The sequence below is a fragment of the Aotus nancymaae genome, unplaced genomic scaffold, assembly GCF_030222135.1.
Source record: "Aotus nancymaae isolate 86718 unplaced genomic scaffold, 86718_ANA_hifiasm-v0.15.2.pri h1tg000057l, whole genome shotgun sequence".
In the NCBI taxonomy this organism is placed as follows: domain Eukaryota; kingdom Metazoa; phylum Chordata; class Mammalia; order Primates; family Aotidae; genus Aotus; species Aotus nancymaae.
This window is the reverse complement of record NW_026988471.1, coordinates 55,008,214-55,296,571: the sequence shown is the minus strand read 5'-3', so window position 1 is coordinate 55,296,571 and position 288,358 is coordinate 55,008,214. Positions and strand designations below refer to the sequence as shown.

Here is a 288,358-nt window from a genome sequence, read left to right as displayed (position 1 = left end):
AAAGGGAATTATTCCCGCCTTTGCTCATTCAATATGATGTTGGCTATGGGTTTGTCATAGATGGCTCTAATTATTTTGAGGATTTTCTTTTGATGCCTATTTTATTGAGAGTTTTTATCAAAGGGGATTTTGGATTTTATTGAAAGCCTTCCCTGAATTTTTGAGATGATCATATGGTTTTTTTAAATTCTGTTTATGTAGTGAATCACATTTATTGATTTGCGTGTTTGAAACTAATCTTGCATCCACGGAATGAAGCCTATCTGATCATGATGAATTAACTTTTTGATGTACTGCTGGATTTGGTTTACTAGTATTTTGTTCAGGATTTTTGCATCTATTTTCATAAGGAATGTTGGCACGAATTTTCTCTTTTTGTTGTGCCTCTGCCAGATTTTAGTATCAAGATGATACAGGATTTATAGAATGAGTTGAGGAGGAGACTCTTCTCAATTTGGGGGAGTATTTTCAGTGGATTGGTACCAGTTATTCTTTTTACATCTGGTAGAATTTGGCTGTGAAACCATCTGGTCTAGAGCTTTTTAAGATTGGTAGTTTTCCTTTATTGCTGATTCCACTTCAAAACTCATTATTGGTCTTTTCATGTTTTACTTTCTTCCTAGTTCAATCTTGAGAGGATGTGTGTTCCCAGGAATTTATACATTTACTCCAGATTTTCTAATTTGTGTGCATAGAAATAGTCATTATAGTCTTTGAGTTTCTTTTTATTTCTGGGAGATCAGTTGTAATGTCATATCTGATTATGCTTATTTGGATATTCTCTCTTTTTTTCTTTGTTAATCTAGCTAGCAGTCTGTCAATTTTGTTTACTCTTTAAAAGAAACAGCTGTTGGTTTCATTATCTTTTGTACAGAATTTTGCAACTTAATTTTGTTCAGTTCTTCTTTGACTTTAGTTGTTTCATTTCTTCTGCTAGTTTGGGAGTTGACTTGCTCTTTTGTTTCTAGTCCTACTAGGTATGATGTTAGATTGTTAATTTGAGACCTTTGTAACATATTCATGAATGTGTTTAGCACTATAAACTTTCCTTCTAACACTGCTTTAGCTGCATCTCAAAGATGTTGGTATATTGTGTCTCACTTTCATTAATTTCAAAGATTTTTTTTTATTTGTGCTGTAATTTCATTGTTTACCCAAGAGTCATTTAGGAGTAAGATATTTCATTTTTCTGTACTTATGTAATTTTGACAGCTCTTCTGTGTATTGATTTCTTCATTTATTCCACTGTGGCCCAAGAATGTGCTTGATATTTTTAGATTTTTTAACATTTATTGAGACTTGCTTTATGACTTAGCATGTGGTTGATCTTAGAATATGTTCTGTGTACAGATGAGAATATAAATTCCATGGTGGTTAGGTGACATATTCTTAGATATGTACTAGGTCCAATTGGTCAAATGTTAAGTCCAAAATTTCTTTGCCAGTTTTCTACCTTGATGATCTGTCTTACGCTGTGTTGAAGCTTCCCACTATTATTGTACCACTGTCTAAGTCTCTTTGTAGGTCAAGAAAAATTTGTTTTATGAATCTAAGTGCTCCATTCATGGGGGGAGGTGTATGTATTTAGGTCAGTTGTGTCTTCTTGTTAAATTGAACTCTTTTTCATTATATAATTCTGTTATTTGTCTTTCTTGATTGTTACTTTAAAGTCTCTTTTATCTTTTATAAGAATAGCAACTTCTGATCTTTTCTCTTTTCCATTTGCATGATAGGTTTTTATCTAACCTTTTACTTTGAGCTTGTTGGTATTGTTACATATGCTATGAGTCTCTTGAAGACAGCAAACAGTTGTCTTGTCTTTCTATCCATCTTGCCATCTATACTTTTCAGTGGGGTATTTGAACATTTACATTCAAAGATAGTATTGACATATGAGATTTTGATCCCATCACCACGTTAGCTGATTGTTTTGTAGACTTGATTATTTAGTTGTTTTATAGTGTTTTATAAGTGGGTGCTTAATTCTGGTTTTGTAGTAGCAGGTATCCTTCTCTCATTTCCATATTTAGCACCTGCTTAAGGCAGGCCTAGTGGTAATAAATTTCCTTAGCATTTGTTTGTCTGAAAAGAATTTTATTTCTTCTATGCTTATGAAGCTTAGTTTAATGAGATATGAAATTGTTGGTTGGAATTTCTTTTCTTTAAAGATTCTGAAAATAGGTCCTCAGTCTCTTCTGACTTAGAAGGTTTTTGCTGAGAAGTCTGCTACTAGGGTGATAGAGATTCCTTTTTAGGTTCCCTGACCCTTCTCTCCAGCTACCATTAAGACATTTTTTTCTTTCACAGTTACTTTGGTGAATCTGATAACTGTGTGGCTTGTGAATTGTCATCTTGTGTAGTATCATGGAAGGGTTATCTGTATTTCTTGAACTTGTATGCCAACCCCTCTAGCAATATTAGGGAAATTTCCATGGACTATATCCTCAATTTTCCAGGTTGCTTACTCTTTCTTTCTTTCACAAATGCCAATGAGTCATAGGTTTGGTCTCTACATAATCCCTTATTTCATAGATTTTTTTTCACTTTTTAATCTTCTTTCTCTATTTTTGTCTGACTGACTTGAAGAACCAGTCTTCAAGCTCTGAGATTGTTTTCTCAGCTCGGTCTATTTTGCTGTTAATGCTTCTGATTATACTATAAAAATTGTATGGTGACTTTTTCAATTCCAGAAGTTCAGTTTGGTTCTTTCTTAAAGTGGTTATGTTGTCTTTCAACTCTCGGATGATTTTATTGGATTCTTGGAATTCCAGGATTGGGTTTTAACTTTCTCCTGAATCTCAATGAGCTTCTTTGCTATCCAAATTCTGAATTCTATGTCTGTCATTTCAGTCATTTCAATCTGGTTAAGAACCATTGTTGAAGAGCTAATGTACTTGTTTGGAGGTAAGGGAACACTCTGAGTTTTTTAATTGCCAGAGTTCTTGCACTGATTTTTTTATCTGAGAGGGAGATTTATCGATAGTTGGGTAGTTGGTGTAAATTAATGGGGTTGGAACCCAAGAAGATCAGTTGAAGCAATGAAGAGAATTAGAGAGATCAATATAAGGAATCAGGTTTGTCCTTTAACATTATGGATTATTATTATTTGCTTTAGTACAAGTTGGATTAGTCATTGTTAAATGGATTGGTGTTTCCTTGTCTTTTGGAAATTGCTATCATTTGGATGAGGCTTTTGGGTTTTATATTCTTTATTTCCTGTGGATTTAACTGTGATGTAAGTTGAGTATAGTCAATTAACTTCCTTCTGGATGCTTTCAGAGGGCCATACTTCTGTTCATTTGTAACTAGATCCTTGCCCTGAATTTCATCAGCAATGCATACTGACAGAATATATTTGGTGTTGTAATTTAGGCTGCAACCCAGTAGATGACACTTAAAAGTACTGCCTGGCAGATAGGCTGTTATTTAACTGGGCAGCTCTCTTGTATTTCAAAGCATTTCCAGCAGTGATTTATGGTATAGGGAGGGAAGAAAGATAACCCCCTAACCAAGTACACTCCTAGGCCTTAGGGTAGCCCCCTCCAATCACGGATGCTATGCCTGTATTTCCTTTGTTAAGTGTTCTGGGCCATGGGTTTTGCTTGGGAAGAGGTCATGGCTGACAGACAGTACGCACCCTTTCTGGACCAGCCTTGCAGAAGGAGGCACAAGTCACTTACCTGCCAGCCTGTGAACCTGATAGTCTCACCTTTTTCCATGTTTTAAGAGTAGGGACTTTTTCCCAGTTCAAGCATGGGCCACCAATCTCAGTTGGACACTCCCAGGCTGTGCACTTCAACCATGGGGCACCAGAACCAGGCCTGTGGCTCCAGCCTCTGGCCCCTTGGGGTCAGGCACTGTCTGTGCTGGGGAATCCAAAATGCTCCCAGGACACCAGGGTAGTTCTCTGGCTGGGCAGCAGAGGTTGTGCTATGCATATGCTCCTGTAGTAGCAGCCAGGCAGGGACCTTGGGAGAAGATGGCAGGCAAGGGGCTCTGCAGAACAGATGCACTCCAATCCCATGGGAAAGACAGCCCTGCCCTGTTGGCCCAGTGATCAGCTGGGATTAGAGCTACTCAGAGGAAGATGGGGAACCTTGGGGGATGATGTCTATGGCCATGTTCCACTGCAGTTGCCCCAGATGCAAAACCCCCTGGCTTTCATACAGGCTGGAGCTCTGTCTCTCCCTAATCTCTAGACTGATCCCCCTAACAATTCAAATGCCTATGAGGGTCATTGGATCTCTTATAGCTAGAATACCAGAGGTCCACAGCAAGAGTGGGCTGCCCTGCTATCACTTCACGCACCCCTTCTCTAGAAGCAGTTCAGGGCCAAGAACTAGTTCTGGCACTCAGCAATTCCATGCAGGGGTCCACACTTCCTCCCTCTTCAGCTTTGGTATCTACATCATCTCTTATCAACTCATGGTAGATCAACTCTGAAGATCTGTTTGAAATATGTTGGTTTCCTTGATATTTTGGTGTCACTTGGTGACGTTGCTTCCTGGGTGCTTCTAGTCAGCCATCTTGTCTCCCTCTTGAGAAGTTTCTTTTAAATGGTGACACAGAAAGATATAATCAGTTTCCTGCTCAGTGAATGAGAACATCCAGTGAACATTTTATCATAAACGGTAAGAGTCAATGTCCAAAGCACATCTGTCTCTTAAGAGAAAAGTCATAGACAAATCACTGGACAAATCTGAAATTTTAAAGTTAATAATTTTACAATATAAATTTTGTTCTTTTATCTTTTAGTCCAAAATCCAAACTGTTTTTTTTTTTTTTTCAGTTCACTATTTCCAATCAACTTAAAGGCAAATCCCTGAGCATCAACTTTGAATTTTTTGAATTAAACAGAGCCTTTATTCAAATGATATTCTGGGTGTATGATTTTTAAACTCTGATCTATGTCCCCTCTTCTCTTGTACTTACATGAATTCTTTCCCCAAGAAAATCAACAGATAATAAAACCCTATGACTGTAGTTTTGAAAAGCTCAGTCTTTGAACTAGTTTACACTTGTTTCATCTCTGTTAGAGGGGAGTGGTTATTAATAATTTTGTGTTAACTTGACTGTCTTAAAGGATGCCCAGATAGCTGATAAAACATCATTTCTCAGTATGTTTGCAACAGTGTTCCCAAAACAATTAGCATTTCAATTAGTAGACTGAATGTAGAAGACATTCCCTCACCAAGTGGATGGGCATCATCCAATCCATTGAGGGCCTGAAAAAGTCAGAAAGATGTAAGAAGAGCAATTTTTCTTCCTGAACTAGGACAGATGTCTTCTTCAGCCCTTGGATATCAGAGCTTCTGGTTCTCAGGACTTTTGAGAGTAGAATGCCACGGTTTGTGTTCTCTCGAAATTCATATGTTGAAACCCCAAGGTAATGGTATTAGGAAAGGAGAGCTTTGGGAAGTGATTAGGTCATAAAGTTGGAGCCCTCATAAGTAGAACTAGTGCCCTTATAAAACATACATCAGGGAGCTATCTCGTCCTTCCACTGCATGAGGATACACTAAAATATTCCATCTATGAACTAGAGAGTGGCCTTCATGAGATACCAAATCTGCCAGCACCCTGATCTTGGACTTCCTAGCCTCCATAATAAGCATTACCACCTGAGCTCCACCTCCTGTCAGATCAGCAGTGGCATTAGATTCTCACAGGAGCACGAGCCATATTGTGAACCGTGCATGCAAAGGATCTAGGTTGCACACTCCGTATGATAATTTAATGCTCAGTGATCTGAAGTGGAACAGTTTCATCCCAAAACTATCCCCCACTGATCCCCACCCTCCTTGCATGGAAAAATTGTCTTCCAGGAAACCAGTCCCTGGTGCCAAAAAGCTTGGGGACTACTGGTTTAAAAGCTGTCCAATTTATGGAATTCTGTTATAGCAGCCTGAACAGACAGACAAGATGAAAAGAGGTGGAGGCTGGGAGCCTTGCCACCTGCCCAGTGCCATGTGTTGAGGTCAAAGCTCCAGCATGAGCCCTGGCCTCTGAAGCTCTTTGTCTCCCCTGGATTATGAGCCGTAGTTATCCTTATATCACACATGGCTAGAAGCAAGGACTCTACAGCAATTCGTGTTTTACATAAAGACATAGTCAAGAAAAATTAAAGTTTCCTGAACAAAAATTAGCAGATTCCCACCCAAAGAGAAACAGGCCAGTGGCTCACTGCTAGTCCCAGCTTTTCAGGCCTACCCTTGGTGCTCTTTTGACAGTTCAGCCCACTTGCCAGGGCTTCTAAAGGGTAAGAAAAGGGCATGTAGTAACTGCCCATTGACCTCAAATTATGACAGTTAGACCATGAACACATATAAAATAGCATCAGTTTAATGCAATCCAGTGTGAAGTGGAAGAAAGAACGTGGACTTCAGAGCCACATGGACCTAGTTCCAAATGCTCTCTCTGCTACTTTCTATTGCCTTTAATTTTAGGTACATCAATTGAACTTCATAAGCCTGTTTCCAACATATAAAATTGGATCTAAAAGAAAACTATATATAGATTTTCTAAGATATGTTATGGGCATACACTCAATGTTAACTACCTAAATCCACAGTTAGGCTCTTTTATACTCCCAGCACAACTCTGTGTCCACCTGTAAACATAAGTGTTTTCATACACACCCAAACATATCAACCACATGTGATCTTAAGCCCTGCAGATCACAGATCACCAATGTATCTTCATCATAAGCACAAGCCCACAGATGTGGAGCAGTAAAGTTCACACTCTCTTTATATAGTGCAAATACTGTTCATTAATATACCAGGCCCATAAAGAGAATGGCGATTGGGCAATATAGAGGCTTTACTTGTAGGCCATTGATAGATCATGAATAGTATTTTCTACCAAACACCAAAGACAGAAACAAAACTCACCAAACTGAGTTGAGCCCATGCCCTGAATTACTCCTCTATGTTCTTCCTTATCAGTGGAGATCCTGGTAAGTTGAGAGAATCTGGTCAGGAGGTATTTCATGTGGGAAAACCCTAGGCTGCTGGGTCATAGCAGTAACTGAGCAATCTCAGCTACTGGAGAGTCAAGTGGCAATGGCAAGAGTGATGCTACCCACCTGGGGCCATTGAATTGGTGGCCAAATATTATTCATCTATGTGAATGGTGCCCTGGCCCAGCTCTTTTAACATGAACCATTATGGAATGTGTTTGTGTATTTGCAGGTTGACTGTTCTTGTGGGGTTAGGTTGTTTGGCTGCCAGTAGCCTCACTGATATCTCTCTGAAATATTCAAATCATATTATCAAATAATTATACTACTCTTACAGGTTAAAATGGAGGCAATACAGTTTCAGACACAGATCAATATAATTTTACAAACTTTGTGCTGTGGTGCAAAGGGTGACAGAGACTGACATATGAAATCTGAACAAGTTGTGTTTTATTAGCATGTGCCATATTGCTCTTGCCTATCACTCAAAAGCAAGTGTGACCAGCAGGTACTCCTTCACATTCCCATGAAACAAGCCAGCCAGTGGAGAAGTTCAGGCACCTCATACCATAGGAGCTTGTATCGGAGTCAGCTCTGCCCTTGTCCCAGATGTGTCTTTTTGGTCTGAGATGGCACCACTAAACGTACTGATTCCAGTCTTGGTGTCTTCCTTTCAAATCTATAATTGGTCAGGTTATATCCTGATGGGTGCTGTATCTGACAGGCTTTTTCTACCTTCAATCTGACCCTATACCAGAATCCTGCCTCCTATTTCTCTATAATAGACAATGATTCTGGTTGTTTGGCCCTGGCCTGAACTAAGGATGGTGACATGGTTTGACCTTCCTAAGAAGATGATGCAAACCAGCATTTCTTAATATGTGATCCATGGAGTATTTTATGTCTGTGTTTGTGTGTGTGTGTGTGTGTGTGTGTGTGTGTGTGTGTGTGTAAATCATGTAAAGAAGACTATCTGTGAGAACAATTTGAAGAAATATTAAGTCGGTTTCTTATATCAGGTCTTTTCATATGCTAAAATGCATTACAAATTTATGAGAAGAGGACCCAATATTGAAAGCTTCTAAAGGACATTTGAGAAAAATGTTTCTCATGCATTATAACAGAAGAGAATCTTCTAAGGAGCATACTTTTTGGAACTCTCCAGAATTCTCCTTAGACTAATAGTAAAAATGAGATAATAACACCTAACTACAGTAGATTTCTCATTCTTCATCATCAAAAACATTCCAATAAGAAACACTGGTCTAGACTTTGCCTCCCTGCTTAGTTTCCCTTGTGGTATTATCTGAGTGCCCCTACCCTGTCCAAAACTTTCTTCCATTTGCTCCCTACTGAAATAATTCTCACAAAGGCAAATTTGTTGTAGATGTTTTAATTCCACATTTGAAATGAGAGTCAGAATGAAAATCCTCCACTTCTTTCCCTATCCCCAAGGTTATTAAATGATCAAATCAGAATGTTGTTTTCTCAAATCAGTAATATTTGCTGAGTTCTACTATGTGCAAGCTGTGTGCTAAGCTTTGTTGATAAGGAAAGAAATAGAGATATTCTGAGGAAGAAAAGGAAGATGAACACCCTATGGATAAGCTGGCGACCTTGCAGCTTTGCTGACTCCAGACATACAGAATTCAGAGGGTTCTTGCACAAAGTGGGAGAAAGGGTGACAGAGCCAGTTAGAAACTCTCTTAATGGTTCTTTTCTGACTCAACGGAAACCCTAGCAATCATTTCTAATCTCAGTTTCCAGAGAGAGCATAAGATTTGAGCTCCCTTGGCAGAGACAAGGAGTCAGGCAATCTGGCTTGGCAGGTACCAACCCCACAAAACAAGCAATCTGAAATGTTCTGGATTAAGATTTTCCCAGCAAACGCAGCTGGACCAAAGACGGTCCAGCTCATGGAGGGGAAGGGTGACCGCTACTACTGAGGCAGTCCGCCATTACCAAGGCAGTTCACACAGCAGCTGGCCAGAGCCTGCAGCAGCTCAGCAACACCTCTGCTGGCAGACTGTGACTAGACTACTCCATGTGGGCAGGGCATCTATGAAAAAAGGCAGCAGCATGACAGGAACTTATAAATAAAGCCGACCTTCCTAGGACAAAGCACCTGGGAAAAGAGGCAGTTATGAGTTCCACTGTAGTAGACTTAAAAGTACTTGCCCAGCATCTCTGCATGGAACAACAGAGCTCCCAGCATAGCACTTGAGCTTCTATAAGGGATAGTCTCCTCAAGCAGCTCCCCAACCCCCTTATATCAAAAGAGACACCTCATAAAGGAGAGCTCAGGCTGATATCTGGCAGGTACCCTTCTGGGATGAAGATAACAGAAGAAGAAACTGGCAGCAACCCTTACTGTTCTGCAGCCACTGCAGGTGATCCCCAGGCAAACAGGGTCTGGAGTGGACCTCCAGCAGTCCTGCAGCAGAGGGGCCTGACTGTTAGAAGGAAAACTAAGAAACAGAAAGAAATAACTTCATCATCATCAACAAAAAGGACACCCACTCAGAGACCCCATCCAAAAGTTACCAACTACAAAGACCACAGGTAGATAAAGCCACTAAGATGGGAAGAAACCAGTGCAAAAAGGATGAAAACACCAAAAACCAGAATGCCTCTCCTCCTACAAAGGACCACAACTCCTCACCAGGTAGGGATCAAAGATGGATGGAGAATGAATCTGATGAATTGACAGAAACAGGCTTTAGAAGGTGGGTAATAACAAACTTCTCAAAGCTAAAAGAACATGTGCTAACCCAATGCAAAGAAACTAAGAACCTAGAAAAAAGGTTTGATGAGATGCTAACTAGAATAAACAGCTTAGAGAAGAATATGAATGACTTGATGGAGCTGAAAAAAACACAACATGAGAACTTTGTGAAGCATATACAAGTTTCAATAGCCGAATCGACCAAGCAGAAGAAAGGATATCAGAGATTAAAGATCAATTCAATGAAATAAAACAAGAAGGCAAGAACAGAGAAAAAAGAGTGAAAAGAAATGAACAAAGCCTCCAATAAATATGAGATTATGTGAAAAGACCTAATCTATGTTTGATAGGTGTACCTGAATGTGATGGAAAGAATGAATTCAACCTGGAAAACACTCTTCAGGATGTTATCCAGGAGAATTTCCCCAACCTAGCAAGCCAGGCCACCATTCAGGTCCAGGAAATACAGAGAACACCACAAAGATATTCCTCAAGAAGAGCAACCCCAATGCACATAATCGTCAGATTCACCGAGGTTAAAATGAAGGAAAAAATGCTAAGGCAGCCAGAGAAAAAGATTGGGTTACCCACAAAGGGAAGCCCATCAGACTCACAGTGGATCTCTCTGCAGAAACCCTACAAGCCAGGAGAGAGTGGGGGTGAATATTCCACATCCTTAAAGAAAAGAACTTTCAAACTAGAATTTCATATCCAGCCAAACTAAGCTTCATAAGTGAAGGAGAAAGAAAATCCTTTATGGACAAGCAATTGCTGCGAGATTTCATCACCACCAGGCCTGCCTTACAAGAGCTCCTGAAAGAAGCACTAAACAAGGAAAGGAACAACCAGTACCAGCCACTCCAAAAACATGCCAAATGGTAAAGACCTTCGACACAATGAAAAAAAATGTGTCAACTAACAGGCAAAACATCCAGCTAGCATCAAAAAGGCAGGATCAAATTCACAAATAGCAATATTAACCTTAAATGTAAATGGACTAAATGCTCCGATCAAAAGACAAAGACTGGCAAACTGGATAAAAAGTCAAGACCCATTGGTGTGCTGTATTCAGGAAACCTATATCACATGAAAGGACACACATAGGCTCAAAATAAAGGGGTAGAGGGAGATTTATCAAGCAAATGGAGAGCAAAAAAAAAGCAGGAGTTGCAATCCTAGTCTCTGATAAAATGGACTTTAAATCAAAAAGATAAAAGAGACAAAGAAGGGAATTACATAAAGGTAAAAGGATCAATGCGTCAAGAAGAGCTTACAATACTAAATATATATGCACCCAATACAGGAGGACCCAAGTACATAAAGCAAGTTCTTAATGACCTACAAAGAGACTTAGACTCCCACACAATAATAGTGGGAGATTTTAACACTCCACTGTCAATATTAGATCAAAGAGACAGAAAATTAACAAGGATATCCAGGACTTGAACTCAGATCTGGACCAAATAGACCTAACAGACATCTACAATAATCTCCACCCCAAATCCACAGAATATATATTCTTCTCAGCACTGCATTGCACCCACTCTAAAATTGATCACATAATTGGAAGTAATTCACTTCTCAGCAAATGCAAAAGAAAGGAAATCATAACAAACAGTCTGTCAGACCACAGGGCAATCAAATTAGAACTCAGAATTAAGAAACTAACTCAGAACTGCACAGCTTCACGGAAACTGAACAACTGGCTCTTGAATGTCAACTGGATAAACAATGAAACAAAGGCAGAAATAAAGATGTCCTTTGAAACCAACAAGAACAAAGACACAATGTACCATAATCTCTGGGACACATTTAAAGCAGTGTCTAGAGGGAAATTTATAGCAATAAATGCCCACATGAGAAGCGAGGAAAGATCTAAAATCGACACACCCTATCATCAAAATTGAAAGAGCTAGAGGAGCAAGATCAAAAAAACTCAAAACCTAGAAGAAGACAAGAAATAACTAAGATCAGAGCAGAGCTGAAGGAGATAGAGATACAAAAAAACCCTTAAAAAAATCCATATATCCAGGAGCTGGTTTTTTGAAAAGATCAACAAAATAGACAGACCACTAGCCAGATTGATAAAAAAGAAAAAGGAAAACAATTAAATAGATGCAATAAAAAATGATAAAAGGGATATCACCACTGATTCCACAGAAATACAAACCACAATCAGAGATTACTACAAACAACTCTATGCACATAAACCAGTAAACCTGGAAGAAATGGATAAATTCCTGGACACTTGCACCCTCCCAAGCCTAAACCAGGAAGTTAAAACCTTGAATAGACCAATAACAAGGCCTGAAGTTGAGGCAGCAATTAATAGCCTACCAACCAAAAAATGTCCAGGTCCAGATCGGGTCACAGCTGAATTCTACCAGGTGTACAAAATGGAGCTGGTACCATTCCTTCTGAAACTATTCCAAACAATGCAAAAAGAGGGAATCCTTCCCAAATCATTTTATGAGACCCACATCATCCTGATACCAAAACCTGGCAGAGACTCAACAAAAAAAGAAAACTTCAGGCCAATACCCATGATGAACATAGATGCAAAAATCTTCAACAAAATAGTGGCAAACTCATTTCAACAGCACATCGAAAAGCTTATCCATCACGATCAAGTAGGCTTCATCCCAGGGATGCAAGGCTGGTTCAACATACGCAAGTCTATAAACATAATTCACCACATAAACAGAACCAAAGACAAAAACCACATGAATATCTCAATAGATGCAGAGAAGGCCTTCAATGAAATTCAACAGCACTTTATCCTAAAAACTCTCAATAAACTAGATATTGAGGGAACATATCTTAAAACAATAAAAGCTATTTACAACAAACCTACAGCCAACATCATACTGAATGGGCAAAAACTAGAAGCATTCCCTTTGAAATCTGGCACTAGACAAGGATGCCCTCTCTCACCACTCCTATCCAATATAGTATTGAAAGTTCTAGCCAGAGGAATTAGGCAAGAAAAGAAAAAATAAAGCATATTCAATAAGGAAAAGAGGAAGTCAAATTATCTCTATTTGCAGATGACATGATTGTATATTTAGAAGACCCTATCATCTCAGCCCAAAATCTCCTGAAACTGATAAGCAACTTCAGCAAAGTCTCAGGATACAAAATCAATGTTCAGAAATCACAAGCATTTCTATACACCAATAACAGACTAACAGAGAGCCAAATCATGAGCAAACTCCCATTCACAATTGCTACAAAGAGAATAAAATACCTAGGAATACAACTAACAAAGGCTGTAAAAGACCTCTTCAAGGAGAACTACAAACCACTGTTCAATAAAATAAGAGAGGACACAAACAGATGGAGAAATATTCCATGCTCATGGTTAGGAAGAATCAATATCATGAAAATAGCCATACTGCCCAAAGTAATATATAGATTCAACACTATCCCCGTCAAGCTACCAATGGCCTTCTTCACTGAACTGGAAAAAAACACCTTAAACCTCATATGGAACCAAAAGAGAGCATGCATAGCCAAGACAATCCTAAGCAGAAGTAACAAAGTCGGAGGCATCACGCTACTTGATTTCAAACTATACTACAAGGCTACAGTAATCAAAACAGCATGGTACTGGTACCAAAACAGAGATATAGACCAATGGAACAGAACAGAGGCCTCAGAGGCAATGTCACACATCTACAACCATCCGATCTTTGACAAACCTCACAAAAACAAGCAATGGGGAAAGGATTCCCTGTTTAATATGTTGGGAAAACTGGCTAGACATGTGCAGAAAGCAGAAACTGGACCCCTTCCTGACACCTTACACTAAAATTAACTCCAGATGGATTAAAGACTTAAACATAAGACCTAACACCATAAAAACCCTAGAAGAAAACCTATGCAAAACCATTCAGGACATAGGCGTAGGTAAGGACTTCTGACTAAAACACCAAAAGCATTGGCAACAAAAGCCAAAATAGACAAATGGGACCTAATTAAACTCCACAGCTTCTGCACAGCAAAAGAAACAATCATTAGAGTGAACTGACAACCAACAAATTGGAAAAAATGTTTGCAATCTACCTATCTGACAAAGGACTAATATCCAGAATCTACAAAGAACTTAAACAGATTTACAAGAAAAAAACCAACAAGCCCATCCAAAAGTGGGAGAAAGATATGAACAGACACTTTTCAAAAGAAGACATATATGAGGCCAACAAACATATGAAAAAATGCTCATCATCACTGATTATTAGAGAAATCCTAATCAAAACCACATTGAGATACCACCTCATGCCAGTTAGAATGGCAATCATTAAAAAATCTGGAGACAACAGATGCTAGAGAGGATGTGGAGAAATAGGAACAATTTTACACTGTTGGTGGGAGTGTAAACTAGTTCAACCATTGTGGAAGACAGTGTGGCCCTTCCTCAAGGACCTAGAAATAGAAATTTCATTTGACCCAGCAATCCCATTACTGGGTATATATCCAAAGGATTATAAATCATTCTATTATAAAGACACATGCACACGTATGTTCATAGCGGCACTGTTAACAATAGCAAAGACCTGGAACCAATCCAAATGCCCATTGAGGATAGAATGGATAAGGAAAATGTGGCACATATACACCATGGAAAACTATGCAGTCATAAAAAATGGTGAGTTTGTGTCCTTTGTAGGGACATGGCTGAATCTGGAAACTATCATTCTCAGCCAACTGACACAAGAACAGAAAATCAAACACCACATGTTCTCACTCATAGGCAGGTGATGAACAATGAGAACACATGGACACAGGGAGGGGAGCATCACACACTGGGGTCTTTGTTGGGGGCCAAGGGAGGGACAGCCGGTGGGGTGGGGAGGTCAGACACGGATAACATGGGGAGAAATGCCAGATATATGTGACAGGGGGATGGAGGCAGCAAACCACATTGCCATGTGTGTACCTATGCAACAATCCTGCATGATCTGCACATGTACCCCAGAACCTAAAGTACAATTAAAAAAAAAAGATTTGAGCCCCCTTGAAATGCTTCAGGAGGTTTATCTCTTTTATCTCTTTTCCTTCTTTTTATGGATATGTGGAGATAAGGGGCCTGTGATATTGGCAGCTTGAGTCTTTACAAGACTGAGCTGGCCCAAAAGCAAATAGCCTAAAGTTTTGTCAACCCAGAGGCAAAAACCTTTTTGCAAATGGACCAAAGAAATAGAAACAGGAAGGCCAGTTCCTCCTAAAATATAAGACCCTGAGCCTGAACGGCTGAGTAGATAAAGGGTAGTCTGGCATACACGTATTCCTAACAGTGGAGGGGAAATATGTTTTTTCATTCCTGCTTTCCTGTAACTTGGATCCCTGCTGCAAAAATCTGAAGCAGCTTTGCTTTTGCTTTTTCCTTCACTGTAAAAGCATGCCAAGTTGGAGATGCTAGCCAGAACTAAAATGTGGGATCAGTTTGCCCTGGCAAAGTTGTCAAGTTTCCCCACAATACTCAATAGCCCTTCCTAAAAAGCAAGTACAACAGTAGCTGGGAAGGGGAGAGAGAGAGGTAGGAAAAAGCAAAAGGCAGGGAGAGAAAAGGAAGGAGATGAGAAGTTCCATGAGGTTTCTTCAAAAGCAAATGCTGTTCAAAGTCTGTGTTGCTTAACTGAAAAGTCCTAATGGAAGCAAAAAAAAAGCCTTTTTACTTAAGCTTCTATTTAAATTTACCTCTATTTGCTTTCTATTCATTTTAACAGCATGTTGTTACTTTCAAGAAAGTTACTTTGAAGACTTCTCATTTCTGTTTGTAAAAATCCATTTCTGGGTACAAGTTAAACACAGAAATCCTGACCTAAGCTTGGGCACCAAGTGTGGCTAGGGATCCCAGCATGGGCTCCTGTATGAGGTCTAGGAGGGCCATTTTTCCAACCATCTATGTCATAATTATCACTCTGTCTTACAAGAGTCCCATGAGAACAGAAACGGCTGAGAAAGGAATAAAATTTGGTGGATGTTGACTTAATGGGCAGCCAGGGAATTTGGCGCTCCATCCATCTTTGCCTGATTTAGTACAATGCCGCAACAAAAAAGTGGGTAGGAGCAAACGGGAGAGGTCATCGTGCCTTCTCAGATAGACATCACTAAGTCTGCCAACAAAAATGTAACAGCAATCTCTTATACCTACATGGAAATTTACAGGGCGCAAAGAGCATCATATAGAAACACATACACATACAAACATATATAATGAACATACATGTTTATTATGTAAACATATGTTACATATACATTGCATACAAACATATAAATGTTTATTATACAGATTTACATTTCACGTTTATATACCTGTGTGTGTCTCCCCTTCATTTAATCTTTATAAAAACAATAAAACTCTGGAAAGTAGTGATTCTTATTCCTCATAAGAAAGGAAGGCATCATAAAAGTAAAGTGATTTGTCCAATGCCAGGGAGATAATAAAGGGTAGGGCTGGGACAAGAATTTGGCTGTTCTGATGTCAAGTTGGATGTACTTTGCATTATTAAAGGGAAACTGAGGCAATTAAAGAGGTTCAGTGATTTATCCTGGGACACCATGCCTAGTTGAGAGCCAAAATCACATGACACAGATTACTCTGAGGTGATGAAACAATTTCAGAGGGAAAGAATGTAATGATTGGTATGGCTTGGTTGATATTCCCCATTCCATGACACAGTCATCCTTTTGAAAACAGAAATGAACACAAGCCTTAGAAATCATTGGCAGAAGAGAAATAAGAGAAAGTACCATTGCTCATCCATCTCCCCCCAGTACAGCCCTAGCAAAGTTTCTCTTGGTACTTTTTTTTTTTTTTTTTTTTTTTGAGACAGAGTCTCACTCCATTGCTCAGGTTAGAGTGCAGTGGTGGGATCTTGGTTCATTGCAACCTCCGCCTCCCGGACTTAAGCAATTCTCCTGCCTCAGCCTCCCAAGTAGCTGGGACTACAGCCGCATGCCACCACACCCGGCTAATTTTTGTATTTTCAGTAGAGATGGGGTTTCACCATGTTGGCCAGGCTGGTCTCGAGCTGCTAACCTCATCCACCCATCTTGGCCTCCCAAAGTGCTAGAATTACAGATGTGAGACACTACCCAGCTCCTCCTGGTACTTTTAACATTCCACAGATGAGGGTGAATAAACACAGGATGAAAGGTACAAGGTGAAATTGAGCTTCCCCCATGACAATCTCAAAGCTCTTCCTTCCTCACTAGCATACAAAAAGGATAGGAGGCATCAGCTACAGCAGAGGCAGAGAGTCCCACAGAGTTGCCTCAGCCCTAAACCACGCTAGCAGTCACAGCAGTTGTAACTGGCACACACACACACACACACACACTATAACTACTAGGTGATGGCCAGAAAGATGAAGAGTGTGTGTGTGTGTGGTGTGTGTAAGGAGAGGTGAAGATGGAAGGCTTTCATTTAATCTATGGACCTTAAGAGATAACCACATTCATAACTAACATGCTATTTCTGGGATTGGACAAATTTAATTTTATAGTTGCCAAGTTTCTTCCATTTTTAAGAAAAGTTCCTGCAACCCTATTTGGAGTTTCCAAATTTAAAGCTGAATCCAAGTTTTTACTCTGTCTTTGCTATAAATGAAGCAACAATCGTTTTGACAGCCTAGGAGAAAAATGTGTAAGTAGAAGACATCTATTTCCCCACTTTAATGGGAACAATGGTACCCACTGAAACTGCTTGAGAGGCCATCTGAATATCACTGAATCTTGGCCGTCAGGTGAGATGAGCCTACAGAAGTGTTTCAGAGCCCTATATCTCGAAGCTGCAAAACTTTCCTTAGACAAAATTGCTAGTGGTAAAAAGGAAAGTGAAGAACCTCTATTTCTTGGATTTTCAGTCTCTTTGCTTGTATCACTGAAATGATCCTATCTTCCTAAGAGGATTGTTGAGAGGACTAATTAAAATTATTTATGTTAAAAGCATTTGGCAGAGACCCTTAAACATTATTTGTCCAGTAAAGTTTAGCTATCGTCATTGTTATTAATATCATTATTATTTGGCTCCTGTGTGGAAAAGATTGTAGAAGTTAAAATTCATAAGATAAAAAAATGCTCCATGAGTTTCGAATGTGTAAAAAATAAAAGAAATTGCTTATGTAGAGGTTATGTGAGGGAATGGTTATAAACTGATCGTAGTAAACTCAAAATACATGTTTTCTGTAATTCAACTCCCCTCACAGCAAAGAGGTTAATGTTTGCTCTAGACCAATGAAGAGATTGGGGTTTTTGGTAGATGCTATGCTTGAAGGAAAAGGACCAAGCCCTCTGGAAAAAACTTACTGGCGTTCTCTCTGAACAGAACAGCTAAAAGGTTCTACTTAGTGACCTTGGGAAATGTGGCTACTGAAGACTTGGTTTGAGAGTCACTGTGAGGATTTACCAGGCTCAGAAGTGACGTCCCACTGGGCTCTGTTCTGGGTTATAGTCCTGTGAAAACACAGGTAGAGTAAGAAAAGGTTGGGCCTAAGGTGACTTGCCCCAAGTCACAACTAATAGGACATGCAACCAGGAAGGAGTGTCAGGCACCCTGATTTGAGAACCTACTGAACAAAACCACCACTTGGGCTTTTGAGACATGCTTTATAGTTTTGTCGTTTTCTTTTTAAATGAAAGAAACAAAAAACAACAAAAAAAAAGAGAAAGCAGAGTTCTAATGTCATCTTAGAAAAGATTGCGGAAGGCGGGCCACTCACGCCTGTAATCCCAGCACTTTGGAAGGCTGAGACTGGCAGATTGCCTGAGCTTAGGAGTTCGTGACCAGCCTGGGTAACACAGTGAAACTCCATCTCTACTAAAATCCAAAAAAAATAGCGGGCATGGCAATGTGCACCTCTAGTCCCAGCTACATGGGAGGCTGGGACAGGAGAATTGCTTGAACACAGGAGGTGGGGATTTCAGTGAGCCAATATCGTGCCACTACACTCCAGTCTAGGTGATGGAGCGAGACTCTGTCTCAAATAATAATAATAATAAAATAAAATATTGAGGGAAAACTAGTAATTATCTTACTGCAAATACAGTGTGCCCTCATGACTCAGGAATTATTTTATAGAATGATTTTGCAAATAAGTGCTTGTTGGGATCCTTGAGGGGTGCCTCTTCAGCAGGCAAGGTGAGAATCCCATCAGAAAGGAGCAGAGGACATGGCACCATTCTGCAGCTTGGTCTGTCTAGTTCAAAGAGTTTCCCAAGAAAAGATGGTTCTATTAAGAGTTTCAAACTATAAACAAAGGTTTGACCTAATCCCCAAATGTGAAGTTAAATCACTCTGCCTAGCACTTCCAGGAGTATTGGCAGGGCTGGCTAACAAAGCCCTGTTATTATTCATATTATTTTTTATAAAATCATTTTGCCAAAGTGAAGAGAATTTTGTTCCTCAAAAAAAATGTATAAAAACACAGCATCTTGGTAGCTTACTTATGGCGGGAAGTAATTCCAGAATCATTATGCCTTCCCTGCAAGTTCCATTGTTCCTCCCCAAAGAGGCAAAATAATTGATTTTTTAGCATAAAGTAGCTATGTAAAAATTTTCAAAGATTTCCTGTCTTATATTCTGATGCATCAGAGCAAAAGAATGTACAAAATTGTATTGATCAAGATCAAGCATGAAGTATGCAGCAAAACTTTATCACCACTTTCAAAACTGACAAAATCAAAGCAGCTTGGTAAGTGAACTTAATTGAGTTCAGAAAACCTCAAGACATTTCTCCTCCTTAAAGTAACTGAAATTTTTATCCTTCACCTTTCCTGCCAGGGAGGGCACATGTTTGACAAGGATAAAATAGGTCATCTTGGCCGGGCACAGTGGCTCACGCCTGTAATCCCAGCACTTTGGAAGGCTGAGGCGAGTGGATCATCTGAGGTCGGGAGTTCGAGAACAGCTTGACCAATACAGAGACACCCCGTCTGTATTAAAAATACAAAAATTAGCTGGGCGTGGTGGCACGCACCTGTAGTCCCAGCTACTTGGAAGGGTGAGGCAGGAAAATCGCTTGAACCCGGGAGGCGGAGGTTGCAGTGAGCCAAGATCGCACCATCGCACTCCAGCCTGGGCAACAAGAGCAAAACTCCATATCAAAAAAATATATATATATATGTCATCTTGTAGTTTCTCCCTTTGGAGAGCAGCAAACAGAAGTGTTGAGGTACAGCATGGTGGGAGCTGGGTGATTGTAACAACCCTTTGCATCCTCGTGCACCACCTGGGAATTAGGCTATAGTTTAGGGGGTCTCAAAATGATGGAGCATCAGGCAATGCGGATTGGACACACCTCTTTCCAGAGCCTCTGTAGGCATGCCATGCCAACATTTGGTGTATTTCTACGGCAAGGACAGCATCATCTTCAGGGAGTTACAATCCAGGGTATGGCCTTTCCACACCACATAGGTGAATACAAACTGCCCACTTTTGGGAAACTCTTGAGGGTCTCACAATTCTGGCCTCTTATCTCTGACACCTCCTAAGCTAAAGGATACCCTTGAGCACATTTCTCTTTTGTTTCTGCCATATGCCAGCTTGTCATAGCTGCTGCTGCTTTTGTTTTGTTATTTTTTTTTTAAATTCTGGCAAGTCTGCACTCTGTACCCATAAAAAGAACTACATCTTCACTCTCTGAAATTTCGTATCTTCAAGAACAGAGCAATTTCTCTTTATTAATATTAGTGCTGCTTCTTGAAATATTATTTCTCTGGAAGAAGGAATCTGTCATCACAACCCAAAGACCCTTGGGTTCTCCTGGACTCTCAAGAGCATTTTTATGAACTAATGGGTTCCAGTTTGTATAACAGTATTTCATTCAGCACTTAAATTCGCCTATTGCCTTCACAGCCTGCATCGCTTTACAGTCTCATATCACACTTTCATACTTTCATAGACCTTTTTCGCCAATCACTCAATTATTTATTTAACCCTGATACAATCCTCAGGAGTCAAACTAGCATTGTCCTCATTTTCAAGGCAGAAAAATGGAGCAGTGAGTGTGTATGTGGAAAAGAGTATTATGTGTATGACAGGAGAGGAGAATACACTGTGCCTATTCACAGAATCAATTCACAATATGAAAATAGAATAAATAGCCTTTCTGAGTTAGTCATTTACTGTGTCTCTCTGATGATAAATATATAGATTTACTGACTAATTAGCTGGGAAGTTATGAACAAAATGGAGGTTTAAAAATTATCACATCTGGCCACAAACCTTAGAAACCAGAAATATTTAAAAAATATCTCTGTAGATAAACATTTTTCTCCTAAACTTTTTCTATTTCTAATTTTGTAAAGAACATTGATGAGTACAGAACAAATTGACAATAAGTCATTGTAAGATTATATTGTTCCCTCAGTTCTCCTGTGGGTTAAGCTTAGTGGTATGTTCTTTTTTCTTGTCTCTGTTTTGTTTTTTGTTTTGGAATTATAAAACTTTTTTTCTTTTAAACTGCAGAAGGCAGAATGGAGTAGAAGATATTTTACATTTCAAAAAGTCACTTGGATTAATAATTCAATCAGACACCTTCATCATTCTTCCTCTCATCCTCAAATCCAGACAAATCCTGTTGTAGAAGATAATTAGACTAATTTTATCTCTTTCTTACAATCACTTTGACTTATAAACTTCATTTGTTTTTTATGTCTTTTAAATAGCTTAGATAGTAGTTATTATACATGACATATAATTCAGCATATGTTTTAGTGTTACCTTTTCTTTAACCTTTGTTCTCATAATGGGCAGACATCAGTGGCTAATTGTGTAGGATCAGCTGGGTTACATACAATATATCACAGAAGCAGCAAGGCTGTTCCCAAGGAAGTGAAATGACACTGGATAACAAAATCTTCCAAACAATCCAGAGAGAATTTCTTTTTCAAATGGTACATAAAAAATTGATTAATTGGATTAGCAGATAAAAAGTACTCTTAAAGGAAATCTCATTTCCTTCAAAAATCGAAGAGGGTCACTTCGATTTTCATTATTCCATATCTCTGTCACCTCTATTTTCATGATCCTATATCTCTGTCACCTCTATTTTCATTAGGAAGAGCAGAATCACAGGGAGAGACATGTTACAGAAGGGACTATTTGGAGAGGAAGTAGGTGCTAGAGATGGCTGGACCCAGGGGCAAAGCTGTAGTCCATAAAAGACAGTGCTTACTTTTAATGAGGAAACAGAGATGGAATGAGAGAGAAAATGGAAATGGAAAGTTATAAAGTGCTGGCAATACTCTAATCCTTGAGGTTGGTGGTGGGTTCACAGATAAAAGTATATATATAATTGATTTATTGCATATATTTTTGTATTATCAAACGTGACATTTTGAATTATATCAGCAGCATCACGACTCACAGAAATTAGGGCTTAGTATTCTGTGAAAGCTTTCTACCACTTTTATTTATTCATCCATTCATTTATTCATTCATTGAGATGGAATCTTGCTCTGTCGCCCAGGCTGGAGTGCAGTGGTGCAATCTCCACTTACTGTAAACTCTGCCTCCCAGGTTCCAGCGATTCTCCTGTCTCAGAGTCCCAGGTATCTGGGATTATAGGCGTGAGCTACTGTGCCCGGCTTACTTTATTTTTTTTAGCTAGGATTATGAGGTGGGAAATCCTAGGGAACAAATAATCTAGGGCAAGGCTAAAACTCCCTAGTCTCCCTCTGATTGAGTAACAAAAAGCATCTTTCCCTCTGGGCGCATTGGCTCACTCCCATAATCCCAGCATTTTGGGAGGCTGAGGCAGGCGGATCACCTGAGCTTAGGAGTTCAAGGCCAGCCTGGCCAACAAGGTGAAACCACATCTCTACAAAAATACAAAAATTAGCCAGGCATGATGGCGGGTGCCTGTATGATCCCAGCTACTCGGGAGGCTGTGGCAAGAGAATCACTGAAACCCAGGAAGCAGAGGTTGCAGTAAGCGGATATCATACCATTGCATTCCAGCCTGGGTGACAAGAGCAAGACTTCATCTCAAAACAAAACAAAACAAAAAAAGCATCTTTCCAAACCAGTAGGGTAGACATTTCATCTGCTTCACCAAGGCCCTCTTGGTAGACTCTTACCCCTTCCATTCTGTGAATAACCTGCCACATGCTGAAAATTTTACACATTAGAAATTGTTTTGTGGAATTGGGGCATTTTTCCCTCTGTTGCATGTGAAAGCTTCTCATATGTTGCATGAAAGAGTGTTGAGAACCATAGTTCTTAACACTTCCACCTGAATTCATCTAGCACAGACTTTCTAGGCAACTATCTGAAGACAAGTATTCTTGGGAATGAAACTTGAGACTGGTAAACTGTTTCATCCCCCCATAGGTGAGAGGGGAATGGAAAGTTTATAAATAAACCCAAAACTGAGGCACTACCCTGAAAGGCAATCCTAAATTATGGAATGTAACAGAATTATTTAACTGTCAAGCCACTAAGAATTTTAGGATTTGAGGGGAGCAAGATATTCCCAAATAATGAAAATGCTAAAATTGATTCTCAGGATAGCTGGTGATTACTGGGCTCAGGAACAAATGGATCCAGGCATTTTGAGAGGAGAATGAAGATACTTAGGAGTAGTCTTTTCTAGAGCAAAGTCTTTGGAGTTGACTCACCATGCTAGAGACCATCACTGAATTACCCAGTACTCCTTCTTGAGCTAGGTGAGGCTTGGGAATAAAAGCTAGATGACGAATGGTTAATTATCAACTTTGGAGATAGAGCAAGAGAGAACTGTGTCACCATCCTAAACAGAAATCACTTTAGCAAGACCATCTGTATCAGTCAGCATCCCAGAAGAAGACAAATCCAATTCAGATGGCACAAGAAACTGTAACAATTAAAAAAAAAAAAAGTTTGTAGACATACAGGTACCATTAAAAAACAAAGAGTATTGAGACAACCAGAGACTGCCAAAGCGAGAACAAGAGGCATAAATAGTGCTATGGAGGCTCATTGGAACTGGAATCTCCCTGATAGGAGCTGTAGTAACGAAGGGGTATCGCCACTGCTAGAAACTCAGCCTAAAGCAAGCACTCAACTTCAACTTCTCTTTCCTCTTGCCTGTCGACTTCCAACAGGGGCTAACCATTGGCTGAATTCAACCAACCAAAACCGAGGGAGCCTTGATGATGCAGACTTGGAAGGTTGGCCTCTGGGAGCCCAGATACAGAATGGAACTTGGGTGTGGGGGACAAGAGGTAAAATGGAGTGTAACCAGTACATCATCTAAAGTATCAAATCATCAGGGGTGAAAAAATTAGATATTCAGGGATGACAAGAGATGACTCCAAAGCATTGGGTCAACAAATGATTAAATTGAAGAGGGTTGGGTCTAGAAGAGCACAAGAAACCATGCATGGCAGTGGGAAGGAAGATGATGAGGATGGTGGGCATTTGACTACTGACCAAACTACATAATATCTATCATAGCTGACATTGATACACAGTCTCACTCCAGCGTCACTGACTGTCCTCAAATTTCCTGCTCAAAATTCTTAAACAGGGCCTATATACATGCTTTTCCTTCTCTGCATATAACCCAACACTCTCATTCTTCTTTCATAGTCAGTTAAATCCCTCAGGGAAACACTGATCTCCCCATCAAGGTCATCTTCACGTTGTCAAATGCCCTTACGGAACCATATACTCTGCCTTCATAGCACTTTTCACATTCACAATTTTATATTTAGTTGTGGGTTGTATGATTTCTCAATTAATGTTTGTCTTCCTCTTGTGCAATGAACCCAATGATAATAGAAATTCTGTTTATTTTTTCTTATCATTGCATCTTCAGTGGGTAATATGCAGAAGGAATTCAATGAGTATTTTATGAACAAATAATATTATTGGAAAATAAATGACCTTAACTCATGGAAATTGGATGACTTAGAAAAGGGCAGGCTTTATAAATTAAGAAATAATATCTAGCCTTTCTATATTACGCAGCAAGAAAATGTGACATTCCAGGTGTACAGTGTTAAAGAGAGTTTGCACTGGATACTTGCTAAAAATAGCAAGACATATTTTATTAGAGCTACGTCAGTAAGGGAGAGAGACTACAATATGGAACCGAACTGAACTCCAAGTTAAATTGGCAAGGAAGAGTTTATATAAGACTGTTCCAACAGAGAAGAGAGATTGAAATTAGCACCATTAAATCAAAGGGCTCAGTTTGTAAGCACTGGGGTGAGCTAGTGGAAAACTATTGGAGGAAGTTAGGAAGGAGATTGTCCAATGTCATTAAGTCATCACTGTTTGCTAACTGGAGCTTAATGAAGTTAGGCTTCTACCATCCCAGACGTGGAGAGATGAGTGCTATCTTTCTTGATGATGATATTTCACCCGGCTGGCTCCGAGTTCTGAGAAAGACATTTTTGGTTTGAAGATTTACATCTCAAAGGGGCGGAGAAAGGATTTTAAAATTCAAGTTCTGTAAAGTGAAGGATCTAAGAAAAGGGAGGTCAGGAGCCTATGATAAGGAAGAAACCTGTCTAAAGTTTAGTCAAGCTGAAGGAAACATTGATACTACTACATTTAATCATGTTTTATCACTTTTACAGATTTTAAGCGGTATAACCTGAGCAGAAAAATTCTTAGAACCAGTGCATTTTCTAATTCAGCATGAGAAGCACCTGGTATGAGTGAGTGGGAGCAAAGGATTATATGATGATAGCAAAAAGCCTCTTAAAGAAGAAAATAATCTGCCTCTGTGGTTTCCAATTACATACTCTCAGCTATTGCACTGAGAATAGAATCACGCTTGGTAATTATGGAAGAGGTATCTTGAAAGAAGGAAGTATTTACACTAAATGCCAAGTCAGCAAGCAATGGCACAGGAAAATAATTCTACCCCCATGTGCTGACTTCCACCCAAGTCTGACACGTTGACTACATACCTCCCCAGGGAATCCCAGTAACTGTGTGATGGAGGATGGGGTCAGTAGCAAGCCCACAATTCACTGCAGACAAAAAATAGAAAGGAAACATCGAATCAGGTTATAAAACAGGGAAAGCTCTCAAGGAACTAAGTACAGCTAGCAATGTAGGTCATCAGTTTCTCAGACTCGTACAATAACTGTGTTGCAGTTAAGAGTTTTCTCTAAAATACAACCAAGGTAATAAAAAGCATATCTGGAATTGGCATCGAGAAGCAAAATTGCTGCAGATATGTACATTGAGGCCATAGACTACCTTGCCACTCCAGCTCACCTTTATGTTGACTCAGATATGTGGACTTTAAGTGGAGATATATCCCTCAGATGCATCATCACCCCTCTCAAGACAGGCGACCTTCATGCCCTCAGTTCCAACCCTTCTGCAGTTTCAGCTGTTAACAGAATTTCTGCTTTCCACTTGGAGAAAGCAAGTCTGTTCATTAGTCTTGGTACTCTGAGCTTCTGTTTGTTTAAGCTAATTGGCTTCCTGCCTCTGGTGAGCGAAGGACCCAAGATCCAGAATCATTCCTCTCTTCTTCCCTCTCATTTTTAAGGAAAATGGACATCTGATTTCTTTTCTTTTCTCCCTCTATTTTTCACAGAACTGTAGAGACTGACATGCTGACAATTCAGCAATTTTGTCATTCTGGAAAATTTAATGAAGCAGGGAGGAAAACAATACTATTTATTAAGGGGACTTGATCTTCAGTAAAATTGAGAATTTATGACACAGAGTTTGTTTCATTGCTTAAATGATCACCAGCCCCAAAGGGGAGCTGGCATCTCCTGAACTTCTATATCTTCCTCGCCTCCCTTCCTGGCTTTGCTTCCCACCATTTCTTCCTACAGCAGAGAGTGTGTTTTCCCCCTGTCTCTCTGCCTGCCCTCCATTCCTCCAGCTCTGAATAAAGCCCATTAACTCCTTTGGCTCTTAGGTCATCCAGCAAGTTAATGATTGAGCTGCAGGGAACCCTGGTTGACTCATACTTCACCTCCACCGACACAGTGGGCATGCGTGGGGCATGCCTCAGCACACGATTAATCCTGCAATTTCAAAATAGACAATTCATCTTTATGCTTTAGAATTTCCAAAGATTTTAAATAGATTGCATCAGCATCTCTTAAAATCCTTTTTGTTTCACTGACAGCTTTAAAAGATCATCTTCTCTGGCTGCAAAATTACAGATGTCATTTTTAATGATCGATGTTATTTGTCATTCCAGAGGATAGTCTCTGGTGAGAATTACAAAGATGCCTTTGTGAGGCAGGGCCAGGAGTCCAGAGTAAATCAGTGGATGGTTTTATGGCGACCCAAGTGACATAGCTGAAGTAATCGCGTGGAAAGTGACACCAGACTCTAAATAACACTCCCTTCCACATTGCCTCTGACCTACAACTCATTTGTTCAAGTTGCCTCTAACTGAATATGCTTCAGTCTAGAGCATGTGAGAACACTCAGTGGATCATTATCTGATGTGCAATGGCGTTCACGCTCTGCTGTATCACTAGTCAGCTGTGTGACTTGCTCCATGTCAATTAACCTCTCTGAGCCTCTGTTTCCACAGCTATGAAAAGATCTTTGGTACAAACTCTGAGTCACAGTCCATCCTTCCCACATACTGTGATATGTCATCTATGCCCTTGTGAATATGAGTTCCCAATGCAGGAGTTATATAGGGGCTTCTATTGCTGCCATAGCAAATTGCCTCAAACTTAGTGGTTTGAAACAACACCATTTATTAGCTCATAATTTCTACAGGTCAGAACTGTAAGTACACTGTGATTTGGTTCTCAGCATCTTACAGGCCTAAAATCAAGGTGTCAGACAAGCTTATCTGGAGTCTTTGGGGAATAACCCACCTCAAGCCTCATTTAGATTATTGGCTGAATTCAGTTCCTTGCAGTTGTAAAGTTGAGGTCTCCAATTTCTGTTTTGCTATCACTTAGGGGCTGTTTTCTGTTCCTCAGGGCCATTCGCATTTCTTAGCACATGGCCCCCACCATCTTCAAAGCCAGACATAGTACATCGAATCTCCTTTGTGCTTCTAATCTCTGACTCCCTCTTCGAATGCTAGCCACATAAAATATTCTGCTTTATAAGAATTTATGTGATTAGATTATGCCCAAACTATAATCCAGGATAATCACCCTATTTTAAAATCAACTATTTAGTAACATTAATTACCTCTCCAAAATCCTTTTCTTCTGGTAACATTATATTTTCATGGGTGTGATATCATACTCATAGTCATAGGAATTAAGGCATAAAATCTTGAGGGAGGAAGTGCATTTTAAAAACTCTGCCTAAGACAAGTATCTGGACCTAAACATTGAGAAGAATTTTGGCCTCTATATTCTGTTAGTATATAGTGCATAGATTCTATAACATAACTAACATATTCACGTATAGAGACCAAAATTCTTCTCCTGTGCTTCCTAAGTGGATTTGGGTACTCATGTAAATTGGACTTTGAAATTTACTGTGTGACTCTGGACCATGATTATATAAGAGTAAAAGATGCTTAGGCTAATATTGAGGCAGCTTTGACTGCCTGTAAGTTAAAATAAAAAAGAAAGAAAGAAAAAACCTCTTTAAAAAGAGAGAGAATATTGGACACTTTGAAACCTATACACACACCTGTCAAGGCAATAGATTGGGCTGCCCCAGAAAGCAGATGCCCCTGAAGAAGACTAGAATCACCACCAACTATCTAACTACACAAAACAGACCCAGAGACATCAATAAAACCACTCCACAAGACACTCTGCGAGGCAGGAAAAAAAATGCAGAAGAAAGGATGTGGGATTACATTTTCAAGACTGCAACTTTAGGAAAATTTAAAGAAGCCAGTCAATTTGATAAATAAGGGGAAATAGTGACAGTTCAGGAATATGGTAAATAGCATAGTCTCAGCACATCCCTGTAGCACTGACAGACAGCATATAAGCTATACAAGAAAGATACTAAAGATGGAGCAGACTCGAACACTATCTACCTCTATAAAAATAGGAGGTAATTCAGTTTCAGGAAATAATTGTTTGTATTTAAGAGATGAATAGCGAATAATGTACCTAATAAAATGACAGCTGAAACATATGTGATGTTTATAAACATTGAGTTGATAAAAGCCTTTTAAAGATTAAAAGCAGAGGAATTCAGAAACAAAGCCTGATATTTTTGCTATATATATTTTGAAACTTCTATACAGCTAGAAACTACCATAAGAAAAAGTAAAATGTAATGATGACTTGCAAAAAATATAATACATGTATTTTATTGTAAGATAAATGACAAAGAGTAGATCATAAATTTCACATATAAAAGCTCATCTAGACCAATTATTAATATAATGGGAAAATAATTAAAGGAATCAAACTAGCAAAACACAAAGAAATAAATACAAAGGATTGATAATCATATGCAAAAAACTATCCCATGAGTAACCAAAGTAAAAATATATGAGCAATAAAATACCATTCGCTGCCTGAAAATTGGTGATGAAACATAACATATATATAGCTACCAGTGTTAACAAAAGTATGAAGAAGCCCATGTTCTTATGTGATGCTACAGAAAATGTGTATTGATTCAACCTTCTGAGAAAACACTTCTGGAATACAACCTGAAATCTGTATATACCCTTTGTTCCAAAACATTCATTTTTAGAAACATAGGAAAATAATCAAGGATGTGCACAAAAGTTTATCTGCAACAGTCTCCATTTAAGCATTAGTCATTAGAGTGAAAAATTTGGAAGAAACTAAATGTCTGGCAATAGGAAACTGGATATATAAACTATGTGCTCATATAACATAGAGTCATGAAAATCATGCTCTAGAAGAATATTAAATGATGTGAAAATGCTTAGGTTCATTATGCATCATAGAAGCAAAAAGCAGCATGTAGAAAAATGTATTCACACATATAGCTTTGCAAAGAGAAACACATTTATGTGTAATATTAGTGTTTCATATGGAAAATAGATTAGAAAGGTAACACAATGAAAATTTTATTTCTATATTGGCAGCTGAGATTTTGGGATTTTGGGGGACTTTGTGTAATTTGCAAGTTTTCTATAATAAACATTAGTATCAAAATTAAACTTAATTTTTAAAAATAAATGCCCAGAATGATATAAACTTGGGAGTCTCGATATAATCTGAAATGAAAAAGACTCGCTGCACAGAGAAAAAGAGGTAAATTGTAACTTGTGGAGGTTTGTTCCAGGGCATTTGCCCAAAGGCAGCAGGTACATTTATTTACAGTATCCAAAAGGAAGTGACAGTGACCTGCTAGCTACTGGGCTGACCAACCACATAGGAATTTTTTTCATGACATTTTATGGAAATCCTACTTACTTAACTAGTTTTCCCTTCCAACTTCTCTCTCTGGAAAATTGTGCTTCTCCTAAATCCTCTTCTCTGTTTGTGACTTACTAGAATAATTAAAGGTAGTAATTTGAGGCACTCAGAAGGTAGAGATATCATGAATTCAAGTCATTCATACTTATCAACTTAGTCATAATATGAAAACAATGTGTCTGGTGCACAGCTGGAACGTGAGGTTGGGAATGTCTCTGGATTGTCTCATCTTGTATAATTGCCTTTAAGATAAGGAGTTTTGACACCCACCTGGGCCACATTTTTTTCTGACTTTCAGCTAACCTTGCCTGGAAACAATATAATCAAACTGCAATTTTGACAGGTCTAGCTACCTTCTGAGAGTCAGTTTGAATAATATAGGCAAAAATCTCACTAAAAATGTTAATAATACTAATAGTAAAAATAACAATAATAATTAGCTTCTATTGAAAACCTGTATGTCCAGGAACTATGCTCTGCCCTTCATTGGTATAATATAATTTAACTCTTCTAAAAGTTAAATTATAACTTACTCTCCTTATAGGTTAAATACTATAATTGTCTACATTTCAGAAATGCAGAAATTGAGTTCTAAAAAAGTTCAAATCCAACCATTGTCAGTCCTCTAAAATGAGAATCTTACAGATAACATTAAGTGTCTTGTTCTGTTTTATTCTGTTTTGAAAGTTTTCTACTACCCGGCCCGAAAGCTAGGCTCCTGACTTGTGCTTCCTTGCCTGTCTTTTGACTTTGCAAACCCCAATTCTAGCTTATGGGATTAAATGAAGTGACATCAGGCATTTACACTCAGTGGATCTGGCTTGTCACCCATACATACTCAGCAGGAGTAGCCTCACATGACAACTTCTCAGAAACTCAGGCAGCCCAACATGAGCTCACTCTGAAAGCTGCTCACATCTTTCCCCTCTTGCTTTCTCCCTGGATATTTGCTGCCCTCACAGCCACTGGAAGGTGGAGTTTTGTCCCTGCAGCTGCTACTGCTTCCGAGGCCCTCTGTGGAATCACTGCTTTACCCACCGGCTCGTTGTGCTCCCCAAGTTGGAAGACCGTCCACATGTCAAACCGAGCTGTCTTTACTTCAGGCCTCAAGGAGATTTGAACCATGCCATGTTCTGGACAAATATGGGATAAAAAGTTTTCTTGCTAGGGCTCAGACTAGACTTTAGGGCTTCCTGGACTGGAAGGAGGCAGCAGTCCACAGTCCCTTCCATTCTCCTTCCATTCTCCCAGGCACACTTTTGCTAGCCAGGCCCCTTGCTAGACACCTGCCAAGCAAATCAGCACCTGCTGAGTAGCCCGAGCCAGGCTAGATCTCCAGTTCATTGCACACAACTAGACTGACTAAGTCTTAGTTTGTCTCAACTAGGACTTTAGTCACCAAAAGTTAAAATACCTATCTTTTTAAAGTTAAAGAAAGCACAGCATTGTGTAGATCAAAGATATCTGAAGAACCACAGTTCAAGTGTCAAATTCTTGCCAGCAATGAAAAGCAAAGTCCATATGAGACCTAATTTACCTCATCAATGCCACCTGATTCCATGGTGGACATTTTTCATTTTAGTAGCTTTATCACTTTTTATTCAATTTACCTTCACTGACATTTATTTTATATTCAAGGTGTTAAGAAAAAAGTAAAAGGACTATGTGGGAAAGATATTATCTAAATGTTATAAATTATTGATTTTTACTCTTCTAAACAGTAGGTGACATTGCTAAGGGTAATATAATTGAATTTTAATTATTAATGTATTTTCCCTAATGCTTTGTCCACTTTTATAATCGAAGAGCCAATGCAATGTTTATGTTAAAGAACAATCATATGCCTTTAATTCAGAACCTGCTTAGTGGTGAGTTAAGGATTTTAAACCCTTCTAAGAGTGTTTCAAATTTTAATAAAAGTTTCTCCCCATGTTATCCCTCCCCAATCTCCCTACCTGCAGCTGTCCCTCCCCTATTCCCCCACCAACGGACTCTAGTGTGTGATGCTCTCCTCCTTGTGTCCATGTGTTCTCATTGTTCAACACCCACCTATGAGTGAGAACATGCAGTGTTTGATTTTCTGTTCTTGTGTCAGTTTGCTGAGAATGATGGTTTCCAGATTCATCCATGTCCCTACGAAGGACAAGAACTCATCATTTTTTATGGTTGCATAGTATTCCATGGTGTATATGTGCCACATTTTCCTTGTCCAGTCTATCATCGATCCCCAGACCCTAAAATGCAATAAAATATGTATAATAAAATAAAATAAAATAAAAATTAAGAAAACCAAAATCTTCTTGGAACCTACAGAATATTGATCTAACTTGGGGGTAGGAAACTGTAACACACAGGCCAAATTGGGCCTACTTCCTGTTCTTGATTTTGTATAGCTCATGAGCTAAGGTTATTTTTACATTTTTAAATAGTTGAAAAATGAATAAAAAGAATATTGCCTAATGTATTAAGATGTATATAAAATTTAAATTCTAATGTCAATAAAATTTTATTGGAACACAGGAAGTCTTAATATATTTACATAATAACTATGTAACCAGAGAGTTGAGAAGTGACAGAAACCGTATGTAAACCATTTGTTTACATATTACCTATGGAAACAGCAGATTTGAAAGGTGACAGAAACCATATAGCCAACAAAGCCAGCCTGAAATCTTTATCATTATCTGGCTCCTTACAGAAAAATTTTTCAATCTAATTAATTTTTTTTTTTTTTGAGATGGATTCTTGCTCTGTAGCCCAGGCTGGAGTGCAGTGATGTGATCTCAGCTCACTGCAACCTCTGCCTCCCAGGTTCAAGCAATTCTTCTGCCTCATCTTCCCAAGTAGGTAGGACTACAGGCACATGCCACCACGCCTGGCTAATTTTTTGTATTTTTAGTAGAGATGGGGTTTCACTGTGCTAGGCAGGATGGTCTCAATCTCCTGACCTTGTGAGCCACCCACCTCGACCTCCCAAAGTGCTGGGATTACAGGCATGAGCCACTGCGCCTGGCCTGATTGATTTTAATATTTGTAATTTCACAAATTTGAAAGATAATATCTACATTTGTATTTTCTGTTTCTTTGTTATCTGTTTCTTTGTGTCAAATAACAAAGAAACAGGAAATACAAACGTAGATAAATTGTCTATCAAAATATTTCTGCAAATGAAATGAAAAAGAATCTCTCACCCCCCTATATGTATGTATTATATGTGTGTGTGTATATATATATATTTTTTTTATAAAACTACATTCCCACAGATAACTATTAGGTTCTAAACTTTTAGAAAACTTTGGCACCTAGAATCAAGGGAAAATATAGAAAAGTAATGGAAATTACATGAACTTTGGATTCTGACAAACACTGGGAACAAGACTTCGCTTTTATACTTACTAGCTGTGCAACTTTAAACACACTGCTTAGCCTCTCAGACTCCGATTTCTCAACTGTGAAGTGGAAATGAAAATACCCACCTCCCTAAAAAGAGGAAGGATTGGAAATAACATAAGTATCCATTCATATGTTGATAGAAACTTAGATTGATTCCATACATTGGCTATTGTAGACACTGAATGTGTAAAGAAACTGTGGTATACACCCAGTGGAATACTATTCAGCAATAAACAAGAATCAAATCCTGTCATTCACAATGATATTCATGAGCATGGAGGATATTATATTAAGTAAAATGAGTCAGGCACAGAAAGATAAACACCACATGTTCTTGCTCATGTGTAGAAACTAAAAATGTTGAAGCCATAGAAATAAAGAGTAGAATTGTGGTTACTGTAGCATGTGAAGGTCAGGGAGTAGGGAGATGCTGGCTAACATATATAGAGAATTACAATGAAATAAGAGGAATAAGTTCTAGTGTTTTATAGCATGGTAGGGTGATTATAGTCAGCAACATTTACTGTATATTTTCACATAGATAAAAGAGAACATTTTGAATGTAATTAACACAAATAAATGATCGATATTTGGGGTAATGGACATGCTAATTACTTCAATTCAATCATTACACATTGTATACATGCATTGAAATATTACTATTTACCCTGTAAATATGTACAATTATTACATGTCAATTAAAAATAAAAGATAAATGATGTAAGTAAAGTGCCCTGTTTCCATATTTGGAATCTACAAGCCTTTCAAATGAATAATATATGCAATGCCATGGTTTTGGTCAATCCTTCCTAGTAACATGTATTCCTGAGAGAGGTCTTTAAAAGAAAGCTCAGATTAAAAGTTTAAGCTTCTTAGTTGGCTACTTGCAAAACTCAAGATATTTTATTATCACCACCACCTACCTACATCTACAGGCATATATTTTTCTTGGGGGAATTATCTTTGAGAACATAGAAGGAAACAGGCATGATAGCTCACACCTGTAATCCCAACACTTTGGGAGTCCAAAGCAGGAGGATCATGTGTGCCCAAGAGTTTGAGACCAGCCTGGGCAATACAGTGAGACCCTGATCCTACAAATAATACAAAAAAAATCCAGGTGTGGTGGCACATGCTGGTAGTCCCTGCTACCCAGGAGGCTGAGGCGAGAGGATTGCTTGCACCCCTAAGGCTGCACCACTGCATTCCAGCTTGGGCAACAGAATGAGACCTTGTCTCAAAAAAAAAAAAAAGAAATATAAAGAATACACAATAGAAGGAAAAGAATATAGTGAACTAAAGAAAAAATCAAAGTAAAGAAAGATATAACCAATAAAAATAAATTTTCCAGAGAGAGGCAGAGCAAGATGACTGAATGGAAGCCTCCCGTGTTCATCCTCCAGGCAGGAACACCAAACTGAACAACTATCCACAGAAAAAAGCAACTACATGAGAACCAAAAATCAGATGAGCAATCACAGTTCCTGGTTTTAACATCATATTAAAGAAAGAGGCCTAGAGGAAGATAGGAAAGATAGTCTTGAATTGTCAACACCACCCCTCTCCCATTGCCTGGCAGTGGCTGTGTGGCATGGAGAGAGAATCTATGTGTTTGTGGGAGGGACAGCACAGTGATTGCAGGACTTTGTTTTGGAATTCATTGCTGCCCTGTCACAGCAGAAAGCAACATAGGACAGAATTCAGCCAATGCCCACCAACAAGACATTTAGATCAGCCCTAGCCAGAGGTAAATCATCAATCCCAGCCATCAGAACCTGAGTTCCAGCAAGGCCTGCACCATGGGCTAAAGTCCCATATAAACATGAAAGGCAGTCTAGGTTACAAGGACTGCCTGTGCAAGTCCTGGTACTGTGCTGAGCTCAGAGCCAGTGGACATGAAGTGCCTAAGACCTAGTGAGATTCCAGCCTGGGCAGCCAAGGGAGTGCTTATGTCACCCCCTTCCCCAACCCTAGGAAGCACAGCTTGAGGCTCCAAGAGAGGTATCTTCCTTCTACTTGAGGAGATAAGTGGGGGCCAAGACACAGACGAACATCCACAAGTATCAAGACTATTCAGGAAAACATGATCTCACCAAACTAAATAAGATACCAATGACCAATCCTAGAGAGAAAGAGATATGTGACCTTTCAGACAGATAAAGCAACATAGCTGTTTTGAGGAAGTTCAAAGAAGGAAGTAAAGAAGGCTTTGCCTGGCCACTTGGATACCAGCTCAACTACAGGAGAACAGGACAATAGACAGAATCCTAAGGACCCCGTTCCAGACTCTAGCTCATGGATGACATTTCCAGACATACCCTGGGCCAGAAGAAGACCCATTACCTTGGAGGAAAGGACGTGGTCTTGACAGGATTCATAACCTGCTTACTAAAGAATCCTTGGGCCCTGAATAACCAACAGTGAGACACATAATTTAAGATAGCTATTTTGAGGAAGTTCAATTAAATCCAGGATAACACAGAGAAGGAATTCAGAATTCTATCAGATAAATTTAACAGAGATAGAAATAATTTAAAAGAATCAAGCAGAAATTCTGGAGTTGAAAACTGCAGTTAACATAGTGAAATTATATGCTTTGGATTTGTAACCTCACCCAAATCTCATGTTGAATTTTAATCTCCAATTTAGAGGAGGGGCCTGGTGGGAGGTGACTGGATCATGCGGGTGGATTTCTTTTCTGTTATTCTTTTGATAATGAGTGAGTTCTCAAGAGATCTCATTGTTTAAAAGTTCTAGCAACCCCCTTCACCCTCTCTCTCCTTCTCTAACCATACAAACTGTGCCCACTTCCCCTTCACCTTTAGCCAGGACTGTAAATTTCCTGAGGCCTCCCCAGCCAGGCATCCTGTACAGGCTATGGAACTTTGAGTCAATTAAACCTCTTTTCTTCATAAATAATCCAGTCTCTGGTAGTTCCTTATAGGAATGCAAGAATGAAGTAATACATGAAGAATGCATCAGAGTATCTTAATGGCAGAACTGATCAAGCAGAAGAAAGATTTCATGAGCCGGAAGACAGGATATATGAAAATATACAGTCAGAGTAGATAAAAGAAAAAAAAGAATTTTAAAAACATAAAGCACACTTAAAAGATCCAGCTCTTTAGCTGGACAAGGGCAAATATAAAAGTTGTTGGGCTTAAAGAGGATGTAGAGAGAGAGATCAGAGTAAAAAGTTTATTCAAAGGGATAACATAGAACTTCCCAAACCTAGAGAAAGATTGCAATATACAAGTACTACAAGGTTATAGAATGCCAAACAGATTGAACCCAAATAAGACTACCTCAAGACATTTAACAATCAAACTCCCAAACAGCAGGGACAAAGAATGGATCCTAAAAGCAGCAATAGAAAAGAAACAATATACAAAGGAGGTCCAATACGTCTGACAGCAGACTTCTTAGTGTAAATTTTGCGGGTCAGGAACAAGCGGCATGACATATTTAGAGTGTTGATAGAAAAAAATAATTTTATCCTAGAATACTATATCCAGCAAAAATATCCTTCAAACATTCAGGAGAAATACTTTCCCAAACAAAAAAAAAGTTAAGAATTTCTTCGACACAAGGCCTGTTTCACAAGAAATGCTATTGGGAGTTCTTTAGTCTGAAAGAAAAGAACACTCAGGAGTAATAAGACAACTTTCTGAAGGTACAAAACTCATGGGTTATAGTAAGCACACAGCAAAACACAGAATATTATAACACTATAATTTTGGTATGTAAACTACTCATATCTTGAGTAGAAAGACTAACAGATGAACCTGTCAAAAATAAGTACAACATTTCATGATATGGTATAAGATAAAATTGAAACAATAAAATGTTAAAATCTGAAGGCATGAAGTTAAAGTGTAGAGTTTTTGTTTGTTTTGTCTTTGCTTGCTTGTTTGTTTGTCTATGCAATCAGTGTTAACTTGTTATTAGTTTAAAACAGTAAGATATAAGATGTTACTTGCAACTGTCATGGTAACCTAAAATAAAAAAAAAAAAAACACAACAAATACATAAACAAAAATAAAGTACAATGAATTAAAACACACCACCAGAGAAAATCATCTTCTCTAAGTAGAAGACAGGAAGGAAGAGAAGAAAGAAGAGAAGACCACAAAACAACCAGAAAAAAAACAACGACCTGGCAGAAGTAAGTCCTTACTTAATAATAACGTTGAATGTAAATGGACTAAATCCTTCCATTGAAAGACACAGAGTGGCTGAAAAGACAAAAGTTAAAAAAAAAAAAAAAAAAAAGAAGACCCAATGATCTATTGTCTACAAGAACACATTTCACCTACAAAGACACACATGGAATGAAAATAAAAGGATGGAAAAAAAGATATTCCAGTATAGCTGGAGTAGCTATACTTACATCACACAAAATAGAATTCAAGGAAAAAACTATAAAAAGAGACAAATAAGGTTATTATATAATGATAAAGGGATCAATTCCTCAAAAGGATATAACAATTGTAAATATATTTGCACCGAACACTGGAACATCCAGTTATATAAAGCAAACATTATTAGAGCTAAAGAGAGAGATAGACCCCAAAGCAATAATAGCTGGAGACTTCAGATCCCCGCTTTAAGCATTGGACAGATCTTCCAGACAGAAATTCAATAAAGAAACATCAGACTTCATCTGCACTATAGACTAAATGAAAGTAATAGATATTTACAGAACACTTCATTTAATGGATGCAGAATGCACATTCTCCTAAGTAGATGGATCATCGTCACGGATAGACATGTTAGGCAACAAAACAAGTCTTTAAACATTAAAAAAATGTGCTAATGTCAAGTATCTTCTCTGACCACATGGAATAACATTAGTGATCAGTAACAAGAGGAATTTGGAAACTATACAAACACATGGAAATTAAAGAATATAATCCTGAATGACCAGTGAATCAATGAGGAAATTTAGAAGGAAATTTAAAAATGTATTGAAACAATGAAAATGGAAACACAACATACTAAAGCCTTTGGGATACAGTGAAAACAGTACTAAGAGGAAAGTTTATACCTATAAACACCTACACCAAAAATGTAGAAAAACCTCAAATAAATAACCTAATGATTCATCTTAAAGAACTAGAAAATCAAGAGCAAATCATACCCAAAATTAGTAGAAGAAATAATAAAGATCAGAGCAGAAATGAATACAGTTGAAACAAAAAACAATGCAAAATATCAGCAAAAAGAAAAGAAAAACCAAAATCAACAAATTTTAGCCAAACTACCTAAGAGAAAAAAAGTGAGAATACCCAAATAAATAAAATCAGAGATGAAAAAAGGAGACATTATACCTGATATCACAGAAATTCAAAGGATAATTAGAGGCTTCTATGAGCAACTATATATCCCAATAAATTGGAAAACCTAGAAGAAATGGATAAATTCCTACAGACATATAACCTACTAAGATTAAACCATAATGAAATCCAAAACCTGAACAGATCAATAACAAGTAATGAGATCAAAGCTGTAATAGGAAGTTTTCCAGCAAATAAAAGCCTAGGACCTGATGGCTTCACTGCTGAATTCTACCAAACATTTAAAGGACTAATACCAATCCTACTTGAACTATTCAAAAAAAAATAGAGGATGAGGGAATACTTCCATACTCATTCTGCAAAGTCAATATTACCCAGATGCCAAAACCAGATAAAGATACATTTTTAAAAAACTGTAACTCAATGTCTCTAATGAACATTGATGCAAAAATGCAAAATTTTTTTTAAAAAAATTAGCAAACTGAATTCAACAACACATTAAAAAGATCATTCAACAAGGTGAAATGGGATTTATTTTAGGGATGCAAAGATTTTTTTTTTTTTGAGATGGAGTTTCACTCTTGTCACCCAGGCTGAAATGCAATGGCGCTATCCTGGCTCACCGCAACCTCTGCCTCCCAGGTTCAAGCGATTCTTCTGCCTCAGCCTCCTGAGTAGCTGGGATTATAGGTATGCACCACCATGTTCGGCTAATTTTTTTTATTTTTAGTAAAGATGGGGTTTCTCCATGTTGGTCAGGCTGGTCTCGAGCTCCTGACCTCAGGTGATCCATGTGCCTCGGCTCCCCAGAGTGCTGGGATTACAGGCGTGAGCCACTGCACCTGGCATATTTGTGTATGTTATATCATCCTTGTTGCTGGGTGCAGTGGCTCACACCTTGCCAGCACTCTGGGAGGCCAAGGTGGACAAATTACCTGTGGTCAGGAATTCACCAGCCTGCCCAACATGGTGAAACCCCGTCTCTAATAAAAATACAAAAATTAGCTGGGCATGGTGCTGGGCATCTGTATCCTAGGTACTCGGGAGGCGGAGGCAGGAGAATCACTTGAACCCAGGAGGCAGAGGTTGCAGTGAGCCGAGATTATGCCATTGCACTCCAGCCTGGGTGACAAGAGTGAAACTCCATCTCAATAAATAAATAAATACAAACATACACAAAATCAATGTGATACATCATATTAATGGAATGAAAAGCAAAAATTATTTCAAATGATGCTGAAAAAGCGTTTGATAAAATTCAACATAACTTTATGATAAAAACACTTTAAAAACTGGGTAGGGAAGCAACATACCTCAGCAAAACAAAAGCCATATATTACAGACCCACAGCTAGTATACTGAATGGAGAAAAACTAAAAGCCTTTCCTTAAGATCTGGAACAAGAATATCCACTTATACCACTGTTATTCAACATAGTACTGGAAGTCCTAGCTAGAGCAATCATACAAGAGAAAGAAATAAAAAGGATCAAAATTGGAAAGGAAGAAGCCAAATTTTTCTTGTTTGCAGATGCTACTATCTTATATTTGGGAAAACCGAAAGACTCCACCATAAAATCCTCTGAAAACTGATAAACAATTCAGTAAAGTTTCAAGATACAAATCAGCATTTAAAAAGTAGCATTTCTGTATGCCAACTGTAAAAAATGTGAAAAAGAAATTAAAAAGTAATCCCATTTACAATAGCCACATATAAAATTAAATATCTAGGAATTAACCAAAGAAGTTAAATATCTCAATAAAGAAAACTGTAAAACAATAATAAAGGAAATTAAAGAGGACACCAAGAAATTGAAAAATATTTCATGTTCTTGGATTGGAAGAATTATGAATCATATTGTTAAAGTGTACATACTACCCAAAGGAATATACACATTCAATGCAATCCCTATGAAAATACCAATAGCATTCTTCACAGAAATAGAAAAATATTCTAAAATTTATATGGAACCATCAAAGACCCAGAATAACCAACAGTTTCCTGAGCAAAAAGAACAAAACTAGAGGAATCACATTACCTGATTTCAAATTATACTACAGAGCTATAGTAACCAAAACAGCATGGTACTGGCATAGAAACAGAAACATATACCAGTGAAGCAAAATAAAGAACCCAGAAATAAACCCAAACACCTACAGTGGACCAATTTTAGAGAAAGTTGCCAAAAACGTACATTGATGAAAGGACAATCTCTTCAATAAATTGTGCTGGGAAAACTGGACATCCTTATGCAGAGTAAAACTAGATCACAATCAAATCAAAACAGATTGAAGACTGAAATCTAATACCTGAAACTATGAAACTACTACAAGACAATATTGAATAAACTCTCCAGCACATTGGTCTGGGTAAAGATTTCTTGAGCAACATCCCACAAGCACAGGCAACCAAAGCAAAAATGGACAAATCAGATCACATCAAGTTAAAAAGCTCCTGAACAGCAAAGGAAACAATCAAGAAAGTAAAGAGGCAGCCCATAGAATGGGAGAAAACATTTGCAAACTATCCATCTGACAAGGAATTAATAACCAGAATATACAAAAGCTCAAACAACTCTATGGGAAAAAAATCTAATAATATAATTTTAAAATTGGCAAACAATCTAAATAGACATTTCTAAAAAGAAGACACACAAATGGCAAACAACCATATGAAAGGTGCTCAACATTATTGATCATCAGAAAAACACAAATGAAATCTACAATGAGATATCATCTCACCCCAGTTAAAATGAATTATATTCAAAAGATAGGCAATAACTAATGCTGGCAGGCACCAACAGTGTTGGTGGGAGTGTCATTAGTACAATTACTAGGGAGAACAGTTTGGAGGTTCCTCAGAAAACTAAAAATAGAGCTACCTTATGATCAAGCAGTCCCACTGCTAGGCATATACCCAAAAGAAAGGAAATCAGTATATCAAAGAGATCTCTGCATTCTCATGTTTATTACAGCACTATGCACAGTAGCCAAGATTTGGAAGCAACCTAAGGGTCCATGAACAAACAAATGGATAAAGAAAATGTGGTATGTATGGACAATGGAGTAGTATTCAGCCATGAAAAAAGAATGAGATCCTGTCATTTGCAACATGGGTAGAACCGAAAGCCATTATGTTAAGTGAAATAAGCCTGGCACAGAAAGACAAACTTAACGTGTTCTCATTTATTTGTGGGAGCTAAAAAATAAAACAATTGAATTCACGGAGATTTACATAGAATGATGGTAACCAGAGGCTGGTAAGAGTAGAGGGTGGGGGAGGGAAGCAGGGATGATTAGTGGGTACAAAAATGTAGTTAGATAGAATGCATAAGATTTAGTATTTCATATCACAACAGTGTAAATACAGTCAGCAATAATTTACTGTATAGTTTAAAATAAAAGTATAACTAAATTGTTTGTAACACAAAGAAATGATAAATGCTTGAGGTGATGAATACCCCATTTACCCTGATACGATTATTATGCATTATATGCCTGTATCAAAATATTTCATGTACCCCATAAATATGTATGCCTACTATGTGCCCACAGAAATTTTCAAAAAGAAAAGCTCCAAAGTTGGCAAGCTATGACAGCAATACAATGGCGAAGATTCTGAGTTCCAGAATGAAAAACATCAACATTCAGATTCGATTTCTGTTACTTACTAACCACGTATTATTGACAAAGTACTTAAGTTCCTCCACCCTTTTCCCTCATCTACAAATTGAGAATCATACTAACATCTACCACATTGAAATTTTGAGGATTGAAAAAGGCCATATATAAGTAATTGAACCAGTAAGCAAGTTATAAGTCACACCTAATTCTATGAAAGTAACAAATAGTGCTGGAATTCCAAAGGAAGGAGGGATCTGCATTGGCTGGTGCATTCAGGTAATTCTTCTCAAAGGAGGTGATATCCTCCTTAAGGTTGAGAAGGACCTACATTCATATAAAGCAGAAGCTAAAGAAAATATTTTATAGACTTTTCCTTTAAATGACAGGTAGCTGAATGAACTTTGGTGAGCCAGAGAGAAAGTAATCAAAAATGAACTCAGAAGCCAGATGATATAGGATTTTTGAAGACTTCATAAGGAGGTTGATTTTGCTCTTTATACAGAGGAAAATATTTAATGAATTTCAAACAGGGGAGTAACAGTATACTGGGAAGAAAACCGAACTTGGACCCAGAAATCCTGACTTCACACATAGGTGCATATTCTTATTAGCTGTGTAATTCTAACCAAGTTCTAAATTATTCTAAACCTCAATCTCCTCATATGCAAAATGGTAACAATAACACTATACCAACCTCAAAAGTTTATTATAAGGATAAATGAGATAGTTTGTAAACAGCATAAGACATATCATAGTGATAAACAGCAGGTGTGTGTGGGTGGGTGGGCGTGTGTAGTGGAGGCATTAGTGGTAATAATTGCAGAGCAATTTAACATTCAGAGCAATTTAACATTCAAATGAAAGAGAAATTTGAGCCTTGAAATTGTTATATTGGTCAAATGCTTAAACAACAAACACTATTAAAAATGAAAATCCCCATCAAATGAAAATCTCAACCTCAATCATCCACTTTCTTATTATCTGAACTTTGTCAAAGACAACAGGGCTGCAGTATTGCAGGAGGATTTGGATGCCAGTCCCCGGAAATCTACTTGACCCAGTTCCGTGAATTAGAGAGGAGCTACAGTAGCTGGGATATTATTAGGAAATCAAGGCGTCTTTGGAGAAGACTTAATGTATATATCGAACTATCATAAGGATCAAAATATGATACTTCACAAATTAATTGAATTTGAAATGTTCTGTCTTCTTTAAAAAAAAAAAAAAAAACTTGCTACAGCACTTAAAATTCATAATGCAAGCTTCTGAAGAAAGTCTCCAGATCTTGTGGTTCAACTAACACCAGAGAGAGCAGCACTCACTTCATGTTGGGATCAAGAGACCTGGGCCACAGTTCAGAAGTTATACACACAAGCACCACCTGGTTGCAAGAATATTACCAAGAACACACTAAGGGACACTTAATAATGTGACATGCTCTAAAGTTTCCTTCTTTTAGGGCATTTCTTTCTGCCCTCTGTCCTTGTAAAAGAAGAATACATTTTTTTCTCAGCCTGTGCATGCTTTCTTGATTTGATCACACCAAACAGCCTGGCTATTGAATATTTCATCAGGGAAGTGCTTTGGCTCTATACCGTCTTCTAAGAGACTAGAGAAGTTTTCTTTTTCTGAAAACTTGTGTTTGGCTTCTGCAGCCACCAGATTCTAAGTTTCTTGGGGTCAGGAACTAAGGATCAGTTTGCTCTCACTACATAGTAAACCACACCAAAACTTAATAGCTTTAAGCAACAGCTCACAATCCTACAAGTCAGTGGGCAGTTCTGCTCTCAGCAGGGCTGCTTTAGACATCTGTAGTCAGCTGCAGGTCAGCTGAGCAGCTCTGGTCTGGAAGTTTAGTGCCTATAGGCTGAGATCCCTTTGTTTTTCTCCACATGGTCATTCATCCTCCAGCAAGGGGATGGTTGCAAGGCCTTTTAAGGCCTAGATTTAAGATTATCTAGCACATTGTTACCTTTTCTGTACTCTGTTGACCTAAGCATGTCCCAAGATGAGGTCAGATTCAAGATGTAGAAAAATATTCCCCATTTTATAGCCACAAGGTCCTACTGCAACAGATATAGATACAAAGAAGAGAGAAAATTAGAGGCAATTTAGCAATTAGTCTACGATCAAACTGATTTACTTGTGACCATAGTGGTTAGGCTGTAGAAAATGCTCAATAAATAATTGCTGAAGGAATGATTGGATGTTGTATTTGAACCTTAGACCCAAAAGCTCTCTCATTTTTCACTGTGATCCCTGACTGGTATCACAGATGTAGGTTGTGTAGTTTTGTCTTCGTATTCCTGTTCTCTGGCCTCAGATCAGCCCTGATGTCAACTAGAAAACTGCCAGTATAGCCCATCATCATATCATTATCAAGGAAAAAAATCTAATGGAAATATTTACATTCTGAGCAGGTTTAACATATTTAAACTTCTTTTTTACTTTGCATGTCAAAGTGGGTGAGATAATTAAATAATTTCCACAAGTTGACTTTTTACAAGGATGGAGGACAAAATTACTGTGTTACACATACATACCAAACACTGCTAGGTTCTTTACATACATAATCTTATTTATCCTCTACTATTGCATTTATTATCTTTTTTAATAAAGATTCAGAGGTACAAAATAACATCCCAAAGGACACCCAGATAATAAGAAGCACTAATAACTCCAGGTCCTATTCTTTCTTCTACAGAATGTATCTTATCAGGTCTAATCAAAAGTCTTGAGTTTTAATCTTCAAGCAGCCTACAACAAGAAAAGTAATAAAATCTGAAAGGAAAGTGTTAAATTATGAGTCCTTATCCTTGAGGCAAGTCAATATCAGCTCCTTCTAGTGAAGAGGTTATCTTGTAGTTATGCAGCAAATGGCAGAGGAAGATAGCTTCACCTCTACATCCTCTATAGCAGAGATAAGAAAAAGCTAATATCCCAGATTGACTGTCAAGGAGTTCAGAACAAAATGGTGGCCTGAAGACATGCCTGGACTACAGTGAGAGGCCAGTCATGGAACCATTAGGAGATGAAATATATTTCCGTTTGGTCACAGTATAACTGTTTTGTTCATGGCATTGATGAAATTATCTTTTCTTAAATCTATCCCCAAACAGCAATAATTCAAACATCTGAGATCTTCTATTGTAAGAATAATTCTGAGATCTTCTATTATAACAAACCTCCAGGGCTTATTCAAGTTCCTTATATAAAGTAGACTGTTGTTTCATCAAATCTTTTGAAAATAAGTAGAAATTATGTGACAAGGTGGCATGAACAGAGAACTTGGAGTCAGGAGGTCTTGTTATAATACTGCATTTTGTGTAGTAAGATTTGTTTCTGAGCAGAATTCTTCATATCTCTGAGTGCCATTCACTTTATATGGCAAATCAAACTGAAAAAAGCTATCATTATTGGATTAGTGCCTGCCAACTGTAGATGTCTGTTAAGACAAATTATTTAGTTCATTTTTATACATAGATTTCCATGCTTTAGATCCTGAGACCACAGCTCTTTGGACCAGGACCATGCCTAGACTCAAAGAGCAGGCATCAAGAAGATGGCTGGTGACCTCTGCCCAACAGGGGAAGGCTATACTAGATGGCGAACCTGGCCTCACACACCCTCTCCTAACTTGTATCCTGCTGAAGTCACTCCCCACATAACACTCTATGTGGTAGCTATTGTTTTTTAATAAATTTCTCCAAAACACATACAACAATCCAAGAAGGCTACCACCTAAACAACAATTGGTTTATTTTAACTCAAAAGACAGATGTTATATGAATGCCATGCAATCATAAGGTCTTATCTTATAGACACAAATGAATGTCAATAGTCCTTGGTGAAACATATGGTACCTAGAATTCAGCCAAGAAAGGACTCAAATGATGATCCCTTGATGATGAGATGATAAATGGGTTTATAATCCCAAATTGCAATAATTGTACCAACATTTTGGGAGGGAGATACAGGTAGATGAGAATCAGGTTTATTGGTTCTGCAAAGCTGGAGTTTGACATCTAAATGATCTATGGGTGCTTATAAATTTTGTTTAGTTCTGCAAGCAATACAGTGCTTTTCTGAAAGCTGGTAATCACCATGGGGAGAAATATCAGTAACTGATTGGACATGATTGTATTATTACTGTGCTTCAGAGTTGTCTACCCTGTATGTAAAATTATCTACATCTGGACCAACTAGTTGACTTTGCTAAGCCTCAATTTCCTTACCCTTAAATGTAAGTAATAATACCAGGTTTCTCTGATAATTAAATAAGAAAATATTTGTAAAATTTCTGGTGTAATGCCTAGCCCTTAGAAGGTGCACAGTATATTTTAGCAATTATTTTGTTATTAATGTTATCATTCCTCCTAACCCCAGTTATGGCCTTTCCTCAAAACTTACTCAAATGCCCTCCCCTTTATTCTCCCTATACTCCTTAGGACAAGTCACCACTCCCAAGAAAGCAATTCTTAGGTTTATGTTCCCAAATCCTACTTTTTTCTAAAAAAAATCCAGATTCAACATCAAAAACCAAAGTTAACTATCCAACTGACAAAGGTCTAATATCCAGAATCTATAAGTAATTTAAACAAACCAACAAGCAAACAATAAATAATTCCATTTAAAGTGGGCAAAGGAGCTGGGCATGGTACCTCACACCTGTACTCCCAGCACTTTGGCAGGCTGAGGCATGTGGATAATTTGAAGTCAGGAGTTCAAGATCAGCCTGGCCAACATGATTAAAACCTGTCTCTACTATAAAGTACAAAAAAATTAGCCAGGTGTGGAGGTGGGCACCTGTAATCCCAGCTACTCAGGAGGCTGAGGCAGAAGAATCACTTGAACTCAGGAGTCAGAGGTTGCAGTGAGCCAATATCGCACCCTTGCACTCCAGTCTAGGCAACAGAGTGAGACACTATCTCAAAAAAAAAAAAATGGGCAAAGGACATGAACAGACACTTCTCAAAAAAAGACATACAAGTGGCCAGCAAACATATTTTTAAAATGCTCCACATCACTAACAACTAGGGAAATGCAAATCAAAACCACAGTGAGACACCATAGAACACCAGTCTGAATGACTATTATTAAAACGTCAAAAAACAACAGATGCTGGCAAAGCTGTGGAGAAAAGGGAATGCTTATACACTACTGAAGGGAATGTAAATTAGTTCAGCTACTGTGGAAGCAGTTTGGAGATTTCTCAAATAACTTAAAACAGATTATCATTCAACCCAGCAATCCCATTACTGGGTATATATCCAAAAGAAAAAAAAATCATTTTACCAAAAATACATATGCACTTGTATGTTCATCACTGCACTATTCACAACAGCAAAGACATGGAATCAACCTACATGCCCATTAATGGTGGATTGAATAGGAAAAATGTGTTACACATACACCATGGGATACTGCATAGCCATAAAAAGAGAATGAAATCATGTCCTTTGCAGCAATGTGGATGCAGCTGGAGGCCATTGTCCTAATTGAATTAATGCAGGAACAGAAAACAAAATACCACATGTTCTCACTTACAAGTAGGAGCTAAACATTGAGAACTCAAGACCGTACACAGTGCAAACCACTAGAAGGGGGAGGGAGAAAAAGGAGAATGGGTTCCAAAATTACGCATTGGGCACTACGCTCACTACCTGAGTGTAATATACCCATGTAACAAACATGCACATGTACCCCCATTTCTAAAATTAAAGTTGAGGGGAAAAAAAAGTTATCTTCCTTGCATAAAATTGGCTCTTCATGATTGCTTTATATTCTCAATTATATCTCTATAGAGATATCTCAATTATATCTATAGAGATATAATTGAGAATATAAAGCAATCAAGAAGATTAATATATTTAGCCTGATTTTTCTCCTCCCACTGCCACATTAGCCAGGGATGCTCCCTTTTTCCATTATTCAAGCTCAACACTCAGTAGATAAACAACTGAATGGGTGAGCTTCCTATCAAACATCTTGTCTATAGTTTGCCTTCTCTCTAATATAGCCTTCATTCTACCTAGATCATATCATACTCAAGTCCAGTAGCTTTTATATTTCCCTGATTTCTCTCCTCCAAAATCTGCCAATGACCTTTTTAACATCTACTACTACTGTACTAAATGAGCCCCCTCTTCCAGCCAAATTTTTCTATTTTATTGTGTCTTGAATATACATTTTTTCATTCTTCTCCCACTGCCTGGAATTGTTCTCTTTCCTATGAAGCAGGTGAAAACTTTGTATCCAAGAAATAAGCCTGGCTACTCTGTTTTAAATCTTGGCCATAATGCAGATACAGGAAAAGTGAAAATTCATTAAAAATTGAGTGTCTGTACGTCAACACAATGTCCACAACCACCAATGTAATATTGTTGCAGAGTGTTTCACCAAGTGGTTGCACCAGTGTCTTTCATTCAGGACACTCTTGACAATGAAACTTTGGCATTTCTCTTAACAAAATGTAGAATCTATTTCTCCTTCTCTTGAATCTGAGTTTGTACTGTGATATGTGTTGACCAATAAAATGCAGCTGAAGTGACACTGTGTGGTTTCCAAGACTAAGCTTTTAAAAGTCCTTGTTTTCATGGTCTTAGAATGTGTTGCTACCTGTTTGAGTGCTTTTGTAAGACTACCAAGCTATGAGGAAGCTTAAGCTGACCACCTAGAATAGATCTTAGATGCACTGGCCAATGTTCCAGCTGAGCTCAGGCCCCATCCTATGTGCCAGCTAAACAGCAGCAAGGGTGAATCCAGATAAGACCAGCAGAAAGCCAGGCGCAGTAGCTCACGCCTGTAATCCCAGCACTTTGGAAGGCCGAGGCGGACAGAACACGAGGTCAGGAGTTCAAGATCAGCCTGATCAACGTGATAAAACCCTGTCTCTACTAAAAATACAAAAATTAGTTGGGCATGGTGGCATGAGCCTGTAATCCCAGCTACTCAGGAGGCTGAGGCAGGAGAATTGCTTGAACCCAGGAGGCAAGGTTGCAGTGAACCAAGATTACACTGCTGCACTCTAGCCTGGGGGACAGAGCAAACCTCTGTCTCCAAAAAAATTAAAAAAAAAAACCATTAGAAAAACCACCTAGCCAACCCACATAATCAGGAGAAATAAAAAATCATTGCTTTAAGAGATTGAGGTTTAAAGTAACTTGTTACATAGCAATAATTAAACTCACTATCCACTCCATATATAAATCATCCTAATTGTCAAAAAACTTATTAAAATATTTTTAATATGAAACCTATCAGTCATACTTTGTATTTGGTTGTCCTGAGCTTAAATTTCTTCTCAACTAAAACTGTCATCCTACCTTTCCTTTCTAATGAATTTTTGAGGAAGTTAGACAAGTTGTATGTGAGTGTCCTATAGTTTAGATTCGTCTAGTTGTTTATTGATGGGTCATTTACTTTGATTCTCTATCTCCTGCATTTCCTATTTTTTACCAAATCTAAGTTAGAGCTAAAGCATTGATTACACTCAGGTTTGATATTTTCTTAGCAAGATGTCATGTACTGTAAAATGTACCCTTTCAGGGAAGTCATAATGTTAGGTTGTCTATTAGTGTGATGTTAAGTGTGATTGCTTGGTTAAGTTGGTGACAACCAGATGTCTCCACTGACAAGGTATATTTTTCTTTTGTGCAATTAACAAGTAATCCATGAGTTTCTTTGCTACTTTATAATGACTTGTTCCCTAATGGCCTCTCTCTTAAATGTGTAACATTCATTATTGACCTGTTATCCCTGTAATCAATTACTTCATTAAGGGTTTCAAAATGGTAAATTTCTACATTAATTATGCCTTATACATTCACCAGCTGTTATTCTTCTGGAATGAAGAGTTTTTCCTCATCAAATTGGGCTGAATTACAATAAAAAGTTCAGTGTAAATGCTTTATTTCTTCTTTTATTCCATCTGGAGCTAAATGCCCTAGCTCCAGTCTATAAAGTTTTCTCTTCATGGAGAGACTTAGTTATCTGCAGTAGTATAATGAGGGTAGAATACAAATTAGAATTACTTCTATCATCACTAATCTCATTGTGGCCAAATTATTGACTTCCCTGAACAAAACAATTCCTAACACCTAAAATCTTTATCATGCAATTAATTCTGTTGAAAAATAAACATATTAGGTCTGTTTTTCTGGTTTCATTAGCAAAAGTATTAGAATAAGTTAGAAATATGAAATTCAATTTTTCTACTTGTAGATTGTGCTGCAACAATTTCACAAACAAATATATTGTCATTCCCATAGGTGACTTCCTACTGTGGAGAAAGCTCTCCGGTGGTAAATGTTTGTGCTAAACACGGTGCATCTAGTTATGTATGTGGCAACAGCCCCCACCGAACCACGAAAAGAATTACTAAACTCAAAGAAGGTGAATTAAAATTATCTTGTCTGAGAAACAGAAAGAAATAGAGAATGAAGAAAAAAGAAGAGATCTTTAGAGACCATTGTACTTGCAAACATGTTTATGATGGGAGTCTCAGAGAAAGATGAGAGATAGAAAGCAGAAAGAATACTTGAAACAATGACCAAAAAACAAAACAAAACCTTTCCAAACTTGATGAAAAATGTTATTCTACTATTCAAGAAATTCAACAAATTCCCTGTGGGATAATCTCAGAGAACCACACACAAATATTCAACTGTTAAAGACAAAGAAGGAGTCTTGTAACCAGCAAGAAAGAGGCAGATTAAAAACAACCAATTTCTCATCAGAAACCATGGAGGCCAGAAAGCAGAAAGACAGCATATTCAATTTGTAAGGAATGTTATGAATAATTGTCAACAAGTTAGATAACCTAGATGAAATCAACAAATTTTTTAAAAAGTCATTAATTAGCAAAACTGACTCAAAAAGAAATAGAAAGTCCTAAGAGACCTGTAACAAGTAAAGGGATTGCATTAATTGAAAAAAAAAACAAAAAACAACAACAAAAAAAACACACTTTCCAGAAAAAAAATCTCAGGACCAGATGGCATTCCTGGTGAGTTAAAAAAAAAAAAAAAATCATACCAATCATTTAAAAACTCATCCAAAACATAAAAGAGAAGAGAATACTTTCCAAATCATTTAATGAGGCCAGTATTATCCTGATACCAAAAGCAGACAAAGATATCACAAGAAAACTACAGACCAATATCACTTGTAGACATAGAGGTAAAAGTCCTCAACATAACACTAACAAACGAAATCTATCAACATGTAAGAAGAATTCTACACCATGATTAAGTGGAATTTAGCCCAGGAATGCAAGCTCCGTTCAATACAGGAAACCCAATCAATGTAATTACACCACATAAATAACAAAAATATAATTATACCAATAGATGCAGTAAAAGTATTTGACAAAATCCAACTTCTTTTCATGATAAAAACACTCAACAAAGTAGAAACATAAGTTGTTTCTTCAACCTGATTTTTTAAAAAATATTAGAAAAACTCACATCTAACATGTTACGTAATGGTGAAAAACTGCAACCATTCCCCTAAAAATCAGAAAAAAAAGACAGGGATGTCAACCCTTGCCTCTTCCAGTCAACATTTGCTGGAGGTTTTAACCAAGGCAACTAGACAAGAAAAAGACACAAAAGACAACCAGTTTGGAAAGGAAGAAATAAAACTATGTATACAAATGGCGTGATCTTATATATTGAAAGTTTTAAAGAATCTGCTAAAAAACTATTATAATAAGTGTTGTAGGATGCATGATGAATATACAAAAATCAACTGTATTTCTATACAGAGCAATGAATAAATAAAAATGAAATTGAGAAAACAATTCCATTTACAATGCCATCAACAAATAAAATACTTAGGAATAAATTTTAAAAAAGAAGTATAAGACTTGTACACTGACAACCACAAAATACCACTTAAAGAAATTTAAAAAGAACTTTAATGAAAATGTAATGGAAAGCCATCCCATCTTTATAGATTGGAAGACTTAATATAGTATTATGTTGATGATACTCCCCAAATTGTCAACACAATTCTTATCAAAATCCTAGTCAAAATCTTATTTGCTTTTTTTTTTGGCAGAAACTGACAAACTGATTGTAATATTCATATGGAATTGCAAGGGACCCAGGATAGCCAAAACAACATTGAAAATAAAAAACAAATTAGGAAAAATATCTCAATTTCAAAATTTACAACAAAATTAATATAATCAAGACTGTGTAGTACTGATATAGGATAGGCATATAGAACAATGAAACACATTTCAGAAATAATCCTATATATTTATAGTCAATAGGCTTTTGACAAGGGTACAAAGATAATTTATTAGGGGAAAGAATATTCTTTTTAGTACAGAGGCTTGAGTTAAATGGATATCCACACACACACACACACACACACACACACAAAATTGAACCCATAACTGATACCACACACAAAAGTTAGCTTAAAATGGATCGTAGACCTAAATGTAAATGCTAAAACTATAATAAACTCTTAAACAAAAATGTAGGCTCAAGTCTTCATGACTTTGGATTAGGCAATGGTTCTTACATATGACATCAGAAGTAAAAGCAACCAAAACAAAACAGACAACAAATTAGACATCAACATTCAAAACATTTGTTTTAAAGGAGACTATAAAGAAAGTGAAAAGACAACCCACAGAGTGGGAAAAAATATTTGCAAGCATATATCTGATAAAGGGCTAGTTTGTAGCATATAGAACTCTACAATTCAATGACAAAACCATAAACAAATCAATTTAAAAATGAGCAAAGGGCCGGGCACAGTGGCACATGCCTTTAATTCCAATACTTTGGGAGGCTGAGGTGGGCAGATCACTTGAGGTCAAGAGATCGAGACCCACCTGGCCAACATGGCAAAACCCATCTCTACTAAAAATACAAAAGTTTGCAGGGTCTGGTGATGGGGACCTATAATCCCAGCTGCTAAGGAGGCTGAGGCAGGAGAATCATTTGAACCCAAGAGGCAAAGGTTGCAGTGAGCCGAGATTGGGCCATTGCACTCCAGCCTGGGTAACAGAGCGAGACTCTCTCTCACAAGTAAATACATAAATAAATAAATATAAAAATGAGCAAAGGACTTGAATAGATCTTTCTCCAAAAAAGACAAGCATATGGCCAAGAAACACATGAAAAGATGCATGATATCATTATTAATTATAGAAATACAAATTAAAACCACAGTGAGATACAACTTCACCCCCACTAGAATGGCTATATTAGATAGACAATAACAAGAGGTGAGAATGTGGAGGAATTAGAACCCTCATATACTGCTGGTGGAAATGTAAAAGGGTATAAATGCTTTCCTATAGAAAACAGTTTTGAGTTGCTCAAAGGATTAAACATAGAGTTACTATATGACCCAATAGCTTCACTTCTAAATAGATTCCAAAGATAATATACAAATTTTGTATACAACTACTCATAACAGCCTATTCATAATAGCCAAGAAGCAAAAATAAGCCAAATGTCTATCAACTCATCAACAGATAAACAAATATGGCATATCCATACAATGGCCTATCATTCAGCCTTAAAAATGAATTTCTGATATTTTCTATAATATCAATGAATCTTGAAAACATGCTAAGTGAAAGAAGCCAGATACCAAAGCCACTTATTGTATGATTCCTTTTACATAAAATATCCAAAATAAGGAAATCCGTAGAGACAAAAGTAGATTAGTGGTTCCCGGTGGATGGGGAATGGGGGAATAGGGCTCATTAGTCACCGCTAATGAGTATCCTGATGAGCGATGAATTAGATAGTGGTAATGGATGTACAACTTTGTGAATATATTAAAAACCATTGAATTGTGCATTTTAAAAGGTCAATTTATGGTACATGATTATATCTCATTTTTTCAAAATGAAAATATCCTTGTAAGGTAGTGTTAGTATTATCTTTTTAAAAAATAAAAAAACAAATCTTGTATAGTTAGTGTTAGTATTATCTAGTGTAAATGAGTTGCATAGCTGGTTAGCTTAGATCTTATGCTTCCAAAGTATGTGTGCTTTACATTGCAAGGCAATATATATGCATATATGTAGATAAGTATCCTTATATTTACATGTAAAAATGTATGTCTGTTTCCCAGAGAAGAGATATACCATTGCATTCATTCGTATTTTATTAATAGCCATTTATTGAACTTATTCTGTGCCAAGTACCAAGGACATAGAAAAAAATAAAAAGTGACCCCTACCCTCACTGTGAATTACCTTAATATATTAACTATAAATGAAACAATGGAAGAAAGTGTACTCTAGACCATTAGATGAGCTCACCCTTTCCAAATAAGAACAACCAACTCAGATGCCTTGCTGCCATCATAGGACTTTTTTGTTCCTGACCTATACTCCTTTTAACACTTTATTCCCCCAACTGCAATCTCTTGCTTGATCCTGGTATTGGTTCTACTTTGACCCTCTGGAAAGAGTGTCTGTCCTTGATCTCCCCATATCACCCAGGTACCAAGAATGGCTTCGGCCCAGTTTCTCAACTGCAACACGACTGACATTTTGGACCAGATAATTGTGGGAGCTGTCCTGTGCACTTAGGACGCTTAGCTTCATTTCTGCCTCTATTTGCTAAGCAGCACCGACACCCTCTGACAACCAAAATATCTCCAGACATTGCATATGCCTCCTGGGGAGTAAATCACTCCTGGTTAAGAATCACTTAGCCTGACATTTTTACTCTATGAATCTTCTTGGTCTGGACTGCTTGCTTGGAAGGCTGTGCCTCTCTAAATCAATCCACAGCAACAGTGTACACCCACTCCAGCCCCAGGCTGCGGGTGGAGGGGTATGTTAAATTCCTTGAAAGCTTGTTTTCAGTACTCTTCTTAAACAGCATCTAATTAGCTCTATTTAGCCACCATAATCTATATGTCTCCTTCTAAAAACCCCTTTCTACTCTCAGAGAAATGCTCCTGATGTATTATTTAGCTCCTAGATCCAAAAATGTCAACACTGAGTTGCTGTGAAGAGGAAGTAGAACAGTTCAGGGAGGGTTTCTGATCATCAGATGTTCTGGTTGCTTCAGTCCTGATTCCTCCTTCCTTCACCTTTCATACATGCTCCATTTACCAGGCAGCACTTAACCGAGGCAGCTGTCTCGGCTGGAAAGAGTGAAATTGGGCAGGAACAAGCCTCTATCAGGCCCTGAGTTTAGATGTTCTGGGCCAAAAGCTGAAATGCAAGTAGGAGCTTTTAACCTAACAAGGGAAGGATATATGTAAAGAAAAGACCAGAGAAAAATGTCTGCAAAGGGAGAACTTTCCTGTTAGGAGAGGCAGCCTATTCAAAATAATTCAGGGGAAAATAATCTACTGTTGCTGTCTGCAGAAGGCAAATTCTTATCATAATTGTAAAATGAGTTGTATTGGAACTTTCTTTAACAGTAATCCTACTCATCTAGCTTGGGAGAAAAAAGGGACTGAATAGCTTACATCATTGGGAAAACCAAGGACTAAGGGGTGGGCTGGTTTAAGCACAGCAGAATCATCAGGTTTCTCCTTTGCTCTCTGTCCTCTTACTTCCCTGTTTGTTTCATTCACAGGTACACTCTCTCCTTGTAGTGATAGTTAGTCATCACCAGCATCTTGTTTTAAATTTAACTTTTTCAATTTGTATACATGTATGGGGGTACAAGTGTAATTTTGTTATATGTACAGATAGTGTAATGCTAAAGTCAGTGCCTCACCCAAATAACGTGCATTGTACCCATCAAATAATTTCTCACCATTCATCCCCTCCTGAGTCTCACCCTTCTGAGTCTCAAGTATCTGTTATTCCATAATCTATGTCCACATGTACATATTATTTCACTCCCCCTTCTAAATGACAACATATAGTATTTGTCTATTTGAGTTGTTTCACTTAAGATAATGGCCTCAAATTCCATCCATGTTGCTGCAAAAGACATGATTTCCTTCTTTTTTATGACTGAATAGTATATTCCATTGTGCACATATACCATATATACCACAGTTTCTTCATTCATGTATTGATGGATACTCAGGTTGATTACATGTCTTTGCTATTGTGAATTTTCGTTGTTTATATCAGCCCCAAGAAAGGACTCTGATAGGCCCTACTTGCATCACATCTGTACCTATGGACCCATCACAGCATCAGGAGTCAAGAGTGAAGACAGGCGTACTAGTGTCTCTTATTCTGGATGACAGAAGAGGGGAAGGGCTGCTGGGAAGGTAAAAGCCACAGAGGTCTTCTAGACAGAGAGGTTATTTCAGGGCTTCACGCTAATTTCTCCACCCTGCTTCCTCTAGGCATTCATTATCTTCTCACTACCCATCCACCATCCAGCACTCACCTCTGCTCTCTTTGGATTTATATCTACCTATTTCTTCCTGCCCCAGCTTTAACCGTATCCTTCAACTCGTCTCCCTCCCTATTAAGGATGGAATGCACAAATTGGGAACCTGTGATAGAAATATTTGGAGACTTCTTGGGTAAAAAACTAAAAGGATAAGGATAGAGTGTATCTATCACAGTACAATATGTAGGTAGTTGCCTTGCCTCAGTGAGTGTGTACTGACTCAGCTCACTCTAGCAAAAGATGAGATTTCATTTATAGTCATGTGCCACATAAGGACATTTCAGTCAGTGACTAACCATACATACGGCAGTGGTGTCAGAAGATTGCAATGGAGCTGAAAAATTCCTGTTCCTAGTGACACTGTAGCCGCCCTAACATTGTAGCACAATGCATTATTCACTGTTTGTGGTAATGCTGGTGTAAACAGACCTGCTGCACTGCCAGTCATACAAAAGTATTGCACATATATGTACAGTGTATGACACTTGGTAGTGATAACAAATAACTATGTGACTGGTTTTGTTTTTGTTTTGAGATGGAATTTCGCTCTTGTTGCCCAAGCTGGAGTGCAATGGCACAATCTCTGCTCACTGCAACTTTTGTCTCCCAGGTTCGGGTTCAGCCAATTCTCCTGCCTCAGCCTCCCGAGTAGCTGGGATTACAGGCGTGCACCACTACGCCTGGCTAATGTTTCATAATTTTAGTAGAAATGGGGTTTCACCATGTTAGCCAGGCTGATCTCAAACTCCTGACCTCAGGTGATCCACCCACCTCGATCTCCCAAAGGGCTAGGATTACAGGTGTGAGCCACCGCGCCCAGCAGGTTTTTATATTTACTATGCCATACTTTTTATTGTTATTTTAGAGTGTACTCCTTCTTACTAAAATAATAAGAATAAAGTTAACTGTAAAACAGCCTCAGGTAGATCCTTCAGGAAGTTTTCCAGAAGAAGGCATTGTTATCATAGGCGATAACAGCTCCCTGGGTGTTACTGCTCCTGAAACCCTTCTACTGGGATAAGATGTGAAGGTGGAAAATAGTGACATTGATGATCCCGACTCTCTGTGTAGGCCTAAGCTCATCTGCATGCTTGTGTCTTAGCTTTTATTGATAAATAGGTTTAAAAAGTTAAAAAACTTTAAATAGAAAAAAGCTTATTTAACAAGGATATAAAGAAAGAAAATATTTTTTGTACAGCTGTACAACACAGTGTTTGTGTTGTTTTTGTTTTTGTTGAGATGGAGTCTCACTCTGTCACGCAGGCTGGAGTGCAGTGGCGCCATCTCAGCTCACTGTAACCTCTGCCTCCTGGATTCAAGCAGTTCTCCCACCTCAGCCTCCCGAGTAGCTGGGATTACAGGTGCCTGCCACCGTGCCCAGCTCATTTTTGTAGTTTTTAGTAGAGACAGGGTTTCACTGTGTTGGCCAGGCTGGTCTCGATCTCTTGACCTTGTGATTCACCCACCTCGTCCTCCCAAAGTGGTGGGATTACCAGCATGAGCCACCATGCTCAACCGTGTTTGTGTTTTAAGCTGTGTTTTATAAAAGAGTCAAAAAGGTTTAAAACAATGTTTATAAAGTTAAAAAAGTTACAGTAAGCTAACATTAATTTGTCATTGAAAAAAGAAAACTGTTTTTATAAATGTAGTGTAGCCTGAGTGTACAGTGTTTATAAAGTCTACGGTAGTGTATAGTGATGTTCTAGACCTTCACATTTACACACCACTCACTCATTGACTCATCCAGAGCAATTTCCTGTCTTATAAGCTCCACTAATGGGTGCTTTATACAGATGTATCACTTTTTAAAATATTTTCACTATACCTTTTCTATGTTTAGAAACACAAATACTTACCACTGTGTTATAATTGCCTACAGTATTTAGTACAGTAATATGCTGTACAGATTTGCAGCCTAGGAGCTATTGTCTATACTATATAGTTTGGGTATGTAGTAGGCTATGCCATCTAAGTTTGTGTAAGCACACTCCATGATGTTTGCACAACAATAAAATCATCTAACAATGCATTCTCCAGACATATCTCTGTCATTAAGCAAGATCTTACTATATTTGAATTCATGTCAAAAGTTTGGGAATACAATCTCTCTGAGGTGAGCCCTGGCAAAATATAACATACACTTGGAATGCTTCTAGAGAAGCCTGGCATTTGCCTTATCAATTCAGACAACACCAATTTAAGAATCAGTTAAAATTATACCAATGGAGGCCAGAGCTTGGAAACAGAGCTTCCCCCAAGGCTAGGCCTGTCAAAGTGGCCTCCCATGGCCCTCACTGAAGGGAAAGTCTCCAAGAAGCTAATCAACATCTCTGAGCCTGTTCTGTGCTTAGAGTGGATCGGCAGACTAACAACCAAAGAAAACACATCACAAACCCCCAAAAGGTCCAAACCTATCTTACCTCATCCTCAGGAAATTGTCACCTTCCTTGTATCTTTCACAGCTTCAGTGGATTACGTTTTGCTGTGCTTTGTTTTTTAACAGAAACAGGATCAGAAGGATTGTGGAAAATTATCTCAAAACCAGATATCACAAAATTTGGAATGATATGTTGGGCTCTCCAGGATAAAATAGACCCAACATATGTTTTGTTTTCTTGTTACCTCGTGACGGCCTTGGCCACTGGGGCACCAGCCATCAACTAGTTGATGACTTACGCTGTCATGATTACCAAAGGCATCTCTCCTATGTCTGTGTGGAGATCTATATCACCTGCACTGACTATGTCTTTAATATATCCATGAGAGGCCAAAAGAATCACCTCTTCTCTGATACATATATTACACTTGGCAAATGCTCTCAACCTCTGCCACTCAATCACCTCAGGGGCTTTCAGAATATACATATGTCCTGCTTCATCCTTGGAAATGCTGATTTAATTAGCCTCAGGTGGAGCACAGACATCGGAATTTATTAAAAATTTTCCCAGTGGTTCTATTATACAGCCAGAGTTAAAGACCTCTAGCATATAAGAAAAACCTCTATTTATTTAGTTCTTGCTCTATGTCAAGCATTGCATTAAATTCTTAAAAAGCATTATCTTATGCAATCTTTTAACAACTAACTCTACAAAATAATTACTGTTATTATACCCATTTCATAGATGAGGTAATTGAACTTAGAAAAATTAAGCCATTTTCCCAAGATTAAATGGCCAGTAAGTTTTAGAAGCAGGAATTGTATCTGGTATGCCCAAAGAGTCATGTTTAACAATTACATTATGCTGTTTCCTATATGCCACCTTCTGAATAGATAAAATTACAGTAACCAATTTCAGAGCAGAAAACAATATATATACCTAATAAGAACAGAGAAAGAAAATGGAAAGTCTCCAAATAGATCATGGAGACTTGCTAAATCTAAAACAAGTAAGTGAATTGTCTCCCTGACAGCCGTGAGGTCACTTTCTTGACTTCACATGCACTATACAGTTTCTTCTTTGGAGAAGGAAATGATGACAATGACAACTGTGACATGGCAATAACAGGAATATGAGTACCCTTACTCTTTCTTTTAGGTACCAGAAAATTCATAAAAAGAAGGTACACACACTTGCATACAATAGGATTTTAAAGAAATCTTTAAAATCTAACTTTACACAGGAGGAAACTGTGATTCAATTTCAAACATATTTGAAGAAACTGACACTAAGTCTCTGGAATTCTAGTCTGAGCCACTTTTCTGCATCTACCACCTCTCAGGAAGATTCAACAGCACCAGAAATAAACAACATGCTGGAGTAGCATTCCTCCAACCTGTGCCCATGACATTACCAACTGAGCCACACTCATGTGCTCATGCTGAGAGTCAGGAAACAGTTTGTAGGTACATGGCCTTCTTGGGACAGTCTCAGTTCTATGTTCTTCATAATCTGCATCCCAAACAAACAATAAAAGAGTCTCTTTTCCAGAATGGCCACCTAACCCATGATAAATGAGGCCACCAAAGCCATAAGGATTCAGGTTCCACTTTATCAGTCTTTTCCAAACTATGACTCTATCAGAATTACCCAGGGTACTTATTCAAAGTACATGTTTGTGTGCCATGAGCCCATTCCAAATTTCTGGATAAGAGGCCCATTTCAACAAACTGCTCAAGTGATTCTTCTGCACATGAATGTTTAGGAATCACTGATCTTAGACAACGGCCTTTCCTGCTCTGAGTGAGTTCCCAGAAAAATCTGAATTAAATCAGCAATTTCACAACTAAAAAACACACACACAACCAGAAAATGTGTGTGTGTATGTATGCATGTGTGTGGTGTGTGGATTTTTGTTGTTGTTGTTGTTGCTTTCTCAGTACTGATTCTGAACTCATGCTGAGGACTATGACATTTCACTAGGAAATCCCTAGATATATCACAAGCCAGTCTGTAAGGCCAAGACAGAGTCCTGATTCTTCCCACCTTTCATGCTGGATGTAAGAACCAACAGAGCATGGAAACTTCTGTACTTTGACTCCCTAGAGCCCCCTCTGTTTATTGATGCCTTATCTGTCATCAAGAGGACCATCTGAAGTGGTGAATGGCAGACACCGAGGCTCAGCTCCTGCCCTTTTGTGCCATGCTTCCCTCAATCTGTGGCTTCTCAGAGAGTGACCCTCTGAAGCGCCTAGTCATTTTCCATGTTTATGCTTTTTACTCTGTCTGTTAAGGATTCAGCCTTTCAATTTCTGCTAGCAATGGAAGTACCAATGGAGTCCTCCGAACAACATAAGAAGGTCTCACGCCTTCTTTCGGTACTGTTTAACCCAAAAAGCAAAAATTCATGAGGAACACAAGGGCTTGCTCTTTGAAAGGAAGGTAATTTCTCCATATAAAGACATCTATTTATTTTTATTCTAAAACTGGTTTTTCAGGGCATCAGTGTGCATCTGTGATTTTATAGCCTCATAGTACTAGGCCTGCCTGATCAGGAATGCAAACCATCCTGATGATTTGATGTCATGTATCTCTGTCACAGGTAGAGAAGCTGGAGAGCAAGGAAAGACAGAGGAACTGCCTACACTTACCATCTGTGAAAATGTCTCCAGCTAGGTACGGAACTAAAGTGAAACATGTACCATTATACATGGACCATAATATATTACCTAATCCATATCCTGGTGAGACTCTTCAAGTAGAATCAACCCATATATTAAAGGTAAATTTACTAAAATAGAAAAAGACTGGAAAATTCGTATTGTCCAGCCTCCTGAATAAACAAAATCTGAAGTTCTATCTAGTTTATATCCCTAGTTCAGATCTAATTCAACATAATCAAAATTTCTACAATATGGCATCAGAAGAGATTACAAATGAAAACCAATTTTGGACAAAGTGTTAAACTAGAATCTGATCATCAATTATAGCTTCCAGTTCTTGAAAGAGAGATGGTAACAGGCGGGAAATCTAAACAAAAGTTTGGGCCTGTGGAATAGGTATATACGCACACCCCTGTGTTATGAAACCCTGAATCTGATTCGCTTCAAAGTGGTTAACGCTGGGCCCCAGTGAGATAAGACTGAGGTATTCCCTCCCTCCACCAGGAATTGGACCTAGTATTGAGTCCTTATGTGGAGATATCCACAGAAATAGCTGTGAAAATCCGGAAAAAAAAACCAAAAGTGTAGACTAAGAAAGAAATTGAGGATAACAAGGTAGCCAGTAGTAGAGGATGCAGTTATACGTAGCATTCTGGTAAAATCAGCCAAGTGGAAGAAAGTCTCCCATTTTGTTCAAATTGGAAAATAATTTTCTTCCTTAATCACAAGACTTGTCATTTTATTCTGAGGTGACTAGCTATAATCAAATTTTCTCAAAACAGAGGGTACGGTAGAATTATGTGGCCAGGCTGAGACAGCTGCCACTGGCACCAAGACAGGGACATTTGTGCTTGGCCCAAAGAGCTGCCCATCAAAATTGAGTATTAAAGCCAGACCATCCAGCTGGACTACTTCATCATATTCCAGTTCTCTTAAACACAGAGACACTTGGGTTCCCCAGTAGTGGGGGCATTTAAAGAGTTCATGTTTAAAAGGCAATGATTATTAACTACCAAAGGGTCTTATTCACTTTTTTCCTAGAAATATTTTAATACTTAGTAATATTTAATAATATTTAACACTCACATGTGCCTCTCACAGCATCAGAAGTCAGTAAATGTTGTTCAAATCTTAATATAAGGCAATACTTTTCATGCTTCACAGCAAATATAAATATATATTTACTCATATAATGGAAATAAAACTCTATGTTTGCCCTAAATGTGTTTATAATCTATTATTAATAGTATTTTATATAGACACACTGGTAAAATAAAAGAGGAGCCCAAGTTAGGGGAATCTGAGTTTGTTAAAGACAGATCAAGCATGAATACATATTTCTAAATATCTAGTGCTCGGCTCTCGAGAGTGCTTCTTTTTCCCTTATGGAGGAGGACTGGAAAGCTTTGCAGATACAGTGAACATTGATAAGCTCAGTCCAATTTTTACCTATTATTTTCTCTCCTGCCTTTTGAGTACTTTTTAGGAAATGTGAAAGGTTGGGAAGAGATGTAAAAGGTGATTTAGTTAGTTAATCCATCTATCAATGTACTTTTAAGTATACTTCTTTTTATCCTGTAGTATGAAATGTACCATGTGTATTAGTCCATTTTCACACTCCTGACAAAGACATAGACAGGACTGAGTAATTTACAAAAGACAGAGGTTTAATGGACTTACAGTTAGTTCTGCGTGGCTGGGGAAGCCTCATGATCATGGCAAAAGGCAAGGAGTAGCAAGTCACATCTTACATGAATGGAAGCAAGCAAACAAAGAGAGCTTGTGTGGGGAAACTCCTATTTTTAAAGCCATCAGATCTCATGCGACTTAATCACTATCACCAGAACAGTACTGGAAAGACCTGCCCCCATGATTCATTTACCTCCCTCTGGGTTCCTCCCACAACATATGGGAATTGTGGGAGTTACAATTCAACATGAGGTTTGGGTGGGGACACAGCTAAATCATATCACCATGCATTACAAGCAAGAGCTTCTTCATGCATTTTTCACATTCCTCACAATCACCCTGTGAGACACAAATACTTTTTACATCCATTTGATAACTTAGGCTTAGATTGACTGAAGGCTCTTTACTTAGAAAGTGATAGTGTTGGCCCTCCAGTTCAGCTCTGCCTAGCTCCAAATTCATATAACTATCAATTACCAGATATCACTTCCTGTTGTAACTAGGTACTTTGTACTGATGTAGTGTTAGAGATGGGGGTAGAAGTGGAGAATTGTACCAATTTGAAACAAAACTTGCAGAATTCAGATATTTCCAAACACATTTGCAAAACTGGTAGGATGGGCATAGTAACATATATTTCTATAAGGTGACTTAAAGTTAATTTGCTGTGAATATTGGGGGATTTTTTTAAACCCTTAGTTAAATTCACATGCCCATAAAATATCTGTAGAAATTCACGAGGCTCATATATTTGCTGCAGCCCATTCCAACCCAGTCAGAGCTCTTAGACTCAGGTCAAGAACTTCATTTCTAAGGGAAAAAGGAACCAGCCACAGCAACTTTTCAATATTAACAAAACCTTAATCATAATGCAGGGTCTTGTACACACCTTTGCCTGTTGTCCTAACCGTCCACTCTAATCCTATGGTAGTGTAAGTTGAAAGGGGAAGTACTGGAAAGATTACTCACTTATGTGGAATTGGAATGCAACACAGGCTGCTTTTGTGTAACAGAGACAACCACAAACATACAAAAGACAGCACCAAATCCTATCCAAGTTAGTTCTAAAACTTCATACAGCTTTGGCACATTGGGTAATAGGCTTGAGAAATGGTAGGGAGGCCTCTCAGAAATGTATAGATGTCATCATGGAAGAATTAAGTGAACTGGGAGGGACTTCTAAGAAAAATTTCAGAGTTGATCCTAAATGAGGAGAGAGACCAGAGACTTCACAACAACAGAGGCTCAAAAACATGGTCACACGTACACACACACACACACACACACACACACACACACACACACACACAGGGGGCTCAGGGGGAGAGAGAGAGAGAGTATTATTATTGCTTAGTATTTTTAAAAAAAACTTGGAGGAGAGATTGAAAAGTGAAGAAGGCTTTCCTTGGCAGTGAAAAATGAAGTGAGAAGACTGGAACATAAAAACTGGAGTCTCCAGTGTGATCAAGAACAAAGGCTCAACTTCAAAAATGAAATTACTTTCACGTATTCTATTAGGACTCCTTTTTTCTCTCCCTTTTCTAGTGGCCCCACTGAATTCTGCTGAAGTTATATAAAACGCATTTCTCTACAGATTTCTTTACCAAAACCATGAACGTATCGTGTAAGAGTCTCCTATTATTTACTGTAATTCAAATAACTGTCAAAATAAAATGTTAGTTGCTTTTGCAGTCAGAAGAGTCCCTGCAGACAGGGAAAGAAATGGTAATTAAAGAAAATCCCTGCTGAATGCCATTGATCTTTCACTTGGGATTGAAACCTTTGGTAAGAAATCAAAACTGGCATATTACGTTAAAACGTGCATATAAAGCGTCAGTATGCTACAAGTATTTAATTTCAAATACTGATTTAAAGAAATTAGACTATAGTCTTTTATTAAAGCATTAGAGATTTCTATCTACTTTGCTATAAATGGCTTAGTTTTAAAATAAGAAAAATGTAGAGCTTCCTACGTGTTACATTTTTACTTGTCATCGGTGTATATTAATTGTATGTTACAATGTTTTCTTGTTTCTGTTTCTCTGTGGTTTGGTGGTTTTTTTGATGTTGTTTTTGTGAGTTTATATTATAAGGTAGAAATTGAGTATGTTGCCATGGAAATAATCTTTTGTAGAGAGTCTGCTATGTAAAATCATTGGTTATGATAATAAAACACACTATGGCAACACTAGGGTGGGATTTTGTTGTCTTTTGTTGCTGTTGCTTATTGATATTATAGGTTTCGGCTTTTTTTGTTTATTGGTTGGGTTTTTTTTCTGCTTTTGGATACTGGAAAGGTTTTGTTTATTTCTAAACCCATTGAGTTTTTTTAGACATATCATACTCCATCTGCTACACTAAATTGCCTGAACTGTTATTTTCTAGTTGAGATTTTAAAAAAACTATTTGAAGACCATAATAACTAACTTAATCATCCAGAAATATCTGTTGGGCATCTACTACATTCCAGGCACTGTTTGGGCCACTCAGAACATTTCATTGAACAAAATTAAGAGGTCAAATGCGGCTTCAGGAAAAAGATGATACTGAATCTGGGTCTTGAATATGGGTGAGTTTCACATAGAAATGATGACACTATTCCAAACACATAAGGAAGGTCTGTGGGTAAGAGAAAGCATGGTATGTTACTTAGCATGAATAAACAATTGAAAAATTAATCTGAATGTAGTAAAGAGTCCATATGAGAGATTGTTGAGAGTGAGGGATAGAGTTACTTCTTATTCCAATGTTTTACACCTATTCACATTTTATGATATATTGTATATAATTCCTACAATTTGTATTTCCATGTGTAAAAAGTGAAATTAATGTCTATGTCTATATCTATATAAATCTTCATGCTGGTCTTCAGAGAATTGCCTGTCATGCTATTAATGTCATTTTAATGCTTAAAATTCTGTATTTGTCATTTACTCTGGACTATGCATAAAGTGATCCATATGTAGACCATATCTGTAATGAAAAGAAAATCTAAAGAGCCCACCACCCTCATGAGCTTATATTCTAACAACTGAGAAACATATAACGTAATATATAACAAATAAATAATATGTTAATATATAAGAAGGTGATTAGTGCTATGGAAAAAGAGAAAAAGTAGAGCAGAGCAAGAGAGGACACAGTAGGAGTGGGGTTGCAATCTTATACAGGGCGGTGAGGGCAAGCCTTGCTGAGATAATATTTGAGGAAAGACTTTGGAGTTTAGGAGGTTATCTATGTGATATCTGGGAAAAGAGTATTCCCAGAGAGAAGAGCCAGCTAGTAATAAGACATAAGGTGGAAAGTACATATGGTGAATTCAAGGAATAACTAGAAGGTCAGTGTGCCTGGAATGGAGTAAGCCAAGGGAAGAGTAATAGGAGAAAATGTCAGAAGATAGGAAGACTTATAAGCCTCTATCTGGAATTTGGATTTTACTCTAAGTAGGATTGGAAAACCACTGTAAGGTTTTAAAATAAGGACTGACATAATCTAACTTAGGTTATAATTAGATTACTGTAGATGTTCTGTTGGAACTGGACTGCAAGAAATGAGGTCAAGGCTAGAAAAAGGAAGACCAGATAGGAAGCTATTGCAGTTATCCAGATGAGAGAACATGGTAGTATAGCTTATAGCTGAATAGATCATAGGAAGTGATGGGATTCTGGACATATTATAAAAGTACTGCCACAAATGTTGTGCTGATGGATTGCATATATAGAGAGAGAAAAGAGAGTCAAAGATGGCTCCAAGAGTTTTGGCCGAAGCAACCAGAAGGATAGAAATGTCAACACTTAGAAAACACATAGCCAAAATGTAGACTTAAATGAATCAAGAACTCTAATTAAAAAGTGTAGATTGGATTTCTGGTTTCTGGTTCAGCATGTAAGCAGCTTGAAAGTTGTCACTCTGTTTTAACAAGTAAAAAATCTAAGCAAAGTGAAAAATCAACAACTCATATTTCCATCAGAGAATTGAGGTCACAGGGCAAAGTGCTCCTCCCAGAGTTGGAGATACAGATAGGAAAATACAGAACATCACAACCTACTGGGGAAGAACCCATAAGCAGAAACTTTCATAGGAATCAGTACCGAGGTAGGAAAACCTAAATGGTAATTGACAAATTGGGAGGCTCAGTGTGGACAAGTCAGATAATTAAAAACTCCAGGCGACCCAGTCATGAGACACAAGTGGCACATTTTTATAAGTTTTACCTCCAGAATCTCTACAAGTTCCTCCCAGTGAATGTTGGACAAAAATTTCTTCTTGCCTCTGGGATGCGGAAGGGGAGAGAAACTATTTTGAGATATGCCAGAGCATTCTGTTCTGAATGAGGGCTACCCTTAGGAGAAACTATTTTACCAGAACTTAACATGCTGGAGTTTTTTCAGAGCCTAGCCTACCTGGAGGAAGCAAAAATACAAACTCCTCTTGCCAGTTCTAGTCTTCCATGTGAGAGAAAAGAAAAAGCCAATTCCAGCCCCATCTATTCATTCTGTCCCACCAAAGCCAGGGAGCCTGGGGTACTGAGAAACACGGCCACAGCCAGGGACTCAGGCTCGCCAAAATACTGAGACCTAATCCTAGGACCCTAGAATGTTTCCCCTCTCCCAGGACCCTACCACTACCTTACTAAAGATCTTTTACCCAGTACATTATGTCTATCTTTCAACAAGAAATTACAAAGCATACTAAAAGGAAAAAAAAACAGTTTGAAGAGACTTAATTTGCATCAGAACCAGAGTCAGATATAGCAGGAATATTGGAATTATCAGACCAGGAATTTTTTTCAACAATGATTAATATGCCAAGGGTTTTAATAGAAAAAAATAGACAATATGCAAGAACATATGGATAATGTAAGCAGATAGACGGAAATTCTTAAAAATAATCAAAAAGAAATGCTATCGATTAAAAACTGTTAACAAAAATGAAGAATGTCTTTCATAGGCTTATTAGTAGACTAGATATAACTGAGGAAATAAGCCCTAAGCTTGAGAATATGGCAATAGAAACTTCCATAACTGAAAAAGCAAAGTGAAAAAAAGCACGAGGGAAAAAATATAACAGAATATCCAAGAACTGGGAATAACTACAAGATGTATAATATATGCACAATATACATAACAGAATGGAAAGAGAAAGAGAAAAGAATAGAGCAATGTTTGGGGCAATCATGACTAAGGGATCTTCCATAATTATTTATTTTCATATGCCAAACCACATGGCCAGGTAACTCAGAGAACATCAGTCAAGATAAATGTCAGAAGAAAAAATATGTATGCCTTAAAACAAAAACTATATCTAGACATATCATATTTGAACTTAAGATACAGAAAAAAATATTGAAGGAAAACAGGAAAAGCCACCTCACCTATAGAAAAGATAGGACTACGTCTAACTTCTCCTAAGAAACCATGCAACAAGAAGAAAGTGGAGTGAAATATTTAAAGTACTGAGAGAAAAAAAATCATCAACCTAGAAGTCCATACCCTGTGAAATTAAAGGCAAAGAAGAAGCACAAGCAAAGAAGAAATTAAGACTTAGACAATCAAAACTTAAGAGAAGTTTCCGTCAGCAGAACTACCTTGCAAGAAATGTTAAAAGATGTTCTTCAGAGAGAAGGAAAATGATGTACATCAGAAACTCAGATCTACATAAAGAAAGGAGATTATCACAGAGTAAATAAATAAAGGTAACATAAAATCATTTATTTTTCCTATTCCTAATTGATCTAACAATAATATTTTGTTCAAAATAATAATAGCAACAATGTGTTCAATTATGTATGGTTATGTGTGCATTCATAGAGGCTTATGTATGACTGTGTATAAATGAAACAAATGATACAAGGGACAGAAAGGAAAACTTAGAAACATTTTGTTATCATAAGGTACTTCCACTACCCGCTAGGTGGTACACTATTATTTAAAAGTGAATTTGGAAGGATGATTGTCAGAGGCTGGGAAGGGTAGTAAGCAGGTGAAGGTGGGTGGGGTTGGCTAATAGGCACAAAAAAAATAGTATGAATAAATGAGGCCTAGTATTCGATAGCATAACAGGGTGAGTTTGTCAATAATAATTTAACTGTATGTTTTAAAATAGTTAAAGGAGTATAATTGGATTGTTTTTAACACAAAGGATAAATGCTTGAGGGGATGGATACCCTATCTTCTATGATGTGATTATTACTCATTGCATCCCTGTATCAAAACCTCTCATGTACTCCATAAATGTATACACCTACTGTGAACCCACAAAAATTTAAAATATAAAATAAATTAAAATATAAGTAGACTTGGATTCTTTGTAAAAGTATATTGCAAACTCTAAATCAACCACTAAAAAGGTAATAAGAGGTTTAATTTATATGATGAAAAAGAGGAGAAAATAGAGCCACATAAAAGTCTAAATTAAAACCACAAAAGGCAGAAAAAAATGTAGAAAACAATAGGAAGAAGGAACAAGAATAACAAATATAAAACAGTAACAAATATGGTATATATTAATGCAACCATATCAGTCATCAGTTTAAATGCTAATGGTCTAAATACACCCATTAAAAGACAGAAATTGTCAGAATAATAAAAAAAACAAGGCCACAAGAAATACACTTTAATTATAAAGACAATATAGATCAAAGTAAATGGGTGAACAAAAATATACCATGCTAACACTAATCAAAAGAAATTCAGGCAGAAATTCGGTAAAGACACATTTGAATTTAACAACACCATCAATAAACCAGATATAACTGACATCTATATATTACTTCAACTGACAATAGCAGATTATACATTCTTCTCAAGCTCACAGGGAACATTTACCAAGGTAGACCACATTCTGGGTCATAAAACATGTCTTAACAAATGTAAAAGAATAAAAATCATACAATGACCTGCTCCCAGACCACAGTGGAATTAAACAAGAAATCAGTAACAGAAAGATAGCTAGGGACCTCCCCCCACAAATACTTGCAGCTTAAACAAACTTCTAAATAACATAAGTCAAAGAAGAAATCCCAATAAAAATTTTAAAATATTTTGAACAAAATGAAAAAGAAAATACAATTATCAAAATTTGTGAGAGATATCAAAAGCAGTGCTTAGAAGAAAACTTATAGCCCTGAATGTATATACTAAAAAAAGAAGAATGATCTAAAGTAAATTATCTAAGTTTCCTACTTAGGAAATTAGAAAAAGAAGAGCAAGTTAAATCCAAAGTAAGCAGAATAAAAGGAAAAATAGACATTTGAGCAGAAATGGATGAAATTAAAAGCAGGATCACTAGAGAAAAATCAATAAAAGCAAGAGCTAGTCCTTTGAAAAGATCAATAAAATTGGTAATCCTCTAGTTAGGCTAACCAAGAAAAAAAGAAAGAAGACACACATTACTAGTATCAGAAATAAAATTAGCAACATCACTACAGAACACATAAATATTAAAAGTATAATAAAGGAATATTATGACCAACTCCATGCCCACAAATTTCTTGATCTAGATAAAATGAACCAATTACTTGAAAGATACAATCTGACAAAACTCACACAGGAAGGAAAAGATCATCTGAATAGGCCTATATCTATTTTTAAAATTGAATCAATAATTAATAATCTTCCCAAACAGAAAGCACAAGATCCAGATTGGTTCACTGGTTAATTCTAGCAAACATTTAAGTTCTAAACTATGCTAAGTCTCTGAAATCTCATTGTTTTAGTCCGTTCTCACACTGCTAGAAAGAACTGCTTAAGACTGGGTAACTCAAAATTAAAAGACTGGTTTAATTGACTCACAGTTTAGCATGCTGGGGATGCTCTAGGAAATTTATAATCATCTTGGAAGACGAAGGAGAGGCAAGGCACTTTCTTCACAAAGTGGCAGAAAGTAGAAGTGCCGAGTGAAGGGGAACGAGACTCTTATAACCATCAGATCTCATGAGAACTTACTCACTATTATGAAAACAGCTTGGGGGAAACCGCCTCATGACTCAATTACCTCCACCTGATCACTCCCTTGACATGTGGGGCTTATTAGAGGGATTACAATTCAAGATGAGATTTACATAGGGGCACAAAGTCTAACCATATTGCTCTGCTAGAAGATGTAATCAGAAGGAATACTTCCTGAGTCATTCTATCAGGCTGGCATTACCCTAATACCAAAACCAGACAAAGGCAATACAAGAAAAGTAAAGTACCGACAAATATTTCTCTTGAACATAGATGCAAAAATCATCAACAAAATACCAGCAAACCAAACTCAATTATGTATAAAAAAATTATACACCATGACCAAATAGTATTTATTTCAGGTATGAAAGTCTGGTTCAACATTTGAAAATTAATTAATGTAATCTATCACACCAACAGACTATAGAAGAAAAATCACTTGATTATATGACTAGATGTAGAAACAGTATTTGACAAAATTGAACACTCATTAATGATAAAAACTCTCAGCAATCTGGAAAGAGGAGAAGACCTTCCTCAACTTGATTAAGAACATCTTCAAAAAACCTGCAGCTAATATAGCACTTAAAGGTGAAGAACTAGAAACTTTACCACTAAGATTGGGTACAAAGCAAAGTTATCTTCCCTCCACCATTTTTTTAACATCATATTCAGAGTTCTAGATAATACATACTCAGAGTTCTAGATAATACAAGTTAAGAACAGAAAATAAAATATATACAATTTGACAAATAAAACTATCTTTGTTCACAGATGACATAATTGTCTTTGTAGAAAATCTGAAAGAAACAAAAAACTTTCCAAGAAAATAAGCAATTATAGATTGAAACATACACAGTTAATATGCAAGAATTGACTCCTTTTCTATATACTATCAATGAACAAGTGGGATTTGAAATTTAAAACATAATACTATTTACATTAGCATCCCAAGCAATAAACTACTTAGGTATAAATGCAACAAGATATGTGTAAGTCTATGTGAGAAAAACTACAATCACAAATGAATAAAAAGCAATCCTATGTTCATGGATAGGAACGTTCAGCATTGTTACCAAATCAGTTCTTCCTAACTTGATCCCAATCAAATTCCCAGCAAGTTATTTTGTAAAATATTGACAAATCGATTCTAAAGTTCACCTGGAGAGGGAAAAGACCTAGACTAGGCAACACAATATTGAAGAAGAAGAACAAAGTGAGAGGACCAGCACTACTCAACTTCAAGACTTACTATAAAGCTACAATAATCAAGATAATGTGGTATTGGCATAAGAATAAACAGACCAATGGAAGAGAATACAGAGCCAAGAAACAGACCCACATAAATATAGTCAAATAATTTTAGACAAAGGATCAAAGACAATTCAATGGAGCAAAGAGTCAACTGGACATTCACATGCAAAAAAAAAAATCTAGACATGTAACTTACACCCTTTATAAAAATTAATTCAAAATAAATTATAAACCTAAATGCAAAGTTCAAAACTCTACAACTCCTAGAAGATTACAATAGAAAAAATCTAAATTACCATGCGGGTTGTCAATGACTTTCTAGATACAACATTGAAGGCATGATTTATTAAAGAAATAGCTAATAAGTTTAATTAGAATTAAAAACATAAAGACAATGTCACGAGAATAGTAAAACAAGCCACAGACTGACAGAAAATATTTTCAAAAGACATATCTGAAGAAAGACTGTTATCCAAAATATACAAGAAAACCCTCAAAACTTAATAAGAAAAGCAGCAACAAAATTTAAAAATCAGCAAAAGACATCTCATCAAAGAAGATAAACAGATAGCAAGTAAGTATATAAAAATATGTTCAACATGGTAAATCAATAGGGAATTGAAAATTAAAACAACAATGAGACTCCACTACACACCTATCAGAATGGTCAAAATTCAAACACTGACAACACCAAATGTTACAGAGCATGTGGAGCAACAGGAACCCTCATTCATTATTGGTGGGAATACATAATGGTCCAGCCGCTTTGAGAGACAGTTTGGCAGTTTCTTACAAAACTAAACATACTTTTCCCATACAATTCAGTAATCCCACTCCTTTGTATTTATTCAAATGAATTGAAGATTTGTGTCTACACAAAAACCTGCACATAGACTTTTATAGCAGCTTTTATTCATAATTGCCAAAACTTGGAAGCAATCAATATGTCTTTCTGTTGGTGAATAAATTGTGATACATCCAAACAATTTAATTTTATTCAGTACTAAAGAACTGAGCTATCAAGCCATAAAAAAAAAAACATGGAGATACCTTAAATGTGTATTACTAAATGAAAGAAACCAATTTGAAAAAGGTATATGTCACATGATTCCAACTATCTGACACTCTGAAAAAGGCAAAATTACGAAGATAGTAAAAAGATGAGTAGTTTCCAGGTGTTGTGGGGAGGGAAGGATGAATAGCAGAGCACAGAGGATTATTTGGGCAGTGAAACTACTCTGAATGATAATATAATGGTGAATATATGTCATTATACATTTGTCAAAGCCCATAGAACATACAACACTTAGAATGAACCCTAATGTAAACTGTGGACTTCGAGTGGTAATGTATCAATCATTTGCTGATTGTAACCATGGTACTACTGTGACGTGGGATGTCCTTAGTGAGAGGCTGTACACATGTGGAAATAGAGGTATTGAAATTCTAGGCTGGGCGTGGTGGCTCACGTCTGTAAGCCCAGCATTTTGGGAGGTGGAGGAGGGCAGATCATGAGGTCAGGAGTTTGAGAGCAGCCTGACCAACATGGTGAAACCCTGTCTCTACTAAAAATACAAAAAACTAGCCCAGCATGGTGGCAGGTGCCTGTAATCCCAGCTACTTGGAAGGCTGAGGCAGGAGAATTGCTTGAACCTTAGAGGCGGAGGTTGCAGTGAGCAGAAAATGCGCCATTGCACTCCAGCTTGGGCGAAAGAGCAAGATTCTGTCTCAAAAAAAAGAAAGAGAGAAACTCTATATTTTCTGCTCAATTTTTTTCTGAGCCTAAAACTACTCTAAAAATAAGTTCATTAATTTTTAAAAAACGAAGGAAATTGATAATTCTAAAGAAAACAAAATATTTTTTCAGGAAACGTAGAGATTGCTATACTAGATTTTTAAAAAGCAGGCCCAAATACATGCTATTTATAGGTGATGCACTTTAAATAGAAGCACAAAAATAAGTTGAGAGTACAAAGGCGAAAAAAGACACTATGCAAACCAGTAAGATTTAGAAAGCTGGTGTGGCTGAAATTTACATCAAAAGACATTTTGTAATAATAAATGAGCAATTCCTCAGAAAGATGGAGCTTCTTTTCTCTTCTTTACATGGGTGTTGATCATTAAAAAAACATTTTCATCCCAAAATCCATGTCAGCATTGGCTGCTGGAGAGCTCAATCTCAGACAGCAAATTTGACTCAATATATAAAAATTAATAAATGCAACTCTCCACAATAACCAAATAAAAGAGAAAAATCAGATGCTCACCAAAGTAGATGCAAATGTTTGGCAAAATTCAATACCTGTTAACAAGTTTTAAAAATTCCACAAACTGGGAGCTTGGTATTCCTACACTTAGTTTGAACTGTGAGTGGGAAATTATAGCAACCAGAGCCTCATGAGGTCATGATGACTACACGATGATTGTTATGAATGAAAGTCTAGGTTGCCCCACCAGCCAAGCCACCTGAACCAACAGAGGTGCTAGCTAAAAAGGAGAGGAATTTAATACAGGTGAGAGGAGAAGAATTCTAAAAAGCAGTTATGGCCTTGGGATCAACAGCAGCAAAAAGCACTATAGCTCATCCCAATAATGTTTATACAATTTTTAAAGAAATTATGATGAATGAAGCGTGGCAGGGTAGAGTAAACAATGTGAGATGCAAACTGCAAACTATCAGAGCAGCGCAAGGTGAGGGACACTAATGGAAAATGCTCCTGTTATGCACAGATCCCCTCAGAGCACTCTATCATTTCTGTTTTCCCTGATCGCAGTTTCTATAAATTTTTGCACTGATGGGCTACACCTGCAACTGTTCTTTGCCCTACTTCCCTCAGGTTACCAGAGCCACTTGTGCAGAGAACTAGAAGTGTCTGGACCTTATATTCCCACATCCCCATGCCCACACTCTCTCCTCATTTGGTCCTTCACACTTGAGAGAGAGCGTGACAGAATGAAGTCCATCTTATTGCTCAGGACAAACTCTGAGGTTCAATTTACACTCCATAGTTTCCTTACAGCATCAGGCTGAAGCTACCCTCCCCAAATTTTACTCTTGCTTGGATTCTTCCCTTTCCTTTCCTACTTCCCCCATTTCCTTTCTGGTTTCTCTGGAGAGCACTTCCCTTGCACAAGAGGAGATTCTGCTACGGGGACACCTAATCTAAAATAATTTGTTATAAGCCTCCACACCACCTTATATTTCTACTTTATATCACTTAACTTACGAGCAGTGATTTATTCAAAGCCTATCTTCCCTGCTAGTGTGTAAACTGCATAAATAAAGGGACTGGGCTCTCTTGTCATCCCTAGTGTCTAAACTACTTGGTGGCACATAGATTCAAACCCATGTTGTATGATATATGAATAAAAAAAAACCAAGAGTATCACAATTAATTAGTGAACTGGCAATATGTTTGTCATGTTTTAAAAAGAAACATTTGTTTCTTTTTAAATAAAAAGGTTTTTGTACATAAAAAATGACTTATTGCTTTTAAGTGGATTTAGCGCATTGATCTAGCATAGATAAGCAAACCCCAGCACTGAAAATAGAAATCCTTAGCAATCCACTTGTGATTTTTCAACCCCTATGGGCACTTTCTGTAACTATTATTTGTTTGTTCTCTATTTTCTAGTCTGATCAGTCTTTTTAAAAGACAAGACAGACCGAAACAGAAGCAAAGTTGATGGTAATTGTAGCCATCACCGAAGTTATCCTAGGCATTCTTCTCCGTGGGTTCCATCCTTAAAGTTACAGTGAATTGTATGATGTTCAGAATACCTGATTATTTGAACAACATCAGCAGGGTACAATACATGATGTGAGCCTAAAATCACCACAGTTGCTGTTCACATCTGCTAAGCGGGGCCTCAGCAAATTGTTTGGGTCATTAGAGAGGTAAATTCAGGAAAGAAAACGTGTACATTAATCCACACACTGGGAGATCTTCATTGAAGAAGGAACTGACTGGTGAGTGCTCTCAGTCACTTAATGACATCAAATTGCTATAAGTAGAGTTTCAGAAAAACATTAACGTAAAGAATACAGAAGAGATGAACAAATGAAAAAAAAATCAGAGTCAGTTTTTTATGTTAGCATGCCTAGAATTTTAACTACCAAACTGAACCAATTTGAATTCTTTGTTTTTAAAATCTTTTCTCAAGACTTCTTTTTTCTCTGTGAGCTGAATACACTTCATCCGATATAAATGCCGATTTTAGGTTGTAACATGGAAAAAGACATGTGCATTAATCGCGACAACTTTGCTCCACTTGTACCATCTTCCCTTCGGGAGCAAAAGAAACTTTGCTTAAGAGAAAATAAATTAGCCCCCCTGCTATAAGTTGAAGAAGGTCCTGGTGAGGAAAAAGTCAGTGTGCACTGTGTGTAGAGCTATCTTCACAAAAGCCTCATGCTAAAATTTTAGAGGTTGTTATGCCATCTGAGAAAAGAACAAAATCCATGTTTCACTTTATTCACTATAGGAATATATTGTTTGGATATTTTTTAACTCCATTACTGAATCTGTTTAACTATAAATGCATATTCTTAAAAAATAAGTATATGTGTGTGTGTATATATATACTTACTACTTTTGATAATTTAAAACTATAAACTATATATATAAACACACATACATATATACACACACATGCAAATACATATATGTGATACATTTATTCCAAACTTTAGATGAAAAGTTTATTCACAACAGCAAATGCAAAAAGAAGGGGGAAAATGCAGGGTTTTTTTTTTTTATTTTGGTTTTGTTTTTATTGTGATTGGCTTAGTATTTCCTTAATTCTCCTCCTGTGGCATGACAGTCATTTTTAACTCCTGCATGTATTGATACCACGGCTTTTTCAAAAATATTTAGGAATTTACAAAACCCATATGATATCATAGCTAATAGAGCTTAGTAAATTACAAAAGCAAATAAAGTCTAAGGAAAAAAAGTAGGAATTCAGATACCAACCATGGGGGCCAGTCCTGTTTATGTGACTGAACTTCTAATGTGGCCCTGGACTTCCTGACAGCCAGACAAAAGGCTGGCAAGTCTAAACACACCAAATGAAAGAAGAGGGAGAAAACCTGTGTTTCCTCATATGAAACAACCATTTTCCAATTATAAATTATATACCGAATTTTTCACTGGGATTGCAGTTAAGAGACCCGTTTTATCAGTGAACATTACACTTGGCAACATTTTTGTAGCAAACATATGGTCATTTCATAAAATGGTACTTGATTAAATATTTAGTGTAATTTAGTGAAGGTGATTCTATAAGTCGAGATGTTAAACTCTGGTATCTAATATGTTTTAATTACAGTTTTAGATTATCAAAAGTAGTGAGTACCTCATTTTCCCTAAATGAAACTTTTCTCAGTCAGGCTTTTGTAAAGAGGTGGATGATAGAAAAATTAGATCATACTTTCTGACCAGTGATTGAAACACACATTTCTATGCTGACTGTGCATTAAAGAAAGCTCCAAATGTTTTGTACACCAAATGAACAGGTGGATACATGGATCTTTTCTTGTAATAGCTGATGAACAATCTATAATTTCCTTTGGTTGGGCATTTGTTAGCAAAGCCAATAATTTTGTAAGGAGAAAAATTACAAAACTGACCCAAAACCTTAATAAGCTATAAAGGTTGACAACCTCACTTGGTAAAAAGTAGTTTTGGCTTAGTAGCCCTTTTTTAAGGTAAATGAATATATAATGAGACCTGTGATCACAGCTCCTACTTCTATATGAAACTGAGGTAGGAGATGAGACTCAACTCCAGAAGCAGGGCTCAGACAAGGTGCCTGATTGAGGACTAGCTAAAACAAGAGGAGAGGGCAGAAGCAGCTTTCCAATCAGATGTGCCCACCAGTCTGCCATGTCAATCTGTCATTGCCATGGCAACACCGGAGAGTTACCACCTCTTTCCATGGCAATGACCCAATGACCCAAAAGTTACTACTACGTCCCTGGAAATTTCTGCATAAACTACCCCTTAATCTGAATGCAATTAAAAGTGGGTATAAATATGGCTGCAAAACTGCCCTGAGCTGCTACCATCTGCCCACGGGGTAGCCCTGCTCTGTAGGAGCAGTCAGGGAACTGTAACACTGCCTCTTCCATAAAGCTATTTTCTTCTACCTACGGCTTGCTCTTCTTTTACATATATATAATATATATATTTATATAATACAGCTTTATGGAAGAGGCATATATATATATATATACACACCCACGCACACACACATGCCATGGAATACCACTTAGCCATAAAAAGGAATGAAACAATGGTATTTGCAGCAACCTGGATGGAGTTGGAGACCACAATTCTAAGTTAAGTAACTCAGGAATAAAAAAAAAAAAATTCTCTGTTCTCACCCATAAGTGGGAGCTAAGCTATGAGGAACACAAAGCCATAAGAATAATATAATGGACTTTGGGGCTATGGTGGGGAAGGGGAAGAAGGGGATGAGAGATTGAAAAAACTACACATTGGGTACAATGTAAACTCCTCAGGTGATGGGTGCACCAAAATCTCAGAAATCACACCTATAGAACTTAGTCATGTAATCAAACACCACCTGTTCACCAAAAACTATTAAAATAACAAAATAAATAAATAAACCAACAAAGAAATAGTGCAATTAAAACACAACTAGGAAATGAGAGGATGAAGAGCAAAGGTAGAGAGTGAGAGAAAGCACTACGGGAACTTACGAATGCAGATTCTATTTCCCTTCATCTTCAGACTTTAAACAATCTTCTCCTGAATTCTAAAAACAGATGCCATTGTATGAAAATATTACAATTTTAAAATCCATTTTCTTGCTGACAGATGCGGTAGGCAGCGTCTGTCATGGCTTTCAGTGACCTTCACCTCCTGGTATTCATACCCTTGTGTAATCTCCTCCCTTTGAGGAGATTTGAGGATGGGTTCAACCTAGTCAGTTTTTTTTTTTAAGCCACCAATATCCACAGCAACATAGATGAACCTCAAATATTTTACTCAACTATGTTGAGCAAAATATGAATTCCCGAAAAAGGCAAAATTAATCTGCAATGATAGAAATCAGAACATTGCTTAACTCTGAGGATTTAAAAGATGTCTTCATTTGTTTGTACTGCTGTAATAAAATGCCACAGACTGAGTAATTTGTATGAACAGAAACTTACTGGCTCACAGTTCTGGTGGCTCAGAAGTCCAATATCAAGATGTCGACACTTGGCAATGACCTTCTTGCTGCATCATCACAAGGCAGAAGAGCAAAAGGGCAAGAGAGGGAGAAAGTGCATGACGGCATCAACCCATTCATGTCTGAATCACCTCTTAAAGGTCCCACTTCCTAATGTTGTTACAAGGGCAAGTACATTTCAACATGAGCTTTTGAGGGAGCAAACATTCAAACCACAGCAAAGAGTATTGCCTGGGAAGACGCAAGGCATGGCATAGCACCACCTGTGGAATGTTTCATGTATATTTGAAAAGCATATATATTCCGAAGTTGTTGGGTATAATACTCTATAAATGTCAATTAGGTCTGCATGTTTGATAATTGATAATGTTATTCAAGTTCTCGAGATCTTTAATTTTTATCTTCTTGTTCTAGCAACAACTGAGAGAAAACTGATAAAATTTCTAACAATAATTGTGGATTTGTCTGCTTCTTTAGTTCTGTCATTTTTTTTCTTGGATTTTGAAATTCTACTTTGTTATACCCTATTAAGATTATGTCTTGTTATAAATTGGCTTTTCTCAATAAAATGACCATTTTTATATGTGTTTGTTAGTTAAAAAAAGTGATCTGCTGAATTCTAGCAAAATGTATCGTCCTCAAGGTCTCTAACCTGCTCTTCAGCAACGTCCTTTCTGCTACACAGCAATGTAATTTTTAAACTAATGTTTTACTTCCATTACATAAAATTACTTTTAACAAATGCAGTATTTCCATCTTTCTGAGAATATATTCCATCTTCCTGAGAATATCTTAATTCTTTTCCTTAGTACAGACTATTATCTTTGTTGAGTTTTGTGTTTCTGATTCATAGTCATGACTTTCCTCCAATGTTGGGTGATACTCTGTTACATATTCATTTTAGTAGTGAAATTTCCTTATCAGCCTTCTGTGTTTATTCCACAATGTGCTTGTAGAAGAAATGAGACAGGCCAGGAATGGTGGTTCACACCTGTAATCCTGGCACTTTGGGAGGCCAAGGTGGGCAGATCACGAGGTCAACAGATCGACGACCATCCTGGCCAACATGGTGAAATCACATCTCTACTAAAAATACAAAAAAAAAAACACCAAAAACAACAACAACAAAAAAAAACAGCTGGGCGTGGTAGTGCACGGCTATAGTCCCAGCTACTCAAGAGGCTGAGGCAGGAGAATCGCTTGAACCCAGGAGGCAGAGGTTGCAGTAAAGTAAGATTACACCACTGCACTCCAGCCTGGCAACAGAGCAAGACAGACAGACAGACAGGCAGAAAGAACGAGAGAGAGAGAAAGAAAAGAAGGAAGAAAGAAAAAGGAAAGAAAGAAAGAAAAAGAAAGAAAAGAAGAAAGAGAAAGAAGGAAAAGAAAAAAGAAAGAAAAGAGGGAGGAAGGGAGGGACAGTCTGCTGGGCATGGGAAACTGTTAAGCCTCTTTAAGTGTAAAGGAGATGGAAGGACAAATTTCTAGTCAGGATGTGCCAGTAGCTAAGGGAATAAAGGATCCCTTTTCCTCTAGGTGTTACCAATTCTGAAAACTTTGCTGTTTCTACAATTCAAATGTCCTTCTTCTCTTCTCTGACTTGGGAGAATCTCTTTATAGTTATCTTCCTGAATCAAGGACAGAGCAGTTTATACAGGAGTCAACATGCCTAGGATACCACACAATGCATGTAACAAATTCTTCCTGGTTCCGAGCACCCTCCTAGCCATCTTCCTTTTTCAGCAACACCCTTCATCATGTACTTTGAATTACCGATTCGTTCTTCATTCATATACTGTTGGTCTCCCTTCTTTCCAAAATTCATCGTAACTGCTGGCCTGTGGAGTGCATTATTTCTTATGGTCTAGTGGGATTATGGATTTATTTATTGAAATACTTTTTAAATTATTTTAAAGGTTTGAGGCAAGAGGAAGCTGCAGCAGTTACTCATCCTGCCATTTTGAAATGAAAGTTTCTTGTTTTCTCAGTGAGATGAAAAACAAAGAATTAAATAGTTGCAGGGATTTTGTTGGTAAAACCTACTGTTCATATGTGAATATCAGAGCAATGTCTTTTTTCCCCTCCATTCACACAATCACCATCTGTGACTGGCCTGTGGTAACCTGGATGATGTAAAAAGGACAGAACTTCATAGTATTTAACTGTGCAGCTAGAATTTCTTTATCTGGTAGTGACAGACCCTTCAGCCCTGAAGTGATTTTTCTTCTCCAGCCTAATAGTATAAAACTGCCCCAGACCATGGGGTCTGGGCTTCTATGTATTGGAGGACTTGCTATTATTCCTCATTCACTGTCAAGACCATTGAACTTTAAGGCAGCAATAAGAACCTTACAACAACTCAGTAATAGATGTTGTTATCTCTATACAGCATGTGAGAAAACAGTCTCAGTGACTCACAAAGCTCAAACTCACAAAGCTAATTATAAAGTCAAATGCTGAACTTGCTGGCCCAAATTCTGCCTCTCTAAAGTCTATTCAATCCCTTCCAAAGGGAACCAGAATGCCGCTCCATCTCCCTGTATCCCACGTTAAAGTTTAAGAAATGTGGAGATTCCAGACAGAACCAACAGAACTCTTCACTTTATCACACACACAGTCTCTCTCTCTCTCTCTCTTTCTCTCTCTCTCTCTCTCTCTCTATCCCCCCTTTCCCTCTCCCTCTCTTCCTCTCTCCCTTTCTCTGATAAGAATCCTGGCTGGGCACGGTAGCTCTCACGTGTAATCCCAGCACTTTGGGAGGTCAGTTTAAACATAATTCTAAAGCTGGTATTATAATAAATTATTTTCATAAAAATATTCATAGGATCACTTGAGCCCAGGAGTTCAAGACCAGCCTGAGCAACAGAGACCTCATCTCTATAAAAAATAAAACAATTAGCCAGGTGTGGTGGTTCTTGCCGGTGGTCCCAGCTACTCAGGAGGCTGAAGTGGGAGTATCACTTGAGCCTGGGAGGTTCTGGCTGCAGTGAGCCGTGATCATGCCATTGCATTCCAGCCTAGGCAACAGAGTTAGAGCTTGTCTCAAAAAAAAAAAAAAAGAAAAAGAAAAAAAAAATCCTGCTTACTTAATACAGCATACTTTAAGGTAGCTCTAGTCCAATGTGATAACTCTTTTGTATCGACTGTATTCACTCTATAATTCCCACCAAAAAAATCTTCATCATGTAAGAGGTTAAACCATATGAAATTACTGTTTTAATAATCCAAAAGTGGTCAAACATTTTACTGTCTTTAATTGTTTAACAGGGTGGACAATTTTTATACTTTAGAAGGAACAGAATTAGGTGAAACCCTGTCTCTCCTAAAATACAAAAAACTAGCTGAGTGTGGTGGTGTGTGCCTGTGGTCCCAGCTACTCAGGAGGCTGAGGCAGGGGAATCGCTTGAACCTGGAAGGTGGAGGTTGCAGTGAGCTGAGATCATGCCACTCCACTCTAGCCTGGTGACAGAGCAAGACTCTGTCTCAAAAAAAAAAAAAGAATTAAATATGTATATTAGTGTATGAATTCCTCATTATCAGTGCCCTGAGCTTTGTTGAGGATCTACCTTGGTAAGCCGACTTGAGGTAGGCAGATCCTTTCCAGAATTAGATTCACGTGTTTCTACTGGAGAACTCAGTTTGGCCCTGATGTAGCGGTAGAATGAGGCAAGGAGAAGCTTACCACAGAGTGCAAATTCTGGAAATTTGTGGAAATCATTTGGATACTGCTTACTCAGATCAAGAAACTAGATGTTTGAGGTAATCCTGTCTTGATCTCAAGGATCAAAAAGCTCCAGGTAGCATCTCAGATACTGCTCTTCCATGTATTTCTTGAGATTAGTCCACACTATGAGTCAGGAACCAAAGCTGTGTTTACTCACATGGCAGTGATAAGCATTCATTAAACATTCATTGACCTAAGGAACAGTCACCCCAATTAGACTGTCACTATTTTACTGGATATTACGTAAGATGATCTAAATTTCCTACAGTGCCATAAGCATGTGTTTGAAACTTGAAAGGCATTCATTTAAAAGCTCAGATTCTGATTGTCAATCAGCTTGAAGACTGGTAAAAATATTCTGCCAAGATAGGTATATTAACCTTTGTCCCAGGTAAGATAAGATCATAAACTAATAACCTGGTCACATAAGAGAACAGTGCCATTCATTTTGATTGATAAATGTATTAGGCAATAGCAAGATTCAGGCACTGAGCTGTCCATCTTCTCTGTCATTTAAAGTTGAGGCTAATACTAAGCGTAGAAAGCTTTATTCCACAATCTCATTAGTGACATCCAAGAAATATGTGAATTCTCAGAGCATATCTGTGTGTGTGCTTTCCTATTTATCTTAGTCACATGTACAAATTATACCTTTCTCAATAATGTATAATTTCTTAGATAAAGAGGCCAAGTTTTCCATTTATTTGTTATTTCCCCTCCAAAATATTTCCTTCTAATGACTAATGTTTAAAACAATAAGTTGATAATAATTGTTTAATTTTAATCTATATAAATTAAAAGACTAAGAGGATTTCATAACAGAAACATTTCAAAACATTTAAAATACCATTTGAAAGTTTTAACTACATCATAATAGACAATGGAGCAAGTTGAGGAACATCTGAATATTTAATCCCTCATTATGAGCATATTTTAAAACATGCCTTTGGTTTATGTTTAAGATAATGAATCATCTGTATTACTATTATTACTACCATCACACAGGAGCATTAGGACATGTAATGACTATTACAAATGGATTCAATTTAGGAAAGACATTTGAAAAACACAGTGAGATTAAATAATTTATTACCATTGCTAAGATGAACACATATACTTAATACTCAATTTTATGCAGAACTTTAAAAAAATAGTTTTAATACAGTATCAAAATTTACACAAGTTTATTTTGTCAAAAGACCAGTGTCCCTTGTATTAGCTTCTGCAGGCTCTGCTGCAGGCACTAAAGCTTATTTTAAATGTCTTCAGAGTGTAGGAATACAACAATTTGAGGATGAAAGCTTTCCTAGGAAAGAAGGTGTAAATATAGCAAGCAATTTTCTTTTATAGAGTAATAATATTTTAAAATATAACATTTAAAAGGGAAGCTTAAATTGTAACCCAATTATGATAATTAGAGAGATAATTCTATAGTAAATTAATTCATAAATATTTTCTGAAAATAGAGGTATGATTTTTCATTACAGTAACAATTTTGAAACTATAACAAAATTCCTTCACATTCTCCTACTAGTGACAATTAATTCATTATGTAATGAGCCCATTTAAAACAACAACAACAGAGAATATCTGCTTTGAATCAAATCTCAGAAATTTAGAACCTATTCGAAAACTGGGAATTGTTGCATTCCTACTTTTATAATGTTAAACTACCGTAAAAACATAGCATTCGGTCACAGGCCTCTTGCACATTCATACAAGAAACTATCATTGCATTTGAATAAACACAAAATACCTATCATAGCATTTCCAGTACACACATTCTAATATTATATATATGTATATGTATACCAAAAATAAGAAATAAACTAAGCAAAGCTAGCACACCTCTTTTTCAAACCTCAAGCAATCTGAACAAGAGCTTTTAGCCTCAATAATGAAGGACATGCGTCAGTATCCTAAAATGTTAGATAGCTGCAATAGGCAAAGAAAGCTTTTTTCATAAATGCAGTGCAATATTTTAAAGTTTACATAAAGTTTATTAAATATACAACATGTCTAGAAACTAAATTTGTAGAAATTGACATCTCACAGCTCGAAACACTTAGAAAAATTATGTTTGCTTGTTTTTTAGTTGAAATTAATATTAACATCAATGGATACACTGAATGAGTATGAAGGTTGGTATGCCCCAAGATGTGTCTTTATGAGAAACTCATTAAGATGAAAAAAACCATATGGTTATAATGATCAATTGAAATAAATGATACTCTCTGATAAGCATTCTAAAAAGTCTTGCTATCCTTCTAGCTGGTAGGGAGAATTTACGTGGTATTTTTTAGCACCTCGGAAGTCAAAACAAAACTCCAGAAACTTTATCTTATCTTGCATCTAAATTAATGATGCATCAGGAATTCGTATTTGGTTTGTCAACTGAAGTATTAAGAGGTAGATGCCCAATTCTCAAACTTGGGAAGCTGGAAAATACCTCTTCATATCTTCAATATGACATGGTAGAAAACTCCCACCATTAGGTGCAATGAGTCAGCTCTATCCAAACCACTGAGGCTCCACTGAACTCTTAAAACTATGCAGGTTTCCCAATTACAATATTAGATCTAGGGAGTTAAAAACACTTAGTTCTAATGAAAACACTGGTACCAAAATGGTGATTTTCAAAGCTACTCTGTTTGAGATTTTCAAAGCTACCTTGTTTGAGATTGACTGTTGTGGACATTGAGGTGAGAGACACGGAATATCAGCTTGAGGGGAGAAGCTGTACTACGGGTTTTAGAGGGAAGATATGTGCAATGTACAATCACTCTATGTTTTTCCATGAGTCCAGGTTTGTGGAAACCCACTCTTTCCTTTTTCTTCTTCTTGTCATCTGTCTTTTTCTGGCAGTGGTGATCTCCTGTTTGAAAAAGAACGCATCTCACATTGGTCCTTTGTACTGGTTTCCTGACAAATGTTGCCTAATTCCAGGACACGAACCTGCAGCATCTCCAAGTTTCCTCCACACAACCTTAAAAAAAAAGAAGAAGGAGTGAGTATCTTATTTTTCCTCTTCACAAGGAGATTTGTGGTTTTTAATGGGAAATTAAGAAAGGAGCAAAGATGAAGTAAAGACAAGAGACAAAATATCCACATGAATGAGTTTAAACACAAAATAAAATGTGATGACAAGCTTCTTAAAACAAAGGAACTACTTAGTAGTTGGGACTACTACTCCTTGTCAGTAACCAGGGTCAAAATTTTAAAATGACATACTAACTTACTCTGGTTACAGAAGTGGTCCCCAACTCTGACTGCACACTAAGCACTCGAGGAACTCTTAAACAGTAACCCCCATCCTCGAAGATTCTGATTTCACTGGGATAAGTGAGGCATGGACAACTGCATGCATTATTTTAAAAGTTCTCAAAGTAATTCTAATGTGTAGCCAGAATTAAGAACACCTTAACAAGATCATCCTTGTTCCTATATCATACATCCATAACAAAGGCTATCAGTGTTTAATGCGCTGAGGAAAATAAAGGAGCTTTTGTTATTGAGCTATTTAAGTCCTGAAGTGGTAGTCTTAGGGCTACTAGTGAATTTCTCTGGCTTTTTCTACAGATTAGGGTCATCAGTTGTCACAAATTAGCTACCAAGCAATATGATCTCTTGGATTTCCAAAACAGAAAGCATCCAAATGTAGGAAAATGATAAGAATAAATTCAAGAATCACTGAAAGAGATACAATTACAATATGTTAGAAGCTGGGCCACAAAGAGGGACAAAAGGTGCAATCAAGAAAAATGTAAGCATAAAAATAAAATTACTGAATTCACCAATAATATATCAATACACTAACATCGACTGTAATACACATATATGCACATGCATGTATGTGTGCACATGCGCAATAACAGCCACGACCCTCCCAGACTATTTCAAGGATTATGATTAGATTGATTGATTGCACAAAACTTTATAATACTCTAACATGAACACAAAACTAGTTTGTTAATTATTCATAAACTATTTATTTTGTTTAGTTTCGTTCTTGCTTTTAAATAGAAGCAGATAATACATGGAAACCCAATATCATTCATATTAATACACAATATAGGGCTCTGTTTACCTTCATCTCTAAGCCAAAGGAACTAGTAATCTCAATGTATCAGCATAGACCATTCTATGGCATAAATATCATGTTGTATTCAAAAGGAGTTGAAGTTAGGGTTCTTAAATATCTGGAAAGGAATTATTAATATACAGCAATGGATGGCTCAAGCTATAAACAAGAGAGTTAGGAAAGTCTCATTTCTTAATTAATTGACAAGACATAACATTGAATCAAGGAGACAAAGGATGCTACACACTTTCTTTTTCTAGCCCTTAAATAGAATTACATCTATCCAGAATGCTCTGAATGTGGTTTAGAAGCAAAGGGTAGACTGAAGGACCTTACAAGGATCATAGACACCAGCATTAGATGGTTACAACTCAAAAGTGCAATTTCTCTTCAAATATTGAAATGCATAACGTAATGAGCTTAACCCAGATATAACTATGTGGTGAAAGGAAACTCTTAAAGAAGGCAGAACTTTGAAATAAACCAACAATACTAAGGTTGACACAGGAGTAGTGACTTATTCACTAAAAACGAGTAACAGGTGTGTGTTTGAGCATGCTGAGATGACTAATTAGTATTTCAACTGTCCTCAGGGAATTTACAAGAGCTAAACAGACAAATCTAAAATAAAACAATTACTACAAAAAGACAGATTTACTATTTCTTAGGGGGCATATATTTATTTCTGTACCACAGTTTGGGACTAGAATAACTCACTACATATTAATCCACATGACGGTAATATGAATAATAATCCTCGTCGTGTAGATATCAAAAATGTCTTATCTCTAGAAGCAATACTAGAAACTACAGCAAAACTTCTATTGTCCCAAGTTCTTTCTGAGTCTTATAACCCATCTCATATCATAAGAAAGCTTTATTTTTCTGTGACATTATTATAAAGGCATATAATTTCTCTACTAGAAACCAAGCCTTCATAATTTTATCTATAAAACTGCTTTACAATCTGCATTTTTATTTATTCTGTGGCATTTACTATGTGTTTTTGATCATATAATTTATAATGGTGACAATATTATTTTTTAATTATTTCCAAATATATAAAATTGCTTAAGAATCAGAATTGGATTTGTTTGCATTTTTCCTCCAATTCTGGGGATCAAAGACAAAAGTAGACAGAAAATGTACTGCTAGAGAACTTTTAAGGGTAAACAAGGAGGCCAAGCTTTTGTCTTTCTGTAAGTATCTTATACAGTGAAAAATAAAAATAACAACACTATATGATGCCTTTCAATTCATTTTTGAAAAGGCAGGTAAACAAAAAGATCAACATAAAACTAATCAAAATCCAATCCAGTAACGGGTCTCTATTGAGACTCAGATATGAATTTTCTAATGTCCAGAAATCGAAAGGAAGGAAAGGGAAGGGAAAGGGAAAGAAACAATCCCAGATGTTTTTTTTTTCACAGAAATTCTGGCATTAAGCACCGTTGAGATGGCCCCTTTTATAAGATACGGTGCTTTTCATTCTTTAGGAAAGAAAATGGAAGTCCCCAGATTTACCACACTTCGGGAAGTGGAAAGAAGTGGTCCTCAAAGGAAATCTTGGTATACTCCTGACTTCACTCTTCATTAGAAAATAGCTTGAGCAAGTAACGTAATTTCTGGATCTTAGTTTCTTCAAACATAGAATTAGAGTGTTCGAGTTCTTACCCAGGGGTTCATATCTGAATTGCCTGAGGTCTGATGTTAAACTCAGGCATCTGAATTATGAAGGAGGTCCACATAATATTCTTTGGACAAACACCGGAGAATGACCTCTGGCCCCTTCTAGTTTGACATTTTCTATTATCCGAACTTTCTCTCTCATTCCATAGCCAACAGATGGTAAGTAACAAGCATTCCTAGGTATGTGGCTCACTTTTAAAAATTTATCTGAGGGAAATACTCAAATTGAAAATCTTAAGCACAGGTTGAAAAGCTACAGAAGGTGAATGGTGGTGCATTTAGGAAACGTGACACCTAGAACTAGTGACCTTTTGAAAACAGACAACAGATATGCAGGGAGAAAAAAAACAAATAAATTAGAAAGGGTTGGAAGAGAAAAATTAGCCACAACACAGGCAAGCAAGAAACCAAAATCTCATTCCAGTACATAAAAAATGCCCAGGGGACTTATGTAACATTTACTGGATTCCAGAAACATCTCGAGGAGGTAGATGAGTAAGTGAGAATATCTGGTCCTAATTGATCTAAGGCTGAAGGGTATTTCCTGGCAATTTTCACATGCTGATAGGATAAAGAATATAAGGATAAAAGTATAATGTAAAGCCAATTTAAATCAGTGTTTAACACGATCAGTGCTTAACCATGATTTCTTGCATTTAACAGTGGCTTCCTCTACAATATTCATTTAGCTATTTAAAGCTTCACAATTTATATTCTTAATTAAATGATACATCTCATGAATATTACTCAAAATATTAAAATTTTGTCAGGGATTAATAGTAAAATTCGAGCCATATTAATGATTGTGTTGAATATGCATCATGAAAATAACATATCTCTTTTTTTTTTTTACTGTGTTCTCTGACTTCATGGATTGATTTCTTTTTGTCTACATTTTTTTTTTTAATCTGAGACAGGGTCTCATTCTGCACCCAGGCTGGATTAGAGTAGTGTGATCATTGCTCATTGCAGCCTCAAACTCCTGGGCAAAAGCAACTTTCCCTCTTCAGCCTCCCAAAGTGCTGGGATTATAGGTGTGCGCCACTGTGCCTGGCCTAACTATCTTTTAGGTTCTCATCTATCTAATCTCAATTTACTATATTCTGAGTTTGGGTCAACAACCGAAAGCTAAAGATAATACTTTGCATGACATGAAGCACACATATAAGATATATGAAGAACTAAGCAAAATTACCTAGTAAGGTGGTGATTTTTTCCAATAATAGTTACAAGTAAATCTGAAGGTGGTTGTATTTTCTTTATCATAGGTTTTTAAACACTGATCTTTAATGAACTTCTTAGAAGTAGAAAAAAGAAACCCATTTATTTTATCAAAATTAAAACACATTTTAGTAAATTTAATATTTAGAAATGTTCGTAGATTCTTCTGGAATACAGAATTGGCTGGTCATCTCTGAATTGAATATTCTGTAACATGATTGTGTTAAAACTACAATAAAATATACTGAATATAAAAACAAGAGAAATTGGTTTTTCATATAAAAATGTAAAGGCATTTGGTCAGCATTTTAAAAATATTCATAAAACAACAGCTAAGCTACGATGTGGCTTTCAACACAGAATACACAATAAAGCACATTAAACTTACATTGCACATTTCTCTGACTATAGCTTTTTCTGTCTCACTAAGGTCATGTTCATACTCTTTACCCTGCTGACGATCTATAGTTTCCTGAACATCCAAGACCTGGATTTGTTGAAAAAAGAAAAGCAAATTTCACATTGAAAAAAAGCTTGTTAGTTATGATAAAACCATCAAGGAGCTCCACTTTGTAAAACCTTTAGTTTTCTCCATGTCTGCATATCAGAGTGGATTAGTATATGGCAAAATATTTTTTAAATAGCTGATTGTTCTGAAATCTTTTGGAATGAATTCTATTTGATTTTAAAATGGCCATTAAAAGCAATCCATTGTATCACTAATAATCAATGGAATTCATTAATGTCTAAAATAAGTATATGCATTTACTTTGGTCATTAAGATAACCTCACTGTGTCAGCCATTTGGAGATAATCAGTAACTCTTGCTCCATGTAATGTTGGCCAATATAATTAACTATGTGCCAAATGGTCCAAATGATATGTAGACATGGCTTGTATAAAAGATGACTAAAAAAGATGATAGTGACAGGTGAAACTGGTCAAAACCCAGGAATATGCACATAAGAACTACTGACCTCGCAGTTCTTGCCTGGACATGTTCCCAGTACCTGAGAAAAGGCATGTGGAGGTGGCTCTTTGACAGCATCAAAGAGAAGCACTGGCTCCTTATAGTGAAAATATTTGAACAACACTTTAAATATCTTTCATGAAAGCAAAATGTCTTGGAATAAAATGCCTTTTAAACAATTTTAGAAGTTTATGTTTCCACTTCTGTAAATAAGCCCAAAATAGGTTAAAAATGTTTATTCCTTTAAGAATGTCTAAAGTTTTCTTCTGGCTACTTTTTATAGTAAAAAAGGAGAAAAAAAACTTTGGTTTTCTGTGCTGTTTGCTGTTTTTATCTGTAACAGTTTATAAAGCAAAGTGTTGAAGTAACACAATAAACTAATGCTTTTCCTAGAAGTTCCGATAGAATCCACACCAACTGCAACCCTGCTAAGCTACTTGATTCTATTGTCATCATGGTCAATGTTGATGGTCACATCTAAAGGTGCTACCTGAGAATTTACAACAATTGATCCAAACTAAATGACTTAAGCATGAAGTAGGACCTTCATGTCAAGTTCATAGACACTATCTGGGTCTAACTAGAGTTCAATCTTGTAATAAATAATCTGATCACAAATGACCATTAATTTGAAACTTCTAGCAATTATTACTATATAAATACCTCTTCTTAGTCCTGATACTCATCTCAGATTACAGTTAATTTACCTTCTTTACATATTTAGAGAAAATCACTGACTGTGCTCGGTGAATATTCATAGAAAACATAAAGCGCTCCTTGAGCAGGCTCATTTACCTATGAATTTGATTTGTAATGCACCTCAGAGAAGTGTACTTCAAATCAGTTAATTTTTACTAAATGAAGTGAAGCTCCAATTAATAGTTATCATAAATTTCAAAACAGGAGAAATAGTGTTATTACAAATGTGCTAATTTCTTACAGTGATTTACATTTCCCCACAAACCATGACCGGAGATTTTCTAAAGCCTAGAGTTTTCTATAAAATCTATCAGAAAGTGAGAAACTGAGCCACTGTACTAATTATTCTTTTCAGAATAGACATATCTCATGATAAAAATCAGCTCCAGATAAGTAGCTCTCAAAAACAAAACATGTCAAGTGACCACAATTTCTTTTTCTTATATTGAAATCATTTTAAGATGCATTTTCCAAAAATGATGTTTGCACATATTTCTGTGTCTTAACACAGTTAACTCCTGGATGCAAACACATTTTATATTTAAGGGCCCCCAGTTATCCAATGAAGATGTTTCAGTTGCTCAGTATCACTCATGTGCCAACCGAGGACACTTATGTGTACTGAATATAACATAATATCTCCCTCCCTGGAGATACGCTTATTTATTTATTTATGAAATGGAGTCTCGCATTGTCACCCAGGCTGGAGTGCAATGGTGCAATTTCGGCTCACTGCAACTTCCGCCTCCTGGGTTCAACCAATTCTCCTGTCTCAGCCTCCAACGTAGCTGGGATTATGGGCACCTGCCATGCCCAGCTAATTTTTCGTATTTTTAGTAGAGATGGGGTTTCACTATGTTGGCCAGGCTGGTCTCGAACTCCTGACCTCATGATCTGCCCGCCTTGGCCTCCCAGAGGTAACATTTTATATGAAAATTAGAACTAAATTCAGAGAAAATTAAGGAGCTCTTCCTTGCCCTCCTCTTCTTTTTAAGTCACACTAACAGCTGCATTGAGAAATCTGGAAAAAATTTCAGTGTGACCCACTATGCTAATCTGATTCAAATAGCAACTGCCATTTAATAAGGCAACAGGCTGGAATGGTTTTCAAACAGTTTAGTAGGAGGACAAATTGCTGCTTTTGGAGTGTGTGTACAGGCTTTAATACTACAAGATTGAAGCCAATCTCTGTTCCATTTTCTACTTATAAAATGCTTTTCAGATAGCTAGTGCCTGATTCATGCTAAAGTTCATCCAAGTGCTGCCACAGACAACAACATATTCAATTGTCCATAAACCAACATCCATCAGAGGCAAAGCAGCGCCCCTCACACTGGCTGTGTCTTCCCAGGAATTCCTCTCAGTTGCTCACTTTGTGAATTATCCCAAAAAAGACAGAAAATGCCAAGTGCATTGCCACTGGCCGCTCACATGGTTGCCCTACCTTCTCTCATCAATAATCAGTATATGTTTAGGAAAAGCAAACTCATTTTATATAAGCTAAAGCAAAATATACTAAGGGAGCAAAATCTTTGCTAAAACTTAATTATCTCAAAATGAAATAAACACTTTGAAGTTCTCATCTATGTATTTGTTTTGTACATGCCACAGAAAATGTGGCCCATTCCAAAAGAGGAGTGCATCTCAGTCTTATGATAAATCATTTTGAAACTGAAACAGTTTTAAGAAGAGTTGTGAAACTCACGTGGTAAAAGCAGAACTGAAGCACTCTACCTGTTTTATGAGTCAGAGAGGTTTGACCAAAGCTACATATTAGAAATTATAGATGGATTTGGTAGACAGTGTTTCATACTTTGGAACTGATAAAATTTGAAGAAACTGTCTCAATTTTTAAGATGATTTTTATTGCCTGCAATAGTTTCTTCTCTGAGATAGGTGTTTATATTGTTTGTTTATTATTAATTGTACTTATAATACTAATTTTTTCATTAATTTTACTTACTGGAAAGTTCATTATTGGTAAAGAAAATATATGACAAATTTTAGTGAAATGACTGCAAAATGTGAAGAAAAACACAAAAGTAAATTAGCTTTATGTGTAAGTCCATATATCTATTTTCTACTCTTCTATAATGGAGCATTAATTAGAGTTTGAGAACCCAATTTCTACTTAGAAGAGGAAAGAGTAGGTTTTTACTTATTTTAATATTTTATTTAAGTTGTATAATGTACTTCAATAGCATCAAAAAATAATAAGGTAGTATCCTTCCTTATTCTGGCCAACTATTAACTCCCTATATTTGAAGACATCCATGCTACAAACATTGCACATAAAATATCTATCACAATTTTTTACAAATATGGATATACATGCACAGACTTCAACTTCAATGCAGATAGATATGAATCACATTACTCAAAACAAAATGGTAAAACTAGAGATTCAACCGTAATAAGTACTCAAACTCACTGTCAGTTTAGAACAATTAAAATCATACTTCAAAAGTTAAGATTTAAAAAGTTACACCATAAGGAGTCAAAAAATAAAGTATCTATGGTTCAAGCAAGACTGTGAGGACTACTAGACTACAGCAAACAAGCCACAACACAACTGAAGCTCTGGAGAATGGTTGCACACAGTTGGTTACCTTAAGAGAATGTACCACAGGTTCAGGCTGCTGGGAAGGTGTGGCATGTCCACTGAAGCTAGCTGCGGAGTTGGGTGAACTGTTACTCCCATCAGCCCCTGATGACAACCTAAAAGAACCCTTAGTAGAAAATCAACAACTTTGTTATTAAAACAAAAGTCGTTTATGACTACAAAGATGTCATTCAATATTCAATTTCACTGCCAAATGAGAATTAGCCATTTTGGTACTTTTCCCTAGCCTGTCCTACAATGCTATCAACCTGTTCATTGGAACACACTTGCTGCTTGACTAGCAAGGTAACATAATGAAGAGCGACCTCAAAACATTGCCAGATGCCATCTCTGACTTACAAAGAGAGCAATGTCCCACCCCCAAGGAACAGCCCTTAAACACATTTCAAGAATGATTTTTGAAACTCAAAGATACTCAAGAGTAGGAAATTCATGAGTTACTCCATAGCTGAGTTAAACATGCTCACTCAGCAAACCAAATGCCATATTCCATATGTCTCAGAATATGTAGACACATCACATTCTTGTGTTGGAGAAACTGTGTCTTTTACAAAATCCTTCTTTGAGGGAAAGACCTATAATAAAGCATTTTCCAAAAAGATTTATCCAAATTGAACATTTTCTTTGAAAACTGAAAACTGTCCTTTTCTGGTCTTTTTTAAAAATGAAAAACGCAATAGATACAAATTACGTATTTTTAGTTTAGTGATTCTTCAACTTAATTGGTGAGAAACAAGAACCTGGACATGATTAATTTGACATGTGCAGGCCACATTCATCTGTACAAGAACTAGAAATTTCCCTAAGGATCTGTACTTTTTCTAAAGGGTGCTTGAGGGAAGACTAATGGATCAGCAAAGAAAAAGAGAGCATCAGTTATCTACTCTCCTAGAAAAAGCACTCAAATGGGAATTTTCCAAATCTATTTTTATGTAGGTCATTACACTATTAGAGAACCTGAGAGATTTTTAATTTCTGGCTATCAACCTATTTGCAGCTTTTTTTCATATCTAATTGATTAGTAATTGTTCCATTCAAGTTGATTCTATCAATCTAATATCTCAAAGAGGAGCCACTGAAGGTGTATCCTGTGAATTCATGAAGAGAGAAACAACAGTAGTTTGAAATATTAATTTGCAGAATCTCCCCATCACCCAGGCTGGAGTGCAGTGGCACAATCATTGCTTACTGCAGCCTTCAACTCCTGGGCTTAAGCAATCCTCCCACCTCAGCCTCCTGAGTATCTGGAACTATAGGCATGTGCCATTATGCCTAGTGACATTTTGTCTTTTTCACAGAGACAGGGTCTCACTATGTTGCCCAGATTGGTCTTGAACTCCTGGCCTCAAGTGATCCTCCTGCCTCAGCCTCCCAAAATACTGGGATTACAGGCATGAGCAATCATGCTCGGCCAAGAGTAATTTTATGCCGTGTATTTTAGAGATAAGAGGAGAAATCGGCACATAGCAATTATAGGTATAGATTGCATGTAAACCATGCTTTATAAGGAAAGTGTATTATTATTAACTTAATATTATTATTGCAGATTATTATTTTCACAATTTGGAAGATTTTCTCCCTTTCTTTCTTGCTGTCATTTCTTCTATGTCCTCAAAACCTCCCCTTGTCACCTCACAAACTTACTGAGGCCACATTCTTTTCCCTGCTCAAAGAGTTGTACAGTCCAGTCAGGTCCTGCCCCCAGCCTCATTACCCAACACGGAGAGGAAGCAGTAGAATATACAACATGGAGTTGGCTTCCTCAGCTTCTGTTCTCCATTGCTACTAAAACTAAAATATACAGCAGGTGATGAAACAGGATTGTCAATTAGAACAGCCCCAAGCCCCTCTGGGAAAATAAATTAAGTTTGTTTTCCTGTATTTGTAACCCTGATCAAATCAGACACAATAATACCTGATACACCTAACAGAAGGGAGATTATCTGAAGTTGAAGTTGAAGATGGTTAAGGGACACACCCTTCCCCCACCCTCACATTTTGGAATCTTCTTCCTCTGTACTTTGGATCTTTTGGAAGCAAATGGTTCTAATGCTAAGGAAGTACAAAAGGAAGCTCCTCTTTCCTGAGTAACTCTGGCCCTCTACTCTTCTCCTTTCCTCCTGGTGCCACTGTTATGACCTCTTCTCAAAAGACTTCTCAGATTTTACAGAATTCACTTCAAACCTCTTGTTTAGGATCCACCATTGCAGTGCCATATTTCCTCTGACTTGTAATCTAATTTAGAAGGCAGTAAACCTTCCCACTCTGAGCTACCTCCTTTCTGTTTTTACTTTCAAATCCGTTTCTGCCCAGCCTTTCTGCTTCAAAGGTTCTCTTTCCAGATCTGGCAAAAAGACAAGCATATCAATAATACCATCCTTTGGCTTGGACATGGGCCTCTATTCTTCAGGGCATTTTGGTTTAAGAGAACTTCTAAAATCAATATAAACAATATCCTTAAATCAAATCATCTGAGCCATTTACCATGGTTTAAACTTAAAATTAAGTCCTGTTCTGGCCATATCTATTCAGAAACACAGACTTTTTTTTCTTTTTTTTTTAAATGAAAGTAGTTTCCTTAAACAAACAAACAAACAAAAAAGGCTACAATAGTACCTTGCCTAGAGTATGCAGTGGGGGGAAATTGATCATTTAGGGATGAAAGTTATACTTCAAACTAGCTTTGGGCCATGGACTAGAAATCAATCAGAAAGATCAAGGCTTACGTTTTATTTTGTTTTTGTGAAGCCACAAAGGTAACAAAATGCCTGGTGAAGTTTAGTTCCAACAGACATTAAATAATTTTCTAGATTATAATAACAGAATGAAGCACCTCATTCTATTACATCTCATTTAGTACTATAAAATAAATGGTTAGTTTTCTATGTACTTAGCAGAATCAGAACAATATCTGGAGAATTATGTAGGTTCAATTTACATATACTCTTAGTTGACTAATACATTTTCACTGAATGATTTAAAAAAATATATGCCACTGAGCCAAACAGGGCATTTAAAAAAAGAAAAATCTTACTAAAACTGGAAATGTGATTTCCAGTTTGAGTGGCTTGTTTTCAAGCTACACATGATCACACAGTGCATGCATCACCTCTCAGTCAGTAGTCAATTTTAAAGGGCAAGGAGCACTTTTCTGAGCTGATCTAGAGACATATGATTTTCAAGACCACTGATCTAAACTCCTTTTATCATGAAAGGTCCAGGGTACCTTTGTTCTTCTCTCCTGTTTGGGGTTGCTCAACTTTCACCCCCAGATGTGGGGGAAAAAAACACTTAAGACAACTGTTTAGGAGGTGAAAAATTCTACTCCCATCCTCCCTTCCCAGATTTAGACATACAACTTTCTTTCATGTATATGAACTTGTTTTCCAACCCCCAGTACAACTTTTTCTCTAGCAACAGAAGCCATCTGGTTATGCATAAGCAAATGCAGCCAGCTGACTCATCTTCACTCACCGGGAGAGTGGGCAGGCATCGTCCTATTCCTCGGCACCCTTGCCACCACTGCAAGACCCGCCGGGCTCTGGGCCCCCAGCCTTTCTCCATATTTGAGCTGTTTCTAGTTGGAGGTTGCCTTCTATTCTGGCTGGCCTTATATTTGGAACAATATGGTACAATCACTCAGAAAAATACTGTTTCCCAAGTCTCAAGAAAGCAGATAGAACATGAAGCTTAATGAAATGAACCACAATGACCACAATGGCAAGCTATAACATGCACCTGTAGCTAGGGAAAAAAAATAAAAATAAAAACAATCTAAAGTCCTGTATATTAGAGCTAATCCTGATTTAAGTTTCTGGTAAACATACAACTACATTATCAAGTCTATCAAAAAGTAGATGATAAAGTCAAAATTACAAAAAAAATTGAAGCTACTTAAACAACTTTATTTCATGGGTTTTATCTGCATAACATAATATGTTTTACCTGGATATTAAGCAGAAATAAAACTGTATAACTTCAGAACTAAACGAAATTCATTTGAAAATACAATTGGGAGCACTATGCCCTTTTGTTAAGAGGTGTAATTTGGGTATACATATTCAATAATACTCAGAAAATTGACACTGCATCAAATTGTTAACAAAACTTCTGCACATTGATATGAGCTAAGAGGTCATCACTGCATTAAAATAAATATTTCACATAGAAATCTACATAATTATCAAACTTTCTATTAATCAGTTAACTCTCAATTTTTTATACTTGTTAGAACTAGAGATGTCACATAACTGAAATGAAAGGAAAAAAGTCCTTAATTTTAGCTTTTTTTATCAACAAACTGTATAATCCTATTAAAATAATCAGAAACAAAACGAACTTATTAGAACATGATTTCCTCTCCTGTCAACTTTCACTAAGACTAATAACTAAAAATATTATGTCCCAAGGAATAAGAAAATAATTTTAATAATAATTTAAATTATGGAAAATCCACAAAATGGTCCCAAAATTCTAGTGTCTAAACATTGAGGTTGACTTTAGAAGACTGAAAATAAGAACACAAAATTTTAGTTCTCATCAATTCATTTTCCTTGAAATTTAGTGCTCTATATCAATAGTACTGGTTTAATTTTCACTCTTCTCTAACTTTCACTCATCATGTTTTCTCTCATTATGTCTTCTCTTTCTTATTTCACTTACAAAACTCTTTTCTGAACCTATTAAATTGGCACCAGTTACCTATCAAGTAAGTCACACATACTCTACTTCTCACATACACCAGAGGCAATTATATATTTGCACTTGGGTCATAATGATAATTTAATCATAGCAACATTAATTTGAACATTGCTCTTTTGATAATTATTCCGTGTGTCGTGTCTAATTTGTTTCCATCATCAAAAGAATTATCTCAAAAAATTTATAATATCGTTCACAGCCTAATACTCACCTCTCACCCCAATCTGCATAGTTCTGTTTCTGAGATGATCATCAATAAGTAATGCAAATTTTATAGTTATTTTTACAAATGAGGAGATCTAGTATCTGACCTTGATTCTTTCTATAACATGCATCTCTCAGATCTTATGCTTTTTTGATTTAATAACTGAGTAACACATACAGGAATTCTACTTTCACTCTTTCTTAATGTGTAACAAGGCTAAATCCCAATGCCTCTCCATTGTAATAAAGCTTATTATTATACCCATGAAATCTGAAGTAGCATCTATGCCCATTTAAAAGCCAACTGGTAAGAGTACCATTAAACTACTATGTTGAGAATTCACAATAATTTCCCACTTTCAGAAAGTAGATAAAACAATAGCTATAATTTAAGTATTGTAAAAGGTTCCTTTAAAAACGTATTAAATATGTATTTTATAGTATTATTAATCTCACAAGGGGGACAAAAAACATGCGCCAGATCTTTGTGGAAGAATAAACTGATGATATAACCATTTTAAAGGAAAAAGTACTCGTTTAGAACTAGGATTAATTAACTTTTTTGCCATGTTGGCATATATATATATGTTCTGGGCCAGCCATTGTCTTTGATCTTCAAATAAACTACATCAAAATTGCATTTATATACTAATGAAGGCTTAGTACCTTGCCAGGCCTACAATTGCCAATCATAATATTTTCTGAAGACAGTTTCATAAAAAATAAGATGCCTTCCACAACTCAGTCATTGGACTTGTTTCTGGCAACTTTGGGGCTCAAAATCATAGAACTCAGATTCTGGCCACTAAGTGGGAGAACAATTCCAAAGAATCTTAAGATTGTCACTTTCTATTTTCTGAGGAATTTTGTTTTGCTTAGTTTTCTTTTCAGCAGTTTTCTTAAATTTCAAGTTTTTGAAAACGAATTCCTGAATAACCCTAACACTCTCCTTGTGTGGGAAGTAAATTATAGATTACTTACTATGTGGTAGGTACTCACAGAAATCAGAAAAGAATATGAAGAATTATGAATCACTGAGTCTCTTTAAGTTTCAAAATAACTGTACTATAGTCAATAGTTTTTATTCCTTGAAAACTCTGGAAACTTCTATAGAGGTGATAGTGTAGGGCTTTTCAGAAAATGAAGCATTTCCAAAATTTGTGAGGAGGGAGTAAAAGTGAAAACCAAGTACTGAAAGGAAGAAAAAGGGGAAAATTCAAGCTGTACTTCTTACTCACCAGGCATCTCAGCAAACTTCAGACACACATAAAGGTTCCTCTTGAAAGATGAATAAAAAAAGTCCCCAAGAACTATTTGTTGGGAACCTCAGTAATAACAAAAGTAAAAAGTGACCTATGTTTTAAGCTAAGAAAAGAAGAAGTCAGACTGACTTGAAGACTTTTATCTTGCTGACTTTGAAAGGCATACAGATGGGCAAATGAATTCTCACATGGGTATTTGCATGGGTTTAGCATAAGAAGAGGCTTTAGCCCTCAGGACTTTCAGGGTCAGATTCTGGTTAGTTCTTCAAACTTCAACAGGGTATAAAATTCTCTGTACTTAAATATGAAATCAACATGAAGTTTCCAACAACTACATATGCAACATTCTTTCTTCAAACTATGACCATTCTAATAATAAAAGTTCTCATCTATTTAAAGATGTACAAGGTTCTCTAAGACATTATAGTTTATCTTTTCCTTGTTACTCACAATGAGTTATACATGTAAATGAAGGAAATAAAAACCAATTTTGCAAAAAAAAAAATTTTCCAAAAAAAAAAAAGAAAAATAGACCCTTTAACTTTTTTACACTGTCATTATGTTTCTTTTCTCAAATTTGGGTGAATTAATTGTTACTGTTCCTCACAGAAATAATGAAAAATACTAAGAAATGTCCAATTTTATATGTTATCTAAACTACATGAATCACAAAATGATGATCACTCAAAATTTGATGTGTGATCACTAAAATAGAGAAAATTGCCTAAAAAAATAAAGCTTCTAGAAAAATCCTTTACAACATTTTACTTAGTAATGAAGTCAAGGAAAATTTTTAATTAGATGAAAATGCTTCCTAAAAAAGTTTTGTCTGCACTCTAGAAAAATGTAAAACAAATATACTGGGTTTCTTATTGAATATAAACATATGCATATATGTACATATGTACATATGTATGTGTATATATAAAAATATATATGCACTATATATGCATTTCCAATTGACTAAACATCGTATTCAATAGAGTATTATTGTAGTTACATAAAATAGTTTCTCACTTTGATATAAATCAGATGTAATGCACTTATAGCAAATTTGAGAGCCCAGCTCTCTCATTCACTATAGAAAGCCAACTATGGAAGCCTGAAGCTTAATCAGCTAAAGTAATTTCCTGTTAGTTAAAGATGCTTAATTTTTTGTAACTCCTGAACTTAGTTAAACTATCATACACTGCTTAATACCGCATCACAATGTATGCCTAGTTTAAGAGGGAGGATAAATTCAGGTTTTCCCTTATTACAGGGGAAGGCAGATGCTTGCTTAATCTCATCAGGGAAATATTTTGTTCAGTTTGGGCAATCTTCATTCTGACATATTGTAAAACTGTCCTAGTACATAAATAGAAGCTGTGATTAGAAGAGACTTTAAAGGTCACCTTGGCAAACGCTTTCCAAGAGATTCTTGTGCATAAGCTTAGAAATGCTGAGACCTTCTTGCCTTACTCTAAGGATAATAAGTTAGTCGGTTATATCCAAAGAAAAGTACATTTTTAACTTAAATTAACTAAAGAATCTATTCAATAGTGATTTAAAATAATAAGTAATTTCCTGGATTTGTAGTCATTCATTTATTCACTTAACAAACATTAACATAGTAACTATCAGAGGTGGTACTACATGCAAAGCCATGTAGATATCTATTAGAAGAAATTTTTGTTGAAAGAGAAACACAGTGAGTTCAAATCACAGACTCTAGTGTCACACTGCCTGAGTTTAAATTCTTGATCTGACTCTTATGAGCTGCATGACTTTGGACAAGCTATATGACCTTTCTGTGCCTTAGTTTCCTCATCTATAAACTGTGAGTAATAATGGTAAAATGGTATGGTCACTCTATGGGTTTGGAAACTTATATGGAAAGAACTCTTAAAATGGTGTCTGGCCCACATAAGTGCTCTATAAGTATTTGCTGTCATTATCATGAATGTTTTTGCTTTGCTTGTCAACATATTTTATAACTTGTCAATTTATATCCACATGTTTATTATTGAAAGTAGCAGTTCTCAATGGGGGCGGGGGTGATTTGGCCCCCAAGAGAAAACATCTGGCAAAAATGCCTGCAGACATTTTTACTTGTCAAAACTATGTAGTTTCTACTGGCATTTAGTGGGTAGAGACCAAGGATGTTGCAAAATATCTTAAAATGCCCAAGATAGTCCCCTCACAAAGAAAGGATTATATAGCCCAAAATATCACTGTAACTGAAGTTGAGAAACCCTGATTTAAAGAAAGAGAACTATGTTGGAAAACTGCAAAGCAAAATTTCAGGTGACAGCTGTGTGGCAGATTTTGCATATGAGGACATATTACCCATAGGATTTGGAGCTTGAAAGGATTTAGAAGGAAACTCCTTAAGCTTCAGCCCTCAAGTGGTCTAAGTATAAAGGCAGCCACATTTCCACCCCAAAATAAGAAATTACTCCAACAAAAGAAACAGAATTGAAAATACCCATATCATCCTTCTATAACAACACCGGCAGAAAGAGAATATACTGTGGGCAGGCACAGGGCAGTGGTCCAAAGAAAAGAGTTCTTGAGATAGAGACATATAGTATGCTAGAGTACCTTGAAAATCATGACACCAATTCCACTTAGAGAATACAATCAGCAGAAAGGGCTCTGTGGAAATTATGGAGGATCATAAAGCTTCCTTAACAATTTGCTGTGCAAAGATTCTGCACTTAACTTTAGGCAGTCACATAAGAAAAGAATAAAATTGCCAGCAAATAGAAGTGGGGACCCTGACACATGAAACATCTCAGTGCCAATGAGAGCATTATGAGATAATCACAGAAGATTAAATAGATGAAAAGATAAAAGGGAGATTAAATCATAAAAGATAAAAGAAGTAAGAAGTCTGGACCAGGATGTGACTACTCTCTCCATCACAAGGTTGTAGCCTACGTACAGACTCCTCAATGGGGAGAGGACTTCTTGAGGGCGTGTTTTTGATATAACAGCTCTCAATCACTAAGCTCCTACCACTACCACATTAGGACTACCTTAAGCACTGTCCATTAAAAGATTACTAAAACTGGCTAATCTGAGCTCCTAAGATACTAACCGTGAACATTCAAAATATAGAAATAATTCAAACATCTCAATAGCAAGAACAAATAACCCGACTGAAAAAAGAGCAAAGGACTTGAATAAACATTTCTCAAAAGAAGACATACAAATAGCAAAGGGATATATACAAAACTTCTAAACAGTTCTAATCATGAGAAAGATGCAAATTAAAACCACAATGAGATATCACTTCATGCCTTTTAAAATGACCATAATCAAAAGACAAAAGATGTGTTGGCAAGAATATGGAAGGTGGGGAATCTTTGCACACTGCTGGTGGGAATGTAAATAACTATAGCTATTATAAAAAACAGTATGAAGTTTTCTCAAAAAATTACAAGTAGGACTACCATATGATTCAACAATCCCACTACTGGATATACATTAAACAAAATCAGTATGTCAAAGAGATATCGGTACTCCCATGTTAATTGCAGTATTAGTCATAATAGCCAAGAAACAGAAACAACATTAAGTGTGTATGAATGGGTGAATAAAGGAAATATGCCATTCTACATACAATAGAATTCTAGTCAGCCTTAAAAATGAAGGCAATCCTGTCATTTGTCATAACATGGATGAACCTGGAGGACATTATGCTAAATGGAATATGTCAGGCACGGAAAGATAAATACTGTATTTATCATAATCATATATGAAATCTTTAAAAAGTTGATCTCTACTTAGAGAGGAGAAGGGTGGTTACCAGGAGTTGTGGGGATTGGGAAGGAAGAGATGTCTGCCAAATGATACAAAATTTCAGTTAAACAGGAGGAGTAATTTCAAGTGATGTACTGTACAGCTGGTGACTATATGTAATAATATATTGCATTCTTGAAAAATGCTAAGAAAGTGGATGTAGAGTGTTCTTACCCAAAAATGATAACTATGTGAGGTGATGTTTATGTTAATTAGCTATATTAAATCATTCCACAATGTATATATTCTTTAAAATATCATGTACACAGTAAAGACACATAATTTTATCTATCAATGTAAAAAAAAATTTTTTTTAAGATACTAATTGTGGGCCTGGTGATGTTTTCAATAATTTATACTCCAGAGTGATTTTTCTTTCTTTGGGTCCCAGAAGTATCCTATTCATAATAGCCAAGAAACAGAAACAACCTAAGTGTCCGTGAATGGGTGAATAAAGGAAATTCTGTTTTTAAGGCTGAATAAAAATTTTAAGGCTGCATAACATGGATGAACCTAGAGGATATTATGCTAAATGGAGTTCTATGTACTCATTCTTTAGCTCCTGGGTTGCAGAGAGATCCAGATGATCCTAGGGAGGATCAGTTTGGCTGGAATGGCTCAGCAACCTTCGAAGGAATTGGATTGGAAGCATGTTAATATTAATAACTGATACACATGAACCTCTCCACACCAGATTAACATCAGCTCTGTGCTCACTTGACCTTCTCCACTCCAGGCACATAACTGTGGCTGCAACTAGCACATAAAATTTGTATCTATCCTAATAAACAAATGAAAGTAATATTAATTCACACATCCCTCATTTATTATGCCAAATAACGGCTGAGACTGATGTCTGGAGAGTCACAGTGGACGTGGTAAGCAGCTTCCATTCAGAGGACCTAAAATCTTGGGCTGCTGACACATTCAGGAAAAGAAAATTAGTTCTATCTTCCTGTAGTAGAAGGATGTGAGGCCCAGAGTAGCAAGAGCTGAGTCTGACATGACATGCAGCAGTCGCACGGGGAATCTCCCACACCATAAGGAGGATTTGAAATTCTAAGTGGAGCCACAGATGTAACAGAAACTGATTGGTGGTGGACAGATTGATCTGTTAATAGTGTGGAGAATGATTTGGGTGGGGCCAGACTAGCTGAGATGAAGTTCCAATTATGGGATCAACAAAGAAGTAGTTGAAGGGAAAAAAATATTACTTATTGCCTACACTAGAAAATAGCAGAAGAAATTAAAAGGGCAATATTGACCGATTAGATGGCAAGACGCTCTGAGCTTCAATGTCTATTGGAATGTAAGTAGCAAGGTTGAAGGAGTTATCCAGGATGACTCTCAGCTTTCTGGTTAGGTACTAGCTAAATGGTCATGCTATTAACCAGGATAGAAAATACCCGGGGAAGTAATAGCTCTAACTCCTTCATCAGATTTTTTAAATCAAAATCAAAGAGATGATTAACAATGCAAAGCCCTGAAGCATTCTTCATCACAAATACCCTCCAAAAGGTTTTCTTCTGACATCTGAAATAGGAGAGTTTGCAAAACATTTAAATTTCAAATGATTTTAACTTCATGCAGTGCTTACTGTCTCACTGAAGAAAATATCTCTGCAAACAATAAAATGTTCTTAGAAGGAAAAGAAAATAATTTTGAAATATCTGTTACTCCAGGTAAAACTTACAGATATATAGTTCCCAGAAAAAAATATGAAATGAAAGTAATTACAGAAGGTTAGCAGGAATGCCTTTTTACAAAAATTACAAAGGGCAAACCCCAGGAAGAAAAGAATTAATATCTTTTGAAAGGGCTAACACAGCAAACACCTAGTGTCTCTGTAGCTAGAGTGACAGCAGACAAAGAATAACAATGAAGGCCTGGTTGAAAAAAAAAGAAAACAGAGGCTGTTAAACAATACCTAGGAAACATAGGTAACTGGTTCTAGGCAATGAGCCTACGTGCTTAATACTTGACTTTTATTAACTATAAAACTCCCAGCAAGAAACTCTGAAATTCCTACAGAAGAAGACTGATACTTCTAAATTGCTTTTCAATCAGGCTGCCACTAAATAGTAAAAGGTTATGGCACTGTTGTTGAGAAGAACATATCTGAATACTTTCAGGTCTTGGGCTTATTTTTAAAAAGGAAGAAAACGAAAGCACAAGTAAAAGAGTGTAAGGGCATGAAACTGAATTGCCAGTACGGATGCAATGGCAAAGAAGTAATGCTAATTAACATTGCATCTGACTTGCAGACCAGAGCCTTATAAGGATTGTGTTAAACACCTCAGCATGCTATCAGGCCCCAGTGAACACATGCACAGAGCTAGAACCCCAGGAACTAAACAATGGACTTAAATATTTGCTGAGTCAACTAAGAAATATTCCACTGTGAGGCAGTGTTTGCTGCCCTGGTTTCGGCAAAAAGAAGGACCTTAAGTTCTTCAATGAGTCTTCCAGTATGTGAAGCTCCCATGCAAAATGAGAAGGTCAAGACAAGAGAGAAGTCAACAGAGAAGCAAGAAGAGTCAGCTTCGTAGGACAGCTACCTGTTTCAGATACTTATCAATAATACAAACAAGCACAGCTACCCATTAGGCTGTAGGTCCACCCATGCCACCTGCTGAAAGATCTTTCATGGAGTGTTAACAATGATCTTATGCTTAAATGTTTATAAAAGTGAGAGTAGCCAAAATGAATCCAGGCAGTGTAGCTTCTGCATACTAGGTAGTAATAAAATCTCCAGCAGAGAAAAATGAAATCCACCATCAGCGAAACCATCATCAAAGCACAAAAGAAAGCATGAACTCTTATTGTCACAAACAGCTCTTACTGGGAGGGAAGAAAATTAAGAGATTTAAAAAATATGTTTATCTGTGCCCTACCTTCTTACAAAAAAAATTATGATGGAAAACAAGATTTTGATTCAAAATACATATACACTCATTTAAGTGAATCATATTTAAAAGGATAAGTCTAGGACATATAGAGGTAAAACAAAATATAAAGTATCTTTGCAGAGTCAGTCCATGAAGTAAGTTCCAAAATCACCCATACCTTCGGGATACTAAAAAAGCTAAATGGGGCTGGGAGCAGTGGCTCCACAACTGTAATCCCAGCACTTTGAGAGGCCAAGGCAGACAGATAACCTGAGGTCAGGAGTTCGAGACCAGCCTTGCCAACATGACAAAACCCAGTCTCCACTAAACAAAAATACAAAAATTAGCCAGGTGTGGTGGCACATGCTTGTAATCCCAGATACTCAGGAGGCTGAAGCAGGAAAATCACCTGAACCTGGGAAGTGGAGGTTGCAGGGAGCTAAGATCACACCAGTACAATCCAGCCTGGGTGACAGAGTAAGACTCTATCTAAAAACAAAAAAACAAAAAAAGCTAATTGGGTCTCTCTTTGCAATCCACATTTGGTTCCTTTCTCCTTCTCTATCTTTAAATCTTGGGGTTCCCAGGATACAGTCCACAAATCTCTACTTTTTCTCTCAACATTCATTCACAGAAGTTCCCATTCAGTCCCATAGTTAAATATATATATTTCATTATTCCAAATTTTTTGTCTCCAGATCTGCTGTCTCACCTGAGTTTGAGATGTACACATCCAATCTATGTGGCATCTCCTTGTTGATGTCCAACACCTCAAACTGACTATGTCCAGAATAGAACTTGATTCCCCTGCACCTCGTAACCTGTTCCTCCAGGTCTTGCCTATCTCAATAAACAGTACCACCAATCATATGATTGCTGAGATCAAAATCCAAGGAGTCATCCTCAATTCTTCCCAGAGCTGCCACTGTGTACCACCCCAGGTTGCCATTCACTGCATAGTCTCTTAATAGTTCCTTCTGGGGCTGTCAGTGCCCAACCTATGGAGTCATATGCAGTCCCTTTCCTTTACAGTCCACATCCCAGCACTCTGAGCTCTACTCGAAAACATGCTGTAAGTCTAACCCCTCTCCTCACTATCTCTACTCCACCACTTAGTTCAAGCCACTGTCAGCTCTTAGACTAGCAAGCTAGCTCCCTAATGAGTGTACCAATGTCCCCTCTCCTTGTCTCTACCTTCTTCAGTCTGGTCTCTACCCAATATGGAGAGTGATCCTTCAAAAATGTGAATTGATGATATCACATCCCTGCCCAAATCCTCCAATTGCCTCCCATCAACTCATATCCAAATCCACATATTTGAGCTTGGTTAACAGAGCACACAGGGTCTTCCTGTTTCTCCAACTTCATCTCCTGTTATTGTTTACCTTACTCACTCTGTTCAAGCCACATTGGCCTTGCTCCTGTTTCTGAAACATGTGCCTAGTTCACTCCTAATTAAGGCTTCTATGCTTGCTGTTCCCACTTACAGGAATACTCTTTTCCATGCCATACTTTTATTCAAGTCTCTTCAGATGAGGAGCCTTTTCTAAATATTCTCCCACTCTAGTCACTCTCTTATTCTATGCTCTGCTTTTGTTTTGTTCATAGTGATTACCTTTTGTGGGTAATGTATTATGTATTTATGGTTTTGAAAATAATAATCTAGCTAGTAAAATGTAGGCTGCATGAGACAAAGGCCTTAACTCTTTTTTTCAAGACTGTATTCTCAAGCAGTGTATGTATATAAGAGATGCTCAAAAAGGTTCAAGGGGTAAAAGATTAAATGAATGGCCAATGCAAGCCATCAGCCTTCCACCACCTACAGAAATTCTACTCGCTATTTTTAAGGGATGTTTTGCTTGTGCTAAGAAAAGCAGTGGAAGCCCACTAATTATCTACTACTGAATAAATATTATTTATTCCAACAATAAATGTTAAGATTTCTCATTCTAAATAGCAAGGTCACTGCTTCTGTCTAGCCTATATGAGGTTCTGTGGATAAAAAATAGTAGAGGTAACTGGAAGAAAAAATGGTTTCATCTCATCTCTCCATACAAATTTTGACCACAACTATTGTCACAAACTAAGTCTTCTTGCTTAACACGTTTTATTTTTTCTAAAGTATCTGGGTGATAGGAAGAAAATGGCCAAAATTTTGAGAGCATTACCCAGGTAAAGGTAACCTTTAATACATACAGCCAAAACGTTCTGAAAAGGTAACAGAAAAGTTCTGAGTGACACAGTAAAGCTTTAGGAAAGGCAAAATTTTAAAAGAAACTTAAAAACTAGAAATTTTTCCAATAGTATTATCCTGAAAAACAATCTGGTTAACGAGTAGTAAGCTCCCCAAGGCTGATTAGAGATGTCTTTTTTTAAAAAAGTGAAAAGCATTTTTGCTAACTCAAGAGAGAAATGACCCAGAAACTAATGAGCTCCACAAACCACTCACTGCCTGACCCTCAGCAAGTCACTTGTCCTCAACGCTAAAATGAAGAGATCTATCAATTAGCTTCACGTGGTAGCTGTAAAGGGAGACTAATAAGCCTGATTGCAAAGCATTCTGAAAACATTAAGTGGTGCAGAGAGGCTTTGAAAATTGCCAGGTTGACATCAGTCACTGACCAAGCATCGTGAATGCATTTGGTTAATCTTTTTTTGTTGAAGTGCATTTTATTTTTAATTGACCAATAGTAATTACATGTACCTATAACATACAATGTGAACATCACATTGGCTAATCTTTTTAAGCTCTCTTCCACCATTTGGCTCTTCTCATGTCAGTCAGTCCTGGTGACAAGGACAAGTAAGGAAGGATTCTTCTCACTTTCCTCTAAGTCTTGTCCTGACCCACAGAAAACATGCTGAAGATGTCAACTAGCCTTTGTTCTCCTCTGTTCTTTCGAAAGCACCTTGCAGATCGCCCAAAGAATATGTGCTGCAGAAACAGCCTACCAAAAAACTTTCACTTTTCCTTTAAAAGAACACATACATAATGGCTAAAACCACATATATGACAAAGATCATGTGAAGGGAGAATATTAATACGAAGAACCTGAAAAATGCAGAATTCACTTACTTCCTACTTTTTCCTCTGCTAGTTTCTCCTTTTTTCATGAAATGCCCTCACTTAAGAGAAAAGGGAGATTGATTTCTTACTCCTCCTTAGCCAGAAATGGTTTTCTTCATCCATCGGTAAACACAGATTTAGCATTTCACTTGTCTGTGAAGGTCTACATAGAAATTCATGTTCCTTTCAAGCTGCTGCCTAGGTGGTATCTATTTTAAAGATAAGCCTGTGCCATGTTAGTTTCTTACCAATCTCTTTAAAATATGAAAGAATCGCCAGGGCACAAAAGTAATATAATCAGTCACTCACTAAAGGGCACCTACAGTCACCAGAGATGACTGTAGAAATGTACAAATTTCCTATTCAATGATATCACAACAATTGTCCCTTCTATGTGGGAGGATCTTGTCTTTTCAAGTCAAATGGAAGCATCCTGATTTCCAAAAAGTTTTCAGCCTAAAGCTAAGAGATTTCTTAGAAAAAAAAAACAACCTTGCCTCTTGCTCAACTACTCCTCTGTTTCAATCACGGCATGCTTCAAATCCCAGTACTGATAACTCAGGGCAGGTTTTGGGATGACAGGACAAAGAATTTGAACTAATGCCAATATAAGCAGCAAACACTTACCGGGAAAAGTATTTTTATAAAATTTTTATGTACAAATGAAAACTTATGTAACAATATGAGAGGTCAATGTTTTAAAAAGACAGTAATGTAAAAGATAACCCAGAGTCATGGATGAATAAATTATTTTAGTGTCAAGCAGGGGTCAGCAAACTACTGCCAGAGTTAAATCTGGGCCACTGCCTATTTTGTAAATAAAGTTTTATTCTAATACAGCAACACCTGTTCATTTACATGTTCTCTGTGGCTCTTTTCTGTTCTCACACTACAATGGCAGACATGAGTAGCTGAAGCAGACCATATGGCCCATAAACATGAAAATATTTACTACCTGGTTCTTTGCTAAAAAAGTTTGCCAACTCCTGGTATAGATAATATAAGAAGTCTTTCCAGATTGGAATAGTCTGGGACACTTCTGGAGAAGCAGACAAGGTGCTTAAACAGAAGCTGTAAATGAACCAGAAAATAAGTGATAAATAGACAAATGCTCTTTCCTGAGTAACTGTTTATTCGGAGGCTAGAAATTTCTTAAGATTTCTAAAAGGATAAGACCTCCTCATGCTGGATAAATCATTATTACAGCAATGAAATTGCATGGTAAATATCAAAACAGATGGACTAGAAATTAAACCAAGCCTCTTGGCTAAATCTCCATTCAGACCCCAATACTACAACAGAGGTTTGTTTTGGCTGATGGTGGTGGAGGCAGTGGTGGGAGTGCTGTTTTCACAGTTATCTTGCTTCAAGAGATGCACAAGTGCCACGTGACAAGTCTTAGCAAAACAGGAATACTGGATCAGAGGTAACAGAAAATCTGGACATGAACCTTGCCTCTACCCATTAATAGGTGACATACTCTCACCTGCAAAAGAGAATAACCATGGGGGCCAGGGACAGAATAGGAGTCATCATCAAGATGGACTCAGTGCCGGGCCAGTATCCAGGACCCCAGCTGATACTCAGGATGTGGTTAGTGCTTAAGAGAGAAACGAAGCACCAGGTTGGAACTGGTAACACACTGGTCTCCATATTGTTCTCTGCACTGTCTGTAGCCTGAGTTAGACCCAACTGTAAGGGTTACAGACTGTTGTAAACAACGATCCTGCTCTGGCATAAGCTCTGTTTCTCACAGAAAGAAGGTTCCATTTCAGGCTGCAACCTCATCATTTAAAAGAAAAGAACATAGCTAAAAATAAAAAATTTTTAAAAAGCGGAAATGGACACTATCCCTTCCATGACCTACAATGCCTCTCCTTGGGTCCTAAAGACTTAAGGTACTGAACACACACTGAAAACCCAGTAGGACTGATACCTTCAAAAAACATTAACACAAAAGATATATCTAAAATAAAAAGCATAGTTAAATAAGGCAACAAAAGTATTTAAAATCAATGTGATAAAAACACTGAATATTTTCAAATATTTTAAAGACCTATTATTACCAATAAATTATTATGGCATCATCTGTAGCCATGAGAAACTACCCCAAAATACTTTTATCTAGAATTGAAAGATGTCTTATTATGCTCTGACTGATTCTTATGAATTTTATTAATATTAAGGTCCTGTGCACGGTGGGTAGTTAAGTGAACATTTGAGAGGCATCTAACCCTACTTGCTCTCATGCCTAGCTTGACCTCTTCTTCAAGTGACAACAGCTCAGTATTACTAGTTTCCCTAACCAAGAGAATCCTCTCCAATAAAATCAGTGACCAGAAGTCTGCATGAGACACCTTATTCACAAGTGACTATTCAGGGCTCAATCTTAAATTGACCTCTCCAAAATCCTTTATTTTTTTCTTGAGATGGAGTCTTGTTCTGTCACCCAGGCTGGAGTGCAGTGGCTTAATCTCAGCTCACTCCAACCTCCGCTTCCCAGTTTCAAGGGACTCTCCTGCCTCAGCCCCCCAAGTATCTGGGATTATAAGTGTCCGCCACCATGCCTGGCTAATTTTTATACTTTTAGTAGAGATGGGGTTTCACCATGTTGGCCAGGCTGGTCTTGAACTCCTGAACTCAGGTGGTCCTCCTGCCTCGGTCTCCCAAATCCAAAGTCCTTTTCAACTGGCAAAGAACCTAGGCTACCATCACCAACTAACTGACCATTTAGAGAACTTGCTAACAAAAGCATGTGAGTTTCACTGGTTAAAGAATCATGTATTAAAATGGGAGTGTGGTAGAAACAGGAGTAGAAAGTGAATGGGGCTGGTTCCAAACAAAAATTGCAAAATACAAAGTTGATAAAGGCCCCTTTGTTTAAAACTCTTTATCAGAAATATTTCATCCACATTCTAACTGCAGCTTTTGTTAACTTTTGGCACTCAGTACTTGCTAGGCACCCAAAAACATAACCATCAATCATTCTCACACAGTTTAGTTGTGATCAAATTTACTCAGTTAGATTTACTTCTGAGTGTCCCTTTTATCTTTTCCTCTTATGAGATTTCTATAGTTATAGATATTAAATTTCATCACATATGAAAATGCTTAAATTTTAAAAATTATCCCCATTTGACATTAAGACACACCTGCCTTAGATGTTGCAAACAATTGACAGAGCTCGGCTATTTAAAAGCCTCCCTTCTTAGAGCCAGCTTTTATATAAGTCCAGAATGGCTCCCATCTGGTCCTGGGTTTATTAGTTATTTGTTATCTGTCAAACATTAGAACTCCTGCCTTGCAAGTTGTTCTGTAGCAAGTGAGAGGCATTTTAGGTCAGGAAAAGACAATACCCAATTCCTTTACTTGTTGTACTACATTTGAGTCAGATTGACACTTCTTCTGTAATCTGTACATTTCTCAATCCGATATTTTTCCTAACATAGTTGCTGAGAACAATAGCTAAATTAATAAAACTAACAAAAAATGTAATCCAAGAGTTTTAAGTGAGGAGGTGAGCTGTATTATTTTATTTTTCTCTTTTTTAAGAATAATAATTCAAAGGTTCCTTCTACACACCACTAACCTATATTACAGAAGTTAAAAAAAATTGGGAAGAGAAAAAAATTCTGAGGGCTTCATTACTGTGTCTCAATTAAGCATTCCTGAAATCACAAATACCTGAGGTGAGTAAATTTCAGTGAGATACTATGAAGTTTGAGGACAAGGAGTTCTCCCAAAGGTAAGAAATAGACTAGCTAGATATGTGAATTAAGGAGATTAGAGTGCTTTCAAGTGGAAGAAAAATTCTGAATAGACTGTCTCTTGACCAATAGTAAGTATTCCTTCCCACCTCCATTTCCTAGGCTTCCCACTGAACCCCTTACCTACTTTTCCTATGGGTTTGTGGCCTGGAATAGGGTAGAACCCTAGTAAGGCTAGGGGAATTTTCTCAGCCCAGAGAATATTGGAAAACTTGGGAGCTCCAATCCTAGGAGCTGTGGGGAATGGTCAGAATATCACTGTGGCAGCCAGTCAACAGCCAAAGTCAGTCTCAGGAAGTGTGAAGTGTGGAAACCCACAGGACTAGACTTAAGACAGTAGGTGAAGACTTGTATACCTGACGGGGGAACAGCTCCCAAAAGCAGACTCATAGGGCCTGGGCCAATGGAGAACAATGTTATCATCTCTGTGACCCCAATTTGGGTTGGTATGGCATGAGAAAACACAGTCCACTCAGTAACGCTGTTTACAATTGTGGCTAGGCTATTTTTCAAAAGACTCCATTACTTATAGATGTTAGAATACTTTGTAGAATTTTTAAATTCTAAAATAAACCCTAAATCATCTTCTAAAAAGAACTACTTACCAAGCCACTGAAGGTCCTTACGTAGTGAAACAATTAAGCTAAAGCCTATAATTCATTTAATACGCTCTCTTTCTTCATCCTGCTTCTCCAACATGCTTTAGTTAGCGTCATGTGTTTACATGCTACCAGGTTAGACAGGCTCAGCAGCACTCAACCTAAAAGATCATGTACAAGAGCTTCTTCTAAACAGTAAAAGCTAAACTCATTACTGTCTCACTGTGTGCCTCCTACAATTCTTTCACTATGTCAACAAGAAAATCTAAAGAAAGGCCTCATCCACTTCTTGGAGACTATTTCAGATGCTTCAGTCTATAGAATGAATCCAATAAATCAGGTATCCTTTGAAAAAAACATTTTCTTCCTCTGTATGTTGTTCTTTATGTGCACCACAAGCACAGATGACTTTGATTTATATGCAGCTTCTCTTTCATTATTCTCCTCAGTGTAGCTACACTGCAAAAAACTAATGTGTGACACCTCATGCCTTTGTCATAACAATTTATTTTGGCCAGTCTCAGAACTGAATTCTTGAAAAGTATGCTACATTTTAAAATGAAGAATACCTATTGTTGGGTATAAATTAGACTTAGATAAAAGTTAATTTTTAGCATTTCCTATGTTAGCTTTCTCTTTTGTCATAATTTCTTAAATTCCCTCTGTGAAATGTTACGCCTCCTTTTATTGTATGCAATATGAGAAATGGCATGCCTTCTTTTATAATGAGATATGTGGTCCCTTTAAAATATGTTTAAGTGTGAAATTTTCAAAATTTTCACAATTAGTTCATGAACTCAGGTGAGAATATCCTAAGTTCAGGTGATCTTTACCATTTATACCACCCTTTAAAAGGCATTTTCTTCTCAAAATAATGCCTAATAAATAACACCGCATCTCTTGAAAATAATAAGACTGTTCCTAGTTTGGGGCTCTCTTTAAAATGTTGCACTGGATTTAAAGGACAGCTTGGTGATCCTCATTGGGTATCATAGAGAATATGGCAGTGCCAAGAGCTCTGCATTCCCCAGGTTATGACCTGCCATGATGGCTGTACCAGCATTCCATCTGCACTTCCTGTAGGCTCCTCTTCACCAACTGGATACAACCAATTCAATCTTCACTGTTTTTCTCTGTCTGTTCTTGAATAAACCATCCTTCATTCTGAGACTTGCTAGCTTTGCAAATGTGTAAGACATGAGCCCAAGCCCTTATTTACACCTGGTCTCAGAATGTTCAGGGCTGAAAGGAACCACACTTATGTGTGAAGGAAACTTAGCTCTTTGGATCTAACCAGAGAGAAATCCACAAGCCTTTAAAACACTCATTTTATTTTTCAATATGTATATTGTTAGGGAAATCATTTACGTTCATTATAAATGATTTTATATGAAGAATAGAAAGAAACATTAAGGGGACTGCATATTATCTCTCCAAATACACATAAAGCCAATACCAATTAGACTGTGTATGAGCATACTATCTGTGTATCTGATATGATCTGAGCCTTAAACATACATGCCCATCACTGTATGTTATTTAAATAGATTTAATAGTTATCTAATGAAGTTTATTAACTTTAGAATCCAGTGAGGTAGAGTAACCCCCCATGATGTAAGTAGGCATTTGTAAATTAAAGACCTAATATGGTGTAAAGTTGTTTTAAGGAATCTGAGCATCAAAATAAAAAGAACACACCTGTCTTGTATATTCATTATAAATAAATACAAACTTTCTCTGGATAAAGAGTCATAGATTTGCAGAGCTGAGTAGGACTTTCCATATCACCTGTGACAACTTTCTTTTATAGACAAGCTATATAAGGCTTAGAGAGATTAGGGTTGTCTACCTGGTCTAACAGCTAATTAAAGACAGAGCAGGCAAAGAACTAGTTCTTGTAACCCCTATTCAGTGTTATTTCTAGAAATTCACAGTGCCTCTCTGAATTACTCTCAGAGTCCAAAGTCATTGCTGACTATGTCTCAGCTTCCTAGACATGGCTCAGTTATGTTTTGCTTATTTTTCATACAATGACAGCTTTTAAAATGTAATTTAAGAAAGTCTCACCAGGAACATTGGCTAATGCCTGCAATCCCAGCACTTTGGGAGGCCAAGGCGGGTAGATCACTTGAGGCCAGGAGTTCGAGACCAGGTGAGACCCCGTCTCTACTAAAAATAAAAAATTAGCTGAGTGTGGCAGTGCACGTCTGTAATCCCAGCTACTCGGGAGGCTGAGGCAGGAGAATCAATTGAACCCAGGAGGCAGAGGTTGCACTGAGCTGAGATTGTGCCACTGTACTCCAGCCTGGGCGATACAATGAGTTCCTGTCTCAAAAAAAAGAAAGAAAGAAAGAAAGTCTTAAAACACTTATGAATTTATTCACTTAATCCATCTCATTTTGTCAATAAGATGGATTAAGTGAATATTTCTGATCTATATTATGTTTATATTTAGGCAACATAGATATTGCCTATATTATATTTATATTTGTCCACTTTATATGTAAAGGATATAGGTAATTACCAATCATTAGAAGGCACCAACTTTAATTATTAATGTGTCATGAGCATGTTCACTTTGCTCAGGCTACAGGAAAGAAAACATCAAAAAGTAGAAGACTTTTAAATGAAAAGTGCCTAAATCCCATTGTAGGAAAGGTCTCTGAACCACAGAGGAGGGCAGCTTAGTTTAGATGCTTCCTTTCCATTAGTCAGAAATGGAGATCAAAATAAGACTGCTCTACTGGGAATCACAGCATCTTTACAAGCTTCCTAGAGGCCAAGATTTCATAATTTACTGCTTTTTTGGTATCATTCAATGATATTTATATTGATTTAATTAACTACATTTCAAACTATACAATGTTTTCCACTTTCTGTGAGTCTGTTACCTTACCTTATTAGAAAACAGAAGACTGGATTACAAGTGCCCACCACCACGCCTGGCTAATTTTTGTATTTTCAGTAGAGATGGGGTTTCACCATGTTGGCCAAGCTGGTCTTGAATCCTGACCTCAAGTGATCTGCCTGCCTCGACCCCCAAAGTGCTGGGATTGTGGGTGTAAGCCACCATGTTTGGGAGGCTGAGGCAGGAGAATCACTGAAAACCCAGGAGGCGGAGGTTGCAGTGAGGCAAGATCACATCACTGCACTCCAGCCTGGGCGACAGAGCGAGCCTCTGTCTCAAGAAAGAGAGAAAGAGAAGGAAGGAAGGGAGGGAGGGAGGGAGGGAGGGAGGGAGGGAGGGAGCGAAGGAAGGAAAATAGAAGACTGTTTCATCTTTAACTTTATTTTTGGAATTATTTTGGATTTTTTTAAGCAAAAGAAGAATAAAAAACCATTTCTACAAGTTCAAGCCAACATTAGTTTCTCTTATAATTCCTTTTCAATTTTTTTTTCAAATATTCCTTAGTATTGCTTCTCATAAGTATCTACATTTCTAGTTGATATTACTATACAGTCAAACCTAAGACTGATAAAGTCCCACAATTTTTTGTGAAAAATTCTGTCAAGGACAGGTAACAATAATGCTACATTTTTATGGCTATTACAAATCAAAAAATGTTTTGAATGTACCCTGGTGATAGAATTATTAATATACCAGTGTAGATATAAAAAGACAACACTGTTAAATATGAATTACTGATAACACAGTCCCAAATAGTTCAGTACCTTTTAAATCATTCTATTAACAAGTTTAATCAGCAGCATGGCCATATTTTGTTTTCATTTCTCTTCCACCTATATTCTCTCATTAGAATGAAGATTTCTCATCATATATCAGAGATTCTCAAACAAGAACCCTCAGATATGAGGAAATCTCTGAAGAATGTTATGAACCCCCTCACTTTGAGAGCCTTCATGTTGCCTTAGACATTTTTCCTGTGAATTACACTCTCTCTGACATTTTTCTCTGACAAACTTTAGCTTTTCCCTTAATCCAGTCTCCATTTATTTAGGTTTTCCAGTATGATTTTTTTCTCCATAAATTTATTTTTCATATCTAATTACCTCTTTTATTCCAACACACCCACATCACTTGTGCTGCTCCCATCTGTCCCCTGAAAGCACTATTGAACTACACATAAAAGCCTTTTTCCTTTAATTACATAAATTATGGCAATTTAGAGAAAACAGTGCTCCATAAGCACTATTCATCTGGTGGAGTCCATTTTTTCCCAAGTATGACTCCAGCAGCAACCAATCCTTAATGGATTTAACTAATTTTTCCTATCAGTAGCATCCAGATTCTACACAGGTTGGGCAACATAATCAGGGTCGCTCTTCATGAGAAAAAAAGTATAATACTGCACAAGTTTCTCCTCAGGAATGCCAGAATGGTAATTTCTATGCAAATAACAGTTGAGGAATACCACCACTTGCTTTAAGGAGCTTGGAAAGCCTTACTCTGTGACAGTTTTTGTACAACAGTTACAGATTTTTTTTTTCAGAGCAAATCCAACCCTAAAAGAGCCATACATCTATGGCCCTATGAGACTAAAACAAACCAAAGGCAAAACAAAGTCAAAAAATGTGAAAAGCATAAAGAGGCAAAATGATTCATATCTAACTCCACAGCAAACAAGGAAACACACATAAGGGGAACCATGTGTCTGCGAGAAGCCTCCCTTCTCTGCCCCTTGCTGGTAATTCTGCATAAGCAGGGAGGTGAGGTAAGGGAAGCCTCCAGAGATGTAATGCTGGACCTGCGCTGTGTTGCCATGGAAGTGAGAGCTTGATTTCTTTAGCTTCTACATGGGTACCCTTCTCAGCACTTCTGGCAACAGTGACAGGTTCTTTTCCTTTGTTCAGAGACTGCTCTGGCAACTAACTGCCTTGCCTCTTCCTGAGGCAATGAAAGACTGCATTGCAAGGCCACATTGTAACCAAATTACTTGAGAGGGAGACTTTTCATTTCCCTTCCTAAAATTAGACTCTACTGTGTGTGCTAGCTCTACAGAAATAGAAATAGTTACTGGAAAGGGCTCATTCAGGCGTGATCTGAGTTACTATGCCTTTCAAACAGGTTTGCGGAGCCACAGCCCATGTGCAGGTATATGACAGCAGGCAGTGCCGGGTGCCTTTACGGATTTGGAAACTGGCTTGCAAATGCTGGCTTCAAGAGGTGGATGGTTTGTTCTGGGGAAGGTCTTGGGGGCACAAGGAATATATACTGCTTTCCAAGCAGATGTTAGTGCCAGAGCATTTGATCAAAAAGAACAGATTTCCTGATAGGACTTTTAACAAATGTACTTAATTGACTTGGGAGCTACAGCAAGCTGCTTATTCATGTCTCTAGTCAAGTCTCTATGATGCAAAATCCCAAATCAGCACAAAATAGGTGAGAATAGTTTAATAATAATAATTTTACATCAGCATTACATCTGAATAGTAACTGATGTCTTAAAGGGTAGCACTATATATTTATAATAAAATCATCAGGTAGGTATTCTATATTATCCATTTAAAGACATTTTCTAGTTGAATAGACTTCACTGCAGATGCAGCACATAAACATATCAACTACGTCTGTATTAAAAAAATCTTTGTGACCATCAAGGAAAGGATAATGAAATGAGTAGAAAGAGCTAAGCAAGCTTTTTGAATTTGGGCTAAAAATCAAATTTTAATTTCAAAATTTCAATTTTCAAACGATTACTGTAACTTATAATTTCCCCCACTGCCCTCCTCCAGTTCACTCTGAACCAAAAGGTTCCCTCTCACCACATTTTGTCAAGCACGAATTTTCCATACAGGGGTGGGTATTTGTATGTATATAATAAACCTTTAGGATTCTCAAGTACTTTGGAGATGTGTCAGGGAGAAGACCCTATAAAATGCATTTTTTTTCATTTATGTTGTATACCATGGTGTTAAGAAAAATTGAACATTTCTTGTCAAGCAGGGATAAAATAAATGTCTAACAAACCTCACATGGCTAAGCAGATCCAATGTTAGTTTTTAAGATAAATGTTTAAAAAAAACAAATTTGACAATAAGATAAAAATAGGTTTATTAGCTTAACTACACTGAATCATACTAATGGTATGAACCAATTAAGGGAGGCACTGTGCACATGATGGAAAGAACATTGAATAGGGCCAGGTACAGTGGCTCACCCCTGTAATCCCAGCACTTTGGGAGGCCAAGGCGGGCGGATCAGCAGGTCAGGCATTCAAGACCAACCTGGCCAACATGGTGAAACCCCGTCTCTGCTAAAAATACAAAAAGTTAGCTGGGCATGGTGGCATGTGCCTGTAATCCTAGCTACTGAGGAGGCTGAGGCAGGAGAATTGCTTGAAATGGGACCTGCTGGGAGGCAGAGGTTTCAGTGAGCTGAGATCACACCACTGGACTCCAGCCTGGGCTACAGAGTGAGACTCCATGTCAAAAACAAACAAACAAAAAAGAACACTGACTAGGCCTACATCTTACGTCTGACCTTAGTTAGCTGCCTGACAGGAGGATGCTCCTGACCTCTGTGAACCCAATACACCTTGACTAAAAGAGGAGGTTATCCTGTATGACATGTAAGGTTCTATCCAGCTCTGGAAATCGATGATTCTTTATATAGAGAAAGCCTGTATTTATTTGTAAGAACGTGTAGAAGATAGGCCTGTCCCTTTTTATTTTAATACAAAACTCCTTAAAACTACTTTACACCCTACTATGTCATTATTTTCAAACACCTACTTACATTATTGAGAGTGACACCATCTCACTGGATTCAAAAGTTAATAAAATCTCATAGACAGCAGCTACATTTATTTAAATAACAAACAATTTTTGTTTGAGGCTCACATCACATCCCATATGCATGCAGTGGAACTGACAGCCAGTGTGAGCAGTTTAGCATTATGTGTATTATGTGTATTGTAAGAAATTATATGCAATTCTTTGAAAAATATTTAACTGTGATCTTTAAAAAAATGTTTCCATTTGTTTATGTGCTCAGGAAGAATATCCAAAAGTTCAAGTGACCTTTAACTATCATTTGTGCTAACTTTTAAGAGGCATTTTCTTCTCAATAATAATACCTAGCACACAATTCAGCATTTTCTAAAAATAATAAGACTAGTTCTTACCTTAGGACACCTTTGAAATGTTGTGTTCACAAACTGGATTTAAAATACTGCTCAGTGATTCCTGTAGGACACAGTACACACCACGGCAGAGCAAGGAGCTCTACATTCACTGGGGATGACCTGCCATGGTGGCGTACAGAAACTCCATCAGCACTTCCTGCGGGCTCCTCTTCACCACTGGATAAAACCAACTTAATGTTCCCTGCCTTTATCTGGTCTGTTCTTGAATAAAGAGCCCCCCATTCTGGGACTTGAAAACTTCACATATGTATAAAACATGGGCCCAACCCTTTATTTACACCTGAGCCCACAAAATGTAAGAGCTGAGAAGAACCCCATCATTCACAAATGAAAAAACTGAGGTCTTTGCATTTAACCAGTGAGATATCCCCAAGCATTTATTATACTCATTTTGTTTATTTTTAAATATTTATATTGCTAGGGCAAATTTGTGACTTTCTTTTCATTATACACAATTTTATATAAAGAATAAAAATGAGCACTGAGGAAGATTTCTTCCTCCAGGACAATGCTTTATGTAATTAGTCTAAACTCTAAACTAAAAGCAAAAATCCTGGCTACAGCTTCAAAAGGTATTTTATATTCTTGGGATTCCAACTACCAATTCTTACTTGTTTATTCAAAGACAAATGGACATGCATTAATAAGCTTTGGAGTGAAAAGGAATACCTTCTAATCAAGGCATAGTGAACAAACTCTTATAATTGAAAATCAAGTGTTCAAATATTGAGATTAATTTATGGAAGGATGTCAGCTTGTCTCATCAAATTGACCTTGCAAATCAGCTAACATCATAGTTAAAAACAGTTTCTGTGGGGAAATCTCATGATACATTATTTGTAATAGTATCAATAACATCTAAGAACAAGTGGTACAGGCAAATGCCTTTAATACCGCCCAAGTCTCAGTCTCCAATGAGAATTCTCTTTACATAATGCTCACTGTCCTGAGATCCATTTATTGTGTTCCATCCTAGGGTCTTACCTACTGTCTGCGTTCACGTTAGCTTGTATTTATAGGTGTAATTGCAACTGGTACTTCTATTATGTCTCAGTAGTAAATGAAGGCACCACTCTCTGATACAGAAATTTAACAGAAATACTGTTTTTGAATTGACAAATCTGTTGCATTCTTTGCACATGTCCAATAGCATACTTCAAACAATGGGTTCTCTTTGCATTAAATTACTTTAACAAGTAAATAGCTGTTTAACTAAAACTAAAACATTATTTTGCCATTTGTAACACTGCTGAAATCAGCAAGAATCTGGCATGGTATAACTGGTACCATTTTTCCTTTGTAATGCTACTTATACTGATGGTGCATCCCACATCAATAACATCTTAGAATCAATAAAACATGATCTTTCTTAGCCATTTCTTAGAGAGAAAACAATGAAGCAAAACAAAATAACCAAAACCTTCCTTGTAGCAAAACAGTAATGTATTTAAAAGGATATAACTGAACACTTTAAATTGAGTAGTTGTTTAATCTTGCTTAGTCTTAACTATGCAAGTACTAAGTATTCAAATATACATACACATATCAACTATAAAGACTCTTCTGATTTTCCTTCAAGACTTCTAATACTCATTTTTATAGATTTTTAAAAATCAACCATGTCATCATTTTCACATTTGTTGTGCCTCTTTTTTTTATAAGATGGCATATATACTATTATTTTGCTGTTCGATGTCAGCCTCAATTCCTTCTCAGAGGGAAACTAAGAAACAAAAATCATTTGGATTTTTTTCCTATTTCTTTTACATTCCCAGTTGCCTGAGAAATGGCATAACCATGCATAATAAACTAACTATATTTTGTAGGTTTCTTTGTAGGAAGTAAGAAGTTAGACGTTTTCAGTCAAGGGCCTTAGCACAGTCATACTGTGAATTTAAAATAAAAGGCAAAAAGGAACACGAAAAAAATTTAAAAGGAAAATAATGAAGAGCAAAGAAACAACAAACCCACCAGTAGTGTTTTATTTCATGACACAAATAACCTCTTCAGTCATCACGAATTTTAATACATGTACAGTTTGAGAAGAGAGAGAAATACAGAAGTCCACCTTTAACCTCAGTTTCTGTTACTTGTAGTCAATCAGGGCCCAAAAATATTGAATGGAACATTCCAGAAATAAACAAGTTTTAAATTGTAGGCTGTTTTGAGCAGCATGATGAAACCTCATGCTGTCCTTGCTCTATCCCACCTGGGATGTATCCACACTGTCTACACTTCCTGCCTGTTAGTCACTTAATGGTCATCTCGATGATCAGACCAATGGTCACAGTAACTCAGTGCTTGTGTTCAAGAAACCCTTATTTAATTTAAGAGTATAAATAAGTTACTAATAATAACTTTGTTACTAGTGTTGTTAATCTTACTGTATCTAATTTATGAATTAAACTTTATCATATATACTTATGTATAGGAGAAAACACAGTATTGTAGGGATTGGTGCTATCCACGGTTTCAGGTATCCACTTGGGGTCTTGGAATGTATTCCCCTTGAAAAACAGGGTACAACTGCTATTGGTTTATTTTACTGAATCTCATGATTTCTGGGCAGACTGTTGCACAATGAAAGAAAGAAAAAAGGCATTCTTATGTGTAGTACCTGATAGCGCAAATCATCATTAATGAGCAAATGTAGTTCAAAACAAAACAAGATTAAAAAGATCTAAAATGTCTTTCTAAAAGATCTTTGCATTAATGTTCAAATTTCTTCTCCCGATATATAACCAATCTTTAACATTTTATTTAAACTACTGCTTACTAGTGGTTTGTGGTATAATTTTCCCTTAGTCACTTATGAAATAGAAATAATCACCAGAATGTAGAAAGAACCCTAGTGACTAATTTCTTAGAAAACTTCTTGTTATCAATATTAAAATATATTATTGTCTACATGCTTGGAAAGGAAACCAACCTAGAATCAGATCTGTTCAACTCCTCAACAAAACATTTTCTGATAACCACCTCCACAAAAAACCAGCATCATTCTCATAAAGTTAACAGCCCATGGAAAGGATTTTATAAGCAAAACGTATGGGAAGACATTAAATATCCCGGAAAAAAGTGCCACTTTACTTTAATAAGGGGAAAGAAATGAAGTCCCAAAGTAAAAACTGTCACTGTCATCACTTTGTTGCACTGAAAGAGTTTAATTATACCACAAAGAATTTTAGAATGTACTAATTTAATAAAATGTGAAAACTTCCAACTACCTACAGCTTTGCCTAGTTCAGAAATTAGCAAATTTCCAATTTAAATAAGAGCACCTTCCCTATATCCACAAACTGCATGCATGATGTATATGAGTAGTACTATCGATGTGTCTTTATTTTCTACTTCTCATTATTTTATCTTTTTCCTTTGTTTTTCCTTTCAAAATTACTTCACATTCTCATTTCAGACATCTGCATCCTTTAGTAACACTTAGAAATCTGGATAAGATGATGGCCATCATGGAACATAATCACACTCTACATTGATGAATGGCTATTTACAAAATGAGTTCTATCATTTAAAAGAGAAAACGTCATTGAGCTTTTAAATTCCAAATAAAATGCTACAACTCAAATGGCACTGACTAGCTATGAGCTTCTGGAAGTCACCCACCTGGGGCAGCATGCGATTTTCTTCCTCCAGCTGTCTTACTCTTGCCTCCAGCTGCCTAACATAGGACAAGGTTGATTCTAAAATTAAAAAGAAAGAACTCACATTATACACACAGGTCTTGTTTGGTGCACTGTCAGGATATTTCTGGCTTGATTTATTCAAATCAGATAGTGGCTATTTAGCCTGTTATTTAAAATAAGAAAAAAAAATTACCTCCCAGAAAAACAAGAAGTCACTGAAACTACAAGCAGTTTTGAACAATTTTACAATGTTAAGAAATATTAGACATGATACAAACTGGTATATTTACAGGTGGTAGTACACACAACTGACAGATGATTAGCATTAAGATTCTATGAAGAACTCTTACAAACCAGTAAGAAAAGACAAGTAAAGGTATGAAAAACATTTCTCAGAAGTGGAAACACACAAGACAAATAAACCTAAGAAAAGCAGTCCAACATCATTATTAATTAGTAAAATCACACATACTTAGAACAGGGCAAAAATCAGAATTCAAACCTGGATCTAATACCAAAATCCAGTCTCTCCACTGCTCTAAGGCCTTTTAGCTATTTTTAATCACTGAGAATTGAGATATTTCAGAGGGAAGACTTTTAAAAATATTTCTGAAATTGGATCGTCTTAAGATGGAACAAATACCAAAGTCAAATCATTTTTTATAAATCTTTCTTAAATGTTTAGTATTTCCTCTTCTGAAATAAAGTATATTGAGGTCAATTTAAAAAAAAGTATTAGAGAAAATTATAGGTGGTGAGACTGCGGGCTTTTGTACACCAACCAGTCTCAGAATAAAAGGCATCTTGAAGACAATTATACTTTCTTTTCTCCATATTTTGTACATTTTGAGTTGTCAATCAGTTGTTTCACATATACAAGACTATTTTGTAATGTTAACTATAACCAAAATAAACTATAAAGCCCCATTTTTTTAAAAAAACACAAAAAACAAAATTTTTCAAACATCCAGTTCCCTTTATTTCCCCCAATAAAAATTTCAAGTCTTAAGAAAAATATTTGTCCTTTTCAAAAACCTATAGTAATTGACAGAAAAACCATCAAAGAGCTATTTAGAGTTAGAATGAATTTTGACTGATTTTGGCTGACTGTGACAGAGATCCAAGTTTTTCACAAATGGTTAGGTAAACCAGGCTCAGACCTGAAATTGATTCTTGTTTTCATTTCTTCATGAGCTCAGGCATGTGCTGAAAGCTCAGGATCATTATCACGCTCAGTCTCTGTTCCATACTGAAACTCTAAAGTTTACAGCTTTATGTCAGGAAAAGAGGTCACAAGTCAAGAAACTTGAAGTTTTATGTCTACGAACAATCTGATAGTAACTCTGCTTCATTAAAGTGAAAATATTCAAGGTCATCACATAGTAACATAGTTGCAATTCATTCATTATACAAGAACAAACATATTTCAGGTGCAGTGAAAGGTACACAGCAATAGAATTTCTCCAGAGCCCACTTCTGTTATATCAGTAGCTAGTCAAATAAGAGCAGGGCAGGAGAGAGCTCCCCTCAGCCCACCCATCAAGAATGTTGGGCAACCATCAGGCAATGGTCAGGTGGTTGTTAACTGTCTCTCTAAAACAATAATTAGTTGCAGCCACCACCACGGAACGCCAGTCTCCCAGTAGATAGGAAAAAACCTGGTACTGGTGATCAGCAGTTCCCCAATAAGATCTCTGGAGTTGGGCGAGTGGGCTCAAGCATGGGCTAAGTGGAAAAACGGCAGGTTTGACTGGTATATGGCTTTCCTCTGAGAATGCTAGACTGCTAAGGGAAGAATGCTTCAAGTGAGCATGCATACATATCCAGTAAACACACTGCGCATGCTCCCCTCCCAAGTGCTAGCAGGTCACTGCACATACGGACAGCCCACCTCAAGGGAAGAATCAAGTTAGAAGGGACATGAGACTCCTGAAGCAGGCCAATGTATAAAACCCCAGGTCAAAAGGTCAAACAGTGCCCTAGATCACGCAAGTTGCCCACCTGACCCTCTTCCAAGTGTACTTTACTTCCTTTCATTCCAGCTGTAAAGCTTTTTAAGAAATTTTTACTCCTGCTCTAAAATTTGCCTTGTTCTCTCCTTCTGCTTTATGCCCCTCAGTAAAATTATTTCTTCTGAGGAGGCAAGAACTGAGACTGCTGCAGACTCATATGGTTTTGCTGTCAGTAACACTTCCATAGTTAATATTGAAGCAGAAGAACCTGTTCAGTGTTCATGTTCTTCAGCCTCAGACACACGAAAAGAGCAAGAAGCAATATGGTAGTGCACCTAAGTGTCTGGAGCCCCTAAGGATCCACAGTTAGAAAAATATTAATGCCATGATCTTAAATGCATCATGAAAACACAATTGTTTTCATGTGGAAATAGTTTATATGAACCCAATTCCATATTTGTGACCTCCAAAGCAATGAGCTAACATTTTCTTTTCTAAAATATATACTATCAGTCCTTAATTTATGAATACAACAATTAAGCTCATTCAGAAATGAGCTAGTTTAGAGCAGACCTGTTTTCCAAAATTGCGTGCAGAAAGCCCCCATCACTAACATTAACACGATGACCCATAGACCTCACATCATTGGAAAGGATTAGCTTTGAGCATTTCTCATATAATAGAAACACAGGTAAAGAAAATTGAAGACATTTGCTAAAGCTATCCTTTCATTTTTTTAGCTTAATAAAATGTTAAAACTCTGCTTTATGGACTTTTCCAAAGAGGGAAAAAAGTATGCAGCATAAATGAATAGCAAAGTTATTGATTTCCTGAGTCTGCTTTACTCTTGCAAATGAATAAGTGATTTGCAGATCATCAAGATGTGAATGTAGATTGCCTGATTTACACTGTTTTGCAAGCCCTGCTCTTTCCTCTGGAAAAACAACCACTTGCTAAGGCCATCCAAGTGAAAAGTTGATCCACAATATTCTATTTAAACCACACAAAAATAAAGTTATTTTCTTTTTTGTTCACAATTTACACCTTATCTTTATTGCCCCTATGATGCACTATCTCTAAGGCTGTGATACTTAAAGCAGATGAAAAGACTGCACAGATTGATTCAGGTGATCTTTGAAAAATGCTATTGAATGAAATTTGTTTTAATTCAGTGAGTATCTTCTGTCCCCTTTATTTCTCTTTTCAAAATCTTTGCAGTTTATATATCTGATATTTTCACCAAGTCTCTACTTACATTATGAAAGTATTATGTCACTTCAGGAAAAAAATGGGGCAAATTCCTGAGTTTGGAAAAATATTCTCTAACTCCCACTTTTAATGTTGAATTACAATAGATCATGTCTATATCTTTTTTCTAAAGCATTCACTGCAAATATGGTCTGGAACAAGAAGAGACAGAATATTTTTAAACAGGTGAAATAATGAAAAACATAGCTTTACAGTGAAGGCAAGGGCAAAAATACTTTGAGTTCATTCATTCAACAAACATTTATTGTGTCACTGATTTGTGTCAGGCACTGTTCTAGGGTTAGGATGAAGATAAGGCCAGTTATTGCAAGCCTTAATAAGTTTCTGAGAACACACATTCTCTTTTAGATTACAAGTGTTTCAGAAGGTCCTGTTAATTGTTCCAGGCTCTTAGCCTCTGTTGCAATTATTACTTAACAATTAATGGACACCCGAACAAGAATTCACTCTTCCTGAGGGTAAAACACAGGAAGAATATCTGATCTACATGTATAAATAAGAGTACTCAGGCTGTTTTGTTTTATTCAGAAAGAAACTGATTACACCTTTAATGGGAGTGGAGTAGAAAAATACTTTTCTGGAATATACTGTGAGATCAGCATTGGGTCCCCAAATCCCTATAGGAAAAGCCATTTAAAAAAATCTAATCCCCCAACTGTGACATGAGAAAGAATGAAGAAATACTTGTTTAGTTAAAACCTTGGGATTTCGAGGTTTGTTACTGATCACAGGTCAGCTGAGCCTGATTAGTAGTGCATAACCAATAATTAGGTTTTTTAATGTAAGCTATATTTTAAATAAAACAGAATAAAATAAAATATAGGAAACTTTTTTTATTGCATTTTAGGTTTTGGGGTACATGTGAAGAACATGCAAGATTGTTGCATAGGTACACACATGGCAGTGTGATTTGCTGCCTTCCTCCCCTTCACCTCTATCTGGCATTTCTCCTCATGCTATCTCTCCCCAACTCTTTTTTAAAAAGATACATCCAAGTCCACATCTGATAGTTAGTCATTAGGAAAAATTGATAGAATTTTCTCATGGTGTGAGGAAGAGAGGAAGAAAGCCTTTTGGATGCTGGAACACATTTGACCACATCCACTACAACCCCCTTCCCCATGCTGCTTTTTCCCTTCTTTTCCTTTTCCAAGGGTGTCAGCTATAAAATAAGCTGATCTCCCGGTGCACTCAGGGGACGTGATGGACAGCTGTACCTACGGGAAGTGTCTGACAAGAATTGGCATTCATTTTATTATAAAGTCATTAATAGAAAGCTGCATTTGAATATACTACAATTTAAATCGAACATTACATTTTATGCCAGTAGCTGACAGCTTCACAAAACTGAGACTTCAGAATGCCATTTTGGCTTTTAGAACTCTGAGAATGAGCCTCCAAAAGCATGAAAAATAGCCAAATTCTCAGCTACACAGTACATAAATATATATGCATTATAAAAGGAGCCTATATTCAAGAAACTTATAAGCAGTTGGGGTATATAATAAGAGAGAAAAAAATAATATGGTAATTTGAAATTTAGTGCTAAATCCTGTTAAAGAGGAGCAAAGAATAAAATCAACATTGGCGGTAGTACTTATGAAGGAGAAACTCAAGCTTAAAATGCATCAGTAGAATTTTGATAGGCCAGAGAGATATGAGTAGAGCCACAGGTGGACCTGGGCCAGAAACCAAAAATGATCCTGTCGTAAGCACAGAAGGAAAGCAATCACGTGATGGAAAAGGAAGGGACATCAGGGTACAGGAAGAGAGGCTAGGTTATTTCCCACAGTGACACATCTGAAAAAACAAACATCAAATCATGGTAATCCAATAGCTATTTGCTTTAAACCTCCCAAAAGTTATATTGTTTCTCTTTCCACCCTGGGAAACCTATAGGCATCTAGACATTAGAAAAGTAAGGTGAAGCAAACAAAATTGTTGTGAAAATCCAATGACATCTTCAAAATGTTCTCTAGGTTAATCTCAGGCCCATTTTCAAAGGAGAAACCATTCTTTGAACCTACATGTCAAAGTTCTCAGCATCTCTTGCAAGAAAAACAAATTAAGAAACATGCATAAGAATTCCACTAAATTGCTCATCTTCTGAATTCCAATTTTAGAGGTAGAATGTACCTTACAGGTTTTCTTGTTTGTTTGTTTTTTGAGATGGAGTTTTACTCTTGTTGCCCAGGCTAGAATGCAATGGCAGTCTTGGTTCACTGTAGCCTCTGCATCTTGGGTTTAAGTGTCTCCTGTCTCAGCCTCCCCAGCAGCTGGGATTATAGGCACTGCCACCACGCCTGTCTAATTTTAGTGTTTTTAGTAGAGACGGGGTTTCACCACGTTGGCCAGGCTGGTCTTGAACTTGTGACCTCAGGTGATCTGCCTGCCTCGGTCTCTCAAAGTGCTGAGACTACAGGCAGTGGCATAAGCCACTGCACCTGGCCCCTTACAGGTTTTCTAATTCAATTTGTGACACAGTCCTCTGACTTATTTTGCAGATGAGAAAACTAAAACAGTGGCTTGCAACTGTAATGCTAGCACTTTGGGAGGCCGAGGTGGGCAGATCACCTGAGGTCAGGAGTTTGAGACTAGCCTGGCCAACATGGTGAAACGCTGTCTCTACTAAAAATACAAAAATTAGCTGGGCATGGTGGAACATGCCTGTAATCCTTGCTACTCAAGAGGCTGAGACAGGAGAATTGCATCAACCTGGGAGGTGAAGGTTACAGTGAGCTGAGATACTGCCATTGCGCTCCAGCCTCGGGGGACAAGAGTGAAACTCCATCTCAAAAAAAAAAAAAGTGTATAGGAGGAAAATTATCTGGAAGACTATATAGTGGCCATGAATTTATAGATGTTAGTTTTTATGTGGCTCTCTAAGAATTAAGTCTCTGTGTTGGCTCATTGTTTATCCCCTTCAAAAATCATGTTGAAATTTAATTGTCATTTTAACAGTATTAACAGGTGGGGCCTTTAAGTAGTAACTAGGCCATGAGGGCTCCACTCTCTTGAGTGGGATTGGTGCTGTTATAAAAAGATGTGTTTGAGATTTGCCCGGTGGCTCACACCTGTAATCCCAGAACTTTGGGAGGCTGAGGCAGATGGATCACCTGACATCAGGGGTTCAAGACCAGCCTGGCCAACATGGTGAAACCTCGTCTCTACTGAAAATAGAAAAATCAGCCGGGTGTGGTGGCAGGCGCCTGTATTCCCAGCTACTCTGGAGGCTGAGGCGAAAGAATTGCTTGACCCCAGGAGGCGGAGGTTGCAGTGAGCTGAGATCGTGCCACTGCACTCCAGCCTGAGCAACAGAGCAAGACTCTGTCTCAAAAAAAAAAAAAAAAAAAAAGACCCAAAAAAACAGATGAGTCTGGCCCCCTCTTGCTGTCTTACCTTCCGCCATGACATGATGTAGCAAGAAAGCCCTCACTGAATACCAACTCCTTGATCTTGGACTCCTCAGCCTCTAGAACTGTGAGCCAATAAATTTCTGTTCACTATAAATCACTCAGTCTGTGATATTCTGTTATAGTAGCAAAAAGTGGACTAAGATAGTCTTTCACAGCAAAACAGTCCAATAGCCACATGCTTTCCAATTCATAGACAAACTTTTAATAAATCTCAAGCTCTAAAGACATGGCTGACACTCATTCCATATGAATCCCACTATTCACAGGCTTTTTCACATCCCTAAGGAAATTACTTCAGAACTGTACATTTTAAAAATTATTACTGTTCTGAAACAGTGTTTTTCTTTTTCAGGCAAGCAAAGGTCAGCCTCCTACTTAGAATCCATATTAACTCCACAAGTATAAGTGATTATATTTCTCACTAAAATTTGATGCTTTTTTTATTTTAAAAAATGTCTTGTTGGAACTAGCACTTTCAGATTTGCCTGGATGTTTAATTCATACCACCTTATTAACAGAAATAGAATTTTTAGTGGGGCTTTAATTGCCCTAAATAAGCTAAAATTGATATCAGATCTTGCTCTAGTCCACTATTTTTGAAGAAATTTCTACTTTTCTCAGAACCTTTTCTCTCTGCCCACCCACAAGAGATGAGAGTTATTTCCTGTCCCTTTCCTCCCATGCAGAAACCCTTTCAGTGGCCCAGAGCTCTTAACTCTGTCTCTGCCCACACATTCCCCGAGCCAGAAGTACTTTCCTCATTCTTCTCTGCCTAGTCAAAGACTCCCTATTCTTCCTTTCATGAAATGAAAAATAGCTTTCCAATAATTAGAAATGCCAAAGATTGAAACATACTGCTTTGTACCCTAATGTGCTCATGTTGTTGGAGGTATTCAGAGAAAGCTCAGTGAGATTTTTGCAAAGCTGTCTACCTCTTTATACTGTTAGGCTGATCCCTTTAATTCTGAAGGCCAATAATTCTACAGTATCAAATTCTCCCGCTCTATGAGTCTGTTTCAATTTTCCTTTTCCTCACCTTGTTTTGTCATTGAATCACATACTGAATATCTGTGACTTCTCTACCTATTTCTTATAGTGTTGTTTTCAACATTTGCCCCAAAATGCTACATGAAAATATTTCACTAACCCTCAAACACGGACTGGTTGTGTTCCCTGCAGGAGTTTAATGAATATTTGGTAATTTAATATTAAAACACTTCTTCACCCATTGGTTATTATCTGCTGTGTGCCAGATATTGTTCTAGGTCCTAGGGACATAGTAGCAATAGGAATGATATGATCTGGGTGTTTATGGAGCCCACATTCCAGTGGGGAAGACCAAAGCAGTAAAAAGCAAGTAAGATATTTTATGAAGGTGATTTGTACAACAAAGACAACAGAACAAACCAAAGTACTAGGACAGACGACAGATTTGGGGAAGATAGCTACTTCAGGAAGCATGGTTTGGAAAGGGCTCTCTCAGAGAAATAAGATCCTCACATGAATAAGCCAACTATGCAAAGATCTTGGAGAAGAGAGTTTTAGGCAGAAGGAAAGGCGGTGCTGAGAAGCACTTGCTGGGAAGACCCATATTCTGGAATCTAGTCATGGAGAAGGAAGTGACAGCAGCTTGAGATAAGAATCTGTTTGTCTTGTCACCTTCCTCCACTGCTGAAATTTTTAAAGACTTGTGCTCTTTTTGGATGTTTATACTTAGACCTAGTTTTAGACGCCTCAGCTAGTACGCTTTCATTTTAACAAAAATGTTAGCATTATGCATGGTTCCTCTCTCACACCCCACTTCCCTTCCATTGGGCATTTTTTTTTGACCCTACCTCCAAAATATCTTGAGAATCCAACCTCACAATAGTTTCCTACAAAGGACCTGCTTCTATTCTTGCCTCCTCTTCCCCCAGGGCTATTTTCACTCACGGTCTATTCCAAACCCATGGCTGCTAGAGTTTGGAATTTCTAAAATGCTAAGTCTGATCACATCCTTCTTTATTCCAACCCCTGGAGTAGCTTCACCATTTGGCTCCAAATTAGTCAGAGTTCTTAAAAAGTCCATCAGGGCCGTGTGTGATCTGACTACCTGTTCTCTCTGTGGCCTCATGCTCTCATTCACTCTGCACCAGCCACAGGGCCTCCTTTCTGCTCCTGAACACTACAGGTGTCTTCTTGCCTCAGGAGATTTGCCTTAGTTGTACCCTCTTCCCAGAATGCTCTTCCTCCAGACAGTTGTTCGGCTAACTTCCTCACCTCTTACAGGTCTTTGTCCAAATCACAAGTTCTCCCTGGGATTTGCCCAGTCCTCTCATTGATCCTGCCACCTGCCCCGCCTCCCCCAACTCCTGATCTGCTTTATCCTGCTGTACTACTGTACTACTTTATTTTCATCAAAATACTTCACCACCTTCTATTAGACAAATTAGCTTGTTCATGTGTTATGTGTATTATATAAAGTCTGTTTCTCCCTACCAAAATGTAAACTCCACAAGACAGGGATCTTTGTCTATCATGTTAAGTGACATAGTTGAGTGCCTAGAATAGTGTCTGGCACAATAAAATTCTACTGAATGAAGGAATCAACCAGTTATGTAGAAAGTCCCCTAAAGGAAATTATTTCACAGCATAGACCTATACTTTTCCATTATTTCAGGCAGAACAGGATTTGTATTTAAATGGGGCCTAATACCAATTCTGTAATGCCATTTGAAAATCACTCTATGGAACATTAAACTGCGGATGGAAACTTTGGACAGGTTCTCAAATGACGTCAGATTCTACCATTTGTGGGTAATTTCAGTAAAAAGTCTGAAATGTTCACCAGGCTCAAAAATGTGGAGGAGGGAGAGAAGAGGGAGACAGGGGGAAAAGGGGGGCAGTGAGAGAGGGGAAGAGAGACACACAGAGACAGTGAGGGACAGGGCGAGGGAGAGAGAAACAGCACCTGCTGGGGAGTGCTATGGCCTGAGTGCTGTGTGCCTCCAAAATATTTATGTTGAAACCTAACCCCCAAGGTGAGGGTATTAAGAGATGGAGCTCTGAAGAGATGACTAAGTCATGAGAGAATGGGATTAACACCTTTATAAAAGAGGCTTGCAGGAGTCCTTTTCCCTTCAGGGCAGGTGCTACCTATGAGGTGAGTGCCTTCGTCCTGGACTTTCCAACCTCCAAAACTGTAAGCAATAAATTTCTGTTGTTTATAAATTGCCCAACCTAAGGTATTCTGTTGTATCAGCCTGAAAGGACTACACTGGGGTGGCAAGGAGAGAGAGACACACACAGAATTAGGTGTTGGGGAGTCTACACAATATGGACCATTTCTACTACTAAAGTCCTGGAATATAGCCTAAAGTCCCCTCAGCTAGAAATCTACTTAAGTTAATTTTCTCTTTTGGTTACAAATGCCCAATGGAAGGAAGTTAAACTTCACCTGAACATCCGCCCCACCCACCACCTATTCCACCTCCCTGGAGGGGTCATAAGGGAGCAGAAGCAGGTACAGGGCAGTGTCAATGCACAGGGCAGGTGTCAGTTAGACACTGACTGAGGGCTTTGCGGTGCCAGAGGGCAGCCTGAGGTGGGGGACAGCGAGCAGCTGTCCATATCAAAAGGGCATTATTTTGTGAAGAGAAAACTCTGTAATTTCAAAGCAAAAGAAAAGCAGACCTATGTGCTGTCCTGTATAATTATAACGAAGGCTGAAAATACTGAATCATTTTCCAAGACGGGTTTGATGAAAAAATCATGAGTGCTGTTCTTTTACTGCCATGCAAGTGCTGTGTTTTCCGAAACAGCAGTGATTTTTGTTTCATTTAGTATTTTCTATAAAAGAGTAAATAAGTGAACATCTAAAATGATGGTTTGGGCATAAATCAATTTAGAAACCAGAAAAAAATTATTAGGGTCTATGTATGTCCTAACTTTTGTACCAGAAAATCATCACCATAAATGTGTTCAACCTCCCAATGTTCGGAAAGCAAAGAGTTTTTTGGGTTTTTTTGGTATGAATTTAAAAGGTATAAGTGCAGTTTTGTTAAACGGATATACTGCAGAGTGCTGAAGTCTGAGTTTTTAGTGTAACCATCACCCAAATAATGTATATTGTACCCATTAAGTAATTTGTTTTGAATTTTAAGTTCCGGGATACATATGCAGAACGTGCAGGTTTGTTACATAGGTATACATGTGCCATAAGGGTTTGCTGTACCTATCAACCTGTCATGTTGGTGTTAAGCCCCTCATGCATTAGGTATTCCCATTAAGTAACTTATCACTCACCCCTTCTCCCACCCTCCTCTTTGCCCCAGTCTCCAATGTTTATTATTATTCCACACTCTGTCCATGTATACACATTATTTAGCTTCTACTTTTAAGTGATAACATGTAGTATTTCCCTTTCTGTTTCTGAATTATTTCATCAAGATAGTGGCCTCCAGTTCCGTCCATGTTTCTGTGAAAGACATGATTTCATTCTTTTTAAAGCTGAAAAGTATTCTATTGTGTATATACATATACTCCATTTCCTTTATTCAGTCATCCATTGATAGACACTTAGGTTGATTCCATATCTATGCTATTGTGAAATGTGCTACTATAAATATACAAGTGCAGGTGTCTTTTTGATATAATGATCTCGTTTCCTTTGCATAGACACCCAGTAGTGGGAGTGCTGGATCAAATGGTATTTCTATTATTAGTTCTCTGGGAAATTTCTATACAACTTTTCATAAAAGTTGTACTAATTTATATTCTCACAAACACTACATAAGGGTTAAAATGGGGAGAAAAGGCATTTTGTCACATATGTGCTGTCATTCACCTATTTACTTGTTCCTTGGGAATTGGTACCTGGTGGTTTCAGCTTCCATTTCTCTCTAGATATGAGTCAGGGGCTCCATGTGGTGAAACTTTGCCTTACAGTTTGTTTCCAAGCTGCCCTATGACTAGTACAGTGCTACGTGCTAGAACATGTTAAATAATGGAAGAAAGGAAAGAAGGAGGGAGGGAGGCCCTCATCATTCTATTACCAGATGCTACTGAAAGTTTTGTGCTCCCAGGACAGTTTGAAGCAGTTACTCAAGATGCAGTTAAATTTCTGCCCATAAAACACACAATAACAAGCAATCTAAACAGAAGACTGGCTCAGAAGAACTTTTTAATGCCCTAAAATTGCCTTCACTTTTACTCTTCCCTTTGAAAGCATCAACCCCACAAAGGAGGTATCAAGTAAGTGGCAATAAATTGGGCTACAGAACTGGGGACTATATGGAAAATATTTCAATCTCTGAAGAGCTATTTAGCATGAACACCATTTTAACAGCTATTCAGGGTTAAAATGTGTCTTACTTTCCACTGTTAAGTTGCTGCCGTTATTGTCATTTCCCAGAGAAAATTACTGCCTTTTCCTAATGCCAGAAGATAAAAGTGGATGCCATTTTAATAAATGTAACAGTTTTCTTTAATGTGTGTGGCCCTCTTGTAAGTGCATCTAGTCAGTACTGTCAGTGAATGCACAAGGAAGGAAATTGGTAACAAACAGGAAATCTGTAAAAAAAAAAAACAACAAATTTTCAAAAGACAGTAAACCTATAAAAATGTTATTTTCTCTTAGAATTAGTGTGCATTTTTATGCATATTTAGATGCTTTTAAAAGTCTATGTATGGTTAGCTTCTTAGTTATACATTTCAGAAAAACAAAAGTAATTTTTATCAAATTATCCAGCAAAGCATCATTAATTTGAACTTCATCAATTGGAAATTCATAAACAAATTCATTGAATTTAGCCAGGATATACTCTGTACTGGCTATGTAACAACAGATGGCAAAACAAACTCATACATAAAGTAATAGTCGAGGAATGTTCCCTTATATAATAAAAGCAAAGTTTTCACATTTTACTTAACATTATCTATCTGTACACAAAGTGATTATTTCAAATAAATCCAATTAGTTTAGATAAACGCAACTTGAAAGCACATACTTTGAATTTTTTTGTACATTAGTAGTTTTCATATATTTATCAACAAATACTTTGCAATTACTCTGTTAACATATATTTATTAAGTATTAACTATGTGCTAGGGATACTCCATTGAAAAATAAGCAAACAGGGCTCTTCCCTTCCAGAATATTCTAGTAGAGAAAACAGACATATAAATAAGCACACTACTACCTACCCTGTATGCCCCACCACCACTTTAGCTTAGATCTACATTATCAGAGAGGATCTGGGGCATCCAAGTTGAGACCTAAATATAAAGATTAGGGAATGAGCTTTCCAAGCAGCAAGAACAGAAGTTGAAAAGTCCCCAAGATGGCAATCAGCCTGAGAGATTCAGAGAAGAGACAGAAGGCTGAAGTGGTCAATGTGAAGTGAAGGAAATGAAGGGTGAAAGGAGAAGACAGGGAGGATGCAACTGTCTCCTCGAAAGGAGACAAGTCCCAGGGCATCAGTAAACTAACATAAGGAGCTTGTATTGTGTACCGCTTGCAGGAGGAACCCTCTGGGGAAGGGCGGATGTGGTGCACTGCGGCAACATAATCTGATTTGTATTTAAAAATGATCATTCTGGCTGCCCTATGGCACACAGAGAGAAGAGAAACAAGAGTGGAGAGAGGGTGACCACTGAAGGAGCTGCTGTGGGACTGGACCGAGAAATGACTGTGGGTTGTGCACGAGCCAGGGCAGTGGTGCAAAAAGTAGCCAGATTCAATATGTCGCCAGGAGGTAGAGCCAGCAAAACATATGTATAGTGGAGATGTGAACATTAAAGGGGGAAAAAAATCAAAGATTTTGTTATGTTTTTGGCATGAACTAGGGGATGGTGGTGGAAATCATGCAATGGCTTGGAGAAGGAGCAGAATTGGGTTTTGAAACCAAAAGTTCTATTTTGTTCATGTTAGGCTTAACATTTCCACCAGACAAGGAAGGGAGATACAGTGTAAGCAGTTACACACGTGAATCTGGAGCTTAGAGAAGAGACCTGCAGTCTTGGCTTAAATGTGAAGTCCACAGCAAAGAGCTATTGAGGAAAGTATGGGGATGGAGAAAGGGCTGATGACAGAAGTCAGGTGGAAGAGGCAGAGCTACAAAGCAGAAACCCTTCCCTTATTCATTTCTCCCCTTCTTCCCAACCTTGAGCCTCAGAAAGGTGAGCAAGTATCCAGCCTCCCTCAAGAGACACACACACAAATCTCCTATGCCTTCCACTTGGGTGCATTTCAGAGAGTTCTCTCTATCCTTCACTCTCACCTCTGTTCTGTTCCTAAATCCATCCCTCTCATTGTCTTGCTTATCCCCTGCTGCTTCCTTTTAGCATGCTTTTCTCATTCTTCTTCATTTGGGACCCCTTGCTCTTCAAGGGAAATTTTGGAAAGAGTGAATTATGCAGTGACTATGAGCATGGGCTCTGTTAGACTTCCTGGGTTCAGATGACAGCTCTAACTCTTCCAGTTTGTAACTTTTAGCCAGTTGCTTAACCTTCCTATGCCTCAGTTTCTCATCTGATAAAGGGAATAATAACAGTAGCTTCCTTACTAGATTGTTGCGAGAATTAAGTGAATTAATAATGACAAGTTCTTTAAGTGAGAACTAGCACAGAGTAGGCATTCAGTTAATATAAGTCTAAGTAGTCAAAGTGAGAGCTGGGCAATACTTAAAACTCTTTCTTTGCCTTACTCTACTCATCCCAGTAATTATTGAATATTTCTCAGTACTTGGTCCTTGCCTTTCCTGATTTATATCAAGGAGAGACAAAACTCTTTCCAAGAGTGCAGTTATTTTATTCCATGTATTCCTATAGATCTCTGTGTTAAAGAACTGAGACATACTAACTGGGTGAACTATGCCATGTTGAATATTATGTCCACTAAAATTAGATTAATTATACTACGAAGACACTTTATGTTGGGATATCATTTGTCACAGCTTAAAATTTTTTTAAATTTAACAGCCATACTGATTTAGCATAAAAGGCAAATATGACAAATCTTTAGGAGTGATTCTAAATAACTGAACATATACACAAGGAAAGAAGAAGTTATTTTATCAGGGCATTGTAAGGGACCAAAGACCAAATGCATACCCACAGCAGGAAGCGATTTTACCAGTTCAAACAGCTCTGGGTTGGAAGTGGTTTTGTTTTTGTTTTTAACTCAAACTCTGTGACTGTCCAGGCATATTAACATCACTGAGTTTTAACTTTCAATAACTGAACATGCATACTGAAGTAGATGATCTTTCAGACTCTTTAACACTCACAATTCCCGGGTTACAATTGCCATGTATTTTACAGTAAGCCTTATTAGTGGTTTAACTGCTAAAGGAAGCTAAGATAGTCTTTCTAAAGGCATTTGTATATTGGGTTGTTACTCTTTCATTTCTTCATTAAACAAACATTTATGGAATATCTGCCATGTATAATAAAAGGCCTTGGGAAAGCAGAAAATATTTAAGACAATGTTACAATGTTCTGAGAAAAAGAATAAAGCACCCCCATGTGATAGATGCATACCAGTTCTGATTATGGCAGTTAAATATGCTTAGCTAAGGCTTGTTTACATTTCAAAACACTCTTCTTTAAAAATATTTTCTTACAGATGTCTGTCCTAAACTCTGTATACTTAAAAACTCTTTGCACTGAAAAAAATTATCTGATTAAGAAAAAAAAATCCTTCACCTTAACCCTAGTATAAAGGAATATTACTTGATGCCAGTAAGAATGAATTACCGAATGCTTGCAAAAAAAAAAAAGTCATTTATGAAAGAACGACATACCCTAAGCATTTTATTTGATGGAAGTATTCTAACAATGTATCAGTTTTTTTTTTTAAAAAAACTTCCAGTAGTAAAATTGAAATAAAAAATAAATCTCAAAAGTCCTCTTAAATCCAGACAATACAGGGCAACCTAAATGTGTTCACCCAGTTCTTTATGCCTTTTAATTTTAGAAACACTTCACAATAATGTGGAAGGGAAGAAAAGTTCTGGTCAGGAAAATTCCTGCTGACCTTGAAGTTCATTTGGCCTCTTCTGGTTTCACAAGGATTCCATCATTTTGTCTTCCCTAAAGAGTTACTAGGCAATAACAGACTAGTCAATCTGGTCAAGCATGCAAATCAGATGACACAAAATAATGCTAATGACATTTACTTGATTTATTATGTATCAAGCACTTTGCCTAAAAGCACATGTGTATTTTACATGTATTTAATCTTCACTGCAAAACTAAGAGGCAAGTATTACTATCCCTATCTTACTGATGTAAGACTGACAGCTTACAGATGTTAAGTAATTCCTCAAAGTCATAAAGCTAGTAGGTTGCAATTCTGGAACTTAACCTGAGGTGTGCCCAGCAAAGCCCAATTCTGCAGCATTATAAATAGTCCTCAGTGCTGAAGAACATAGACACTGCAGAGAGAGAAAGTAAAAAAATTAAGCAAATTTCAAAGAATTTGATCGGCACCAAGTCTGCTGAATTTAAATCCTCTTCTTATCATTATATTTTAATGAAACATTATCCCTTAGTTGATGCATTTGCTGAAGGAATGAAAACCATATTTTGCCTAAGACACAGTAACTGCATCATCTCCTTAATTAATTCAGTGGTGCTTTCAAATAAAAACAAGAGTCAGCCAAAGTGAAGATGGCAAGTTTCAGTCAACAACCAAGCCATCCAAAGCAAAGTACTTGGATCTGATAAGTCATTAGTAAGTTTAATAAACACAGAGGCCACTCACAATGCAATGTGCAAACAATTTCACAAACTTTTTACAACCCACCTCTTAGAGGCAGACAGAAGAAAATGACAGACACAGGCAAAGTGCAGTTTCTTCTGGCTTGTAAATGTCTAATTTTAGTTTTCAATGAGCTGCTTTCCTGCATCTCTCCTGGATTCTCTCTCTCTGGACAACTGAGAAGCCCAAGGAAGGGTTCACTCTGTTCAATTTAAAGTTATGGCTGTCAATACTGTTAACATTATTACTGGTTGATAAGAAAACATAATTTGATGTATATCACCTAACAGAAGTCATCACAGACATTAGAACAGAAGTTGCTTATTCCCCACAAATCAAATATCTCAATGTACTACTTTTAAAGTAATCCATTCTTGTCCACAAACTCTTACAGACTCTGAGAATATATATCCATATGTATGCTACCTGAGAAACTGGGGTAAATACAATAAACTTCTACACCTAAAACAACTACAATCTTCAAATAATGATTTCTTAAGCTAACTACGTCTCCATACAGCCTATAATTATACACATAACGAGCAAAAAAGTATTTTAAATTTATGCTGGCCATACAATGAATCTGTTAAATTTTGTTTTGTTTATACTAAATTTCAGATTGATTTTATATTATCACAGATATATTGTGTGCTGTATTATAAAATGGCATTCTTAAATCAATAATCTTTATTCACCCTCACAAAATACAAGAGTGCTTCTTTAACTTTCAAAGCAGATAAAATTGAAAATCTTTAAATTTTCATGTTAGTTATCCCTTTTCAGTGCATGGTCATTTCAACTGTTTAGAGAAAACTTTAAATTATAAATGAAAAAGAAAAATTTAAATAAAAAGTGAAGAAATGAATAGAATAGACTATTATATCCATGTCCCATGGGGAAGGAATTATGATTTATTCATGCTTGTAAGCCCAAGTCTGACACCAGTATTTTACCCCAAAGAGTCGCTTAACTAAGGTGCACACTTCTTGGACATAAAAATACTACCTTTGACTATTTTAAGAGTCAAAAATATCTTTGTAAAATTCAAGACTAGGAGAGCTGAAAGAAAATACAAGCAGTTGATTTTATGGAATAAACACAATTGCAAATAAAGTAGAAGTGCAAATAACAAAAACATTCCCCTTTAGAACACATTAAGATTATTTTTTAAAAATCTACCTGGTCCCACATGGTTTGAGTGAGACATTCTAATTAAAAATAATAATAATTAAATGATGTTTTAATACACTTGGGAAAATTCCATTCTAATAAGATATCTCAGGGCATGCTGGGTGGAGGGAGGCTGGCCAGAGGAGTGTCTCCTGCTTGTATTTCTTTAATTAATAATTAACATTATTCTATCCTGGATCCTCAGGGAGTACATAGCTATAGGGAGCATTACCACTGCAGAAAAAGAATTATGAATCTATTTCCCCCTTGAGAAAGGACAAAGTCATGCAAGATTTTAAACAATGCAAGAAATGGAGGGTCTGCTAACAGAACTGTCTATAAATACACCCTTCTCCCCTCTGTTGGCAGCTTAGATTTCTGTCATTAGCACCAATGACCCAACTGGGGCTTCCGTTTGATGCTACTGGCTTAGCAGATTTACTGAGAAAGGCTTCTTAAATCATCACGTTATACACAGGACAAGATGAATTGTTTTTAATTTGCAGTTTATTCCTAAGACGTACCTGGGAATTAAGATGGAATAAAGCAATAGGCCCATGGCCCCTGTAAATTCAAATCCATGAAAAATGATAGACACCTCTTAAATTTACAAATGTATATATCTTTCCATAAATGACCATTTTAATGAACTGATCTATAGACAGATTAATCTTCTTAGTCTAAATAACAATTCATTTGAAATATATTCTCCTATTTGCTCTCTATGTGGGAGTGACTGAGAAGTCAATCTATCAACAAGAGACACCAACTTCTCATATCCTATCATTGCTATCAAGCTAAGAATTTAGTTCCTAATATGTATGGAGAAAAATGAATTGCTTGGAAGGGGTACACATAATAAGTCTGAAGCTACAGCTCCTCAATCTTGTTCTAATAAGATTCAATCAGCCTTCCGTATAGAGGCTTAGAAAAATACCTGCTTTATGATAACTAACATGATTGTGTATTTGATAAGTTTGTAGGGAAGATTCAGCCAAATAATCCCCATAAGCTTAGAGAAGGGTCTTCCCCAGCAAGAAGCATCAAAAAGGGGGGCATTTGGAACTTTCTCAAACCCACGGGTTCAGAAACTTTCTATCATCATCTGTTCACTCAGACCTAAACAGCAAGCAGATGATAGAGTAGCACCAAATTTACCCTGAACACAAAATCTCCCTGGAGCACTAACCCAGTCACCCTCGCATTGGTTAGATTCAGCCCCCATTTCCTATACCTTCAGAAGCTAAATTCTGTCTTGCTCTTCAATATCTCTGCACCTCAGGTCTAAGTTGACTGCCTAGATACTTTGCCTGTGGTGTTCATTGAATTACCCAGTCAATTTCCAAGACATTACACAGGGTCCCGGTCTGTGAAGCTTGGGTCTTTTACTTAACTTCAACTGCTGAAACTCAAAAATCAGAGGTCTCTCTTGAGATGCATGTACAGCTGGTACATGCATAAAATGCAGTTTTACTTGCTTTCAATTCCTCATACATTCAGCATCATTGTGATATCAGTTATAACCATTGTTTATTTATTCTATTGTCTTTTCCATGTTATATTCTACTTTTATCAGCATCTAAAAACAGTGTGAAATATTTATTTACTTCAAAACAGCATTTACCAGGAGTTAATAAGTTCTTTTTGAAATTTGTTCTGGTGCTTAAGAGTTACCCTGTCTTTGCAAATATTCCCTTTATGCTACTTTAAGAACCAGCTCCTTGAAAACAATCATCTTGGTGTAGACTAACAGTTAGAAGCACGGATGTGAACGCTAGACTGTCTGGGTTTGAATCCTGGTTCTAGAACCTACTCTGTGACATTATTAAACTCCTGTGTCTCAGTTTTCTCATTTGAAAAATGGGTTAATAATAGTACCTACCCCATAAGGTTGTTGTACAGATTGAGTTGCTATATGTAAATCACTGAAGACAGTTCCTGGCATTGTAGCTCCTTCTAGCTATTTATTATTACCTGCCTCCATTCTAGTGCTAACAACAGTTTTGATATCACCCCTTCCCCACCTCCCCCCACGTTTCTGGCTTTCTCTAGTAGAGTTGGTTGCTTGCTTTACTCTACTCCTGCTCCAGCACCATGATGGCAGATCTAGGACTATGCTCATCATTGGTACAAAATCTTATGGCAGCTTCCTTCTTCAGACTAGCTTCCTATCCTTGGCTTTCATGCATTGCTGTGACACTCAGCCATCTATACTTAACACCAGCAAGAAAGGGCAGTTTTCAATAAATGCACTGACTACTGCATGGAGCACTAAACATAAGCATTGGGAATCTGAAATAGTAGTAAAAACCAGATAAATACAAATTAAGAAGATTCAAAAGGAAGTGAATGCCTTATGTTTTGGAATACCATTGAATAAATGACTGTGCACACAAAATTTGTTCAATTCGTATTAGTAAACTAATTACACTCTAGCTGTTAATAAACATTTAAATTGGGCCAAAAAAGTCATCAATGAATAGTATATTCATTTATGCAATAAATATTTGAATGTTCCAGATGTTGAAATGGAGAAAAAATAAATAGATAATAATAGATAGGAAACAAGAAAATAAACAAAAATATTTGTAAATGTGTTAAGTGCATTCAAGGAATCACTGGATGGTCAAGGTAGTCCTCGCTGAGAAATGACAATTCAAATTGTTAACTAAAGAATAAATGAAAACCAGCTGTGGTTAGAGGATGAGCATTTTAGACTGATGGGACAGCTCATGCACAGGCCCTGCAGTGGGGATGAGCTTAGCATGACAGAGGAACTGAAAGATGGCCTTACTCATTAGGTCTAGCCTATGAAACAAACAGGGAAAAGGTCACACAGAGAGTTATAGGCCATGTGATAGAAAAACAGCAAAGTATTTTTTAAATAGCACAATGAGAAAGAAGAGTGTTAAGCATTAAGTTTTATATCTGTCTCAAACCAGCTGGGTGATCAGGGTATGTGATTCCATCTCACTCTAAAACTCTATTAAGTATCTGTAGGAAGTGATGTATTGATAGGCACAGATAAGACAAATTATATTGGCTTTAACATCTTGGACTATACAAAAGCACTAAAAAAAAAGGTGTTTGAGTAGATGAAATGCATAGCAGATGTCAGCCTTTACTACAAGAATAAAGAAGATGGGTTGGATTTTGGAAACTTTGTGGTAATCTGGTTAGTCAGAGAGTGAAGTGATCACAGGTAATCCCTCAACTTCATACATAAAGGCTCCACTTGAGAAAGAGGTGATGTGAATAGAGAAAATGGGAACTGGAGATTATTACATAGCAATAGGCAAGCAGTTTTGTGAACAACTTAAGAGTTTAAAAAATTATTTTCATTCCTTTTTCCAAACTAAAATGGAGATTTCTAAAAGTTTAAACTCCAAAGAATTGTTCAAGGGCATCAATCAAAATAATCTGTAGGGGAGCTCTGAAATAAGCACCCTTTTCCAGTCCCTTCTGAAAAACTCATTTCCAATTATGAATACAATTCTAATATTTCAGGTAAAATTTCCTCTTAATGAGGAAAAAGAAGAGTCTAGGGACAGATGAATTGAGTTGCCTGGCTAAGTATTTAATTTTCCACTTAGCTTTGCAAGACAAGAGAGACAGCCTTAGTTCATACATTAATATTTATGAAAAATAGTGTAATGTTTCATTTGGAGAGAAGATCTCAGAGAAATGCTATACTGGCAATGCCAATGCAGACTTTTGGATCACTCCATACAAGGTAGTCGTGTTCCTTAATACAGAAAGTAAACCTCCAATTAACATGGAATTTATTTTGTGAAAATATATTTACAGATAAATTGCTTAAATGGATAGCGAGGAAATCAGAGTAACTATACATTTGCATTAAAGTTTGCTTCTTGAAAGTAAAATCTAAAATAATTTTAGCTTCAAGTCCTAACCGAATTGACTTGGCTACGAGAAATACAGGCCTTTATGTGATAAGAAAAATCTTCCACTTTGCCATCTTCCATTTACAGGTGCATCTTTTATAACATGAGATAACCTTAGTTAATTTCCCAATATTTGAAGCTAAAATTTGCCCTCTGAATAGAAAGTCCACTTTAACAGAAAATAGAAGAAAAATCACAGCTCTGGTTTAGGGATTTTTTCTAGCCATGTACGATAAGACAGATAAAAAGAAAAAGACATTTAAAAAATCTCTGTGGCAACTATTGTTAATACTTTCAATTTAATGAATGTCAGTGATGCCTGTTTACCATAAAAAAGTGATGTTGCCATTTTGTGGCACAGAAGTGGGAAGCTTCAACCACACATTTATTCGGCAAATGTTTATGGGCAGTCAACTATGTGTCTGTACAAAAATAAAGAGTCTTAAGAGTATATTTAAGAGAACATCCCCTTACTAAATAATTTCTCAACACTTTTTGCTTTATCCTCACAATAGTTATTGTCTCTATTCAACCGACAGGGCAGATGGGATCTAGCTAAGTGAAGTGAGTTTTTTCAAGTACTAAGATCATGTCTACACCAGTAAACCACTTCAACGGCTTCCAAAGAATTGACCACTGAGCTTCAAAAATAACCTGTCAATTTTGTGAATAACAAAGTTAAAAATAAATTCAGGTAAATCACTGGACTGATCTTCCTATGCACTTAACAGGACCAAAGTTCTTTTGTGTGGGTCCTCAAACCCAACGTAAAACAGAACATTGAGGTTTTGCCTAAATTTATAGGAGAAAAAAAATCTAAGAGAGATATAAATTGGTTTTCCACTGATATGCAAAAATAGCTTATAGGAGAATTATATAAGCCAACCGTGTCCTGACAGAGACTAATGGTTAAAAGTTGTCCAAACCAAATTTGTTGCTGGGGCAGTTCTTCAGATAATTCAAAATGAAAAGTGCCAACATTTTATTTGAAATGTATAATCTCAGCTGTTAACTAACCCAAACTCTATTTAAGTTATTTTAACAGATATGTCTCAGGGATAACCCTGACATTATGTTCCTTGCCAACGTTCTATGTGAATCCAGGTGTCCCAACACCAAGCTGATCCCCTAGTCTAGCTGGCCTACAGAATTACACCAAGCTGGGAAAATTCTGACTTCAAACTAAGCGGAGAAGTTGGAATTGGTTGTTCTCTCAGTTATTCTAGTTATATACATTCATTCTCACAGGTACTACACACCTACTTCCTGCCCCAAAGAGGGAATTCTCACTGTTATCCATAATACAAAATGCACAGCCAAGCACACGGCAGTCTCAAATACATTTTATGTGAGGAGGTTTGATGTGCTTGTGTGTGTTCATCCATGTAAACACCATTCTTTTGCAAAATTTACAAATCCCACCTATCTTTCAAGAGCTGTCCTTTAGAGCCTTCTATTTTGGCAGAGCCCCACTGACTAAATCAGCCTGTAAGGGTCAGTCCCATCTCTGAATTCATACCATACTTTCCCTCAACTCAGTGGAATACCATACAGATTAACACTGAATCCCACTCCAATTGATTCCATATGCTGGTCTTACTTACTCAGTTACAGGCATTCCTTGAGGGCCATTTGGTTGATACCCACAGTGTCTGGCACAATATTACACTCATGGTATAAACTGCATAAGTACTTGCTATTTGAGTAAATATCTTCAGTCTCAAAATCATTACCATACCTTGATTCAACCACTAAAAAAGTCACTTTTATTTGCACCAAGTTTATTTTATAAAATCTTCCCATTCCCAACAGGCGGGTGGGGGGACGGGGGAGCAAGCTGTTCTTCAGTTATTTATGCAAAATGAGGTCTGACAAAACAATTAGTATTTTTTTTCCTACTCTTGATAACAAAATGTTTAAACAGATTGTATGTAAGGAATTACCTCAGTCAACCTCATGGGAGGTGAAGTGAGATGGGCAGAACTCCAAAAGTTTATTTGTAAATGAGTTGTTTGGAAAGAGGAAAACACATTCCCAGTGGCAGAAATAATGCTCTATGTGGAGGTTAGTTTTCCAGAAGCCTATGACAGATGAAGTAAAGGGGGATGGGAGAAAGAGAAGTTCTTTTAGTGAGGGAACAGAAGCAGATATGGGGAGGCTGACTTTAAGACCAACACCAAGGCTCTGGGAGGGAAGGAGGAACAATTACAGACACTATCCACACCCTTTCCTCTAAGTGATGATCAGGAACCAGCGCTCCAGTGCTGGGAGACAGGAAACTCCAAACAGCAGCAGGGCCTATACTCTGACTCTTAAGAGGAAAGGGAGAAGGAAATACCAAGTTAAAGTTGTAGGAGGGGAACGAACCTTCTGTAGCCACCCAACTAAACAGACCATTAGTGTATCAACAGCCTCATAAATGCATGAGTATGCTCAAATGGCAGGCATCTGAAAAATCAGTGAGTCCAGTCTTTTACAGGCTATATTCCTTCCAATTCCAGAATCCCTCACCAAATCAACAGCTGTATCGGGGGAAGGAATATTCCACGGTCAATCAGTTTCAGAATTACTAGACTAAATAAAATCGTAGTGGATCACTGGCTACTTTAAGATAATAATGAGCATTATAAATCTTGGCAATGTTGGGGGAACATATACTATTTTAACACAAAATGCTTTTTGGAAGGGAAAACGCTATACAGGTCACAGGTTGCAAAATGCACATCAACCCACCCTTCTCATTCTACATATGAGGAAACTGAGACCTAGAGAAGCAAAAAAAAAAAAAAAAAAAAAAAATCCTAAAGATTGCAGGCTTAGTATGTGGAAGAACTAGGAACCAGAAGTCAAAACTTTCCACTCTAGGTCAGTACTATCTCTTCTACACATCTGACTCCATCACACATCTGACTCCAGCACTGACCACAGGTTCACTTCTGCTAGACAGCTATGCCTTAGCTCTGCCTTCTCTCCTGACAATCTTGAGGTCTGTTTCTGCCCTCCCCCTATGGCTAAGTGCCCGAGCTCATTCAAGACTGCCCTTGACTCCTGTCCCTGGTCTATTCTACTTCATACTAGACCCAATCTCAACTCCTAGCTCATCTGGTCTCTGCAGATTACCTGCTTCCAGAATCCCCATGACCACATGGCTGTTCACCAGCCAAAACTTCACCTATTGCCCTTAATGGACCTCCTCAATGCTAACTACCTTCTTGCAACAACACTATCTCCTGATATCACATGCTCCCTGAACAGACCCAGCCCTGACTATCTGACTAGAATGCCTCTTACAGCTTCTCCTGAGTCCAAACAAAGTCCCTGCCCTCCCTGTGAGTACCTGGTACTCCCCATCCTACCCCTGTTCCTTCTGCTGTCCACCAAGCTATTTGTTGCCACAGATAACATCATGTTCCAGTGCCTGTAGGACAACCTTATGCCACAGCATGTATCCATGGCAACCATTTGGGGCTGGCAAATAGAAGTATAGTCCCTTGGCAATTCCCCAAAGTTAGCTTAGCCACTAGATGATTTATTAGAGCAGTGAACGTTTGGAAAAACTGAGTGTACAGGGCTCCAAACCCTCTTTGTTGCACCATGGTCTGCTGTGCAACGACACGGCTTACAGCAAAAGCCTAGAAAAAGAGAGGGAAGTCCCAGGCTTGGCCGGCCTAAAGCAAAAATTCTGCCCAAGAATGAAACAAATGAAGGTAGGATGCAAATCAAGGTATCAGTTCTCCTTATTCCCATTTCAGATTCAATTAAATTTACTGAGGGCCTACAGTGTGCCAGGTGCTATAAAGAAATAGTTAATATTTCCTTATGAGGATAAGGAAATATTGCACACATGAGATTTGCAGACTAGTTGGGAAAGTAAAACTGAAATGTGTAAAAAGATAAATATTAAAGACTATTACGATAAAAATAGAAGACAGAGTTATAACAAAAAAGAACATGATTAGTTGCCAACTGGATTGTACAAACAGTATCAGCCATGAATGTTCAGGACAATAAAATTCTTCATCTATAAACGTAATAAAAAATTTTCAGGATGCAAATGGCAACAAGTTCATCTAATGCATCATCTATCCTTCCATAAAATGAGCATGTTAAGACCTAACAAATGTGAGAATTAAATAAGACAGTGTATATAGAAGCATTTTAGAAACATAAAGTGATCTCTACATAGTTATCCTGCTTTTGTATGTCAGTATTATAGACTAACAAGTCTATCCTTGATATACAAAACTAGAAGTGTTATATCAAATCAGTTTTAAGATTTGTAAAGGTAAGATTTTCAAAATCAGAGACCGATTTACTTAGCACATAGTAGCCACTGAATAACCATCAAAAAATGAATGTTAAAATAAAATTGCTGCACAGAAAGTACTTCCTTTTTGCCAAGTTAAAATCCTCAAAAATCATTTTATAAAGTAGATACTCAAAAAGCAAATCATATTTTCCTACTGGGACTGTACTGTAATTGGGTGTTTGTTTCTGACCAAGGATTTGATATTATAGCTGTCACAGATATGATCTATAATGTCATAAAAGCAAAAATAAAATAGTCATAAATCTTTATAATGATGTAAAATAGTAAAGTTATTCTTCAAAACCTGTATTTATGGCCATCATGCATAGTGCATACTGATTATTTCAAGGGCCCTAATGCATCATAAATTGTAACTACCTCACAAAATACAACTTTACTACATTATACATTCAAACCTAAACTACTGGAATCACTATAATAAACATTAAACATTTAATAATTAATGATTTCTTGCATTTTTAGCACTGTCTCCAGGTGTTCAAACACAGTCCAAGAAATTCTGATTTAGGTCATATTTTCTCCTGATAAATTTAGAGTGCAAATAGGCACTCTAAATCTTTTCATAAACTGAGAGCTGCCCTCAGAGTGCTTGATAGATGTTTGCTGTTATTAATGATAGTGACAATCACGTTCCTAAACCTCAAAAGTTAGTCTGTGAGTCACCATTTACTCAATGCTTCTCTTCATTTTTTTCTATCCTTTGCTTCATTCAAAGATAGAAAAGCAGATGTCCAATATCACAGCTAAGCAGTGCCTCCCGGAAGCAAGTGCTCCTTATCTACTGCAGCCTGCAGTTTATCTGAACTTCCAAGTATAGCTGGTCTCCTCAAACTTTAATATGCATTCAAATCACCTGTGGATCTTGTTAAACTGTAATGTAGGTTCAGTAGGTGTGTGCTGGGATGTAACTCCTGCTGCTGCTGTTCCATGGACAACCCTTTGAGAAGCAGAAATAGAGTAGCATGAAAGCCTGAATCCCTGCACCAATGGTGAGACCTTGAGCCAGTTACACAGCGTTTAGAGCAGGTTTTACAACTGCAAAAGGGAAATTATATTGCTACATTTGGGGGAATTATTATAAAGATAAATTAAACTCATAGAAAAGCTCTTAGCACAGTGCCTGAATACATGGTTAGATTCTAACTAAATGTTAGTTACTTTCTCTTCATTGCAAAGTCATTAAAAACAACAATGATTAACAGATCATTAGCTTAAGCTTTTAAAAGCAGTCTCAAAACAACTCTCATCAGAATAGCTAAAAGCCAGCAAAAGCCAAAATCCTATGTTTGAGCATTGATGGAAACTGTCAAATAAACAGGTTAAGGCATTGAGACCTGAGGAATGGTATGAATTATGCAGTGTTAATGAGGGCAGCAGGGAAATAGGAAGCAGTGGAAGAGGAAAGCTTCTCCAAATAATTGACTATAGAATTCAAGACATTAAAGTGTGTGTATTTCCCTCTCTCTCAGCCTTATCACCAGGGAACCAAGAATTCTAAAGAACTTTTAAAACTGGAACAAAATAAGAATCAAAATCACTACTTATAGTTTATGTCGTAAGTCAAAATACCAGCATGTACGAATAATATATCCATGGAAAGGTCGAAGGACACTGTCGTTGAACTAATGGGAAATGTGAATGTCAAAAGTCATGTCATGTATTTTCTCCCAAAAAGTCACCAGTATTGCAAGGATCAAGAGTTCCTTGATGGTCTGAATTCAAGAGAGACAAATGGGCTCAAGTTCTGGGAAGAATAAGACTTAGCAGTCTTCATGGTTTCTGTCAATTCAGATCTACCAAACTGAAGTGGAAAATCAGATGGAACTACTCCTCTTTCCTGAAAAGCACATGCAGTTGTCCATATAACCTTGCTTCCATCTAGCATCCTGAAAGAATTCTGGGTGCTTTTTTTTTCTTAACAGTACAGAGTGCTGCAGGCCTTATATAATTAGATGTCAGGGGAACAGCACTGACAACAGAAATTCCATTTTTCTTTTGTCATTTTTGGGGCACATTCTTAAAAGGGCATTCTCAAATGCTGAAGTAGATCAAATTTTTTGTTGTTGTTTGCTTGACTGGTCTGGTCTGGACCGACTTGGTTCTTAATATTTAATCATCATTGTAGTACAAGTTTTCTTAGGCCATGTTATAAGTTGGAATAGAGGAAAGCCATTTTGTCTAAAGACATTATTTTGAAATGTCTTTCATATCCAAGATAAACACTGAGATTTCTTGTTGCTGCTAGTAGCTGCAATTGACAGGACTGAGTACCAGAAAACTAAATTCCTGCAAGAATATGACCTAACTTCCTCAGTATCCTAAGCTGGTCCTTAGTCAGTCAGAAACTGTCCTGTATTGGGGGACAGCTCTCCCATCTACACTTCCCCCTTCTCAAAATAAGCCAGCATTCACTCAGGTGCATTGGTGAACACGGTCCTGACATTTTACCTAGGGTATGTCCCTGTCTCACTGCAAACTCTAAGTGTGGGTTAAACAGTGGTTAAAAATGAAGACAGAAAATGGTTCTACCCCTGTCACAACTGGGATGAGACCTGGAGAAAGTAATTTATTTAGATATTTCATTCCTCACATCTCATATGAAACAAACAGGTAAAAGGTGATGATGTGAATAGTACGACTCCTCTAGAGCCTTGTGCAAATATATAAAGGGCAAAGAACAGAAGAATAAAGAAAAATAATATTTTTCTCTCTTGGGCAAAGTGCACACTGTATTATAATCACTTAAGATGCAGCCATAAAAAGTCTGCACATGAAGCTGACATTCACCAACTATGCTGTGATGCAGCCAACCGCAAACCCCACTGCAAAAAGCCCCGAGCATTCTCAAAAGCATTCAACTGTTTAGCACGCATCCTTTTAGGTCCTCAGCACAACGGTCAAAGTCAATGACAACCTTTTACAGTGGGATATACAGTAGCTTCTTTATTTGTTCAAAAACCTTCCTAAAGCTGTTTTCTAAATGTGACTGTCCAAAGATGAACCATTTCCAAGGAGATTCCTCTTCCCAAGTTCACTAATCTGTCCTAACTGCCCCAAACTTTATTTTAAAAATCACTTTTATTGTTCACCAAACACTACACACAATCTTGTCACATCTCACTTCAGGATCACCATTTTCTGAGCAATATCTTATGCTGTGACATTAAATAAACTATCACTATACCATACAATATTTTAGAAACCTAGTCTGTAATGCCAACTAGGGTCTGTGAAGCTTTTATTATAATTAAGCTGGCAGTGTCATTTAATGTGCTGCAAGCTGAAGTCCATAAAGCACATTTACAAAACTGCTACTATCTGTGTAGCTGCCTATTAGATTTAAGAGCTAGGTCTGATGTCAAGAAATCTAATTTGAACCATCACAGAAAAGTCTCATATCACAAATTGATTATTTTCTCCTTGAACAAGAAACACCACTTTGAAATTTTACTCTATAGATGGTTACCCTTCTTATGAGAAGTTTAATTCTTTTTACATAGAAATAATGCCCATGTTCCCATATGGCCAATATATATCATATTTAACTCTCAGTACAGCAGAACTATCATATTAATAATGGCATTTTCCTATTATATCTATAGAGAGCACAATCCCAAGTCCCAATTGGGGAATTTTGGAAGCTAAAGAACCCACACATCTCCCTTCCTCCAAAAAAGAGCCTTCTAGAAGGGCTGCCCCTCACTTTTCCCAGATCACCCTTGACAAAAGGTGCAACCTTCACCTTCTTTCTTCTTCATTCAACAGTGTGGAATTTACAAGGCCAGGATTCAATCCTAAGTCTATGTGACTCCAAAACCAATCACTTTCTCTCTATTACAGTGCAGAGATCAAATGAGACAGTGTATGCAGCAGATCTGCCAAAGGAGTCGGGCCAGTGGACTTTCAATAAATGTAAGTTTCCTTTCTTCCTCCTCATAAACAAATGTCATTTGGGATGAAGTTTCCTCTTAAATTTCAGGAAATGTCAGTATCAAGAAGAAACAGAATCTTTCAACAAACACTCAAGGTAGGTATTATTAGGTCCTATTTTTCAGTTGAGGAAAACCAAAGCTTATAGAAATGGTGGTGGTGTTGTTTTCTATGTCTGCCTACATAGAAGGCAACAGAGCTAGATTTTGAACTTTAGTTCGTCTGAATCCAAAAGAAAGCTCATCTTGCCACCTCCAACATTAAGTTGATCTAAGTTCAGCAGCTTCCTAAATAAAACCCACTCCCTCAAACGCAGGTTGAATGGGTCCAGACTACTTGAAAAGATCTATTGAGGAAAGCTCCCCCAACACTGTCTTCCATTTCAGTCCAAGATAGTTTGAGTGGGAGGAAGGGAGGAGTTATTTCTATAGAGGTACAGACACTCAAAGAGTGGGTTTCAGAACAGAAACATTTTGACAAATACGAAATGTCTTATTTGACCAAATGTCTGAAAATGGTGAACTATACTGGCTTCTCAACTAGTTTGAGGATGTATCAAGAGTTGCCTGAGATGGTTTGGTACTGTCAAACCACCAACTCTCCAGGTATTCTCCTTAAAGGTCAACTCAGGCTATGAGAGTAAAAATAGGATGATACTGAGGTAAATGAACTTCAGAATTAGAGTGACACATGTAAAACACACTTCCTAAAGACACTTAAGTGTTTACTGTTCACAACTTGTCATCATGGCTGTGTTCAGAAAGGCCTTTCTTTTCTGCATTCTCATGCAGAGCCTAGCTCACTAAACGGCAATAGACACTGCTCAAAGCACTGAGTCCTATCTATGTGTCATATCCACTTGTCCATATGCACCATCTTGCCTTGCTAAGTAAAACAACATAGCATGAAAAAAGATATGAATATTAAAGCCATGGAGACATGCGCTTTAATCCTAGTGCTGTCAATTTTCAGGTACATTATTTTGGGCATCTTTAATTTCCCTGAGCCTCAGTTTCCTCACCTGTAAAATAAAGATAAGAATACCTTGTAGAATTACTAGAAGGATAAGAAATAACCAAATTAAATAACTGGCACAAAATAAACATTGAATCAATGATATGCTAATTATTACATCAATAAAGAAGCAAACCCAGGTCCATGTGTCAGAGTCACTCAATATGCGAAAAAGGACCATTTACTCAACACAACTTATTAGTTCATTAAATTTCTACACTACCTCCTATCACTGGGTTAGGCACTAGAGTTACTCCTGTCAATGAAGGGAAACTCCAAGGAGCTTGACTAAAACAACCTGATTGCACTGGGACTTGAACAGGGGTTTTTTTTTAAGCATATATGATAATTTCTGTACTCCAGAATTAATATATTTCATCCTGACAAACTTTATCATTTTTTTCTTGCTTTGGATACTTAAAAGTAGGTAATCCCTCTAACCGATAAGACTGTATTGTGCAAGAAAATAACAAATGAATTCGAAAACAGTTTATTTGTAAGAAACCATTTCTTTATAAAGGCTTGTATCTATTCAAAGCATAGGTACTAAATTATAAAGATAATCCCCTAGACTTTTCTGATTTGGGCTGTAGTTCCTAAATTTTTATAAAATGCTTAGTCTTGTTTCTATCTAAAATTGGTAGAGGGTCACATAAATTTTGGATGAAGCAAAACTACTATTCTGAATTTTCAATCAATCATTCCAAAATAGGCTAAAATTTCCTGAACTAGAAAAAATGTCTTCCTAACATGGTAACAGCTAGAAAATGAAATTAACTCATATCAGACAATAACCTTATCAAGTCTGGCAGTATCCTTCTAGATTGTCTCACCCAGGAGGACAAGCACTGCATCTTTCATGCTGCTGTAACTCAACTTCTAGCTTAGGCCTGGCAGGTAGTAGGGGTTCAAAAAACAGCTATTGCCCAGACAAGCGATGGAAAAATTACTTGAAATTTTAGCATACCTAGAAGATCTCCAGATACAAACAGTATGGGTCGTTAACTGCATGAGGCTACTGTATGGAATAAACATCAGTAATAAAGCATTTGTAATTCATACGCATATGACATAACCACTTATACAACCATACATCCAAATGTCATTAATTGAGAAACCCCACATTTTTTCTGACATTTGGAAGTATGATTGTATAAGTGGTTATATAATGTGAGTTAAAATTTGAATATTTCCATAAAGCATTTTCAAGACAACTCAAAAATAGTTGTTGTTTAAAAAGATCTGGGCCGGGTGTGGTGGCTCCCACCTATAATCCCAGCACTTTGGGAGGCCAAGGTGGCCAGATCACCTGAGGTCTGGAGTTTGAGACCAGTCTGACCAACATGGTGAAACACCATCTCTACTAAAAATACAAAACTTAGCTGAGCGTGGTAGCAGATGCGTGTAATCCCAGCTACTTGGAGGCTGAGGCAGGAGGATTGCTTGAACCCAGGGGGCAGAGGTTGCAGTGAGCTGAGATCACGCCACTGCACTCCAGCCTGGGTGACAGAGCAAGACTCCATCTCAAAAAAAAAAAAAAAAAAAAAAAAAGGATCTGATACAGTGGAAGTCACACAGCACTTACAGTAAAAGGAGAGACAGGCACAACCTTCCTGTTATATTCATCACTGCAGCCGTTACACTTAGCACAGTTCTGGCACTTAGCAATACTTAATATGATGTTTGTCAAGGCAATGAAAGAAGGAAGAGACAACAGAATCACTTCTTGGAATGAATTTATAGTTCAATTAAAAAGAAATGTGTCAATCTTCAAATTGTCATTTTGGGTACCTAATGTCATTATCTGGGAAGCAGGAGGACTTGATTATTAAATCAGCAATGCTGATTACACAATCAGAAGTACTCTGTACTGAATTAAATTCAGCAATTAATCAAAGCCAATGTGCCCACTTGTAAATATCAATATTGAATTTTAAGCATATAAACCAGCCAATCAATTAAACCAAGACCATGACTTTAATCAGCAAATGCTGAGATACAATTTGCTGGATTCTGCCTGTAATGAAACTTATGTCATTGTTGAAACCTAATCCTGCTGCCTGTGAGGCAAATATACAAATTATAAAATCTCTTGAAAACACTATTATCTATGGGCTGTGCCCTTGCCTTCTGAATAACTCTGGCAGTAGAGGTTGCATACTACAGAATAGCCTTCTGACTTCAAACACAGAGGGATTACAGTGTTTAAAAGCACAGGAACAAAAGGCTGCCCAAGTTCAAATCTCTACTTTACCACTTACTAGCTGTTTGACCTGGGGCAGGTTATTTAACCTCTCTGTGCTTCATTGTACTCATCAGTAAAATGGGGATGTTAATACTTACCTCACATGCTTGTTTAAAGATCAGATAAGTTTATACAGTATTTGCTAAACAAACTGTTCAGTAAATACTAGCCATTACTAGTAAACATATGTATTCACCTCCATTCCTTAAAATGATCATGCATCAGTAGCATAATGTCCTAAATATAATCATGACCACCATTATACTTTTCCATTTTCCTAATGATCCTGAAGATAATATCCGCCCTCCCCGCCACCGCCTTTTTTTTTGAGACAGAGTCTTGCTCTGTCACTCAAGCTGGAGTGCAGTGGTGTGATCTCGGCTCACTGCAACCTTCGCCTCCCACATTCAAGTGATTCTCCTATCTCAGCCTCCAGAGTAGCTGGGACTAAAAGTGCACACCACCACGCTCAGCATTTTTTTTTCTTTGATTTTTACTAGAGATGGGATTTTGCTATGTTGGCCAGGATGGTCTCAAACTCCTGACCTCAGGTGATCCGCCTGCCCTAGCCTCCCTAAATGCTGGGATTACAGGTGTGAGCCACCGCACCCAGCCTAATCCCATACATTTTTATTGTAAGCATATTCAAAGGAGTATACTGAGGTCAGAAATTTTCTTTAAATATTTTGAAACTCTATCTCCCAGATTCCCCCATGGATAAAAGTTTAGAGAGTGAGCACTGGGTGAGCCCTATTTTTTGTACATTTACTATTCTAACATTTCTCAGTTTTACTTTCATCACAATATTATTGTAGGTGGTCCCACAGTTCTTCTCACAATTTCAATTTCCTATTCTGCCACTGGCACAGATGCTAATAAAATCACTTAGTGTTCTTTCACCTCATAATTAAGTCTATTTGGCCCAGTGAACTCTCACATAAATGTACCAATGCTAGAGAAAATTTTTGATCCCACTGCACAAAAGTCAAATTTTTATGCATATTATATTCCTCGGATTTAAAATTCTACTCAGAATTCATTTTCAGTGCCACTGTTCAGCATGAGAGCATTTCAAAAACATTATTTGTGGGAAATGTCAGTTCTATGAATTCTCTATAAGTCAAGAAACCCCAAATAACAGGTGCTATATCCAATTAAAACTACAAAGTCAAGGTCAACCTCATTGTAAGTGGCATTAGTCATGAAATGGCTTGGGATTTTGGTTAACATGCCATATTTCCTAGTAACAATGTACTTACAGCAGCCTCATTCATAGATATGCAAGGAAAAATCACAATTGCCACCTAACTGAAATAACTTATGGAATTACTTTCATTTGATGAAAATCACTAGGACACAAAGAGCCAACATCCACCCTTTCATCATGTTGTTCCAATCCTTATCTCTTTCACAGATCCTTCTGGCTTTACCTGATATGACGAACTTCCTCAGCTTTTAGTGTCAGTTCCCAAAAATGCCCATGCAGACTGTTAGCTCCTAACCAATCTCCATTAGGAGACACTCACATCAACCAACATATTGCTTGTCCATCAATGATGCCAAAACGTAACCGTATAAACCACCCGTTATACTTATCAAAAAACTGATCCTTGCATTCACCAAGGACATTTCAAAACCTTTATGGATACAATAATTTTCTACTCTCAATTAAAAAAAATGTGTCTGGTAGTTTCTTGTCTGCATTATAAACACAGCAACCATTCAGAGAGAAAAAAACTAACGATTAGTTCTCATAAGACCAATTCCTCATTCACCCAAGTCTTCTGCTCATAGCAATGACTATCCTTGGAATCCCTTTCCTGCTTAGTGCCCTTTAGGAAATGCCTACTTATTCTATCAGGTTCAGTGTTCAAATCAAGTTCTTTTCTACCTGTGACAGTACTTGCTCATCTTCCTCCATTTCTTCATGCAATAAATACTGATTAAGAACTTACTCTGTGCTGTATTGTGCCAGGAATTGAGAATACAAGAGACAGAAAAATAACAACTGATGCCCTCTGGGTTCTCATAGTCCAGTATTATGTTTTTGATTATATTAGTTTTAACCACAAAATTATACACACTCTTTCATTTAATAATACATCATAACTATTTACTACATGCCATGACTGGGGATATACAGAGGAAAGAAACATAACCCCAGGCCTCAAAGAGCTCACTCCAAATCAAGTACAGGGGATAGACAAACAAGTTAATGAAGAATTGCAATGCAATGAGATGGGTTTGTAAAACATTCTCTCTGGGATAAGGATGAGGATGGAGAAATCAGCAAGTCCATTCAAAGAAGTTATGGCATGTAAAGAGAAGAAGCGCTAACTTGGGGATCCAGAAACCTGGCTCGACCTGCTTCATGGAGCCAGGCACGACACTGAGCACATCACTGAACTAATTTCCCTGCTACTTGGTTTTCATAGTTAAAATGCCCTAACAAAGCCTGTTGATTTGCCTCACAGTGTAAGCATGAACATCAAAGGAGAGGAAAAAGAAGAAATAGTGATTTACTAAGGGCCCATTCTCAATTCTTACACTAGACTGGCTACAGTCAAGGAAATAAAAGAAAGGTGGAAAAGACCTTACGTAACATATACAAATAAATATAACACATACACATAGTGACTCTGACTTAGATATTTGTAAAAATAAGCTGTATGTTGAAATCACAACATGAGACTAAGATTGGAAAGATGGTGTCTGGACACACTAATTTCTATCCATATCTCTTTGTGCTAAGCAAATAGTATAAAACCAAATACATTGTTCCCAAATGGTTTTCCTCCTATAATTATGTGGGTTCATTTTTCTGTTCCAAAATTCTAGAGATCATGCCCATTTCTGTCTTTGACAGGAGATAGAAAAAGAATTCATGTAGGCCAAATATTACATGTTACTGTCAGTGCTTTTCCCCTTGAGTTCAGCTCCAGTAAATTTCTCTCAGAAGCCCCTCATTACAGCTTGCTTCATCTTACTCATACAAGTATCTCCTTCTACTACCCTAGCTGAAACAAATCTTTCACTTTAATGAGGCACATAATCATTGATTGATTGATTGGAGATGGAGCTTGCTCTGTTGCTCAGGCTAGAGTGCAATGGTGCAATCTCAGCTCACTGCAACCTCAGCCTCCTGGATCCAAGTGATACTCCTGCCTCAGCCACCCCGAGTAGCTGAGATTATAGGTGCCCGCCATCATGCCCAACTAATTTTTGTATTTTTAGTAGAGATGGGGTTTCACCTTGGTGGCCAGGATGGTCTCGAACTCCTGACCTCAAGTGATCCACCCACCTCGGCCTCCCAAAGTGCTGGGATTATAGGCATGAGCCACTGAGCCTGGCCTATTTATGATATTTTTATATATATATATATACACACACACACACACACACACACACACACACACACACATATGCTTTAAGTTCTAGAATACATATGCAGGTTTGTTATATAGGTATACATGTGCCATGTTGGTTTCCTGCACCCATCAACCCATCATCTAGGTTTTAAGCCTCGAAGGTATTAGGTATTTGTCCTAATGCTCTCCCTCCCCTTGCCTCCCACCCCCCAACAGGCCCCGGTGTGTGATGTTCCCCTCCCTGTGTCCATGTGTTCTCATTGTTCAACTTCTACTTATGAGCGAGAACATTCAATGTTAGGTTTTCTGATCTTTTAAATTCTACCTTTTGTTAAGCCTTTTTTTTTTTTTTCAGATGGAATTTCACTCTTATTGCCCAGGCTGGAGTGCGATGGTGTGATCTTGGCTTGCTACAACCTCCGCCCCCTGGATTCAAGCTATTCTCCTACCTCAGCCTCCCGAGTAGCTGGGATTACAGGCACATGCCACCATGCCTGGCTAATTTTTTGTATTTTTAGTAGAGATGGGGATTTCACCATGTTGGCCAGGATGGTCTCGATCTCTTGACCTCATGATCAGCCTGCCTTGGCCTCCCAAAGTGCTGGGATTACAGGGGTGAGCCACTACGCCCAGCCCTAAGCCATTCTTTATGCGTAAAATGCCTGCCTCCTGCCTTAGTGCCTAGAACATTTCAGATTCTGCATTCTCTGTAAAGTTTTTCTCCAATATCCTAAACACTATGACCTTTCCTTTCTTACTTCCTACTCACTTGGTATTAATCACATGTTATCCAAAAAATAATTATTCATTTTTATTTACTTCTCTATCAGAATCACTGGAGGGGCGCTTATAGAAAATATAGATTCTCAGATTTTAGTCTCAAAAATTGTGATTGAAAACATGGGGCCAAAATAGTTATGTTTTAACCAGCACCTAGGTGATTCTGTCACAGAGGGTAGGAAAGTCAGACTTTAAGAAATATTGCCTTATCACAAACCCATCTTATGACAGAACTCTGAACACTCACATATTCAAGGGCACATACAACATACATTTACACATAAACAGACAAACATATTTAGTGACCACCGAGAGATTTGATTTGCTCCATAAATACTTCATACAACACAAATACTATTGTGATTAAGAAAAGATTTTAGGGTAAAACTTTTTACTATTTCCATAAAAGAAGCATCCAAAACCTAGAAGTTGACTTTTTTTTATTCAGAATTTCAGGTGCAAATTTATTTTATTTGCAGCTTGGAAAGACTGCAAAAAGAAAGTGTAATATCACTCTTTCCATTCATCACTGCTTATAAAATAGAACCAGGGTTTCACAATCTAGATTACTTAGATGATACTTAAGACTAAATTTTGGCATGTATGTTTGCAGGAAAAATAAATATGATTAAATGTGACTCAAAACAGATTTGTAAAGCAAGATTCATTGACCTTGCCAGGCAAACATCACAAAGGCAATCATGCTTAGTAAAACTGCTGTTCCCAAATGGGAGATTACAAAAGTGGGCCAGTCTCTCATACTGGCTTGTCATGCCCAAGATTCTACCTGTTTTATCATGTGGGGTTATGTTGTATATACTTTGGATAGCTTCCTTAAATCCTCTGCGGGGGCCGGGGGGAAGGGGGAAGGAAGAGTATAAATTCATTGAGTTTACAAACTCGAAGTTACTCTCTTCTTGAAAGTCAGGCAGCAGCATGTCTGGGCATACAATGGCATCCCTGTGTTTTCTGCTTCTGTGTTTCTCTTGCATCTAACTAGTGTCACTGGATCAGATTCTAGAGTAAGCTTCTCTACAAACTGGGTTCAGCAACACCCCTAGGTGACTAAAAGTGCCCTTTTGGTGGAATAAAGGGAGAGAGGATTGTCAACTCACCAACATATATAGGTTAACTTACCAACAGATCAGCATTAAATTGCCCTTGCTAATGACCTATATCGGAATCCATTCTTAGCATTCAAGAAACAGTTTTTCCATGTTCATTCACTTATTCAACAAGTATTAATTTAGACCTACTTTGCATGGTACACGGTATTTACCCTGAAGGATCTTATGGTCTAGATATTAAAGTCCAACTCTATCCATTCTTTCCCCATAGGAGGGCTGCGTCCCTATCTTACTTCCCCAGTGTCTGAGGCTGTGCACTGATATCCTAACAGGTCAGATCCTCTAGGTCTGGGAATCTCAGTTGCTTTAGAACGGCCTCGTTTGCCAAGATCTAGGTGTACTCTCTGTTTCTGAATGCTGGCTGCTCCTCAGGCCACCTCTAGTATACACTGTTTTGGAACCCAGATGCCTCTTGCTCACCTCCCACAATTTTCTCTCCTTTTCTAGACCAGGGCCTGCTACATACGGCAAAGCTCACACTACTTGCACAGTTGCTCACTTCCTATAGTTTTCCTTGGTAAAAACTCACTCTCCAGCCCATGTCAGACTTTTTCAGACAGTTATAAAAAGAAATGGATGGAGGGGAAGGTAAGCACCAGCTGATTTTCTAAGGACAGTGGCAGGGAATCACAGGTAATATTACTTCAGGGATTTTATTTAATCTGTCTTTTAGCTTAAAATGACCTGTCCTTTACTTTACCCGGTTCCTTGATTCAGGATGTGTATTCACCAATGACAGTCCTTTCTAATGTAATTCCAGCAGCTGGAATGTCATTTTCTGAGTCAGACTGTAACTGACCATCCTCCATTCCCCGCATTTTCTTTCTCATGTTCAATGCTGCTCACCCAACCATCAGCCAACGTGCCAGGAAATCTGGTTTCAGTGGCAAAGCTAGGAAACAAAAGACGTCTGGGCTCCAGAACAGAGTACAGCCTCGGGATCCCGAGCAGAGATTATGAATTTTAATTCTCTTATTACAGCACAGATGCATCCAGGCAAGAACATTAGAAAAGACTAATCAAGGAAGAAATCAGCAGGGGGCATCCATGCAGTAGATCACTGACAGCACTCTAAACTTAGCACAGCCAAGGCTAATAGCCTCCTCAAATCCTCTTCTCTCATTAAAGACGTCCTGAAAACAAGCTAGCCAAGAATGTTGCTGCAGTTATCACAGTTACCAAATTGGTAGGCAATATTCTCTAAGTGCACTGGGCCAGGAGCTGAGGATTTCCTGTGTACCCTTTACTCTTCCAGACCGAGTGCAGCTGTAAGAGGAGTAAGAGCGTAGGTATCAGAAATAAATAATGCATGAGAACTACTGGTGGGGAAAGTTTTATTCAGGCCTGCCACGCTATTGCATGCCTAAACCCTGCATTTGCTACAAGGTGACTAGATTTGCTACCCTGTGTGCCCCAAATGGTAATGAGAATGACAGGTTTGAAGGAGAAACTGTACCTTTGATCCTCTCCTTAGCCTCTCTCCAGCTGTTCTTGCCCACCATGTGTCTCAACCCCCTCCCAGGCCTCTCCCCTCCAGACTCTTGAAATTTGGCTAGCTAATAAAATCACGGCATTTCAAAGGCCACAAAAGTAAACAGAAGTGGTATGCATGGTTAAATATGTCCTCTAACAGTAACAGCCCAAATTTCAAACCTCCTATCACTGTCTCTCCTAATTCCCACCTATTCTCTGATCTCTAGATTAGTGATGTCATTACAAACCATTTTAAGTGATCTCTTAGATTCTAGCTGTCTAGAAAAGTTTTAAAAAATCAAACCTAGAAAAGGGATAGTAATTCCCACCTATTCTCTGATCTTTAGATTAGTGATGTCATCACAAACCATTTTAAGTGATCTCCTGATTCCAGTTACCCTAGAAAAAGATTTTCAAAAATCGAAACTAGAAAAAGGATAGTAAGTTTAAAACATTTCCTAAATTCATCAGATGCTCAGGGAATGCATGATACCACATACACCAGATAGGTGTTTCTTAAGAACTTCTTGACTAAAATTTAGCTGAGCCCTGAAACAGAATTTAGGATCTAAATACTCATTGAAAGTGTTAAAATGTTCCTTTAACCAATGCTGGAACAAGATCACTTTTTTTCCATAATACAGCCTATAATTTGGTTGAAATGAGGGCTCCCCTTCATTTAAATTCCTTTCCAGTCTGAAATTCCATGTTGCTTCCTAGGCAATGCAGGGGTATGTCTAGAATTTATTCACCCACCAGAACCTTCACTTCTGTAATTACCTTATATCAAACTCAGAGTATTGCGCATCATTTTGGTCTTACACATTCCCTCTCCTGCTGCCACTTCTCAACCAATGCTATTCTATCAGCTTCAAATGACCTGAAAAAACCTCCTTGGCAGAAACTGCCAATCAGCCAGTGCATCCACTAAAACAGAATCATTTCTCAACATAATATCAACCCCAGGAGGTTTGTTGGCTATGCAAGATGGTTCTGATGCCTGGGGCATGACCTTATAAATCTCTTCTGCAGTCTGTGTGGGATGGCACTGCCAGGAATCACAGCTGTAACCATTTGCAGAGATGAATATGTCGTTGATGGCAGATCATGGTGTCTCAAACATGGAACAGGTTGGAAGATACTACCGTTTCACAACCCTGTTTATACCTCTGCACACAGCCAGTGGTTGGTGCCAAGCTCCAGCTAACCGTCTGCCAAATGCCACCCACTTTGGCCAAATGGCCTGAAGAAGAATGAAGCCCTATACCCAGTTCCACATCAATATCTAAGTCCCCAATATCACCTCACACAGCAAGCTCTGACACTCACCTGGATTTAGTGACCAAACACTTTGTCCACTGCCTTTTGTTACTAAACTTTACTGATCTTACTGAGGAAAAGGCTTTCCCTTGCCCTTCAGGACTCACAATTTAATACAGAAAATCTACAGTGAAGGGCCACTTTCCATGGTGCTGCACTGTGATTCCACTTGATATATAGCATCATTCAGTCAGTGAACTCTTGACTACTGAAAAGCTACGTCACAAATGTTCCAACTCTTGGCCCCAATCCTTGAACGATCATATATACATGCTCTGGAAACAGAAAAAATATAGTTATTTCACATAAAGGACACACAATAAAAATAAAATAGGCTTGTACAAAGATTAGTATCCAAAGAGCCTAAGAGAAAGATGTGGTTTTCAAAGCACAGAGCTAGGAAACAGGTACTGCCTCCCTGCTGTTCTGAGTACGTTTCCCCAACTCATGCACAGTCCTCTTAGCATACCAGTAAGAATCCATATCACAGAAGCAACCTTGCCCTTGGCTTGCCTCTCATTTCCTCTGATCATTTTAGTGGCACTGTGGGAAGCATTTGTAATGCACTTATAGACACATGCCCCCACCTCTCAATGAATAAGTATTTCCTCAGTAAATTCCACTGAGAGCACACTCCAGAAAAAGCAGTGCTTGCAAAACATCTCATGTTCATGTTTCAGAATTCAGAATGAAATGACTAACCCCTGATATACAATAAAAATGATTAAATGCAAACACTACTGAGCCTGTATAATAAATATTTCATATATTAATATGTCTTCAAAAGTCTTATTTCATTTTTACTGCTTTTCTATATGGTGTTATTCTATTTTAGTACATGGAATGAAATAATCTTCCATGAAAAAAGTAGGCATTTCTGGCCCATTTTAAATAAGCAAATAGATAATTATTATGCTATTAATTTGCTATGTAAATTGTTTAAATTGCTAACTCTTTCCTTTTTCCATTATTATAGGCAGTTCACTTCTTCCCAAGGAAAATGGAAAACTCTCCCTCAAAGCAAATTGTTTCTTCCCTCACACCCTAGATGAACAATGCAGGTGCTCTGTCTTATGATTCTTCTGTAAAACAGGCTAGAATCCTGAAGAAAGCCCGTCTGTATAATGCCTGCTTAATGTGCATTAAATATCAAAAGCCACCAAAATTCCTTTCCCTACTCGAGAAAGGAAAAAAAAACACTGGTTAGAGATCACCTCCATATAAGTAAGAAATAATAGGGTGCTTAGTGACGGTTCAGCTGCCTTTTCCGTCTGCAGGCTTAGGTATGCTTCAAAATGTTCTCTTCTCATTTTCATTTGCTGTTTATGGAAAAGGGAAAGAAGAAAACTATCATATTCCAGGAACTTCTCAGTAGGTATGTTATAAATAGTTTTTAAGTTATTTCATAACATTCTGGCACAGCAGGGCAAAAAGAAACCCTTCTGAACTATTAATGACTCTTTGGGATACACCTTTACCACAGGTGCTGTTACAATAGCAAAAAAGGGCACCCAGGCCATCAGACACATATTTAGAAGCTTCTATAAGTGGGAAATATTGAGGAAGAGAATAAAAAGAGGCAATGAAAGCTATACCCATGAGATCCTGCCAGTGTGCTAAAGTTCCTGATGTCATTTTCACATAGAGGAAAGGAAAATTACTGCCTGTCGATTTCACATTTTTAAAACCAACTTCTTTTTTTCATTTTCAGGGCTGCATGCCTCCTTTTTGTATACATAAGAAAGATGTCAATACTTACAGACTTAATTAGAAAGCCATAGAAAAATCTGTCAGCTAGATTTGCAGAATCCTGACACAGAAGTCCTCAGGCACACAGCACCTGGTAGTGATACTGGTGGCTTTGCACCTCACCTTCTCACCCGGCCTTTGCCTGAAGCCAGAAGCCGATATGATAGGCGAGGGAGGGAGATTCCTCCAGGCATTTCCTTTTCAGTCTATACTCCAAGGAGTTTCCTGACACCAGATAATGATGCTAAGGCTCAAAAGAAGAAGTCATTAAACAGATACCACCTTCTTAATTTGCAGAGAAATAATCTAGAACAATAGTGAGTGGCAGAAACTCACACTCCTAGAGAAAGGGGCCATTTCTTTTCGCAGGAGCCAAGCACTTGCCATGCACACCCACACCTATTGTCAGCCCTCTGAGGGCCCTGACAGTGAACTCCAGTGGTATCTTTTCACAAAGAAGTCAATCTTCTTTCCACTAGTGATGCGGAAGCTCATTTGCTGCATCACAACCTTGTAAAGCTATTAATATTATTAATCAGTTATATTTGTGCCATAGGCAAAATCTGGCCATTTGTGAAGAAGTCAATTCACCATGGAAGATCATGGTGTAGTCAACACAATGGAAACCTTGATTTAAGTCCCACTACAAAAAAGAATAAACACGCTGCTATAAAATTCAAAAACACTCATCTTAGAAACTGTGAGCAAAAAATGAATACTTAAAGGTCCAATAAGTATACTGGTTGAGTTGACCTCTTCCTTTGAAACTCTGGGACAAGATCTTTTTGTGGGGTGGGGAGGGGGCATTTAGGGATGTGTCTGATTCGTTAAAATTTTTAAAAATCCAAAACTACTGGTCCATTCAATGAAAATATAAGCAGAAAAATACATAGCAACTAAAATCTGACACACTTCTTTAGCAATTTGGTTGCCATAAACACAATGTTTTGAATCTTATACCAGATAATGCAGACAATTCAATGACTTGAGTTCACACTATCATGTATTTAGTCCTCAGAATTGCCAAAATCACTGTCATAATCATTACTACTTACTAACACCACCAAACCATCCTAGGTATTTTAGGGAGCTAACTATTAGAGGTACTGGCTTTAGCAGTCACCATGTTCTACTTTGCACCTAAAGCTCTCTTCAAAGTACCAAGACTTACAGCGGACTTAGAGTTTTAAAGGTGATTTTTTCTGGAAGTTCTCCCTTATAATCCAGCAACCCAGAAACATTATCACTTTTTCATACATAAATCTCTCAGTTCGGATGCTGTTTGGGCAAAGTGTTTTATCTGTCAGTCAGTTCCTACATAATCATAGAGGAAATGACTGAAAAAAGATGCGAATCAAATTGTCAACTCTGAATAGAGTTAAATGCTTGAGATAGATAAGGAAATAAACTAATCCCAAGAGGCCACTCTTAGACCAAGAAGGTCAGTGAGTGCCTAACACTGGCCTTAATCATGCCTACAGAATGAATACAAATGTCATGACTTTGAAAACTGATTTTTTAAAAAATTTTCTTTTATTTAACTTCTGGTATATATGTGCAGGACAAGCAGGTTTGCTACGTAGGTAAACGTGTGCCATGGTGGTGTGCTGCACCTATCAACCCATCACCTAGGTATTAAGCCCAGCATGCATAAGCTACTCATCCTGATGCTCTGCTTCCCCTGGCCCCTCCACAGGCTCCAGTATGTATTGTTCCCCTCCTTGTGTCCGTGTGTTTCTCACTGTTCAGCTCCTGCTTGTACGTGAGAACATGTGGTGTTTGGTTTTCTGTTCCTGTGTTAGTTTGCTGAGAATAATGGCTTCCAGCTCCATCCATATCCCTGCAAAGGACATGATCTTCTTCCTTTTTATGGATGCACAGTATTCCATGGAGTATATGTACCACATTTTCTTTATCTAGTCTACCACTTATGGGGATTTGGGTTGATGCCACATCTTTGCTATTGTAAATAGTGCTACAATAAACATAATTGTGAATGTATCTTTATAGTAAATGACTTACATTCCTTTGGGCATATACCCAGTAATGGGATTGTGGGGTCAAATGGTATTTCTCATTCCAAATCTTTGAGGAATTACCACACTGTCTTCCAAATGGTTGAACTAATTTACATTTCCACCAACAGTGTAAAAGTGTTCCTATTTCTCCATAGCCTTGCCAGCATCTGTTATTTTTTGTTTTTAATAATTGCCATTCCAATTAATCTCATTGTGGTTTTGATTTGAATTTTTCTAATGACCATTGATGTTGAGCTTTTTTTCATGTGCTTGTCAGCTGCATACGTGTCTTCTTTTGATAAGTGTCTGTTCACGTCCTTTGCCTACTTTTTGATGAAGTTGTTTTTTTCTTGTAAATTTGTTTAAGTTCCTTATAGATTCTGAATATTAGACCTTTGTCAGATGGATAGATTGCAAAAATTTTCTCCCATTCTATAAGTTGTCTGTTCACTCTGATGATAGTTTCTTTTGCTGTACAGAAGCTCTTTAGTTTAACTAGATCCCACTGGTCAATTTTTGCCTGTGTTGCCATTGCTTTTGATGTTTTTGCCATGAAATCTTTGCCTGTGCCTATATCCTAAATGGTATTGCCTAGATTTTCTTCTAGGGTTTTTAGAGTTTTGGGTTTTACAGTTAAGCCTTTAATCCATCTTGAGTTAATTTTTGTATATAGTGTAAGGAAGGCAACCAGTTTCAATTTTCTGCATATGGCTAGCCAATAGGAAACTGATTTTAAAAGCCTATCTTTGATATAACTTTGGCTTTTCTCCACATGGAATCCTCCAGCCTTGAATATTGTAACAAGTACATCTGGTAGACAGCTAATAGGACCTAATATATGCCACAGATGTTGACTCCCCTTCTATCAAAGCTGCCAGCCAGTAACCAGTGGGCATGAGCCCTGACTCTGGTCTTCTCCGGCTGGGGGTAGCCTGGTCCACTCATTGCCCTGCACTGTACTCTAATTTCTGTGTGTACATGGAAAAGCTGGAGTAGTGTTCTACAGCCCCCTTTATTTCTCCCAAGTTGGCTATCCATTGGGTTTAGAAGATTATCTTCTCTATTTGAAAACCTAGGGAAACTGATGCCAATATAGGTTTGCAAACTACCTCATGTTCAGCTTTTTTTCATAAGCAATATCATAAATGTTACTGATGGGCCACAATGAAATAGAATGGTACTGAGCCAGGAACAAAAATCTTGCCCTCAATGACAGCCACAGCGCCTTCATGGCCCCTGAGAAAATACATGTACAAATGATATATCCAAGGGTCTCGTGTCCCAGTGTAAGCCAAAATGAATCATATAGAGTAATTTTTATTTATTTTTTATTGCCTAGGTGAGAGGCAGGTACAAGTGGCCTATAACACTAAAAGCAGGCAAAACTAATTTCTTTTCTCCCATCCTACTTTAACTGAATAACACATCACTCTCCTCTTTTCAGGAGACTGAGAGAGGGTTGTGGAAGGCAGAGGGGTCTATAGGTCCCCGTGAAGACCAAAACTGAAAGGTCTGGACCAAAAGGAAATACAAGAAAATGTGTATCCTTTGTCAAGGTGAAAATTATGCTGCAACTCAAAATGTGCCTGTGCTGCAATAATACATGTTTTAATTCAGGCATTTGTTTTACTGAGATATATATCTCAAATATGCCTGCCTACTCCCCTCTATCTGCCTCTTTAAACACCACCCTAGTGCAAGCTAGCCTTTGCCATTTCTCACCTGGGCCTGCACCAGCCTCCCAATGGGCTGTCCACTTCCACTCTTTCTGGCTACAATTCTCTCTTCAGGAGTCAGCATGATCATTCTCACAGGTAAATCAGGTTATGTCCTCCCTCTCCCTTAAACTCGACAAAGATTTCCTATTTTTCTTTGAGTAAAAACCAAACATGTAACTCAGCCTGCAGGGCCTTACATGTTCTATCTACATTTCCAACCTCATTTCATGCTATATGCCCCTTTGTCTACAAAGTTCCCAACACATCAGGCTCGGATAGCCCACCAAACATTCTTTCCTACTTCAGGGTTTTTGTACTTACTGATCTCTCTGATCTTCTCCCAAATTTTCAAGGGAACAGTATCTTCCTATCCTTTAGATCTTCAGCTCAAACATCATCTACTCAGGGAGGCCTTTTCTGATCGCCCTAGCCATAGTAGCCCCCACCCTGCTATTTTCTCTGCAGCCACTGTCACTTCACAGCACTTACCACCAGCTGTTTTCACTAATGGTATGTTCAGTACTTTATGCATTTATCTCACTCTCTAATGCTGTCTCGTCCACCCCAGTGCCTAGCACAGTGCCCGTCTCCTAGTAGAGGACCCCATCAGTACTTGCTGACTGACTAATAGATGAATAAATGAGAACCCACAATATAGCTGGATCCATCTATGCATTTTTTTTGGTCATTAAGCCTCTACTCAAAGATTAAGACATCAAGGTCTTATTTCTCTCATTATTCTACTTATACTCCTCAGTATTGGTCTCTAAATGAGAAATGAATACATTTACATTTTATAAAAACCAGAGTTTCACAATTTATCATCAATTATGCTAACAGCAACTGCCATATAACTCACAACATAAATTCTTCAAATAATCCCCTAAAAGAGTTACATGATCAAATGAACCTGGAAAATACTACACATTTTTTCTTTTTCTTGTTTTGCCTTAAAAATTCAGTATTAGTATATTAAAGACTCCAAAAGAATTACAGTAAGAAAACCTGACTTTGTTTTAACCCAAGATTTTCCATACTCCTGATAAAAAAAACAATTTCTCTACCAATGCCAAGTAACATCCCTACAAACTAGTATACCTCAAAATACGCTTTGGAAGCAATTTTCTAGATAAATGTATAGAGGAAAAAATGTAGTTTTCTTGAGAGACATCCTTTTGGTTCACAGTAAAGAAGCTGGTGATATAATGTGAAACACTAACAATGACAATTAAAAATCTATTATCTATAAACAAGGGGTTGATTACATGATTTCAGAATTATCTACACTATTTGCTTCTTCTGCCTGTCTTCCAGACAGTTAAATGCTCACCATTAGTGATGTTATTAACAATGGATTCAACAAATAGCTAAGTTTGAAACAGTAAAACAGCAAAATTTCACCATGGACACAAATATAATTCATTTGCCATAGTAGAGAGGCACAAAATCAGGTATATTTAATCACTTATAAACACAGGAAATGGCAAAAAGAAAAACCTGTTCTCTTTCCCACTCCCATGACTACAAATGATAGATCTTCATAGGGCTCCGCCCACCAAAACCAGGAAAAAAAGCAGACTGAAAAAACAGATGCCATGTTAGTATTAGCAAAAAAGTTACACCTCTATCATTTGCATGGATTACATAGGTAATAATTAAGAACCAAAGTAGCTAGGATGACAGAAAGATAACGACTTAAATCTAAGATTGATCGTTGAGTGATTACAGACATAGAGATTGAGGACTCACTACAATTGACATGTCAACAGTGATGCAAGAATAAGAGAAAGGAATTATAGAAGGATTTGGCTAGAATAGGGCAGAGCAGGGAAGCAGACTGTGAAATAACTCAGAACCAGATAATAGCAGGAAATGAGGGTCTGGCTTGAACCAGGACAATCACCACCTCAACCCCTCTGGGATAAGGTCTGACCCATAGCCTAGTACCAGAGACAAGTTCTTCAATTTGATCTGCAGTTGAAATATAAATTATTAAGTATTAAAATAGAAAGCATCTGATAAAGATATTGTACTTGACTGACAGCATGTTCTTATAAGACCAGAATGTCCTGGTGGGTTTATACCCCCTTCAAAAATAACAAAAACCATTAAATTAAGCTTCATTAGTTGAAAATTCATGATGATTCAGACAACAGAGATGAAGTTTACATACTCTGCAAAAAGTAAATGGAAAGCAGATGAATACTGGAAAGAAATGGTAGGGATGACAACTGAGATCTTTTCAAGATCTGGTCCATGCCTACATCTCTACCCCATCTCTCACAATCTCCCATGCCACCTCTCCCACTGTTGTACCCTGTACTCCAAGCATACTAAACTACACAGAGTCCCAAGTGTGTTACCCTCTCTCATGCTGCTCCCCTAGTTATAATGTCCTTCTACCACCCACATCAGCCCCTTTGCCCAACTAAATCCTACTCATTTTTCAAGACTTGGCTCAGATGCCTTTCATGAGCTCCTCTTCAACCTGACCTGGGTTAACTGTATCCACTAGTGCTCATACAATCATATCAGAATACTTATACTATGTTGGATGATCTATTTTCCTGACAACTTACTTGCTAGGCCTATATCTCCATGTCTGTTATACTGAATAGTACACAATAACAGATAAGTATAGGTAGAATAAATAAATACATTTAAAAATCCATATACAAAGAAGAGAGAGAAAAAAGAGTGGTAATCTGACTATGAAGTCAGTTGATAATAAGAACATCATGGGTCCTATGTTGCCTACTGGCTTATGAACCTGCATACTTTCATTTGGCATGCTAACTATAGCTTGGGCAGTTCTCCCTGTACCCTGGAACTGGGGTCAGCACTCCAGGTCCCTGTCTCATCCTAGCGCTACTTAGGCCACCTCTGTTTACACTACTGAAATTCTTACCACCATGTTAGTGAAACTATCAGCAACTAAAGGGTCATAAGGCTCTCTGTACACAGACCTTTAGAAATAATTGTCACTTCTCCATGGCAGACAGCAGATGTGATTTCTCCCCCCTAATACAAGTCATTTGAACCATTAATGTAGACACTGACTTATACATTTTCAAGGTTCACTGACTAGGAAAATGGTGTTAATTTTGGTGCCCTGGTCTTAGGATGTATAATTTAGGCACAACCAGATTTGTTTTTAAAACATATTGATTTAATTTTAATGATGATGGGGTAGGGGGCAGGAGGCAGCAACAGGGCCCCAGGAGATGAAATGCAATTGTCTATTGGTGTGTTGGAAAATACACCACTAAACTTGGATCTGGAAATGTCATTTTCATGCTGAATTAAAGGTAAATGTAATTATGTCTAACACATCAAAAGTAACTAATTAAACATACTCTTTGAGGCTAAAATATGCAGGCAGACATAACTAATTTTAACTTCATAATAACTTCATTATTTATGAAATGTCAATCAAAAACATTAAACTAGTTTGTATTTATAAGAAGAGCTTAAAAACTGACAGTGATTTCCATTGTAATTCATTCCTGCTTTTCTGCTTTGGGAAACATACAAGTGTCTGATTAGCTTGATGCTAAAAGAAAAAAAAAAAGAACAAAAGGAAATTTTAAGTAAGGAGTGGTGGGAAGTAAAAATGAGGCTTTGTGAGTAATGATGAATGATGACGAATGATAAATTTGCCACAAATAAAAATGCTGGGATTGTGACCAGGTAGAAAACTATTCATCATACAAATTTGAAGACCTCTGTCACTCCTTCTCTCTGTAATGAATAATGAGCACAGCATTAGTGCTCCTACTCAGTTGTGTGGAATAAACTGTCAATCATCCCAAGAAGCATGGGTTCAGGGGTGAAGCTGACGCCAGGCTCTGTAAAGGAGCCTCTGATAAGCAGTAGATGGAAAGAGACCCCAAAGCTTCCCCAGAAGGTTTCTGCTATGATTTAAAACACCCTATGGCAGCTCTCTGTGGAAGAGACAAAACTCAAAGACAATAGGAAAGGAACTTAAAAGGCCTACAGTCCTGATATAAACAGGGGAAAAATTTCACACTCCCAAAAGTAGTTCACATTTATATGCACAGAATGTTATATGCTGGGTGCTACAATGTCCCATTTCCTAAAATCAGGCAAACTGAAAAGAGGAAGAATTTGAAAATGGCAAAGTGAGAAAATAAAGGAGAAAGAATTGGCTTAGAGTCAAGAAAGAAGAGTTCTGTAAACACTGGCTCTGAAAGGCTGTTTGGTGTAGATCTGATAGAAAAAGAAAGTGGAATGACAGAGAATCAACCATACAACTCCAATAAGCATTCCACAAGGAATGTGACTTTACATTCGGGTCACGACAGGGTTATTGTAACTGGGACTGTCTGTCCTCCTGCCCTAAACAACTAGAAAGTTGGTAGAATACTGGCCTGTTTTCAGACATTGAGCAACAGGCAATGGAAGATAAGTAATTGTTGAGAGAAGAGAAACTGTCAAGATATTTGCCCTGGTTTTCTGTTTAAGGACACTTTCCAGACTGTGGCATAGGAAAGTGAAGCTCAAGTAGAGAATTATGTCCCTGAGCTGAGGAGATGGAAATTGCAGCTCACAGCGTCTGAAACAACCAGAATGTATAGGGCATAGTACTGAAAACGAGATGGTTCCACAGAAGGAAACAGGGCACTTAAAAGTTAGCTTGAAGGTCTCCCATGAGTCTTTGACAAAAGTCTGGGGAACAAAAGTGAAGAGTGACACTCATCATCCTAGCAGAAAGTAACTGCTGCAAGGCTGGAGATGAACAAAGATACCAGATGTCATAACCATGCTGAGAGACATGGCAACCCTGGTTCAGTCAGAGTGGAGAGACCTCAAACACCTCAGCATTCAGTTAAAACCACAAAAAGGACACCCCTTGGAGAAAATACGTCTCCCTAAAGTAAAGGTCATGTCCTAGGACTAAGGACAAAACCTAAAATAAAGCCAACCTAAGGGGGAATAAAACCAAGTCCAACAGAATCAAGACAACCCACCAGTAATCTAACTGCTTTCCAGAAGAAAATTCAATTTCCTTTCAAAGAACACAACGTACCCCAAATTCCCTACAAGGAATGATCCTTGATGTTCAATTTACAATAAAAAATTAACAAGTCATACAAAAAGTAGGAATATGTGACTTATAATAAAGAAAAATAAGCAGCAATACAGAGACCAAGAGATGACCCAGATGTAAAAATAGGTGGATGGGATTATAACATAGTTATTATAAATATGTTCAAGGACTGAAAGGAAAATATGGAAGGCTTTCTAGTAGTAAAAAGTATTATGAAAAATGTAGCAAGTAGTCTTAATAGCAGATTGGAGACTAAAGCATAGAGAATCAATGAGCTGGAAGACAATTCAATAGAAATTATCCAATCTGAAGAACATAAATAAAAGCATTTTTTAAAATTAAAAAAAAAGAGCCTCAGGGAAGAGAGGCTTCACTGAGGCTTTTTAAAATGAGTTATTCAATAATACTAAGTGGACTAATATGTGCAATTGTTAGCTGACAGAAAAAGAAAAGAGAGAATGAAATAGATAAATATTTGAAGAAATAAAAGCTGAATATTTTCCAATACGATTTATGGAAAACATCTAAAAACATTTACCTATAGATCCATAAAAGCTCAATGAACTACAAAGAGAGAGAAAAAAAAATTACAACTAGGCACATAATGCCAAACTGCTAAAAATCAAAGATATAGAAAAAAGTCATAAAATCAGCTTGAGAAAAACACATGCCTTAATACAGAGAAATGATTATTCAAATTACAGCTGGCTTCTTATCAGAAACAATGGAGCCAAACAACAATAAAACGTCGTTATACTGTGGGGAGTGGGGTCGGGGGGACTGTCAATTCAAAATTCTACACCCAGTAAATACATCCTTCAAATCTGAGGGTGAAAAAGACATTTGCAGAGATAACAAAACCTAAGAAGACTTATCTCCAACAGACCTGCACTACAAAAAGAAATTTCTTCAGACTGAAGACAAATGATACCAGCCCAACACTCATAGGAAGCAAAGAAAAACACTGGAAATAATAAATACGTGGGTAAATATAAAAAGCAACCTTTTTTTCTTAACTTCATTAAAAGAAAACTATTTAAAGGCAAAACAATACTACACAATAGGGCTTATGATGCATATAGAAGTAAAACGCATGATATAACACAAAAGGGGAGTAAAATGTAATTATATAATCAAAAATTCTTAAACATGAAGTATACAATATAAATCCTAAGATTGTAATAAATTTAGTATGCATACTGTAATTATAAGAGCAATGATTTTACAAATATAAACCGTTAATGCTACAAATATTAAATTTACATTAAATAAATCTAAGTATTAGATTGCATTAAAATGAAGCAAAGAAAAGAGACAAAAAAAGAAGAAAAATAAGATGGGACAAATAAAAAACAAATTGTAAAAAGTTGGACCTCAACTCAACCGTATCGATAAGAACCTTTAATAGAAATGTACTCAGCTGGGCCAGGCGCAGTGGCTTACACCTGTTATCCTAGCACTTTGGGAGGCCGAGATGGGCGGATCCCCTGAGGTCAGGAGTTTGAGACCAGCCTGACCAACATGGAGAAACCTCGTCTCTACTAAAGACATAAAATTAGCTGGGTGTGGTGGCAGGTGCCTGTAATCCCAGCTACTCGGGAGGCTGAGGCAGGACAATCACTTGAACCCGGGAGGTGGAGGTTGCAGTGAGCCAAAATCATGACATTGCACTCCAGTCTAGGCAACAAGAGTGAAATTCTGAAATTCTGTCTCAAAAAAGAAAAAGAAATGTACTTGGCTGGGTGCAACGGTTCACGCCTGCAATCCCAGCACTTTGGGAGGCTGAAGTAGGCAGATTGCCTAAGCTCAGGAGTTCGAGACCAGTCTGGCCAACATGGTGAAACCACAACTCTCATAAAAATATGAAAAATTAGCTAGGCATGGTAGCATGCGCCTGTAATCCCAGCTACTCAGAAGGCTGAGGCAGGAGAATTGCTTGAACCAGGGAGGTGGAGTTGCAGTGAGCCGAGATCATGCCAGTGCACTCGCCTGGGTGACAGAGCAAGACTCCATCTCAAAATAAATAAATAAATAAATAGATGAAAAGTAAATGAGAAGATTTCATATTATTAAAATATATAGACACAATACAATCCAACTCAAAACATCAGCCTTTCCTTGTAGAAATTGATACAATTATTTTTAAATATATTTGACCTCAAATTGTTGAAAATAATCTTAACAACAAAATGTGGAGGACTCACACTATTTGGTTTCAGGCCTTACTATAAAGCTACAGTATCAAGACAGTGTTGTATTAATGTAAGGAAAGACAAACATAACAATTGAATCTAGAAAAAGATCCACACGTATATGACCAATCGATCTTTGACAAAGATGCCAAGGTATTCAATGGGGAATAGAACAGTCTTTTCATCTTTTCAACAAATTGTACCTCAATATCCATACAAAAAAAAAAAAAAAACACCTCTCAAAACTTTCCTCACATGGTAATAATAGCAAAATGGATCACAGACCTAAAGATTCAATCTAAAATAATAAAAGTTGTAGTTGAACACAGAGGGAATAACATTTGCAATCTTGGAGTTCTCAAAGATTTCTTAGGATGCAACAAGTACAACCACAGAATGTTTAAATGGATATACTGAGCTTCATCAAAATTAAGGACTCTTCATCATCTAGACACTACTAAGAAAATGACAGGTCAAGCTACAGATTGAGAGAAAACATTCTTATTCACTGTTACGTATACATATTTGAAAAATATGTATATATCTTTGAAAAAAATCCTTGATTACAGAATATATAAAGAACTCTAACAACTCAATGAAAAAGATGAATGAATAGCTAATCAAAAAAGGCAAAATGCAGGAACGGACACTTCACTAAAAAAGATTACAAATGGCTGATATGCACACTATAAAGTGCTAAACTTCATTATTCATCAGAAAAATGCAAACAAAGCCTGTAGGACACTGTTATATACCCACTAGAATGGCTAAAATAAAAAAACTTCACAATACCAAATGTGTATGAGGATGTGGAACAACTGGAATTTACAAACACTTATGATGGGAGCATAAGATGATATAACCAATTTCAGAAATTATCTGGCAGTTTTATATAAAGTTCAACACACATCTACCCTATGACTTGCAAGTCTATTCCTAGGTACTCATCCAGAAGAAATGAAAATATGATATCCACAGAAAGACTTATATGTACATGACTTTATTCAGAATAGCCAAAAGCTAGAAACAACCCAAGTCCCATCAACAAAACCATATATAAATAAAATGTTATATTTATATATTTGAATAGAAAAGAAATCTTTTAAAAAGAATGAACAGATAATATATGCAACAACATGGCTTAATCTCAAAGCCATTATGTTCAGTGAAAGAATCCAGATATAAAAGTAAATACTGTATAGTTCTGTTTATTTTAAGCTCAAGAACAGGCAAAACTACTGTATGGTGATATAAATAAGAATAGTGGTCACCTAAGTGGTTTAGAGATTTACTGTAAGAGGGTAAAAAGGCAATAGAAATGTTCTAAATCCTTTTTTAAGTATTGGTTACGTGGACATAGTATTGGCCAAAACTCATCGAATTGTATACTCACAATATATGCATTTCACTCTGTTTAAAATTTCAACCAAAAAAGCAAGAATCTAGGATTTCTGGTGGCTCCAACATCCTATGAATATTAATTTCTAAAGTCAAAGGATAATATGAAGTTTATGGGTGAAACTAGTCAACAATATAACTTTACTAACATATAGTACTACTTCCTCACCAAAAGTTTGTGAGGGAGAGAGAAAGAATGGGCCAGAAATAACTTCTCTGTTAGATGTATGTGCTAACATCATTACCTCCCACCTCCATCTCATTGTTCTTTAATACTATCTCTCTAACAATAAACAATAAGGGATTCTCTCAGTGGATGGATCCCAACTCATCACTGTTGGCAAACTATTAATTCTTTGATCTTTAAGCATCACACTCTTGTTGACTAAGAAATTGATCACCCAAAACTATGAAGGATTTTCTTAAAACAGAGTCTTAACTCTGTCACCCAGGATGAAGTGCAGTGGTATGATCTCGGCTCAATGCAACCTCCACCTCCTGGGTTCAAGTGATTCTCCTGCATCAGCCTTCCAAGCAGCTGGGACTACAGGCACGTGCCACCACACCCAGCTAATTTTTTGTGCTTTTAGTAAAGACAGGGTTTCATCGTGTTAGCCAGGATGGTCTCCGTCTCCTGACCTCACGATCCGTCTGCCTTGGACTCCCAAAGTGCTGGGGTTACAGGTGTGAGCCACCATGCCTGACCTTGAAGCCTTTTCAAACACAGGTAAACTGAACTTGAGATGTCTTTAAAGAAGATCTAAATTGCTCTTATAATGGATGAAAAAGCCAAGGTCCATAAAGGGTAATGATTCTAGCTGAGCTGCATAACCTTGAAGTAAAGAAGGAGGGGCCTGTGTCCAGCTGACCCACAGGGAACCAACTGTAGAAGCTAGGCCAGCACAAGTGCATGAACCCTCAAATTCTGTGGAACTCAAAAGTGCTAGAGGAAGTGAAAAGGTTCTAAGGGAGATACATACCATATGTTAAGTGAATGTGTGCCTTGTGTTTAGGGGTCGGGGGGTGAGGATAGCATGTAGTTCACAAGGAATTTTAAAATGGCATATTCCCTTTGAATTTCTTATTCTTTCAGGTTTTAGATTTAAGGATTAGGCAATTTTGCTCCACGGGAAATAACCTGTAGTTACAGCACCAATTTTCTTAAAATCGGTGTACTGAAAAGAAGTCTGTACTTAACATGTTTATTGCAGCACTTTTCACAATATCCAAGATAGGAAATTAACCTCATTTCTATCAGTGAATGAATAAAGAAAACAGGTATATATACCCAATGGAATATTACTCAGTCATTAAAAAGATTTCATTCTGTATTTGCAGCAACAGGAATGAATCTGGAGGACATTATAGTAAGTGAAATAACACAGGCACAGAAAAATAAATACCACATAATCTCATTCATATGTGGAATCTAAACAAGTTGATCTCATAGAGAACACAATACAATGATAGTTACCAGAAGCTTGGGTGTTAGAAGAGAGAGGGAAAGGATATGTTGATCAAAGGACATATAATTATAGTTAAAATACGACAAAAATTTTTTAAGTATGCAGAATAGGCAAGTTTATAGAGACAGATAGTAGAGAGGTGACTGCCTGGAGCTGGGGGTGAAGGGGAGAGATAGGTGGTGGGAGGAGGAGAAACTAGGAATGACTATTAATGGTTATGGAGGTTCTTTAGGGGGCTATTAATATGTTTTAAAATTGTGTGGTGGTTGTACAACTCTGAACAAACTGAAAACCTTTGGATTATATATTTTAAGTGAGTGAACTGTATGATATGTAAATAATAACTCCATAAGACTTTCTTTTTTTAAGCCTGTCCAGGGCTTTGGAAATGCAATGCAAATTCCCAAAGTCCTTGAGAAGATAATACTGGACACACACCTAAACTGAGTCTTCCGGAAAGTCAACTTTTTAGTTCACAGCCCATTAAGCTTCATACTAACAGGGGTACAGACACAGACCAGAAGAGAGGGACCATAGAGCACAGAGCCTCCAAAGGTCCTCTGGCAAATCACAGCTGGCCTTGGGCCACCCCAAGAATGTTGATCCTTGGCAGCAGTTTCATCAGCTGAGGAGATGGTTTGTTCCTTCCCCCTCGTGCCTCTTGCTGATCCCTAACACACACACTAAAGGAGAAAGAAATCTGGAGAAATGAGTAAAAGAAGAAAGCAGACCGGGGCTCGGCACGGTGGCTCAGGCCTGTAATCCCAGCACTGTGGAAGGTCGAGGCAAGAGGACCGCTTCAAGTCAGGAGTTCGTGACCAGCCTGGCAAACACGATGAAACCCCGTTTCTACTAAAAATACAAAAATTAGCCAGGTGTGGTGGTGGGCACCTGTAATCCCAGCTACTCGGGAAGCTGAGGCAGGAGAATCACTTGAACCCAGGAAGCAGAGGTTGCAGTGAGACAAGATTGTGCCACTGCACTTTAGCCTAGGTGACAGAGCAAGACGAGACTCCATCTCAAAAAAAACAAAAGAAAAGAAAGAAAGAGGGGGGAGGGAAGGAAGAGAGGAAGGGAGGAAGGGAAGAAAGGAGGGAAGGCAGGCAGCCAGGCAGGCAGACCAGGTTACTCCCATGCCAAATCCTTCAGACTGAGTTGAGAAGGACAAAATGATAAGGTGATCCTTGAGCCAGATATCAGATTGAAATATTCAGCTGGACGAGACAGAATTGGGCTTTGTTATACAACTAAAAGTGACCAGAAAGCTCTGAGATATACCTGAGATATCATCAAAACATAGCAAAAAAGCAGTTCAGCATAGCACGGTTGAAGGATGTAATGAGGAATAAATAAAACCGTCTTATGTTATGCACCCAGACCTATTCAGACTAAAAACAAAACAAAACCCAGTTCATTTATGAGGAAATCATTTTCTTGATTTTATTCTTGAAAAAGGGGAAGAGAGTGAAGAAAATACCCAACCCAATACAGAGGATCTAGACCCTCTGGCATGGGGGAAAGACACTAAAGACACACAGGTTCTAATGACACTTCTATACCAACAGTCACCTACTTGCATCTTAGCCAGTACTAATACCCTAAGCTCTAGGCCAACGATTCAACTGCAAGGTCTTTGAAGGTATAGCCTCCCCAGCGTCATCTCCCACATGCTCACACTAGCTTTCCTAATCCCACCCATGCCAAGCTGTCTGGACAAAGTGCCCTCTGTTGTTTTCCATGCATGCTGCTCTGTTGGTCCAATACGTCCCTTCATAATGTCTTTGTCTGAATTACTCCAGCTTATCTTCCCAAACTCAGCACAAGGGTCTCCACCTTTTAGAACCTAGGGGAGATAAGTGCTTCTCTCACTATATCATGGCATATCAAAGAAGAAAACATCAAGGGGCAGCTCCTTAGGAGACTCTTGAAAAATGGCTTAATCATGCCTGTAAAATGATAGGCCAGGCAAGATGATTCTTAAATTTTCCCTCCTTTACCACGTCTTAATTATTAGAAAACAGACATAAAAGGCACAGGTAGACACTTCCCATCAGGAAAGATAAGGGGAAATTTTCCCAAAGAATTGCCAGCTTGCTACCCAGGATCCAGTTTCCCCATTTAAGCTGCTGAGCTATTGTGAAAGAATAAAAAAAGTCATCAAAGGAAAAAAGAAGTATCAAAAAGAGAAGACTGTGTGGTCTCAGAGAGTCCCAGCAACTCAAAGCAGTTTAGAACTGGCCTTCTCTTAGAGAATTAGGAGACTATGTTCTCTGCTCCTCAGGCTGTGTAGTAATTCTAAGGACACCCTAGTGTCCTTAATTAGCACTGGCTAGACGCTGAAAACAAAGTTCACTGCTGGAACAGATGATGCTTGGCTAAGCCATCACTCACTGGTTTACATTTGCAATCCAGATGTCCATCAACCTTCAAGTTAAAATAGAACAAACCCCATGACACCAGTTTACCTATCTAACAAACCTGCACTTGTACCCCAAACTTAAAAGTTAAAAAAAATACATTCACTGTGTTAGTCTGTTTTCATGCTGCTGACAAAGACATATCCATGACTGAGCAATTTACAAAAGTAAGAGGTTTGTTAGACTTAGAGTTCCAGGTGGCAGGGGAGGCCTCACAATCATGGCGGAAGGTGAAGGAGAATCTGAGGCAGAACGAGACAGAAAGTAGAGAGGTGATCGCCTGGAGTCAGGGGGTGAAGGGGAAGCACATCTCACATGACGGAAGCAAGAGAGAGAATGAGAGCCAAGCTAAACGGGTTTCCCCTTATGAAATCACCAGATTTAGTGAGACTTATTCACTATCACAAGAACAGCGCCCGAAAGACCCGCCCCCATGATTCAGTCACCTCCCACCAGTTCCTCCTACAACACGTGGGAATTGTAGGAGTTATATTTCAAGATGAGATTTGGGTGGGGATATAGTCAAACCATATCACTCACCAAAGCATAAAATCCACCCTGGACCACGCTAGCCAGTCATCTTCAGAAAGTAGTGTACCAGGAGCCAGTAAGCAAAATAAAAAGCACTCAAAAATATGTTTCTAGGTCCAAAACTTGTTAAGCAATCCTTAAATTGCCATATTCCTGGGAATAATTTTATATTTATACTCAGAATTTCCAGTAAGAAAAAAAATTAGTAAGTTTCTAAATTTACCTAACAGAAACATAAGGAGGGGAGATGCCCTAAATGTATTTCGTATGATGTAAAATTCTCTCAAAGCTACCAATCTGAGTAAATTGATGAACTGTGAAATCCTTCTTTCTTGAGCCAAATTTAAACAGGACACTTACAGAGGGTGAGGAAACATCATGAGGCTAGCCCATAGGACCTTCGTGCTCTGACTCAGTCTTCTCTCCTAATTAGCAAAAGTGGACCCACAAAAATACCAAAACAAAAGGGCAGATTTACTCAGAGTGTTCATGATGAAGTTTTGCCTCCTCATTCTCAGAAGTGAGAAAGGATTTGGCTTTGCTTATGGGCAAGAATAAAAGAACAAATTCTAACCTATCATGGATCAATCTAAGTATAAAGGTCATGATGAAAATAAATAATACCAAGAGTATACAGGGATGTATATGACTACAAAATATTACATCAAGCAGTTAGCACTCTAAAGCCAGATTAAAACTGGAACATTACATGGACCCCTGTATTCAGGCTCAGTGTTGGTCAACAGTAGAAAGCTTTGTCCTAATTTCCATTTTTAACTCTTCCATATAATGTAAATATAGGATGTGGACAAACAGCTAAAAAGTGAAAATTTATTTAACAGAATGAGTGTATGGTCTATATGATGTTAAATAGCTGGTATAACTGATTTCTCTTTAAATGGCATCTATAACAGTGATCATCTATTTCACAGTGAAACAATTCTAACTCTAACTTCTAGCTATACTGAGTTGCTGTATTCCATTTACCAAGAGAGGCATTCTACCAAGGACTACAAATACAGGTTGCTATATTAATGCTGCTGTGTAGCTGGGGATCCATGAATTCAAGGCCAGCTGGCCTGATATAAAGACTGAGGGCTTATATTAATACAACAGATTCATAGTGGGTTTAAGCAGATTGCTATGAACTGAGTAATTTCCCCTAACTCCCACCACCAACAATAAAAAATTCATGGGTTGAAGCCCTAGCTCCCAATGTGGTGGTATTTAGAGACGGGGCCTTTGGGAGGTAATCAAATTTAGATGAGGTCATGAGGATGGTGCCCTCATGATGAAGTTAGTGGCCTTGTCAAAACGGACACCAGAGAGCTTGCTGTCTCTCTCTTAACCCACACACACCAAGAAGGCCATGTGAAGACACAGCAAGAGAGCACCATCTGTAATCCACAGAGAGAACCCTCACCAGACACTGACCTGATGGCACCCTTGATCTTGGACTTCCAGGCTCTGGAATTGTGAGAAATAAAATCTTATTACTTAAGCCCCACAGTCTATAGTATTTTGTTATAGCAGCCCGAGCAGACTAAGACATAGGTTATGCTTAATAGATTTTGATGGCTAACTTCATGTGTCAACTTGGCTAGATTATGGTAACCAGTCACCTGGTGAAACACTACTCTACATGCTGCTGTGAAGTTATTTGTGAATGTGATAGACACTGACAATCCACAGATCTTAAGTGAAGCAGATTACCCTCCACAATGTGTGTGGGCCTTATCCAATCGGTTGAAAGCCCTAAGAGCAAAGACTGAAGTTTCCTGAAAAGGAAGCAATTCTCCCTTAAAACTGCAACCCAGAAACCCTACCTGAGCCTCCAGCCTGTTGTCCTACCCTGTGGGTTTTGAACTCAAAACATTAATTGTTATAGATGTAACATCATCCTAAATTACTTTTCAACATTAACTGTTGCCTAAATTTATGGCCTGCCAGCCAGCCCTAAAAGTTTCAAATGTGTCAGCTCCCACAAGCATTTCTTAAAATCAAACTCTCTCTCCTACCATATATATAACACACACACTTACATACACACATATATACACACACACTATTGGTTCTACCTCTCTGTAGAACCCTAGTACACAGGTTAAGCAAAACAGTATCAAAGAAACATGGAATAGACAATGACTGGGACCAATTGTCAGGGCAGGGATAAAGAAAATGATGCATAGATATTTCATGAATTATCTACAAGGGTGGGTAGTTTTGCAGAGTTCACTAGTACAGCTATTTTATACTTATCAACTGATTTAGAACCTCTCCCATCCTCCAAATACAGTTAAATTAAAACGTTTAGTATTGTCTACTATGATCATGTTTACTTTTTATATCATCTTTGTGCTTTCCATAGAGATAGATAACAATTGCCCAGTTGGCATAGTTTGTAATTCATTTTTCTTTAATCTTTGCCATCAGATATGCCTTATGCCTGATAAATGATTTTTTTTCACAATGAACAAACATCAGATGTTCTATAAGCTCTAATTTTTTTTCTGGAGTCCCTCCTCATGGTTATCCCCATGTCCCCCTAACTCCCAACCCCAGTTCTGCTACATAGCTGTCATCCTGGAACTTCCCCTTTCCTTTCTCTAGTATTTTTTTTTCTTCTGGAATCCATGTTCTCCTTTTTTCTTGGTTCTCCCATTCATTTTGCTGGGTCACATCCTCCAGTAACCTTCCAAGAAGGTTATATGAAAGGCACATTTTAAAATATTTTTATTTCTGAAAATATAATTAATCTCATACTTGATTGATCATTTTCTTGCATACGAAATATTAAGTCAAAAAGTTTTAAAGGCATTGTCCCTTTGTTTTCTAAAATCCAGTGTTACTATTATAAAGTCTAACTCCAATTACTTCCTTTGTTCTCATCATTGGAACACTGCAGTGGTTTTCCTTGAGCTAGGCTTTCCCCTCCCATATACTGAGGGGCTCAGCACACCATTTAGAAACACATGTCTTTCAGTTTTGAGAATTTTAAAATATTCTTTCTATGTTAATTTCCTGTCCCCCATTCTAGTGGCCTCTTTCTAGAATTCATAATAAATCTGAACCTCAGAGATTGATCTCCTAGTTTTGTTATCTTTGATACCATATTTTCTACATCTTTGCTTTTAGTTTACTTTCTAAAAGTGCTATCTTCCAAACTTTCCTTTGAATTTTTTTTTTTTTTGCTATATACTGTTTTATTAAGAAGACCTCTTACCTGTTACTTAATGATTCTTTTTAGTTTATTAATGTAACATCATCCTAAATCTAAGTAATTCAGTATGGTTATCTCATATTCTTCATTTCCTCTCTCTCTTTTTTTTCTTCCAATTTGTCATGTTTTTCTGTCTTTCATGTTGAAAGCCTTCTTCAAAAACCTTGTAATATTGGCCTGCATGTTCACATTTACAAGTTGAGGCACTGAAATTCTCCTTGCAAGGTTAGAAAATATAGGCTGAGCATGTTGCCTTGGAGACTTCATTGAAAAGCAGTCAGAAAGAAAAAAAAAGGCCTTTTTCTGAAAGACTCTCAGAAGTAAGGATTTGGAAAACTTTTTATCTAAGTATCATTTTTTCTCAAAATGCTAATACTCTGCTCTCCTGCCTGTCATGAACCTTCTGTGTAGATTTACTGAATCTTCTGGTTTTCAGCCCTGTAACTTACTTTTACTCTCTGCTATATATGATGTCCCTGAGTGTGGAGCTTCCCAATTAATTTCTTCAAAGAACAAACCTCAGTTCTTCTATGAGAAAAGCATGGGAGGCGATGGGGAGAATATCACATGACCATGTTAGGTGGAGGAGGGCCAAGGATCCCAAAACTCCCTGCTCCTATGACCCTTCTGAATAAATGCTTTTGGGGAGTATTCAGACCTGCCTGCTGCCTCTGTAAAACACACTACTTATACGACCATTAAGAGTTCTAAAATATTAATCTTGCTTCTGGCTTACATACCCCTCTGCGGGATGGCAGGTAACACTTTCCTCTGTTTTGCTAAGTTTGTTACAACTCCTCTTTCTGCTTTTCACCTTGTTAAACTTTATGAACACCTATTACCCACTGATAGCACCTATTCCATATTCTTTTGCCTTAGGTATTAATACTTACTATTAACACATAACTTTACTTTTGTCTGGTAGTATTTAGGTGGAGATGGAAAGGAGTTAAAAACAAGAAGTGTTAAAACACTATGTCCTTTTAAGCAAAGGGACCAAGATTGTCTTCTTAGTCTCACAAACAGAGCTAAGCAAACATATTTGGAAATAAACTCTCCTCACTACCCACCTCCTTTAGCTTCCAACCAAGATATTTTATCTTTAGTCAGAAATTAAAAGGCTGAAAGGAAGCTCACACATTCAAACAGTAAAGGAATTTAGCCTCTATCCTTTACCTCATCAATGTCATCATTTGCCAAAGACAGGGACAGAAAGCCACGGACACGAATAGCCAAGTTCTGATATATTTCTGCCCCTGAGCTTACTCTAAGCAGCCAGTACTTGACTTAGCTTCCTGACCTGGTGCTTCTCTCCTGCTCAGAAACAGAGGAAATGATTGCCCTTGTCTGTGCCTCACCTCCCATCAGGCATGGACAGTTGTTCAGCAACAGAGACCTCCTAATTGAGCCAAACCTTTGGGATATAATGATGGATCAGGAGGAGCTTGACAGAGAAGAAAAAAGCCAAAATGACCTAATACACTAGCCTGTCAATTTATGAGGCAACCACAGAATTTCTGTCCTGAAACTCACCCGCATACCTCTGACACCTGCTGCGTAGGTCCTGTGAATCCAAAGCAAGCAGCTTGCATCACACAGACAGGGAGCAGCTCTGGCTCACACACAATGCCCCCTACCTCCAATTAGTTCTTTTGCTTTCTGGACTCTGAGTCCAGCCAACCTAGCCAATGATAGTTGTTAGCCCCTCTTCACTATAGCTTAGCTGCTTGGATCCAATTCCTCACTCACCTAAACACGCATGCTATATACCAACCCTTCCCCTGTGTTCTGTTTGCTGGTAATTCATTACTCAAATTATTCTGATCCCTACCGAAGACCAAAATCTACAGCCCCACATAACTGACCCACATCTGACCCCTGCGTCATAACTCCTGTTTAGTAAATACTACAGGAGAAGTGACATAGTGTACTAGTAGCACATTAGATACTGTGGCCAGACAGATTTGGGTTCAATTGTAGTTCTGCCACTTACAAGCTGTGGGACACTGGACAAGCCACTGCACTTCTTTGAGCTTATTTCCCTGATCTGGAAAATGAAGATAATATAAATCCTAATTCAAAAGCTGTTAGGATTTGAAGAAATAATACAACAACTAGTAACTAACACAGTGCATGAAACAGAAAAGGCACTGGATTATGTATTAGACCCTCCTATTGAAGGTGACTTGAACTAGTAATAAATGTAGTGGTTTTCCATGGTGGACTTCACAAACTGCCCATGAAGCAACACATGGACCTTGTCTGCCTTGAGCTCCTAAATTACACACCTTTGTCTTTATCACTGACTGCTTTTAAATCAGTCAGTCTTCAACTGCACATGCAAAGCCAAACTTTGAGAGCCACAGCAATATCCAATGTCACCTTAAAAATAAAAAATATATATATTTAGAAAGAGGGTTTATTAAAATTAATTTGAACTTGTAAAAACTACAAAAATGACTCCTCTAGGTTTAACAGTTCTTGATTTAAATAGAAAAAGCAGCTAAGCTCAGAGGTACACAGTAATTTACATAATATTGCAGATACCCACAAAGTATCTATTACTTTTCATCCCAGCATTTAAATGAAAATGTTAAGATACTATTTAACTCAAAGCTTTTCTTTGGCATTTTATGATAACATTTTCTTTGAAAATCTGGCTAGTGGCAACATTCTCCTGACTAGCTATCCAGAACTCTTTATTTAAAAAATCAGCTTTCAAAGATATCTATTGATCTTTTTTCTTTTTAGGTATTTTTCTTTGCTATCAAAGTATGAAATTATAATAATAATATTTTTTAAATTAATGCTAATTTTTCCATAATTCTTGAAAATTTGCCAATTGCCATTTGCTAAAATAAATCATCAAAACTCTCTGGATTCTACCACTAATTAGTCTAAAAGAAAGGTGCAAATCAACAATCCAGACTGACATAAACACATATATACATTCATCCACTAAGATCTTAATTTCTACAATGAAATGAAAACAGGTAGGGTGTACTTAACAGACTATTTCTACACAAAATGAATCTGACACTCACTTAGCCTGGCATTGCCACTACTGTGAGAAAGCATTTAGCAGACAGGACTTGTAATAGCAGAACAACCAACAGTTGTGCATGCACCGTGTTGAGTATTAAAAAAAAAAAAAGTCACCAGCAAAGCTAATGTGAATGGAAAATATAATAGTGCTGTTTATGGGAATGGATCATCTCTGAAATAACATGAGAGGAAATGGATGTTAACTCTACCTTATGTCCAGAGTCAACCTAATAGCTGCATATGCTCACTTAAAAAAAATGAAAGGCTTTTGTAGTGAGGGGGATGATGGTGCTAATGGGAGAAGTGAGACAGCACCAATTAAAAACAGAGGATTTTAAATCATATGCTTAACTTATGACAACTGAATGTGAGCCTGAGAGATGAAGTTGCTGGTGAGGGTAAGTGCCATACCCTTTCTCTGGAGAATTTGATGAATCCTCAATACATGTTAACAAAGACAAATTTACTGTAAAGATAATGAAGCTTAAACCTTGGGACCTGCGGTTGTAAGTGCCTCTTCCAAGAACATAGGAGGAGTCCTAGCAATGTCTTTACAGACTTATGTTTTTGTAAATCCTGAGAAAATGAAATCTATTACCATTATCATTAAGATTGCTTCCTTCCACTTCAACTTTTCCTCCTTCACACACATACACACACACACACACACACACACACACACCCTTGCCAAAGAGTACAGTAGTGTTTATGGGCATTTTGGGAGCCAGCTAAAAAGCAGCAGAGCTGGGAGTACATTTAATTGGGAATGACTGGGATATTTTTATGTGACCCAGGTAGGGTAGGTTATTGCTATGGGTCCTGGTGGAGGATGCTCCTACCACTTAATGTCCCAATTCCCCTTGTGTTGTGGCCCAAAGATGCAGGGCCAGAGAATGTAAAATAAGTGTGGCCTACATTATTCAGCACCAAGAAGAGATGAGGTAAGAAAGGAGAAAACAAGGCCTGATATAAGTGTTCACAGACAGAAACTAGTCTATGGAAAAGTGTTCCAAATCTTACAGATATGTAAGCAAAAGAAACTTGATAATTTTCCAAATTTGACAGCAAGCCTAAAAAATGTACATGGCATTACTAATAAAAGCTAAAATTTTCTAAACCAACAATAACAAAAAAAAAGTTCAATCAATATTGTCAAAGGGTAGACTGTATTATCTTTCCATTCTTAGGCCTAACACCATAAAAACACTAGAAGGAAACCTAGGCAAAACCATTCAGGACATAGGCGTAGGCAAGGACTTTATGACCAAAACACCAAAAGCATTGGCAACAAAAGCCAAAATAGACAAATGGGACCTAATCAAACTCCACAGCTTCTGCACGGCAAAAGAAACAGTCAATAGAGTGAATCGGCAACCAACAGAATGGGAAAAAATTTTTGCAGCCTACCCATCTGACAAAGGGCTGATATCCAGAATTTACAACGAGCTAAAAAAGATTTACAAGAAAGAAACAAACAAGCCCATTCAAAAATGGGCGAAGGATATGAACAGATACTTTACAAAAGAAGACATACAAGAGGCCAACAAACATATGAAAAAATGCTCATCATCACTGGTCATTAGAGAAATGCAAATCAAAACTACATTGAGATACCATCTCATGCCAGTTAGAATGGCGATCATTAAAAAATCTGGAGAAAATAGATGCTGGAGAGGATGTGGAGAAATAGGAACACTTTTACACTGTTGGTGGGAGTGTAAATTAGTTCAACCACTGTGGAAAACAGTGTGGCGATTCCTCAAGGACCTAGAAATAGAAATTCCATTTGACCCAGCAATCCCATTACTGGGCATATATCCAAAGGATTATAAATCGTTCTACTATAAGGACACATGCACACGAATGTTCATTGCAGCACAGTTTACAATAGCAAAGACCTGGAACCAACCCAAATGCCCATCGATGATAGACTGGACAGGAAAAATGTGGCACATAGACACCATGGAATATTATGCAGCCATTAAAAATGAGGAGTTCACGTCCTTTGTAGGGACATGGATGAACCTGGAAACCATCATTCTCAGCAAACTGACACAAGAACACAAAACCAAACACCACATGTTCTCACTCATAGGAGGGTGTTGAACAAGGAGAACACATGGACACAGGGAGGGGAGTGCTATACACGGGGGTCTGTTGTGGGGGAGTGGGGGGGACAGCGGGGGGGGAGTTGGGGAGGGATAGCATGGGGAGAAATGCCAGATATGGGTGAGGGGGAGGGAGGCAGCAAATCACACTGCCATGAATGCACCTATGCAACAACTTTGCATGTTTTTCACATGTACCCCAAAACCTAAAATGCAATAAAAAAAAAAAAGAAAAATCTTTATTGTATGAAATGATCAAAGAGTATGCAGCCAAAAATGTTTTTTTAAAAAAAGGATAATAGAGGTAATTTTTAAAAACATTATACAATCTTCCTAGATATTCTGTGATAATGATGTCAGTTTTTGGAAGATCTGTAATTTGTTGTGATTTCTTTTCTAATTTACTTGTAACTTTGTCATTTTTTCTTTAAGAGGCCCTCCAAAACTTTATGTTTCAAGCCCCCTGAAACCTGAATCTGCCTCTGCAGATCCTCATTAGATTCTTGTCTTCAATATTCCATAAGATAATTGATTCTCATTTCCTGACATATATGTGAAAGCCTTAAAAACCTAGAAACTTGACCTTACTTTGTGTTAACAGCTCATGTAAATTTTCCAAAACTATAGAATACATTAATCTGAGAAGTATTAAAAGCATAATTTGATCTAAAATTTTCTTTCATTTATAAATAAAGCTTAGGGGCATCATTTAACCATCACTTGAACGTGAACATGGAAAGTCTATGAAATTTGTCCTTGAAATAGCTTTTTAGGAAAAATTGTTGATATAGCTTTTCTGAGCCTAACAAACTTCACACCAAACATATCTAGGTCTAACACCACTACCCGTTTCACCTGTTTCTCTGAATTGGGTTCAAGGAGGAATTTCAGATGTTTCTAAATCCTGATAGTTAGATTTTGGCTAGTTTTTATTGTAAGTGTAATTCTAGGCAGAAGTTCAAAATAGTCTTGAATTACATTGAATTCCACTCTCAAGTGTTCCCAATGCAATATGGGTCCCTTTGGCAGTCCTCGGAGGTTAACTGTATAAAACATAGCCAGTTTCATGCTGCATGAGGGCCACGTGCACTCAGTAAACCTTCTCAAAAGCCTCCAGGGCTCACTGTGGTTGCCAGCATGCCAAAGCTCTATTGGCGCTCCACATTCATCCCATCTGGTCCCAGTCAGAACTCAAGGGTCTGTGTACTATATCAAATATACCAATTACCTTTTTAAATAAGAATTTTTAAAAACATGGATAAAAACATAGTTAAAGTTATTTAAGTGTGCACCATATATAAAAAGGCAATGAGCATTTGAAACACTATCATTCCCAACATATTTAATCAATCTTTTCAGAGATCCTAGTTGTGTTGGGGGGGCGGGGGGAGGATCAGAAATAGCAGTACTGGTTGTTAAAGAGATCTGCCCAGGGAGCTGGCTTGAAATCTATTCCGCAGCCTTGGCTAGGGATGGTGAGAACTGGAAAACTGGCAAGAGAGAGGGGTCTGGGGGGTGGAAGAGGAGGAGTTAATTGCTATTTTTAGGGTCGGTGAAAATTGTTCCATTTTAGAACAGCATCTACTTCTCAGTTGGAAATATCACAAACCAAACCCAAGAACATATTTCATTGTCCATAATTACATACTACACTATCCCTACATTGTATATTTTTTTAAAAAAAAGATAAAGCTGTCTTCATTTGCGCAAGCACATGGACACTCACAAATAGAAAAACCACAAATATCTTGCTCTCAGTAGGGAATGGGTCTGACAGCTACTCACTTTATCTCCAAAGCAAACCACACCACCCACTTGAATGTTAATAGTTTCAACCTGAATTCACTGCTACTGTATTTTAACCATTTTCATTTGAACAACTTGCTGATATTCCTTTTCAATAAAGTGGACATAACTAAGGATCAGGTCTATAAGTAGGCAACAATAGATGCCACAGGGAGGCAAAGGGACAGAGAAGCTCAAATGACAGTAATCTGGAAGCTGATATCCCATGTAAGACTCTCAGTAAAACCATAAACCATAAATCTGCAAAACCCACGGCTTTCTTCAATTCAATCTACATAAATCACAGTGGATCTTTTTTGGAGGAAGAAGATTATCAGGCTGGGGGTTATTTTAAATTGACCAATAATTGTATATATTCATTGGGTACAATGTGATGTTTTGATACATGTATGCATTTGGAATAATCAAATCAGGCTAATAACAAATCAATCACCTCTGATACTTATAATTTCTTTTTCCTGAGAATCCATTGTTTTAGCTATTTGGTTTGCTTTTATTAAAAAGAGGGTTTTGCTATATTGCCCAGGCTGGATTCAAACCCCTGGACTAAAGCAGCCTCCCATATCAGCATTCTGAGAAGTTGGGACTATAGGGGCACACCAGTACAACAGATTCTTTCAGCTAGTCTGAAATATATAATACATCAATATTAATTATAGTCCCCATGCTATATAATAGAGCACTATAACCTATTTTTCCTAACTGAAACTTTGTACTCTTTGACTGACATTTCCCCTTTCTCCACCCATATCCTGCAACTCTCATACCTCCTACCCTTTGGTAACCACCATCTTACTCTCTATGTTTATGCTCTCTACTTGTTCACATGTAAGTGACATCATACAACATGTGGCTTATTTCACTTAACATAATGTCCTCTAGGTTCATTCATTATGTGGCAAAAGACAGAATTTCCTACTTTTTGAAGACTGAATAGTATGCCACTGTGCAGATATTTCATATTTAAAAAATTAAGTCATCCACTGTTGGACACTTAGATTGATTTCATATTTTGGCTACTGTGAATAGTGCTGTGATAAATATGAGAGTGCAGATATCTCTTCAAAATACTAGTTTCATTTTCTTTGGATTTACACCCAGTAGTGAGACTGCTGGATCAAAGGGTGATTTTATTTTTTGTTTTTTGAGGAACCTCCACACCGTTTTCCATCATGTCTGTATTAATTTACAATACTGCCCACCATGTGCAAATGTTCCTTTTCTCTGCATCCTCACCAATGTTGTTTATTTTTAATCTTTTTGATAATAGCCAATATAGCAGGTATGAGGTGACATATCACTTTGGTTTTAATTTGCATTTCTCTGATGATTGGAAATATTTAGCATTTTTTCACATATCTGTTGGCCATTTGTATATCTTCTTTTGAGAATGTCTATTAAGGTCCTTTGTCCTTTTTAAAATAGGGTTATTTGCTTTCTTGTTATGAAGTAGTTTTAATTCCCTGTATATTTTAAATATTAGCACAGTTAATCTTAACAAGTCGCTCTGTCAAGAAGACAGGTAGAACTCTCCATAGAAGAGATTAGTTTGTTCAACTATAGGTAACTTTGACATATCTGGCAAAGTGGTATCTGAAAGACAGTTTTATTCCTTTCTCTAGCTTGTCCTTCCCCTTTCAGTGCCTTTTCCCTTTTCCCTTTCCCTCTTCCTATTCCTTCTCTAAGGCTTGTGAATGCGAGGAGCATACATGAGCAAAGTCTAGCACCACAGGTCATAAAGTCACATAGTGGTAAGTACTATGGAAAAAAATAAAGGAAGGTAAGGGGACGAGGTAACCTGGAGGGGTGGGGGGTGTTGTTACTGTATTATTTTATACAGGCAAGTCCACATAAGTCTCCTTAAAAGTGTGACATTTTGCCAGAGACATGAATCATGGAAGTACCTGCAGGCGAAAGGCAGAGGCAACAGCACATGTAAGAGCCTACTTGGTGTGACTGAAGAAGAGAAATGCAAAGATGGTCTGAAGAGGAATGAGTGAGGTGGAGCACGCTGGAAGGTGAGGCAGAAAGAAGGCAGAGGCCTGATCACAGGCAGGGACTTGTCTTTTAAGTCCTACAAAGACTTCTGCATTTAGACTATAAGAAGGTGAAGTAAATCTGAAGGGCTGTAAATAGGAGTGACATAATGACAGGATGACTATTGTATGCAGACAAAACAGTAGAAAGCTAGGGTGAAACATGGAATCCAGTTCAGAGGCTACTGCAATAATGCAGGAGATAAATTAACGGTGGCTTAGACCAGGGTGTTGGTAGTATAAGTAGAACAAGTGAATGGGTTCTGGATATGTTCTGAAAATAGAGCTGAAAGGAATTGCCAGTGGTTTGGGTATGAAATAAACAAGATGTGAGAGTCAAGGGTGACTCCTAGGATTCTGGTCTTGAAAGTAGAAAAGATGGTGGTACCATCTAAGTAAGACAGGGCAGGCACACAGGGGAGCAGGTTTGGGGGAGATGGGGATATTAGAAGCTTGGTTTTAGACATGTTAGGTTTGAAAACCTACTGAATATTCACGGAGAAATATCAAATAGGCAGTTAGATATAAGAATCTGGAGTTCCGAAGGAAAGTTCAGGCTAGAGATAAAATTTGAGAGTTGATAGCATAGAGACAATATAAAACTTAGATGTATGGCATGAAACTGGATGAAATCACCTAGGGCAAGCCTATTCAACCCAAGGCCCATAGGCGGCATGCAGCCCAGGACAGCTTTGCATGTGGCCCAACACAAATCCGTACACTTTCTCAAAACATTGTGAAATTTTTTTACAGTTTTGTTTTTTAGTTTATCAGCTATCATTAGTGTTAGTGTATTTTATGTGCAGCCTAAGACAATTCTTCTTCTTCCAGTGTGGCCCAGGGAAGCCAAAATACTGGACACCCCTGACCTAGGGAACGAATGGAGATAGAACAAGGAAGAAGGCCAAGGACTAAAACCCCAGGTAACCCAGTGTTAGAGTGTGTAAGTTGGAGGAGATAAACAGAAATTAGTAAAGAAGTCTGGGAAGGAGTCCTGCATAAATTATCCTATTTGCCCCACTGTAAAAGGAGAATGAATCAACTTGCAGTTCCTAAGAGCCATGCTCTCTACTACAGGAAGAAGGCTGCTCAAGTGTCTACATCATCCCACTCATCTTTCAGTCTAGCACATATTCTTCTTCTATACACAGACACAGACTCTCAAGAACACACACTCACACACACCCCCTCACCCCCAGCTTGCACATCCACAAGACCAGCCCAACATACAGCTAGAGTGCAAACTTGGGAGAACATTCTTGGAAATATCCTGGCCAGGGATGTGAGCAGGCAGGCAGAGAGGGGGCGTGGAATGGAAACTCACTCTGGAAGTTTGAGGCTCTGTCTCAATTCAGTTACACAGAATGTCTTCCCAAAGGGAGCAAAAGGCAAAAATAAATTGTTCTACCTATCTCCAAACATTCACTCCAGTTTTAAAGAAGAATGAATTTCTTAATCAAGTTTTATTACTTATGAACACTATCTAGAGCTCTCTTTGAATGTGTATGGGCAGTGCAAGACAAAGAATTCCATGGCATCATCTCTCCTTAAGGAGTAGGGTCACAGCAATCCTAAGGGTGCTGGGCTCTCTGCAGGAACTCCATCTTCGGGATTATACTGTATTTCTACATGATGTCACAGTGCCCAAGAAAGGTCAAGTTTTACACAATCTAATTAAGTACTTTCACTTGCTTTGTGCTGCCTGAAGTATTTCTAGTGCCTTTCCAAACTAAGTATTCATTTATTCCTCACTGGTCTCTTTGTTAATCAATCCTTTAAAAGAGGTCTTGAAAAAAAAATGTTCTCTGAGGCACCTCTTATTTTTGAAGCAATGGAACTGAAGCTGTAGTTGTATTTTGCCAAAATGATGGAGTAATCCAGTGGGAAGAGAAGTGGTCAAACCAAATGCCCTGATTACGTATATGTGGCTGAATACTTATATTTTCTATAAGCGAGCTGTTGTGCTGGGATTATATGGACATTTTCTGTTTCAAATAGCTTGCCTGTTATGGCACTTTCAGAAAGCAGAATCTTGAGATGCAAGAAATAGCAATACTCTGCCTTAAACTAACTTTGAGCATGAGTTCTGACCCTGCTGTGGTACCTCACAAATACAATTGCCACCTTCTATAAGATACCACAGAGAATTTAATGAAACCTAGCAATATGTGGATGGTTTATTGATAGCTACCATTGGTCATGAGCATCTCCCAGTGAGGTGAAGACAACCCTTGATTACCTGGGGACACTTGAGTCACACCAGCTTATCCAGAAGTACCTACTCTCCCGATCCAGGGTTTCTCATTCAGAAAACCCTTAGGAGCCAAGGAAATCTGGGCAGAAGTCCATTTGTATCAGATTGAGAAAAAGAAACATTTCCAGCAATTTGTTACAGAAAGAACTGAGTCTTTATGAGGGAACTTATTATTCTGTTTGCAGTAAATTCCCAGAACATCTGATGTACTCCTATTCATACTAAAATAACAATAAGAAATTTTGAAACCAATAATAAATTCTGAATAATTACCCCTTCATTATCCACACCTCAATTAAGGCTTAAGTAGAAAAAATCAGCTTAACCTTTAGAAGGGGTAATAACACAGCCATGGGAGACTGAATGTTTCCACTGACCTCTCAAATTTCCTCAACAATCCTAAAAATCTCACCACCTGAAATTGGACTCAGGTCGTGTCTCTTAACTGAAAATACTCCAAAGCCCTATAACACATCCTATGGCAGATGTTTGCTACTTATTGAACAAATGAAGGAATAGTTCATTTCATTAGCTCTTTCACTGTGGCCCACCTGGACACTGGATCCTAAGAAGGTGGTTGAGGAAGAAGGGCCAAAACCTGGCTTAGGCTGGGCCTCTGGGCAGTTGAGAGCTAAAGTGCATGAGTGCAGATTATCATGAAAGGGTATGTGAAGAGTGCTCCAAAATCTCACTTCACCTACAACACAATTTGCACCCTCTAACCAGCCTCCAGGTCAGTTCTCACTGTGCCCACAGCATCCCACCCTCCTCAGCACTGAAGTGATGCATCTTCAAGTCACTAGCCTTGTTTCTTCTTTAGGAACAGCAAATGTACTGCTAGCCTATTCTCATTTCATCAGATGGTTAAATCCTTAAAGACAGGGACCGTGCCATGCATATGTTTGCATCCTTGATAGCATCCAACACCATATTTTGCATATATTGGATGTTCACTCAGTAAACTTCAGGTAAATGAACTAAGATGACGCACACATCATGAGAATACAACCAAAGTGATACTACCGGGGTGCAATGTATGCTGAATTTCAGACTGGCTTAAATGAGATCCATCTTAGCACACGAATTTGGTTAACTGTGATGTGTAAATGTTCAAAATGGCAGCAGGGATGTGCCAGAATCACTTTGGATGTAATATACATTCAAATACATTGGTGATGTGCACATAGCACCAGTAAAGGGAAAAGAGGACAACACCTGGGCTTATAAACTACCTATTTTACAGCACTGTTTCTCTCTATAAGGTATAGAGTCTCTCTATAAGAAGGCATCATGGTTTTCAAAGCGCTACCACAGTTTCTTTCACATTTGCCCTATGAAGGAGGTTTCATTATCCCCATTTAAGAGATGAGAAAGCTACATCTCCTAGAGGCTTTGTAAATTTCCCAAGATCACCCAGGGAAAAGTGATGTAGGATGCAAACTCAGGGGTCCTGATGCCTGTTCAGTGCTACATCAACTTCATTACTAACTCAGTTTTCATGTCTTTAAAAGAACCCACTAAATTTGCACAGGATGATTTTGTAATGCCAATGCATATTTTGAAACTTATTATTTTTTGTGAAGGCAAGATATATAAGAAATAGGAGATCTAATAATCAAATATTAAACTCCCTGAAGCAACTGAGAGACAATTCAGGCTAAATAAGGTAGTTAGCCAATAAACAGAATCATTATAAATGGCTAAAAGAGGATACTTTTTTATGTGTCTAAATGACCTTTGCCTTTATTAAGGATATTAAGATAACCTGAATAAGGTTGTGTGAACATGTATGTACCAGACACATATACATTCTACAGCCAAGAAGTCTATACCAACTCCAGGCAATGTCACCCCAAATGATCCTTTCCGGCAGCAATGCTTAGTGAATGTCTTGAATGCAATGGGACTACTAATGCAGCCCTGCCCTGCTCAATAGGCTGAACTATGGAGCCAAATCACATCGCTACTCCTGCAGGCAAAGAACTACCATGACATTAGAGCAGCTAAAAAAAAAAAAAACTGGACAAATTTATCATATTTATGTAAGCCCAGGTTTGAATAAATTTGTTCCACTAAAGTTTTATTTCAAGCGTGACTTACATTATGGACAGTTGCAAACATCTTGAAAAGAACACCGATCAAAGGAAAGATTCTTGTGGTTCTCTGTCAGATTCTTTTTTACTCCCAACCTTACACCAATTCTAGCTGAGATCCCTGGGAAAGCCAAGCTCAACAAAACCACTACTCCAGCAGGAGACCAATGGTGTTTCAGGGATAGCATGCATTTGTCTGGTTTTTTGCCCATTTTCCTGTAACGCTGTGGTCCTGCACTACCTGTCCAGCCTCCAAGATGCACACTGATTTTCACATTGGTATTTCTCTGGTTCCCGTCAGTCTTCCCTGCTCTTTAACCACCTGGTTCCTGTCAGATCCTACTTCTCTTTTATGGTCTTAAATGCTAGTCTGGTTGCTAAAGTCACTACCTTAAGTACCTTGAGTAAATCTGCCTATACAAATATGACAACACTTTAGCAGGATTGCCACGAAGTCTCAGCAACATAGATTCATAAGGAAATGGCCCACTCGAGTTTGGTGAAGATGATCCAGCTATCGAACTGGCCCTTAAGATGAGTAATGAGAGGTTTAGCCTTCAGTGTCCAGAAAGGCAAGAAGAAATCAAGTCTGACATTTGCCATAATCAGTACCAGTACTGAAGAGGCCCGATTTGGCAAGAAAGGCAAAGAAACTTCTTGATTTTAAGTCCATTAAGGGCAGGATTTTGGCTAATGGCTAAATTTCTAGTCCTTGGAGAATTGGCTCTGGGATGGTCTAGGAAGGTGACAGCTCCAGTCACATAGGCAGAGTTTCAAGTGGGCCCAGACTCAAGGAGAAACATTAAGCTGAAGTTGAAGCAGGTGCCTTCTGAAAATGCCAAGGGAATCAGGTGAAGGCTACAACTTCATGGACATCCAAGGACCAGACACAGGAGTGCAGAAGCAGAACTATTTCTACATTCACCCACCATGGACTGGAAGCTCCCAAGGGGCACATTCCCTGTCCTACTCAGTATGGCCAGGGATTGGACAGGCCTGAGCCCAGAGAAGGAGGCACAGGAGCAAAAGGCTGGGATATGGTGCTAGGGAAGCCAGGGCCCACTGGCTCCTTGGTCACAGCTTTCTCTCATGTCTCCTCTACTCTTTACCATATGAAGAACTTACTTCCAATAGCTCAGCCTCTAGGAGTATGGAGGATGAAGCAATCAGTGCATATGATCCTGTCCACGAAAAAACAAGCCTTATCCAAAAACAATGTCAACAGTGTACTCCCCACCATTCTAGGCTCTCTGTTTCTGTCAAGTTCCTTACTCTTTCCATCCTTAGTACATGATAACCCCAACTGGTCAGCACAGCATGTCCCCTCAGTTGACAATTATGGCAGGAAAAAGTCAGAACCTAAGTCATTATAACCATATGACATCCAACATCACCTGGGCCTTCAAGGTGGTCCTACCATTATTTTATTCATCTCGTGTTAAGTCACCCAGCCTTCAGCAATTATCCTAAACCTTCTCAAAAGCCTAGCTCTACATCTTACCCACCTGCTCACTCTCAGCAGAGGACTTCATTCCATATTTTACAGAGAAGATTGAAGAAATCCAACTAAAAGTCCTCCATATTTCCTCCCATTCTACTTCAAAATCTCTCTACTTCAGTTTCTTTCTCATTTCTGAAGAAGAAATGTCCCCTCTCCTCACCAAGCCAAACCCAGACCTGATCTCTTTCCCTTTTGCCTTTGCAAAGACCTCTGTCAGGTAACTTGTTTCTCTCATAATTCAATCTAAATTATGTGTGCTAACGTCATCTCTTCCACAATTATATTCTGGTCTCTCCTGTTTTAGATTTTGCTTTGCTTTTCTAACTATCATCCCATTCTACCAAAATTCTGCATGAGAGTCTAAATTGGGATGCCAAACAGTTTCATCCCAGGCCAACTCTGGCAGACTCTCTCCATAACTCTCTGTGGAGAAAGACTCAGGCCAAGTTCAGGTCACATGGGATAATGCAGACAAGCCAAACTCAGGCCATGCAGACAATGATGAGGGGTGGCAAGGTGTGGCAAGGAGAGTGTGGCCTATCTGCTTATATCAAAAATACACTGTCTTCCCTTTTACACCACCCTCTTATCCCATAACTTCTTATGCCCTGGTTTTAAGTGAGATTTTAATTAATAAATCAACAGACATTTTCTTATTCTTTGTTCTTTTCAATACCCTCCTTTTTCAAACTCTTTGTTCCATTGGCTTCTATACCACAGCACCAGCTTCATTCTTCTTCTTCATCTTCTCCCACAGCCATGCTTCCATGGCCTCACCCACCTCTTACCTGCAGGTTTGCTGGGGGACCTTGTTCTCCATCCCCTACATCCTCACACTTCCTCTTCAGAAGCCAATTCACTCCTTCAATGTCATGTACACAGCTACCAAGCCAACATCTCAAAGGAGAGTATCTGATAAATCCTAACATGGCTACGATTTAAGAAAGTATAAATCCAAACCTGTTATAATAGCTGATTAAAGAACAGCCCTTACTGCTGATGTTTTATTTCTGTTGGTGAAAAGGATGTCAACATCTTACCACTATCTTCATTACCTTTCTCTTCCTCTCCATCAGTTGCTAATATAGAAAGATTTGGCATCTACAACATCTTTTATATCTTCTCCTCCATGTCTGGTTCAGAGAGGGACCCTCCTTGTTCAGATTCACATAGTTTCTCATGCATAACATCACAATAACTTCCTAACTAATCTCCCTACCTTCAGCATACGTCCTCAAATCTGCCTTGTATATACCTGAATAAACACCTGATTGAGTTTCTTTAAAATGTCTTCTTATCTCTCGCCTCCACTCGAAAGAGTATCAAAACTCCTTACACAACCACCTAAGACCTCCACAATATGCCCCAACCTACCTTCTTCCCAGATGTTTTTCATGTAACTTCCTCCCCACTACCCCTTGCTAGACTACGTGACTCCACAACCCTAGCTTCTACCACCTGTCACGTTTTCCTCCATTGTTTTCAGCCCCTCATCGTACGTTAGCCACTAGCCCATCATTTTCCTCTTTCACTATCCTACCATAACATGGGTTCATCTCATAATTTTAGTTTCACTTCAAATACTAACTTCTTCATGAAAGTTTTCCTGATCCTTTAATTGAAAATAATACCTTCATTCTTTGAACTCCTACAGTACATTGGGCCCCACTATGACATCTATCACATTCTGGACTGCATTATAACTAACTAATGCCTTGCCACCAACTCCCCAATACACATACATCTGTGGTACTCTTAAGATACCTTATGTCAAGGACTGAAACTTACTTAAGTTTGTGCTTTCAGAATGTTCACACCATAGCATCTTGCACACAGAAGGTATTCACTAAATGTTTTACAAACTGAAAAAAAGCAAACTGAGGTCTGAGCCATGGGTAGCTTCAGTTACTGGACATTCATGGTATCAGAAGGGCAGTACTATAGGGACTTCAGTTGAATGTTTCCCCTACAAACAAGCTCTTTCCCTTTCCCTCTCAAACATGTTTGACAACTTGAATCTGTTTGAGATTACTACCAGGTGTTTTTAAAACCTTCAAGCACAAAATGAAAAATAAACGACCCTCGTTCAGCAACACTTTACAATTGGTGCCTGATTTATTTGTTAATTGTTTCAGATGAGTCTGCAGGGCTGTTCAGTCTTTTCATAACTTTTGAAGTCACAGGGAAATTACCAAATGTAAGTGGCAGTCATTCACACCACTTAGACATTGGGCCAGGAAGGTTACATTTATCTGCCTGGGCAAGGGAGTCAAATCCAGTGAAACAATACGTAAGTCAACTGCGGGGCTCCTGAATTAGGATAAAAAGGGCCTGTCCTACTTTGAATTTTTACAGTGAACAAAGAAGACCTAATCCCCTAAAAAAATCTGAGTTGAAAATTAATACTGATCAGTATAATTCATTCCTTCCTTATGCATGAGCTATTTTAGTAAGTTGCTTTATAATTGAATTTTCTTTAGGTAATTCACACCGAGACAGGTTTTAAACTGATAACACTGATCAATAGGCCACCAAGGACACACTGTGCCCACTTAATAAATAGTAATAAAAAGCAGGTTTCTGACATCTGAAAGATAGTCCCATTAATTAATTCTCATACGCTACCCTAAAAGGTGCCTTGACTCTGCTTAAAAAGATGTGTAATCAATTCCAGCCAGGAGGTTAATTCTATATTCCCAAAGAAATAACATAATAACCAATGCACAATTACAGAAAACTGCAACAATTACTGTTGTTTTTAATTTTCCAACAATAGCTCTTTCATTAGGTCCTCTGCAATATGACCTATAATCAAGGTATATCTGAATTCTGAACGTTTTTTGAGCTAACTTGAATTTGTAGTCCGCCAATTTATTGCATATTTCAGGATTACGAACAGTTAACCTCTAAGGATCTTGAATTCTACACAGGGTATGTACATCTGTTCGTCTCTCCTATCAACCCATTCATCACCTCAAATATTTCTTTGTTTCTTCAAACTCTCCTCCCATCTATTGCTCCTACCTCTAAGAAGGAAATGTGACTCCTTGTTACCAAGGTTAACCTTGTATTTCTTCCATTCTTGTTTCTTCTAAATCTTATTTCTCCTGTGTTCATTCTCTCTTTCATTCTGTGCTATCATCATGTTTGGGATTTACTCTCTTCTATCCCTCATAAAACAAAACAACAACTCTGACCCATGACTTTAACAGTCTCACATGATTCCATCCTTTCTTTCTCCTTCCTAGAAGATCATCAATAACCTCCTCGATTCCCAACCCAATGACCTGGTCTTATTCTCCAACTTCTTTAACATGTAGGGAATTTGACACAGCTGGGCCCTCCTTCCTTCTGAAACACCCCTAACCATGGCTGTCAAAACTCCCTATCACTATCCTTTGCTCCTCTTCTGTCTCCTCTGATCATTCTTTTCTCTCCTGGTGCCAGCTCTATCTATGTGATCCCCAAGGTACAGCTCTAACCATCTTTTGTCTCTCCTTTAGTTTCATTAACGCCCTATTTGTACTACCCTAAAGTGCCCTTCCCTTAGCCCGTCATCTGGCAAAATCTAGTCCTGTATTTCTACCTGGCTGTTGGACATCTTCTCCTAGCTAACATCCCAGACCAAATATGACTTCAAAAACACTTATCACCCCGTCTATCAAAAGCCTCTATCCCTTCCTTAACCTTGTGCATGGTTCCTTAATTCTCCCATTCACCTAGGAGCTAAAGGCTAACTCCCGCTTTTTGACTACCTCTTCTTCTTCACCACCCACATTTTAGTAGCCAACAAGTCATTCTGGTACATCATTTGCATAGTCATTGAGATGCTTTATTTCTTCCACATAGCCATAATCATCACTTCAGTAAGTGCTATCGTAACCTTTTACAGAAAACTATACCACCCAGTTCCATGCCATGAGGTGGGGTCATGTGATCAGTCTGGCCAAGGGACCATGGGGCGAAGTAATATGGGTCACTTCCAGGTGGAAACAGAGAAGAGCAAGGAGGAGTAAGTCCATGTCTTCTCCTGTGTCACACCAACAGCAGTGCTCAGAGAGGGAAACTTCCATCAACGGGTGTCCAGGAACACCTATAAAGAACAGAACCTCCTCACCAAGCTACATCATTCATTTAGTGAGAGGAAGAAGCAAACCTTTGTGATGCTAAGACCCTGGACTCGAGGGGTTCATGTGTCTTCACACATAACCCAGCCTGCTTTCACTCTTGCACTGTCAAGCAGCCCCATCAGACAAAATGCTCTTCACTCCATCCTTTCTTGCCCAAGTGATACTATTCTTCTTTCAACTTAATGATCACTTCTTCAGGGAAGCCTCTGCTGATGTCCCTGGCTAGCTCCAATACCCTACTTGTATGCTGTCATGAGACCATATATTTTTCCCTTAGGCTACACATCAGTGTTATTTATGCTGATTATTTGATTAATGTCCATCTCCTTTTCTAGCCATAGGCTCCATGAGATCAGGAACACCATGTTTGTTTTAGTTTACCATTAAAACCCAGTCCCAAACAGCAAAAAGAAAAAAAATGAATAAACACTTGTGAACCAAGTCAATGTTGCTCATTTTTTGTTTCTGCAATGTCTAACACGGTGATTGGTGAAATACTTGGTTTTCCACATGAATTAATTAATCAACATGGCACTATCATACACAATAGATGTTGGAATAAATGTCTGTTCTCTATTTAACTGTTTCAGGATGGGGGCAACATTTTTATCCTTGATACCACTGCTACCACCAACCCCCCAAAAAACAAGGAGACAGCATCAATAACACCTACACAGCATCACCAAAGAAACAGCTGGGAACCCTCTGAGAATGTTAAGAGAACTTTATGAACTACAAACAGGATCTAGGTATTAATTCTTTTACATTCATCAAATTCAACAGCCTTTCTCATTTCTTCATATACCTGAACAATTACTCCAGCTAACCCTGCCTGCTAAGAGGGAAAATACACATAAACTACACACTGAAAGACATATATATGTGTATGTGTGTATATATGTGTGTGTGTGTGCAAAGGTATCCTCCTGAAGAGTAGAGTTGAGGGAAATAAGCACAGGGATACATGAGTAAATACGGCACTTTCATTTAATACCCAAATGTACCAATCATGACTCATAGCCATCAAAGTCATTGTTCGCTTAGATAGGCACAAAACCAATCACACCTGTCCTTTGTTCCAAATCTACATTCTACAGAGACATTTTATTTAATCTAGCAGACAATCTCAGCAACTGGCATCACCATTCTTCCATGTTTCCAAGCAGGAACTTAGAAATCATCCTTGACACTTCTTCCTGTTGGTTTCTATGGCAAATCCATTAATAAGTCCTATCAATCTTTGCTCTGAAACATCTCTCAAATCCACTCTCTTTAATGCATTGCTACCATCAGCCTTGACTAAGCCACCTCCTCTCCAGCTTAGAATATTCCAATAATTTCCTAAATAGTCTTCTCTTACTCACCCTGACCTCCATTCAATTGTTCTCCACCCTCAAGTCAGAGTGATCTCTTTCAAATTCAAATTTAATTCTCCCCTCCCCAATTCAACTAGGAACCTTTCTCTCTCCAACCCACTCTGATCTTCTTGTTCTTTACCTGCTTCCTGCTCCCCCCTCCCATGGGATCTCTTGCCTGGAAACCTCCCTTGATCTTCGCCCTAGCTCCTGTCCTACTCATTCTTCAGCTCTCAGCTCAGGAACTACTTTCCTTAAGAAGTCTTTTCTGGTCTCCGTACTAGATAAAAATCTCTCAACCAGTTTATGGTGCTATAAGTTTCAATTACGATTTATCCCTGATGGGGGCAGGGACTTGAAGAAAATACGAGGGGGCTTCTGGGTGCCTGTGAAATTCTGTTTCTTAATGTGAGTGAAAGCTACACAGGAGTGCTGAGTTTGTGCAAGTTCCATGAGCTATACACCTATAATAAGCATACTCTTCTGTATGTATATTTTAGTTTTTAGGTTTTTTTTTTTTTTTTGAGAAGAAGTCTTGTATTGTCACCCAGACTGGTGTGCAGTGGCGCAATCTCAACTTACTGCAACCTCCGCCTCCCAGTTCAAGCAATTCTCCTGCCTCAGCCTCCCAAGTAATACAAAAGGCTTTTAAAAGTACCCAGAGCATCCTGATTACAGTGCAATTCTCCTTTTACATACTGTGCATTTTCACAGCTGCAATTTAACATTATTTGATTAACGTCTGACACTTCCCCATGAGACCATAAGCTCCACAGACGCAGGCCGAGTTTCCTTGCCATTGACCCTGCAATGCCTGGCCTAGTTAAGTGCTTAAAAAATAGTTAATGAGACCAGGTACAGTGGTTCACACCTGTAATCCCAGCACTTTGGGAGGCCAAGGCGGGTGAATCACGAGGTCAAGCGTTTGAGACCAGCCTGGTCGACATAGCGGAACCCTGTCTCTACTAAAAATACAAAAAATTAGCCAGGTGTGGTGGCGAGTGCCTGTAATCCCAGCCACACAGGAGGCTGAGGCAGGAGAATCGCTTGAACCTGGAAGGCAGAGGTTGCAGTGAGCCAAGATCATACCATTGCACTCCAGCCTGGGTGACAGCTGAGACTCCATCTCAGAGCCCACAGAGAAATAAAAGACTAGGTTAAAGTGAATAACACAGACTATATGACAAAAGAAACTATGGCCACCTTCTCCCCTGCTATGGGCATTCCACTTGTTTGGGGTTCCTTTCACTTCCAGTGCCCATCCTGGGGTAGTACAGCAGAGGCTCCTTATCCTAAAAAGCCCCACGATGCTCAAAAAGGAAAAAAAAATCAATAAAATGACCAAAGAAGGGAGAGTAGGCAAGGAATCCTAATAATGAGAACAGGAACAGCAAGAAGAGGCAGTGCAGGTAATGTGATACAAACAACATTTATTACTGGAGAAAGAAATATTTATTAGTGGAGAAGGAAAAATAAACAGCAGAACCCACAGAAAATAAGCACGTGTGAAAGAAAGTGTCAAGACTAAACAGCAACCAAACTGGCAAAGACACCATTCCCAGAGGAAAACTTCCCACATGAAATCCACCAACATTTTCCCAAAGAGCAGCCCTTATTTTCCACTCATACAGCTTCAATATTTTCAAATAATACAGCCATGTATTCAACAAATACTCACTAAGCACCCAATATATACCAGGCACTGGGCAAACTTGGGCTCACAAAGCATTTGCTACCTACTGGAGAAAGCAAAGCCCTCAAGACCCAGCTGCCTTAAGAAAGGTCTAAAGTGACCCATGCCCTTTGTTTACCCAAAGTTTACCAACACATTGTTGCAATATTATTTGGAGGTCCCAGGAGATACCCTTGGGGGAGGAAAGGACTGATGAAACATACAGCACAGACAACATCAGATGATAAAGTGTCAGACCAGAAACACACAAAATGAATGGAAAACATACACACACAAAAGAGAAAACTAAACTAAAATGGAAAGAAAGTAAATAGAAAGGGACTTGAATGAAAGACAAAATAGCACAGAAGAGAGGTCAGATAGGAGTATTGGGAATATGACAAGAGAGAAAAAAAAAGATTACATTTACAGTAAGATACCACTGTATTTAGAGTTTTTCTAATCTTCTTCTAATATTCCTCTATTTGCTCTAGTTCAATAGATCAACTCTAGCTATGATAAATGATAACCCAATGAACAGAGACTGGATTGTTTATTAACCAAATACCTCAATTTGGGGAAGTGTTTTGATATTTTTTCAAGAAGCAGACATTAACAACTTGAATCACATTTCAACCCTTCCTATAATATATCCATTTCTTGAAACTCAGAAGAGAAACTGACACCCACTGCTTCTCAGTAAACCCAGAATGTTCTGCCCCTATCTTCTTCTACTCTCCCAACTCTCTCTCTCATTCAGCTTTCTCCCTAGGTAAGCCGACTATCATGCAGATGTCACTAAGTGTTTCCCAACTTCTCTTCGGGGCCTGGTTTATATCATCTTATCCTTGATAAGCTAGTACACAGTATCTTTTTCAACAACATTCAAGCAGACAGTTTACTTTGTTTTCTAAATTCAAACTAAGCATATTTTCCAAAGGTTGCAGAGATGCAGACTTGGGTACGTCAGAATGATTGTAAAACTCCTCTGTAGTACTTGTGCCAATTACAGAATAGGGTCCAGGGCACATTTTTATTGCTCATGCTTAGAAAAGCACTCCAACTTAAAATCTTACTATATTTTAAGTGGGCTTATGAAAAATTAAACAGGCATCAAACTCTTAAATGAATTAACACTTGCTTCCAAATGCTTCCTGCTGTCCCCAAATGCCCTTCCCATGCCCTTCCCTCTCACAATAACCTCACTGCCCTTGCTTACATGTTTTAGAGAAGCAAAACCTACAAGTACACAGACATCATCTACAAAGTCCCTGCCTGCCCTTCATGGCTGCTGGCACAACTGAAGGCATTTACCATTTCAAGATCCTCAAAAGCAAAGGCAATGCAAAGAATGAGGCAATGAAGCCATTTAAATATAGCTATGGCAGGGCCTGGCAATGTTACAGCAAATTAAATTTTAACGAGACACAGAAAATGCTGAACCTTCAGAAAGTTTATCAGAGGAAGGGACATCTGAAGGACACAAATGCCCCAGGGCCCAGGTGTAGACACAGAGGAATAACTACATGCCAGGACCACTCAAGGTCAAGAATTTGCAAAGTACACAGATATCCAGATGTGGGGAGACCAGCCCCTCTGCAAATTTGCTGCCTTTTACTTAGAAGGCAAAGCAAATTGATAAAAAGTTACCTCTTCAAGGCTCAGAGAAAACCTAAATGTAACAAGGTCAAATTTCTGTGTCAATGAAAGATGCTGTATACACAGAAGTAGCTGATCTAAATAAAGCTGCTGACCAATGACCCAGTGACCTCAAAGCTTCCAGTGTGTCTTCTGGGGCTGTTCTTCAAGAACAGATTCATGCATGGGCCCTGTATGAGATTGTTTTCATGCTCTTCTTCAGATTCACTCTACCCTCCTGCTCTGTACCCCAGAAGGCTACAACAAACCGGCTTCCCCTGTCTTCTAGCATCTCATTGGGCTTGGCCAATAAGTGTCCCTGGCAAGGGATGAGAATAAAGAAAGAGAGAAAGGAACAGGGGTTTCCTCCCCTTTCCCCCTTTCCCAAAACCAGGCTATGGTTTAGCACTGGTGCATCCCTCTACCTAAGGCAGAGCTCATGTCTGGTGGTCCTGCTCCTATAGTGACAGCCACTTCCTCACCTTGTTCCAGCAGCTCTGATCTATATGAGTTATAGCAATGAATTGTCCAGACCTCTAGCTTCCCACTGGGCTCAGTCACTGGTGAGCATCTGCAGGATACTAGACAGAAGGAAGAGCCTGGTATTTATTCCTGGACTTCCTCCCTCCAGTATCATCTTGGGCTGCCTGCATTCATTCCTTGAATGCAGCCCCGCCCTAACCTTTCCAAGAGTCCCATCTATTCTGGCCAATACAGGCACTTCTCTGATATGATCTTTAGGACAATTATGATAGCTAAGGGTATGGATTTTGGCATCAGACTATCTGACATGAATTCTCATTTTTTTCTAATCAATATTCATGTGACCTTGGCCTGTAACCTTTCCTCTCCAGGCTTCCTCACCACAAGGATCCTAATGAAACCCAATTCAGACAGGTGTCCTGAAGATGAAATCATATATGCGGCACTCAGCTCAGCCCTGCCAGTAAAGTGTTTGATAAAAGTGAACTACTATTAACTCCACTGTTATTTACAATGACCATGCCCTAACTCCTCACTCTGACTTCCACTATTGCCTGAAATTGCTACATTTGTGTTGAGCCTCTGCCTTGTCAGAAGCCACTTGTTAAAATAGAAACACCCCAGGCAGGACTGAGTTGACTGCCACAGTGGGAGCCCTAGGATGCTAGAGAATTTGAGTAGAAACTGAGGTCTCCAGAGATAGGCCAGCCGCAAGGCAGAGAAGACAGCACAGGAGAGGAGGTGGGCAGACACCAAGGGCCTGTCTGCTTCCCTGTCTCTGTGAGGTCAGGCCATACTGGTACAAAAAGCATCTGAGTCCTCTGAATACACCGTTCCACTTGGCACCTGGTTATGCTGCCAGGGCTCCCCGACAACAGAAGTAATCAAGGCTGGAGACCCAAGCTAGGAAGACCGTTCCAGGGCCAGCCAACCCCAAAATATACCGTTCACCCTAAATCTATCACCCTTCCTGCTGGCTGGCAGAACGTTCTTCCTCTAGGGCCAATGTTTCCATGGAATATTCAGACAGCAGAAGCATTTATCACAATGACATATACTAACTTCCAGAAATTGAGACATCTAGAAACAGCCATCTGAGTAATATCACTTATATCTCCTGTCACTTTCTGAAATGATCCAGTGAGAGAGAAAGACACAGTTCTGTGACTCTGAGCAGAGCAGGTAAAGCATGGGTACCCCTGACAAGTCTCCTTGCTCCCCAGTGCATTCTGGAGCGTTTTGATAGCACTCTATCTTTTCTCTCTGAATGGCTTGGGCCTCTCCAAATAGCTTATAGTACCAGCAAAATACTGGCCCCAATTCCAATATCCTCAAATTTTCCACTTGTTTACTTGAATCAATGTATTCCTTTCTTTGTCCTGTGATCTAAAAGAGAGAATTAAACAAGGCTATATTTTATAAAATTGTACTAGAAGGAAAAATATATCATCTATCTTCTGTGTCCCTCTCATCCCCTATATTTTTACAGGTTTATGTTTTTTCATGGTCTAGTCTTTTCCATTTCACATTTTTATCAAAGTACCAAGAAGCCACTTTTATCAGTTGCTATCAAAATAAGACACAGTTTAGAAACACTCAAATGAAACACTTCAACTTTAAACAAGGTGGCTTCAAGGACCCCATTTTGGTCTGTGAGCTCCTATTGCATTAAAAGCCTAAACAGTCTCAACGAGCAAAAGGAGGAAAACACTCTAACTACTTTAAGATTGCAGAAGAACCTCCTATGAAAACTACCAGTTGCATGATGTATACAGGGGAGAAATTGCAGAAGGAAAATATATCTTCCAAGTGTGTTTCTTCTTTCCCCCAGGAATAAAAAAAAATGAACCTGTCATATCCCATGTCTGTTATCCAGATAAGTATTAAAATAAATTATAAATTTCTCTTTACTCACTATCACTGGATATGAGTGGGTTACTATTACTCTCCTCAAGCAACATATTTTCATTGCAACCCAATATCAAGTGAGTCCCAGTGACCAAGGTGTTCTGGTCACCTTCAAATTACCCCACTAATGTGGGGCAGTCACTCTCTTTACACATAACCAGGACAGTCTTGGTTCTTGGGCAGAACCTGCACTATAGCACTAACACATTTTGAGAGGACATGATTTAGTGTGCAGCACATCCGAATCTTCATAATAAAAGTATCATTGAGTGGAAATCTTATAAATTTTCATAGGAAAATGTTGAAAATTATAATAATCACAACTCCTTCAAGAACTTCACACATACTTGGATTGCAAGGATGATTGAAATGAATTGTCCTTTCTCAAAATAAATATTTTTTCAAACAATGAAGTCAGAAGTAAAAACTCCTGAAACCATCAACCTCTGAAAACAGAACAGGGCAGAAACCTATTTAACAAGTAAATTTTAGTTTTTTTTTTAAGAAAAGATCAATAAGTCTATCTGTGCAATGGAAACTAAGATGCTCAAATCTAAGCTAATTATTCTACCATGTTCTGAGTCCCCTCTTCTTCTGTGTTCTCCTTCCTTAATTACTGACACTGACTCAACTGTCTTGTGACTCTACTAAGTTGTGTTTTTTTAATTTTCAGAATACAACATCAACATACAGAAATTAATTGTACTTCTTTATACAAGCAATTAAAAATCTAAAAATGAAATTAAGAAAACAATTACATTTACAAAGAAACCAAAAATAAAATACTGGAAATAAATTTAGTAAGTGTAAAATGTATGCACTGAAAACCACAAAACGTTGTTGAAGGAAATTGAAGATGACCTAAATAAATGAAAAGACATTCCATGTTCATGGATCAGAAGACTCGATACTGTTAATATGGCAATATTCCAAAAATGATCTATAGATTCAATACAATCTCTAGCAAAATCCAGCTTGATTCTTTGTAGAAATTGACTAGCTAATCCTAAAATGTATATGGAAATACAAACAGTTCAGAATAACCAAAATAATCTTCAAAAAAGAAGAACAAAGTGGACTCACACTTTCAAACTTCAAGACTTACTACAAAGCTACAATAATCAAGACAGTGTAATACTAGCATAAGAATAAACATATAGATCAATGAAATATAATTGAGAATCAGAAATAAAAACCTCTCATTTATGCTCACATGATTTTCAACAACAATGTCAAGGCAATTCAATGGAGAAAGAACAGTCTTCAACAAGTAGTGCCAGAACAACTGGATATCCACAAAGAAAAGAATCAAGTTGGAACTCTACCTCATATCGTATACAAAAGTTAACTCAAAATGGACCATAGACCTTAAAAGTAACAGGAAAAACTACAAAACTTTTAGAAGAAAACATAGACACAACACTTCATGACTTTGGATTATGCAGTGTTTTATTTTTAGATATGACACCAAAAGCATATGTAAAGAAAAACTGGACTTCATCAAAAAACGTTTTTATGCTTCAAAGGACATTATCAAGAATGTAGTAAGACAACCCACAGAATGATAAGAAGTATTTGCAAGTCATATTTGATAAGCAACCTGTATCTAGATTATATAAAAGAGCTTTTATAAGTCAAACAATAGAGACAACTTGTCTTAGTACGTTTTCAGCTGCTATAGCAGAATACTGAGATGCAGTAATTTAAAAAAATAAAAATTTATTCATCCCAGTTATGGAAACTGGGAAGTCCAAGATCAAGGATACAGCATTTGGTCTAGTGAAGGCCTTATTGAAACATCCACACATGGCAGAAGGCAGAAGGGCAAGTTGGCCAAATGCTATATGAAGCTTCTTTTATAAGGGCCTTAATAGCCTCATGACTTACTCATCTCTTACACACCCCACCTCCCAATACCATCACATTGGCAACACCTGAACTTTGGGAAGGACGTATTCAAACCAAAGCACAACCCAATTTAAAAATGGGCAGGAAGAGAAAGGCAGAGCAAAATGGCCAAATGGAAGCCTCCACCATTGTCCCCTTGCAAGAACACCAAATGTGACAACTATCTATGCAAAAAAGCAACTTTATAAGAACCAAAAATCAGGTGAGCAATCACAGTACCTGGTTTTAATTTAATATCACTGAAGAAGATCGGAAAGACAGTCTTGAATTGCTGAAGCCTTGTGGCATCAGGAGAGAATCTGTGCGCTTGCTGGAGGGAAAGCGAGCAATTGTGGGATTTTTCTTAAGAATTCAGTGCTGCCAACACTGGGCAGACCTCAGCTCATGCCCACACAGGGAGCATTCAGACCAGCCCTAGAAAGAGGGGAATCACCCTATCCCAGCTGCTGGAACTTGAGTTTCAGCAAGCCTCACCACTGCAGGGTAAAGTGCTCTGGGGTTCTAAATAAACTTGAAAGGCTGTCTAAACCACAAAGACTGCAACTCCTAGACATGTCCTAGTGCTGCGGTGGGCTCATAGCCAGTGGACCTGTGGGGCACATGACCTAGTGAGACACCATCCAGGGTGGCTTAAGGGAGTGCTTCTGTCACCCCTCTACAAGCACAGGCAGCACAGCTTGCAGCTCCAAAAGAAGTTGCTTCCTTCTGCTTGAGGAGAGAAGGAAGAGTAAAGAGGACCTCATTCTGAAACTTGGATACAAGCTCAGCCACAGTGGAACACGGCATCAGACAGAGTCATAAGGTCCCCATTCCAGGCCCTAGCTTTCAAATAACATTTCTATACACACCCTTGCTCGAAAGGGAACCCACTGCTTGAAAGGAAAGATTCAATCCTGACAAGATTCATCACTTGCTGACTGAAGAAGCCCTTGGGCCCTGAATAATTTAGCAGTGGTAACCAAGTAGTATATACTGTGGGCCTTGGGTGAGACTCAGACGTGTTGGCTTCAGGTGTAACCCAGCATACCCACAGAATATTCAGATTGCAAAGAGCATTCTTCCTTCTTCTTAAGAAAGGAAAGAGAAAAATAGAGGAGACTTTGTCTTGCAGCCTGGGTAGCAGCTTGGCCACAGTAGGGGAGAACACCCAGCAGGCCCTTAGGGTCCCCAATTCCAGGCTTTGGCTTTTGGATGGCATTTCTGTACCCTACACTGGGTCAGAAGGGAGCCTAAGTCACTGAAGGGAGAGTCCCAGGCCTAGATGAATTCAGCACAAGTTGACCGAAAAGCACTTGGACCTTAAGTGAATGTCACTGGTACCCTGGCAGTACTTCCTGTGGGCCTGCAGTGATGGTGGGCATGAAAAGAGAGTCCTCTGCTGGGGCAAAGGGAGGTAAGAGTGGTAAAAACATTGTCTTGTGGTTTCAGTGCCAGTTTAGCTGCAGAATAGAGCACCAGGTAGATTTCTATGATTTCCAACTCCAGGCCCTGGTTCCTGAACATCTCTGAACCTGCCTAGGGCCCAGGGGAATTCACTGCCCTAAAGGGAAAGACACAAGAATGGCTGAATTTACTACCTGCTGACTGTAGAGCCCTAGAGTCTTGACTGAACATAGGCAGTAGACAGGTAGTGGTTATAATGGGCCTTAGGCAAGACCCAGTGCTGTTCTGGCATTAGTAAAGAAAGAGAGGGAGACTCTATTTATTGGAGACAAAGTAAGGGAGGAAAACAAAGATATCTGCCTGGTAATCCATCGAATTATTCTAGAACTTATCCAGGACCCAAGGCAATACCTCTATGAGTCTGCAAGAACTATGGTGTTACGGGGCTTGGGGTGTCCTCTAATGCAGACACAGTTGCAATGACCAAAATCTTAGATCACAGCACCAAAGTATCTTCAAATACTTGGAAAACTTTCCTAAGAATAGGTACAAACAAGTTCAGACAGTGAAGACCACAATAAATATCTAACTCCTCAATGCCCAGACATCGATGAATATCTACAAACATCAAGATCCTGCAGGAAAACACGACCTCACTGAACAAACTAAATAAGGAACCAGGGGCCAATCCTGGAAAGATAAAGATACGTGACCTTTCAGACACAGAATTCAAAATAGCTGTTTTCAAAAAACTTGAAAAAATTCAAGGTAACACAGAATTCAAAATTCTATCAGATAAATTAACAAATTGAAATAAATAAAAAGGATCAAGCAGAAATTCTGGAATTTAAAAATACAACTGTCATAGTGAAGAATGCATCAGAGTCTCTTAATAGCGGAATTAATCAAGGAGTAGAAAGAACCAGCAAGCTGGAAGACAAGCTATTTGAAAATACAGAGAAGAGACAAAAGAAAAAAAATGAAGTACACCTACAACATCTGGAAAGTAGCTTCAAAATGGCAAATGTAAGAGTTATTGGCCTTAAAGAGGAGATACAGAAAGAAACAAGGGTAGAACGTTTATTCAAAGGGATAATAAGAGAACTTCCCAAACACAGACAAAGATGACAATAGTCAAGTACAAGAGGTTATAGAATACTAAGCAGATTTAACCCAAAGAAGATTACTTCAAGGCATTTAATAACTAAATACCCAAAGATCATGTGTAAAGAAAAGATCCTAAAAGCATCAAAAGAAAAAAACAAATACCATACAAAGGACAGTCTTCTTAATAAAGTGTGCTGGGAAACCTGGATATCAATTGGCAGAAGAATAAAACTAGAATCCAATCTTTCACCCTTTTCAAAAATCATATCAAAATGAATTAAAAACTTAAATCGAATACCTCAAACTTTAAAACTACTAGCAGAAAACACTGAAGGAATTCTCCAGAACATTGGACTAGGCAAAGATTTCTTGATGAATATCCTACAAGCACAGGTACCCAAAGCAAAAATAGACAAACCAGATCACATCAAGTTAAAAAGCTTCTGAATGGTGAATGAATCAACAAAATAAAGAGACAATCTGTAGAATGGGAGAAAATATTTGGAAACTACCCATCTGATAAAATTCTATGTTGAATTGTAATTACCAGTGTTGGAGGTGGGGACTGGGGGGTAGGTGTTCGGATCATAGGGGCAGATCCCTCATAAATGGCTTAGGCCACTCCCTTGGTGAAAAGTGAAATCTCACTCTGAGTTCACATAAGATCTGGTTATTTAAAAGTGTGGAGCATCTCCCCCCACAACTCTCTCTCTCGCTCCATTCTTCTCCCCATGTGATATGCCTACTCCCTCTTTGCCTTCTGCCACGATTGTAAGTTTCCTGAGGCCTCTGAGGAAACCAAGCAGATGCTGGCATAATGCTTCCTGTAAAGGTTGCAGAATGATGAACCAATAAAACCCCTCTTCTTTATAAATTACCCAGTATCAGGTATTTATAGCAATGCAAGGATGGCCTAATACACTGTCTGAACAAGGAATGAATAACAAGAATACATAAGGACCTCAAACAACTCTATAGGAAAAAAAATAATAATCTGATTTTTAAAATTGGCTAAAGATCTGAATAGACATTTCACAAAAGAAGACATACAATTGAAAAAAGGCATATTAAAAGGTACTCGACATCATTGATCATCAGAGAAATGCAAATCAAAACTACAATGAGATATTATCGTACTCTAGTTAAAATGGCTTTTAACCAAAAGACAGGCAATAATGGAGGATGTGGAGAAAAGGGAACCCTTGTATACTGGCAATGTAAATCAGTTCAAACACTATGGAGAACAGTTTGGAAGTTCCCCAAAATAACTAAAAATAGAGCTACCTTATGATCCAGCAATCCCAACTGCTAAGCATATAACCACAAGAAAGGAAATCAGAATATCAAAGAGATAGCTGCACTCCCATGTTTAATGTACTACTATTCACAATAATCAAGATTTGGAAACAATCTGAGTGTCCATCAACAGACAAATGGATTAAAAAAATGTGATGTATACCATGGAGTACTATTCAGCCATCAAAAAGAATGAGATCTTGCCATTTGCAAGAACATGGATGGAATTGGATGTTGAGAAACATAAAGTTTACCCTGCCCCCATGGTTCCTTTGTGGAGGGTACCTTTTAGTTTCTAATTAGTGGTAGCGGGTAACAGCTGCCTACTTGGTATATTCTTGCATTATGAGTAAATGTAGAGCACCTGTGTATTAACAAGAATCGCCTGTCTAAGAAAAAATAAATACATGGATGAGAATTGGCTCTGAGCCTTCAGCCTAAAAAGCTGTTAGCCCCTGAAGCTCTCAGGCTGTTGTTGGTCCCCTGGATAGATTCACTCTGTTGTTCTATCTGGGTGTCTGCCTCTCAATTCCTTCAGCGCTGCCTGGGTGGGGGTCTCCCAACCAAGCTGGTACTTGGTAATTGGAGGTCACTATGTTAAGTGAAATAAGCCAGGCACAGAAAGACAAACTTTACATTCTCACTTATTTTGTGGGAGCTAAAAGTTAAAACAATTGAAATCATGGAGATAGAGAGTAGAACAATGGGTATCAGAGGCCCAGAAAGGCAATGGGGGACATGGAGGGGGGAAAGTGGGGATGGTTAATGGGCACAAAAAAATAGAACAACTAAGATCAGTATTTGATAGCACGACAGGGCAAATACAGTCAATAATTCAATTGTATATGTTTAAAAACCTAAAAAAGTATAATTGGATTGTTTGTAACACAAAGAATAAATGCTTGAAGTGATGGGCACTCCATTTACACTGATGTGATTATTACACGTTGTATGTCTATATCAAAATATCCCATATACCCCTTAAATTTTACATATATATATATATATATATATATATATATATATAATATCCCTACTATGTACCTACAAAAATTAAAAATTAAAAAATGGACAAAGGATTTGAACTGACATTTCTCCAAACAACATATGCAAATGACCAATAACACATAATAAGATGTTTCTTAGTTATTAGGGAAATTCAAATCAAAACCACAATAAGTACCACCTATGATCTAGACAGACGATAGCAAATGTTGGCAAGAATATGGAGAAAATGAAACTGTCTTGTATTGTTGGTAGCAATGTAAAATGGTGCATCCACTTTGGAAAAACTTGGCAGTTTTTCAAAAAGTTAAATATAGAGTCACCACATGATGCAGCAATTCCACTCTCAAGAGAATCTAAAACAAAAGTTCACAAAAACACTTGTAGACAATGTTTATAGTGGCCTTACTCATAACAGCAAAAGGGAAAAAAAGGAAACAACCCAAATTTTCATCAATTGATGAATGGTATATTATCCATGCAGTGGGCTATTATTTAGCCCCAAAAATAAAACAGTGATAGTGACACCAATAAACCTTAACATTATACTAAGTATGCTACATAGGAGCTGCAGGCACAAAAGGCCCACATAATATTGCAAGAGGCCATGTGTATGATATGTCCAGAATAGACAAATCCATACAGACAGAAAGTGTTACTGGCAGAGGGTACTGACTACAAGTCATCCAGGTTCTTGGCATTCTGAACAAAGAATTGGACAAAACACACAAAGAATGAAGAATGAATGAAGAATGAAGTGAAAAATGAAGTAAGGAAAGCACTTATTTACTGAAACAAAAGTACACTCCACAGAGTGAGAGCAGGCTTGAGCAGGTGGCTCAAGAGTGCTGGTTACAGAATTTTCTGGGGTTTAAATACCCTTTAGAGGTTTCCCACTAGTTACCTGGTTACACCCTATGTAAATAAAGACTTGCCCCATGACCAATCTGATTGATTGCAGGAGGCAACCAATCAGAGGCTGAAGTGAAGTAACAAAGTTACACCCTATTCAAATGAAGACTTAAAAGTAGATTAGTGGGTTGCTGGGAACTGAAGGAAGGGGAAATAGGGAGCAACTGAATGGGTATGATGTTTCTTTTTGGAATGATGAAAATTACTGAATTAAATAGTGGTGATCATTGTACAACTTGGTGAATATACTTAAAATTACTGAATTATAGATGGGCGAACTTTAGGACATGTGCATTACATCTCAATTATACCCCAAGTTTGAAAAAAAAATTTAAATTTGGGAGGTACACAGATCTTTTAAGTATGTAAAGCTTGGTAATCCTCAAGCAATTTCATTGTAAACTTACCATGAAACAGATATAAATATATAAAATTACAAGTTGAAAAAAAAGATCTTGAGTTATAATGAGCTTTAAAAGTATGATTTCTGAAGAATTTCAAGGGAATTCTCCCACAAAATTATCACATCATATCTCCTGTGACTGCCACTGGAAGGATCTGAACAATATACTCACTAAATGAGGACAGAACATGCCTTTTTAAAACTTCAATTCCCAGAAATAATCTTTACTTTGGTCTGAAAAATCAAACTCAGTAACTGTTGATGAACCATCTTAGCAAAGAAAAACTCACCCCCAGAAACACTGTTCAATGAATTTTCATCATAAAAATGAACACTGCCAATTCATTTCCCAAGTAAATAATATGCCTCAGTGTAGGACAGAGTTGTTTTACAAGGCTCCAGATCTGAACCTAAGTGATTCAAACTGAAATGCACTTGGCTACTTCCCAGCTACATGTAATTTGCTACAATGTTATTTTAAAGAGAAAATAGGAAGAGGCCAGATTAACCCTACAGAGAATCATCTGTTAGCAAACATGAGGCTTTATCAGCCAGGTTTCATAAGCACACCACTTTATGCCCTCTTTCTTTGGGGCTTCATCATCCAGCGGTGTCTCTCTCCTGCCCACCACTTTTAAACAAACAATAATATGACATGTACCTTGAGCATAAGGACATTTAATTATCTCTTTTTCTGACCCAAACAAGCTGACTGTGCAAACTCTGCAATCATATAACGACCTTGACATCTGGCTGATTAAAATGACAGTGAAATGTCTGCTTAGGGAACCTCAAAAGCATACTCCTCTCTCTTCAACATTTTAAATTTCAGTGCACTTGGAAGAGGAAACCTCTCTTCTCTTTTCAAGCTTTTTTGCATTTATTTTCAGCTGCCAAAGAAATTCTTAATTATAAGGATGCTTTATATTCTTGAATAAGTAGTGAGCATATCAGTATGATGCTACCTCTCATAAAGATAACATAAAATTAAAGAGATATAAAGGAATTAAATAATCTTTTGCAAAGTCCATCACAGAGCCATAGAACTAAGGTTATATATGAAACCCATCAAATGGCTCAATGCTCTGTAAAAAATAAATAATAATAAAATTGGTTTTATGTAGACTGGGCCCATATTTCAAAAGTAGTATGAGTTTTTTTACTCTTACATAGTGGTCTTATAGTAGAAAAATGATCAATTATTTGGCAAGAAAAAGTGTCAGTGACTATGTGAACAAACTTAAATTTTACAATTTAGTCACTCCAAATAACTTAGGATCCTCATAAAGACAAAGCTTCCAAATAACTTTCAAGATCTTTATTATATTCTAAATGTTTGATTTGTACAATGTCCAACAAATGAAAATATATGGGCTACACAGACTGTGCCAGGAATAAGCCATATATAGGATATGTTTGTTTTTTATTTAAAAAAAAACAAACAAACAAACAAAAATGAATGCTGAGTGTCACTTTTTTTTCTTTTTTTTTTTTTTGAGACGGAGTCTTGCTCTTGTTGCTCAGGCTGTAGTGCACTGGCGTGATCTCAGCTCACTGCAACCTCTGCCTCCCAGGTCCAAGTGATTCTCCTGCCTCAGCCTCACAAGTAGCTAGGATTACAGGTGCCTGCCACCATGCCCAGCTAATTTTTTTACATTTAGTAGAGACAGGGTTTCGCCATGTTGGCCAGGCTGGTCTCGAACTGCTGATCTCAGATGATCCTCCTGCTTTGGCCTCCCAAAGTGTTGGGATTATAGGTGTGAGCCACCATGCACTTTTATACTATCCTGCTACCCTCTGGAAGCATGCATAGTGGAAAAAGCAGAGATGAATAATACAGTCAGGCAGACCAGGGATTCAAGTCCAGAGTTTTCATGAACTAACTGTGTATGAATTTGGGAAAGTCACTGGGAAAGCTTCAGTCCTCAGCTTTCAAATCTGTAATGTGGAGATAGTATCTACCTTTCAAGGTTACCACAAGGATGCAACAAGAAGAGAAACATTTCATGCAAAACACAGCACATGGCACTACACAAAGCCACCAATCCCTATTAGACCATTCATAATAGGCATCCCACAAATATCCTTCTCTTCATTGACAAAAGAAATTACACTTTATTCAGCATTTAATCATAGCAAACTTTGTTCTCTCTCTCTCTCTCTCTTTAATTTAATTGTTAGAGTTGGATAGCATCACAGTTAAGAGCTCCAGCAAAAAGATGATGAGATTTGAGTTCGAATCCTAGCTCGACTGCATACTGCTCAGTGAATTTAGACCAAATTTCTTAACCTCTCAAATTCAGTTTCCTTGACTACAAAATAGGGATAATAAAGTACTTACTTCCTTTAATGGGTTGTTAAGGGGCTTAAATAAGACCTTCATGTAAGCTGCTTAACAAGGTGCTTGACATACACTGGTGATTACTGTTATTACTTAGCAAGATTCTTAACCTATTTTTTTCTTCTGAATTCATGTACAAATCTTCTGAATCTCCACTATGTTACATGAAAGCAACATCAAGACAGATATTGACACCTGCTTTCTGCCTCCTGTACCCAACCTTCCCAACCAAATAAGCTGTGCCTGCCTGTTATGTAATTATAACTGTAATAAGGATAACCTTGGTGAACGACTTATAGATTGCCTGCGCTCTCTAAGACATGTCAGTAATCTAAAGAGGATATCTGACTTCGGTGGAAGTGCATGAACTATATCTGAGTGAGTGACTCTCCACACTGCTCAAGCTTTGCAGTTAGCCATCTTAGTGAAGCTATCAGATTCTGGGTCTATCCTCAGAGAGAATCCCTAAGAAAAATGCTGAAATATGCATCATTAAGAAATGCCCTTTTGCATCAAATCAGCATTTTGCACAAATTAGTAACCAACTGAAATACATTTTGATGAGCCATGTAAAAAAATTCATAGAAAAGCTGGACAAGACAGAAAAGAATACAACAGAATCATCATTCTTATAGGGGAGGGGCGCTACCTTGCTACTTCCCTGAAAGACGATCTAATACCTTTTTGGTAACTCGCATCATTTGGGTATTCAGACATAAGACTAGGAATAAGGATAATGGGGGTATGAGAGACCTGACAAATTTGTGCAAATGTGAGGCCAAAATGATGAAGCAGCCATTTACAAAGAGAAAAGGACTCACGCAGGAGATCTGAATTCTCGTCATGCCTCCGCTAGGTAAGTCTGATGCTTATTTAATCTTGTCTGTCCTGAATTATCACCCCTTGATACTCTGCAGGACGCTTACACATTTTGAAAGGAAATATGTAAAATGTGGGTGGAGAGTTAATAAAATGTAAAAATGGATTCTCGTAAAAGGTCAACAAGTGTGAGGTCTCACACCTCCTCTACCCTTCATTAGTTGCTCTTCCTCTTACCTGTGCAGCAAATCCTCTCATCTCCTCTTTCATTATTGGCTGTACCTGAATTCCACCTTGTGAAGAAGGCCAAGTCAGAAAAGGATTACAGAAGCCAGGCACAGATCATGCTTTGTCATCTCTCCCATTCTCCCGGCTGCCTCAAGTCTCTCAGCATTCTGATCTGTCAGGCACATGCCCTAACCTTTTCCAGTGGCCATGACTGTGTTGCTTCTCTGCTCAAACACAGGGAGCAGCTTCCTACTGCCTTCCTCACACCAGCCATAGTAGCTATTATAGAATGCCCACTAGGTACCAGGTACTGCACAGGGACTTTTCCTTCATTATTCCCAATGCTTACAATGACACTGGAAGTAAGCTGTTACTATTCTGTTATTGTATTATTATTATTTTTTTTGAGATGGAGTCTTGCACTGCTGCCCAGGCTGGAGTGCAGTGGTGCCATCTCGACTCACTGCAACCTCCACTTCCTGGGTTCAAGTGATTTTCCTGCCTCAGCCTCCCAAGTAGCTGGGATTACAGGTGCTCACCACCATGCCCAGCTAATTTTTTGTATCTTTAGTAAAGATGGGGTTTCATCATGTTGGCCAGGCTGGTCTCAAACTCCTGATGTCATGATTCACCTGCCTTGGCCTCCCAAAGTGCTGGGATTACAGTCATGAGCCACATCGCCCAGCCATATTATTATTCTTAATGTTATTCAAACACTATATTTGGTCACATCTGTATTTCCAGCCTTTTTTCTAGCATCATTCCTTGAACCCCACCAAAATGAACATCTCACTCTTTTCTATTCACACTTTGTATTTCTTTCCCTTTGGTCCCTTGCTAGTTGGTGGCTTTCCCTCCAGCAGGAATGTACCCCTTTTTCAAAGCTGATCTCAAACACATATCCTCCACCAGGACTTCTCTTAGCCAAAAAGAGAAGGGAATCTGTCTTGTCCAGCTTTTCTTAGCCAGAAGAGACCTCACACTTCTTGATTTCTTATGAGAATCCATTTTTATTTTTTATTAACTCTCCACCCACATTTTACACATTTCCTTTCAAAATTTAAACCTTCTCTCCTAATTATTTAAGATCCCTTTTGTACCATCTGTATGGGACTTACATTGAATTTTGTGCAACTCTTTTTCCTCTGCTCAGCCGCCCATTTTCAGGAGACCGAATATTATGACACTGATGCCTGTGCTCTGCATTAGGTACACCATACACATAGGCTGCAAGAATGTCTTATCGATGGACGGAAACTTTGAAAAGAAAACTGAAATCTATTTTCAGTGTCTTATAAATTCTGCTTCTCTCATTGATTGTTTATTTTAGTCTTTTCCCTAATTTACCTTTTTCATTCATGGGCAAAAACCAGTATCAAAGTAAGCCTCCTACAGTATTCAATTATTTTTCAAGGTACATCTAATGGTGGCTATTTAATCAGGGATCTGGTTGGTCCTACAGTAAGTATATAGAAAACTACTTATGCTGTCTACAGTCATACCATCCTGAATGCACTGGATCTCACTAGAAGCAAAGCAGGGTCAGGCCTGGTTAGTACTTGGATGGGAGAAAACCACCTACGCCTACTTTGTTAACAATTCCAACTAATGAGATTATCCACTTTTCATTTAGACAAGCTTGCAGATTAGGAATAAGTATTTAGTTTCACAGTTTTCTCTTACCACATTGCACATCACTGAAGAAGGCATTTCAAATAATTCACTGATGGTATTTTTAGCTTTTTCATAGGTCTCCATGGAAATTTAATGGAAATTAATGACCCTAAAACCTTACATCTGTTTTGATTAGTTTCTGATTTTAGTAAACTGTTTTTCACAACCCGAGATGAACTCATTTATACTCAGGCTTATAGGTATATGGAACATCTACTAAGACACTATCTCTATCAGAAGAGATGATAAAAACTGTTCAACCTTTCATAATGTGGTAATTATTATTCAACAAATAATTAAAACATAGTGTCTTCTCTAAAGTCAGCAAATAGGCAAGACAAGAAAAGAATGTGTAAACACTCAGGTAAAGGAAGATGAATACATAATCAAGGAGTAAGAACAACTAAATCGATTCTGAATATCTTAGCAAAGGTCTGCGGGGGCTCCAGAGAACATGCACACTTGAAGGAGACATGAAACCCAGAAAGCGAAAAAAAAAAAAGGTAGGATAAATAATGAGTGACTGATGTGAAGTAGGTACATTTGAGAAAAAGATGAGGAGTTGCAAGATGAATCAAGATGAGAATAAACATGAAATACAAGGGACAATGAAAATATGTGGTGGTGTAATTTTTTAATCATAAAGATAATTGCAGCCAAGACATTTTGAAGTGACAAGAGCAGCTACTGAGAAATGAAAAGCTAAGCAAGCTCAAAAGGAGTCAGTTCAATTCAAGGGCTATTCACTGAGGTTCTGCTCAGGACAAGGCACCATGCTAAGAGCTGCTGAGCAGATCCTGCCCTACAAAGAGATGCTGCCCTCCAGAAGCCCAATGAAATGACAAAAACAAAGTTAGCACTGCACCCATGATACACGGCATGATTGAGATAACTGTCAAAAGAGAAGCAGCCAGATAGTGAAGAGAAGAAAGTGAAAGTCTATAGGTTCACGGTTTCACTCTCTAATGAAAGCAGTGATGCAGCACTGTATGTTAACTACATGGACAGATATCCTCTGAATATTTTAAATACTGATGAATAACAGCAACAAATAAAAGATGTTCTAGCAAGCCTTTTAGTCTTTTCAGGTGTCTTCATAACTGAGCTTTTAGAAAAATTTTATCCCTCAAGAAGTTTAAAAATTATGCTTGAGAAACAACCCAGCCCTTGCATTTCTAACTTGATTATTCATCAGCCAACATTTCCCCCTTTTTGACTGAAATTAGGGAACATCTTTATCTACCCAGACTGCAAAATAGGACTCAACAAAATGGAATCAATTCAAGTAAGCATCAGTGAAAAAAAAAGGAAGAGAAATACAAGGCCTTTCCCACAAGAAGATTTCAGAAGCTGCAATTCAGGGCTTGGTTATGGAGGCCATTCTCAGATATACTAATATAATATATGAGTACTACCATAAAATCTTTTACAGTGGGAGTCAGCAAACAACAGCTCTTGGGCTAAATCCCAACCTGTTACCTGTTTTTGTACAGCCCACAGACTAAGACTGGTTGAACAATTTTAAAACATATTTTATGATGCAAAATATATAAAATTCCAATTTCAGTGTACATAAATTTTATTGGAACAGTCATACCCATTCATTTATATATTGTTTATTATTTTTTTCACTATAATAATGGAGTTGGGTAGTTACAATGGAGACCTTTTGGCCCTGCAAAGCCAGCCCAATATTTACTGTCTAATTTGAGCATGCCATGATTTCTCAACACAAAGGTTTAGCATGTATTCCCTCTGCTATTCTTCAAAGGATGAGACAAGGAAGGTATGTAGTCTTATCTTTATGGAACAAGCTCTGGAGTAAGAAAGACAGTGTTCTGACTGGGCGCAACGGTTCACAACTGTAATCCCAGCACTTTGGGAAGCTAGGTGGGCGGATCATCTGAAGTTGGGAGTTCGAGACCAGCCTGACCAACATGCATAAATCCCGTCTCAACTAAAAATACAAAATTAGCCAGATGTAGTGATGCATGCCTGTAATCCCAGCTACTTGGGAGGCTGAGGCAGGAGAATCGCTTGAATCCGAGAGGTAGAGGTTGTGGCGAGCCGAGATCACGCCACTGCACTCCAGCCTAGGCAACAAGAGCAAAACTCCATCTCAAAAAAAATATGGACAGTGTTCCAGTCCTGACCCCTCAGTCCACCGTTACGTAATTGGACTTAACCCTGTCAGTCTCAATTTCCTTGCCTACCTGGGAAAGTACTATCAAACTGCACCAACCAATCAGTAGCCCACGTCTACCAGGAGCTGGACAGGCTGGTGACTTCTTGATCCTGTATACTTAGCTCACATGCAAGCCTTTCTTCTTTCACAGTCATGTTTCTGAGATATTTATATTTACACAACACAAAAGGCATTGGCCATACAATGACACAGACAACCAAATCCTGGACCACAAACCAACAGTTTTGCTGATGTCAGTCATTCTTAATGCCTTCTAAAAATCACAGATCCCTTTGAGTATAAACATTCATCCATCCATCCATTCATTCATTCATTCATTCAACAAATGTTGATAGAGCTCTTAAAATATGCCAGGCACACGCCACAGACAATAGAGAGTATGAACAACTGACATTCTATGGAAGAATTAGAAAATAAAGACAAATGTACATCCTTATATGCATTCATATATGCATGGTGAATTGATAATAAATAAACATGAAAAATACCAGAAAAGTGCTTTCTGAAGAAGTGAGTTAAGCTTCAATCTGAATGACAGTAAGAGACAGTCCTGCAGAGGTGAACAAATAAGTTCTCAGGCAGAGGCACTACCTAATGCAGACAGGCCTTACAGGGGAAAGACTCAGTGCATTTTGCAAGAAGAAATGGGGACGATGTAGGCTGGGGCACCGCAGGTAAGGCAGAACCCTCTAGGAGAAGATGAGGAAATTGTGATATTATTATAAGTCACTCCATTAAGTTTTAATCAAGGTAGTGAGTGATCCAATGTGATTTGTTATATAGAGACAAAAAAGAGGCAGTTGGGAGACTAGAAACTAAATGAAATTGTACAGGCAAGAACAATGGTGATGCCTTGCACTACAGTAGTTATAATGAAGATGGAGAAATACAGGAATGACCTGGATGTGGAGTGGTGAAGGAATCTGTATTAGATGATTCTCATGCTGCTATGAAAAAATACCAGAGACTAGGTAACTTATAAAAAGATGTTTAGTTGACTCACAGTTCCACGTGGCTAGAGGTCTCAGGAAACTTACAATCATGGTGGAAGGCACCTCTTCACAGGGTGGCAGGAGAAAGAATGGGTGCCAGCAGGGGAACTGCCAGAGACTGATAAAACCATCAGATCTTGTGAGGCTCACTATCACAATAACAGCAAGGAGGAAACCACCCCCATGATTCAATTACTTCCACCTGGTCCTGCCCTTGACATGTGGGAATTACTACAATTCAAGGGAGATTTGGGTGGGGACACAGGGCCAAACCATATCATACAAGGAATCAAAGACAGCTAGGACATATTTGGCTTGAAAAACTGAGTGGTGCCATTTTCTAACATCGCAGTCTCGGGGGGGAAAGTAGCTAAGGGGAAGAAATCCAGAGTCTGGTTTTGGGAATGTTACATTTCAGATGACAATTAGACATCCTAGTAGTGATGGTGAATAGGTAGCAGGTGTTCACTCAACATCTTATGGAAAAATCATGGCTACAGGTACAGATTTGGAAGTCATCTGTATTCACTTAGAATTTAAAACCATGGTTCAGATGAAATTATGTGAAATGCAAGAAGAAAAGAAAGATGCATATCAGATAGCCCTGGGACTTTCAAATACTGAGAAGTGAAGCAGAGGAGTAAGACCAAGTCCAAGAGAAAAAACAACCAAAGAAGGCAAAGGAAGCATGACATCATGAACACCAAGAGATGAAATGTTACCAGGAGAGAATGGCCATCCCTGTCCAATGCTGTGAGTGGTTGAATAGGAGAGTTGTACCCTCTGGCTCACCGTGGAGCTGTCACAGTAAAGTGAGGGCAACTGAAGAGCTACTGGAGTAGGATGAGACAAGAACAGGTAGTGAGAAGAAAAAACAGTAACTACAAGCATCCTTCATGAGGCTCAGAATCTTTTTCCTAGAATAGTAATGTACACTAACACATGCAACATCAAATATTAGAGTTGATTACATTATAGAGAGACCACTCTAAAGCCATGAACTCCCTAAGGTTTTTAGGCACCCCATTAAAATACCTTGGTCTACAGTAAAAAAATAAATAAATACTGCCAAGGCTAAGTTCTTTTACCCAACCAACCCATTCTTAGACTGAAGCCAAGAGTCATTTTAAAAGGCCTCCTTTATTGCCTATGAAGTACTTTAAGAATGTGTCTCTTTTCCACAAAACGGAATTACCTGATTCAGAACCCATAAACTTAATTATGGTGAGTTAAGTCTGCTTGACTCCAGCTGTTTCTCTGATTTCTGTAAGGGACACAGTTAGACTGAGGAGGTTGTGCAAGAGCCAGACTCCTGAGAGACTGTCTGTATTAAAAGGCTACAGTACCTTATCCTGCTACCACCTTGCTTTTCTTTCCATCTCAGGCTAGGGACACTATAATTTGCATAAGGTGTTTTACCATGAAAGCAAATAAGATGATTTTATTCTTCCAAATTCTTCCATGAGAGACTCTAGTGTCACGCTAGTTGAATGAGCAGCCAGCATGTCTTATCATCAGATTCTACAGAGTCAGAATTTCATAAAGACAAAATAGTATCCAAGGAACTAATTTTTTTATATCTCTAACTTTCCCCTAAATCTCATACCTTTTAGTATAAGGGAAATATTCCAGACTCTATGTAGGCCAAGTGTACTGCATTTTTTTTGTTTTTTGTTTTGTTTTGTTTTGTTTTTGATGGAGCCTCGCTCTGCCACCAGGCTGGAGTGCAGTGGCGTGATCTCAGCTCACTGCAATCTCTGCCTCCTGGATTCAAGCAATTCCCCGGTCTCAGCCTCCCAAGTAGCTGGGACTACAGGCACACACTACCACACCCAGCTATATTTTTTGTATTTTAGTAGAGACAGGGTTTTATCATGTTTGCCAGGATGGTCTCAATCTCCTGATCTCGTGATCCTTCTGCCTCGGCCTCCCAATGTGCTGGGATTACAGACATGAGCCACCGAGCCTGGCCAGTGTAGTGCATTTTTTAAAGCAATACTGAGATGTGAGTAACATACAAGCAGAGCTTATGTGCATCTTACACTTTGCAGGTCATTTAAGCACCTAAGCAGACCCTCAGGAGCAAAAGAGTAAGACAAAAGTAGAATCTGAACCTGAAATAATTATTTCTTCTAATTTCCTCCAGCATTTACCTACTAGATTTTTCCAGAGGACCGGTGCGAGAGCCAAGGTCACGAGCCAGATGACAGACACCGTCCCTGCACTAATGGGGGCTCAGACGAGAAACAAGTAAAAGCAAAAAAAGAGAGAAATTTTCAAATGAGAAATTTTGTTATTTTGAAAAGAATAATCAAACTAGGGTGAGAAAAGAGAAGCTTTTTAAAAAATGGATGATCACAAGAGGACTCTCGGAGGAGGTAACATGTGAACTGAGACCTCAGTGACAAGAAGGATCAGCCGTGGCCAGATGTGAGGAAGAGCGTTCAATTTACATTTTTAAAACCACATATCCAACATAGAGTTCAAAACCACAGGAAAATAACCTGGGCTCTGCAGTTAAGCAGCAGTATTTCTAATAGCAGGAAAATAAATATGAACTCCTGGGATTGCCTATAAAAGGGAATGAGTCATTACCTCTTTTATGATGTTTTCAATGACTAATTAAGAGAGTAGGGAACACAAAAAAATAACTGCTTGTACTTTTACTGCCTGTGTCCAGGAATTACATCATCTGCCCAAGGTATCTGTCCCTAGAGTAAGTTTATGTTCCTAAATTATCAGTCATCAGTTACCAATATCATCAGCAAAGAAGAGTTTAGTTCAATTAGTGTAAGTAATTGTGCAGGTTTCATCCAGCCTCAAGAAAATGTTCAAAACACAGAAAATGCAGGTAAAACATGAGATACAAAGACTACAGAATATGCTGGGCTTGATGCTGCCAAATACTTTTTACTGCTGATTCTGACTATGAATTGCCTCCTGCCCACAACTGGTCCAGCAATACTTAAGCATAATTTTACTGAATCATTAATATTTGTATCAACCTCACTAAGATTCTCTGACAATTTTATAAAGAAACAAATTTTCCCAGTGAAATATCACAGACAAAATTCACCTATATCTTGCTTATGTGAAAGCAAAATTAGCTCAAGGTGAAAGAAAGTCATATTAATTCCCTGGTGAAAACCCATTTGTTGGAGCTGATTCATCTTTGCCTCAGATAAAAGACAAAGACAGTGTAGGCTCTTTGTGACTAATTTGTACTCTATACATTTTAAGAAATTGATCATTTTTCATGTTTCATTCAAAAAATATTTAGACATATAGATCTGGCTGTTTGTGACTGTGCTTCAATATGGTTCTATTATCTTTAAAGACAAATAGACCAAACAAAAAAACTTATGGTCACCTAGAGCAAAAATCAGAGGTCCATGATACCACCACATACGCCTCTCCTTTTTCTCTTTTTCTTTCTTTCCTTTCCTTTTCAGTTCTCTTACTTTTTATCTCTTTGTGCCAATAGCCCATGCTTGCTACTGGTTCCAAAGTCTTACAAAACGTTGAAGAACAAAGATCTAAAATGGTGGGCAATCACTGACCCATAGCTTTTGCCATAATTACAAGCAACAGTGTTACTCATCTTGCCTTAAAAATACTTAAAGTCCTTTATAAAAAACAAAGAAAACATTACACACGTCCAAAAACTTAGTCAAAGAAAAAAATTAAATGCACAATTAATAGTACAAATTCACAGACATAAGTCTATGTCTTAATCACATATAATTAAGCTCCTCATAAGCTAATAGGGTAAAGGGGAAAAACACTAGAAATAAAATGACAAATGAAGCTTTGGATATACTCATTCAAGGGAAAACAAAATTTCCAAAGGGACTAGGTCCTAAACTCTGCTGGTAAAAGTAACCATGTCACAGCAATCATGGACTGTAGTGGAAAAATCCTGTTGTTGGCTTGGTTTTTCATAAAAAAGGCTCGTAAGCAGGCAGAAGTTCAGAGAATCTTCAAAAGACTTTGAAATCACAGGTATCCAGTTCCTGTGTTTCAACTGTGTATTTGGAAAATCTTAATGAGAAGACTTGTTATTTAAATGTATTATTGTCCAATGAATGGAAGTTTAGAAGGTTGACAAAAACATATCTCAACTCGACTTTGAAATTTAATATAGTCAGGTATAATGGAAATAAAGGTGAAAAGGGAGGAAGAAAGACAATGTGTAGACTTTTAAGTTATTGCATGAAAATATTAACACCAGCAATAATAAAAGCAAATATTTATTGTACACTTACTATGTGCCAGCTAGCATTGTCTCATTTAATCCTGAAAACAACCTTATAAGATGGGTACTATCATTATCCTCAGGTTACAGATAAGGAAATTAAGGCACGGAGAAATTAAGAGACTTGCCCATATCACAGAGCTTGTATGTGACAAGCCAGAAAATAATGCTGGACTGCCTGACTTCACAAAGGAAGTTCTCAGAGTTATTCTCTGATGCCCAATGAGTGAACATTAGTCTTCAGCTCTACTCTGTGCCATGTCCTTGAAAAAAGTATTTCAATCTTTCAACAACTCAGTCATTTCTGTGATTGTGAAATAGGACTGATCTGTCTTATAAGTCACAGTATATGCTCACAACAGAGTGATAAGTACAATGCAGCGAGCACTGGTGTCCAAATTACGGAACCTCTCACAGCGCCTGAAATCTAGGTGAGCATCACTGGACAAGGGCAATCAGACCATTAACAAACCTCATTACAAGTCCACAGGGCATTGTGAAACCGGCCTCAGAGGCTGTGAACTCTGACAGGAAAGAGAGGCTGGACCAACATCTAATCACCATAAACACACAGCTATTAAAATACATCAAAGAAATGGGAGTGGCTCCATGTGTCAAACAATGGCTATAAATAATTCCAGGAAGGCTTCCTGAAGAAAGAAGGTCTGTGGGCTGTAATATTTCAGTAAGAGAATATTCCTCCACACACAGGTAGACTGGACAATACTTCACAGCATAAACCTGAGATCCAGACATGTTATCCATATAGTTCAAATGCACAAAAACCAATTCCCATTTAGAACATTTCTTAGAAGACAAACATAAGAAAGATATTGCTGCCATGGTCCATTTCTCTTCTGCTCAAGGCTATTTTTCCACAACTAATAAAATCATTTAATAAAAAAGCATAAAACCTTGAATTATTTTTAAAATCTGAAAACATGTATCCTTCCCTCTGTTGCCAAGCAACACACTTCAGCTACAATACGATCTGAGACCTTGATTAACAGTCTCAGTTGTATAGAAAGGATATAGAAACAGGGTATCTTGATTGCAGAAAGAGACTTTTAAAAATAAATAAACGCAAGAAAAGAGAATGCAAAGAAATAGAACTCATATCAGATCAGTGGGTTCTTACATTAGAAACAACAAACTAATTTTGTTGGTTGGCTTTCAGAAGCCTGACTAACAATAAAAGAGGATTGTATGCAGCTACTCAAATTACTAAAGACACAAAAACAGAAAAATCTCACACTTACCACATTAGCTAAAACTATTTTGAGTTATTGAATGGTTTTCACTAGCTTTTACCCCTTTCTCAGAATAAAAGGTGCTGAAATTTGTCTATTGGAATTACTCAGGATGCATTCCCCCTCAGTATTCCTGGAACAAAGGAAAAAACAGCAACACTCAGTTACAAAATTCTTAAGTTGCAGATCTAGTCCATCTTAAGAGCCATCTACTTGTGCTAGGGACTCAGATTTCCAAACTGTGGCAGAAATGTGAGTGAGATATTTTAAATGTGTGACTAGCATGGCCATCGAATTCCTTAATCCTATGAAGCCGATGGGAAGAGTGGGAGGGTTGGGGAATGGTTGCCATTACTACATTTGGGAGACATAAAGATGAAGATGCAACAAAACACAAGTAAGAGATGAAATTCATAATATCAAGGTTAACACCACCAAATGTAGTGAAGTTAAAATGCAGGAATTGGGAAAATATGATTTAAAAGGTTCACTTGTGAAAAATTATACAGTTTTAGTTGAAAAGAAATTTAATAGGAAAAAAAAGTATGACATAGTTTGCTAAAAAGCCTTTTAAAAAATGACCAAATGCTTACTAAGTGCTGGACATTGTGGTAAGTGCTTTCAATCTTAGTAACAGTTATTTGGGACAGGTATCCACCCTCTCACGCATTCAAAATACAATCAATGAGTATCTACTATGATCCAGGCACTGTACTAAGAACTAGGTAACCAATGGTAAGCAAAGCAAAACAGATACAGTCCTTGCCCCCGACAACATCTATCATTGAGAGAAGCTCCAATGTTTATTATCTTTATCTTACAGATAAGGAAATTAAGGCACATCAAGTAAATTTCTCACAGATCAAGTAAATGGCTGGCTTGGAATTTTAACTCAAGTCCATTTGACTCCAAAGCCTAGAGTCTTAAACACAGTCCATTAAATAGGCCCTGAATTCAAGAGGTGATAATCCCATTGTACCTTGCAATGATATCACACTTGGAAAACTGTGTTCAGTTCTATGCGACACATTTTAAGAGAGGCACAGAGTTCCTCTCCATGTATTTTAATGTGTCGAGCAGGAAAACGAAATATCTGGAAAAATATGAGGAATTCTCCTGGCTCCTTAACCAGAAGAGAAGAGTTAGCTGGAAACACATAAGCATCTTTATATAACAGAAGGATTTTTTGCATAGAAAAAGCATGAGATTCACTCTATGCAGCCTTGAGACAAGAGGAGGATCAAGGAGAGAAAATAATGGAGAGGGAGAAGCAGGTAGCAAGATGGACATCCCATGTTAATGAGTCAGAAGATTTAATATTGTTAGGATGGTAATACTCTTCAAATTCATCTACAGAGTCAATGCAATCCCTTTCAAAATCCCAGTGCCAGTTTTGCAGATAATGACAAGCCTAAACTAAAAAATACATGGAAATTCAGGAGACCTAGAAAAAACAAAATAACTTTGGAGGGGAACAAAATTAAAAGACTCATAATTCCTGATTTCAAAAATTACCACACAGGTACAGTAATAAAGACACTCTGGTACTGGCATAAGGAGAGGCATACAGGTAAATGGAATGGAATAAAGAATCAGAAATAAACCCTTACATTTATGGTTAATAATTTTTGACATGTGTCGCAAAACCATTCAATCAGGAGTAAACAGTGTTTTCAATAAATGGTGCCAGGACAACTGGATATCCACACACAAACAAATAAATTTGCACCTCATTAAAAAAATGAACGAAAATGGATCATAAACCCAACTATAATAACTAAAACTATAAATATTTTAGAAGAAATAATAGGCACATATCTTCATAAACTTGGGTGAAGCAATAGTTTCTGAGATATGACTTTAAAAGCATGGCAATAAAAGAAAAAATAGACTTCATCAAAATTTAAAGCTTTTGTGCTTCTAAGGACACTATCAAGAAAGTGAAAAGACAACCCACAGAATGAGAAACAACTATTTGTACATCATATATCTGATAAGGGACTTATATCTAAAACATACATAAAGAACATTTATAACTCAATAACAAAAAGATAAACCAATTAAAAATGGGAGAAAGACTTGAATAGACATTTCTCCAAAGAATATACAAATAACCAATAACACATGAAAGAATGCTCAACATCATTAATCATCAAAGAAATAAAAATCAAAACCACAATGAGATACCACTTAATATCCACTAGGAAGGTTATAATAAAAAGACAAACAATAGCAAGTATTGGCAAGGATGTGGAGAAAGTGGAACCCTCCTACATTGCTGGTGGGAGTGTAAAATGGTACAGTTACTTTGGAAAACAACTGGCAGTTTCTCAAAATGTTAAACACAGATCATATGGCTGCCAAATGTTGACATTCCACTCCTAGGTATTTATCTAAGAAATATGAAAACATTTGTACAAAACTCTTTGTATCTGTAATAGCAATATTCATAACAGCCAAAAGTGAAAGCAACCTAAATGTTCATCAATCAATGAATGGATTTTTTCAGATACAGTATATGTATACAATATATCAGTCCCCGGTGAAAAGAAATGAGGTACTGATAAATGCTAAAGATGGATAAACCGTGAAAATAATGTATTAAATGAGTGAACACAGTCACATAAGACCATATAGCATCTTATCCCACTTATATGAAATAATCCATAATAGAAAAATTGATAGAGACAGAAAGTAGAGTAGTGGGTTTTTTTTGTTTGTTTGTTTGTTTTGAGACAGAGTCTCACTTTGTCGCCAGTCACCAGGCTGGAGTGTAGTGGGGCGGGATCTCGGCTCACTGCCATCTCCACCTCCCAGGGCAAGCAATTCTCCTTCCTCAGCCTCCCTAGTAGTTGGGACTACAGGCATGTGCCACCATGCCCAGCTAATTTTTGTATTTTAGTAGAGATAGGGTTTCACTACGTTGGCCAGGATGGTGTTGATATCTTGACCTCATGATCTGCTTGCCTTGGCCTCCCAAAGTGCTAGAATTACAGGCATGAGCCACCACATCCGGCTAGAATAGTGGTTTCTTTGAGATTGTGAAGGAAGATGAAAAATAACTACTAATGGGTATGGGGTTAAATGCAAATGATACTTTGGGGAGATAAAAATCTTCTAAAGTCACTTGTGGTGATAGTTGCACAACTCTGAATATATACTAAAAGCCATTGAACTGTACACTTTAAACGGGTGGATTTTATGATATGTGAATTATATCTTAATAAAGATATTAAGTGAAAAAAGGGAGAGGAGAAGGAAAGAGGGAAGTAGAGAAAGCCAGTCAGCAGCCTAAAGGTGCCATCAGACAGCTGAAGTGGATCACAGAGCATTATTTAGGGAAATGGAAAGACCTGATCCCTCATATCTTTTCAAATCTCCAACGTAGCCATTCCAGGTATGTGTATATTCCCTGAATATTCTGTGCCAAGAAAACAGATTTACAAAGACATTAACTCTCCATGGTGTAATTATCCATGATGGGTTCCCTAATAGCTGGAGGGCCTGTACATCTCCTTTCCTGACTAGGTCCAGAAATTCATTCTTCTATAAAAGAGAAAAATTCCAGCCCAGTGGGTCTAACAGGGAATATTCCTCTTTGCATGACTGCACATGAAAACACGAAGCTTTTCTATTTCAGATGCTTTCTAAGTCTTTTGTCTAAGATATGGCATAATGGGTTATTTCATTAATTTTAAAAGTTGGAAGTCACTTTTATGTATATCAAAAAATTATGCTATATACCTTAAATATGTACAATGTCAATTAAATTTTTTTAAGTTGGGAATCATTTTTAAAATGATATATATAAGCAAAGACTTTTTCTCGGTGTCTACACTGTAATTCGCACAGTAACCAATGCAAAACGCATCACCTAGATTTTCTAGTTTTGCTTTATTCTTTAAATCATAGTGCTATGGTTAGAATATGTCCCCCATAGTTCATGTGTTGGGAACTTAACCCCCAAAGCAACAGTGTAAAGATATGGGGCTTTTAAGAGATGATAGATTTTTGAGGGCAATGTGCTCATGAATGGATTAAGAATATGATCATAAAGGGGGTTAATTATAAAAGGGCAAAGTTTGGGCCAGTTTCCTCTGTCTTGTGCACTTGTTTCCATTTCCCACCCTCCCACCCTTCCAGTACAGAATGAGCCTTGCCAGATACCAATGCCACACTCTTGGACATCCCGGTCTCCAGAAGTGTAAGAAATAAATTTTTGTTGTGGTATTCTGTTACAATAGTAGAAAATAAGATAACACATGTAGCAAGAAATTGAAAACACTTTAAAATTTAAATGTGAAGTCAGAACTTTATAACCTAACAAATTCATTCTAGATTTTTATTGTTTTCAAATATTTCACTATATTCTTTACTATCTCTAATTTGACAGCAATTATCATGATATGAATTACCTTTATTGAATCTTTCCATATCAGTTGATTTACTTTTCATGGAAAAATAACTTGTGTTACAATTATAGTTCATCAGCTATGTATTATTTCATTATATTACAAAATTACAGTAATAACGGCAACTGATAGAAATAGGTTTGGGAATACACACTGTTAACTCTTAGTAAGCAAAATTCAACTCAGGAGAAAAGCGTGCAAACATAATAGAGAGTATCTCCTTAGCTGCAAGTATTATGAGGTCTATGGGCATCAGTCAGTATGTTTTACAGAAAAAAATAGAAAGTATCAGTTAATCTCTTAAGTAGGTTAAATGGAAGCTGGTTAAGTGCACATCTACTACATAGTAAGTGTATATATGGCATAAAACTTCGTGGTGGGACCAGAATGCATTGGCAGTTGATGATTTTAAATTCCAAGAGAAGCCTTGTGTCACAGGCTGATTCTATTTTTGAGTAGCCATCTATGAACCCAAACCCACTTAAGACATTTCTACATGGCTCATCTCTTATTCATAAGCTAGTGCTTGCTATTGGTCTACTAGGAAATGAAGTCAGAAAAGTAAACCACCACATAAAACACCAAGAAAATCAGGACCTTCAACACAGAGTTTTTTACAAAATGGAAATTTGTTTCAAAAAAAGGATGCTGTCCAATCCAGTGGGCCAAATGTGGTAGTGACAGGGAGCAGAGCTGGAGGCTTTCATGGGAATGGAGAGGCCATTTAAGAGCCAATCAAAAGAGCCGACATCCTTGACCACCTGCATAGTTTTTTCTCTAGATTTATGGTACATTTTATTACATGCTATTTTTGGTAATGAGGAGACAAAAGAGAACGTATCAAAGAGGATATCAATGGAGATTAACTTTTATCAGTATTTTGTAGGTTAAGCCAGTCTTACTTAGCTTTTAGACAATGCATTTGTAGCTTTGTCCTATCATTAAGCACACTGACATTTCTGATGTCTGATCTTCTGGAATGTCATTTCGTTACTGAAAAGAAATAATGAAGTATAAAGCTTCCTTTCTCAGAGATGTCTGACCTGCTAAACTGCAATTTAAGGAACACTGAGTGATAAAATTTCTGGAGAACAAAGAACCACTCCCTGTATGTGGTTTTCTGCCCTCATTCTTTGAAAGTACAATTGTCTTTCTTTAGAAACATTATAAAGGTAAACTGTTTCAAAAGCTTAATGACAGCTTACTGAATTTCTATAAATAATCACATCTTGTTCTCTGATTAATAATTTAGTATTTTGTCCTTATATAACACAAGCATGACTTCATTAAAAAAAATCCTAAAATATCTATTCAGCATGTGTAGTATACCTGATTTAACAGCCTTTTAAGGAAAGAATAGAATAGTGCACTGGAGTGAAGGAGTTTAAAATTAAGTAGAAAGCAAAATCAAAAGAGATTATAGAAGGGAATATTTGTGCCTGTACTGACAAATATACTCATATGCAAGGAATGATATTCCAAGAACACTAACATCTCAGAATTCCCTGAATAGAGCTTGACTTCTGATGACCACGCATGGATGCTGTTCCCTCTACCCCAATGACCTTCCTTGTGTTCTCTACCTGGCAAATCTCATTTGTCTCTAGATTTAACTCAGTTGTCACCCTAGTGAAGCTCTCCTTCTTCCCCATATGGTTGGTCACCTCCTACTCCTTATTTCCACAGATCAGTGCACTTATTTCTATTACATTTACCACACCGTACTGTCATTGTTTCTGAATCTGTCATTTCTATTGTGTTTTAGTCTCATGAAAACAAGGAAAATGTCTAAGTTTTATCTGCTCCAGGGTCTGGCAGTAAGCCTGATATGCCCAAGGTCAATGGGCAACTATATCATAAAATGCATGAAATAGAAAAAGGAAAAGGAAAATGTTTGGTAATAGGCGACAAAGTGAAGTTAACATATTGTTTAAGTGAAGTGGAAGAACATTGTGTATTCACTTTCTTGGATAAAAGGTATTATACACATAGATCTCTAAAAGCATGGAGGAAGGTAAGCATCCAGGAGTGAAACTTCTAAAGCAAATGGGAAGGAGAGCACTCCAGGCAGAGGAAATAGGCAAGCACATAATATACTGAATAGCTGAAAGGCAAAGGCAAGATGGGATTTGTAGGTGACTTTATAAGCACTTTGTCATTGCAGCAGGATAAAGCAGGCAGGGGTTCAAAATGAGCCTAGACACTTAAAACGGTTGCATTTCATTGTACGTCAATGGTAACTCAATACAACTGATTTTAAAATGCAAGATCATGTAATATTTTTAATGTTGTCTTGTCTACTTTTCTGAAAGTGTCCTCTAAGCTGGCATTTGTTTCTTCGTATTTCTGGCAAATTGTTTCTCCACGATTACACTGTAAGGGTTCCTGAGGGAAAATGCTGTATTACTCATCTTTGCATCTTGTATGGCACCTAACACAACACATAGCACACTGCAGGCACTCTATACTATTGTTTTTGGTAGTGGACTTAAGGGACCCAGGAAAAGAAAGAGTGTGTGTGTGTGTGTGTGTGTGTGTGTGTGTGTACATGCACCGATACATGTCAGTGTGAAGACAAAAAATAGTATATACAAAAGTAAACAACCAATCTCTAATACACATTATCATCTCAAGTTAATTCAATAAAAAATGGAGGAAGACCTTGGAGAATTCAGAGCTTCACAGTTTGGAAGACATCTCACAGACTAAACATGTAAGTAATGAATGCTAATGCATATCTTTTTAGATGAATACAATGATTTTCTCACTTCATTTTATGTATAAAACTTTTAAGATGTGAGTCTTTAATTGCTCAAGAGATCAAATACCACCTCAGAAAAATTTAGTTTCAAAAATCTATTTTCCCAGTCTCTCCTTGCCCAGCCTCTTCAACAAGTTGGTGCCATAGGGAAAAAAGTGGGAATCGTTTCAGATGAAACAAACTTAAGGGACATCATCACTAGATGATGATAGGGTAGTCTGGGATAGAATCCTGACTGGTCAAACAAGTTCTAAAGGATATGTGGGGGACAAATGTTAAATTTTACATATGGGGCCAGGCGCGGTGGCTCACGCCTGTAATCCCAGCACTTTGGGAGACCTAGGCAGGTGGATCACGAGGTCAAGAGATCGAGACCATCCTGGTCAACATGGTGAAACCACGTCTCTACTAAAAAAATACAAAAAATTAGCTGGGCATGGTGGTGCGTGCCTGTAATCCCAGCTACTCAGGAGGCTGAGGCAGGAGAATTGCCTCAACCCAGGAGGCAGAGGTTGCAGTGAGCCAAGATCGCGCCATTGCACTCCAGCCTGGGTAACAAGAGCGAAACTCCGTCTCAAAAAAAAAAAAAAAAATTTTTTTTACATATGTACCAGGTAATAAGTAAGATGTGAATTTATTGACATGGTGGTGACTGTTAGCTTAGAAGAAGACTACAAAACAGCATGTAGAGTATGATCTTATTTTGGTTTATAAAAACATATGTATATAGAAAGGAATATAAAACATGTACAATAGGTTATTAATAATGGTTATGTCTAGGTGGTTGGAAGACAGTGTTTGCATCTTGTCTGAGTGGTTGGATGATGGTGTTTTCATCTTGAATTTTACGTGTTTTTTTCTAATTTGCTACAATGTATACCTATTACTATTTAAATAATAAATATTTTTTATTTAAAAAATTAGAGAACTACATAACTTATTCTTTCTATTACATATATAGTCTGATTTAAAATATTGTAGATACAGTTTCCATTTTCAAGTTTGTTTTAAACTCTTCTTTCTCATAAATTAGAGGATGATATTTATCATTGTTTATCTGCAGTCACAAGGTATGATAGATTTGCTGAAATTACTTAAGAGCATTTTAACTGAGGAAAATTTTGTGTTGCTGTAGTTTATTCTTATTTCCTGTTGTTTTTGTTTTGGTTTCTGAGCATGATTTTTCACACAAGATGTTGTATCAGACAAGGTACCATATGTCGCCAAACCTCAGCAGAAGCAACTCAGAGTCTATAAAACCAATTTAATGATGCTTTTCCATAAACTGACTTCCCTATGATCATTAAAATATGCACACATTTTAAGAAACCAATAATCAGGCAAACCTAATTAAGAAAGAGATAATTATGACTAACAAAAAGACTGGCAAATCACATTCCGAGATGTATATTTGAATGTTTGCCATGATTTTCATGTACAATTAATATAATAACTGTATCATAGGCTTTAATTCCTACATAATTAAGACATACTACATCAAGCTCTTAGAAGGAAAATCATTATTTTGGGCATTTTGCTTTTATTTCATATAGAAAAAGAATTTTCATTCCATTCCAGATAGTTATGCCTTAAAAAAAAAAAAGCACCTTACCAATGCTGGCTCTTTTTACATGACATCAACACATACGGATAAAAAAATGAAATAAATCAATTATCTACTTATTTTGTCTTCTTAACACAACACTCATTTTAAAGCACCAAAAAAGTATGTCATGACTTCCAGTTAAAAATGGCTAAGCAAAGGAATTCCCCTCTTTCAAAACTAATAAAAAATAAACCAAAAGTTAAAGATGGAAGAAACTTACACAGTGACAACTACAATGCAAACTATGAAGGCACACCTAAACAATGGAAGGTGCCGTTACTACATCCACCTCCTCAGACATCAGGGGAAACAAGTGTCCCTAAAAGCTCAAGATAGATTAGGCTGCCAGGGGAAGAGGCCTATCCAGTGATTAGGGAGTCCCAGAGGTGTATGTCTGGGGACAAGAGGACTAGGTGACAGTCACAGGGATTATATCTGGTGGCAATAAAGACACAGAAAAAGTCACAGAATGTCATGGGAGAGATAGATAAAACTTAAACCTTTTTTCACATCCTCATTTGTATTACCTCTAACCTAACCTATGAGAGGTGAGTCTGACAGAGGAAAAGCAGCAAGACCATGAGATTACAAAGTCAGCCTTTGACACTGGCAGCTTTGCTGCGCATGACATCACCTGTTATATGCTAAATGCTAAGGCAATACAAACCCACAGGGCAAAGAAAATGCAACCATTTGGTTGCCTTGAACAAAAGCCAAAACCGAAACTTCAGAATGCCCGAGTTCACATTCCCTTGGCCCGATGAGCAAAAGATGGAGAATATAACAAAAAGAAAAGCACAATGAAACAGGAAAAAAATTCAGGCAAATAGTTCTCCATGACCAATGAAATTTTAGCTAGAAGAGCTCAAAAAAGGAGAAACAAGTTTTTAAAAAAAGATAAAAATAATGTGGCAAAGTTCAAATAAAGAAGTAAAATAAAAAACTGAAATGAAAAATATATTAGAAGAAGAAATAAATGAAATGAATACAACTAAACTCACAATCAAAAACAAGGTAGACAGGACACAGTCATCAAAATGGGAGGTTAAGGGAAAAAAAGACAACAAATATACATAATTGGCGTTTTAGAGGAAGAAAAAGAATTAAATGTGGATAAACATTCAAATATATAATAGGCTTCATTGGTGATCAGGAAGAAACAAAACTTAAATGAACTACTAGATTACACTCATAATATTGGCAAAAAATTTTAAGTTGTACAATAGTGGTTGTTGGTGAGCACATAGAACAATAAGGAGTTTCAGCCACAGCTAGTGAGAATGTAATTTGGAATATCCATTCTGGAACATGTATCCATTTATCTAATAAAGCTGAAGATAGACACATTGCTATGACCTGCAATGCCACTTCAAGGTACACATGCTTAGATGCACAAGTATGCACATGGGAAAATCTTCATAATAGGTTTTTGAGCAATGCCAAAAGTACACATTTTGTGGAATATTAGCCAATGGGATACTATATATCAGGAGTCAGCAAATTTTTCCATAAAGAGACAGACAGTAAATAAATATTTTAGGCTTTAAAAGTCTATGATCTCTGTTGCAAATATTCAACTCTGCCACTGTAGTGCAAATGAAGCAACAGCGAATAAATACATCAATGTACATGGCTGTGTTTCAATTACACTTTATTTACAGACAATGAAATTTAAATGTCATAATTTTCACATGTCACAAAATATTACTTTTCTTTAGATCTTTTCCAACCAGTTAAAAGTGTAAACACCATTCTCAATTTACAAGTCATGTAAAAACAGGCAACAGGCTAGACGTGACCTACTGGCCATAGTTTACCAACCCATGCCATAAAGCAGTATAAAAATGTATAAAGCACAACTATCTGTGCAAGATTAATATACCTTCAAACACAGATTGGGTTATTTTAAAAAGTGATTAAGTTCAAAGAGAATATAATCTAAAGAAGAAAAACCATGATGTCAATTGACATAGAAAAAGCATTTAACAAAATCCAATATCCAGTTTGATCAAAAAAAAAAAAACCTCTCAACAAACTAGGACTAGAAGGGAACTTCCTCAACTTGGTTTTTCAAAAATCTATAGTTAACATGACATTTAATAGTGAGAAACTGGATGGCTTCTCCCTAAGATTCAGAACAAGACAAGAATGTCCTCTCCCACCATTCCTGTTCAACATCATATTGAAAGTTTCACTAGTACAAGAAGACAATAAAAGCAAATAAGTATTATAAAACTGGAAAGCAAGAAATAACACTAACTTTACTGGCAGACGACATGATTACCTATGTAGAAAATCTCAAAGAACTGACAAAAAAACCAGCCAACAACAACAAGAAAACCTCCTGGAACTGAAACTAGTAAGCGAGTATAGGTCAGAGGATACAAGATTAACACACAAAACATATACTGCCTTCCTATATACCAGCAATAAACAACTGGAATTTGAAATGTAAAAAATATCATTTATGATATCACCAAAAAAAGATATAAAATACTTAGATATAAAGCCAGTATAATTGGTCTATATGTGGTAAACTACAAAACTCTGATAAAAGAAATCAAAGATGACCTAAATAAACAGAGAGATGAGACATTCTGTGTTCATGGATTGGAAGACTCAATATTGTTAAGATATCAATTATTCCCAACTTGATCTGTAGGTTTAATGGATTTTAACCAAAATCCCAGCAAGCTGCTTTATAAATCACAGCAAACTGATTCTAAAGTTTAAGTGGGAAGACAAAAGATCCAGACTAGCCAACGCAATACAGAAGAACAAATCTGGAGAAATCACACAACCCAATTACTATAATTACTCCAAACTACAGTAATCAAGACAGTGTGGAATTAGTGAAAGAACACACACATATGCCTATGAAACACAATATAGAGCTCAGAAATAGACCCACACAAATACAATCAATTGATCTTTAACAAAGAAGTAAAGTCAGTTCAATAAATTAAAGTCCTTTCAACAAACGGTACTGGGATAATTGGATGTCCATCTGTACCCCTCATCCCTCAAAAAAAAACCACACAATTATTGTAGACATTGACATTTTTTACTAATTAATTCAAGAAATTGATACCTAAATGCAAAATCTCTCACTAGATTATTAGCATCCTGGTAAAGTCTTTCAAATACATGACCACTGATCCTCATCTACAGTTTCCAAGTGGTGGGGTAATCAATGGGAAATCCTAATAATTCAACATAGATTTTTTTATGCAGCACTTATTGTCTACAGGTATCAATCTAAATGCTTTACATACATTGGACTCTGTCCATACTCACTTCATATCCCTATGAGGTAGGAGTTATTACGTCCTCTTCTTACAAATGAGATAACTGAGGACCAAAGAGGTTATTTAACTTGTCTAGTCTCACAGATGTAGCAAGTGGATAAGCTAGAATTCAAACCATGTCTGGCCCCAGATCCCATACTCTTAAAATATTATATATACTAATGTCAACTCTCTCCTTAGAAGGCTGTATTTATCCACATAGTCTTGTCTCAGTAGAGTGTTCAAGATCACCATCTACTATCAGCCAAACCTGGTCCCCAATGTCTCTCCAGCCTTACTGAACATGTCTGCTGCCATATCTTGGTCCTCTACTCACCCGCTATATCCTGCTGCTGACTACATATCTTCCTTCCCAAAATTACAATTCACTATACAGGGTTACCCTACCAAAACTGTGCCATCTATAATCATGTCACATTTACGAGAGGGGGTATTTTTGGTTGTTCTATTTTCAGTTACTAGACTTTGGTCCTTCTATGCCTGAATTGAGGCAAGGGAGAAAAGAAAATCACTTAAACAGCAACTTTTTATGCTTGAAATAAATATTCTTTCATATCCAGCCATTAAAAGTACATTAGTCTGTTTTCAAGGGGTTCCTAGAGTGCACGATAATAAAAATTTTAAGAGGCAGTTCAATCTCTGTTTGGCCTAGATCCTAGAGTCTGGGGATTCAAGCAATAGTCATCTATCTCCGCTTTTCCCCCAACTTGCTAGAAAAATGCAGAACAACCTCTTAGAACAACTCTTTTTGTTTGAAACATAGATAATTTTTTCTTTGACTTGGTAAAGAACCTGCTCCCAGTTACAGACAAATCTGAACTCTTCATAAAACAAGACTGTGGATCACAACAGCTGCAGCACCACCTTGCCACCCAAGTCATTCTGAACCTGTATTTATAAAGTGTGAGATAATACAGATTAATTTGAGGTATTGACCTAATAGCAGGCAAAAGGGTCCAAGGACTAAATGAGCTTAATATTATGCAATTCTGGACACACTGAAAGCTTAAGTGCATATTTCTTCTTTTATAAATAATAGTAACCAAGGTGATCCATTTGAAAGCTGTCAAAGTTGACATAAAAATATAGAACTCTGGCCGGGCGCGGTGGCTCAAGCCTGTAATCCCAGCACTTTGGGAGGCCGAGGCGGGTGGATCACGAGGTCGAGAGATCGAGACCATCCTGGTCAACATTGTGAAACCCCGTCTCTACTAATACAAAAAAATTAGCTGGGCACGGTGGCTCGTGCCTGTAATCCCAGCTACTCAGGAGGCTGAGGCAGGAGAATTGCCTGAACCCAGGAGGCGGAGGTTGCGGTGAGCCGAGATCGCACCATTGCACTCCAGCCTGGGTAACAAGAGCGAGACTCCATCTCAAAAAAAAAAAAAAAAAAAAAAAATATAGAACTCCAACCAAGACTACAGTCAGTTGAGAGTGCTTCACGTCTCATTTCTTTGATTTTGGTATGTTATATCTTCTTTACAGAGTTAACAATAATTACCTTGCATATGAGGTTTATTGGCTTCTAAGTTGCTGAGATTTCAATGACAATATAAGGAGCTAAGAGATAAAAGAGATAGCTATCTAATTGTAAAACAAATGTAAGGTAAGCATACTATTATTTCCTCTTTGGAGGGAGCAAGGGATCTACACTTTATCAGTATGGTGAGGCTTTGAGAAGTGAGGTAAGGTGTCTCCAATGACATGAAGCTTAGGAAGAAACTGGAACCAGAATCTGTATAGGGTGTGTGTGGCTCCAAAGCTTATGTCCCTCTCACTATACCAGGTGACTTCTGACAGAATTTTTGTGAAAATTCTGGCTGCACACTGAGGGCACTCAGAAATGTGTCACCAGTGTAGGTACACGCATAGGAAGGTTTTTTTAACATTCACCAATAAGGATGGTATTTAAGACTTCCTACTTCTGAAATACACACAAATATATAATCAAGAGACATAAATTTTAGATAAAGCTCTTTCATAGTTTTCCTCCCAAATATATATTTGTTTTCTCTTTCAGTGTGGAAAGCACAGGAAGTGATGCATTCTCCCTATTAACTACTAAGCCAAAGGGTCTTCTCTCCCATTATGAATACTCTCTGAACACTGCCATTAAGCAACAGTAATTTTGGAATGAGTTCATGGGTTTCAATCAGTCAGCATTCCATAAACATTTATGAAGAGCCCTACTTATGCTAAGCTAAGAAGGATATGTAGACAAAAGGATAGTTTGGGATATGTAGACAAAAGGATAGTTTCTACTTTCAAAAAATCTGAATTAGAATTGGGAAGACACACAGTAAACAAACTACTACCCTGGGATAAATGCTATGGAATGCCACAAAAATTCAAAGACGAGGCCTTTAGCACACCATGAAAATGGCAGAATACCAGCAAAGGCTTCCATTGTAGAATTTGGCCAAGCATATCTGGCAAGTACTCAGAAGTAAGCAGCCAGTTATGACCAGAGCAACTTGGGGTGTGAATGTGTTAGAGGATGTGGAAGCAATTTGGATATAAGGTCTAAGAGCTGAGCTGAGTCCAGATATTGTAGGCTCTCCTGTGTCATGTACCAAAAGACACTGAGTTTTATGCAGAGGCACAGAGATGCCACTGCTGGGCTTGTGACCAGAGAATTAGCATGAACTGGGAGGTTTTAGGAAGATTGCTCTAAAGTTGAGAACAGTTTGGAATGGGGGAGATACTAGAGATAAGGAGAACATCAGGGTAGGTTCTCTAATCCTGGAAGTCCCAAGTGAAAAATTATGTGGATCTAGGCTGATTATGTGTGTCTCAGTAACAGGGGATAGAGGACAGACAGGAGTATTTTGGAGAATAAATTGCCCAAATTTGTTGGCATCCTAGGATAATGCATAAAGAAGAATCTGGGATAACACACAGTATTCCAACCAGGGAAATTTTGATGACTTCTCTCAAAGAACTGAGTTTGGTAAAAAGGAAAAGGAATATCATTAGTTTTAGTTATTTTTCCTTAATTAAAAAAAATCTGATTGCTTTATTTCTAACATTCCTAGTAGTGTAGCACTACTAAATAAGATTCCATTAGTTACAATGATATTGATAACACCCATAGGATAATTTAAAAATAATAGTCGAGCAAATGGCTTGGTCCATACTCCCCAGAATAAAGAAATGCAGCAGGAAATGCACATAACCAAGAGTAAGAAATAAGGAAGTAAATATACGAATAGGAGAACACATTTTTGCAAGTGCACATACAAGACAAGACCAAAATGAGCATGACTCATACCTCAGTGGATTTACCTTCTTCAGCCAAAAATCATACTCAGTTTCCTACAGGAAGTTTGCACTGTAAGTCCATGCTGCCTCCCACTCTTTCCCCAAAGGGAACACTCAGATTTATCCTCCTCATGAACACTGACAAAAGACAAACCCTAACTAGAATTTAGAATTTATCTAAATTTAGAAGAAACAAGGAAGAACAGTGATCTCTAACTCAAATGCTCTTGACAACGGTCAGATAACAGAAGTTGGTAAAGCAGCCTGGATACAATGTAATAGGGAGTGGTGAAGACTACAGAAAATGAAAACATGCTTGTCCCCCACATCAGTGGTTTTAAAACACAGTTGCAAACCCCGTGTCACTCAGCTCATCAAGACGAGCTGTCTATGACCGCTCTGCTTGCATACTGGTGGGCTTATGACTACTTCAACCAATACAGTACAAGACAGTAGGACACTATGACTTTTGAGACTAGGTTCTAAAATGCCAGGTGGCTTTTGCCTTGTTCTTCTAGGACACTTGCCCTTGGATCACTGAGCCACACTGTAGGAGCCCTGACTATCTTGAGGCTGCCATGCTGCAGAAGATACATGGAGAGAACACATAGAAATTCTGGAATCTGCACAGAAATTCGAGGGATGCTCAAGGAACTCCAAGCCACCCCAGCCCAGGCATATGATACATAAGTAAAGATACCTCCAGATGGTCCCAGCCCCCAGAATATATGTCTCCCCAGCAGAAGCCCCAGACATTGTGAAGTAGAAACAAACCATCCCTACTATGCTTTGTCCAAATTCCTGATTCACGGAATCTATGAACATAATGAAAGACTGATGTTTCACGACACTAAGTGTTGAGATGGTTCGTTACATAGAAGTAAAAGGCCAGGACACCTCCACTAAAGAGGCAGCCACTGTGCTGTTCCCACGGACTGCTGCCATGTGGCGATGCTCGGCCAGTGTTAGGCGACCTTCCAGTTTACCAAGGGAAAACAGACACAGATTTGTATATGAATTTTCCAACTGTCAAAACACCACTTGGGCCAAATAAAACATGATTGTGACAGTATTTGGCCCTTGGACCATGGTTGCAACTGCTCAGGTAGTATGTAGATTATCTGGAGGCAGGTATGTGCCTTCACAGATAGCTACTTCCAATGAGCACACAGTCAGTGGTTCAGACCACCTTGCCATTACTACTCTGCACCACATGGGCTTTTGTTGTTGCTTTTCTTTAGATAACATCAGGCAAGAATCAGCTCTAGTGAGGACTGAGATATTTCCAAACACATTCCAGGATTTGCTCTAGTTGAATATCTCTAACGGATTTTAAGGTCCATTTTCTAACAGCTTAAAGTCATAATGATGACAAGAGACAGTAAGTTTGGAAGTCATAAATATAAGCTCAAGTGGCATGCTTCGAATCTATAACCTAGAAAGCAGGAATTCCACTGTTGAAAAAAAAGTGAACCTTATACATAACAATAACTCAACAAAATATAAATATATAAATAAATGAATGAAAAAATAACCATCTCAACAAATGATTGATCTTACTTTCCCTTATACTGTATTTTGGCATCTCCACAAAGTCAAAATCATGACCTAACTTAGGTCCCCTTAAGTCTTAAACCAGTGTAAATTTTTAACTCTGTAAAACAGAAACTATAAATTCCCCCAAGTTCCGATTACCAGTGCAGACCTATTCATACAACTAGCTCATTATAATTCACTATAGATTAAAACCTTTGCCCAAAAGTATTAAACAACCAACAAAAAAGGCCATTCTCTGTGAACAATTCAGTAGAAAGTTTTACATATAAGTCAACATTTAGTGCTGAAAGAAAAAGGAAAAAAAAAAAAAGAGAACAGACTTGTATTTGCAGTCTGTTTTCCCCAAATATCATCCAGGCCTAAATTAATCTTCTTGTAAGTGACTAGGATTCTATTTATTTGTCTGTTTGTTTTAATTTTCTTTTTAAGGAGCACAGAAAAGAAGTCACATGAGACTCTGGAAGAATGTTTACTTTCAAAGAGGTTGTGTAACAAATTAGCATTCTATTTACTTTCTGTGAAATCACTGTACCATAGCCATCTGTACTAGTGAGCTAGATATAAATTATGATATCAAGATTGAATATTTAAAAAGATTTGGAAATGTACTCAGGCAGCAAATTCAAATCCACCACCAGGCCTTCAGAGCAGCGTGGCTCAGAATAGCCACATTTGACACCATGTCCAAAAGATTCCTTCCTTTCCTTTTGGGCTGCCTGAGCTAGACCAGACCCTGGGCCAGTATGCACAAAGATATCCTTGAGAAAGGTGAAGATTGCCTGCTTCCCCTTAGCTGGATTGTAAATGAAGAGTTTTTGAGTTCTGATGTGGGGTACCAAGGAAATTGTGTTTTCTACAGTATGTATAAATGCATGCTAAAGACCATGACATGCTAAGAATTTACAAGATGAGATGAAACATCCTGAGATGAATCCCAGGCTGCCAGCTCTTCTAATAAAACTTATAATATTCCCTTTACCGTGTCTGCCCTTTACCACATGTGCTGGGTGAGCCTAAAAGAGGAAAAGAAAGAGAAAGCTTGAAAAAAAATATTCTGAAGCCTATAAAATCACTGTGAAAGCTTCTCTCTCTAGTCAAGCTGGTTTTAAGATATTTCTTGACCCTATGGCGGGCAAGTGATTCACCATTCACTAAGTGCCCAATAAATTATCCCAAGATCCTGCTCACCAAACCAGGCACTTCTTGATTTACATCAACATAGAATTCCAGGAGATGTGATTACAAGGAATAAAAGATACTGTGTTGTAACCTACGTCACTATTTTAAAATACTCTGCTGCAGTGGAACTGTATCTTCAGTGAGTTACCAAAGTCCAATCAGTTGAAGTGTATATCTGGATGTGTGTGCAATGCGGTGATAGTGAGAGACTGTGCTAAATAAAACAAAACTTCACTGTATCGACAAAATTAGAAATTTACTTTCTTCTGGGATAATGAAATTTGGTATCTTAAATACTATAAAAACCAGTCCTTAAGAAAAAATATAACTTATATTCTTAAGAGAACCTCAGAATTGAAAGCAGAAATGCAACTAAGAAACCTAAAACTTGAACTCAACGTTTTTGAACGGCAATCCACTGATGTCACAATAAAAGTCACATTTATCTAATTAAGTTAATAAAACATGAATTATGTCCAAATAGTTCTGGTGTGAAAAATGGAGGTTCAAACAGGAAAAGGCTGAGTTGGTGGATTCAAATATAAATGTTATGTTTCTTAGTAAAAGTTTATTGTTTCTTATAGTAACCATTCAGTATTATCAGCACCTCAGCAGCTATAGGTAGAAGATACCAAAAGCTTGGTTTTCTTTAAATAATTCATATTTTGTTTCCTTTACAGCCCCCGAAGGCATGATGAAATAAAGAACAGATGGTGGACATGAAGGAGGAAAAATTGAAGGTGAAAGTTTTCAAAGATACACCAGTTTATATATCTATCTCTGAAAAACAAAAGTCCTATGCCTGTAAATTAACTTGACTGTATGTTTTTCACAACACACCACAAGAATCAAAAAATAATGTTATCTGGGACCATCCAATTACTGATCTAGAAATCTGTCTGAAGTGTCCAAAATGTTTGCTTCTTTGGTGTCACTGGGTAACACCAGAGGTTTTCAAGTCAGCTTTGTTCAATTAAGAGCTTAAGCAGAAATGGGAACAAACAAACCGTTCAAATGTAGAGTTGCTTCAGTTGAAGCTGGAGCTGTTCTTGGGATGAATGGGGTGGCAGAGCCTGCCTACTCCTCCCTATGCACTCCCAACTGCCCCAAGGAGGCTCCACAGACCTTCCAGGGCTCAGTGGAGCACGGTGTGAAAACAATCTGAGACTTAAGATAGAACACAACAAGCTAAAGCGAGGTCAAAATACTAAAGTGGAAAAACATCAAAATAAATGAAATGTAAAAGCTAAATTAATTTTACTATACTTGACTAGCCAAAGGGTCCACAAGGTTGCAAGATTATTTGTCTACTTTTATTGTTTAAACAGAATTAGCTTATTGATTTTCACTTAGCAGAATATTTAGAATATTTCTGCCTCCCAGGCAACTAGGTCCTATTTTCCCCAAAAAAGATTACATCTTCATTATTGACTCAGAAGGTATTAGTCAGAAGATGGATTTTCTTAACTGATGACTTCTTCATTGTAAAAATTCTCCAGTAATTCAGCATAAACTTTACTAGAAAAATAAAATAACTGAAAAGGTATTAAATGATGGCACAAATCCGGAAACGTAAAGCCCTCAAGCAGTGATCATTGTAAAACCTCTTTGTTAAGGAACCCTTAATGCTATGGCTTGAATATGTTCCCCAAAGTTTACATGTTAGAAACGTAATTCCCAATGCAGCAGTGCTGGGAGGTGGGGCCTAATAAGACGTGATTAGGTCCTGAGGGCTCTGCCTTCATGAATGGATTAATATCATCATCATGGGAGTGGGCTAGTTATCAAGAGAATGGGCCTGTTATAGAAGCAAATTTGGCCCCCTCTTGCTTGCTTGCACTCTTGCGCCCTCTTGCCCTCTTGCCCTCTTGCCTTCTACCATGAGATGATGCTTCTTCTTCTTCTTCCCTTTTTTTTTTTTTTTGAGATGGAGTTTTACTCTTCTTGCCCAGGCTGGATTGCAATACCATGATCTTGGCTCACTGCAAACTCTGCTTCCCGGGTTCAGGCGATTCTCCTGCCTCGACCTCCCTAGTAGCTGGGATTACAGTGTCCACCATCACACCCAGCTAATATTTTTTGTATTTTTAGTAGAGAGGGGTTTTCACCATGTTGGTAAGGCTAGTCTTGAACTCCTGACCTCAGGTGATCCACCCTCCTTGGCCTCCCACAGTGCTGGGATTACAGGCATGGGCCACCACGCCTGGCCTATTTACTTCTTAACCACACATCTTTATTGTCACTTACCTCCTCCCATGGCCATGTCAGAGCATGGACACCTCACACAATACCTACTACCAAGCTGTACCCACATGGAATACACAATAAATATTTGTTAAATAAATGAGTATGCGTTTATTCTCAATCTCTCATCTACACATGGAACAGTGCAGAGAAATACAAAGCAAATGAGATACAAGCAGAATTTGGTTTCCTACTACTGCCCACATCCATGAGTCTTACCAGCTTATCAGCTTATGCTCATGCTTCCCCTTATTGCTATTTATGTTTCTTTTACTATGTTGTTTATCTCAGGACACACTCTGATTAGCCTTTAATTTGTTGTAATAAATCTCTATTATCCCTGACATTATTTAGCATGCATGGCTAACTAGTCAACGCAATGATTTATAATGAAATTGCCATAGATTTTGCCCTTCCCTTCAGTTAATGCTACCCTCCTCATTTCACTGAAGAGCCTTACTCCAAACTAGTTCAAGTATCAGCTGTAAAGTAATAGAAGCAAAGTGCCAAAGAAAGGAGAAAATGTCTTGTCTTTTGCCCAAGGGTTCCAGGAAAAAAATCATCAGAACCCATTTAAATGGGACATAACTAAAACATATGAAGAGCCTGGTGCCACTGTTTTGTCACTAGATTACCCTCTTCCAAACTTGAATTGATAATCCATTCTCTTTCATCCAGTACAAAGACAGTAAAGAGATCTAAGAAAATCAAGTCTACAATGGAGTAGAAAGGAAAATCCTTCTCTCTGATTTTCCAGAGCCCTATCCTACTAAGGAACATGGAGAAATATGACAGAGTAGACATAGAATGCACATGTCATATACATGGCCAGTCCATTTGTAGTCTGCCATCTGAGAACTGACCAAGCAAAAGAAAGCTACTATCCACAAATTTTAGAAGTATACAAATTACAAATCCCAAGTCACTTCTACTATAGTCTCTTTAGCTCCCTGTTTCCCAAGAAGTGTTCAGACTCATCACTGTGGTGCTTCAAAGAAGATGTGGTTTATTCTGATATTGCTAGATGAATTGCTGCAATCCTGACAGGTTCCCAACCAGGCACAGGAGTGCAGAGAGAATTTAGAACAATGGTTCTTTATAGGTCATGCCGTGCATGGTGAACTTGCCACCTATACACAGAATTTTTGTCAGAACAAACACATCCGCATTGCTCCATGTCAGAAGTCCAGACACAGGTGCACAATCCCTGGAGGAAGTCAGGTGAGTAGCAGGTAGGGAGAGGAGTGGCCAGTCCAAGCCAATTAGACATACAGGTAGATGAGTCTCCTTTCTTCCTTTCCTGGTAAGAGGAAGGACAAGAAGCTGGAAGCAGCATGGAATGTGGTTTCTGGCTTCTTCACCCAGAACCTGCCTAAGTAAAACTGAGTTAACACTGTGGCTTCTATTAACATACGAACCTGTGCGAAATTAGACTTTCTATGATGGCTGGGATTTAAAAAATAAGGTCTTAAAACATGTTCAGCACTATAACTGGACTTCGTGTTGCACTGCGGAATCCAAACACTTCATTTATAGGTTATCATTCCAAAACAATGAAGACACATGTAAGAATACAAGGTTATCATTATTTCTTTGGAGAAAAAGATTGTCCTTTACTAAATATATGCAATTTTTTATTTTAAATGTTTAAAGGATCTTCTTTTATGAAATTATGACGTTAGCAGATGATTATTTTACCATCTATACCTAATGAAGTAAAAAGTTCGCAATTCCAGGTTTATTCTCAGGTTTTATTTACCTGTGAAATCTAAATTCTTGTACTACTGACTCAGAAAATCTCTATTCCAAGCCCCTTGCCTGATGGATAAATATTTTGCCCACAGAGGTTGATAGTATACTAAAGGCCATATAGCAAGAAAGTGGCAAAGCCATTTCCGAATCTAAAACTCCAGCTGGGTAAGTGTGCCATCATCAAGCCCTTTAGGAAGTTGGTGCATTACATCATTCTTTTTAAACTCCATGGGAATTTAAGTCAATTATTTTAAAGAGTTTTAAACATATTTTAAATAAATGTCATTTTTATTCATAATTAAAATAGAATTTATCTAAAGGAGGTTTATAAAATTGTTTTTCATTGCCGTAAAGCTGTAAATAAAGCTTAGATGCCATATGCCAATTCAAGGTAACACATATTTCCTTAACATATGGGTGAAAGTCCACAGGGATACTCAAAATGTAAAAATTACATACGCTTTGCTAATAGAAATCATCAAACCAGCTTAGCTCTCTTTTTCAAATGAATGTCTATTGTATACCTGGCTGTATAGACTCTAGCAAAAATGGTTCCATTGAAGACAGATTTATGTGCTAGGCCAATAAACCCCAAAGTGGGCAATTTTGAGACTGTAATGGGAAAAAAGTCAAAGAAATTAAAGATGAAAACCACATGGTATATAGTTTGAGAGTAAGGGACTGGAGACTTGATCTCCATTTAAGTGCTAAAGAGATACAAACACACACACACACACAGGCACACACACACAATTTTTAAGCCTGTTCTTCCCCAGATTTTGAAAAACTTGATTCCAAACTGTTTCTCATGAAAGTCAGTATACTAGGGGAGCTATTCATGGCAAACCACCTGGATAATGTTTATTCCTAGACCTCAGATTGATCATAATTATAAATGTACTCTCTTCATAAGTGTCCTCATATGTAAAATAAGCATCTAAATTCAGACACTTTCTCCCATGACTCCATAACCAGAGTAATTCTGGTCAGCTTTTGTAACAGTGAAGAGGACTGCCCTGCCAATCAACATAGACCATTTACAACATGTACAGCCGAACAGATTCTTCTAAATTCTTCACAGCATCCCCCTCAAAAACTGATGTCTTTCAATTGCCTTTGTCTGTTATTTTCACTCTCTCTTCCTTACTATAAGTTGACTCTTACCTCACTTTCCTGTTAAATCACATCTAATCCATCATCTGCAGATACAACTAATGACTTGCCTTTCAGGGTCTTATTATTCTGTTTGGGTAGATGGGCGAATTGGTACTTGCTGTCTAGGGAAACAGAAGAGATGCTGAATTAACGAGCTTGGTTAATTTGAATTCTCAAGAGTAGTTCAACAGACCAGGCTGCCATGAACAAAAATCTGCAACTCAGGTATTTTGACCTTTTAAATGCCATCAAAAGGGGAAAGTAAGTGTACTTTACTTCTGCCTATAGTAGCATAAATCAGAATAACTGGCTTAATTAGTTTTGTTTGCAGTAAGCTGAGTTATTAAAAACACAACTCCTCAAGAGCAGTTGGTGTTGCCATCTGGCCCATCCCTTTGGCTCCTGGTCTCTTTCCCTTCTGTTTCTTGCATTCCAGAAACCAACACTTCCCCAGACACACAGCACTTTGGCTGTGAATGCAAGTGGCTATGTAAGGACCAGACCTTAGTCTTAGTCAGACCATCTTCTCAAGAATGTTTATCTGGAAGGAATATGGCCTTGGGGTGAGGAGAGTCTGTGTGGAAGGAAGATAGGTACAAGATATATAAGTATTAATGTATTTTCTCATGTAAAGGAAGGTTTAATACTGTTAATGTAGTATGTGAACGTTCCTTGTTGTGTTGTGACTAATACGTATAGGGAGTAAAGGGCTGTAATTAGTATATTAAGTCCTAGAAGTATGATGGTGATGTTTGATCAGGAAAATGAAGCTATGGTTACAAAGAGTTCCCATATTAGATTAATGGTTTGGGGGAAAGGCAAGGTTAGTGAAATTTGCTAGAAGTCATCAAAAAGCTGTTAGTGGAAGTAGTGGCAGCAGAAAAGATACTAAAGTTGCTGGACTTCCAGGTTAGGAATAGGGATACTCCTTCCATTAAAAATGCATTTTGGTAGTTGTCCATCCAGCTGTTTATGTGTGTCCCATCTGGCTTAATCAGAGGTTTCCAGGCAATAGATCTGAGCTCACCTAATAGATCACCAGGTCTTCTTTGGTACTTTTCTAAGCCAGAGGCTCGTGATACTCATCTTATCTCACACTCTTGTCACTGCACGTCTCTAGTTATCTGGTATTTCCAATAACAATTGAGAAAAACAGGTTTATTCTTCCATTTAGGGTCTTTATCATTAACATTACCTCTACTTCAAGTGGCCTCTACAGCTAGAATAAATGTCTTCTTCATAAAACTGACTCTGTACCCTGGGAGTCAGCTTGATAGTTTCTAGTCCTCTACCAACTGTCATCTGGCCTTGGACAATTCACTAACCTTCTTTGGAAGTCAATGGTTTCATTCAGAACAAGGGAGGGTTGAGTACGTCACAGCTCTATCATAGAGTATACTTTATAGCTTTAAGTTCTATGATTCTATGAAGTTCTAAACTAAATGCAACTATATTGTCCTTATTTCTTCCTATTCTTTAGCATTAATACATATATATATATTCTCAACTGAATAAATAACTATAACTATATATATCAATAAATGCATATACATAAATAAGCGTGTACATATTCACTACCAATTGGGTTTTGTCTTTCCTACTGATAAGAAAACACACACCATGCCCCCAAAAGCAATTCATGCATTTTAACATTTTTTAAGAACCAGCAATTAGGGGCACTTAGAAAGTTATAGCTATATACAGCCCAGATCAGGGATTTCCCTAAAAGACAATAAGTCCCTCAATAATTAGGAGAAAGATGAGAAGACTCTTTACTTTTCTTTATAATCAAGATTAGAAGGCAGAATTCTAAGTTTAATGCAATGATGACTGTATCTGACTAGATCTCACTAGAAAAGCTAACTTACTCAGGGAGTATCAGAGACCACTGTCAAATGCCTGATCTTCCAAAGTTAATCTAAACATTCTATCCCTCAACCATACCAGCAGGCAAAACTGGTCTATAAATATTTTGTTTGCCAGATTTTAAAATGTTTAAAGGATTCACTTTCCTTCATATGGCTGAAATGAAGGTGAAGGAGGTATAAAAAGAAGTCATTCAACATCTTTAAATGTAATGCACTTAATGTTCCGAAATATACACACAAGAACACCAAATGGGGTGTGTGTGTGTGTGTGTGTGTGTGTGTGTGTGTGTGTGTGTGTGTGGAGAGAGTTGAAATAAATGAAATATAGTTTTTGAATAATTACCAAATCCACTCTTTTTCCCTTAGATATGTCCTGTCTCATAAAGAAGCCTACAGAAGGCCTAAATCACTAAGGTTCTGATGAACTTTTAAATAAACAAATTAAAACTATTAGATATAATTCATCCCGTAATTGAATATGTGCCTAATTTTGATCCAGAGCCAGGATGGAGTCCCAAGACTTCTTGTATTCTTCCATAATGATTTGAGACAAAAATTCCATAATACACACAATTTTTATTATGTAAAAATGGTAAATGAACAGACATCTGTGAATAACCCAGTTATTGCCCTTTATCTTTGGAACAACAAACCAGTATTGCCTTTACAAGGATGACAATGTAACTTGCTATCCTCTGCCATTTTCCCTTTTCAAAAACACCTCTTCTGCCTCTCTACTGCTAAAGGATCCTCTATCTAAGAAAGAGCACAGGCTCTTTCTATTGGAAACACTTGAATGGCACTCTCAAGAGAAAGCAATTTACGTCAGGAGGAGCAGTAACTTGAACCTTACTCTTTTGCAGATTAGAGCCTTATAAACTAGAGCTGAGATTTCATGTCTGTATTCTCAAGTGTCCCATGGTCTACTCTTGATACTGAATCTCAAATTTCCTAGCACTCTTAAAAATCAGCCCATTTCAGAACATGAAACTATTCTTACTATGTCCCAGAATCAAATTCAAAATAAACATTTTTTTCTAAATATGCTTAATGCTCACCATAAATATTACGTATTAAAGTACTATCAAGGGCAACTTGGTTATACTAACGTATCCAAGAAGCAAATGTTTGAGTTGATAATATTATGGAAACATAGTGCCTCATTTATCTGAAGTATAATCAAGAGTCAGAAAACAAGCAAAAATGAACCTTGAAAAGCTAAAATACCTATGGCATGTGAACTATGCACTGAAGCTCATGTAGTTTCCTCTTAGAAGGACACTTTGTGATTATTTATCCTTATTTTAAACACATTTCTAAGCAGGGCAGTTATCTGCATTCCCAAGCTATGACCAGCCATTGGAAACATCAGAAAATAATTTAGAAACATTGAGAAAATGAGTTAAAGTCAGGCCTGCTGAGGTCAGGAAAGAGTGCAGCTGACATCATGGCAGTACTAGAAGTGACTAGAAATCTATTTTTAGGAGATTTAAAAAAGAATATTCATACAGGGCCATATAATGTAGGAATCCACAGTTCTATCTTTAACCATCAAAAGTAAGTCATGGAGCCTACAGTGATAAATTTCAGCCCGGAAAACTTAACTCCAATCACAGATACACTGGCCCAAAGTTGCTACACAAGTAAAACATTATAATTATTTATTTTCTTAAAGCTTTGGCAAGCTTTGACTTTACACTCTTATTTCTGACCAGTGGAGCTCAACTAAGATCCCTACACCCATGCCTCATTACTACGACTTAACTGTATAACCCTACACATTTTGTATTTGTATTGCATTCATTTATTCATGTACTTAGGCATTTGTATTCACATATCTGTATTCACTTGACACTTGTGAAAAACTGTGGCCTGATGAAATAACTCACCATAGCTCACCACTTCCGCATCCTCTGTTCTCAACTATTTCAGGTAAAATGAAATGATAAATGCATCACTAATTCAATGGTCACATTTTTTTCTATTATATCTTTTGAAAAGTTGCACTGAGCCAGAAGATACAAACATTTCACTGATTTCAATTGAGTCTAAAGAAGAGGATTATAATCAGTTGAAAGAGATTCTTGGTTTACTTTATGGCAGCAACTAGTTTATGTGACGGGATGCCAGACACATTTGAACATTAGCTTAACCAAAGAGAAATCAACTGAATGTTTGGCATTGGGCAGATGCAATATTAAGGTTACAGAAATGTATGTAAACATGTATACACATATATACACAATGTTGGCAGAGACAGACAGACAGATGAGCAATCTCAAGGAAAAGATAAAAATGACCCTCCAGATTTAAATTACATTTATAGCATTGTGCTATCATTGTCAGCAGAGTTGAAAACCTTACATTGTGCTAGAAAATATCTTTCTAAGCCACCTAGGTTTTCCAATAGTTTGCCTCTGAGATATTTTGCAATTTTCTTAAACAAACTACATTTTTAATATTAAGCTTTCTATATCATTAAGTCAAAATGTATCCTATGATAAATGTAATATGCTTTGCAAATGCAAGCATGGTATAATAAATTAATTTTATCAAAACCTTAAATCAATGTCTCATCAAACTGCATATAAGGTTACCAAATTACAGTACTCAAGTTTGAGGAAAAAAAGCCATTATTTACTTCTTTAACCATCTGTCAGTTCACACAATAGAAAATGCACACAGAGAGACTCAATTAAAACCAGTTCTGGTATTCCATAACTGCAACTGTTAAAATTTTTCTCCCAGGAGACACTCAATTTCTATTGTCCAAATTCATTCGTAAGTGATGTTCTGACTTTTCTTAAGCAAAATAAAAGATTTATGAGAGCAATCATTCATGCTATAGTGCACACGACTCAATTTACAGACAATCCTGCTGCAGAGAAATACTGCTGGGGTCTTCCACACGCAGGTTATCTGACCCCTTGTAGACAAGGCCACTTTGTGTTATCAACATTTTTTGTTTACTCATTAATAACCTCAACAGAGGATAAGGAGCAGTCATAAAACTCAGGGCGAAACCTATAAAGTGGGAGATTTGAAATACAATATTCTCTTGCGGGAAATACGCATTAGCATTGCAAGCAGTGCACCGACATCTGCCGTAAATAGGTTAGAAACTCAAGTGCTCTTCTTTTTCTATTTGGATGTGAAGGTTTTAAAAAGTAAAGCAGTCACAAACCTCTCATATGCCAGAGTTTCCCGTAAATTAGCCTAACAACTCCACCCATCAAAAACACAAATTTTCAACCCATATCCTAAAATAGTATGTTAGTAGACAACTTTAGTCTAGAATGGAGTGAAGTTTTACGGTAACAGCTGGGGTCCATCCTTCTCAGATCTGGAGTTAAGCAAAGGAAGAGGAGAAGTTAGCTTTTCTTCCTGCCAGGAAACTTGAGTGTTTAAAACCTCCACTCACAGCAACCCGTCTTAAGCAAAAATCACTCATTGAGGGCAATGGTTTTCAACTGGTCTACTCATTAGAATCACCTGAGGAGCTCTTTTTGCAAAGTGCCCACGCCCAGCACCAGACCAACTCAATTTGCATCTCTGAGTGCAGTGCAGGGCTCAGCCACCGGTATTTTTCCAAAGCTATCACAGTGATTTTAAACTGCAACCAGATTGAAAACCACTGCTCTAAAGCAATGGTTTTGAACCAGAGGCATTCTGTCTACCCTCCACCCTGAAACACTGACAGTGTCTGGAGACATTTTTTATTATCACAACTTGGGCGGGGGATGCTCAGAGGTAAAGCCCAGGGATGCTGCCAACCCTCCTAAAATGCATAAGGCAGCACCTCACAACAAAGAATTATCTGGTCCAAAATAATAGCAGTGTAGCTGTAAAGAAACCCTCAACTAGAAGAAGAGTTGTTGAGAGAAACAGCCTGCTCTTTCAATCTTGAGAGATACCCTCACAAAACAAGAAAAGAATCAATAGGAAGCTTTCAGGAGGAAGACTTACAACCCTGACACTCCATTCAGCAAGACCAAAGTAGTTCTAAATGGACCCTGTTCAATGCAAGTGAATGATTTCTTCATGCTTGCTCTCATTGGCTAGAGTGATGTTTAAGGAGGGCACAATGCTACTGTTCACTGAAACTTGCTCTAACAAGGCAAAGGGAATCAGACCCACCAGGATAATTAAACAATTCCTTTTTTTTTTTAAGAAGAAGAAAAAAGATAATGAAGAGTACCGTTTCATTGTCTATTGTTCCTTCTCATTTGCCGGTAACCAGCAATATGTGTGCTTCTAGAATTAAAATCAAACTATTTTCACTATTTTTTCTTCTGCATTCACTATATCTGGTGGGGGAACTACTTGTAAGGATCTCTGATCATCAGAATCTTCTTCATCTTGAAGGGTAAATACAAACAGAGCTATTGCTAGAAGAACCTAAATCATCCAAGACATCCACGACCTGAGCTAAATAGTTACCTGTTTAAAAGCAAAGGCCTGCCAGCTAGGATCGGGAAGCAAAACTCCTTCCTTTCATTGTGGAAGCAAACACTTTCACCTAAGAAAATTCCATTCACCCTTGAATGTCAATGGAATCAAGTAAGGGAAACCCCCATTCTCAATACTTGAGGCTGTCAGTTTAAAAACATTTATAGATAGCAGTGGTTATTCAATTACTTAATTTACAAATCTGAAATAAGCAACTTGAATGAATGGACAAATGCATTAATGTCTAGATGTGATAAGTGTTGAATCTACTTCCTATTTGAAAATGGAACTCTACACAAACTAGAAAGAAATCATTGAACAATAACTTCTAAAGAATAAAATGCATTCTTGAGAATTTTGTGTAGTTTGGAGGTTCGTTTAAAAGTTTCATTTGTTTTTGCTTTTGTTGTTTTCTAAACACCTACTAATTAAGAAATTATTATACAGACTTAAGATGTTCTTAAGAGAGGAAAAATAGCTAAAATTTATCTTTGCATTCCCCCAAAAAAACTCTTTAATGTGTTCAACTATTTCATCCACTGAGTTTGTAATTATAAGCACAAGTAGATTAACAAATGCTCAAGGCATAGTCAACTAAAGTAGCCATCTTTTTCACTAATGTTCTTTCAGTGTGTGTATGTGTGTGTTTTGGGAGGGAATGCATATCTTTACAGGTAGGACAATTTCCTGCCAATGTATATTTCATTTCTGTTTCAGTTTGCCATAATGTACACACACTTCCCATTTGTTTTTACCTGCTTTTTGTTCATGTAAAAACATGCAAGTGCTCATCCTAAACACTCATATTTCACACCAACCCCAAGCAGAATGACTCTGGAAATGAGTCAGCAAATCTGCAATTCTAAATTAACCTTGATACTGCTTCCTATCTATTTACACACCAATGATTCGAACAAACTGAGCGAGGATTTAAAAATATGGAAAAGCAGGTCTTACCATCCATATCAAAAATTAATTTGTAACAGCAGGATAAATACAAGTTACCAATGCCTATGTTTATAGGCTGATGATCCATGAACATCTCATTGTGCCACTTCATTTTCCAATTAATTACTGAAATTAAAATGCACTTCAAATATACTCTGAGGATATCAACTGTCGGCATAAGATGGGTCACTTAAGAATGAGAAAACTTGAAGTAGACATAAGATTTGAACTAGAGTATCATTCTATTACATCAGTTTTAACTAAATTAAATTGTTAAATTTTAAGAAACAATTACCTGCCCCACTAAGTTTATCTGTACCAGGCAATAAGCTATGATATACTGTCATCTTTACCAGGAGATACACCTTACTTACCACACAAGGCATTGTTTAAAAGCTGCATCTAAAAATTTTCTTAGAAGTCAAGTCATATGGTGATTAAACTAGAGGAGTTCTTTAGATAAAGGAGCCCTTTGGTAAAGAGAAATTGTTTTTATAAGTGATCCACTTGCCCCTAATATTTTCTTTTTAGTTTAAGAGACAAAGTTTCCTTATAATGGTGCACATATTTACTTCTCAAGCTCATTAAAAAGTAATCAAGAAATGGAAAAATCATTAACTTTACCTTCCCATGACTCCATTATCTCCCCTCCAAAGACAAGCTTCATGGCCAATGACCAAGCTCATGATAGTAACATAACCAAACTTTCTTTTTAAATGACTTGCATCTCTTATACAGAATTGGGTAGCCTAGAATATCTATAGCAATAGGATGGGGGTGGGGGCAGCATCTCCACAGCTCTTGGCAACAGTGAGTGAAGGTTCAACCTTGGAAAGGCCCCAGCCAGGAAGCCTCAACACAACAGGTGAATTGGCTTCTCTGGGCCTCCACCTCCCAACAATAAAGCAGTAGCGTCCCATGTTTCCAAACTTTTTATTTCCATTTGTACCTAAAAGAACATTGCTTGCATTCGAAGTCAAGTTTCAGGAGTCAATTTTCAGCACTATGAGTAAAGGATTAGGATAAAATGGACTCCAACAGGTAAATCCCCAAATACAATATTGAAAATTTACCCTTCTTGTCACTGCTAACCCTGGCAGCCTTCTCCATCACTGCTTGGAGTTGGCTGCAGATTCCAGAGCACCTTTCAAATAAAGCAAAAACCCTCAGATATTTTCAATTTAAAAAACCCACAGTTTATAAAATCAACCATTTTAGCTCCAACTCAACCATAGGTAACATAAAAGGATTGTGGAGTTTTTTTTGGTTTTTATTCTTTAAGAAATGATTTTTTTTCTCTCTTAAGTTCAAAGTGGTTTCAGATCCAACATCCAGAAAATTAAACCTCTTCCAAAAGGTTTAAAAGCCCAGGTTTAGCACTGCCTCAGCAAGTGTAGCAGATGTTACGCTTTAGAAACCAAAAGAGTGTCCAAACACATCTGTACATTTTAAAAAGGTACATTCAACCAACCAGGAAAGATGTCTCTTGCAATGGAAAACAACATATTATTCGGAATATGTTTAAGGGAGTTTGGTGATAGTGTTGGTGTGTTTTGAGTGAGTAAAAAAGGAATCAGCTGATGCATTTTAAATGCAAAGAAATTTCACAGATTCAGACCCCCAACGCAATGGAAAAAATCCCCATGGAAAAGTCAGGCATATTTATAGGCATTTGGGCAAACCAGTATCAAGCCTGTTTAGGAACATCATATTTCTTTTCTAATGTTATTGGTTTTTCATAAGAAATATTCATTTCTTCTTGTACATAACCTATTAACTGAATTCAAAAACCTTTTGGCAACCATTCCACAAACAAGCCCTAGTGGGAAACAACACACCACTAAGAAAATGCTCAGGTTTAAGATGAAAGACTCTTAGAATGGTTCTATTTTTTATCTCCAATACCACAGATTTCACCTTGACAACTCAGGGTCCTAAGGAGTTACTGTTCCTCTCCCTCCCACAACCCCTCATCCCCAACCTTCTTCAGGCTGAGTGATAACTGCATAAAATAAAAACAGATGGAGGAGAAGAACCGCACATCATGATTTTGGGTCCAACGTTTGCTCCTTCTCCACACCCACTCCCTAGCCAGCGCCTGCACTGTCTTACATGGCTGGAAAGCCCGTAATCATTCATAACTATCTACTGAGTTTCCCAGCCCAAGCAGCACCCCAGCACGTACTGACCCACCGTTCATGCCACTGTAGACATTGCGGTGATGGGGTGACCCGTCCTCCTGCGCCTGCCGTCTGAGGGTGCCCTCCCTGCTGCCTCCGCCGCTGCCTCCGCCTCCTCCACCGCCGCCTCCGTGTTTGTGATCAGGGCTCCCTCCATAATGTTGTTTGAGGTGCTCCGGGCTGGTGCCCCTGGCTCTGGGGAGATGCTCTAGGCTCCCCCCGAGGGCGTGTTTCTGAAGATGCTCCGGGCTCCCTCCACTGTGCCGGGTATGTTCAGGGCTGCCCCCTGACCGGTGCTTCTGGAAGTGTTCCGGGCTCCCACTCAGCACGTGCTTAGGCAGCGTTTCGGGGCTGCTCCCTGGATGCGGGTGCCTTTGCTGTTCGGGGCTGCCCTTGCACAAGGGTTTGTGGTGCTCCGGGCTAGGTCCTTTGAGTGCTTTGGGGTGATCTGGGGTCCCGCCGGCCCTGGGTTTCTGTGGATGCTCGGGGCTGGCGCTCCTGTGCTTGGCGTGCTCCGGGCTGCCCTCGCTCCGGGGCTTCTGCAGGTGCTCCGGGCTGCCACTGCTCGCGTGGTGCTTGTGGTGGTCTGGACTGTCAGTGCTGCCGGTGCTGGAGGTGCTGCTGCCGTCACCCACATCCCGCACGTAGGGCGCGGTGGAGGCCGTGAGCTGGCACAGGCTGGCCTGGCTGTCAATGGAGCAGCGGCTGCCGGCGCAGCCCGCGCCCTTCTCTTCATCCAGCAGCACGCAGAGCTCCTTGAGCTCCATGTTCTCCTTCACCACTTCCTCCTGCTTCACCTCCAGCTCTTTCAGCTTCTGCAGGTATAAGGCCACTTCCTTGTGCATCACCCCGGCAGTGTAGCGACCCAGTCTCTGCCACTCCCGGGACACCCTCTTGCCTTTCTGCCGGTCATCATCCAGGAAGCAACAGAGGTCCCTCAGTTCCTGGTTGTCCTCCTGGAGTTTCTGGTTGATATCCTGAAAAGAGAGACACAACCATTTAAAGGAGGTATGCATCTGAGGTGTCAGCAGGCTAGACTTCCTGGAAAGGGAGAGAGCCTGGAACTGGTAAATTATCTGTGAGGTTAGGGGAGGAGGTGAGGGAGTAGCAGGAAGCTGAAGATTTGTAGCTGTCCATCAAAATTAAACTAACTTAAGTATCAGTTCTATCCCTGCACGATACTTTACTTGCATTCTGTCAGCTAATTTGTACCAAAACATTTAGGCGATAATAATTATTATGGCTTTTTACAGAAGAGGAAACCGGACCTCACCAAGTTTCACTTGTCCAAGGTCATCCAGTCAGTAGTTAGGGTGCAACCAGTCAATTAACAAGAAATCAGTCACTAGAAAAAACAAGGCTCCCCTGCCCCACCCCCAAGAAAGAAAAATAACTGCTTGTGACCTGTGAAATGCTTAAAAGCCCTAAGACAACAGACCTTTCAAAGAGCAAACAGCAAGCACTGCTTAGATCTTCAGGCTGGCATGGAATGTGCAGCCCGAATTCCCTGTAGGGAAAGGCACAATTGCCCTCTAGTGGCATTTCCACCCTGCGCATCCAGCCCCTACTTGCCACACCCACCTGGACATCTCCCAGGCATCTCTCACTTATCTCAAGCCACCTGAACCTTAAATTAAGAAACCACTCTCCCCAGACTGCACCTCTCAGCAAATGCCACCTCTTTCTGTTCCATTGTTCTTCATATGAACTTGGTCATCCCTGCCATCTCCTCCTTCAACCTTCCATTTCAAAACCAAACAAGGCTTTGGAACTCTACCTCCAAAATTTATCTCATCTTGTCATTCCCATGCTTGAAATCCTTTAATCTCATGGCCCTTAGGATACAATAGCCACTTTGTATCCTTTAAGTCTCACAAGGCCCCAGATGCATTGACTTAGCTTACTTCTCCTGCATGAATGATGATTCATTTGTTCATTCACAGATATTCAGTAAGCATCCATTACTATGCCAGGTACCAGTCCAGGTGGTAGGAATATATCAGCGGACACAGCAAAGACCTTGACATCCTACAGCTTTTATTGTTGTGAGAAAGACTGCCAAACACACACACACACACACACACACACACACACACACATATAGAACATAACGTCATGCAGGGAAAAGTTCTGGAAAGAAAATTGAAGCAGGTTAAATACTTTTTTTCAAGAGAAGAGACCTCTACAAAGAAGGGAAACATTTGAGCAGAGACCTGGGTGGAATGAAGAAGCCAACATTTGAGTGAAGATGAACCCAGGCAGAGAGAGAGCATGTATAAAAACCCTGAGAGCAAGCGTGAGAGCAAGAGCTCAAGACGGGGAGGTCAGTGTGCCTAAAGAACAGAGAGCAAGTCAACAGACGTGGGAAAGGGGGGTTGAGGGGCGTCAGAGCCCAGAATATTGCAGGGCATGGTCAGCCACAGGGAAGGCTTTGGGTTGTGGGAGAGCTGAGGATAGAGGAGTGACATTACATGATTCCTTTTGTAAGGAATCTCTATAGAGGTGTGGAAAACAAACTGGCTTGGGTAGGGGAGGAAAGAAGGGAGGGTCAGGATAAAATGGAAGCTGCAAGATCAACAAGGAGGCTCCTGCACTGGTCCAGGTAGAGGCAGATGATGGTGGCTTGGACGTGTGGTAGCAGTGGAGAAGGTGGAAGCAGCCCTCCCCATCATGCACTGAAGCCGCGTTTCAGGTCCTCAAAGGGCAAAGCCTTTCCCTGTTTCATTTGGAATGCTCTCCCCAGCCTAGACAACCATCCGGTCTCATTTTATAAGTTACTTCCCCATAGAAGCCGTTCTACAGAAGGTCCACCCCCAATCTACGATCTACCATCATCCTTCAGACTTACTACAACTTGTAAGCACAAGTGTGTGAGTGTAATCATTCATTCTAGACTACATCTTCTCTAGAGTCATGACAACAGAGGAGACGTAGTCTAGAATGAATTGTCTATTTACTTGTCTAATTGTCTATTACTCATCTATTTACTTCTGTGTATCCAGAACACAGCCCTCCCAGTGTAGACACCTGAAACAAAATAATTTTTAAAACGACTAGCAGAGTTTCCGCTTATTCTCCATTTATGCATGCAGTCAAGGAGCCAGTAGTTCCTTGAAGAACCGTCGTTTGCTAAGGATGAAATAGGGGCAGCTACAGGGCTGCTCCCTAAGATTTCTCTGCTTCAAAAACCCTCAAAATCTCTGGTCTTGAGATGCCATCATCCAATCCAGAACTAGAGGTACTCAGAAAGGGGACTGAATTTCCTCAGACTCAGCTTGATTCCAACACTGCCCCTAACTAGGACTAAGAAACAAATTATGAAACACCTGTCAACCACATCCTCCACTTCCTGACAGTCATGGGAGTGAATGTTGGGGCCTTAGGAAGGAGCTTATACAGCATAGACATAAAGATGGTAACAACAGAAACTGGGGGCTACTGGGAGGGAGGAAGGGAGGTAAGGGTTAAAAAACTATTGGATACTATGTTCAATGCCTGGCTGATGGGATTAATCATATTCAAAACCTCAGCATCACACAGTGTACCCAGGTAACAAACCTGCACACGTACTCCCTGAATCTAAAATAAAAGTTGAAATTAAAAACAACAAACATAAAAACCCCAGCTGGGCACAGTGGCTCACACCTATAATCCAAACCATTTGAGAGGCCGAGTTGGGGGGAGGTCATTTGAGGTCAGGAGTTCAAGACAAGCCTGGCCAATGTGGTAAAACCTGTCTCTACTAAAAATACAAAAGTTAGCCAGGCATGGTGGTACGTGCCTGTAATCCCAGGTACCCAGGAGGCTGAGGCAGGAGAATCGCTTGAAGCTGGGAGGCAGAGGTTGCAGTGAGCCAAAATGAAGATATACTCCAGCCTAGGCAACAGAGTGAGACCTTGTCCAAAAAAAAAAAAAAATCCACCAAAAATACTCCTTGCATGTTTTGCCTCTTCTGTTTATCAATCCCCATCACCTCCCCTTTGCATGGGAAAATTAATAAACCCCTCAGCCAGGTCACCAGACCTGAAAACCTTCACCTTTAGCTGTCAGCTAATTATGAGCTGTGATTTTGTCTGTGCATTCCAACTAGAAAATATCATCTTCTACCCCATATGAACCTAAGAGGAGAGATTCCTCTGAGAAGTTTCCCCTGGCACAGAACAGCACCATGAATGAATGAATGGATGGATGGATGGATGGATGGATGGATGGATGAAGTAACTTTCCTACTCACTGCTTAAGGTCTGTATCACACTCTAGCTAGAACAGTCACTGGGCATCAGTTTTTTCTCCTTTCTAATGTGGACATCTTAGCTTCTGGAAGCCAGGGTCTATTCCAAAAGTCTCTCTTTGAATATGCAACACATCTGGCATGGTGCCTGGCATACAGTGGACACTCAATATGTGTTTATGGACTGATCAATGAAATAAAGGCCCAAGCCTCTGGCCAAAACAGGCTACAGCTATAGCTACTGAGAGGAATTCCCCTTATTGTTTTCAGCAAGCACTAGCTATGTCAGAGTCTACAAGGGTAAGAGAATAAACTACCCCTTGATACTGATGCTTTACAGGAAGTCAGAAGCTGTGGATATTTGGAGAAAACAACACTAAACAAAATTAATCTAAGCTCCAAAAATTATTCAACATTTAGTTTAATCCTGGCATTTTAAAGAAAGCTCAAGTCATGTTCTCTTTCATCTAAATAAATTTTCAGCTGAAAATATTTCCCTTTGACTATTCTACAGCTATTCCTGATTTCTCTAGAGCTGGAAAGTAAACAGGACTGGTGCTACCCTGGGCTTCACGGAGTTAATGCCTTTTCCAAAGAGAGTGAAACATAACAGTTCTCAGCACTCCAGATGGAGGAGATAGGAGTCGGTATTGGCCCACTCCCTTTTCTATATCACAGTTCCTTCTTTCTATTATTAGTTTTCTTGAGAATATTATTTACTATCCAGTTCTGAGCTATTTCCTTCGCCTTCTGATGAACAGCTAAGCAACCTGCTTCATAATAACCTTGTGAACCAGCTTCTTCAAATCTGCCTCATTAAGACTTGGGCTTTCTTTCGCAAAACACTAGGTGTCCTTTTAACATTGCCACAGGCCACCAGATATTATCCAACTGTCTAAATGGACTTTTAAAAGTTTAAGACCACTTCGTTGCACACCAACCAAAATTCCAATTTATGCCTGAAGACTATGAAGCACTATATCCTCAGTTAAATACTTGTTTTAATTTGTTATTTTGCTTCATTGCAGAGCAGGGTGGTAGGCGGGTGGGTGGTTGGGTTAGGAACCAAAGAGGGAAATTAATGCAGAAGACAAATCTACAGAGATTCACCCCCAAATCAGCCCCCAACTGGGATACTGGGCCAGAGCAGCCTGAAGTGTTGGTATATGCTCAGCAGTCCAAAGACATGGTTCTCAGGAATCCAGTTCCTTCCAACATAACCCTAACTGGAATCTCCCTTTTCCACCCCTTACAAGCAAAGAATGTCAACTCACCAAAAGAAAACGAAAGCAGGCCTATTTTGAACACTTTTTGTGTGACCTTGAGAAAGCTAGCTAACCTCACTGGGGCTTCTTCATCTATGGTATATTTCATCCTCATAAAACCTCATGTGGAATTAAAGTCCCCATGAGTAGATGAGAAAACTGAGGGACAGAGAGTTTAATTAACAGTTTGCCAAAGCTGCCCAAATTGTCAGAATCCAAATCCTTTATCTTTCTACTTCTCAGGGCCCCTACATAGCCCTGCCCCCCAAATATTTAAACAAAAACAAGTCAATCAGGGCTAGGACCCAGCCACAGGCCCCTGAAAGCAAAGAACTAATGCTGCCATCTCCTGTGTACACAGCTACAATAACACCTAGTAGCCTTAAAAATATTTAGATGCAATTTCAAAGTCAGCTCATAGAAAGAGGCATTAAAAAAAGTATTATGGTCTTCATTGCCCTATATTTATAGTTCTCAACTAAGAGTGCCAAGCCATCAGATGCCCCCCATTAAAAAAAAAAAAAAAAAGATTTCTTCTTTTCTTCCAGTTAAGCCAAAATAACTAAATGTACCTATCATTTATTCAGTCAACCACATTTATGGATTACTATGGTGTCCAAGAAAGCTCTGAATCAAAATAGAGAAGGAAGAAGGCTGGCCTCTCCAAAGAGTAAAACCACAGCACACGCGGGGGTGGACCAGGAGCCTGGGAGTCTACTCCTTGCAGCTGCCCAGGGATGACATGAGAGGAGTAGAGGCTGCATCAAAAAGCAACCTGCCCCCATCATTTCTGAACTTGATAAGGAAGTAGACTGGAAAGTCATTTAATGCCAGGTCATGAATCTAGATCACAAGGAGACTTTCCTACTTGGGTGTAAGTGCCCTTAGCTGGCCTAATAGCTACTTTTCTACATGAAGCTACTGGAATGAAGCCCAGGCACTCCACCAACCCACTCTACCATCCCCCTCCCCTACCCAAATACAGATCCTCACACACAGTCAATCCACACAACCTCAAGGAACTTTCAAGTGTTTCTGAGCTATTATGTTGATGCTCCATACTATTAAAACATGTAATAGTAACTCTTCCAACTCTTCTAAATCACACTATAGTTCAAACCATGGAAGAAGCTCAAATTAGAGGGTGACAAACTAATGTAATGCCCCCTTGTCCAGCTTTCCCTAAGAAACCCAGATCTTGGATACATAAAGCCATAGATTTTTATGTCCTCTCCTGATGACAGTAACTACCATTTTATAGTCAAGTATTAAACCTTCCCCTACATGAAAATAACTTGTCATAACACCCTCAGAAATAGTTATCATTGCATTATATTGATGAATAAAATGAGGATCTGAGAACGTAATTACCCAAGCTCAATCTCCTGGCAAATGAGGTTTCTAGAATTCAAACCCACCTGAGATCATCTTCCTAACTACACCAACCTGCGTATATTCCCCAAAGAGCCTGGTACTTAATAAATACTCTGTTAGTAATGAATTAAACCCAAGGGAGAGAGCAAGCCTTGGGATTTTTCTGAATGGGGGAACTTCCCACCTGCACCCACTCTAGGGACTACATGACATTGAGTTCCGGCCTCAGGAGAGGGCCATCTCCACCTGAACTGGGCCCAGCACACAGGTGGGCCTCGGGCATTCCACCCTTCTCACTATTCCTTGCCCCAGAATCCCAGAGCTGGAGCACTGAGGCAATTCAGGAACCGCATCTACTGCCTGATATGTGGGGGTGGGAGTGGAGACGGGAAAAGAACAGCATGTGCCTTCGGGAATTTGCTCCCTGAAGTCCCTGCAGTGATTTCGTTTGTGTCTGGCTTCCTATAAACAAAGCAGAACAATGAGAGGAAGGAATACCGGGAGGCACCAGCGCTAGCTGGAAGGAGAGGAAGTTTGCGGTGCTCGCCAGCAGGGCGGTTCCCGGCCACCCGTCTGCTGCTGCCGGGCAGGCACACCGCTCGCAGACCAGGTGCTCTCCAAGGAGAAAAGAAAGTTAGTGGGTTTTGGGGGGCATTTTCTCTCTTTTCCTAGAAGAGGGTGGCAGGGGGGCTGACTCAAAAAGAAAGCAGCACTGATCTACCCTTGGGGTACCCTTTCAAAACCCTGCTCCTTCCATGCTGAGTCCCTTCCCTCCTCCCCTTTTCCCAGTCAACCTGGGGGTTAACTGGGAAGGGCAGTAAGGCAACTCAAGGAGACGCCTTCCAAACTCGGAGAGAAGGAAAGCACAGGAGTTGGTAGAAGACATGAAGGCAAAGCTTGAGCTCCTATGTACCCGGTGACACAAGACGGCTCTGAGGGTGGCGCCCTTTCCTCACCCTCAGCCCGCCCAAGAGCTGGTGGTCCAGGGCAGCCGCATCCCCAACCCTCCAAGGCGAAGATCCCCTGGACTCACCCCCTCACTCGCCTTTCCCCTCACTGACTGAAACCCGGCTCCCCAAGCACTGATTTTCCAGCCTCCCTAAAAAATGAAAGGTTAGCGGACCCTTCACCTCCCTCCCTGCTCTCCAGCGTCCTCCGCGTCCGTGTCTCCTGCCGCAGTGCGCCTCGAACAGCCAGACACAAGCGCGCACAGGGGAGAGGAGGGGAGCAGATGCGTCCAAAGTTTGGAAAAGTTTCACAGGGGCTGGGGACTGGGGGCAGGAGATGCCGACCGGGAGAAGAGGAGGATCACCTGTTGAGGGAGGGAGGGAAAGTTTCCCTGGCCCCGCCTCCCCGGGGCACCCCGCTCCCCGCTGCGCCGCGCCTCCCCGCCGGGCCCGCGCTCACCTTGAGGCCGCGGATCTCGCCGAGGTGCAGCTGCAGGCGGCGGTTCACCTCGCGGATGAGGTTGCTGTGGTCCAGCATCGCGCTCACCTTCTCGGCCTCGGCGCGCCGCAGGCTGCGGATCAACTCCTCCTTGCTCCACTGCAGCAGCTCCTCGTCCGACACTTTGGACAGGTCCTCCACGGGCGCGGCCGCGGACGAGCCGGCCGGGGCTGGGGAACAACTTTCCGCCGCCGCTGCCGCCGCCGCCGTCGTCGCCGCGCCTCCGGCCGCCTTCGACATGGTATCCGCGCGGTGGCAGGTGCGACTGGGTGGAAGAGGCGAGGCGACGCCCGAAGGCGCGGGCGCGGCGGGGCCGCCTCCGCCCACACCCCTGTGCGCTCCGGCGAGTCAGCGGCACCGCCCAGGGGCCGCTGGGTTGGGGCGGCGGGGGTCGCGCTGGGTGGCCATCCTACCTCGCCATCCCCGCGCGCGCGCCCGCGCTCCCCCAAGGCCCGGCAGCCACCCGCGCGCTGCTGCGGAGGCCCGTCCCAACTCCGCGCAAGTCCATAGTGAGGGGCGCTGGGGAGCCCGGGGCCGCCGCGGGAAAGCCTCGGGGACGGCGGGGGCTACACCCCCGTTCCCCTGCCCTCTCCTTCGCCCGGAGCCGAGACTGTCGCCCCTCTCACTCTCTGCCTCGCACACAGGCGCGCACGCACACGCACTTTCCTCCCCCTTGCCCAGCTGCAGCCCCCGGCTTCTCCCCTCTCCTAGCTGAGGAGGGCGCGCCGGGCGCCGTGGCGCCTCCCCGGCTGCTCTAGCGACGCCGCCGCCGCGGCTGCCCGAAGGCTGCTGCGCTCCTCCTGCCGCCTTCGCTGCGCCGGCGGCCGCTCCTAGGATGCTCCGGGAAGCCTTCGATTTGCAGAGCAGAGTCGAGAAAGGGTGGAGGGTGGGGGACCGGCTAGAGGAGGAGCCTGGAGCTGGGGCCACCCGTCACCCGCAGCAGCTCCCGCGAGGGCCGGACGCAGCTGCCACTCGACCGCTGCCCAGGCCCCCGAGGTGCGCTCCCCGCTATCCTGCCCGGGAGGGCTGGGGGCGCGGCTCCTTCTGCGCCCGGGCGCGGGTGGGGCTGGAATGGGAAGAAGGTGCGGAGCCGTGGCCGCCGGGCTTTGGGAGGCTCGCGCGCGCCACCGTGTGGTGGAAGAAGCTCCCTCCTCTGCCCTCTGCACACCCGGCTTGTCACCAGGCAGGGGAAACAGCTGCTGACCCAAATGCGAAATGCTCGGTATTTGGAGGGATCGGGGGTCAGAAAAGATGGGGTAGCAGGACCTGAAAAATAGCCAGCTATTTGCACTTTGGAGACTGGGAAGAGAAGGAAATGGCAAAAACGGGGGTCGGGGGAAGGGGGAGCTTAGGAAAATCCAAATGGTCTGAAAAGGGGGGAAAGAGGCATCAGGGCACTGCTCTTTAGGGACTACTCGTCCCCACCCCCGACCTTCACCCTCACCTCCCCACTAGGCCTTTATCTTTTCTAAAAATCCACTACTTTATGAAGAAGCTTCACGAGAAGGTACTGGATCTTTTAGATTTTTTATTTGAAAAATATCAAAGCCTTTAGGCGAAAATAAAATACCTTCATCTCCTGCTTCCTGAGACCTGGATTTTAAGGTCATCACAGTCATCTCCCCTCCCAGCAAAGCAAGCCCCCTCAAGCAAGCTGAAATGCCAGCCAAGGAGATTTCCATTTTCTTCTATGCCGCAGGCTGCCAGGCGTTTACTGGGTCGACTTTTTTATGATGGTTATTTCTGGAAGGAGGAAGTCTGAGTCCCTGGCTTCTATCTTTGGGCTATCCTCTTGTAAAGTTGGATGGAATCGTCTCTGGGCGGAAAACATGCCTTTTGCCTAAAGAGGTGGATGCCCTTGACCCTGGCGTGTCATTTCCAGGGGGGACAGGGCCGGAAAATTGCAAGGATCTATCCCCACCAGGTTTCAGTTAACCAGGGTGCAGAGGGAATAATCTCTATCTGGTAGGATGAGAATCCAATTCAGTCCCTTCACGCGCCAGTCGGTGTGTGTCCCCTGTTAGGGACACTGAGACCCGGCTCCCAGGAGATGCAAGGAAAAAAGGTGGTACTGCTTACCTGTGACCAAGATGGCCTTAACATTCCCCTCAGCTTAACTAAACTTTACACAGGTTTCTTCCTAACTGGAGGCCACTGACCTTCTTTTCTCAGAGCATTTACTTTAGCAAACTTCCACTGATAAATGTTTCCTCTGACCCTTTGACATGTAAATCTCTCAGCCTCCTGCTGGGTTTTACAGCCTAGGAATGTCTTTCTCAGGGATCTGTGAGGCATCCCTTTGAAATGTAATCATCCAAGAAAATACGGTCCCTATCTCCCAGTCTTTGTGTAGGGGAGGAGCCTAACTTTAATATGTTCCAATTAGGAAACACAAATGGGCTCATTATGTTGACCAACCTCCAACCCTAATCTCCTCCACTGCTTTTCTACTAGCTCCTCTCCTGTTTCAGTGGAGCTGACTCTCCCTCCCTCTCTCTCTTCCCTATTGCAAAAGTCTTGAATAAATCCCCCTTGTCTGTTTAACTATATCGGATGCAATTTTTCTTTGACACTTCCAAGGGGCTCTCATGCCCACAGAAGGCTCTGCTCAATACAGTTTCTAAGACCAGTTTTGTCACAGAAAGGGAAAATGAAAGTCAGAAAAAGATAAGTCCCATCTCTGTTCCTTGTTCTTGTCCTAGAACAAAATCATCCGACCTTACTGGCCCCAGAACAGTTAATGATATGATATCCATGAAGTGCTTGATCGAGCCACCCTAGAGAAATACAACCTTATTATTACTACATATTACATTGGGCAGCCTCTTGTCTAGAAATAGGAACGAGGACTTCTGTTTATTCCTCCATCACTGGTTCTTCAAGAGTCCTATTCTAACATGAAACAGCCAGCCCCCTTCTCTGCTAACTCCCTCTGATCAGTTAACACCTAATAGATATGACAAGTCAGATAGCTGGCTGAGAGAAGAAATTAGACTTGGGAGGACAAGGAAGAAGGAAAGCAAAAAAAAAAATTCTCCACAAATTACATACACTGGCTTACAGTTGAGCTAGATCACCTTAAGGTTTTGATGTTTCTAATTTTGGTCATTGATTCAGAATAATAATTTGCTGCATGAATGAATAATGTTGCTTCATGTTGCTAAGGTCATGTATGGTGTCAGGAGCTTCACTTGACTGCTAAAAACAGAAACTCATAAAACAGTCACTTTTAAAAAGTCATTTATTTTTTCTCACCTACCTGGTAGGCTAAAGTGAGACAGCTGAGGGCTGGTATGGTGTCTTTGTGAAGTCATCAAAAACTTAGGCTCCTTCTCTCTGCTCAGTCCTCTTTGGCATGATTGCCTTGTGTCCATAACATGGCTGCTAAAACTCTAGCCATCCAGCTACATGTAAGGCAGGAAGAAGGTAATAACAACTGCAAATGGGCACATGCCCCTTTAAAAAGTTTTCCTGGTGGCCAGGCGTGGTGGCTCACGCCTGTAATCCTAGCACTTTGGGAAGCTGAGGTGGGTGGATCATTTGAAGTCAGGAATTCAAGACCAGCCTGGCCAACATGGTGAAACCCCATCTCTACTAAAAATACAAGAATTCGCCAGGTGTGATGGCATGCATCTAATCCCAGTTACTCGGGAGGCTGAGGCAGAAGAATCGCTTGAGCCTGATAGGCAGAGGTTGCTATGAGCCAAAATTGTGCCACTGCACTCCAGTCTGGGTGACAGAGTGAGACCCTGTCTCAGAAAAAAAAAAGTTTTCTGGTAGTTGACCCAGTGAATTTCATTTATGTTCTAATAAGCAGAGCTTACCATATGATCACCTCCCAGCTGCAAGGGAAGCTAGGACATTTTTTTAAGTTGGGTATATTAATGTCACAAGTAAAATTAGAGTTGTTTTAATAAGAAAGAATGAAATAGATATTAGGTAGGTAACTAACAGTTTCTTATGCAAACCACGGCAGTTTCTTATGCAATCTGAACTCTGTGTAAGCCAAATGGAGGGTTCTGAAAAACAGCCACAAATGACCCTAAGTCTTTAGTCCTGATGGTGTTATATCATATGATTTTTTGAATCAACTCTATTTCATCCCAGCTTACTGCTGTCCAGCCTAGGCTCTCACTAAGTCTCACCTGAGCCTTCTCACTGGTCCCTTACAGCATCACCTTTCTCAAATCTGCTTTCCACACAACTTCCCAAGTGAATCACCTCAAAAAGTCAAGTCTAGCTGCTTCACCCCTGAAATTGACTGAATTCTTGCTCATAATTTTTCACAACCTCCCTATAAAATTAATTAACACCACCCTCCACCATGTTACGTTGCAGCGCCTCCCCTACAGGGGGCAGCTTTTCTACTCTCCCCACTGGTATTGGAAATCGTATTGCAAGCATATGACTTGCTGTACTAATGCATCTGCATGCACCTGACAATGTACCCCTTCTCTGAAGAGGCCTCAAAAAGCTTCTGGCTGCCCACTCACCCGTCTGTATTTTCCACGCTTCACTAGGAGAAGAGCTTACCTTGAGTAGCTGCTGTTCCTTCAGTCTGAAGACCTGCAGCATGAAGCAGAGACATGCTCACAGACTCACAGAGCTGTGTGTGAGAATACATGACTGTTGTTTAAGCCACTGACTTTTGTGGAGATTTATTGTGCAGCATTACTAATGCAATAGTTAGCAGATACAACTCCCCTGACTAAATCCCTTTGGTGGCATCTCAGCACCTTTCTGTGGAGTGAAGCTACATTTCTTAGCAGATCATATAAGATAAACACAGTCTGACGCTTACCTACTTCTTCAGCTCCACCTCCTACCATACATACATTGCCTCATATTTCATACTTTTTCAGTTCTAAACTGCCTCTAGCTCCCTGCCAGCATTCAGTATACCTCTGTGCTACACTGATGCTCTTTTCTCATGCATGAAATGCCTTCCTTGCCTTTACCTTCTGAATAACTTCCCACCAGATCCTTCAATAGGCATCATCTACTCCAGATCCTGGCATTAATTAGCCCTCATTTCCCTGGCAGAGGCAAAGGTGAGTGTCCCTCTCCACTCCCATAACCTCCAGTGCATACCTCTAGTGCAGTACCTAAAATAGAGTGCTGAATTATATGAAATATAAGCAGAGGCTCAGACTAATCCAGTCCAATCCCAACAAAAAGGTTTGGCTTCAGCTAGAATTTAATAATCTCTTTTCTGCTTTCTCCAAACCACACAGATTTTTGTCATGCTCTACAGAACTGCTTGGTGCCATTAGGGATGCTATTGAGGACATTGCTCATGATATCCCATAATGCCTTATAAAGACTGCATCTAATCCCTGTGGTTCTTTGGGGTAACTATCTAATTTTCATCCTACGGACACTGAATTTTGCAATTGGTTATATATTTCTCTTTGCACTGGCTTCTAGGAATTCAGGTCTAAATTTTTGGGCCACCTTTAGTAATTTAGACAAAACTTAACAAATATAATTTGTTGACTAACAAGACTTCCATCAATTTCTTACCTTCAGATTTCTCCCTCAGAATTTCTTATTTTTAACCTTGTATGCATATATCTTGGCAAGTTACTCCTGACATTTTAGTAAGGCAGAAAAGAGAGTAAGGAAGGGAAGGAGGAAGGGAGGGAGGGAGGGAGGGAGGGACTAAAGGAGAAGAAGGGTCTTGTCTTCAATTATAGACCCTATAATGTTTTCTGTCTCTCGTTTACTTTGGCGTCTGCTTTGGCTCGAACATGTGTCCCTCCAAGATTCATATGTTGGAACTTAAACCTTAAGATGATGGTATTAAGAGGGGGCCTTGGGAAAGTGACTAGGCTATCAGGGCTCTGCCCTCATGGATGGGATTAATACCCTTATGAAAGAACTTGAGACAGCAAATTTGTCCCTTTGTGCCCACCCTTCTCTTCTACCAGGTGGGAACACAGCATTTGTTCCTTTTTGCCCCTCTTGCCTTTCCACCATGTGAGGACGCAGTAAGAGGAGTCATCTGTGAAGCAGAGAGTGAGCCTTCACCAGCCACTGAATCTACTACACTCTTGCTCTTGGACTTCCCAGCCCCAAGAACTATGAAACATACATTTCTAATGTTTATAAAGTACCCAGTCTAAGATATTTTCTTATAGCAGAAGAGATGGACTAAGATAATGTCTTTTTCCTCTCTTAGCTCCTAAGCTCCCTGAAGACAAGGTCTACTCCCTAACACAGAGTTGGCATTCAATAAATATAGGAGGGAAGGAAGAAAGGAAGAAGGGAAGGGAGAACAAGTTTTCTAAGAGCCTTCATTCAGATCTTTTGAAAATCCTTCTTGTTTGGGATGGGTCACCACCCAAACACATACACAAGACTTCTTCCTTTTGAAAATAGCATTACTGTTTAGTATATGTTATCTTGGAAATTAGAAGAGTGATATGTCGTTCAGAAAAAAATTTTAATATTTCAAAATTGTTTAAGTGTAGGATAATATGATGCTTTAATAAGTTAGCCTCAAATCTCTGCAAAAATGCACTTCAGGCAATCAGTTTATTTGCTGTTGATGCCAGACGTAAGTGATCATACTATATGAACAAGGCTGAGTTTCACCTCATTGTTCTGTGTTGCATCAAGTAACACAGGCAGCCACTGAACATCCTATCTTGCTCTATCAAGAACCAATTTCCCAGGCAATACCTCAAAATTCAATAGAAGTACATTTGATTTTAGCTTTGTTACCTGATTCTGAGTTGAGATACAGAGAACACAGCCATTGTGTGGAGCTAGTAAGTAGCTGGGAATTCCCCCAAAATAACAGAAACATCTAGTGGTGATGTTACTAATGGATGCCTCCAAAGACACTTTCACTGTGAGCTACTCCCAAAGTACTTTGCTTCATCTAGCCCTACAAACTGAACATTTAGGAGCTTACTGCCCTTTATCCTGTTTTGTTCCCCCAAGTACTATGGCAGAAATGGCCAGGGAAGGGTTTATCTAACCACCAGGAGTACCCTAAGAAGAGAAGTCCAGCCAACCTGCCTCTCAGATTGATGAGATGCCAGGTGCCTTTTGGCTCATGGTAACAGCTGTTTTGCCCCCTCCTCAACAGTAGACTCACAGCTACACTCTGTTGGTAGGTTGAAGTATGCATTCCAGAGAGAAAAGCCTAAAGCAGAGGGTACTTTACGAGCCTGTATCTTCTGTTGTTTGTAAAGAAAATTGGCATATCTCTGTGTAGTAATTCCTAGACCAGTAATTCTATCTCTACTATTCACCTTCCTCCAGGTCTCTACTGCATTAGACCCTCAATCTTGGCTGCATACTGGAATTACCTGGGGAGTTTTAAGACGGCCCCTCACTAGATTTAGTTCATCTGGGGTGCAGTCTGGACACTGGCTATTTCAAAACTCTCCATGTGATTCTAATATGCAGCAATTTGAGAATTACTGTTGTAGATAATATAGAACACTACCCTGTAGAAATATAATACAAGCCACACATGTAATTTTAAACTGTCTAACAGTTGCATTTAAAAAGTAAAAAAAAAAGTGATACTAATTTTAATAATATATTTTATTTAACCTAATATATCTAAAATGTTATTTCAACATGTAATCAACATAAACATTATTGAGAAATTTGCACTTTTGTATTAAGACTTCAAAATGGAGTGTGTAGTTTACACTTAAAACACATCTCAATTCAGACCAGCCACATTTCAAGTGCTTAGTAGCTACATGTGACTGGTGGCTGCCATATTGCACAGCATAGCTAGAGACTATTTGGGGGATGAGTGGCAAAATGAGGATGGCACCTGTAGTGGACTGAATAATGCCCTCCACCCAAAAGGTAGCTACTACCAACTCATCCTTAGAACCTGTGACTGTTATCATGTATAGCAAAAAAGGACTTAGCAGGTGTGATTACGTTAGGTATCTTAAAATGATGAGCTTCCCTTAGCTTATCCAGATAGGCTCAAAATGCAATTGTATGTTTCCTTATCCAGGTGGGCCCAAAATGCAATTGCATGTTTCTTCATAAGCAGGAGATTTCACAAAGAAGAGGAGAAGGCAAGAACCACGGAGGTAAAGACTGGAGAGATGTGGCTGCAAATCAGGGAATGCTAGCTGCCACTATATACTGGAAGACTCAAGGAATGCACTCTCCTTAGAGCCTGCAGAGAAAACCTAGCCCTTCTGTCCTTGACTGGAGCCTCATAAGACTCATTTCAGACTTCAGGCTGCATGTGAGAGAGTAAAGTTCTGTTGTCATAAGCCACAAAGTTTGTGTCCACAATAAGAAACTAATACAGCACCATTTATAACAGCACTACATTTTTATCTGTGTTATTATAGTTATCGCAGTCTTTCTTACTTTATACCTGGCAGATGACTATTGATTTTCTTTTTAGAGGTTAGGGATCTGCCTTATTCATGAAGGAACCCTCTGCTTCATCTGGGAACTAAAGTGTTTGCCATAGGAGCGCAGTAAAGGTTGTTCAAATGGATCTGAAGCTCCGTCTCTGGGGTGCCTGTATTCTGGTGTGCATATAGAGAAAGCACAGAGGGAAGGCTGCTTCCTGAAGATCTCCATATGGAAGAGCTACAGATCACAAACAACCCACATGGCCACTATAACGCCTGCCTGCCTGGTCACGTGTGTTTTTGAGAGGCCATAACCCCAAGAATAGTGAAGGGAAGAAAATGCTAAAAAGCAGGGGCTGCCTAAGAAGTCTGACTTGCAAGGCAAACTCCCAGCAGACCTGGCCAGCTTCTGCTTGTCCCAGTGCAATCCAACCCCTATTGGATCTGGAATTTTTCAGTCCCTTTCCTAAGATTCCTGAAATAGACATAATGAAGAGCCTCGGAAGTGAAAATCCCTCTTCACACATTTGCTCAAGAAGATTGCTTTTCTCCTAACACAGAAATCAGCTGCCTTGAGGATGTGCAAGTTTGATTAGGGAGTCTGCCCTTGCCTATTTGTCAAAGAGTTCAGACCCTGACAGAATCAGTATCACCCTTAGGATATTTGCTTCAAATGCCCACCATATAATGAAAAGTTATAAATGACAAACCAAAAGTTGAGGTACACTCATTGCCTTTCAAAACAAAACCTTCCAAGGGGCCATGGTCATTTCGTGATTGGACAAGAACTATCATGGATGAGGCACATCATCTCATGGAACCATCTATGGAACAAACATTATTATTCCATTTTGCAGAAGAGGAATCTGAGGCTTAGGGCAGACTGATGCAGCTAACGTTGAGTGGTACCCTGGTGATCACCTTCATCAGAATAGGCAGGAGTGCTTTGAGGACTACAGGTGGCTCTCGGGACCCTGACCTCCTTGGCAGCCTCTAAGGAGTGGCAAAAGAGGTCCTCAGTGGCATATGCAGTAAGTTCCAAGTTTTGGGCATCCAGAGTGCAGCAAGCCAAAAATGAGAACAGGTTCTGAAGGTGACAGAAAAGGAGTCTCTATATTTTTGCCACCTGGGAAAGGAGTCCTAATTGTAGAATAATTTTCATATAAGGGAGTCATAACTTGACTCTGGTTTCTCTGGTTGCATCTTCAGAAGTTTCCAAAACATGCTCTTTCCCACTCAGGGATGTTCACACGTGATGCTCTGTGCCTTAGCACCACTATGCTGCTGGATAATTCCTACACCTTCACATCTCAGCCTTAAGAGCATTGCCCCAGAGATACTATCACTGACCAACTTATGTGAAGTACCTACTTCAAACCCTTGCCAATAACAGTATTTTGGTTTTCAGTTCCCACTGTTCCCTCTGGTGGTGGAGCCTTTGATTAAAAATGCACATAGCTATGAAGTGGGGTTTTGCTGGAAAAGGTGACCTTCTTCCAATTTCACGTCAACTTCTGGCTCCTTAAATAGTAGGTTGGCAGTAAGGCAAGGAAGTTGTTTTCCCATTTCTCACTGAGCAGACTGTGAATATTTCCATATGGATTTTCTATTGTTAGTGTTATTCTGATTCTTTGTTTTAAAATAAAAATTTGGAATGTACACGACAAAAAATAAAGTACCTACTTCATCTTGAGTTCAACACCTTGTCTGTTTCCTTCATACCACTTATCACTTGCAGTTATTTTCTATTTTGCTTGTTCATATTCTCCTTGCAGCTGTGGAAGGCATGAGCGGAAGAGCTCTGTCTGTGTTATGCCTGACCTATACTAGGTCCTCAGTAACTCTTTTATTGAACAGTTGGATTGCACATTTTGAATATTTGCTGATCAGCACTTGCTGAGCTCCTGACCATACTGTGCTTTATCCCAGTACAAATTCCCTGCAGGAACTCTGATTCCATTGGTGAGGAGTGAGACCCTGGAAATGTGTAACTGAAGGCTACTTCTGATGCAGTCAGTAGAACATGTGGGACCCTGTACCTTCCTCCTTCACACAATCTTTATTTGTTCACTTCACAGTGGGAGTCATGGCAGCAACAATAATTCACACATTCATTTCTGGGTCTTTGGGGTGCTGGAGAGTATCCTATGAATTCCATTTGCATTTATGCCATTTTTCAACCCAGCAGAATGCATGAATGAGATTTTAGGGCTACTGTTACCACCTATACACTGTGAGTAAACACTCCCAAGGAAGAAGGAGAGACAAAGGCCACCACAATCTTTAGGGAATATTCAGGGGAGCCAAGGACCTCAGCTTTCTGGAAGACTCTAAGTTCCTTAGAAGCTAAAAGCAGCCCATATGCTCTGGAAGCTTACAGAAGAACTCATTCTCACAGAAGCTAGACCACCTAAGGGTGGCTAAATCAATTTGACACAGGCTTCAGTGAGGGTAAACCAACTTTAACAACCCTTTTAGCAACAGTTGGAGAATGAAGCTAGAAACGGCAGCAGTAGGGAGTAGGGGCCCTAGCCACATGGAGGTGGCATCAGATA

General features: G+C 38.3%; 1 protein-coding gene across 6 annotated transcripts; it reads right to left on the bottom strand.

Moving 5' to 3' along the window:
- Nucleotides 1–84,595: 84,595 nt before the first annotated feature.
- Nucleotides 84,596–278,328, bottom strand: CCDC85A (coiled-coil domain containing 85A). 6 transcript variants are annotated; one of them, XM_021672866.2, is made up of 7 exons: nt 277,414–278,193; nt 269,150–270,113; nt 125,808–125,884; nt 98,281–98,415; nt 94,793–94,912; nt 90,903–91,001; nt 84,596–86,509 (listed from the first exon to the last, which is right to left on the bottom strand). In XM_021672866.2, exons 1-7 carry the CDS (start codon nt 277,690–277,692, stop codon nt 86,420–86,422), a joined length of 1,764 nt encoding a protein of 587 aa, XP_021528541.1. In that variant the 5' UTR covers nt 277,693–278,193; the 3' UTR covers nt 84,596–86,419. The 6 variants fall into 6 exon arrangements, with proteins under 6 accessions (XP_021528541.1, XP_012332685.1, XP_021528542.1 ...); XM_012477262.3 differs by lacking the exon at nt 90,903–91,001 and having other exon boundaries at nt 277,414–278,328; XM_021672867.2 differs by lacking the exon at nt 98,281–98,415.
- Nucleotides 278,329–288,358: the final 10,030 nt, after the last annotated feature.

What these genes read in the sequence shown, in the direction of transcription:
- CCDC85A (XM_021672866.2), bottom strand. Translation starts at nt 277,692, where the DNA reads ATGTCGAAGGCGGCCGGAGGCGCGGCGACGACGGCGGCGGCGGCAGCG. An exon ending in TGTCTACAGTGGCATGAACG is followed by an intron (nt 125,885 to 269,149) that starts GTGGGTCAGTAC and finishes TTTTAATTTTAG; the next exon opens with AATCAACCTTGTCCTATGTT. An exon ending in AAAATCGCATGCTGCCCCAG is followed by an intron (nt 98,416 to 125,807) that starts GTGGGTGACTTC and finishes TCCAAATATAAG; the next exon opens with GCCAGCCAGAATAGAAGGCA.